This window comes from Polyodon spathula, chromosome 21, assembly GCF_017654505.1.
Source record: "Polyodon spathula isolate WHYD16114869_AA chromosome 21, ASM1765450v1, whole genome shotgun sequence".
NCBI classification, from domain to species: Eukaryota; Metazoa; Chordata; class Actinopteri; order Acipenseriformes; family Polyodontidae; genus Polyodon; species Polyodon spathula.
Window position 1 is genome coordinate 12,736,052 of NC_054554.1, and position 248,757 is coordinate 12,984,808.

Here is a 248,757-nt window from a genome sequence, read left to right on the forward strand (position 1 = left end):
AAAACAACTGCATCACACTCAACTACCATGCTTTCCTCTTCTTGTCCAGCCCCATAGCAACCAATACACAGGCCTGATTCGCTGCGACTGTACTCCCTTGACCTACCAACTCCCACCTAATAGGCTCTGGTTAACTGGCACTAAATGTACTGTATACAAGCCCCAAAACACACAGGAGTATAGTGCTGCAGATCGGAACCTCTCATGCCGACACTTCTAAAATGCCTTAAATCAAGTAATAAAATCCATGTAATGCAACGTTTGTAAAGCCTAGTATTATTAATAAATGCCGCCCTCGAATTGCGTCAGACTCAACAGTGGCAGCAGCACAGACCTGACTTCAAAAAAGAGTTTTCTTTAATTAAACTCCTGGACAAAAGGAATGACCAACACGCATGTCTTATAATAGCTATAATGACAGGACACCAGCTTTCATGCCATGTAGTAGCTTTAATAACTCCATTATATTAAGTCATATGGGGAAAAAAATTAATAAAGACGTAAAACCTTGATGTGTCAACACAGCGAGTAAACACAAATGTATTTTCTTGCAATTATCATGAATATAAACCTGGTAAGAGAGGTTGAGACAAGTATAGTGATAGCCCTTTCTTTGTCTGACTGTTTTTAAAATTGTCTGTCTATATTATAGTAAAGAAAATTAACAAAACAGGTACCCTCTGGTAACTTAATCATAAATGATGTCACAAAAACCTTGATGCAAAACCTAGACTTGTTAATTCACTGTGTGGCGCTTCTATTATTATATATCCCCAAACCACTTTGGAATAAATATGTTATCAAACAAGATTAGCACCCATATTTAATAATGGCAGAGTCTGAAATACAGTTTGCAAATTTACAGAAAATCTCAAAACAATTTAATAACCAAATAATACAATCATAACTTGACCAAGTTACACACACAAACATTACAATTATAGCAAACCGTGCCCCCTCATCCTGTGGAGATACTCTATAGGTTTTTTAAATTAACTAGAATGAAACTTGAATTTTAGGATTGTGCAAGTTCTTGAAATAACAGGTCAAGTCTTTACATTGAATTAAACAATGACTGTATATACTGTGTGTAGTCATTAAAAAAGCAAGGCTGTGGTAGAAGTCTTAATCAGGATCAGCTGACTTGCAGTCTAGTATTCCAATGCACAAAAATGGTGTTGTCAACCTCGCTGAAAAATATAGTCATTTTTAAACATTAAAAAGATGAACCTTTGAGACTGGATTCTTGTGTGTTTTATATGTTTTAATTCCATGCAAGGAGGCTTGTTGTTAATGTGGGCTGGTATAAGTTCAGACCAGGCCGTCATACAAAACCTTTGCCATGGCACGAGCCACCTTCACAACTTTCTTTTCATTGGCTTCTGAGCCCATATTTGCCCGGGATACTTTCACCCAGTACTGTTCCGTCCTGCTCAGGTAGTCTGCATACTCTTCTCTAGGCTTGACAGGAGGGTGATCATTCTCTAGAAAATAAAAAGGAAACATTCTGTAACTGGTATGGTCCATGGCAGATATTAGGAATACTTATTTTGTCTATCACACATGCAAAAAAAAAAAAAAAAAAAAAAAGAAAAAAAAAAAAACAGTGCAAGCTTAAACTATTAGGTAGGTGTTTTAAGAACATTGTCATAATTGCAGTGGTCATTTTCTAATAATAAATCTACATTTCCAACTTTTTAACTCTTTCTGAAGTTTTGTTGTTTCCATTTTAATTCGGAATTCAAATTTTAAACTAAAATCGGCCTGCTTCTATTTATTTGCCACTAGCAATCAGCACAACAAAAACACCACTGGGAAATAAAAATGTAAAAACAATGCCCACTGGTGCAGATCACAGTTATTTAACAATAAGCAACTCGTTCTTTCAGCATTGTCTAAATCACTGATGTTACCCGCGGTCTTTTCTGTATCAGTACTAAAATTCAGCATGTGTCGATATACTTCAATTCACTTTACGCCACCCCTGTAGTTAAGTGGACAGCTGAACGTAACTGCGTAAGGAAAGTTTAAAGATACCTTCCCCTTCATCGCTTTCTTCCTCCAAGTCATCTGATTCGTCCATCATCCCCCTCCGTCGCTCCTTCATCAGACTCGTCGGACGATCCCTCCTTCATCAGACTCCTCCAGCCACTCCTGCATTTCTGTAACAACAACAAATTATTAGCCCCGGAGCGCTGGCAACCTGCTGGATTACCAAGCAAACAGTAGCACATCTTAATACAGCTGCTCTGAAATTAAGAAACCAGTGGCCAGTTGCATTAAATATCATATATTACATTTAGACCCCCTAAGTATAACACTTCAGGGTATAGCTTCCCTTGTCCAAGGTATTGCCTAAGTGAGGTTAGATGCTTTTTGCAACTAATCCTTATAACAGACTCAATGTGTGTTTAATGAAGAAAACCTACACAGGCAGTAAAAAAAAAAACAGCCTGAACGTATCAGTTCTTCTGCATACACGCACACCTGTTTAAAGATGGGAGCATTCCTCATTCTGTTGGTACTAATAGAGCACCAGGTTTGCAGAATAGTACGTGCCTGAATTACTTGTATGCTTGCAAGACATTTTTTTTGTATTTTATTTGGGAGGTCAGTCAGGAGGCTGCTGCAAAAATCTACCCTTCAGGTACTAAGAGTATCTGCAATAGAAAGGGTTAAATATGGAAAGTGGGCCGGGTATATATGGGTTGATTGAAAACTATTATAAGCTCAGAGAACATCCTAAATGACATATTTTTACAGACATTTTACTGAAAATGTACTGTTTTAGGAGGATCTTGCATTGGTTTTGGTCTTTCATATTATCTAGATGCTTCCAGTGCTTCCCAACCCTGGTCCTGGAGGACCACCGACCCTGCTGGTTTTTGTTCTAACGAGCTCTCAATTACTTAATTTAAACCTTAACTGAAGTAAGAATTTGTTTAAATTGAACTTTTAAAATCATGTAACTTATAAAACGTTGGAGAATTCAAGTTCCTTATACAATTTTATGCTTAGCTTGGAACCCCAACAGTTTTAAATAATTAAAAGGCTCTGATTAGGCAAATTATTAGTTCAATTAAGTAACTGCAAGCTCGGTTGGAACAAAAACCAGCAGGGTAGGGGGTCCTCCAGGACCAGGGTTGGGAACCATTGATCTAGATCAGCGTTCTCCCCCTCAAGGCTAAAATGCGTGCATTTTTTACAGCAATTGGCAACAGCCTTCGCACTCAGTTTACTAACTTTCATAAGTTATTATCTTAAATACCAACCTCAAATCAGGACCACAAAAAAAAAAAAAAGTTTCAGTAAGAGAGTGAAAACAAATCCGATTATCTATATTCAAATACGATTATCTAAATTAATTGTGTATTTCACTATTGTTTAGTTTATTTCTTTCCATGCTACCTGCCTTAATAAAGCTATAATATGCAATTTTAAACCATGGCTGTTTCTTAATTTAATTATGTTTTCTGACAACTAAGAAATTAGCTCAAAACTATTTTTCTAGCTCATTTTACAGTGTAAAGGATGTAGTCACTACACTACACACTGCTGGTTTCATAAAGACATTCTGTCTGGAGACACACCTTTAAATCTTGCAAATAACACTGCAGTTAGGAAAGAAACAATTGAGAGGATTAATTATGCGTTTACATTAAAAGGAGCGCGATTTAAATTACAATCAGGTAATGCATAGCAGTGACCCTGTTTTAGTGTAACAAGTCAGTCAACATGCCTTTATCAATGTTTCATATTTTATTATGGTTATTAGTATAATGCCAGTAAAACGCTAAACTTAATTTGTGGAGCACTGTACATATGATTACATGACATTTCTGGACTGTTACTAAACGATTTTATATTCTACTGTTATTGTAAATGTCAGCAATAAGCTAAACAGGTCTTTTCACAACACCTTTATTTACAGAGTGAACTACTATGACAGGTTTGAAGTCTCCTCAGGTACTTTACTTAGTATCACAGTAACAAGAGAGTGATTGAAAAAAAAGAATTGTGGTAACATTTATTACATTTACTTATTTTAACTAGCAAAATTATAATTATGTTCAAATGCCATATTTAATTATTAATACGTTGATAAAAAGTGGGAACAAATGGAATTGGCCATTTTTGAAAAACAGAACTTGGTATTCCCAAGAATGGAAAAATTAGTAGCCCTAAAGATGGTTACAATTGAATGCAGTGCAGATGCCAGTGTTTTATGCAGGAGTATAAAGCAATTGTATGCAGGTCACCAGTTAAGTATGCAGTCTATATCTATCATGCATAGGATCAGAGGATGATTTAAAAAAATCTAAGGTTTCTCACTGGTAATTTACCCTTTCTCAGTCAAAACGGCAAGTTTCTCAGTATCTAAATATCTTAGAGGGAACGCTGATCTAGATGCATTGTAAACCACTGTAAGTGAATTCTATGTGAAACAAACAAAATAAATAAAAACAAAAGTAATGTATGAAGATGACTTTAGATACCATGTCAGGTAAACTTTCACATTGAAAATGTATGACTTTAAAATGGCAAATGACGGATTTCATAGAAGGTTAAACGTTTTATCAATTAAACACTGATTTTAAGCTTCAGAGCAGGTTATACTGGGAGCAGCAAACTGTGCCAGCAAGAAAACTGTGAGAAAACTGAGTGTGCTGCTGAGCGAATATTTGTTTTGAAATGGCTCTCACTTTGGAATCTATCTTGCATTCATTCAAATCTAACAGAATGGTGAATTGTACTGTTCCAAATTATGCTGTGCTGCTAAGCAGATGCGGAACTCTTCAAATGGAGGCTTTAACATATTTTTTTCCCCCCATACATTTTACATTGATAGAGTGCTGCGGTTATTTCCCTCATGAGGACAGCCAATAACAACCCGCTCTGGGGCTAGCGGGTTACTGGGCTCCCTCATTCGTAGAGTAACTACAAAACTGTGTAAACCCCAGTACACATGCCCTGGACACTCACTGGGATCCATCTCCACAAGAACCTTCCACTCCTTCATCTTGTGCAGGTCGACACTGTAGTTGATAGGGTAGTTGAGTGTGAACAGCCGGTCCCCCACCTCGAACATGCCCCCATAGACATAGAGGACCCCGTGCTTCACAGTGGTCATGGCGATGGAGCGAGGACAAGGCTCCACCATGGCAGCTTCAGCTCCACCAGCCTCGCTTCCCTCCTCCTCCTCCTTCTCCTCGCTCTCTGAGTCTGATGCGCCCCCCTGGGTGCTGGGTGGTGAGATGACCTGACTGATGATCATGACTGTCTCATCCTCTCCCACAATCTCCTTCACAATCTCCACAAGCTCCTGGGGTGCCTCCTCCTCCACCCCCGGCTCTCCCCCTCCTCCTCTGCCTTCTTGTCTCTCTGACGCTTTTTCTTCTCTGTCTTGGGACCCTTTAATAACAGTTGTGCAGCGTCTGTTAGTCTGTAGTCCTTGTTAGTCCTCATGTAGGCTTATAAGCCAACCACTGCTCATTACTTCACATTACTTTGGAGGCAAAATTTGTTTTCTCACCAAAAACTGTTTTAGTAGAGGATTTGTTGTAAAATAAAATAATAGGTACCACATGAGGGGAGAGATGTGAACACAGTGACAATCCCAAGCCCTCTGCATACCAACAGCCCGCTGTTGACCACTCTTCTGCAACACTGGCATTGAAAATGGGCCACGTACAGTGTAATATATTACATTATATAATTAGACGATATCAGGGCACGTCATGTGTATGAGGAGATATGTTTTCAGAGTGGAGACTATTGTCTCCAAGAACACTATACAGTGGCTTGCGAAAGTATTGACCCCCCTTGGCATTTTTCCTATTTTGTTGCCTTACAACCTGGAATTAAAATGGATTTTTATTTGGATTTCATGTAATGGACATACACAAAATAGTCCAAATTGGTGAAGTGAAATGAAAAAAATAACTTGTTTCAAAAAATTCTAAAAAATAAATAACGGAAAAGTGGTGCGTGCATATGTATTCACCCCCTTTGCTATTAAGCCTTTAAATAAGATCTGGTGCAACCAATTACCTTCAGAAGTCACATAATTAGTTAAATAAATTCCACCTGTGTGCAATCTAAGTGTCACATGATCTGTCACATGATCTCAGTATATATATACCTGTTCTGAAAGGCCCCCAGAGTCTGCAACACCACTAAGCAAGGGGCACCACCAAGCAAGCGGCACCATGAAGACCAAGGAGCTCTCCAAACAGGTCAGGGACAAAGTTGTGGAGAAGTACAGATCAGGGTTGGGTTATAAAAAAATATCAAAAACTTTGAACATCCCACGGAGCACCATTAAAGCCATTATTAAAAAATGGAAAGAATATGGCACCACAACAAACCTGGCAAGAGAGGGCCGCCCACCAAAACTCACAGACCAGGCAAGGAGGGCATTAATCAGAGAGGCAACAAAGAGACCAAAGATAACCCTGAAGGAGCTGTAAAGCTCCACAGCGGAGACTGGAGTATCTGTCCATAGGACCACTTTAAGCCGTACACTCCACAGAGCTGGGCTTTACGGAAGAGTGGCCAGAAAAAAGCCATTGCTTAAAGAAAAAAATAAGCAAACACGTTTGGTGTTCGCCAAAACGCATGTGGGAGACTCTCCAAACATATGGAAGAAGGTACTCTGGTCAGATGAGACTAAAATTGAGCTTTTTGTCCATCAAGGAAAACGCTATGTCTGGCACAAACCCAACACCTCTCATCACCCCGAGAACAGCATCCCCACAGTGAAGCATGGTGGTGGCAGCATCATGCTGTGGGGATGTTTTTCATCGGCAGGGACTGGGAAACTGGTCAGAATTGAAGGAATGATGGATGGCGTTAAATACAGGGAAATTCTTGAGGGAAACCTGTTTCAGTCTTCCAGAGATTTGAGACTGGGACGGAGGTTCATCTTCCAGCAGGACAATGACCCTAAGCATACTGCTAAAGCAACACTCGAGTGGTTTAAGGGGAAACATTTAAATGTCTGGGAATGGCCTAGTCAAAGCCCAGACCTCAATCCAATTGAGAATCTGTGGTATGACTTAAAGATTGCTGTACACCAGCAGAACCCATCCAACTTGAAGGAGCTGGAGCAGTTTTGCCTTGAAGAATGGGCAAAAATCCCAGTGGCTAGATGTGCCAAGCTTATAGATACATACCCCAAGAGACTTGCAGCTGTAATTGCTGCAAAAGGTGGCTCTACAAAGTATTGACTTTGGGGGGGTGAATACTTACGCATGCTCAAGTTTTCTGGTTTTTTGTCTTATTTCTTGTTTGTTTCACAATAAAAAATATTTTGCATCTTCAAAGTGGTAGGCATGTTGTGTAAATCAAATGATACAAACCCCCAAAAAATCAATTTTAATTCCAGGTTGTAAGGCAACAAAATAGGAAAAATGCCAAGGGGGGTCAATACTTTCGCAAGCCACTGTATGTACCCTGCTTCTATAGCCAATGTAGTTTCTGTCTTTCTTTTATTATTGTCCTGTATTTAATACACAAAACCTATTTAATAAACAAAAAAAGCAAAAAGTGAATTATGGATTTGATTGCATATGAATAATCCCAGCCTCTACCTTTATAAACATCAATTTGAAACTCAGCATGAACCAATACCTTGAAGTGCAAATAACACAAAATAAAGCTTGAAACCATCACGCCTGGTACTGCACTGCAGTAATGTACTATACCCTTCCACATATGACATGAAACTCCTTCTAATTAGTTTGTTTTAATTAGATTTCTTTTTAACCATGTCACTGCTGAGCCTATCTGCACACCCAGTGCTACACAAAAAGCCTTTTTGAGTTATCAAGATGATTTAAAATATAATTGGGTATGGAGAAAACATGCATTATATTGTGTCGAACAGTTGGGAGACAGCGTGCCAGGTAAGGTTCTGGGTCTGGGAGTAACTTGCTATCTAATTTTAACAAAGAGTAAAATGTATTTTCAGGGGGTAAAATGCAATATTACCTTGACGTCATGAGTAATCTCGATAATACTGTACAATCTTTAATGGTAATGGGGTAGGCATTAAAGAGCCTTCCAGTTTAACTGCAATGTTACTTTGTTGGGTTGGTTTTTCTTGTGCACAGTTTCCTAGTAGCTGAAGAAATTGTTTTCTGGGTGATGTAGTTGTTAGTGGAGTGAGTGCTTACTGATGGGCTTGCATCTATGCAGGAATCTTCAAAGTAACACAGCAAGTTAAGAGCGCTGTGTTACAATTAAATACTGTATGGACTGAGCTACAAATACAATGCCTTCCGATGTTTGGCAATTATTTTCTAAAGTAAGACAGCGAGAAAGTAAACTAAAGAAAGTAATGCTTGGGATACTCAACTAATCTGCGTGACCACTTAATGAGTTGGCACGCTACAAACTTCAAACAAAACCTGCATTTATTCACCTGAACTACCCCAGTGTAAAAATGAAGAAAAACAACCAAGATCGTCCTAAAAGTTGTATCTTTAGTCAGATGTATTAAGCATCCAGGCAACGTCAGTACCTAGTGAGCAGGTATTCAGTACTGCTGGGCAGATTGTAAGCAAATGCCAGTCATCGCTTAAATTAAAACAAAATGTGGACACTGTCATGTTCCTTAACACAATCAAAATATACTGATGCACAATGAAAATGCAAGTCTAAGCTTTACATCAATAGCTCATTGGGACATACGTAATATTATTTACATTTTAAACAGTGAGCAGATAGCAGATCCTTGGGATAACCAAACACTGAGTCAAGTGATTTCATAAAAACAGCAGGGGCTCAGTGTTTGGAATTTGAGTTGAGTTAAAATTGCCCAGTTGATTAAGAATCTGTATAAATAGCCATTCGAAAAGACATGATTTTAATTAACGCAAAAACAGTGAAAGATATGACCATGACTTGAGTAATGAAGATCGCCTGGTTGCTATCGGCATGATTGAAGGCAGCCTGTCTGTGAGAGAAGTTGCCCAGAGAATGAGATGTTCTGCTTCAACAATCAGCAGACTAAATACCAGAGAAACCAGGAAACCAGCTCTGTGAGGGACAGGCCATGTCCTGGAAGGCAGAGGGTCACCACACCGGCCCAGGACCGTCACATCCGACTGATCCATCTGCATAATCGTTTTCAGACTGCAGTAGCTACAGCAAGAGAAATTCCAGGAAGAAATAACCCGCGCATCAGCAGAACGACTGTAGCTCGCCATCTGCATGAAAATGATTTGCATGCTTGGAGGCTGTTCAGGGGTAACATGTTGACAGCTGAGAGACAAAATTGCTGTCTTCTGTGGGCCAGAGAACATCTGAGGTGGTGGCAGAGAGTGGTGGAGTGTTTTATTCACATGAATGCCATTTTGCCCTTGACATACCTGACGGAAGACAATATGTGTGGAGACATCACGGTGATGTGTTGACTGTGTTGTGTTGTTCAAGCCAACCGGTGGGGTGGTGGAAGTGTGATGATGTGGGGAGGAACGTTGCGTTTCTTTTGTGCATCAGTATAGAAGCCATGGACAACACTCTTGTTACTAAACTGCTGTGGACAGTGATAACTTTAAAAAATAAAAAAAATAATAAATTCTCTTTGATTTGTTGTTAATCTGACTTGTTATGGATTTTGCTTTGACCCCCAACTGGTAGGAACAAATAATGTAAAAAATATAATGTAATATATTTTGTAATTACTATATGCATGTAATCAACTTAATACACATAAAAGTTTTTAAACCTAGCAATGGTACACAGTAATCCACAGCTTCACGTATTACTGCAGAATTTTTTTGGATTTCTTTTTTTTTACCCTTTCATAATGTCAATAAATTGATGCATCTGCTTTTTTGGAGAACAATATAGTGATAGTGAAAAATTAGGAATCGCCCCAGCCTTAGTATTTTTTGAATGAGTAAAAATGGCAGGTATGCAGCTTATCTGGACCATCAGTTGGAGGTATAAAATGAACACATCAATACATACATGAAATCACAGAAGCACAGGACAGGATTTCTTTTAATAATTTTTTCTCAAGACAGACCCAATCCATCATTAAAGCAGTGAAATGGTTTGGTTAATCATTTCCCTGGAAGTCTGTCACAGTTACCCGATCACCAAGAGACAGTTTTATTGAATCCAACACAATGAAATCAATTAAAACATCTTGGTGCTCGTGCATTTAGTGCGCATGAAAAGTGAGAGACGATGGCAATGGATACAATCAGGCACTGTGTTGACAGATGCCCTGCACGAGTGCTTTCCTTTCCAGCTCTGCAAGTCCCATTGCCTGCTCTCTCCAGTCCTGAGACTCAGTCTACAATCCAATTCTAACCCATAGTAGTTTGAACCCAGGATTGAATTACTATGGTACAGTGTTGTCAACTGTCACCCAGGAATCATAATTTAGTATAAAACTAAACATATTGTAGCTTTAAACATGTCATATTGAACTATCAGCAAACTTGTTTTGCTTAAGTATGGCTGTAGATTCTGGCATTTGCAAAATACAATGCCTTCATTAAAATATTACATTGCTGTCTAGGAACAGAGAAGTGTCAAAAAATATAGCAATGAGCTGCTTAGCACTGGATTTAGTAAGAGGATTTCATTCATGCATTTGTAAGCTATACAAGTCAAAATAATCAGCTGCTTTTTTTTTTTTTTTTAAACAAATTGATATTTTGGAATTCTCCAATTGTTAGCCACATTGTAAATCTATCAGCCGTATTCAGAAGCACTTGAGTGTTAGTGCTCACTTAAGTTTGCTTTCTCAATATGACCAACCACTAACTTGGCATACTTAAAAGTGCTGTTCCTTATTATGGACGCAAATACACTTAAGTTAATAACATGGATGATGCAGACCTGGATTATAAATAAAAGCACCTTTTCCATTGGAAACCGTTGTCTGCCTGTCACTCCTGCATCGCATCACAGCTACACCTGTTCCCCTCCACTAGACACTTTGCCACACGTATCCACAGTGGTGTGACAGAACATTTGAAATACTGTCAAAAGAAGTTGTGGTGTTGACATTGCTCTGGAGAGATACGTTGGTCAATGTTTGCTGCCTCTTATTCCTCCAGGCATGTTGGGGGTGAAAATCTGTTGCCAAGTCTGTTCTCCAGAGTGAGTCAGAAACTGTACCCAGTGAAACATCACTCATCAGTTTGTGCAGTCATGGATACGAACAGGAGCGGAAATTATCAGCAATAACCCTAACCCTAACCCTCATCCTCAATCAAAGTCTGTCACATCTACAGTGAGGTGTTTCCAGGGTCAGATGATAAAGAAACGTTCAGTAGAGTAAATAAATCGAGACACAAGAAATGACAGATAATATTGCGATAATCAGTTATCATTCCAACCCCAGGTTCAAATTTAAAAATATTACATGCATCGAATGAAGTTCCACTCACATAACATATTAAAAACCAGTCATGTGAAGGTCAGCCCCTTTACACTAAACAGTGTGCTACATGTGGCAGCAGCTGTGTTATCAGCTGTTCTTGCAAGCTGGATTAGACTACAACAGTAATGCCACTATACCTTCAACAATGTAAAGGTCGGGTGGCATTCTTTAAACTAAGCTCATAGAATAATTCTGCATAATTTGAAAAAATCCAGAGGCCAACTACTTTGACACAAGGCTTGTAAAGACGAGATCCAAAATAAATGTACGCATTACTGCCACTTGCAAGTCAATACCCCTCAATGCACCTCCTCATCCAAGGAATAAGTGGTTTTTCATAACAGTAATACTGCATTTCACTCAGTCTAAGTATACCTGATCATAATCATCGCTTTACAATAGTAATCCAGCTTTGCTTGGATGAGCTCTATTCTGATAAACGGAACTGTATCTCAAGTCTTGATGATCCGCGAATAAATGTAACATTACAGAACTGTCAAGCTTCAGGGGCTGTCAAAATACTGACAGAAGAAAAGGTTATTTGCAGGAAACTGACAGAGAATTCATAAAACATCCTAACAATGGATAAGGTTTCATATAGTAGAGGAATGAATGCTGTGAAGTGACAGAAATGCACCAAACCTCAACCCAAAAAACACAATGTCAGTCAAAATCAGCATGTAGACGAGTAGGGCCATAATAAAGTGCTAACCAAAGTTTGAAAATCCATAATGCTGCTAGGTAATTAAATGGATTGGTGCTCATTTATGTTAGAATGCTATTGATAAGTAACCACTCTTGGTATCAGGATTTTTCAGGTCAAGTAGACAGGTATCACTTCTAGTAAGTTGTTAGGAGAGACCAGCAAGTCTAGAGACACTTTTTTTTTTTTTTTGAGTATTGATCTCAATAAGTGTATACAGAACTGAACTGTGCCTTGTCCCTCATTGCCTTTGTTTTTCAGAAGGAACATGTCTGTATGGTGAGAACCTTTGTCCACATCCTTTTTCACTTTTTAGACAAAAGAAAAAAAAATAAAGGTAAAATTATTGTGCACATGGTAAACTTGTAGTGCTGGGTTTCTGTGTATTTGAGTGTTTTATAGTTGGATCTGTGTATAGATTCTGCCTTATCTAGAACACAGGACCTAATGTTCTACCACAGCTTTAACTCTCCAAAGAAGACAGCTGAGGCTTCGTCATGAACACAAAGGCATGGCTATGGTGACACAAAGTGAAGTCTATTTAATATTTTAGTCGAACATATTTTTTGCAACTTTACAAATACTGACCGGGAAAAACATGTATTTACTGTATCTTGACTACATTCTGTCCGTCCCCTCCCCCTGAATCAATAATGAATAAGGATTCCTTTTTAAGAAACACTGAAACAAAAATCTTGACATTTTTTTTAAAGAATAATTTATAGTTCCTTTCTAGTAATGTAAAATTTTACATTTAGCACAAACATTTTTCAACACAAAAAATACAGAATTTAAATATAAAGAAAACTACACATACTAAACCAAGTCTACTTTTTTATTTTTATTGAATAAATGTTAAAATTTACAACAAATGAGATACCACTAGAGGCTCCAGTGTAATTTTAAAGTGACGTGCTCCGAGATGCTAGGTACCTCATTCCAGAAAAAAAAGCCCTGCAAGGAAGCTTGCATCTCGATACTCGATCACCAATCACCTTAAAACTGAAAATGCTAATCATACCAGTGTGTTGTTATAAGCTGCATTCTGCTGTGGCGAAACAGACAAAGACAAACACAGACCGATGCATGAATTATAGATTTGTGTTTGAGTGGATATAAACATATTTGTAATTATTCTCCGGGCAAGACTGAAGCAAGGGCATTAAGCTAATTAAGCACAAAAAACTAAACATAATGTTTGAGTATCTTATCTAAAACAGAATCATTCTTAATTAAAATCTCTTTTTTGGAACAAAGTTGTAAAACACTGATTTTCAGTAAAACAAATCCACTACTGACGCCTAATCCTTGTACCCACAAGGACTCCATTAAGGTTATTACCTCAGCCTGTTACTCGTTGAAAGTAGTCTGATGATGCACACAGAACAATGAAGGCAAATCATTCAAAATCTCCAATGTTGTGTGTGTTGTTTAATACCCAAGACTGAATTGCTCTGAAAAGCTGTGAAATTCTTCAAAAAGGATAGGGAAACAAAGACAGACAGAGAATGTTCTACTGAAAAGGGATCAGCTTTTATTTCAAACACTCTTATTAAACAGCAATAGATGTTTAAGCCATCATTACAGACAGGCAGCTCGCAATTCGTACTATTACTTTCCCTTTATTTGCAATATGCTCTTGTTTTTCATAGCTGCACCGATGACTGGCTGGCACAGGATCAGCTGATCAATCAAACAAAAAAGTCTAGATGCCAAAAACTGTTCAGGCTGATACCAAGTCTAACAGATGCTAGTAAAATGTAGGATTGCTGGCAATCACTCAAATTAGATTTTGAAAGAAGTCTGGCTGTTTTTTTCCCGGCAGTACAGTACTTTGATTTTGCTTGCCTCTCTTACTGTTCAGGTATAATAATTCACCTGCCGTCTCGCCAGCAGACATGGGCCTAGGCTGCCGCACTACTGCCCTCCCAATCACCCTCCATCAATCATTTCGTAATCTCCTGCCTAGGCCTCCAGTTGCCAAGCAACACCAGTCTCCTTGCTGGCTGGGTCGTCATGACTGCAGCCTCGGCAGGGCACAAGGAAATGTTGTTTACTGGTAAATGACAAAATCTGGCTCCAAAAGTATAAAAACTAATGGAGCATGCCATTGATCTTAGTGCACACAGCCTTTCAACCAAAATAACAAATATAAATTACATTATAAATTGTTGACCTGCAAGTCAGCAGCATTTATACTGATCACACACAATTACAGTATACAGGATGAGCAGATATATAGCAAGATTAAACCGATTTAAAAAACAAATAATAATAATTTAAATCAATCTGGCAGGAAATAATTTGGATGAAGGGCTCTTGATGTGAGAGCAAAGCAGCTGCTCTTCTCAGTGGATGCAGGGTGCACAGTCATGAGACATGTATGCAGATTAAAACATTTATATCCTAAATCTGCTGTAACATGGACTTCCACAGGCTGTTTTCTTTGCTTTATCCATTGATGCTAAAAAAGTAGATCAATAAATCATTCTAAGGGACAACAGGTGCAATATGTAGAGTTAAAGTGGGAAGGTATATAGATCTTCTGCTGCTTAGATCAGTATGACTGGGAGCAAATGGTACAGCAACATCAATGCAACAGAACTAATGGTGCAACTGGCACACTAATTTTGTATTCGATTTCCAATACAATGAATTGATGTTTTATTTTTCAAAATAAAGAACAAACTTTTTTTTTTTTTTTTTAACAGAAGATCCAATAACTAAAAACACTGTTGGGCATAATAGTTAAACAAAAAGGCACAACTTATATTCAAAATGTCCTCCAATCACCAGAGCTGTAACCAAAACAAACAAGCGTGTACGTGGCTAACAATCTTTATTTAGACACTCATTACACTAACAAATAAAGATGTATTAAAACCTAAGAATGTAATAAAACGTACAGTAAACCGTTGCATAACCGACTGTGATGGGGCCAGAGTAAGGGCAGATATGTAAACAGGTGGATAAATGAATCCTGTTTTAAATACCACTATACACAGCTGTAACAATTACTGTACTGTACTATTGCAATGGTTTGTGTGAATGAAGACGGACAGAGACAGGGACTGCAGTTCTCGAATTTACGGTTTATTATTTACAGGTACTCTATTTATTTAGTCACTGTCAACCGTGACCCACACCTCCAAAATAATAAACCTCGCTGGCTACTGATGTCCCTCTTTTTAAGTTCTACTGGATTTAACACTGTCTTTGGCTTCTCTCTCTCAAGAACCAAACCCTTCTCTGTTGTCAGCTCGAGCTCCCTTATTTGAATCTTTAAGACTCTGGAGTATTTGCCTGCTTCTTGCTGCTTAACACTGTCTCCGTGTCCAAACAGCTAAACAAGTCCTTTTAGTTAGCGCAGATTTCCGGGTCATCGGGATTTTGGTAGTTCTAGTATCCCTGGGCTTCCAGCAGCCACAGCTGGCAGACCGTCAGCTCTGGGAGAACTGGCACCTCCTGGTAGGGGAAAAACAGGGCTGAAAGCAGGAGTAAGTGGGGAAAGGAAACTGTCAGGCAAAGGGGAGAGAGAAGCTGCTGGGTCAGGTTCTGCGGGGTTCTGTCCTCCTATAGGGGACCATCCAGTCTCAGTGGAGGGCCATCTGTCGTCCTCTGGGAGGTACTTGAACACGGTAGACCACCTCTCCGATCCTCTCCTGGACCCAGCATGGACCAAGCCAGTAGCTGTCGAGTTTGGGACAGCAGCCCCTCTTCCGCTGGGGGTTGTAGACCCACACAAGCTCCCCGTCTTGTGAGCAATGCTGGGGTGCAGGAGGTTGAATCTTGTACTGCTGTCCAGCAGGCCAGCAGAACCAGGGGCAGGCGAGTGTCCCAGTCACGCTGAAGTCGTGGTGAAGTTGGGCTGTGAGAGTACAACTGAATCGCTGCATGAGACAATCAATCTGGGGGTGGTGGCGTGGTGCAGGTCTTGAGGATGTTCAACTGCTTGCTAGGGATGTCGTGGTGTACCAGTTATACGGTAAGCCATGGTATAAACTATTTTTCTATACCATGATTACCGAGTTCACATGGTTTAAGGTGATATGGATGCATTTTTTTATTGCCCGTTTGTCCATCGGTGAGCCACTGTGTTCTTTAGAACTAACTAATGAACACAGACATCTCATTTTCTGAAAACTGCCATGCATGAGATTATCCGAGTAGGCTATTAAATAAGTGATGTCATATTTAATATAAACCGCCCTACTAAACAACGATCGTTAGCAAGCGTGATTGTCAGTAAATGAAACACAAATACTCAAATATCAACAAGAACAAGGCACTAACTTTTCATGACTGCCTTCCTATTAATTTATCAAACCAAAGAAGTAGCAGTAGCTCTAATGTATCGGTCAAGTGAAACGCAGTAAGCACACACCAATGCAGATAATCAAAAACTTTTTATTTACTAATATATAATTAAGTCTAAAATGCTACAGGCATTTGTATTATTTTTTTATTTTAAACGGTATTGTAAAGATGATGCTGTCTCCTCGAGTTGATAGCGTTGTAGGGATTTTGGTTTTATGTATTCAAAAATAAATACAATTGTATCCTATTAAAAATAAAAAAGTCCCTTAGATGCCGCTTAACTTTGCAACAGTGTCATACCCACCTTAACATTTCTTCTTTCCTTTATGTTCGTTGATGTTAACATGCAGTGTCCTGTCCCCACCCCCACCCAAAAAAAAAAAAACATTTTGCACTCTGCTGAGAGATCTGTGGGCGGGCACTGCATTTCTTAAAACACACTTGATTGGCTATTGCTAGGTAACACTTTGCTTTTCTTAATGCAAGGGTTTTCACCCTTTTTCTGAAACTGTACTCCTTCTGTCGGTAGGCTTCAGCTAAAGTACCCATTACAAATTCTGCTCAATGAATGGTATCACAGTTGCAATAAAAGGCAGAATAATGTGGTTACCACATTTCTTTTTTTTCAGGTGCTATTGCGGTTAATACAAACAGTCAAAGTATGATGACTATTTATGTTTACCAGAGCATCTACAGTGCCTATAGGAAGTATTCACCCCCCTTGGACTTTTTCAGTTTGTTGTGTTACAACCTGAAATCTTGATGCATTTAAATGGGATTCTTTTCCCCTTTGATTTACACAACTTACTCAACACTTTCAATGTGTGAAAAAATGGGGGGACGGACGGACGACGACGACAAATCAATTAAAAATAAAAACCTGAAAAGGCTTCATTAGATAAGTACTCACCCCCTTTGCCGTACAACCAATTGCCTTCAGCATTTACACAATAAGTCAAATGGAGTCCATCTGTGTGCAATAAAAGTGGTTCACATGATTGCAGATTAAACACACCTGTTTCTGTAAGGTCCCACAGTTGGGTAGTGCATTCAAAGCAAAGATACTACCATGAAGACCAAGGAGCTTTCAAAACAACTCCGGGATAAAGTTGTGGAATGGCACAGATCAGGGGAGGGGTATAAAAAGATTTCAAAGGCACCGAATATCCCTTGGAGCACAGTCAAGTCGATCATTAAGAAGTGGAAGGTATACAGCACCAACAAAAATCTGCTTACAGCAGACTGTCCTCCCAAACTGAGCAACCGGATAAAAAGGGCATTGGTCAGAGAAGCCACCAAGAGGTCAATAACAACTCTGAAAGACCTACAGCGTTCCATGGCTGAGATGGTAGAAACTGTCGATGTGTCAACAACAGCTCAGGTACTCAACAAATCTGGCCTGTATGGAAGAGTGGCAAGAAGGAAACCATTTCTGAAAAAAGCCCATGTTAAACCCTGCTTGGAATTTGCAAAAAGGCATGTGTGAAACTCTGAAAAGATGTGGCAAAAGATTCTGTGGTCCGATGAGACAAAAACTGAACTGCTTGGCCTAAATGCAAAACGTTATGTCTGGAGCAAACCCAACACAGCACATCACCCAGGCAACACCATCCCTACTGTGAAGCATGGTGGTGGCAGCATCATGCTATGGGGATGTTTTTCATCGGCAGGGACTGGGAAGCTTGTCAGGGTAGAGGGAAAAATGGATGGAGCTAAATAAAGGCAAATCCTTGAGGAAAACCTGCTTCAGTCTGCAAAAGACCTAAGGGACGGAGATTCACCTTTCAGCAAAACAATGACCCCAAGCGACACTGGAGTGGCTTAGAAACAAGAAAGTAAATGTCTAGAGTGCCCCAGTCAAAGCCCAGACTTGAATCTGATGTAAATTAACCATTTACTTATGCTGATAGCCTGAATTAGTCATTGCTGTGGGGAGTTCTGCATTCCAATAAGCCGTTATTGTGACATCACTGCTACAAGCTGGTCACAGAAAAAAAAAAAAAAAAAACTATACTTTGGACACACGTACAGTATAAAAATATGTAAATTCATACTTAAAACTGGTATGGGATTATTAGTGTTCAGAATCACTGAATTAGTGAAAACTGTAACTGAAGATTTTACCACTTTGGAGTATCCCCCGTAGGTGATGATCTCCCCTTCTGGTGTGGTGGTCATCTGAGAGCCAGAGCGAGGAGAGGGGGCAATTCCAGAGGGGGCGATTCTGGCCCAGGTGAAGGTGTCCAGGTTAAAGGTGTAAACATCGTTGTAATAAACATAATACCTAGACACATTTAAAAAAAAAAAGAAAAAAAAAAAAAAAAAAAGAAAAAAAAAATGTACACTCGAGACAGGCAACAAAGTCTTTGAATAACTTCAGAAATCTCATTTTACAGGGGGAAATTACAACTTTTCAGTGCATCTGTCCTTTTTTTAGGAACAACGTTCTACTCAATATGAAGATATGAACCTGCAAGGCCCTGATCATCTTTGGAAGAGTCACTGGGGACTGAATGTATGCACTCCTTTTACATATATATCTTTAAGAGGAATATAACTTAAAACAGACTCTGACCTTGTGCTCTCATGGAAACTTCCACAGACGACCAGCTGTCTCTTACAAGCCACCACTCGATGCCCACTTCTCCCTGAAGGCCCGCCAGTGTTGGTATGAAAAGCGGGTGCCAAGAACTCCTGATTTCAATAAAACCGATTGGGTAGGCAATTCAACCACTGGAGCCTTTCAGTCATATTCAGAAACAACCACTGAGTGTACAGAAAGTGCTCACTTCAGCGCGCCAAGTTCATGGTACAACTGAGTATAGGCTGCGTAGTAATGTGTCATGTGGAGCAATTGCCAAAGGCAGTGGGAGTCCAGTGCAATTATCAGCAGTATACATTGAGGTCTGTATGTGTGAAATAACACCACAAGTTGTAGGTTATCTGTTATTTATTTTAGCCAAGAGTCATTTTTTTCTTGTGTATTGCCAATGTTTTTGAATTAACAAAGGGTTGACCTAGGACGTCTCATGAGAAGTAAGACTTACACAAAAAATTCCACAAAAAATGTGAAATACTGTGCAAGCCAGGACCGCCACAGGCATTTCCCAGATATTACTTTAATTCTTCACTGTACCCTTGGAGCAGAAGCCCACTCTACGGCATGGAAGTTGTCTAAAACAATAATTTAAAAAACATGCCAGCCAGAGATCATGCGCTTGATCCTCCTGAAATGTCTTGGCTCACCATGTTGAATTTTGGTGCCAAAGAAAAAAATGTATCACAATTTAAAAAGGGGTTACAGTGAGACATTCAATATAAATTTCACAATGAGCATGGAGGTCAAACTCAAATTAGACCTTTATAAATGGGTAGAAATACAGTGGTACAAATATTGAGTGGTTGAGAGGTGTAACGACTAGACTGTGCTGTATAAATCTATCACAATGAGTTCATCAAGATTTGAGAAAATAAATCTGGTCTGTCTGCAGAACTGTAAGAATTAAGTACAAATCTTAGTAAAATGTTAATGAATTAATTAATTAGACTTTCACGTCTGCATATAGATATAGATATAGATGGCAGGAACAGCAAACCATTATCTTAACATCTTAAAGTAATGACTGCTTTAGGTACTGGATGACTTTCAAGACCACAATGGATGTGGACTGCTCAAATCAGATCCATGAGGTTTATAATGTATTCACTGATTTTCAGTATTCATTTTTGATCCAGCGTCGTGTGCAGTAATTGTACTGCTTTTATCCCTCACAATAAGGTTATTTGATTTTACAAGACTGAAAAGTTGACACACTTACAGGTATCTCTCAGAAAAAAAAGATCTCTAGATAAGGTAATTTCATCAGCTGAGTCTGTAATGCGAATAGTGCAACCCACAACCTCGATAGGATAAAATAGGATAAGACTTTTTTCCATTTCCAGAAAAGAAAGTTTAAAGACACGTGCTCAGTGGGTGGCCTGGGACCTTTCACAACAAGCCACCTGGCAGAGGCCAGACAGACGGCCGCACACATTCTGGAGACTTGATCCTTTTAGCATCAATTGAGTATTACTGTCAAACCAGTTAAAAGGACAGACCAGTTAAGACCAAGTAAGAACCTGGCATATAAAGCCATGCTACTGACCTTGCACTAGATGAGGGGGGAGAATGAGAAAAGCTCCCTACTGTTGAGGAAGGGTTGATAAAAAGATGTTCTGATTATTATGCAGAGCATAAAAACTTTACTGCTTGGAAAATGAGTGTTAAGGAAAATGTACAATAATACAAGAAATGAACAATACCTATTTGGACTGAATTAGTAAGTTACTGATGATGTCTTAATCAAGTCACTTGGTGAGACACATACAGTAACGTGAAAAAGTATTTGCCCTGTCTGATTTTCTGCATTTTTGCATATTATTGACACTGAGTGTTGTCAGATCTTTAACCAAAATCTAATATTAGACAAAAGGGACCCTGAGTGAACAAATAACAACATTTGATACTTACTTCATTTATTTATTAAAGAAAGTTATGCAACACCCAATGCCCTCGTGTGAAAAAGTAATCACCCCTTAGACGCAATAACTGGTTATGCCACCTTTAGCAGCAATAACTGCAACCAAACGCTTCCTATAGTTATTGATCAGTCTCTCACAGCACTGTTGAGGAATTTTGGCCCATTCCTTCATGCAGAACTGCTTTAACTCAGTGACATTTGTGGGTTTTCAAGCATAAACTGCTGTTTTCAGGTCCTGCCACAACATCTCAATGGGGTTTAGGTCTGGACTTTGACTAGGCCATTCCAAAAATTTCTTGTTCTTCAACCATTCTGATGTAGACTTGCTTGTGTGTTTCGGCTCATTGTCTTGCTGCATGACCCAGCTGCGCTTCAGCTTCAGCTCACGGACGGATGGCCTGACATTCTCCTGTAGAATTATCTTATAAGAGCAGAATTCATGGTTCCTTCAATGATGGCAAGTTGTCCAGGTCCCGATGCAGTAAAGCACCCCCAAATCATGACACTACCACCATCATGCTTGAATGTTGGTACGAGACTCTTACTGTGGAATGCAGTGTTTGGTTATCGCCAGACATAACGGGGCCCATGTTGGCCAAAAAGTTCCACTTTTGACTCATCTGTCCATAGAACACTGTTCCAGAACTCTTGAGGATCATCCAGTTGCTTTTTGGCAAATTTGAGACGAGAATTCATGTTCTTAGCGAGCAGTGGTTTCCACCTTGCTACTCTGCCATGAATTCCATTTTTGCCCAGTGTCTTTCTGATGATAGAGTCATGAACACTGACCTTAGCCATGGCGACAGAGGTCTGCAGATCTCTGGATGTTGTTCTAGGGTTCTTTGTGACTTCCTGGACGATTTTATGCCTTGCTCTTGGAGAGATTTTGGCAGGACGGCCACTCCTGAGACGATACACTACACTATTGTCCCAAGCTTTCTCCATTAATCATATTTCTATTGGGCAGGACTGGCCCAAATCAGGCCTGATTGACCTGTGCTTGACGTCTTTTTGATGATGTCGGACAGTGTCCGTCATCAGACTGGAAAGGGTTAATATAATGCTATTATATAAAAGGGTATATCAATTGCACATTAATTAAATACTTATTTAATTTATTTTAACCATTGTTGTTTTAAACTACTCTTAACTGCAAAAAACAGCATGATACCAAATTATAAATATTATGTTAAATATACCAAGCATCAAAAGAAACTTATCACTATTACAACAAATTTTTATAAAAAAAAAAAAAAAAGGTATACAAATGATGGACATTGACTATATGTTTTTGGTTTCTTTTTAATCACTAGATCATTCATCCTTGACCATGACACACTTGAGTAACTATGACTGAAGCATAAGCACTTAATCACCTAATTAGTTAGACAGTTGATTGGACAGCGGATTTGGAGCAATATCAGCTGTTGAATTGCAAGCTTCAATAAAAGCAATAAGAAAAACAACAATATGCCACGTCTGTCAAGAGAGCAGCGCCTTCGTGCAGTCAGCATGTTGGAGGCTGGACTACGGCAGCGTACTGTGGGTCGCCATCTTGGGTGCTCACAGTCAACAATTTCAAACCTGGCAAGACGGTATAACCAGACACACTCTGTCAATGGCAGGCCACGAACTACAGTCACAACATCTGCCCAAGATCGTCAGATCATTTTGCAGCACTTTCGTGATTAATTGTTAATCAGCACAATAAAAAGTCACTGCACCTGCTCTAAAACAATTTTTTTTTCGCATCTAGTGAATTTTATCCAAATATAAGTGATAAGTTTCTTCTGATGCTCAAATATAAGTGATACATTTCTTTTGATGCTCAAATAAAAGTTTATTTTGATGTTCAGTATGTTGCTCCTAGGTAATCTCTTAGAATTTATTTTGAAGGCCCTCGTTCTAATAATAAACCTTGTTTTACTCACTCCTTATTTTAAGCGAGATGAATTATTTGCATGTACACTTCATCCTGAAATAATATCGATCAGCACGCATTGTAAATGAGGGGTGAAACATCTCTGCTGTTCATGGGGATAATGGAGATACCAAATCCTGCTATAAAACGATACAGTACAGTTTGGATAAAGAAATGTCCTATCATGTCCTACTGTAGAGATAAACAAAATATCATCAGTATTCTCAGGAGGCAAGATTGTAAATACATCTGACTAGGTTTGGAAAATTTACACTGAAAATATCCTCAGTTATCTACAACACAGTGTTTCAATAAATCAGGAATTTTGGATAGCATGGGATGCAATTATTTTACTGTATAAAGAAAGCCTTATTGCCCATAAGTGGTGCTTAAACACTAAACCGTTTGTCTTTAAAATCAGTTTCTCTCTTTATTATTCTAGCAAAACTAGACTTTGCCCATCCACAAATGCATCTAACCCTAAAAACTAAGACTGTAGAATCTTATTCCATTTATAAACTCAACAAAAGGGGGAAGGGTGGGTTCAGGGAGTCTAAAACTCTGAGGGGTTAGTAATGGGTCATACATTCTTCCCATAATTGCAGTGCAGGCATGACTCACTCTTCTGGGAATGTGGTGAAATCGTATTAGGTCCTGTCTTTCAAATCTCAAGTCTGTAGTAGAGTATGAATCTAGCATTAGGCACCAGAAAAGTACATTTTGTGGTGTCTCTGTATTACTAATGGGTTACAGTATGCAAAGAATAACCCATTAGAATATATTCTCAAGAATGGTTTGAGCCCTCAGATAAGAAATAAATATTGATTAAGGGGACATGTACTCATCTAGAGGTGTAATCAGCAATGTATCCCCTAATAGAATAATCAGACAGGTGGTGAAAAACAATAATGGATGCATGGAGAACATTTTAGTATTCAATAAAAACTGAAAGCATGCTTGTGCGTATAATTATACACAGTCATAATATATTATATGCTTTCAGAAAACTTTATTATTAAAAAGCAAGAAGACATCAGATTTTTCATTAGATCCCACAATTTATCCTCACAAAACAAATACAAAACAGAAGAGGTTTAGTCTAGCAAACGTTAACGAAAGCCTGTGTTTTTGGGTAGCGAACGAAGGTTCCAAATAGGGCAACAGGGCGATAAAACAACATGCTTTGAAACAAAAGAAGGTAATTGATAGATTTAATATTGGCATTCTTTTGAAATTATTACACATTACATAAAAGGTATGCTGTATTCTCGTCACTTTCTTGACACACCAGTGAACAACTCAACCTATTTTACACAAGTATGTCCAATGCGAATGTAGAAGCCTAAAGTGTGTATCTTAGCAACGCACTGACGTTATTTATCTACCGGAGTAACACTAAAAAAAGCATGTTATCATACCCATATGGTTTTAATGTAAACCAGCAACAGAAGACTTCAAACTGGGTTCTAATTTGATGCATACATTCACCAATATGTAATCGAACCTCTGGAAATTTAAGGGCAGATTATCAATAATCGATGCATCGACTAACTGTTGCACGTACAAGACAACTAATTGTTGGGCATGTACAAGACAACTAATATTGAAACCTCCGTTGAACGTTCTTATTTTTCAGGATGAACTAAAGTGCTGATATATAGTAGCGTGGGTTGTAACTGATGGCCGCTGCTTGCAGGAGACAAAAAGAAGCCAAGAGAAACGTAGACAGGGCATATTAACTGCTGAATTTCTTTTCAATCATTTAGGAATTAATACATGGAGGTTTAATGTATGGGCTGTTATGACACATGACTTTAATTGCACGACTGAGGAATGACCGAGTAACTCAATGAATAAGTCAATGAATTAAATATATAGTTTCTCAGGAGTGCAATTAGTGTCTTATCTGGTAACAGCCAATACTGTAACCTATTTCTAATAGGGCTGTCAGTTAAGCCTCCAAATAGCAATCGATTAATTGGGCACACAAAACTGAATTGTTCAAACTGTTTGTACCCCCACATACATTTTTGCTCCATTCCTCTTCCTCCAGACGTGATTATTTTATTATCATTGCAGTTAAGTAAAAGCTTGTGAATGCGAATTGCAATTAATCCTTGGTAGCGTCAGGAGAGAAAAAACAAAACAAAACACAGTAACATTCCCAACAAGCCTAAAGCAAGTTTAACTTACTACAGGGGTGTTACTAAAATATTTATTGCAAACAGATTACTGTACTTTGGAATGCAATCTATATAAACTAAACACAAGTTTATATGGGATATGCTTTTGGTAACTTTTTATGAATGTTTAAACGCTTTGCAATCTCAGGGTTTAAACCAGATCTACACACACACACACACACACACACACACACACACACACACACACACACACACACACACACACACTTTACAGTATATTCTGATACTGACATCCCTGGTTAGTATTTTTTAAGCAAATAAACCCTAAATAAGCAAATAACGTTTAACATCACAAAGACTTAACTAAAAAGTACAACAAAAAAAAAAAAAAAACCCTACACATCAAAGTATATATTGAAATGTTTATATTTATGGTGGTAATTAAAGTTGCTAGTGGAGATACAACTATATACATTCATATTACTGAACATATTTTTGGATAGTATAATGTTTTTAGAATAGTGTGTTTCTTAAAGGTTCGTTTAACAACAAACAAACAGGAACCTGTTCCTTTTTTTAAAATGCATTATTATTTTTTTATATAACTAACTTTGCCCAAAATTATATGGTTTTAAAAAAACAAAAATGGAAAAAAAGAGATGAACATCACCCACTGTGCAGCACTAATGCAAAATGGCTACAGGAAAGTGAAAGCGAGAAAAAAAAAGTTGGAAATAATTTCACTTCTGGAAAAGGTAAGTACCAGCGATAAAATAGAACAATATTTTGTAATTTTAAAAAGCACTGTGACTGATATTAAAAAGTCTGCCTCAGAGATTTGATAGTTTGCGGTCTTTGATAGTAGAGGTGGGATTTTAGAGATCTGTTGTTGCTCGAGACGAGTACTTGAGCATTACAATTTCCGAGTACTCGAATCAAACACCTCTCTCTTCTACATACTGTACTAGTGTACACAAACCTCCCAAACATTGCCACAAGTCCTGTTTTAAATGCCAAACTAAAACACACAATCAAGTAACATATTAAGTAATTAATATGTCTGCCTTCTTGTGCAGTTAATTGTATATGTATATAAGTATTACTAAATAATGTATATGTATATAAGTATTACTAACTAATGTAAAGTATTCAGATTCACATATCCACACAACTTGCATTAAACTGTAAAATGAGACGCCTGGCCTGCCTGTTTGAAGTGTGTCTCGGGGGTCCTTTAGTGCAGTAGGTCCAAAATACAAATAAAAACTCAGTGTCAATCGTTCTGTTGCACCAATTAGAAAAACTACTTGGAAGCAATTGCCAAGCCCCATCCTTTTTATAATATCCGCCCTCACTGTGGCACTAGAGCAGTCTGATACGCAATGGACTACTGATGATACATTACTACAATTAATGCATAAAAAAAATATGCACTTGGTGCAATTTGTCACATGACCAGTTATACGTCTAGCATATTATTAAACGTTTTGCCACTTCTTTAGAGTTTATACGTTTAAAGTTCCCATCCCTAGAGTTTAAATATGAATTATATAGCAGTTCATTTTGAAACTCCAAAGAAGAGCAAACTACATAGTCAGTTTTCTTTAATGTGCACAATTTATTTATAGACCATTAGCCAGGAATACAAGCCTGTCATCCTGCCCTGGATTCAAGGCGGCACGCTTTTTTATTTGTTTAAATCGAATACACAGAGGGGCATACTTACAAAGCATTTTCAAAACTGATTCGCTGGTAGGATGGGACCAGCAAATAAGATGCTAGTCCACTGCTTGCCTGGCAAAAATACTGTAAATAGCAAGGCTGGGTGTTTGATGCAGTTACGTTGATAAATAATGTTTATTAACTATGCCTGTTACAAAAAATGTAATTATTGAATCCATTATCCAGTATTTATACTGATGTATATAAAGAGGAATGGAATCGATAAAAAAAAAAACGATTTTCGATTTAATCGTAGCAGCCCTAATTTCTAATACAACATGCTAAGCAGGGTGGTTATAAAGGCAGTATTCAACTCTGCTATGGCGTTAACCACAGAGCAATGAAACTTGCCAGGTGGATTCTAGGAAAATCACCACAGGCCATAAAGTGCACAAAATGTTATACTAGTGAGATGCACTGTTGTCTCCAAGGATGCGTAATGTGTCCCCTAGTCTGATCTTTCCCTTTTTAAAGGTGTGCAACATGCTACATTTGCTACTGACTCAATTACATGTCTTTGGCATGTGGATGGCAGAGAGGTTCCGATTGTCATATAACCAACCCTATATAGACAGATGTAGAGTGCCACACCTTTACAAGTTTAATTTAACCAAAATCAATGTGATTCTAGTCTGCACTATTCAGCGACACCTGTATCAAAGGACCACTGTATCAAAGGACCACTGTCTGTAGCAAACACACAGATTAATCCCTTTAGAGTGATTATACTGCACTTAAATAAAAAGGGAACCAATCTACCGAGAAAGGATCCTTGAGGAGGTTCAGAAGCATTTAAACTAGAAAGGAAGAGGGGAGAAATCAACAAAAAAAAAACAGAAGGGACACTATATCAAAACAAAGGCAACAACCCAGGCAAGATGGCCATTAAATGTATTTATCTACATCCTAGAAGCTCAAAAACTAAATGTTAGAACTTGAAGCTACTGCAAGAACAAGTAACTACAGTGTGATAGATGTTACAGAAACTTGGTTATCCGAGTGATGGAGACGAATATAATATTAGTGGGTATACACGGTATAGGAAAGACAGGCAGGACAGAAGAGGCGGAGGTTCTATATATAGGTCAGTATAGAACAAAAATAGTCTTGAAGCCCAGGTGTTAAATCTGGAAGAAAAAAACAAGGTAGAATCAATATGGCTCAGAATAATGGACAAAAATTCAACGGGCATAACAACAGGGGCATTCTATTGCCAAATTCAGACACTGAGCAAAATAATCTGTTACACAATGACATCAGAAATGCGTGTAGCAAAGGAGAAGCCATACTAACTCAACTTCCCACTTTAAAATGGGAAAACCCAGTGGGGAACAAAACAGTCAAAATTGAAAGAAAATAGAAAGGCCAAGAGAGAGCTAGAAATGAATGAACATGGGGTTAAAACCAATTCCAAAAAGTTTTTCCAATATTATAAAAGCAAAAGAACATTCAAGGAGGAAGTAAAATGTTTAAGAGATACAAATGGCAACATCATAGATGAAGAGAAAAAAATTGAAAATCTATTAAATGATTACTTTTCACAAGTTTTTACAAAGGAGGATATGGACAACATACCCCACATCTTGACCTGTTCCTATCCAGTTTTAAATAACTTTGGCTTAGCAGAGGACTAGGAGCGCTTGAAATAAACAAATCCCCTGGGCTGGATGAGATCCTCCCAATAGTACTCAAAGAAATTAAAGAAGTTATTTACAAACTGCTAACTAAGATCATGCCACAGTCTCTTGAGACAGGGGTTGTAACCACAGACTGGAGAATTGCAAACGTAATACCAATCCACAAAAAGGGAGACAAAACTGAACCAGGTAACCACAGACCAATAAGCCTGACTTCTATTATATGTAAACTTATAGAAACTATAAGATCCAAATTGGAAAAATACCTATATGGTAACAGTATCCGGGGAGAAAGGGAGATTGTGTCTAACTAACCTGCTTGAATTTTTTTAGGATGCAACACTGATAATGGATAATTGCAAAGCATATGACATGGTTTATTCAGATTTCCTAAAAGGTTTTGACAAAGTCCCGCATTAAAAGATTAATTCTCAGAGTGAGTGCAGTAGGGATTCAAGGAAATGCATGCACATGGATTAGGGAGTGGTTAATATGTAGAAAACAGAAAGTACTGATTAGAGAAGAAACCTCAGAATGGAGTGAGGTAACCAGTGGAGTACCACAGGAATCAGTATTAGGTCCTCTGCTATTCCTAATATACATTAATGACTTGGATTCTGGTATAGTAAACCAGAATGTTAAATTTGCATACGACACAAAAATAGGAGGAGTGGCAAACACCGTTGCAGCAGCAAAGGTCATTCAAAATGATCTAGACAGCATTCAGAACTGGGCAGACACATGGCAAATGACATTTAATATAGAAAAGTGTAAGGTAATATACGCAGGCAATAAAAATGTCCATTATAAATACCATATGGGAGATACTGAAATTGAAGAAGGAATCTATGAAAAAGATCTAGGAGTTTATGTTGATTCAGAAATGTCTTCATCTAGACAGTGTGGGGAAGCTATAACATACGCCAACAAGATGCTTGGATATATAGTGAAAAGTGTTGAATTTAAATCAAGGGAAATAATGTTAAAACTTTACAATGCATTAGTAAGACCTCATCTAGAATACTGTGTTCAGTTCTGATCACCTCACTACAAAAAGGATATTGCTGCTCTAGAATTATTCCTGGTTTAAAAGGCATGTTATATGCAGACAGGCTAAAAGAATTTAATCTATTCAATCTTGAAAAAAGAAGACTATGCGGCAATCTGATTCAAGCATTCAAAATTCTAAAAGGTATTGACATCATCGACCCAAGGGACTTTTTCAACCAGAAAAAAGAAACAAGGACCAGGGGTCACAAACAGAGATTAGATAAAGGGACATTCAGAACAGAAAATAGGAGGCACTTTTTTCCACAGGTAACTGTGGGAGTCTGGAACTAATTCCCCAATAATGCTGTTGAAGCTGACACCCCGGGATACTTCAAGAAGCTGCTTGATGAGACTCTGGGATCAATAAGCTACTAAAAAACAAACAAGCAAGATGGGCCGAATGGCCTCCTCTCATTTGTAACCTTTCTTATGTTCTTATAAAGCATATAGGTGACTTCAGCTTTCCTTTTTCCCCCACTAGGGCAATGGTAGGCAACCATGTGCTTAATTATACAGCTGAACCGAGATCCCCTGTTGTCCACCCCTGCAGTAGGGCTGCACAATGGCCAATGTTATGACTATCAACAGATGGGTTTACAGTTCCCTTTATACTATCCTGTCCATAGTGAGTGTTGGCAGCAATCCCACATGTACCACCTGAGTTTCCGTTATTACTATAAACAGGCATTTTAATCTATGTACCAGGGTTAACCAAACACACTCAATGCATGCAAATAGAAATACCATACTTACTTTTTGCCCACTGAAATATTCACCACCAAATAGGATTAGCTCATCTTTCTCAGGATGGACAGAGAGGGAGGCATTTAACCTGTGGCAAAATCAAAAGAAATAGAGGATACTTCACAAATGTTCACAAAAAAAAAGATTAAGGGATCTCAGTCTCCTGAAGAACATTGCAAAGTTGTACACTACAGATTGCACAGAGAAACAAACCAGCTAGAAGAGGAAGCCAACATTGCCCAGGCTTTTCAGAGAACTAAGTTTCACTAACAGGAACATAAAAACAAATGATATAAAGCATTCTGGAAGCAAGCAGCAATAAATGCACTTTTAGAAAGGATAGTCACACAGTACTGTATATCCAGCAAAATCATAAAACATGGGAGAACCTACACACACAGCACTCGTCATTCCAGGTGTTCCGGTAAGGCTCAATTGTAAGTGGCTTATACAGTACAAACGATCCATGGTTTGCAATATGGTTACACTAAAATCTGTGTGTGTGTGTGTGTGTGTGTGTGTGTGTGTGTGTGTGTGTCCACTCACTTTCCAGCTGGTCCTGGCAACTGTGCTGCATTTGAACTACGGTGAAGCCTTTTCAGAATTTATAAAACTAGGGGTGCACCGATAATCAGTAGCCTATCAGCATGGCACCGATATAACGGAAAAAGAAACACAATCGGCTATCGGCAGTTTTTTGTTATTTTAGCTAATAATGTACACCAGGGGTGTCAAACGCCAGTCCTCGAGGGCTGCAGGGTCTTCTGGTTTTCATTCCAACTTAAGCTCTCAGTTAACATAATTGATCTAATTATTTGTTGAATGTGATATATTTAATATTTTTCAAGTTATTTTACAGTTGATGGTTTTAAAAATGCACTTGATTCAAGGTAGACTACCTATGAAACATTTTGAGGCCTGAAGGCCTGTTTAATGTGTCCAGTTAATCAAATAATTAGATCAATTAAGTAACTGACAGCTCAGGTGGAACGAAAGCCAGAAGACACTGCGGCCCTCCGGGAGTTTGACACCCCTGATGTACACGATAGTCATGCTTGAATTTCTTCCAGGACACAATTTAATGTTTGGTCAGGTGCTTACTAATTACACAAGAACACTGACACACTCATTTTCCCAGTGCTCTGTAAGTGCGGCCAAAATGCAGTTTTACCAGTGTTTAGATTTTTTTTTTTTTTAATATCTGAAGACAACAATAGGATAGTGAGTTGTGTGCAGCAGAACCAACTCGATGCTGCATTACAGTACATGTAGCCTACACAGTTTCCGGACTAACATTCACCCTAAGTAATGCCTAGTAGTTGGTTTCAGGTTGACAAAACTGTAATAAACATAGGGGTATTTATTATTCGTAAGAAAATAGCATTAATCATGCAAATTATTGTTCATACGCTGTGGGCTCTCTAAACGTGAAAGAGAATTGCCTTTTGTAAGTTTTGTTTATATTGCTCTGTTTGTTTATCTGCACTGGTTGCGGATGTATTAGGCGGCATTTTGAAGTAGGACTTGATTACTGTACCGTCTTGTTTAGCAACAAATTCAAGTTTGACTGAATTTTGTAACTGGATATTTTCATGAAATATTTTTGTTTATGATTAAGTGAACAATTTAAGTTGGGATGCATTTTTAAGCAGTGTAAGAATTTAACGAACGTTGCTGTAGTTGACGTTGTTTAGGGTAATTTTTTTTTCTACTGTACGATATAGGTCGAAGTTACAATGCGCAATGTTTGACAGTATAAAAAATGTCACATATATTTTTTCTACAGAAGTGTTTTTACCAGTACAAATGCAAAGTGTTATTTTTGTGTGACTACGTTATAAAACAAATGTATAAATTGCTGACAAACACACAATATAATACTATGTTAATCTCTGAATTCATTTTCTGAAGTAAATGCAACAAGTAAACAGTATGTGTTCACTGTTGTCATGAATACAACAAGTAAACAACATCTGTAAATTTTTTAACATTTATAATTATAAAACAGTTTAAATACAGGCCCTCTGTTTACCTGCACTGTATTTATGATCGATATCTGCCGATATGGGTAGATAACCATCAGCTGTCGGTATTGGACAAGAAAATCTTATCAGTGCACCACAGTTAAAAACTCTTATCACGTCTCCCTGTGTGACGAGTTTGTGTCAACGGTTTTCGAGATGTGACCTGTTGAAACTGCAGAGATGGGTCGACCTTTATACTGTGGAGGAGCTCCCAGATTTACTAAAGCACGGCACCCCCTACATGGGGGCTAAACCCATGCAATGCCGATCTCATCTGCCTTACCGAGGTGAAGGGGGAGGGCAGGCTGTTTCAACAACTTGCGTCTTCTTAGAATCAAGTGCCCGGAACTCAGAGCTTCAAGATCCTCCTGGGGATGAAAGGAGATCATGGATGATGAGAATAATGTTTGCAGTAAAGGACACACTCTTGTCAAAGCCCTCCACCAATGTCACGCGTGCTTGCTACTGCTAATCATCCCAAATCGCTTTTGTGAAACGGGCCCCAGTTCATTATACTAAGAAATGTACAGCTGTTTCCTGTTAATACTGTAAAAAGATCATTCAAAAATATCAACAATCAGTTTGAAGGCAATATTTCGCAAGGTCTCAAGCTAGTGTTTGTATATTATAGTTAATCTACTAAACAATATCAAATACTGTATATTAAATATATATTAGTGATTGAACTGATAATTTGTTTAACAGTTTCAGATTTCAAGTTAGCTGTAACATTTGATAAGTAACTTGAACTGCAACTGTTTAATTAAGCAAATTATCAGTCAATTAAGGGTCTAGTTAAGTAACTGAGAGCTCGGTTGGAATGAAAACCAGCAGCCACAGGGGGAACCCAGGACCGAGTTTGAGAAGCCCTGGTGTAGTCTTTGGTAAACGTGGGCTGTATGTCCTTTTTAAATTATGAAATGTCAAAAGCTGTCAAGTTTTGAGCGCTAGTTGATGCTTATTTCATTAATTTACTCTTCATTCAGTTTAATGACACCATTGGGAGATGCGTTGTCTACCTGTCAGCATATATATTCTCATGTATTTAAACAGAGTATTTAATTTGGTAAATAATCCGCTATCCCCAAGTTGCATTTTTTCTCTTTCTCAAAGTTTATCTTGTTGTTATTTACCGGTATATACTAGGACTACTAGCTACTACAACCAAAACATTACATCCGACTCACCTCCTCTCTCTTCGATCTTTTGGAGACTTTTTTTTCTCAATTTTAGCGGCGTTTTTTTCAGACCCCTTCACTTTCTTCTCTTTTTTGCCTTTCTTCGCCATGTTTATGTTTCTAACGCGACTTTTTTGCAAACTGCGGTAAAACGTGAAGCAAGCTGTACAGAAACACACATGGGAAAATAGCGCCACAGTATTTCCTACGGCACCGGTACAACTTGTGTCACTTCCTACTACGACACAGTAGGGGGAGGCAGAGTTCGAAAAACGTCTGTCACTGCCTCTGGCGACGCATGCTGAAAAGTTTGGAGACATAGGCTATATCTTTATTTTATTTATTTATTTTTTTTTAATGAAAGTGATTCACCACCGTATAATGTTAACTGTCAACAATGTCTACTTTCTGATTAGATACTGTAAATGGGACACAAAGCTAAATTATTGAAGTATATAGAACTTAAAATAAATCCTGGCATTTATGATTAAAACCTGTGTAACTGAACTTTTAATTTCTAATACATTTGATTTGAATGTATATCTTTCTGGCGACAACTGGCAGTCCATTCATTCTCTGTCAGGTTTATTCCAACTCCTTTGAATTGACGCAAATCAAAATATTGCCCTATATTTGAGTTACAGTGTAAAGGCTGGTTTGTACTTGGGTCTTGCGACCACCAGGAGACGATCGTGCACTACCAGGTGCACTTGAGAAAATGTAAAGTTAGGCGACCAATCTGACTTGGATTGTCAGAAAGTCGCATAACTAGTCTCAAAGCAACATCAGCAATGGCCGCACGATTGGTCTTTCAAATTCTATTGGCTGGACGAGTCTTTGAATCCGATCCATTCCAGACATGTTTGTAATGTTGGATTGGAATAACAGAAATTAGCAGTATAAGACTTTTGATTTAGTTGGATGCAGACAAATAACACCGTGTAACAATTGTTCCTGGGTAGTAAGTGTTATTTCCTAATTGCTTATGCCTCAAAAGTATAGTAAATGGCTATTATTCACCACAAACTTTTCTTTTGTGACCAGGACAGTGATATTTCAAAATATCACTATTTCCAATGAGAAAACGGGCGAATTTGTGTCTTTTCGTTCACATAAAGTCAGAAAAAACAACATATGAATCCAAATTAACATGTATTTATACTAAAGTAATACAAAAAATTACTACAAAAGACTTTGAAGTGAGTAGTTTTTCGAGATTTACGATTATATTTTGTTGGCTACAATTACTTTAAGGTGCAACTCTATGTTGTGTCACAGTTATGAGAGTCCCCCATTCTTTCTCTTTCTGTGCATTTCAATATAGAAGTCCACTTAACATGTATTGTGTATCCCCCTTGAAAAAACAACAGCGATACACTTACATAAGATATGTTTTTACTGGACATATCTAGTTCTAATTGAAAAATAACCACCTGTCCTTCAATACCATTCTGTGACGCAACAAACACCTTTTTCCAAAAGCTTTGTTATACTCATGCTCGAAATGTCAAGGTGTCTTTTTTCCGTTTGTGTAACACAGCCCGCTTAAGACCTGTTCCCTCTCTACCTGATGCAGAGAGACTCGACTGCTGTAATGCATTGTTCGCTGGAGCCTAAACGAGTTATTAACAGGGCTGCAGTATGTTCAGAACGGCTGCTGGCGTCCTAACAAGGCCTCAGGCCCCATTCACGGCTGATATTCCGTTTCCCGGTACGGAACGTTTGCCCTTAAGCGTGAAAAGCTCCAAACGTTCCCGGGAACGATTAAAACGAACAGTCCAGAGAGCAAGTGAAAGAGGTGGTCTCGGCACGGTTACATCTGTTCTGGGGACAGTTCGCATATTTTTGCTTCAGTGTGAAAGAAAAACGTTCTCAATTCAGTTGCGAACGTCAAATGTACCAAAGTGTCAATTCAGTAACTGATGTAACTCAGTTGGAACTAAAACCAGAAGAATCTTCTATACAATAGTATAATTGTAGCATACCTTGAAATTGAAGATGTCACTTCATGGAGACGAAGAAAGGGATTCCGTTGACTCTTCTGTAGCTGTAGAAATATTACACTTGTGCTTTATCTAACTGTGATATCGGATAGTAAACTTTAAAAGTGTTTTTTTTTTTAAGATTTAAAAAAAAAAAAAAAAAAAAAAAACTGCCACATTTAAAATAATCGAGAATTAAGAATATTTAACTATGTCATATATATTATATTAGGCGGGCCTATATAATAAACAAATGATACCTTGAGATTTGTTTTCGTAGTTGTGCCAGTAGCTGAGAGACTACAAACTCCGGGTGAGATTTTGTGCAAACAGCAGATCGCACAAAAGATAGTCTGAACACGAAGTAGGCTATAATAATAATACGGGGTTTCATTTCATTCAAGCTTCTCACATGCACTGGTTTCATTTGAATGGTAGTTTTACTTTAATTTGTAAATTCTGTGACGTAAATACATTTTATTAAGATGAGTATTTGTCCCAGTGCTATAAAGAAAACAATTGCGTTGTGTTCGGTTTTGCCAAGATCATAATATTGCTACTGCATTGTATAGATCAGCTGCATAAGGACCTTTCTACCACAGAATAGAATATGTTAAAAAAAATGGGCAAGTGGCTTATGAACAGTAAGTGCAAAACGTGTTATTATTATATTAAATTATATATTAAATTAAGGCTGACAAATGTTAAATTCATATGTTTTTACGTGTCATATATCAAACTACCCAGTTTTGTTTACTTTGCTATTTATTAGCTATTAGCTGTTTTTTTGTGTTCTCAGTACAACTGCATATGTGTAATGTGAAAGGGAAGTGTTCTCCGTACACTTGAAAAGATGGACGTGAACTCAGTACATTTCCAGGTGTACTCAGCACACATCCAGTGTGAAAAAGAAACGATCAGAGGAGGTTTCCACTGAAAAGCGCCGAGCACACTTGTTAAGTGTACCCAGTGTAAAAAATGGGTAAATCTTTTGTACATATTACACCTGTCCAGGCATCTCTGCATTGGCTTCCTGTTAAGTTCAGGATTGAGTTTATTACTACTTGTGGCAGAGCAAAGCTCTGCCCTTTTAAATTGGCAGGGATGGGGTTAACTTCCCCTGCCTGCCTGGGTTTATTATGTTCAGGTGGCTGGGGTTGATTAGATGATTAGTTTAATTAACGATCAATCAGCGCCCAGCCACCTGACATAAAAGGAGGCCTCAGCTTCTCATTTGGAGGAGGGAGCTGAGGAAGCAGGTTGGTGTTTGTTTTGTGGTTTTTTTGAATTTTCTTAATCCAGTGAAGGCATTGCCCAGCCTGGAAACCTTATTTTTGTGAGTTTTGTTTTTGCTTTATTTGTGTTTAAATTTCTTTTATTTTGCCCTTGTGCACTTTTTTTTTTGTGTTTATTTATAATAAAATAGTTATTTTTTTGAACTGCAGTTTGTCTCTGGGCCTCTATCCACTCACCAGCCTGCCACATTTGGTGTCAGAAGTGGGATAGCGCCACCTAGAGGCTCAGAGCAGTATTTTTGTTTTGTTTGGTGAATTTTTGGGATAATTATTTTATTTTTTTTTTTTTTTTTGAAAAAAAAAAAAAAAAAAAAAAAAAATGGGAAAGAAGAGCAGACAGCGGCAAAGGCAGGAAAAGCAGCAGCAGCTGAAGAAATGTAAGCTGCTGCAGCCACCGCTGGAGGACCCGGCCAGCCTCTTCCCCTGGTGTTCCTGGTGTGGGAAGGAGGACCATCGTTGGCGGTCCTGCCCAGACGTGCCACCGGCAAACTGGTGTGGCCGGTGTGAGGAGGACGGCCACAACTGGGCAGGATGCCCCTACAACCAGGCCCAGGAAGAGGTGCCGTGTTCACCCCGGGCATCAGGGGCCACCCCACTACCTCCAGCACCACCACCTTCACCACCGTCCCAGGAGATCTGGGACTGGTTGATGCACCCTGAGGCAGACCTCGTCCACGATCTCCCCATAGTTATCAACACGCTGTGGCGTCGAGATGGGGAGAGGTGGGAACAGTGGGAGGAACAACACCACCCAGCGTCCTTCCCAGAGGTTGCCCTCATGGTGGTTAATTACCTGGCGGTAGACATGGGAGATCCACCGGTCACTCCAATAAAGAGAGGTGAGCCGCCTTCCCGAGAGCCAGAGAGGGGTGAGCCGCCTTCCCGGGAGCCAGAGAGGGGCGAGGAGCTGCCGTCGCTCCCAGAGCCAGAGAGGGGTGAGGAGCTGCCGTCGTCCCCAGAGCCAGAGAGGGAGGAGGATCCGCCGTCGCTCCCAGAGCCAGAGAGGGAAGAGGAGCTGCCGTCGCTCCCAGAGCCAGAGAGGGAGGGGGAGCTGCCGTCGCTCCCAGAGCCAGAGAGGGAGTGAGGAGCCGCCGTCGCTCCCAGAGCCAGAGAGGGGTGAGGAGCTGCCGTCGCTCCCCAGAGCCAGAGAGGGGTGAGGAGCCGCCGTCGTCCCCAGAGCCAGAGAGGGGTGAGGAGCTGCCGTCGTCCCCAGAGCCAGAGAGGGGTGAGGAGCTGCCGTCGCTCCCAGAGCCAGAGAGGGGTGAGGATCTGCCGTCGCTCCCAGAGCCAGAGAGGGGTGGGGTGAGGAGCTGCCGTCGCTCCCAGAGCCAGAGAGGGGGGAGGAGCTGCCGTCGCTCCCAGAGCCAGAGAGGGAGGAGGAGCTGCCGTCGCTCCCAGAGCCAGAGAGGGAGGAGGATCTGCCGTCGCTCCCAGAGCCAGAGAGGGAGGAGGATCTGCCGTCGCTCCCAGAGCCAGAGAGGGAGGAGGATCTGCTGTCGCTCCCAGAGCCAGAGAGGGAGGAGGATCTGCCGTCGCTCCCAGAGCCAGAGGGGGAGGAGGATCTGCTGTCGCTCCCAGAGCCAGAGAGGGAGGAGGATCTGCCGTCGCTCCCAGAGCCAGAGAGGGAGGAGGATCTGCCGTCGCTCCCAGAGCCAGAGAGGGAGGAGGATCTGCTGTCGCTCCCAGAGCCAGAGAGGGAGGAGGATCTGCTGTCGCTCCCAGAGCCAGAGAGGGAGGAGGATCTGCCGTCGCTCCCAGAGCCAGAGAGAGGGAGGAGGATCTGCCGTCGCTCCCAGAGCCAGAGAGGGAGGAGGAGCTGCCGTCGCTCCCAGAGCCAGAGAGGAGTGAGGAGCCGCCGTCGCTCCCAGAGCCAGAGAGGGAGGAGGATCTGCCGTCGTCCCAGAGCCCGAGGGGGAGGAGCCGCCGCCGCTCCCAGAGCCAGAGAGGGAGAAGGAGCCGCCGCCCCCAGAGCCAGAGAGGGAGGGAGCCGAGCCGCCGCCGCCGCCTCCGCCACCAGAGGGAGCCGGGCCGCCGCCGCCGCCTCCGCCACCAGAGGGAGCCGAGGCCGCCGGCCGCCGCCTCCGCCACCAGAGGGAGCCGGGCCGCCGCCGCCGCCTCCGCCACCAGAGGGAGCCGGCCGCCGCCGTCGCCGCCTCCGCCACCAGAGGGAGCCGGGCCGCCGTCGCCGCCTCCGCCACCAGAGGGAGCCGGGCCGCCGTCGCCGCCTCCGCCACCAGAGGGAGCCGGGCCGCCGCCGCCGCCGCCTCCGCCACCAGAGGGAGCCGGGCCGCCGCCGCCGCCTCCGCCACCAGAGGGAGCCGGGCCGCCGTCGCCATGCTACCTTGGACATTCGGGGCCCCCTCAACCAAAGAAGGCTTGGGGGCTCCGACATCAACCCCGCCCACCACCACCCACCATAACAGCCCACCCAAGGGACATAATTGGACTCTTGGGGGGAGGAGGGTGGGGTGGGGGGGGGGGGGGGGGAGTTGGCCGATTGCGGCCGGTGTACGTTGTACATGGGGGGAGGTGTGTGGCAGAGCAAAGCTCTGCCCTTTAAATTGGCAGGGATGGGGTTAACTTCCCCTGCCTGCCTGGGTTTATTATGTTCAGGTGGCTGGGGTTGATTAGTTGATTAGGTTGATTAACGATCAATCAGCGCCCAGCCACCTGATATAAAAGGAGGCCTCTGCTTCTCATTTGGGAGGAGGGAGCTGAGGAAGCAGGTTGGTGTTTGTTTTGTGGTTTTTTGAATTTTCTAAATCCAGTGAAGGCATTGCCCAGCCTGGAAACTTTTTTTTTGTGAGTTTTGTTTTTGCTTTTTTTGTGTTTAAATTGCTTTGTTTTTGCCCTTGTGCACGTTTATTTTGTGTTTATTTATAATAAAATTAGTTATTTTTTTTGAACTGCAGTCTGTCTCTGGGCCTCTATCCACTCGCCAGCCTGCCACACTACTGTTAACATCTAAGCAAGGCCTTGAATGGTCTGGCTCCTAGCTATATCTCTGATTTGTTAACTGTATATTCTCCTGTGCGAAACCTCAGATCTGCAGATGCTGGGCTCTTAACAGTGCCACAATCTAGGCTTCGGTCTAAGGGAGAGAGGGCCTTCAGTTGCTCTGCACTCAAGCTCTGGAATGCTCTCCCACAGAAAATGAAAGATTTGAATACCGTTGATATTTTTAAAAAGCAACTAAAAACACATTTTTATTTTTAAAATGGCATTTAAGTCTGTGTAGGGCTGGCTGTTTATGTGTTGTACAGTACTGGTGCTGTGTGTCCTCAGTTTCTGGGCTAAACTTGTTGTGTATCCTTGTTTTAATGTGTAACCTGCTCTGTGCCCATTCTTAATATCACTGTATTTTTTTTAAACTGTAAAGCGCTTTGAGATGTGCTGTATGAATTGCGCTATAAAAAATAAAGATTATTATTATTATTATACATCCAAAACACTTGTTTGAAGATATATATATTTGGAAAATAAAAACCTGTTGGCCCAAGAGTTGTTATCATTTTAGTTAATGCATATGTACACCTAACAGGTTATGAACAGAGCCTCACCAGAGATGCAATGCTCTATAATGAGCTGCCAAAAATATCAGCAAGAGAGCAAGCAAACAAGCTGTGACAAAATAAAAAGAATCCAACCCTGCGTGCAAACAACACACACTTCTCCATTCCACTCTTTATGAAAACACGTTTCAGGGTAAGTCGCTTTAAATTACAGTTCCATTGCCTTTTGGCGCTGTCTCCTTAACTTTTGTTTGCTATTTGCCATCATTGTGAGTGATTCTTAACCCATTAAGTACCAAATACATTTTTCTTTGAAAAAATCTGAACACATGCTGCATTTATGTAATTTGATACATTAAATCTAGACTTAACTTTTGTGGTTAACATTTTTGTAAGTTCTCATAACAATATAGATGGAAAGACCATTTAAATAAATGTATTGTTGAATCGAACCCCAATGTGCTTCCCAGCAGAATAATTTCTTATCTGTGCTGGCAAACACCTAATACATGCAATAGAAAACAGGAAATTAAATGATAGAAATCAGTTGTCTTTATACATCAAAGAATATAAATGTTTCCAAAGTATTATCATGCCACAGCCGTGCTTCCTGTGACCGACCTCCCTGCTCAAGTACAGGATATTCTCATCCAATTGATCGCTGATTTTCTATAAGAGATGCCATCTCCTTATTCTTAGGCAAACCAGTCTTTAATTGAATAACATTTTTAACCAGCAGGTGGCAGCACTGGCACACCTTGACTGCAGTAGTATAGTGTACACTTTTTCTTTTGTTTTGAGGATAAAGGTAACCAAGGTTTTGAAATACATTCTTCCTGTTAGCATCTGATGGAACATCTGCATAGGTGTATTAATGTTAAAACAAATATATCAATCAGAGAATGACAGGGCTTATAAAAAATAAAAGGGTTGCTATGGCCAATATTAGAAAATAATTTTAAACCTTGGTTAGAACACATTCAAGATGCTTGGAATCTCCACTATTGACCACAAATTCAATTCCCAAAGACAGTGGGGTCTCATTTGATCAAGTATTTTTACAGATAGACAAAAACTACTAAAAACTAACTACTAACTACTGGTGGAGGTTTGATTTTACTAACTTTGAGACCTTTTTTTATCAAAAAGGTAGCCAAATTTAGCCCCCCTGCCACTTATGTTAATTAAATAGTCCACAGGTTTTAATGTGAATTAATTTTACTCCACAATAACTATTTTATTATCATCCTTCCATTGATCCATAACTATAAAACAATAATAATAGTGTGTATTATAATACTAAAGAAACATACAATTTTGACTCAAAGTCTCGCAAATTGAAGACACTGAGAAAGACTTCTAGTCGAAACGTTTGACAAGGATGTTTATTTTAGTATTCCTATTAAAATAAGCTGTGTGGAAGACTAGTGATAGATTTACCTCCCTTGTTTGTTTTCTGTGTTTAAGAGAGTTAGCAAATAACACCTACTCAAATGATCAGAAATCAGGAGCTGAGTGGAAGCTAATTATTTTAATACAATAAAGATATTCAAAATCAACATGAGACACTAAAAACCCGTAAATTATACTGGGAAAAGCAGTCCAAGGTTAAAAATACTAGTGGTCCAAAGAGGGGTTCTTGAAAAAAAATCTGCTAAGAACACAAATATATTCATCACAAAGATTAATTAACCACACTGCAACACAGTATTTGTTCAAAGGTTTATTAATATTGTTAATATTTAAAAATGGATACTGTTTACATATATATATATAAATATATATATATATATATATATATATATATATATATATAGTGCTAATATAATATTCAAGATGTAACACAGAATTAGGTGCTAAGGGCATGCAGTAAATAGCAGTTAATAGTAACTACATTGTATCTACATGTAGTAAATATACCTGCATTTTGAAGTTTGAAGTGTTTAAACTCAAAACTCTAAAATGAAAGAAGGACCTTAATAAGTCTCATCACAATTTGACTAGCAGTTCTTTGGTTATATCATTTTGAGTTTGCAAGGATATGCATGTCACAGATTTCCTGTGGGATTGATATCTAGCTAAACTAATTTAGCCTTTCTTGACATTTTCCATTTGTGTCTTTTTAGATCTTTTGATACTGAGCTCTTTTTTGTTAAGTGAACTGGCTGTAGGCAAGTCTATGGATAATCAGAAGTCACATTGTTTAAAGGCCAACAAATGGAGCATATGACTTCAGAGTATCCCTGAAGCTCCTAAATACATACTGATACATGACAGCATTATTCCTGACCTAACATGTTTGTGTAGCACTGGAGATAAGTTGGCTTCATTTGCCTTCAGTGTTAAAATACCATCTCTGAATTGCTGCAAGACAAGTCTCATGTGTGAGAAGAGGGGGTTTCAGAAGCATGTGATAGAATTCAATTTCACGCACATTTACTGTATCAGAAGGTGGAAGAAAAGATGACTGGAATATTATGGGGTTCATACAGGGTTGATAAAGAAAAAAAAGCCTACCATAACAATGTCTGTAGGGTACAACAACAGAAAGCCAGGATGGAACTGAAACGTGAGAAAATTGAATATCTCTGCAGCAATCCAACAGGCCCCTGGAGGACTTTGACCAGAGGTGCGTTTTCATGCTATGACCAGGTCGTCAAGTTGTGTTTTTTAACAATGCAGTCACTGGACCTAGCGATCATGGGTCCACTGCGCCCGGTTTGTGGCACAGTTCATGGTTGTAACCAGAGGTATTGTGGGATAGAGGTTTTCTGTCAAGATGGCGATGCAAGTTTTACAACTTGTTCATGTAACCTTTTCTGAAAAAGATGGACAACAAACATTTACCGTGCTCATACATCATGAAGTGCAGGGAATATGTATTAAAGGTGGGTTTAAGTTCCAGTAAAAAATAGTTTGATATACCCCTCAAAACAACACATTTCTTGCAGTTTACTGCATATACAACACTGTAACAGCTACATTTCATAGAGTCTCAAAAGGCTGAGTGGAGGCAATTGTGTAAGTGTGTTTAATATTTTAATGTAAGATGATTTGTGTAGATTATGAAGTCAAGTATAATAGTTGGGGAGATTTTATATATATATATATATATATATATATATATATATATATATATATATATATAACACCAACCTGTTGATTCATAATACAAGGTATGACACTGGCAAGTTTTTGGGATGAAACCGCATAACAGTCTGCCGTTTTGATTGGTCCTTGTATGTCAGAAGACTGCGACATCAACATGATTGGTTTGGAGGCATTGTGATTAGAGAGAGAGAGCGATAGAGAGAGCTGCTTTCCCGAACCTTTAAAATATAATGTGTCAAATAGCATTTATCTATATCGTTTGCATGATTTATTTTAATTGCAAATACATATACTGCCCACTGGGCTGATTTGGTGTTCCAAATTCTGGGCCGCTTTGCATTTCAGAATTCAGCCCAGTTTTTGGGATGATCTGCTCAGCTGACAGCTGAGTTTTTAAGTAATGCATGTTCAGTTTACCTTGAAAAAGTACACAAGAACTGGATCGTGAAGAGTAACCCTTAGTACATGAATCAAAATTAATTAATTTTTTTACTCTCCCCAGAAAAAAAATATATTTTTTGTCATGAAGAAACAAATAAAATGTAAATGTTAAAAAAAGAAAAATTCTTTATTACAATGTAGAAACTACATTGTACTGAAATAGATACACAAAAATTCAAAAAAACAAAAAAAAAATGTGGTATTTGCTTATGTAATGTCCATCAATATATAGTCATGCGTAGGGGTTTATCAGACCACCTGGGTTTAAGAGACCAGTGCCCTTCAACAACTTCGGATAAATCTTATTGTATTCTATAAGTCAACATTTTCCTTATCTAGTCCTGATAGTTTATACTGTAGGCTATAGCCACTGTTTAAACAGTTGGACTATGCATATATAATGGAAAAAAATATATATATTGTACAATAGTAATGATTACAGACATTATTGTGCAAAGTACAAGTAACTTGTAACAATGTTTCCCCCCAACCATTAACTCTATAGTCCTTCCTACTTGGAAACATTTACACTGGCCATAAAAGGGTTAACTGCAGGAGTAATAGAATAACACAAGTTGTAGTTGATACTTCTAACAATCCATAGGCGTTCCTGATATTGATAGAGTGCCACAGGTTAAATGTATCAACTTTTGCCATCTAATAACTGTCTAGATCAGGGACCTTTAGGGTACAGTTGGAACAAAATCCAGGAGGGACACCGGCCCTCCATGACCAGGATAGGAGACCCCTGCTAGCAGATTCATTGCTCCATATCACCAGATTTATATTGTACCCTTTTTAATTCAAACACCTAATGAATCTCCCTGTTGTTTCTTGCTAATTCTACATTTGTTATATGCTTCCCCAGGCAGAATGTATGTATTTTATAAAACAAGCAGTGTGTAGTGTAGTGACTACATCTTCCTTACAGTGCGTGTAAAGTAATCAGTTTTGTTAAAGGAATGTATAGCTAGAAACATGTTTCAGCTCATTTCATCATTGTTAGATATCTGTGATATAATTAAGAAATATAAATAAAACAACAAGAAACTTGCTGTGCCCTCTACCAGCATCCCAAAGTGGGCACAGATAAGTAATGGAATGTCCATTTTTTCACACAAATGGAGGGCTCTGAAACTCCAGGAGCAATTAGAGAGCTGCTTATGAAGCCAGCGGACCACATCGCAAGACCCTGCTTGGTTTAGAACCCCCTTTACCATACCAGAAAGATTGACATTTCTCACCCTTTTGAGAGTGATTGACCCAGGGCCTTCAAACACTTTGAACTCCTAAAATTACCGTACCCTATAGTTTTAAAAAGCTCTTCATTTAAATGAAAGTTAGTACTTTGGCTTTATATCGCATCTTTCACTTCACAGGATACCAAAGCTCTTTATTCTGTGCCAGCACACTGACAACAGCAGCTAAAGTGGGAGAAGTGAGGAATTGCTCAGCCAATTGAACTACAGGAGGAAATTTAGGTAGGCTAGATTGTAAGTGCATGAATTGGAATTTAGCCATTATATTTACATAGTCCAACTGTTTGAACATTATCTATAGCGTACAGTTTAAACAATCAGGACTAGATAAGAACTATTTTACCAATACAATACAATAGTATTTATGTTAAGTTGTTGAAGGGCACTGGTCTCTTAAAACCCATAAGTGAAAGAGCTGATACAGGCCTTTTCTGTATTGTTTTTGTGAATAAAATATAATGAACTCCGCCATTCTATTCATTTTGAGGTCTGATAAACCTCTAGACATCACTACATTGTAGTGATAATGGGGTGGAGGGGAGAGAATCAGGATAGTGTAGAGAGTATGTGTGCATGCAAAAGTTGCATGGTGGCGTGGGCATGCAGGGCTTGCATGGTGAGGTGTGCATGCAGGGATTGCGTGGTGGCGTGTGCATGCAGGGGTTGCATGGTGGCATGTGCGTGCAGGGGTTGCATGGTGGTGTGTGCGTGCAGGGGTTGCATGGTGGTGTGTGTGCGTGCAGGGGTTGCATGGTGGTGTGTGTGCAGGGAGGTTGCTTTGTTGTGTGTGGAGGAGAATTGGGGTGCAGGTTTGGCGCAAAAGATGGGGGCAGGGGAAGCGAGGACCTATAAAGGGGTGCAGGGAAAAGACAGGATGGGGAAGACAAGAGTATGAGAGAAGGTTGTGTTGGGGGAGACAGAGATGAGAAAGGGTAGGGAAAAAGAAAAACTACAATTATTTATTTTCATTTTCAACTCCCAGTTCTCTTTCCCTCACTTTATGATTTTATTTTGTGATAATTTAATTATTGTAAAAATAAATGACTTGAACCCCTTATCTATTCACGGTTGCAGTGTCATTTCTGTCCCATAAAGAACCCGAGATGCTATAATATATTGATGGATATTATATAAGAAAATGAGATGACTTTTTTTTTAAATGTCATATTCCTTCTCAAAAAATAGTTTTAATACTAGCCTTTAATAAAAGTAAATGACTGCTTTAATGAATTTCCATGTGTATTTCTGTGCAATGTAGTTTCTTCATTGTACTAAAGAAATACGTTTTATTTTTTAACATTTATATTTTATTTGTAAAACACTGTTTTCTGTTGAGAGTAAATAAAATGCATTAACTTTCCTATATTTGCAATTAAGATAAATTATGCAAACAAGTATAGATATATGCTATTTGAAAGAAAAAAGTAGATCACCACAGAAAGCCAATTCTTACATTTGTGCATAACATGACCATTTATATAAAGTAATAGCCACCCATAGTTTGTTACATTAGTACAGCAAAAACAACATTATATTTTAATTGAATGGTTCTGGAAAGCAGATCTCTCTTTCCCACCTCTCCGATCACAATGCCTCCAAGCTTTCCCACTCATTGACGTCATATTCCTGTGACAGACAAGAACCTATCAAAATGCGACTGTTATACCCTTCTAAAAACCGAGCCTGTGTCATAGGTCATCATACCTCATGTTATTGATAAACTAACATGTTAGTTATGTATAAAACGCTGACTAGTGTCATACCGGTCAATTATACAATAATAATAACTGCTGCAACTACATTTTCAACCTCTGCCATTTTTAATGACCGGGTCTGTTCTTGCTTTGTGGTCACATTCACGGGTTCTTGGTCAAAGGTCGCTTTTACCCGGTTCTGTTGCGGTCAAAACACGAAACGCACCACTGGGCAACTGGTGGTGACCAGGATATGAATGGATACATCAGACTGGGGTAATGAATGCGCTGATAAATAAAAAGTTTAAACCAAACAGAACAATTACTAAAAATAAACGTCACGATGGCTAAAACAGACAAAACACAAAATAAAACAAGAACCAGCAAACGTAGCAGTTGTTTACTTGTAGCTTTTCTTTTTCTCACACGTCTCGTTCCGCCTCTGAACACACTAACCTCTTAGCACCCGTGATCACCTTATTTATACACCGGTGGCCTTAATTAATCATTTAATCACTTCTCATTTAATCACTTATTCAATTCACGACCCCAGCCACATTCCCACGTGTTTTTACAGGGAGAATTTTAACTTCCTCCGTCACCCATTATTCCACACACTCACACACATCCCTGTGCTCACATATCAACATACCTTTTTTAATCTGCAAGTGATGTGATTGTGCAAGCCCTGTGCCTAAATACAAATATACATTTTCTATCACCCATGCTACAGAACCCACACTTCGTGCACCACGACACATGTACTTATAAAGATAAAATACGCAAAGGGGCGGGGCACCCCACCACAAGGACAAAGGCCAGACTTGTTTTGAGATAATAATTAAAATGCAAGAGAGGCAATAGCAAGGTGAACATGTTGATATTTATAAGTCTCCCAACCTACTTTTATAAACTTCTCCTCACATTCAGGTTTATTCATGCTGTATCTATCATGGAGAGTTTTAAGTTACAATCATATAACCAATATTTACATATCCAGTAAGACAGAATCATGTCCTTTAATTCGGAGCTTTCCCTGTTTTTAACTTGGCTGCTTGTCTGTGGTTAGGCCTAGCAGGGCCTGATTTAATGTTGTGTTTTCTATACTGGTTGCCTTGGAAACCTGCCTATGGTGGTGTGAAGGAGGGATGAGGACAGTCATACTGTCTCAAAATAATATTTCAAACAAAAATGAATAGGGCAAAACAGGCAAATACTGAACAGTGCACAATTGTGTGGCACACACTTTTATGTAGATGGGCTGTCCTTCACTTGACACATATTCTGCAATATATAAAAGCTGCTTGTCCTTGTTGCAGTTTTACTCCTATTAAGCAAAACAACATATCTGACAAGACTAGGTTGACAGCTGCTTCCATACAGTCATTGCTCACAGGCAGCATTAAGGCCCGTTTTATAGTCATATGTCAATCTTGTTCTAAGAAAATACAGTACCCATAAGGACATTATAGGAAATTCAACTACCCACAGCTGATGCAGTTAAACAAATTATATTGTTACAGTGGTGCGCAATTCTGGTCCTGGAGGGCTGGTGTCCCTCCTGGTTTTCGTTCCAGCTGTATTCTAAATTAATAAATTGGATGAATTAAGCTTCTGATAAGCACTTGATTTGTCCACCCCTGTATTACCAGAACAGAAAAGCTACACCAGCGTGAATTAGTGTACCTACGCAGCAGTTCATATTTACTGTACTGAATATCAACCAAGATCTTTTGTGTCTGTGGTTATGCAAATTCACAGTTAAGGCTAATTATATCTTAATAGCTGGTATTGAGAGAACAAAGGGAGTTGTCTGATGCAACACTGACAGCCTTATCTATCTCTCTTCCATGTTGAATGACTGCCTGCTCTGAAGCAAAGTCTTTTTAAATATATTTTTAGTAGAGGGGATTACAATACTCTTGTAATTGTCAAAATGAAGCCAACTGACGTGGCAAAAACTCATTTTGAAAACACTGTAATACTGGAAGTGTAATAAGAGACTCTTGATTTTGATTTGGCTGCTTGTCTGTGGTTAGGCCCATTTTTGTTTCTGCTAGAGAAATTGGTCGTGCCCTGTTCACAAAGCTTTAACTCCTTATTTAAAGACTGTTTTTGATTGACTGAATTAAGGTTTCGATAGAATACATCTTAAAACATGAAATATTTCCTACACTAGCAATGGTTTGAAAGGTAGCAAATGTTACTTTATTGATGAAAACAGACTTTGTAAAAGCTTTACCATGGTAACCTTTTATAAACTTGAAATAAAATACTCCCATCTAATTAAGTTGTTTTTTCCTGTTACAGAAGCTGTATAAATTGCCTTTTAATTTATTTACTTTTACACAAAAGTGGTGCATACTTTGCAATGTGAATAGTATTATCTGTGTTTGGTAATGCAAAGTGCTTCAACAGTAAACACATGTGCATGTAAGCCCAGTACGGTTGCACAAATATCTGAAAAGTATTTGAAGTGATACCCGATATGTTGTAAGGAAACAGTCAGAGTGCTTAAAACAGGCTACAGAATGTTCCAACCCAGCATCACAAAAAGTGGTTTAATACTTTGAGTCACTGTTGTTACTTGAAACACCGTTTCCACCCTTGCAGCTTACTCATTGGTCTAATTGGAAAAACAAAAAGGGGAGAGAGGGTGTAGTGTATACATTGAATTGTCCAATGACCAGACAATGCCATCTGCCAAGTAAAGTTAATAGGAGCTGGCCTTGATACCATAACAAAATTAAAATTCAATGGATTTGTAGATTCTTTAGAGTTAGACCAAGTAAGCTAAACAACCTTATATTCCCTCAAGGTAAATAGGTACAATATCCTGAAATCTGAATATCTCTGCTACAAATTACTTCCAGGTTTTTTAAACATTGTGGGGCTGTTAGTCTTTAATTGATGCAAAAAAGGATTTTTTGAAAACTCTATTTTATGTTTTTTTAATACCAATCAACAATACATCACATGAATCATTGAAAAGCAAACTTGAAGCTCTCTAAGAAAAAAAAGAAAGAGAACGTGACAAGCTTAGTAATTCATTAATGCGGTTTATGTAGCTTGTGAGGTTTATGGAAGTGATGGGAGATGAAGTTGGTCAACATGCGCTAGGAAGGGTTGCCATCCACTCAGTGGATCACCCAAGCATAAATCTAATCTCCTCCAATTTAACGAAATACAGCCTGCTTCCGAAGAAGCAAAATCATCCGTCTGACACACAGTACATGCCCGCTGGAACGTCACCGCATCACCTGTGAATTAAATTTAAAATCAATCCGCGCAAGTACAGGCTTTTTCATTTTGACTTGCTGTATTTTTAAACGTAGTTCACATCTATTGGACAGTAAATACTAAACAAGGACACAATTGCTGCACAACTATAAACTGTAAGCAGGTCTGACAAGTGAAAAAGTTATTTGTTTTGTGTGTTAACCTTAACATCCCTTAGCGCCCTCGCATTGGCCTCGGGACGCATAACTCCAATTGCAGTCAAATACCACACGGTAGAGCTGTCATTGACTATCGTTTAAATATCAAGGAGTCTGGACTGACCTGTAGACTAGAGTGTGACATCCAGTCCAGAGTCTTAACCACTGTAAAAAAAGCCTCTTTTACACCACCACGCTCCCAATATGTTAGAGTATACTGTACTCAATGTTTCAGTGACTCACTGTTTAGACTGTGACAGAGCAGAATAAATATTTGATTTACATATGTTTCCTTTATAATTTCCCTAGAACTGAATGAAGCTAATCTTTACTTAAACATCTCACACTGTGCAGTGTTTGTCCACAATGGGATTTTTTTCCACTTGTAATTAGCTCACTTACCCTTCTCCACAACCAAATAGCTATAAGGGGTATGACCGGTTTCATCAATTGCACACCGCTGGGGCTGCATCGCTTGGTTAGGTTAATATTTGTGTAGCTCTTTGTCATTCTGTTAAACAATAAACAGACTGTATTGACTGAATGCATCAGAGCCCCTTCAGGCCCTGGGTTCACTAATGTGGGCATAAAATGATGTGTTAAATATATAAAAGGACTTGTGTATTTGTTGAAATTTAGTTTAGAATAATGAGTCTTTTTTAATTAAAAAAAAAAAAAAATAGGACTGTAGGTGATATAGAGTATCTTGCTAACTTTTAAGAACTGTTTTGCCGCTTAGTTTGAAAAAACACTAGAACATGTAGTTTTAGCTTGGGAAGTGTGGGGGCTAAAATACAGCAACATCATCTTCTGTTTCTGCTTTGCGTGCAGTCAATACGAGAGAGAAAAATAATAGGTAGTTATTATTTTCTTACTATACTGTAGTTAAGTAAATATGTATGTAAAATTCTATGACAGTAGTTTTGTTGTTTTTCAGGAAATAATTACAACAGCATCCTGGCAAGACAACCACACATTCATATACAGCAGTATCAAACACAATACACTCAAATACAAATATACTGGGCCAGGTGCCCAGTAAGCTCAGAGTGGACCTGCAGGGCTGGCCTTTGTCCTCCAGAGGTCGGTAGCTCGTTGACATTCGCTCTACTCCTGATTGAAAAAGGAAGCTGGCTTGATAGTGAGATCAGAGGATGCCCACTAAATCTTCAGGTCTTCTGAGCCATGTGAGGAGAAAAGCAATTTGCCATTCCAAACTGGAAGGGAAACATTATAATTGGACACACTAAATTAAAAAATAAATAACAGTTTCATTTGATCTAACAGCATAGTTGGATGTTTTTGTTCATGCCGTAACCATAATTAAGGAACTCACTGTTACCTTTATAAAAGAAAGGGTTTGAAAGTGGAAAATACATTGGTTTTCCAGACCATTTGAAATCAGTTTGACGATGTCAGTGTTTCATTCTAATAGAATAATCACAAACTATCTAGCCGCACAATTTTAAATAGGGAAAAGCGTGAATGACAGATGCAGTAACTAAATCTCTTTTGCTGGGGATAGGCACCCCCAGCAGGTAAAAACACTTATCCAATTGTAACAAACATTGCTTAAGGCATTCATTAGTTATTGGGGTATCAGAATCTGGGAAATAAGTAGGATATGTCTATCTTCACATATACACGTACTGTAAGACATTACATATATCTAGAGAACTTGCTTGGTATAGTAATATGATGGAACCTGACCGCAACTTGGTACTTCATTGTGATATACTGATACAGTAGCTCTATGTATTTACAGCTGTGATGGGAGATGTTATTGACACACTGGTTTTCTTTGTATACATTTTGAATTATGTAGTAAGAGAGTGTGAGTGGGGCAAAGGAACAACACTCTCATGGTAACAGTTGACTAGACGGGGCTCCCTTACTGAAGACAGTCGACTAGTTGTGTGACCTGGAATGCTTGTATGAAATGTACAGTTTGCTGTACGCCGAGACCTACTTGTGAAATTCAGCACTTGGCAGCGATCCCTACTACAGCAGGTTTTGGTTTTATTAGTTAGAATGACTGTTGCACATACATACTGCACATTTAGATGATCACAGCATTTCCCAAAATATGAAATTACACATACTGCAAAAAGGTGTGGCGCTCACAGTTCTTTCTCATGGAGGCTGTGTGTTCCAGTGGTTAAAGAAACAGGCTTGTAATCAGCAGGTACCCAGTTCAAATCCCAGCCCACCCACTGACTCATTGCATGACCCTGAGCAAGTCACTTAACATCCTTATGCTCTGTCTTTTGGGTGAGATGTTCTTGTAAGTGACTCAGCAGCTGAGGCATAGTTCACACACCCTAGTCTCATATCTTGTGAAGCACTTTGTAATAGTGGTCTACTATGAAAGGTGCTATATAAAAGATTATTAGCTTTAGTACTTGTTCCACTGCTCTCCTGACCCTTGAACTTTAATTTCCAATCAACACACTTGAGCATCACTCTTCTCCAAGTTTGCTTACTTCCTTTAAAAACATTTAAAATGTTTGACTGCCTGATTATAGAGTTTAAAGGCTGCATTGCAAAACCCTGAAGCCCTGCAAATGGTTTGCACTACACTGTGTAGGGGTTGTGAAAACCAGATGCACTTGTTGCAAAAGTATACATCTTAGCTGCCATTTTAGGTAACACAGTATGTTTATAATCTTTGATAGCACTCTTTAGAAATAATATTTCTACAACAATGTATATATAGGTTTAAAAAAAATATATATTTGAACTTCACAGATCTCAGCCAGTCAGGGTCCGAGTAGAGTGGTCATCCTCCTTTGATGGATTCAAAAGCTAGCAGGACTTTAGAATCTTGAAACTTGCTTTAACTATGGACATGAACTCTTAAAACAATTATAATAATCCGTGTAAATCGGTCAGTGGGCAGCACTTTGAAGTAAAACAAATCATGAAAAATGAAAACAAGTATTTTTATGTCCCGCCCCCCCCCCCAGGAAACAACAATTTAAAAAAACAAACAAAAAAAAACACACAGGTCAACTTTTCAAAGACATATTTGACAAAAGTAACATGAGAAATGTAACAAGAGTAATTTGTGATTATTTTTAAATATGACAGCATAAAAATAGGATGCCATGGTAAAACAACATGTGGGGCCCACAAGATCACAAGCCTCAATCATGGTTTCAAGTGAAGTAGCCAATCCAAGTGCTACCACAGGTACACTGGATACAGTATCCCACAATTCAGTGCAGTCTCAGTTATGGAGTGGTTCCTTTAAAGGTTTGAGGTCCTTAAACAGAAGTCTTGCTTAACAACCCAGGTGGTGTGTTGACTACTATTCAAAATGGATGAAACGGGTCAAAATGATGACTCAATGTAAAACATAAAAGAAGGGCTTATGAAGATTGTACAGGTCCCGCAAGATGTGCCCTCATATAAATGATCAACTTTGACATCCCCCTTATATACTGTATACAAAAAAATTAGCACGCCAAAGCTTGAAAAGCACAAGGCTTCCACGTAGCATTCCTTAGGAAAATCAACACCATACGAAGACAATATTTACTGTAAGGAACAATATTTACTGTTTAAGAAGCACAAACATTTTCACAATACCAATTCTACTGCAGACAAATGAAGCAGCGTTGCCAGCCCCCCCTCATTTAATCAGCGCTGCATGGCTATGGTGAAGAGAAACTAGAATGGATCCCTCCAATTTAGCTAGAATATGCACCGCACCACAAATGGAAGCTTAATTCTGATTGGTACACTGAATTTTACGGCAAGCGCTACCTTTCTGATAATAACACATACTTTATTTTGTATTACTTGTTTTAATATGATTCGATTATGCCTAGCCCAAAGACTGTCCTAGAAAGTAAAATATTCCAGCAGGCCAGTTCAAAACACAGTAGAGACACAAGACTGTAAACACTCTTTGGAGGAGTTTAGAAATCGCTTATCTTCGTCAGTAAATAGGCCCCAGCATTATCACAAATAAGCAAGCAGCTGAATGAGATAAAAAGGTTTTTACAAAAGCGCTACTATTCCCATTTGAGATTAAACTTTTTAGGTGGAACTCAAGTTAAGTGACTTTTCTGCTCAGCATGCAGGAGATAGCTTCCCCTCAGAGAGAGAGCGAGACTAGGGATTTCACACAATTAAAATAGTGGACTATAACACAAGTTTAAAAAGGTGTTCAGTTTGCCAGATTCTTTAGCTGCTTATTCGGGATGGGTAATCAAAGCTGTTTTTTTTATGTACAGGATTTAAGGTTCAGTGTTTCTGAATCCTGCACACGAGTGCCATTTCTTACATTGTTGCATAGATCTGTTTTATACTACAGTGATGGCCAAAAGTTTTGCATCACCAAGAATTTTAGGATTGAGACATAATTCAGATCTTATTTATCATGTAATCTGAGAAACTACAAAATGATTTTGCAAAAATCTACCGGAAGCCATAACAGTATTTCATGTTACATTTTTCAATTGTCAGTTTTTCAATAAATATATAGAAAACTACACAGTGGTATGTAATTCAACATGTTAACTGAATATTATTCAGAGTGCAAAACATTTAGACATAGCTGTATATAAAACTGAATGGATGCAAAACCCATACCTCAATGTTAAAGAGCACTGTTGAAGGCCTACACACATCATGTTCTTCTGGAGTTTACTGAATAAATCTCCTCTATATCCAAGCTCTGTTGTGACAGTTCCTACTGGAGGTTGAACTGTAATATTCAAGTATTTGTATTTGTATTCAAGTATTTGTATTTGAAATTGAACCAGACTAGATGACCAGCATCTTGCACACAAGATGACTGTAGTTCAGTTTAATATACTACGTATCAGCTTTGCGAAAAGCATGTCTGCACTGGCCTGTTACAAAGGTATGCATATTATACTGCTGTTTTATAGTGGATGTTTAAGTCAATGGAGATATCAAAGCAGGATCATAAGGCTTAATATATGTATTTTTCTGGGACATTTAAAACCATTACACCCACCCCTCAAAATCATAAAATTGAAAGCAAGTATCCTGCAACTCTTCACTAGCTCTTAGATCTCTACAATTTAAGCAAGGAGTTTAGATTGGTAAATGCTCTCTATTGCGGTCTCCCTTCCTCAAAATGGGTTTAGACTAAATTGCAGGCACATGGGTATTACCAGCATTAAGATTTAGGTTTAAAATAGAACTTTGCAACACAAGTTAAATTAAAATAAAAGGTAAACTATTTGCCACCTAAAAAGCACAACAGAATATGCTACACAAAAACCTTGTTGCACATAAATTAAAATACAACCCCCCCCCCCCCCCCCCACCCCTTTACACAACTCATATGCCCTATTCAGAATGAGGTGCAGTGGTTGGTTCCATGGCTGTTGCCAGTTTCCACTGTTCACTTCAAGTGTGGGTAGCAGGAAAGCCATAGTGTGCAGGGCCAAAAGGACAGCTGCTCCACCTCACTAGTGCTGAGGTACCACCTCCAGGACTTTCTGGCATAAAGCAGTTGAAGAAACTGGAAGAAAAAATAAATAAATAAATAAATAAATAAAACCTTTATAGTCTCAATCCCTGATCCCTTTTTTCATGATACTTTGACCTGCTTTCAATCCGTGGATAGCAGAACTACAAGTTGTATCACAGCTGGAGTTCTCCCACTGTGGGACTTGCATCTTAGTACGACTTCCCACCTTTAAAAAATGTGCAAATGCTTCCCTTGTTTACTAGTAATAAATGTTTCTAAAATCCATAATATATTTTGCAATCGCATACAGCGGCATTTGGGTTCTATCTTTCTTGCAAAGATGATCTGTAGATGTATTCTACTTTACAATCTACAGAGTCCACACTGCACCTGTGAAATGAATATTGGCCAGGAGTGTAAACTGCCTTTCTGTTGCAAGTTACCTGTAGATTTGCAGCATGTTTCATAAAAGTGAAACTTAACTGGCAGAGGGTGGGCAGCTTAACATCATGCTTTATGTTAAATCAGTCATGAAGTTTTCTTGCTCTGTACTCCAACAAAAGTGCAAATAACTTTTCTTAATGTATCTAATTTGTTTAATGCCCAATTGAAAGTTTTTTTTTTTTTATTATTATTTTTATTAAAATGTCAGTTTTTTCTTGAAATGACCACCAACCATAGTTTAAAATGTGCCGTTTAGTTTACTACAGATAGTTTACACAAATCTAAACATGGCAGCCTTACGAATCTAGTCTTCTACATTTGCTTTTTATGCACTTGTATACATGGGTGAAAATGAAAAAGTAAGCACAATATTACTGCATAACCTTGGTGTTTCAGCAGTTTATTCTGAAGCTTGGCTATATTGAAGAGTTGCAGTTCTATTTTCAACCATGAGGTGGTGCATAATTCTACAGATGATCTGCAGGCAATTGCCTTCAGTCTTCTGCTGGAGCCTACAGTGCCGGGGGCAGAAACAAACAGGCCTTGTGTTCACATCCTGGAAATGAACTGTTTGGACAGCACAAGAACCCTGAGGGAATTCCTAAAGCATTTCTTTTCTTCTGGTATTTAGGTTACAGTATTATTCAGAATGAGGCTGCATGTTTCTGGGGCCTAACATTGCTGCTAAGAAGTGAGTTCTGATTCTTGCAGAAATTAACATGGAGCTGTTTTTGGTTGTCAGATTAATTTAATGTAACGGTTATCATAGAACTGTACTACAAATATAAAAGGCACTGTCACTAGACAGCAGGTATAATACATAAAAGGGTGAATGTTGTGGCAATGCTGCTGATAATTCCTGCACCAAGGGAGAATACATAACAGTTGGGCCACTAAACTATAGATTCACTTTCTGTGCAGTAGGTACAGCATTCGCATCTGCTGGGGTACTAAAATTAAATCACGAAATATTATCAAAGGTTTACATTTCAGTTTGAACTTGTCCCCATATTCTGAGCTTGCTATGTTTTATTCCGATGCTCTAGTGTCACCGGTTGCTAGGGGCCTAGCTGTATTGTTGCCTCTCTCTATGCTAATCACGACTCTGTTGTTAAGGTCAACTTTCTATTTGATCAGTGGTTTCCACTGCCATTCAAGTAAATTACACTGTACCTCCCTGGAGTTTGATAGTCAGATCAGAAAAGAAATAGAGAAACCATTAGGCTTGGTTCTAGTTCTTTTGTGCTATTGTTTTACTGTTTTAAAAAGGCCCAGTCTGAGCCAAAGTGCCAAGTTTACATTCTTTGTTCTGGCATTGTTCTGGCATTTATTTTTGGTACACTTACATGTTGCAGTAATATTTATAAAATCAGCTCTGGCTTAAGAGGCCCATGGAGACCATTTCACTCAGAAAACATGCTTTTATACAAACAGACAATAAAGGTTGGGGGACACTCCAATGTGGGTTATACTGTAACTAAGCTACAATTGTTGGGATATTCCAAGGTGGCACACAAACTAAAAAGGTGTCTAAACACAGAGCAGATCACTACACTAGATGTAATTTAGAGAAAACTGTTTTTGTATTTGAATCTGGGTATAATGTTGCCTCACCGCTGCCACCATTCCCACTGTCTGTTAAGCCCTGAAATCAAGGGCAAACCTGGGAAGTAGGGGTTGGAGAAGTGCCATTATGTGAGCTAACCCCAGCCCGTTTTTCTCCCCAAACTAGCAAGTGTGAAAGACCAGTGGATCATTCCGTGTAGGTCACAGTGTCTCTCCTCTAATAAAAATATTCAAATTAATATTTTGATTAGCATCAAAAACCCATGCAAGTCCCAACATCCCCAGCTGCATGCTTTTACTGAACCTTGTAGGACAGAACTAAGGACATGACTGGTACAAAGTACTGAAAGGATAAAACCACAAGCAAGCAGCATTGCTCGGGCACACACTGCTCACAGCATAGGAATTTTATATTCAAAAGGATTTGTTGAAATAGGTCTATTGGCTGGACACTTACAGATGGCTTGGAGCACCCACTTGGGCTTGTTTGTCCACCACACTCCAAAATAGTAAACAGGAAGCCCCAAGAGGATGATGCCAAAGCCAAAGGCACACTCCACCGGAGTCATGCAAATGGACATGATGATCAGGAACACACAAGCCAGGACGAAGGAAATCGGCAGCAGGATATTCACCTGAGAGCACAGCAAAATATAGGTCAATTACAATGAATGCAAATGCTGTAGCTGAGAACCACCTGCCAAACTTTTACCAGGTGAGCCACTCCCTTTAAAATTAGTCCTAATTATGTTCCTTCTTCTGTATATGCCTATTATATATTTTCTAAAGGACAATATTTGACCCAAATGATTAGCAGCTGGGAGACATGCCTCCTCTTGAAACCTGCTCACCACAATTAGCCCAGTAGGCATACTCTCAAACTAGATTCTGCAGCAGTAAATCCACATCTGTACAACTAACACTTCAATATGGACCTCAGTGAACCATACAGTGTGTTACTAAATAAAGCCAGCTACTAATATACAATCTTATTTTATGAAATATTTATGCCGAAAGCTAAACAGTACTTGGATTGTTCTATTTTTGTTTAACAATAGAGTTTTAACAACAAAGTGGCAGTCTATTGCTAAGTGAATTCCAGCCTGTTTCAGTACATTGTGAAACAAAAGCCCTCTGTGTTCTAGAGGCCCAAGCAGGGCCAATCCAATGCCAGCTCAGTTCTCACACAGTCCTCACCTTGATGGGTCTCTCCAGCTCCGGCTTCTTGTATCTGAGCCACATCATCCCGATGATTGCCATGGCGATGCACAGCCAGTTGAAGAAGCTAAAGAAGTTGATGACTGAGAAGATGTCGTTGGAAAAGGCGTACAGGACAGTCATTATACACTGCGGGGAGGGCAAAGCAAACAGCATTATAAAATGGGACACCAGGAAGGGATACCTTTTAATCCTGTGTATGGTATTCACATTCTTTAGATTTAGTTTCTTTAAACGTTTGGTGAATTTGCTCTATTTGCAGTTCAGTGTTTTACTGCCGTCATCTTATGAATTAAGGGCTGTCCCATTCACCAATCCAAAAATGACAAAGATAGTGGTGTTACCCCTCTGTAGTAGGATAGAAAGCAGCAAGCTACATACTGTAAATATCAAGGAGGGCAGTGGAGTGAGCAGGGTGGGGTGAATCATGGACAGAAGGCTGGGCAAATGCCCCTCTCGTGAACCAACAAAGAACAACCTGCAAGTAAAAAAAAAACACACACCATACATTGGTTGTTCCTAACATCCCAAGCATACCTACTGCAACTGAAGACTACATGGAGGGGTTTAAGACCATTACTTTACACTACTCCACTCCACGATTAAAAAAAATAAATAAATCCAAGCACGTGACAGCTGAAACTGCCTAGTACTGTATGAATTCAACACAAGACAGATAGCACTAACCGCAATCACAAAGTAAGCAAACAAACTCAGTTGTCTTTGGTCAGTAACACATTCAATGCTTTTGTATTAAGATGTAGCAGTTTGTGGGCATGACAACCCCCAGTTAAATCTCAACCCTTTTGTAATGTACTTTAACATCTTGTTCTGTTTTTACAGCACAGGAAACCATGACCAGTGATTACATGTGTTACATAATACGTGAACAAGCAGAATTGACACCAACAATACAGTTAATTACCAGAACAATCAACTCAGGGGGACAACGACACACAACTAACTTTTGTCCATAGGAGGTTCTGAAACCTCCATCATGCCAATGAATGTTTTGTTTATTTTGTACACTGCAGAGTCAATAATCACTAGATGTCAGGTAGTTCGGTTCTTTGGGTCTGCTTTATTCTGGGGGTGTTCCTAACTCCTAACCAAGTGGCCCCACTTCATGGCCTGTGCGCTTCTCTTACCTGGAGGAGGTGAAGAGAGAACCGTTCACAGAACCGAAACAGGACAGGCCCACAAACACAGGGATGATCCAGGCCATGACTCCTAGGTGATAGTTCCCAAAGTCCTGTACAGAAAGAAGAGTGCTGCTGTGAGCGATTGGTCGGGGCTAAAGAAGCACCACAAACAATTATAGAATTAAAGGAGAGGCTCAGCTGGTGGAGACTTCAATTACCACGGCAACAGCTTCTGACTTGAGCATTTGCTGGGGGCTGAGGGTAGTGAAGTAGGCCAGGTTGGTGAGCACGTAGACCAAGGTCACTATCGGCAGGGAGATGATGATGGCACGGGGCAGGTTTCTGTAGAAAGAGTAGGTTTCACTTTGCATGATCGAACTTCAGCTGCAAAGCATGGCTCCCAGCAGATCTGAAGAGCACTCGGTGATTTTAGCTCATACTGTGCAGTAAACCTTAGGTCACAAGCATGTTTACTAGATTTATTTATTTAAAATAAAGATTAAAACGGAAAACAATGTAGTGCTTGCCATGGTTTGTAAACTGCAGGCTCAAGTCTGTGAATTGTAGACCGACATAACTAAATTACACACATGCGCATTAGAAAAGTACAAATTGTGGGTATTTTGGGCTAAATCAGATTTCTGACCACGTCTGACATTTTCTCTTAAATTAATTTCATTAATAAATTAAACAAAAATATCTGGCAACTTGAAAGCTTGCTTGAACTATAAATGTATCCGAGTACACAAAAAATACTTTATATACATTAAAAAAAAAATAATAAAATATAATTTATATAAAAACTTAACTTACTTGAAAGGTTCAATCATTTCTTCTGTGACAAAGTTCAAGTAATTCCTAAAAAGAAAAAGGAAAACATATTCCTTCAATGAGTGTAAAAGCCAAATATATAGTAGTAATACATTTTCTGGTAACAAATTTTCTGGAAAAAAACAAAGAAATGTGTGTGTTACACCATCCTCACTTTTTAAAACAATTATATATATTCAGATGTAAAACAAAATTACAAATATTTAAAATGGCTGGAAGTGACTACATTGGTCAGAAATGAAGATGGTAGTACAGTCGCACTCCTCCCCTAGTATCTGATGCTCAGGATGCAATGTTCTTTCTGAAGTGCGGTAATTAAAATAGACAGCTGTCCAGCAGCATATAGGGTTAAATAAACAAACACAACAGGCACTTTGTAAAAGAGAAAGAGCAGCTCACTTCGATTTCTTTGGCTTCTGCTGGTCACAGGACTGGAATTCCTCTTGTGATTCCAGCAACATGACATTATGCAGGAGAAACAGGAGACTATCTAAAATATAGCTCCTTATAGGAAGCCATTGCTTCAGGAAAATAGTACAGGTTCAAGACCAAACTTCTGGGAAAAACACCTTCAGGCTTTATTACAGATACAATCTGTGAAACAATAGATTTTTCAGCAGATTATATATAAGATATATATATATTATATATATATATATATATATATATATATATATATATAGATAAATTGCACCTCCCCCTCCTGTTACATGCAAAATCTGTTCGAACCTGTATAGCTACTTAAAGAAAGCACACACCCCAACTACAAAGCTGCATTCAGAGCCATTTTGTATATAGTCAAACCTGGACATGTGACATGTGTGTGTATATATATATATATACACATACATACACACACACCCCCCCACACTGTCAAAAGACAACAATTATTTCATGACCTTGTGCAGAACACAAATGTGCAGTTGGCCAAAACATTTTGAAAAACAAAGTCAGGAAGTGGAAGTTTGATATTTACTGAGACAATCAAGAGCAGTTTTATCATGAACAACAAATGCTATGAAATAAAAAAAAAAAAAAAACTTAAATAAAAAAATACTGTCACTAAATAAAGCTTTTAGTTAAAGATCTGTAAATAGTACATTTGGGCTATTAATGTAATTTCAGTTACAAAACAGCAAAGTGTCTCACCAGCCTCCATAAGCAAAAAGTCCACTGTAGAGAGCCAGGGCGATCTTCCCAATATCAGTGTTGGTGTCTTTGAAAGCGTTCTTTGGCAAAAGGTATTCCGTCTCACCTGTGTGAAAAGGCAGCACCACAAAATGAGATATTGTATGACATAAGGGAGAATGAGCCTTACCAAAATAAAACATTATGAGGGTACTCTTGTTACATTAGTTAGCAATGTCGTATGCCGGGATCAGAACCTAAATTCAAAAATGAAAATCTCTGTGCACAAATAAAATTATATAGCATTCACCATTTATGCAAAATGCATGCTTTTAAAAGAAATAGTTCCTCTCTCATTTGCACCCCACAAATGTATTTAGCTTTTTTTTTTTTTAACAAACATCCTGCCATGTATACCAGTTGCACACTATTTGTTTATTGTTTCAAAAGTATGCAACATAAAAAAGGCAAAAGCACTTTTTTTTAATGAAAAAGTAAAATAAAATTCTACTCATGTGACCCCTTTACAGGTCAGGATCCCATCTTTAATCCCCTCAAAAGCTTTGACACATGACCATCACAACTACAAAGTAACTGTTCATGGTGGTGTCCACACAGTAAAGGAATTCATTTAATAAGAAATCTTAATAATATATTTTTTAAACAATTCATCACTATGGTATATATATATATATATATATATATATATATATATATATATATATATATATATATATATATATATATATATATATATATATATATATATTGCTTTTATAGCGTTTTTCATGGTACTATGCATAACATTAAAATAAATGTTTTGTTAAGAACTGTTGTTCTGAAAACATGAAACACAATTAAACCTCCATTTAAAAAATAAAGAACCATAAAAACACCACATTAAAATGACTTGTCTTTGGGCATTCCTTCTAGTTAATTGACCTCTAGATGCTTAGTGTTTGTACTGTAGCTAAAAATCATTCCATATGTGTAACCTTCTATGCACTTTCATACACTGTATAATGCAGGTCTCAAAAGTACAATTTAAGTTTTGTTTCAAAATATATACTGTTCACTTCAAAATGTCTGTTTGCAAGCCACAGTAGTGCGTTCATCTTCTCAACATCATACAGAAACATGCAGTACTGATAACTAACCCTATCAGCCTGTCTTACCAAGACAAACTGTGCACATTTCATCTGGGTTCACCTATACCTTCAAAAACAGTCACAAAGTATTTAGTAATTGCTAACCAATAAACAGGGCACCAGGATTCATGTTTTCAGAAACTTTCTGTAAACCCAGACTGGACACACAGGTTATTGTGCTCCAATATAAAATGCAGGCCACAGTGTTTGTACAGACTCTAAACTGTGTGCCACAAAAGGAAATTTAAACCTACAAGACTTCAAGCATAAAAACAAAATAATAAAAGCTCTTTTTAAGTGATGCTGAAAATGTTACTTCGACTAAACCATTTGTTAGATTATGTATGTGTTGCACAGTAGAAAGCAATACAACTAAAAGATCCAGGTAGAACATCCCTGCAAAAACACATTATAGTTTGTCCCCAGAACCTTTGAGCTCACACACAGAACAAAAGATGACATTTGCTGCACCTATGAGATCAATTCCTTAACAAAAATATATGACTATCCCTGGGTCGCTCTGAAAATACCAAGGCTCATCAGTGCCTTGTCTAAGCTATATACTTGATACATTAAGGCTTTGTCCTTTGATAGATTCATTTAGCTGTGGGAATATTACGGACAATCACTGGGAGAGGATTTTAATTAATTATCCGTCTGCTTTCTATGGCATTAGTTGGCATGACCCTGAAATGACCCGCAAAATGGACAATTAGAAGCATCTTCTTTACAGCATATAGCGTATTAATTTGTAATGCAAATATATAGACTGGAAAGGCTGACTTTCACAGGCTGATGAAATTAAATCACATGGAGGCTAAAGTAGGGAATCAATGGACTACCTGGAGGACAGACATCGCTACAGATTTCCACTCCCCTTGAAAGGCAATACTAATTGAAGCGAGTATCCCTCAAGAACAAATCGAAACCTCTTGCAGACGTCGTCTTGGTTGCTCATGGTGGCCCAACAACCTGCTGACAGTGTTATGGTGGGTGTTTCTAATTTGTTGTCCATCATCCCTGCAAGTTATATATGCTAATTGTATCTGGGGTCGTATACTGCCAAAGGCATCTAGTCTTCATTGAAAGATGCTCCTTTTCAGATGGTAGACTTTCCTTTATGCAAATTCAGCTTGTATCCATAAAGCAACTAATAAGCCACCCACACTTCTGTAGACAGTTTGCTGGTTGGAAATTGCGACAAGGCATGGATCACACTGTGTGTGTCTCAGCGGAGTAGCATCAAAGGTCCTTCAGAAACCTTCCTTGCTGGCTGTTTTGTTGAGCTCAGACTGTATTGTGTGTTCTTTTACTCGGTTGCTACAATCCGGCAACAGCAACCTTTAAGGGAGACCTTTAAAGAAAGCCCTTCGTTGGAATATCCAGTGCAGCGGCTGTTTTGTGTATAATGAAAAAATCAAAACAGAGTGCCAAGCTAATTACATTTCAGTGCATACTGGCTATGGTGAGCATGCTCTCCCAACTTTTGACTTTTAAACCTATCGCCGTCATTAAGGCTGACACTTTCATCTGTGAAACTTGTAGCATAACAGGCCCATTCTGCTTTCATATAAATTTTTAATTACAATTCCACAAGAAACCCGCTATTGTCTAATCCAATAATCCAACAGGTCGTTTACTCCAAGGATTCATTTTATAGCCCATTAACGGGGGTGGGGGGAGAGCGCAGATTCGTTTTGACAATCTCTTTCCGGTCGCCTTGGCACAGTGTTCTCAGTGGTGTTCTCTCGTGAGGGGGCCAGTCAAGGGAAGGACTGATCCTCAAATTAGAAAACTTGTCAATCTTCAACCAGGCAGATTAGGTAGGTACTTTGTGAACTTATCTGTGCTTGTAAAAACTTTGATGTAAGCTATTGAAATCAATTCTCTGAAAAGTAGCTAAAGGATGTTTACATGCACGATGATACAGGTGTGTAAAGACAGGCATTCCTGTTCCTAATGATTCCTCTGCTGGTCTGTAGGTCTAATTGCAGTGAGACAATTGAGGCACACTTTGTTGACAGCCCAAGAAACAATTAGGTGCATGAACTAGTTTAGTTATGTTACATAGATATAGGATAAATAAGCTCAATACCATGATGCCTGAATTGAAAGGAATAATAGATTGTTACATCATTAGCTAAGTAGTAAATCACACTGCAAGCACATTCATAGATTTTAATAGAAATAAAGGAGTATAGTTATGTACCCTACCATAGATTCATTTAGAATAAAAGGAAAACTCAGGCCCTGTGTTTTCAGATAAGAGTCACAGGAGAAATTGCTTGAAAGAACTGGCATGTACTTTATTTTTTAGGGGGTTACTACTGTAACTGCCCAAAATCAGACTACCTCCTGTATTCCTTTTTTTCTAAAAGGCACACTTTCCAGTGTTTTACTTTGTAAGATTATTTTATAATCTGTATTAAAAGCGTATACTGCACAATAAAGTGTCTATATAAAACCCCCAAGAGTGTACCAATTGTGTATCAATTGGTCTTTGTCTTGTGTATCAGGAGTGAGTGCAGTTTTGACAATCTCTATTATGAGCTTACTGTCAGGGTATAATATAAAACAGAGACAGAATTCCACAGAATCACAGAAACCCATTAACACCAGCGAAAACGTATTGTGCAGGGACAAAAACAGGAGCTATGCCGTCCTGTCTTCCATTCTCACGGTATATTATCTGCATATTATCTGTTTGATAACAGATAATGACAACCACATATGTAGAAACTACTGTACTTATGGACAGCCATATGGAAATTGTTTGCGTCTGAAATGCTGTGCATGTCTTGTGCTTGAGCGGATGGAACTCTCATGTATAAATGCTGAACGCAACCCAGCGTCTGGGGCTCAGGTACGTCTTACTGAGATCTGGAGTTAGCTGCTCTGTTTATACTCTATTACTACAATAAACTAAATCTTATTTTTACTACCTTTACACGTTAGTGGTGTGCGTTTTATTACAAACGTGTGCAGAAGGAAGTGGCTACACATCCCTGCGCAAGATGCAATAAATCAGGTGGTGGCTTGTTAAATCAGATATGCAGACAGGGCAATCTAATTCTAAAAATCAAAGCAAGTACTTCATTTGGAGTACAAATTAGCCCACTAATTATATTTGAAGATCATATTAAAAAGTGGATTACCACCAGTCTGGAGGCACATACTGACTCGCAAGTAATCTTTCAATGACAACGCAATGACAACTCTATTATGGGGCAACAGCAGCACAACGACAGCTCCAGCGATATGCCCTTGGCAGAATGGTACTATAGAAGAGGAATTTTATAGTTTGACACACAAACGGCACAGTGTTTCAGTACCACATTACAATTATTTTTGAAAATGTCCTTTAATTACTCAAATGTTGCATGTACTAAAGCAAAAAAAAAAAAAAAAAAAAAAAAAAAAAAAGTTTGTCCTTTACTTTAAGTCTTTGCCCTAAAGTTGGAAGTCTTTTTAAAACCATAGCTATTTCATCCAGATGCCACCACATGACGCACAAAGTACACCAAAACTACACAATAAATGCAAAACAGCTGGAAAGCTCAACACTGCCCTGTAAAGATTTAAATGTGCTTCCTTTGGTTTAACACGCGTAAAAAAAAATTTAAAAAGTGGCTAACTAAGAAACAAAGTTCTCCTACAGCAATTTATCAGGTTGCTCTTATTGACGTATGGCATGTTCTAATTCTTCTTCGGACACAGACAGTAGTACAGGAGGCAGCCACATGTGGGCAATTATGCTTTGCTTTGTGGTGACGTCAGACCAGGAAGTGAATGGAATACACAACAGGCAAGGACTGTTTAAATAAAATATTTCAACAAAACACTTTGCAAAACAAAAACAGCTCATTGGCCAAATCAAAACAGACAAAACCCAAAGCAAAGGGAACACTAAATCAAACAAGTATCGTGCTGGTTTAAACCTATACTAATATTCTGGTTTTGTTTTTGGAAAAGCCTTTCCTGTATGCAAATTTTGATATAGCAAAATAATTACTAAACTAACAGTTTTAGATTTAGTATGTGGCTGTTCATTTAAATGATTCGAGTAGCTATAATGGGGCAACATAAAGCGATCCCGATTCACAGGTGTAGAATAAGAGTAAATATCACAAGAACATCAATTTAAAATGTTTAAAAGAAACTAGATTAAAAACAGAAAAAAAATGAACTTTAACAAGTAATATGCTGCATTTCAAATTAAACAAATGAAATTCCATATTGTGGTAATTTACTTATGAATAGAAAAGCTGTGCAAATGAATAAAACTGCATTTAACCAAATCATATTAACTGAAATAAACTGTTCTAAAATAAAGTAGGGATGTGCCAAGAATTAACAAGCATCTCTTAAATCTGTTATTTAAACTGTATTTTGGTAAACCATTAATGAAAATGCATGTTTGATAAACATGAAGTAAAGTTTATTTTCCCTATATTGCATTTTAACACAGTTGTGGGGAAGTTGCTGACAAACTGTTAAGGAAGGATTAACTTGGACCACAGAAGAAAATGGGTGATGGTTTTCTTTGGCTGCTATTCAGAAAGCACAAAAAAGCATTACTGAGGGGACATTTCATTAAGTGAACAGTTAAGTGAGAAAAACAATAAGGCTCCCCAAGTGTGGGCTGTATCCAGACAGCAAAGTCAGAGCTCCCTTCATGGAGTGGAACTTCAATACTTGAAGCCATGAAGTTAGATTTGTGGAGTGATATGGTTCTACTGCAGCAGGTGAGCAAGCCAGTGGCAGTAGTTCCAGCACTAGCCTCAATTTGCTCTACGAGCCATTTACATATACATTGTCAGCCAATCAGAGCAGATTTCCTCTCCATTGTGCTTGAATATTGGATAATGTATGTGTGTTACATTCAAGTTACATTAGAATGTGCGCAGTATGCTTGTGCATTCTATATAGTATACTATAATGTTTTTTAGAGGGTGTTATAGAAGTAGTCTGTGTTATACAAGGTGTGCATTAGGGATATAACACTAGGCTTCACACTTACAGTATGGGCATTTGACACAGGTTGAGTTACATTCCAAAGACAAACAAGCTGGGCTTTTGGATTTAGATTTTTCAGCATTCCTTTTATACATATTTCATTGAGAGATTTCAAGATTAACCAGCAACAGCAAGACTGTCACACTGTTTTTACTGCACCTTACTGTACACATGTGCTTAACCACTTCATCCAGTGATGGTTAAGATGGCTGTGCTTTTGTAAGAATTGGTTGCATGACTGCTTGAATACTGTATGTGTAACCCCAGGCAGATACTCGATTATATAAAAACTGCATCTCCCTATTGCAAGTCTGTTGTCTATAGCCATCCTAACGTGAAATAACCACGGCACTCCATTGAAGTTTATGGAGTATTCTGTTTATATAACAAGTACAATAGGTGGAAAAGGAAGTTTTTTTAAACCTAATCCAAAACAGCTGACGTCAGAGAATGAATTTCCTTAGATCAAGCTCTGCATCTACTTAGCAATGGTCAGTTGATCATTCAGTTTAAAAAAAATAATACAAAAATAAAAATCACTCAGCAGCATAGAATATGAAAGTTATTCAATACTAGATCTCAATATTAGTTGTACAAGTACAGGCTACACCATGAACAAATCTTACTGTAGTCATTCCACAGATGATGATAGTAAAATAGCCCACAAGCCCTGATACTTCACAGTGGATATCAGAGAATTAATTTCTTTAGATCAAGCTCTGCATCTAACTTGCTAACATGGTGATTTGCCCGGTCATTCTGTCGATGGATTTGAATGAATAAACAGATTCTAAAATGACATCCAGGAAGAAAAATATTCATTCAGGACCAAACATGAGTCTCAACTCTTGTATAGATGTGTATAAAAAGATCTGGGGCCTAAAACGGCAGGGAGGGCAGGTGAAATCAACTATATATTTTATTAAGAGTCATGTCCAGTTCATGTCCTCCTACATGTGTATGAACTGTACCATAGCAGAGGGAAATGCTGTTGGTTGTAAAATTGTGTGTTTTTTTTTGTTTTGTTTTTAAATCTGCCCCTCTGCCAGAAATTGTTTCGCTGGCAACACATGTGCTGGAAAAAAAAAAAAAAAAAAAAAAAACTACACTACCTCGTCTCTATTAGGCCCTTGGCATTGAACAGGCACCTCCACATACCCCCAGATTTGGATACTCCAAGTGTGACAAACACACTGGCACCTTCTTGACACAGGGGTGGTACCGACAGACTGGAAAATTGCAAACGTAATACCGATCCACAAAAAGGGAAACAAAACTGAACCAGGTAACTACAGACCAGTAAGCCTGACTTCTATTATATGCAAACTTATGGAAACTATAATAAGATCCAAAATGGAAAATTACCTATATGGTAACAGGGTACTGGGAGACAGTCAACATGGTTTTAGGAAAGGGAGATCGTGCCTAACTAACTTGCTTGATTTTTTTGAGGATGCAACATCGATAATGGATAATTGCAAAGCATATGACATGGTTTATTTAGATTTCCAGAAAGCTTTTGACAAAGTCCCGCACAAAAGATTAATTCTCAAACTGAATGCAGTTGGGATTCAAGGAAACACATGTACATGGATTAGGGAGTGGTTAACATGTAGAAAACAGAAATTATTGATTAGAGGAAAAACCTCAGAATGGAGTGTGGTAACCAGTCGTGTACCACAGGGATCAGTATTAGGTCCTCTGCTATTCCTAATCTACATTAATGATTTAGATTCTGGTATAGTAAGCAAACTTGTTAAATTTTCAGACGACACAAAAGTAGGAGGAGTGGCAAACACTGTTGCAGCAGCAAAGGTCATTCAAAATGATCTAGACAAGATTCAGAACTGGGCAGACACATGGCAAATGACATTTAATAGAGAAAAGTGTAAGGTACTGCACGCAGGAAATAAAAATGTACATTATAAATATCATATGGGAGATACTGAAATTGGAGAAGGAATCTATGAAAAAGACCTAGGAGTTTTTGTTGACTCAGAAATGTCTTCATCTAGGCAATGTGGGGAAGCTATAAAAAAGGCTAACAAGATGCTCGGATACATTGTGAAAAGTGTTGAATTTAAATCAAGGGAAGTAATGTTAAAACTGTACAATGCACTTGTAAGACCTCATCTTGAATATTGTGTTCAGTTCTGGTCACCTCGCTATAAAAAAGATATTGCTGCTCTAGAAAGAGTGCAAAGAAGAGCGACCAGAATTATTCCGGGCTTAAAAGGCATGTCATATGCAGACAGGCTAAAAGAATTGAATCTGTTCAGTCTTGAACAAAGAAGTCTACGTGGCGACCTAATTCAAGCATTCAAAATTCTAAAAGGTATTGACAGTGTCGACCCAAGGGACTTTTTCAGCCTGAAAAAAGAAACAAGGACCATGGGTCACAAATGGAGTTTAGAAAAAGGGGCATTCAGAACAGAAAATAGGAGACACTTTTTTACACAGAGAATTGTGAGGGTCTGGAATCAACTCCCCAGTAATGTTGTTGAAGCTGACACCCTGGGATCCTTCAAGAAGCTGCTTGATGAGATTTTGGGATCAATAAGCTACTAACAACCAAACGAGCAAGATGGGCCGAATGGCCTCCTCTCGTTTGTAAACTTTCTTATGTTCTTATGTTCTTATGTTCTTTATAAGCAGGGATAATCCTCCTCCACCACAACATACCACATCTAAAAAAAGAAAATTGTTTGGGGTGGGCCTCTTACAAGAAAAACTTGTGAATTGCAGTCCACTAATTTTCCATGAAAGAACATATAGTACTTTCAACAAACTGCTGAAGTTACACTGTTTTGTGAGGAGCAAAGTGATGATGAATTATGGTCAGAAAGGACACAACAATCCTAACTTCTGTTGTGCAATGGCAGTAACGCCAGGAGATTATCCCTGTGTGCTGAACAGACAGATCGTAGAAGCTTGGCAACATTCCAACTTTTAAATAACTGTCTGGAAAACAGATGGAATATTTACACTCTTGCAACAGAAGTGCAACATGTATACACAATCATATTCGGTATGCATGCATGTAATTGACATGTGCGGAGAATAGTCACAACTCAATTCCCTATCTGCACGGCTCCGGTTAAGGGATACTCACAAAACAAGCCTTCAGTGTGCTTTCTCAATATGAATATAGGATATACAGGGCTAGCATCGATCAGGCACAGTAGAAACGAGTGTATGTGCAACCCTTTTTTCACATGCTATACACATCTCTGAACATCCCTCATTTTTTTAGTACAGTGTGTTTATGAGAAGTCTTCATACAACAGTACTGAACGCTGCCGGACAGTCACATTCATGGGGATTCCAAGTCCTGCAATCCTGCAATTCACAGCACAGCTTGCCACTGAATGACTGACACCAGTGAAATCCAATTGTTCGTTTAAATTACCCAGAAACAAGCAGAGACACACGCCACATATACATTTGATTAAGTTTGTTATAGTTTCTCCCCATAGACCCGAGTGCCCAGGTGGCAACAGTGCGAATGGCATCATTGATCTCCCTGCTGCTTACCTTTGCCGATCTGAACAAAGCCAATAACGATGATGATCCCAAGGGCAAGCAGTTTGGCAGCGGCAAAGGCATCCTGAACACGGGTAGCTGCCTTCACACTGTAACAGTTCACTGCTGTCAGCAACACTGAAACACAGAAACACACAGCAAATCAAACACCGTACCCAACAAGGCAGAGAAGTGGAAAGGGCGCAAAAAAATCCATCGAGAATAAAATAAACATTTCCCATCCCTCAAAAGTGTATGCCAATTACGCCCCACTACAATGTGGTGGTTGGCCAGAGAAGCACCCCGCTTATAGGCACATTACGTACATCAAATGGTATACAATAGGCCAGACGGTATAGGGAAACACGTCTTGCTTGACTGCAATAGAACAAGCTTAAAATGTTGACAATTAAAAATGAAGTTGGTAACTTTATGTATCATGTTTGGTATGAAGGTACAGATGATAATGATTTTAGGAATATCACATTTTATTTACCACAAATAGTCACAAATTTGCCAAAATTGGTTTAATGTCCAGTTTCTTCAATAAAATCCACTTTAAAACCTTTCTTATTGCAGCCCAATCACCATTGGCAACAGAGCACCTATTGCTTGAATCTTTAATTATTGAAAGAGAGTTCGCTTATCAAAACTTTTGGCATTTACCTTTTTATTAACAAAATTAACTTATATGGAATTGAAATGCAAATTTAAAAGGCTGTAATTTGCAGTGTCAAAAAAGTAAACAAAACTACCAATTTTCCAAATCTTGGACACCCTGGAAAACTTGGACTCCTTTGTGAGCGAAGTAAGATTTTGGGGACAAGGTTTTTTATATTTTCAGTCCAAAACCCTACAAGCTAAGCACAAAACTACTTTCCAAGTCCTCTAAAAAACATGTCAAGTTTGTGCTTTGGAGTTGAACAGCTGAAAGCCATCTCTCTCAGCAGCTACTGGAATCACTGCCAAAATATTTCAAGGGTAGGATGTAGAATAAATTTGCACACTACAGTATTTGTGGGGTGATGCGGGGTTCCACCACCTCCAACACAGATAAATTTATGGAGAGAGGAAAATACAAACCATTCAGTAATGCTGTAGTAAAACTATATTACTATTATTAAAACAATATTAGTTGTGCCTCAGAATTACACCGAGTCAAAAAATAATGCCAGTAAATAGTATTTAGTAGGTCGCACATTTTCCATAAAAAGATGATCACACTATGGTGCATTTTGTTTAAATTTTATTTTTTTTCAGAAATATTAAAGGAATTTAAATATCTGAAATGCCTGCTTGTCTTTAATAGTTCTTGATCTGCAGCTACCCAGTGTGTTTTACAACTGCACACAAAGTAACATTACAGGAAGGCTTCACTGAAGTTAGCAGAAAGAAGTTTATTTTTCCCAAAATCTGTGTGGGTGCTTGAACTGTGATCAAAACCAGTTCCCTAAATTACAGTAAAATAAAAACATCACTTGGCAATACAGATTTAAAAGGGGTTAGACATCTTTTTGTTCACAGAGACAAGCATTCCACAATTCATGTGAATTCTTAACCAGATGGGACTGTCTAAATTATGGCAGCTTGAGGGAATGTAAAAATCCATCATTAATCAACACAGAATGATGGAAAGCTCTAATGTTCCTCGCAAATTTGTCAGCCATCTCCGAGGAAGCATGCCTGGAAAGTGAACAAACTGTAACTGTATTACATCAAATGGGGGAAAAGTCATTATCGGTCAATGGGGGCACTAGATGGAACAATTGATGCTGTATGTATGCAGAGGAAGTCACGTAACTAGTAGTTTGGGAAAATATACATGTGTAAATAAAAAAAATAAATTAAATAAAAAAGGTGGGTTGTTGAAAATACTTCCTTTCATAGTCCTCTGAGTTCCTGTTTTACTCTCAGACACCTGCAGAGTCAGACATCCTCTTACCCAGACAGTGCAGTGCTTGCATCATCCGTTAAAGACAGGGAGTGCCCCACCCCCTCTGCAGCAGTAGCAGCATGGTCCATCTGACACAGGAGATTAGACTAACCTGAACACAGTGCCACTGGGATAGAGGGAGATTAAGCTAACAAAGACCAGGCAAGTCCACCACCATGAGACTGATGGCTTGCTAAGAACTTTTACTTTGTAGGAATGTTTATTTCAAGGTTATATGAGATGACACAATCTGAATGGTTTCACATTTCAAAAACATTATAAGTACAGTTTGCCAGGCAGGAAATACATTGGGATTTCAATATATTTCCTGCATGGCAAGGAAAAAAATTGCTTTCTCATTGGCTCAGAGGGAACATCCCATTCTGTCAAAATCATAAAATGTCAACAGGAGGAATAAGCATCATTGCTTTATTTGATCTCTCTACACACCTTAATTAAGCCTAAAAAGTAATGATATTGTAACTTTAAACTTTTACATTTGTAAACTTTTACAGGTAATCTTCATTCGTCTTATTTATTGTTATTCATTTGAGCTGAACCAGTCAGAGAGCTATCTGGTTTTCTGCAGCCATCCAGCCACATTTTCAACTTAGGCCTGGATCAATACACTATTAATACACACAGCATTCTCACCACAGAATCTCTTTTTGAGAACCATCACATTTATCATTGCCATTTTAAAGACTGTTGGAAAGTATTTAGTGAAAAATATAATTAAGCTCTGAAGTCTTATCTCTTGCAATTTATTCGGTGGAAGGGTGTGTGTTACTTTCTCAATAGTGGCACAGATCATAATAGTACAAGGCTCTGAATAAACTCAAGAGTATTGCGAAAATGTAGATCACCACGACTTCCAACCACAGAATTGAGGAAAGTTAAAATGTGCATTCCTTCCCACTGCCAGCAAAGCATTCTGCATCCTACAAGCATGCAAAGTGGTACCTGCATTTCTTGTCCCCGTAATTCAAGATGCTCAAAACAAACAACCGAATAGAGCACTTGTTTCAAAATGCTACACCCTCTTATCTATACAGTTCATGCATTAACAGGGAGTCTTATCTTGTGTGCTTGTTTTAGCACCCCCCCACCCCCCCTAAAGACTATATGTGCTGGTTTCTTTTGGGAGCATAAAGGCAAATGGCTTATTGGGTCATTCCATGCTAGTGGGGTACAGTCTGCCTTAATGGTACAACTGATAGAATATAATATATAGATGTCTCTATAAAAATGAATTTATAAATATAATTGTTAAACATTAAAGATCTACTAACTTAGTTTTAAAGAAATAATAGAAAAAGTTATGCCTATAATTATCAAAACATCTTATTGATGTTATCTCAGTAATGTATTGTAATGTAGTAAGTACATTCTTAATTTTCCTGCCCTTGATCAAACTTAAAATAATCAATCAGTTTAATCCATACTTACAGTACACCTTTGCTATAACAAACATGTTGGGGTCCAAGCCTTTTGTTTGATATATGGAGGGGTTTGTTATATTGAAAGGACAATCAAAATGAATGATAAACTGTTGGAGTAAGTTAATGAGATGAGATTGTTAATACAAGTATAATTATATGTACCTCTTTGTCTCATGTATGCATAGTGTTGCGCGTTTGAAGTTTATTACAATTTTTACCGAATAATTACAAGATTTTTTTTTTTTTTTTTTTTTAACTGGACGTCGGTTTACTGATTTATACTCTCTTTTTGTTCAATATTTTCAATATTCTATTTCTAGGAAATACACAATATGTTTATTAAAATGTTGTTTTATTTTAAATGACATTGTAATAAGCAGACCTACACTGTATCCTAGGATACAGCAGACGTCTGGACGTCAGAGGATCGTCTCTGTCATTTCACAAATACATTAGCACTTGATTATGTTGGCTAACTGCTGGGCGTAGTAACTACTAACTTGATCAAAAACTAAATTTTAAATACTTACACGAAAATATAATAGTTTTAGTTGATGAGGAATGGGGAGAAAACATAAATCAGTTTATGAATATTCAAAAGAAAATGAATGTTTCAAAGTAAACAAAAAGCAAAAATAGCAGAAGTGGGTCAGGCGATGCAACACATTAAATAAGCAACTCATAAAACTAAAACAAGAAAAACAGAGAGAGATAAGCAATCCATCTATGTTGCGTTTACACACGCTTTAATAAAAAGAAAGCACAGAATGACTGTGTTAATGAGTTTGTCAGAGCGCTGTGGTTTGCTGGGCAGCCACTGTTTATTGCAGAAGTATGTATCTATGACTTCGTGCGGCAGTACTGTCTGACCATCTGCTAAAACAATGCCTAACGCTGACAATCTTAATGGTAAATATTTAGCAGAAAATGGTGAGGCTTTAGTTGGTAAACTTACATGGAATGCATTGATGGAAATGTCCAGTGTGATTTTTGACGCGTCTCCCGATGGCTCGCACCTCACAGTTCTTTCTTTTTATGATTTCAAGGCGAATAAACCTGGCTTGTTTTGTGCCGATGTCATGTTCGTACCTTCTGTAGATAGTAAATCCGTCAGCACAACGACTGCCAACTAGAACGTGGCTTCGGCTTGCAGATTCTGCTCATCATACATGCCAGGGACATTAAACTTAATCAGAAACCCACGCATCATTTATTCCATATGTAAAGTGTATATACTGAGATTGTTTCCCCCCGCTTTTTACCGATGTTTAAAAACATTTAACGATTTTATCCCTATTTCAATATGTAAAAAACTCTAAAAGATACTATTTAAAAAAAAGATAAAAACTGAAAACGCCAAGCACTATGCATGCAGTATTCTGCCTTTGCTTTATCCTATTCGTAAAATAATTAAAACGCAGTACAAAAAGCAAAAATCCCGAATTGAAACTGAACTTTTATTCAAATCAGTCTAACGTGAATCATTTCAAAGTGCGCTAAATCTTAATCCAACATGCAAGAATCCAAAACTGATCTTTTACTCCAAATCAAACTGACATAAAAAGTTTGACCTCACTGTGGAGGTGGGACCCCGTGCGTACAGACTGAGATGTTGACAGTGTGTGTTTAGGATTCTTTTTTTTTTTGGGGGGGGGGGGGGGGGGATTCCAGAGCCTAAACATCCTTAAAATAATTTGGTAATAATTTAAAGACTTCATTTTACGATTACTATATGTGTATTTCTCTGGTATTAGATTTTTATATTTCCATCCGCTGGTGGTAGAATAATGAAGACTGGGCACTTTCTGCAACATGTGTTGACAGCAAAAACACCAACATATTTAACCGAAGGGTGATTTTTATGCGAATACAGTATTTATAAAAGCTTGATATTGAGTGTATATCGAATGAGCACGTTGCTGATTTACACATCCACCTGCGACAAATGCGTTAGAATGCAGATTTTGTAACTTAAAAAAATAGACCTTCATAATATTTTTTATTTATAATTATTATAATTGTTAATAATTAACGGCATATTCGCGATATAGGCTACAGCGAATGAAGTTCAAAACACTTACGCATTTTTTAAATGGTCAGGTACATGATTTTACAAGAACCGAAGTTAACCGAACCGACAGCATATTTTAAGCAACACTACTTATTTGGCTATTTATCCCATACAAAACATATTGCTGTACTGAATCACCTGCTTTGTGTGATCTTAATGAAGGTGTACAAATCAATCAATCAAATAGCGTACCTGTGTAAGTATTAGCACACACTGTGGTTTGCAGTTGTGGGAATGTCACAGAGCCAGTCATAAGGAAATGTTTAATAGTACCATGGAACTGCATGTTAATTATAAAATTAACTGTAGTAGTATGTAAAAAGTCCTGATGGTGAATTCCTGTAATTATCAAAAGGATTCTCTAGCTTTGTATACTTCTTCAATATTATTTCTACAAGACAGGCTTTATTTCACATCTTTGACACAGTTGATCCAGTCCACAATCAAACGCATGCAAACCAAGGAACACTAAAAGAAATCAACAGACGGACCACTTCCTCTTCATAAAACCCAGGGACATTCCCGTTCCTATTGTTTGTCACACTTTTCAACGTTTATTAATGATGGATTTAACTCAGAAAAACTGCCCATCATAAAGCGAAGAAAAGAGCTTCAGCCCTCTAACAGGGAAGAGATACCGCATTGTGGTCATGAGAGTTAGTGAGTCAACAACTTCAAAAACCCCAATACCGCCGATATATTAAGCAGTTTATAAGAGTTTTAATCCGTTCATAAAATCACTTTACTAACAAAGGATCTGTCACACGAGCACGATATCGTCATGCGTTCTAAAAGACACGGGGAGAATTGACATATGACCCGAAAAAACTAACCAGCTCATTTGTGAGAATAACACTTGTTTTGACCAAGTACATGGATGGAAATACGACTCCTGTTGCAGAGCAGTTTGATCCATTCCTGGTTACTAGCATTTTAATAAGACACACCTGAGCTTGCTACCTACAGACTATGGCTGATGAAGCTTTTGGTAAAACCTGGAACTTCTATGCAATAGCGGTCTTATTTCCATCCAGGTACAGGGAAGCAATATTTAAATCGGCACAAACAGCGTTAAACTTTTGCATAGATTTACTTGAGTTGAAACAAAATGTCACGTCAGTAGGGATTCACACAGAATTTGTCACGCATTTCAGAGATTCTATGGTCTAGCCTTCATGATAAAATGTTAAAAAGTCTCTGCTGAAACTACAGGTTATAACTATTTTATGAACTGGCTCAAAAGAAAATAAAAGGATTCCAACTGAAATAAATAGGAAGATGCAAGTACCCTAAAGGATTCAAACAAAGCAGATATCTTTATCAAGCTTCCAATGACACGATTACTCAAGAAACATGCTTGCTGGTTCCTTGCATGAAAACTAAACAGTACCTTGGCACCAAATGCAAAAGGTGTGGTGCACCACAGGTTTAAAATTGGTGACCTCATATGAAAATATCTGCTTTATAGGACAGGCCACTCCAGGTTTAACATGTGGTAACATGGAATATAGTTAACTGCTATAATAACTGGTTCAATTAAACAACTTAGGACAGGTTTGGAACAAAAGCCAGGCTGGAAAGGACAACCCTGCCTAAAGCAATATTATTTAAAAACAAAACAAAACAAAAAAAAAACGGTTTGGTCTACTTTCCAATAAGCAATAGTGCAACATAACAGAAGCCAGATGTTTTAGAAAACAAATTGTGTGGGCTGTAAAAAGAAAAGACATATTAAGCCAAAACTAGGAGGATGGAAACATCACAGGTACTTTAAAAGCAATTGGATCCAGCACTTAAATACAGCCCCACCCAGAGCCAAAGTAATAGAATAATTTATAGCGCCTTTGTTCGACCTGTCCCAGAACATGGGTGTTTAATCTGTCTTTATTCCCTTGAAACAAACTATGAAAATCAGAAACGGCAGAAGAAATTATTCTGTCCTCTGTTTTGTACAGAACCTGGTTGATGCAGAGAGTGCAGATTGAATAGCCTCCTCCTTGTACGGGAGTGGGTGGGGAACTACAGCAGTGTCTGCAGCGCCACAGCATTAAACACAGCTGTGTTGCATCATGCTGTGCAGACATGCCATGTCTTCCTTGTACACTGATAAAGAGCGTGACAAAATGCTAATTGTGTTCAACTAGTTCATACTAGGATAAGTATGAACTAGGACGGGTTTGCATGGGCGTGATTACTGGCATATTATCCGTTTTTTGAACAAGGTATTGTTAAAAAGCAGGACTGGATGTGGAGCAGGTATCATGGGTTGAGAGTGACTGTGGTACATGACCTCAAGCAGGGTTTCCCAATCCTAGTCCTGGGGACCCACTGTGTCTTCTGGTTTTTATTCCAACCAAGTTCTCAATTACTTAATTAAACCTTTAATTGAACTAATATGCATAATTAGACATTTTAATTGTTCTAAGCTCCTAAAAGTTGCCGATTTCAATTTACTTATGAAATTGTACAGTTAACTTGAAATCGCCAACTGTTTAAAAGCTGAAAATAATTTAAAAAAGGTCTAATTAATCTAATGCATATTTCAATTAAGGATTAAATTAAGTAACTGATAACTCAGTTGGAATAAAAACCAGATGACAGTGTGGGTCCCCAGGAGCAGGATTGGGAAGCCCTGACTAGCATGGTAGCTACTCCATGCTGTCCACCAAGTAATTTCTGAATGATGGATAGATATAGATGGTTACTGTATTATCAACCCTCTAATTACTAGTCAAATATATTGAAGATAACTTTTTAGGATGCTGTGAAGAATCTGGTCATGTGTAACTTAATGGTCAGATTGATCATGCATGACTTTCTAATTGTTAAGAATTTGTACTGTTGTCTTTAACTTGTACGTGTTGCTATTAGACAAACAACAGGTACAATTTGCAATATCTAGGCTCATACTTTGGTTAATTAAGGGAGGAAGAACAAGTGCAATGTTTAAGGGCTACGGAAACCAGACAGGAGGAACAAAAGTTATTTGGGGCGTTTTGCTATTACTGTGGAAGACGTTTCAGTTCACTTAATAGATTCTGGCGTTTTGGCACCTACTTTTACATTTCAGCCTTGTACACCAATGTCAAAGCTTATACGGGCTGTGTGAACACGGGCAACATGGCGGTAACAGAATAGACCGCTTGTCTAGTTTCTGTATTCCTGGTCTACGTTAATACAGTTTTGACTGTAGCAAGACGATACTTTTCATAGGAAAACAAAACCGTGTATTTAAAACAATTTTCTCATTTCTCTATTTCTATTTTCCACATTTCATTTATAAATGGGATGATGAAATAACGACCATTTAAATCAGTTCCTGGTACCAGACCCACGTGTGCTTGTATGATGAAACAGTGTAGTAAATGCATTACTATTACTTCCTCATTTGAATCGCGTAGTATAAAAACGCACATGTGGACAGAACTGTTTGTGACTCAATATATTCTAAATATGTGTTGCTTGTTTTGACTAAGTACGCTAATTAACAGAAATGTAATTAACTCAACATAATAAAACCACTTTTTTACTGTGCATCCCGTCTCAACAATTCTAAGGGGAGTGTAACACCTGTCATGAGAAGGCATTTGGCTTGTTAAAGGGAAGGTAGTACTTACAGATACAGAGACAAGCCCCAAGTTTGGCTCCAGAATCTGGTACCGGACAGTCTGGGAAGATGGGTTTGAGGAGGTAGGTGGCAAACACGAAAGCCACGATGTACTGCGAAGAGGGGCGGATAATGAGCAGCTCGATCCACAGTTTTAGAAAGGCTGGCAGGGACCCGTAGACCTCCAGAATGTAAGCATAATCGCCGCCGGATTTAGAGATGGTTGTTCCCAGTTCAGCATAGCACAACGCACCGATAGTGGAGAAGACTCCGCAGACAGCCCAGATGATAAGGGCTAACCCCACAGAGCCGGCCTCCTTGATCACCCCCGTGGGGGTTACGAAGATCCCAGAACCGATGATGGTACCGACAATTATGGCAACACCATTAACAAGAGTTATGGTTCTTTTTAGGGCGACTCCATCTCCCTCGCTGGCATCTTTGTCTGGGCTCTCCGCCGAGCACTCTAGATTCGGGGAGCCGTTTACCTCCGTGTCCCCGTTTTCGCCACCGCCAGAACCCAGCATCTTTTCCATCGCCTCGTTATCCTCCTCTGTCCTGTCTGCAGACGAATTTGAATTTCTTTTTTTTAAATTGGACATTGCTTAAGCTGATATTACAGAATGTTCGATTATTATTATTTTACAATAACTCGACTCCGAACAGCAAGATGGGGTGCCCAAAAACACACACTACTCTGTACTGAACGCACAGAACTAATTGTTTGGGTACTATTATAACTAAGCATTACTGTTGTTTCCTCCTCCTTTTTATGCTGGTACTAGCGTCACTACAACACCTCCCCAACAGGGTTCACACAGGCGCGCGTTTTAACCCTTTGAGGGCCGATGATCTCTGACTCCAAAGATTCACTTGGGGCTAGAATATTGCATGTGGCATTTCGTTCAGGCAGTCATTGCCTAGAAACAATGTTTTGACGTTGTAAAATATTTCAGTCGGTCTACACTGAGAGTGCATATACATATTAAAGTTGAAACGACGATTACAGCCCAAAAACGAACCCGAGAAACAATAGAATGGAAATGAAGAACTTTGCGCCATCTGTTGTCCAAGACCACGTTGACTCGTGCTTGGGAAATTCAATGTTTTACTTTAGCAGTGATTGGAGATTTTATATAAAACATACTACTGTACTGCACGTTTTGACATTATTGTTCCTTCTTGGGTCACAGATTGGTGGGAGGAGTTTGGCCCCACTGCTAAAACTGGACAGCCATCAAGACCTTACACTCGTTCAAGTTTACACACATTGTACTGTTTGCTACATTCTTCCAGACCCCTAACGTGCAGTCTTCATTTTTGGAAAGATGAGCTTAAATGCTTGTGCATCATTTTTCCTTTTACATACATAAATACCGTTTAGGAATACCCACTGGCAACTTATTTTAATAGAATGTCTGATTCATATAGATTTTGAAAAAATGTAAGCTATGATAAAATAAATCAGGGAAAAAAAAGAAAAAAAATAAACACTTTGAAAAGGAATTGGTTTGGAGACTGACAAAAAGTCCAAAGCGCTACACAAAGGGGGGGTTGGGTGGTACCATGCCTGTAATTACCGTATATTAGAAGACTTAAGCTATGGCGCCCCCTTGTGGTTAAAGGCAACCATTTCTGTTAAAGGACATCACAACCTGTGGTCATCTTTTCACAGTAAAAAACAAAAAGAGACCACAGGGGGACCTAGTTTGAGGGAAATATGTTGTATCAAACCCGAAGTCTCCCCTGGTGTGCAGTGGCCTGAAACCTACTCTCCTGAAACCAAGTTCCAAGCTACAAAGTGGCTTCGTGTTCCCTCAGCTTAAGTGTCTGAATAAACATTTTAGATTTAAACTAATCACTCACAAGTCAATTTAAACGTGAACTCTTCTGCACCTTTTGAAGAAAACGGCAACATTAGCAAATTATGACAATACGTAGTTATTATGAAAAATGTTGTTTTCTGAGGACTGTCCTGTTTCACGACGCGTGCCCAGTAAACACAATTACTGCTGACCGCACGTCTCATCGATGACAATATCTATTGGCAGTTTTAAAGAGTTGTCCTACTTGGGATTTTTCGGTGGTCTGCACCCCCAACAAATCCAATTCTTAAAGCATTTAGCGCAGGGCTTTTCAAACTCAGTCCTGGGGACCCCCTGTGTCTGCTGGTTTTCGTTCCAGCCGAGCTCTCAATTACTTAACTAGACCCTTAATTGAACTGATAGTGTGCTTAATTAGACCTTTTTACTTGTTTTCAGCTCTTAAACAGTTGCAGAGTTCAAGTTACTTATCAAATATTATAGCTAACGAACTCTCCAACTGTTTAAGAGCTGAAAACAAGTAAAAAGGTCTAATTAAGCACATTACCAGTTCAATTAAGGGTCTAGTTAAGTAATTGAGAGCTCGGTTGAAACGAAAACCAACAACCACAGGCGGTCCCCAGGACCGAGTTTGAGAAGCCCTGATTTAACATGAAATATGACAAACTCTGTTATAGAACAGGTGCAGTGACTTTTTATTGTGCGGATTAACAATTGGCATCACGAAGATGCTGCAAAATGATCTGTTGATCTTGTACAGGTGTTGTGTCTCTTGGTGTCCCAGTTTGTGGCCTGTCATTGACAGTGTGTGTCTGGTTATATCATCTTGCCAGGTTAGAAATTGCTGGCTGTGAGCACCCATGACAGTGAGCCACAGTATGCTGCTTTAATCCTGCCTCCAACATGCCGATTGCAAGAAGGCGCTGCTATCTTGACAGGCATGGCTTTTTTTCCCTGTGATTTCTTTTATTCAAGCTTGCAATTCAACCGCTGAAATTACTCCATATGCTTCAGTCGTAGTCATTCAAGCGTGTCACGGTCAAGGATGAACGATCGAGTGATTTTAAAAGAAGCCAAAAACATTGTCAACATCCATCATTTTATATACATTATTTTTTTTCGAAAATAAATGTGTTCTAATAGTGATACGTTTCTTTTGATGCTCGGTATATAAATAAAAAGAATGTGGAATCTGACAGTACCATGCTTTACAAAAGCAAACATAGTCCGTTCTGGATTACCTGAAACATGAACGTCTACATCACGTTACCTCGATGCAGTAACAGTAGTATTATGAATTAAGAGCAAACCAACTTTGCTAGAAACAGCAGCAGTATTTTAAACCAAAACTGTTTGGATCAAGTGAATATAGTTCTGTGCCTTTTAAAAAGTTTTCTTCAGTAACTAAAAAAGGGATAAGATAAGGATAAGGATACTTGGTGTGATATTCCAAAAGGGGCGAAATAGTTTAAAACCTGATCTCATTAAAATCAGGTCAGGCCTGTTTTCAAAACTTTTATTAGGTGGTTTTATCTAAAGTACAAACAGCCTTTAATATTCCATTGTGTTTAGTGAATGTAAATATTAAAACAAATATTTTTCACTTATTTAGTTCCAGATTTAGTTAGTTCTACCATTGTCACATTTCCTCAACAGGAGTTACCGAGCTTTGAAAAAAAATATGTATTTGGCCCTGTGGCAAAGTGGTTGATTGTATACAGGTGCAGTGCATGACAGCAGCAGACAGAGGTAATTGTAATCCAGTTTTTAGAAATGTTTTATTTTGTATTTCCAGGTCTGGAAACCAAACAATAGTTTACCAATGTGTACAGCACAGGGTACAAGAACAGACAGTCCCAAATAATAAACAAATATCAGTCCCACTAATACCAACACGGTCACCAGTCCTGGGTACATGCAGTATTTGTGAAGGTGCAGTGTTGTCTGGTTTAGTGCTGGCCCTTGGTGACAGCTCCTGTTAACTGTCTGGTAACATACAAGACGAGACAATTGCATACAAACAAAACACTCATAATTTCAGTTTTCAATACACTTTTACTGTCCTCCTGGTTCTAACTCACTACAAAACAATGCAAAAGAACAGATTACGATTCTCCGTCCCCCTTATATGCTGTCACGCATGACCCCTTGGTAAACGAGTGCAGCTGCCTTTACAATCTGTGGCTGCTATGTTGTTTCCCTTCCGGGTCAATACGTTCTTGCAACCGAGTCTCGCCTTCTTCCAGACTGACGACTTACCGACCCGGGGAAAGAACCGTCATGCCAGCCCATTCAAAGAACTCTGTTCCCGCTGCTTAGAGCCCTCACAGGTTGGAAGGGAGATTTACAACCAAGATTCACTGTATTTCTGTCACAGGCCCTTAGTGTGAAATTTAGCCCCTTTGAAAAAAAAAAAAAAAAGTTTAAAAAAAATTAAAAATACAGTCCAGTGGTCCCTGTTGCTAAAAGCTTTCTACTCCAGCATGCGTTTGTGACAAAAATAAAAGGTTACAAATCTAGTCAGAAACAATAAAGCTTTGTGAAATAGATGCCTGTAAAAGGAATGCATTTTGACTAATAATGTGGACAATGCTACAATTACCTGTGCAATAATAACTTGTATTTCCCCCCAAACATTATGATATAATCCCACAGAAATGAAAAGGCTAGTAACTTTTGCATATTAAACCATCAACTGCAAAAAACCAACCTATAACAAATAGTAAAACTCTGTTTCTGCATGACAGCCTGGAAGAACTCTGTAAATATTCAACTTACTGTGAATGAATTGCACTATAGAAGTATTCCAATCCAACAATAAAGACTTTCACTTCTAATTTACAGTAGCTCTAATCCCCACCACGATTTGAAAAATTACCCTCTAGATAAAATTGAACACCTCACAAACCACAATAGAAAACTATGTTTATTAAATGACGGACATTTTTGGGAATACTGTATGGAAAAACTGCGGCATAGCAAGTTTTCACCACCATAACCCTCCCGTATTACGTGTCCTTAAAGGTTTAAAGAAAAGAATCCCTCAGCCCAGCCAGAGCAGCACTAAAGGGACTGTACTGTCTCTTGCCCCTCTCTGTGGTCACTGCTCGGTCTGGGGCTGGGGCTCCATGCTGCCCAGGAAGGGGGAGAAGGAGGAGCACACAGTGCGATTCATGAGTGGCTGCTGCAAGCAGAAGTTGTTCACCATGCTCTTCTGCTCCAGCTCGTCAGCAGATGTGAACAGCAGGCTGCGGAATACAGCCAACTAGAGAGAGAAAAGAAACTTATATCAAGAATTCAGGGCAATGTCATTTCATTCAGCAGATAGTGATTTTACATGGCTGCTCAGGAATTTCTCTGCATACTTTTCACACATGCAGGTTTTGCCATCTATTACCGAGTAATAATGAGGGACTGCATTGAAAGAAATACTGAATTGCACTGCAGGGTAATACAGGATATTTTATTTTTTACTTTTTAAAACCCAAGTCTAAAATCACAGTTCAGAGTACTAACCAATAGGATTTAGCTTGATTCTACATTCAGATCAGAGCATGTAGTATATTCTATTCCACAGCGCAAAAGAGGAATCTCAATAGGGTGTTCCAAGGTCAGGAATCATAAGCACAATTGTTAATATTGGTTTACAGGAGTGAAATATCTATAGCAAAGAGGTACATTCCAACTCGGCATAATACTGTATAGGATATGACTTTAATGTCTGATTTATGGGATGTCTGTAGATTAGAACTACACTCTGCACCTTCTCTACCACTGGATCACTTCACTGTATTCACTCTGGTCATCAGTATTGGGGTCTCATCTCTGGACAGATATTAAGCAGCATTTATACAGGAGTTGTCAGTTAGTTCATCCTGGTTCTTACCTGATCATGGCTGACTTCTACTGGCTTCTTCTTGATGATCCAGGTGACAGACTCTGCCAGAGGCGGGGTGGTCAGAGAGCCGGAGTAGGTCCAGTAATCCAGACAAGTGGGCAGCAAACAGCTGGGGTTAAAGCTGGTAAACTCGACAACGCTATCCTGAAAGAGCAGTGTTTTTAGTTTGTCATACTTTGGAGCCCCTGAGTAGCACACATCTTCGACTGCCTTACCCAAGGTAATGTGTAGCAGTGTTAGTTTACATTTCAGGAAACTAAACACATTTAAAGATATGGGAAGTGTTGGTAACCACACAGAATAACCCATATTAACAAACACCCTGTGACCAGGATGGCTTGCAGTGGTGACGTCAGACCAGAAATACAGACTCCAAACAGTGAGGAATGGTGGGAGAAAACTGAGCTGTGGTGCTCAGTATATTTAACAAAAATAAACAGTTTAACCAAAAACAAGACACAAACAAAAAGGCATGTTGGCCAAACAAATAATAAACAAGTATTGTGCTGGTTTTCAGCCAGCCCGTCTAGCAATTGTCTACTCTCTTCTATAGACTTGCGTCTCTCCTCTGACACACACAACCCTGAGCGCAGAGAGCTGCAGGCTTTTATATTCTGGTCGAGGGGTTAACTAACTATTAATTACCTTATTACCCCTTGACCACAGTCTGCATGAGATTAAATAAGTATGCGTGACTGTCAGCTAGTTAAATAATCAGTAGCCTGGTGGACGTCGTCTCGCTTGTCTGGCCAAACAATACATAATGATAATAATAATAATAATAATAATAATAAAATAATATTGGACGGCTTTCGTAGTCGCATTAACACAAATCATAATACAAAACAATAATAAACAAAGGGGCAGGACACTCTGCCACACACTCCCATAAGAGTTATAAATAAAGGACTTTATTAAACCTACAACACAGATGTGTATATGGAACAAATAAAACTACCCGACAGTATAGTTTGAACTGTAAACTATTAATATCCCGAAATATTAGACAGTTCAAGATTAGTGTTGATTTGCTGTGCTTTTATTATGGCATTACTTCAGAGTAAAATGATTTGCAGTCTTCACACGCCCATCCCAAAGCACTATTGTCTTGGTAGTATGTACATTCATTCATTCTCTTCCTACCTTGTGTCTCACAACAGGCAGGGCATCCACCAGTTTCTGCAGTCCTTCATGTCTTTTTCCAATCTGCAAAAAAAACAAACATGGATTGTAATTAACCAATGGATGATTAACACAGATGTATGTACAACTGGATGTTTGTCTAGATGTGGCTGTCCCCTCTCACAGGGAGGATCACAGAAAAAAAAGTGCCACTTAAATATGATTAGCCTTTCCCCAAGCTCCCTCAAAAAAGATAAATCCACTTCTGGAACATTCTGTTACTTGTATTGTGTTCATAAAATGATAAACAGCCGTGTGACAGGGTAGGCTTGAGGGGCAGTGTGGTGATGTCACAGACCACGAAGCAGTACACAGTAGACAGAGGTACGGGGCTGAAACTGTGTGGCAGCGCAATATACTTATTGATAAAGTAAAAACAAAAACTTTCAGAAACAGAAAATAAACTGTCACACGGGCCAAAGTAAAACAGAACAAAAAAACCCAAAAACTTCAAAAACAGAGCGAGTACCTACAAGGTCTCAGAGTTGGTAGCAACTGTTTGTCTCTCTTACACACAGTATCTTTCCACAATCCTCCTCTTAGCTCTCACCAAACCTAATGAGCCAAGGCTTTTATATCCTGTGGCTGGAGCCTTAATTACCCATTGACCAAACAATTACCTTATTAAGGCTCCAGCCACATTCCCACAGGATTATTTAAGGATGGGGAAGTAACTCCAGCCTTGCCAAATAACAATAACGCCAGCTTTTCACCGGCCACATAATAATAAACGGCTATGCATAGTGACACAGATATTCTTTATAATAAAACACAAAATGGATTATATGTACAAAATAATAATGAAAATAATAAAACTACAATACAGCTCATTTTTACATACATTTTATAGCTGCCATCTGTTTTCAAAGTGAATTCAATATTACATTTCAAAATTATTATGAACAAGGAACACCTGTGAGCTTGTTTTTAAAAATCAATTAAGGAAATGTATGTATTAATTTATCACCCACAAGTGTTATGAAATCTAGAATAATAAAAACTTGAAACAGTTCAAATTAACTTACCTTTAAAAACACTGCTACCACTGCTAGCCCATCACATTCCATTACAGCTTCTTCAAAGCTTTTGTATTTGCTTGAATTTCAGTGTACTAAATGGAGCTGAAATATAGAATATAAAGTCCAGTTTATATAATGATCTAGATAAGGTCATCATTAGCCAATCAGAGTACATAACAATACACCATGAGGATGCTTTGTCAGAACACAGTTCAAAATCACACAGGTTATATTGGCAGAGTTTAAACTAAATGCGGAACAGAAACAATGGACACCTGAAGCACATTCTGATGGAGATGTAGTCTATATCACTTATTAAAATGTATTAAAAGGTTCCCATGGCTTTTACATTTATATTGATCTGCAGGGATGCTGCCACACACCTCAGCAGGGAAGCGCGTCCCGTCGATAGTGTGTTCGGAGCCCACAGCATTGTTCTCCCCCCAGTGGAAATGGAACTGGCACAGCCTGCACTGGTTCCGCAGAGGACCGCCACTCAAAGCTGAAATCAGAAGCAGGAACATTTACCAAATGTGATTGTATCCCTGCTAACCCATACAGTAATTGCTGCAACATCTCCTGGAAAGGTTTAAAAAGAAACAAACACAATGAAACAAAGTACGACAGAGTGTTATCAAAGACAGACAGATGGTTCCTGAAATAGTCTTCCATTGATAAACAGTTCAACCAACAAGGTTATAATAGAGTTTAAACCATTCAGTAAGTTTATATAACAGCAAATCAACTAATAAATGTATTAAGAAAAGGAATACCCCAGTTCCTTGATTACTGAATATAAATCGTGGGATTCTAAAAGGCATGGTACATGGGTAGTATTTCACAAATCACATAATAAAAAAAGTACATGAAAGAGTGAAAAGAGAAACAAAGGAATTTTGTGGGACAGCGCAGCTTTAAACAAAATGCGTCGATAGCTGAAGACTGCTAACAATTTCAAGACAAGTCAGCTTTGCAGATCTAGAATTGCACAAGAATTGTACTTGTCCTCATATAGTGCTTCCAGGTTGAAAAGACGGCAAACTGAAATACCCAGACTGTCAGCATATATGAATAGTGTTGGTGGATTTGCTTTAGAAGTAGATATACTCAGATAATATTTTTTTAATTTACTTTTAAAATCACCCATGTCTACACATCACTCTTTCTAGTTCCCAAACTAAGCAGGTCATATACCTGCTCCAACATCCTCTAAATTAGATTTTTTTGTAGTTTACAGCCAAAAGGACAATAGGAACTAAAACTTCCCCATGCTAACCCCTTTAGTGCACAGTACACATTATGGAAAACTAAAAGTTGAAATATTAAATCTTGTCCCAGGTTTCTAATAAAAACTGCACATAAGACTAAACTGTAGAAGAATGTAGTAAAGAGAGACCAAGACATGGTACATTAAATTTTCAGCAGTCGACAAAATCGTCTGGTTTCCAAAAAGTACTCATCAAAACAGCCAATTTAACAGGCAACAGTGCAGTTACAGGGAGGCCAGTAAACTAGCAGAGCATTGCAGGTTACACTCCTACACTAATAGTTGCTAAGAATTTAGTACACTACTACAACCCACACCAAAGTTTATAACTATGACCAGTCATCCTTAATTTACTGCGCAGATTCCCCAAAACAACAATACAACTGTAATTTAAGGTGTTGTGCTATTTTTCAGTGATGTAACTACCCACCTCCCCTTTTCACAACTTCTTCCACTTCATAATGGGATGTTATGCATTGGTTACGACTTTGAAATACAAGAAATACAAATGCTGGGTATACAGTATACAAATACAGCAGACGAACAGCTTGCACAATCTGGCTTATAGAACAGATGTTATTAAAATTAACTAAATAAATAAATACATGTACTAGTATCTTTGAGAGGAACTAGAAACCTCAACCAAGAGCACATTTCAGATTCTAAGAATTCCACCTTGTAATTAGAATAATGTTCTTTGCATGTACAATAGTGGTGTTAATACAAATAACAAAAGATAAAGGAGTCATTTTAAATTCTGATTACAGGGCATAATCTCAGAAATGCCTTTCCTTTGCAGTGTTTTTTTTTCCCCCTTTGTAAAGTTCATTCAAAATAAACTGTGCCAAGGGGAACAGAAAAGTGGCGTGACTGTAAAAGATACCACATCAGATAGGGCACACTGAAAGCCCCTTTATTTGAATACTGCTTTAAGCTGGGGAGTACCACAGGCTTGTGGGAATCTGGCAGACGGGCAGATACAACCCATTAATGCCAAAGGCTTAGAAAAGCACCAACTCAGCAGAAACAAAGAATAAAACATGAACCTATTCAAACACAGCTGCAAGGCAACAATGAAATGTGATCAGTGAGGAAATACATTAGAACTATCTGTTGCTTACTGTGTTACAAATATAAAACTGTGCAGCAATTCCGTGGTTATACATTTACCCCTTTTTTTATGGATCATTTTTAAAATTTGACAGATTTTTTATACCTACAAACAACCAACCCTTTACTGTTTCAAACATCTGCATCACTTGTAAGAAAAACTTAAACTATGTATACTTTATAACAATATTAACCAAATCCATTATATCCTCCCAAGACCAAGGCTATGTTTTTTGGTATAATGTTACAATTTTTTGGAATTCTGCATGTTGGAGACACAAATTCAGATTTTCTTAAAAATAAAATGTATTTACAAAACCACTGTGTTCAGAATGTTGTCTATCAGGACCACATCAGATGAAAAACATCAATCAAAGACTTAAATAAGTCCAGCCTTACAACAAAGGAAATAATGCACATTAAAAGCTTTGTGTGTGGAAACATTTAAAGCAGCATTCTTTGCTTATTCCAAAAAAAAAAAAAAAAGCTTTGTTTAACACATTAAACAAAGCTTTTGCACTATTGCTTGCTTTTTGGGTAATCTGTCTTGCCATGTTGTAGTACAGGATCTGACACTTCATACAAATTTTAGAATGGACCATTTGCCTTATGTATGAAAACTTTTGAAGCAATCTCTGCATTTATTCAGACACAGGGAAACCATACACTTTATGCATCAAACTTCAGATCTTTCAGCCTGGATTTCTGCATCTTTGAAAGGTTTTTACATCTCCAAGTAACCTTCCAAAACCTGTCTTGCCTTCCAAAAATGATCTCGTTTGCATGCATCTTCTCCTGTTTCTGGTCATTGTGTTTGCAATAAGTGGCATCTCTGTTCTTCTATTAATAATAATGATAATAATAATAACAATAACAATAACAATAACAACTTTAGCAGATGCCATCATCCAGAGTGACTTTTAATTGTTATAAAGTATCGCATTACAGAATATCATAATACAGATAAGAGCAAAATAAAGAATACAGTAAGGTATAAGTAAGAGCAAGTTTAACTAAGTGCAGTTATAACTTATAATAAATATCTGCTTTTATGAGTCCAGTAAGAACAAGTAATAAGTATGAAACTTGGATGAGAATGATTTCCCAATAACAGCAAATACAAAAAAGAGGAGTACAGTTGCCTATATGAGTAAAATCAAATACAAGATACAGTTATAGTTAGGAGCAGCAAGGTATAGAGCAGTTCGGTGCAAGTACAAGCTGATGCAAGAACTGGTACAATTGGGTGCCATATAGTCCAGTATAGCTGAGAGTTGAGGTTTACAGATGCTGTCTGAACAGGTGTGTCTTGAGGAGGCGCCGGAAGGTGGTCAGGGACTGAGCAGTCCTGATATGCGTGGGTAAGTCGTTCCATCACTGAGGAGCAAGGGTGGAGAAGGAGCGGGCTCTGGAAGCGGGAGAGCGGAGAGGGGGTAGAGATAGTCTGAAGGGTGTAGGGAGAAATGATAGTCTGGACATAGGACAAAGCATAAAGGTCAAGACAACGATAGGCGAGTACAAGAGTTTTGAATTGGAGCCAGTGCAGACAGCAGAGTAGCTGTGTACCATGGGAGAAACGAGGAAGGGAAAAGACAAGGTGAGCAGCAGAGGTTTGGATGAGCTGGAGTGGATGGGTAGCAGAGGCAGGAAAGCCGGCCAGGAGGGAGTTGCAGTAGTCGAGGCAGGTCAGTACGAGGGCCTGAACTATAAGCTGCGTGGAGTAACACCGTGTAACAATTTTTTTTTTTTTTTTTTTGTTCCTGGGTAGTAAGTGTTATTTCCTAATTGCTTATGCCTCAAAAGTATAGAAAATGGCTATTATTCCCCACAAACTTTGCTTTTGTGACCAGGACAGTGATATTTCAAAATATCACTATCTCCAATGGGAAAACGGGCAAATGTGTGTCTTTTCGTTCACATAAAGTCAGAAAAAAACAACATATGAATCCAAATTAACATGTATTTATACTAAAGTAATACAAAAATGACTACAAAAAATTTAGAAGAGAGTAGTTTTTTGAGATTTATGATTATACTGTAAATTTACTGTATAATCGTAAATCTCGAAAAACTACTTACTTCTAAATCTTTTGTAGTCATTTGCCCGTTTTCCCATTGGAAATAGTAATATTTTGAAATATCACTGTCCTGGTCACAAAAGCAAAGTTTGTGGGGAATAACAGCCATTTTCTATACTTTTGAGGCATAAGCAATTAGGAAATAACACTTACTACCCAGGAACAAAAGTTGTGTTACATCAGTGTAATCAGTGAGGAAGGGGCAAAGTCTACGTATGTTGCTCAGGTAGAAGAGTAGGAGAGAGAGGGTTATATAGCCCAATACATCTGAATCCACGGTTACTCATTTTCTCATTTCAGCTGCTGTGCGTTGGAGGCTTTTGTGGTGGTTTTTCAAAGTAAACTACGTTTGTCTTTTCAGCCAGAGTTTTGAAAATTTCTGAAGGAAAGTATTTTTCAAAACACTAAATTCTCTTTGAACTTTAACTGCAGCTGGAATGCGCACCTGTGGGTGGAATGGTTCTATTAAATGTGAAGGTATCCTGCTTCCTCCACCACACATTATGAGTAGGAGTAGATGCTCTCCTCAGGTTCCATTGCATCATGGATTGACAGCCCATCTGAACTGGAATCACAACAATTATTATTGCCCTTTGGAGCAGAAGATCATCAGATAATTCAACATCAGAATCATCTGTTAAAGTTATCTAAAAGCATTACTAATTGTCATTCATCTGCCATAGAAAGCTCTACACTAGAAGGTCCTGAAACAAAAATAAAGAAATAAATGTATTAATATACCAATGTAAGAGATGGTACCATTATGAAATACGAACATTTTTATGAGAAAAAATAAGTTTCATTTATATTAAATTACACAAATATGAAAACAAGTATACAAATTACTTCAATCAACCTCAATCCCATTTAAACTAAATTCAAATTAAAACTAAATAGGCTCTAACATAACAGAAGATAAAACGAGTCTATAGACCAGTTTGTAGTCCTATGGTACATTAACTACACTGCACTCATTGAAAAACGTAGTGCAGAAGTTTAAATTAAACACTTACATTTGATTTAAATATTGATTTGAATCTGTAAGCCTTTATAAGCATAAAAATGTGATTTTTATAAAGTCCTAAAAGTAAGGCACATTTTAAACATACCTGCTCCAAAATGACGAATCCCATTCTGGTTCAAGCATTTTAAACTTCTGCACTTCAGTCCTACAAAAAGACACGCAATACCGCAAAACAGCCTATAGATGCCGCCAAAAACATTAAAGTATATTGTACAGGACGTTGCATTTCTGTTTAAACAAGTATAATATTTTTTACGTGTAGTTTGTTCTGTACAGTATACTGTATGAGAGGGTCGCAAGAAGATACATGCTATTGCCTACTTATTTTCTTATTACTTTTACTCCTTTCAAGTGACCGTTGATCCAAAAACTTGAACTTTATAAAGTTGTTAGATAATGGGACAAGAGTAGACCTGAGCCAGAACATGTTTGTACTTTTGCATGTTTTGTTATATATATATATGAGCCACCTCACAGAACAACCAGCAGGAGGTGCTCGTGGCAGGCTGAAACTAAGCCGGTCCACACAGCATGGGACAGCTGGAACAATCCTTGGCTAGCTTGGAATCAGCCTGCCATCAGTTTGAGGAGTTAATTGAATGATAGGCAACAGGTGTTGCTAGTATAGGACAGAGCATTGGCTTATTAATGAGTAATTGCCTCGTTTGGCCAGCACCTGTGGATAATCTGGGCCACAATAGAGATCCTTTATAAAAGGTTTAGTTTGCTGTGTTGAGGGGAAGGTTTGGATTGTCTGTACAGAGTGGTGAAAATCCAGATAAATGTGGAAGTATCTCATTGGAAGCGAAGTACTGGAGATATGGTGAATGAACAGGAGCCCGTGGTCACTGTGGCAAGACTACTGAGAACCGTTTGTGTTTTGTTTGTTTTTTTACTTTTGGAAAAAGACCTGCCTCCAGTTGATTTATTTATTTATTGGTTCTGTTTGTTTGTTTGCAATTCTTTTCTTTTGGACCCTTTGTTGCAGCAGAGCTGCTATTAAAAGAATACTATCTTTGAAGCTTTGTTGTCCGTATCCTCTGTGTGCAACCAACACGCCACTGTGTGTGTGTGTGTGTGTGTGTGTGTGTATATAGACACACACACACACACACACACACACACACACACACACACACTGGTTTAAATCGGAACACAAGTTTAGTACAGCAAGTAGCTCGACAAGTAAGAGCGTACCCCAGGCCTATGCCATGTGTTTCTCAGAATGCACCAATAAGGAATTGTCGCTTACTTGATTTGTCTGTGGAGTCCTCAAACTCCACAAGGAAGGAGTAACCATTGTTCCAGATCTGTGTGCAGGTGCTGGGGTCGTAGCAGATCTTCAGCGGCTTGAGGTGGGGATCGTGCAGGCTATCCCGCAGGGTGATGTTGATGGGAGACTGATGACTTCCACCAGGAACTGAGAGTGGGGACTGCCACACAGGGTGCACTGCAATACACATGAGGAAAACCCCACATTAAGGATTGGGAATATGGCCCCTTATGGTCAGTTCAGCTTACAGCACACCAATTAAAGTCGATTTGGCTAGAGCTGGTATGAGAAATAGAAGTTAACTGTATTAAACTAGCAAAAAAAAACTACACAGAACTGGTTACATTTTCCTTCCAAAAACGTAGCTATTTCGTGCTAGGTTCATATTGGTACACTTACTGCTTTGAGAAATCTACCTTTGCACCTGCTTCAAAATATGTCCAAAGGCGGCATTCTATACTATAGACAGGGAAACAGCGTATAAAGTAGATACAGGTGTAGGTGAAGAATCAGACTGAACCAGACATGTGTAATTGTTGAAATGTTATCAACACATTACTGTATCTCTCAGTTAACCTGCTGACATGAATCAGTTTTTTATGAGGGAAACACTGCAGGCAAGTATAGTTAACCCTTTACTGTAATTGCACACACGGTCATAGCAATAATGTTTATGGCTCTAGTCTCATGACTACAAAACATTGTGAATTTTGAAAGATACACTTAATTTAGGGTTGCATTACATTACAAGTAGAGATTGAGGTTTATTTATTATACATTTTTTTGGCAAGACATTGCCGATTGTATTATTTGCTATTACCCAACAGTACGGTATGTGCCACTTTCATTTTTCAGAGTTGGATGAACACGTGAATGAAAAGAAAGGAACATTTCTTGTCCAGTACTTCTCTTTCATCTCAATTTTTGCAAGCCCGTATTCCTCACCTCACTTTTTGTACACAGCCCTGTAACCAGACACCTGCTCCCTTTACATTGCACCACCCCATCCCCCCAATATAAATAAACCACAGCCCACCATATACAATTTTATATATCTATCTATCAGTATATCTACATATACACACACATCCATCAGAGATGGAAATAAGACATAAGCAAAGGGGTTTAACCCATTCCAGTTTTTACCACGAGCTTGATTAGCCCCAGTGTGAGCAAGTTCATGGTCTTATTAAACTTATACTACTAAAACCAAGAATGGATCAAACTTCCATGCAATGGTCTTCATCCCCGATTATATGTACAGGCTAACTTCACTATAACGAACCCTTCTTATAATGAACACCCGTTTTTAACGATCTCAACAGAAATAACCAATTTTTTCAATGCAAGTTTTAGAACAAATCGCGTACAGGATCGACCCTTATACAATGATCTCAGTACTGACTAACACTGAGCTTTCTCCAGTGTGTTATTCTCTCAGTGAAAACAAAAACCATGGTTGACTAATTCAGAGAGAATGCTAATTCAAAAATGACCTATTGTAGTACAAATCATGCATGATGAATGCAATCGTTGGCTGTCAGTCATCTTCACACAAACTGCAACCAGGCAACGGGCGTGAGGAGCAATCTACGCTGGATAGTCCCCCCCCCCCCAAGAGAAAAGACATGTAATTACTGCAGCATGTATATTTACATGCTTCCCCTTTTCATTTATTTACTGTTTACGTTTAAACATACCTGTAGCAGGGTGATTGGCCTACACAGGGGGAAATTAGTGTTGGTGTAATTTATTCATGAGAGAAAGTTATGCAACACCCAATGCCCTCATGTGAAAAAGTAATCGCCCCCTTAGACTCAATAACTGGTTACGCCACCTTTAGCAGTAATATCGGCAACCAAGCGCTTCCTATAGTTATTGATCAGTCTCTCACAGCGCCCTGGAAGAATTCTGGCCCACTCTTTCATGCAGAACTGCTTCAACTCAGTGACATTTGCGGGTTTTCGAGCATAAACTACTGGTTTCAGGTCCTGCCACAACATCTCAATGGGGTTTATCTAGATTTTGACTAGACCATTCCAAAACTTTACATTTCTTGTTCTTCAACCATTCTGATGTAGACTTGCTTGTGTGTTTTGGATCATTGTCTTGCTGCATGACCCAGCTGCACTTCAGCTTCAGCTTACAGAGGGCCTGACATTCTCTTGTAGAATTCTTTGATACAAAGCAGAATTCATGGTTCCTTCAATGATGGCAAGTCATCCAGGTCCTGATGCAGCAAAGCATCCCCAAATCATGACACTACCACCACCATGCTTGATCATTGGTATGAGGTTCTTGCTGTGGAATGCAGCGTTTGGTTTTCACCAGACATAACAGGGCCCATGTTGGCCAAAAAGTTCCACTTTTGACTCATCTGTCCATAGAACACTGTTCCAGAACTCTTAAGGATCATCCAGGTGCTTTTTGGCAAACCTGAGACGAGCATTCATGTTCTTCTTAGTGAGCAGTGGTTTCTGCCTTGCTACTCTGCCACGAATCCCATTTTTGCCCAGTGTCTTTCTGATGGTGGAGTCATGAACACTGACCTTAGCCGAGGCAAGAGAGGCCTGCAGATCCCTCAATGTTGTTCTAGGGTTCTTTGTGACTTCCTGGACGATTTTACGCCTTGCTCTTGGAGAGATTTTGGCGGGATGGCTACTCCTGGGAAGATTCATTACTGTCCCAAACTTTCTCCATTTGGACAATATGGCTTGGACTGTGTTTTGGTGGAGCCCCATAGCCTTAGAAATAGCTTTGTAACCCTTTCCAGACTGATAGGCATCAACAGCTTTTTCCCCCCCAGAGTTCTTCAGGAATTTCTTTTGATCGTGGCATGATGTGCTTCTAGAACCTGTGTGCTAACAACTTCACTGTGATGGTAAAGGCCAAATTTAGTCAGATTTTTATTGGGTAGGGCTGGCCCAAAATCAGGCCTGATTGTTAACCAAAGTATTGAATAGCTGACCCTAATTAACCCTTTAACTGGGTTGAGTTAACTGGGGGGGGGGAGACTGGCAATAACTTTTTCACACCTGAAGATTGCATGTTTGATTACCTTGCACACTAAACAAATGAAAGAAGCACCAAACTGTGGTGCCATTTTTTCTCTCAGACTCCCTGTATATACTACTACAACCCACAAAAAGATCTGACCAAATTCCATGAGAAAAATGTGCAAAAATGCAGAAAATCAGACAGGGGGCAAATACTTTTTCAGGGCACTATATGTTTGATCAAATGATTGTTTACAGATGGGCACTCTATTGAGAGTTGCTGTCTGCTAGGTTTGGTTGAGAGGAAGGGCAGAGAGTGATTAGCTGTGCCAGTCCTCAATCAGCAGGTGGGCGGGTGTTGTGTGAAATTTAATTACTTTAAATTTAAAAGGAAGTTGATGTGGAAGTAAATAAGGCAATTACGTCACAGAGTAATTTTAAAAGGTCCTTTATTATTTCACACACACACAAACACACACGCAGTTACATACACAGATGCTATACTGCGAATAACGATATCCCTAATGGGACATAACCCAACAAGGTTACATACAAAGATTATATTAATCACAGATCAATACAATCCATGAGACGCAACTGAACTAATTCTTACCCTTCCAAGCGGATCGGGAGAGCCCTTCGACCCTGGTAAGAGAAAGCAGCTGTCTCCAAGAAATTACCGAGCAGGACTGCGCGCTAATCCTCACGGCTGACTCTCATCAGAGCAGAGGAGAACCCCGTCCTTTATAACTTACCAAGTTAGGCTTTTGCATGCGAGAGAGTAATTGGCCAGATCACTCCCTCGAGGCTCGGCCCTCTTAATAAAATTCCTTTCCCTAGAACATTCTAACCAAAACAAGTTACGAGAGATGACTTATTTTAGGAAAGGGAATCTTTACGGGATGGCCCTGTTGAATAAGCTTGCCTGTCCATGGTTTTTTCTAATACCCAAAACAAATTTTTAGAGCCCGTTCCCGTTATTACAGGCGGGTCTCCCAGTGCTTTCGGGTAACCCAGTACTAGCATGCTACACTAGGTTTTTTGTAGTGGAGGAGAGCGTCCACCCATTGAACTACAGCTACGCAAGGTGTCTTTGACGTCGAACTGCCCTCAAATTTTAAACGTAAACTGAAGGCAATGCCCAGCCAAAGCGTTGGGAAAGAAGCGTTTTTTGTCGTATGACTATCGGGTCGGTTAAGTATACTTAGTTTAGGGGATAGTGATCCCATCCCCAATAACGTATATCTGTTTTGTGTTTAATAAATCCTGTGCGCATGTGCCGGTGTTTCAACTCCAACTCTCTCTGTCTTGCAATGCGGTTACCCACACATGTGACACGAGTACCTTCTCACAATACCATTTAAATGTTGATCAATGTGAAGGAATCTTCATAAAAAGTACTATATATTGATGTTCAATTCAAATTTTCCATTTTGTCATTATTCTGAAACAGAAAAATGCCAAACCCTATTATAATGAACACCATGATATAATTAAGTGATAGAGCCTGTCGATACAGGCTCTACCGTGTGGTAGATGACCGCGACTGGAGTTATGCGTCCCAAGCTGTAGGCGAGGGCGCTAACGAAAGTCAAGGTAATTTACCACACAGTAGTGCCCGCATCGAGAGGGCTCTACCGCTATTAGAAAACTATTTATTTCTTTATTTTCTCTTTAAAAAAAAAAAAGTTTGGCGCAAACCCAACACATCACCCAAAGAACATCATAGATACTGTGAAGCACGGTGGTGGCAGCATCATGTTATGTGGATGTTTCTCATCAGCAGGGACTGGGGCACTTGTCAGGATAGAAGGGAAAATGAATGGAGCAAAGTACACAGAAATCCTTGAGGAAAACCTGCTGCCCTCTGCAAGAAAGCTGAAACTGGGATGGAGTTCACCTTTTAGCATGACAACGACCCAAAGCACACAGCCAAAGCTACACTGGAGTGGCTATGGAACAAAAAGACAAATGTCCTTGAGTGGCCCAGTCAGAGCCCCGACCTAAATCCAATCAAAAATTTGTGGCATGACTTGAAGATTGCTGTCCATCAATGCTTCCCAAGGAACTTGACAGAGCTTGAACAGTTTTGTAAAGAAGAATGGTCAGATATTGCCAAATCTAGGTATGCAAAGTTGGTAGAGACCTATCCCAATAGATGTACATTTAAACATGTATTTATTGTGTGTTTCACCAACGATTTTTCCTCTGCTTTGTAATCTCGTGTTTAACTGAAATAGCTCTATTACTAACTTGAGTGCGTTAATTTCTGCGCATGCTTAGGACATGCTGAAGCTAATAATAGGTCTCAGAGTGTCATAAGCATGCATGGAAAATAACACATTATCTGGTTTATTTTTTGAGGACCCCTTGAAACCTCCTCCAGGCCCCATGATCTATGAAAAGGTAATATCAACTACCTGTATACACATTGAAAAACAAAAAACAAAAAACAAAAAACAAACCTAGAGACATGGCAATAATATTAGTGCGAGACTCGGTCAGTAAACTGTATCTTCTGCAACAATAAAACACTGACAGAAGTATACAGTGTAACGCGTTTCAAAGTATAACAGTTAACAAATATCAACATGTAACTCCCAAATCCATACACAAAGATACAATGAAACGTAGTAAAACGAAACGATGATGTACACTAATGCACGCAAATGCTGCCTAATAGTTATGCTTCGTTTCATAACCCATAAACTGCTACTTTAGCCGATAATATGTAGGTTTTTTCCATGGGTTTTAAAAAGGACAGCGACTTACTTTGATGCCCGAGTTTGTAGGAACATCCAGCCAGACTGCACTTCCTCACAGGCGTCCAGCGATGAACTGTTAAGTTTCTCCTCAGGTGTTTGGCTAAGGGAGCCAGAATCACTTGAAATGTAACCATAGCTAAAAATAATAGCGGTTCAGTAGTTTCTTTTCTGTGAAGTTGTGGTACAGCCATAGAAGCAAGCAAAGGCACTGGGCATAAATGACGGCAAATATCTTTCCCCACACCGACACACGAGATTGCAATTTTAACAACACAGACACCCAGTCGAGGACAGTTTCAGGAAAATAAATGATTGGTGTCAAATTTCAGTCCCTCCTACCCTTATAATCTAGGGCTCTGTTTTATGTTATTGGCTACCAGGGCCAAACTAGGCGGGCCTCTCTATGAGTGCACCAACAACATGTTAGCGACAGCAGGCATGCAGAGCCTGTGATGGGCGTCTGGTGAGGGACGCTTTTTGCAGTAATTTTTTGTTTTGAATGTAGAATTTGTACCTGCACATCTGTATCGTTTCATGTCGTGTGTGCATTTCATTGGGTTTAACTGTTTTCGTCCGTTAAAATGTAACACTCCAAAAAACTTGTTTGTGTTGTATTGCAACCAGCCTTTTTCTTTCAAGATGTGTAGCAGAGTTTTCAAACTAGATCCAGCAGAATCGCATGTCTGTTTAGTTTACTTCACACATGACATAAGCTTAAATGTGCAAGGAGGCAGTGATTCTGCTTATTATGTTACAGGCAGTAGACCACCTGTGTATTGTTATTTTCAGGTAGGCGGTAGAAAGTGGCTTGCTTGCCCATCCTTAAACAAGAAGAAAGCAGGGAATCGCCCACCATTCACCTCTGGTACCTTATGCTATTTTTGGTCTTTTATATCTTTTTTAATTTAATTGATCATATATTCCAGTCTTTTACATCGTTGTTAATGTATTAATGCATCATATGTTTCCACCATTAAGAACATAGTATACACATATTTATAATATGCAATACATTGGGTCTTGTACATAGTTTTAGTTATGCAACTTTGCGGTGGACTTCTCATTTTGTCTTGCTCGTCATAATGTTTTTTTCTTTTTAGAAAAAATTGATTGTTTCCAGTTAAACTTTGAAAAAAGAATGTATAATTAATGCTAAATGTACCTCTGTTTGACAATAGCAAAACACCCATCACATCACAATTAATTGCACATGTTCCAAAATCTGACAGTGTACCATTTTCTGACATTACATAGGTCATGTTTTGGTATGTGCACCACATTCTGATGATGTACCACTTTCTAACACTACACCTAGAACTAGAAAGCCTACAAGGTGAAGCAGACTAGGCAGAAGGCACAGAGATGTATCCTTATCTCATAATTCATATTTCTCAATAAAATAACACAGTTGTTCCATTAAAGGTATTTGATACTGTCTAGGTTAAAGAAAGCACATGTTTTACTGGCTAATGACAGGAGGGGTGGAAACAATTCAACTCTACAGGGTAAAATGACTAGGAAGTGCAAGATTACTGCTGCAGCTGAAAGAAAGTCATGCAGAGAGAACTTTTTGTAACCCAGCATTAGAGAATTTTACAGCACCAATGAATCCACTTCTTTTATGAGTAATTGCCTAGTGCAATAAAATTCTCTAAAATCAAGCAATGGCTTGTCCCAGCAGTCTACATGGCCTGATTGCAGCTAGACCATCGGAGTGGCGTTCTACTGCACAGGAAGGGACTGTGTAGCAGGAAGAAGGAACACCTTTTACTTCACTAGTGTTGTCTTTGAAATATCTACGTTCCATATTGAAGTAAGAAATACTAGCAAAGAACCATCTTAAACGAAAGAAAACGGCGACCAGTGACAATATTATCGTGGTAATATGATAATGTGATTATTGTGAAACAAATTATGAAGGAGGTACCAACAGGATCAGTGTCAGCTGGAAGAAATCACAAAGAAAATGCAGATACAAAAACTACAAAGCTACAGTATAATAACAAGTTTGAAATGGGGAGAGATTCTTTCCAATACAAATTAACTTACATTCGGGGGATGTAAACTAACTGGATCACAAAAAAAGATGCATAATGTAGTAAACAAACAACAATGAGCTACAATATCATTTCATTTTTGAATGTTAACAAAAATATAAGTAATAATATGTGTCTGAAATTGGTGGGCCCAGCCATAATATGAGCCAAACCTGTTCTGTGTGTATAATATAAACCTTGAGTTGTAATATTTACACAAATCTTCTGTTATAGGTCAGATATACACCAATGGTTTAATTGCAACTGGAAGATTTACCTATAGCACTGGAAATTATCAGATATCAGGAATCTATAGGCTACATGTCTAAGGTCTATATAGGATCTAAAATAAAATTATAAATAATATTTTGTTTAATGGGTAACAATAGCTCTGGGGGCATTGCTGACTGCAAGCTGTCATCTTTTTAGGACAATGGACAAACAAGACGTAGCAAGTTCACAAGCCAACTTTTTTGTTTTTACTATAGAAGGCACAGGGGTACCATAATAAGGTGAAATGTAGCAATACATAGTTAATTTTCTGATTATGCCTGCAGTTCAGATTGTAGTTGAACTCTGTCCTCAATTAAATTGTACAGCATGCAAATATCTGGAAAAGCTAGTCAAATAACATTCTTGTTTTTTTATTTTTATATATACACACACACACAAATAAACAATAATACGCCATCATATGGGGGTGGGGGGTGGGAGTGGGGGGGCGACGACGACGACATGAAAAATAAAACAACATCTGGAATGTTTCTGTTTAAATCGCTTTAGAAAAGCATGTTTCTAGTATGTTTTCAGTGCAGATTACAACTGTTGATAACCAGTTGATATTGTATGTAAATAGCAGAAATATTGGATAATTATATTAATAAAGATTATAGTAATAGTATTATATAAATATTGTACTCTGAAACATGACTATACAGACAAGAATGCTGTTTTAAGAGTAAATAGCTTCAAATTGCACTTTCTTTGTGATTGTTCCCATACCTTTATGATACTTGCAATCAATGTTTTTTATTACTCGCACTCAATTATTGTATTTTCTGATAAGCCTTTGTTTATGGCAACCCGTTTTAACGTGTAATCCTCAATTGCTGATATCAGCAATTTTAATACTGATATCAGTAATGTATTGCTGATATCAGCAATTCTATTTTTGATATCAACAATTCTCAATGTTATTTTTTGATATCAAAAATAGTATTGTTGATATCGAAAATACATCGTTGATATCAAAAATAGAATTGTTGATATCAAAAATAGTACCTTTTATTTTGATTGAATATAAAAAAAAAACGTTCTGCATTCAGAATGCTTTAGCTGAACATTATTATTAATTAAATTCTGATATCGAGAATTCAAACCGGAAGCTCATTAGTTGCATTTTTGATATCAAGAATAACGTTTTTGATATAAAGAATGACATTTCTGATACCAAGAATTGTATTTTTGATATCAAAAATGCGATTACACTACTGATATCAAAAATGCCATTTCTGACATCAGCAATTGTGTATTACAGGTTAAAACGGCTTGCCATATTTGTTCAGGTGCTGTTACTTCACTTCTAGTTTTCCTGCTGTAGACATAGGCTAGATCACCCAGTGATTTTATATTAGTGAGCACCAGTACACGGCAATGTTTTGCCAGCAAAACAAAAGTTGCAAACGTCATAACAATGAAGGGCGATATGTGAAATTATCTCTTAGACTCCTCTCTACGCTGATAATTTAGCCACACCTGTCACACTAATGGAGGAAATGATGTTAAGAATGTGTCTTTCTGTATATATGTGACCATCACCACAACTTAGAAAAAAGTTATAAAATGTCAAGATGAAAAAAATACAGGTTTAATACTGTATATCTTACAGTCAGGGCTTGACCCAGCAGGTGCCACTTTAATAAGATTCATATTGTGAAACACGGGGCTGGGCAATTAAACAGAAATTATGTCCCTATTCTATAGATATGCAAGTGATGAATTTCTTAGTGATGTTAAAAAGCTTCACAGACAAGCTTCTCAGAGGTCTAACCTCAATACTTTAGAATGAACAAAGTCAACGTGTGACTACACAGCACCAACAGCTACACTATTGGAAACAATACAACATATTATTACTAGGCACTTGTTCACCCAAACTGTAAGTGTACAAGGTGTAAAATGTGTGCACTTTAAGATAGGAGAAGAACAACTCAAATAACTATTGTAGGTCTGTGTATTTATCTAAGTGTTGAGTTTACACAGTCCACGTCGCAGTTATTAATGTCACTGTTACAATAAATTGAGAATTCTAAACTGAAAACGGTACAACGCAGAGGTATTATGTCCGCAGGTTTAAATACGACTACAGTACTAGTAAAAAAAAAATAAAAAAAAAAAATATTAAGAGATAACAACTAAATAGAAGAAAATGCAGCTCGTCTTGACTCCCAACTTGCTTTTGAAAAACAAACAAAAAAAAAACAAAACAAAACTAGGTCATACACAATGAAACGCTGCTAAGCAAACGAAGAACAAGAGAACACGTTGCGTAATTCTAGCTCGAATCCCTGGGCTTGTTCGGACTCTTGAGATGGTTTTGTCGCTCGATACTGTACATTTTCATTTCTGTAGTCGCAACCCCCTCCCATTTGATCCTTTCACTTGGCTACCGCCCTCTATCTCGTCTTGTATCGTCTCGTCTCGTCTCGTCTAGTGTAGTGTAGTGTAGTCTAGTCTAGTCTGACCTAATCAGCCCATTGCATCACCGCTGCAGGTTCTGGATTGCCGCGCAGCGAAGAGCAGACACACACAGCCAGATAAATAAACGGCATTTTCTCGCGAGGAAGGACGCCATTATCGGATCTCTAACAAACAACACGAGAATTCATCATTCACACGGTAATATAAACCAAACTGACGCAGTCAGAATTGCACACCGGGAGATATAGGGAGTTCGGGGGGCAAAGGATTGAATTATATTTTCAGAAGTAACATTTTTTTTTTACACATTATTTTATTAATGACCTTAAAAAGATAATTTGGTGCCTGTGCTCATTGTAGTGCTTAGCTAGCAAGGCCCGAACTGGCATGTCCTAGTTTTAAACCAATTGTACGTTGTTTTATCCAGGACGATTTGCTCAAAAAATATAATAATAATAACAATAAAAAAAAAAAAAAAAAAAAAAAAAAAAAAAAAAGTTAAACCAACGTAAATTTTTTTCGCCTACAGCAAAAAAATGTGTGCTTTTTTGTAAATTCGAATAAACTAACATTTTGGCTTATTTGACCAAATAAAATTGGAAATTTTTACGCTTTTTGCGTGCGTGACGCAAGGCCTGAATCCTCTATCGCTTTAAATAGCAGAATATTTTGTAACGCTGCTATATATATATATATATATATATATATATATATATATATATATATATATATATATATATATGTATATGTGTATATATATATATATATATATATATATATATATATATATATATATATATATATATATATATATATATATATATTGTATATAGTATGTGTGTGTTTCGCGTTTAATGTTGCAAATAATGTAGAAGAATGGAGTTCCTTATTGTTTATAGGTTACGTTTGTTTGACATGTAATTATTTTTTCGGCTCTGTTCAATAACATGGGTCCTAAAAATGCAAAGTACTTTATTATTATTATTGGGAAAAAAAAAAAAAAAAGAAAAAAAAAAAAAACTCTTATTGATAGGAAACTTACCGTAAGATTCACATACCGTTCAGAGAACGGGGCATAAAACGCCAAGTTCAACATCAGTCAATAGGTGGACAACAAGCTTTTTTTTTATTGAATGAATGAATCTAGCCTTTTTGCCATAGTTTGACAGGTCAATTAAAGACATGCATTTATTTTGCTTAGAAAAGGCAGGTTTCTTTATGAACAAATTCAGTTTTGCTTGAAACAAACAAAAAAAAAAAGTGTTAATCTTTTAACGGGACGTTAAATAACCCCATTAATTTATAAAGGGGACATTTTACAGCAAAAATAAAAAGCAAGTCATTTTTAGAACATTGGTTCAGTAAAGACCATCCAAAAGAAATTGTTCATGGACACAGTACTTTCATCTGTGTTTGATGTTTTGGTGACTGTACTGTGTACATGTATTTTGTCCCAATTTTTAAAAATACTGTATATGCAACCTGCACCCTATTATTATTTCCGCTGCATTTTAAACATTTAATCCTGGCAGCAGAATTTTTACACACTGCCAAGTCCTGCCGCATTTCTCTCACAAGCTGTAAGGTGGCGATTCAGAATTCTCAGTACATTTACAGTATTAATGCAGATTGTTTTGCAGGGACAGTTTAATATCAAGCATAGCATTATCCATGCGTTTTAACAGACAGCAACCTGTTCTTTCACATAACAAGATTTTCTTTGATAATTCTAAGACTATCTATCTTAAGACTGTTAAGACTGTTATCAGTACCAGCAGCCCCCACCTGGAGTTGTCTTTTCCTTGAACAATCCCGCCATTTTGTTGTAGTTGCTAGTTGCTAGGAGCCCAAAAAAATGGAATGCTCCAAATTTAATCTTCCAGAGGTGCAATGCTATAGAGCAGCTTTTATCTCCATGTTGGCATGTGTATCTTAGAGTCCTCCGATGCTCTCTGTGCTGGACAGTGTCTCTTTCACAAGAAATGTTTAGGGTATAAGTTGGCAGGCAGCATCTGCTTTTGGAGCCATTTGAGTTTTCTGCAAACTCAACAAATACAGTACACTTTTGGAAACAGTTGGTGATTTACCAAATGTAAACCAGTATGCTACAGTTCATGGACTTAAAAGTTTGACATTGTCATTCATTCAACTTCTATTGGCTGTGTTTTGTTTAGAAAATATTCCTGGCCTATAACCATTCCTGTCATTAAAAACTGAAACAAAGCTGAACAGTTTAACAGACAAGACATTTCATGTTGGACAAAGGTGAAATAACCAAGGCTTTGAAAAAAAGCAGTGGCTAGTGTATGCTGTCAGGAGTCTCCCCATCCTCTATATTGAATTGTTACCCTTCACACTTTACTCTTGTAGCAACTAGATTGCATGGCCACTATGTTAAAAATATTTTTTGTTTCCAGAGATTTAGTATGACTGCATCTAATGCCACATAGTTTCATATATATATATATATATATATATATATATATATATATATATATATATATATAATGTGCGCGGCATGGAACCCAAGTCCAACACTAGTGAAGGGCAAGGGTGAAGAAGGAGTGGACTTTGGAGGTGGTGAGGCGGGGGTGTAGGGAGAAATAAGTCTGGAGGTAGTAGGAGGCAGAAAGGTTGAGACAAATACCTGGTTGAACCCTTTGTCATAGTTCAGACTCCTTCAAATGGTCTAGTTACAGTCAGACTGTGACCTACAGCAATTAAATCACAGTGACCAGGAGGCTTGGTGGTCCAGTGGTTTAAAAAAAAGGGCTTGTTACGTGGAGGTTCCTGGTTCAATCCCAGCCACTGACTCACTGTGTGTGACCCTGAGCAAGTCACTTACCTTCTTGTGCTCAGTCCTTCGGATGAGACATAAAACCAAGGTCCTAGTTTCATAAGACGCTTTGGATAAAAGTGTTTGCTAAATGACCATTTAATAATAATAATAATAATAGTTGTTAATTAAGATAAGAGATGAGGAGTGGTAAGCAATGCTTTGAAATCCTTTTTCTACTTCAAACTGTATCAGCAATAGCAGTCTTAAAATTGCCTGCTCTTGTGTTGAAGATATGCAGAAACACACAGTAGATTAAAAGCTTCTGATGCTGCCTCCTGGTACCGATCACTTCCTGAAAATGGTTCTTGCATTTCATTTTATACAAACCCCCAACTCACAGTAAAATTATAAAGTGAACCTAATGAACCTCAGCTGACACCAATTTGACAAGCTTACTGTATAAAAAAACTCAAGCCATGTCTTACTAAAGCACTAAAAAGTTTGAAGTAATTGTAGCCTACAAAGTAATTCCATAAATCGTACCTATTTTGCACTTCCATTAGCTACATAGATCTCAAATGTTCAACTTTTGTTTTTAAAGCATATCTGTTACTATTTCAAGAAAGTTTACATTTGTTCTGCCTTTTTCACAGGAAGTATGTTATATTTGTTCTTCGTGGGTCATTTCATCTCAGCTGTCTACTGGGTCATAGCATGTTACTGGCTGAAAACATGCCAGCCAATAGGGGGAACATCTGAATGGTCATTTACAGGAAATGATGAACCAGTGGAACACGTTCTGAAATGCTACATTTAACCAAATGTAGTATCACAGATCATATTTTAAAATAAAAATGCATGGAAGGTCACAGCAGGTAAAAAAAAAAAAAAAAAAAAAAAAGTTTTTTGCCTCATTTGATAGATGTTTTGAGACCCAGCATATACAGGGCTGGATTATCCCATCACTGGGCTCTAGGCAAGCATACACTTGCGGGCAGAGGCGGACTAGCCCGGGGTGCTTAGGATGCTGTTAGATTATTAAGTTAGATAATATAATTTTACTCAATTTGGTGGGTTTGCTTTTGAGAGCAGACAGGCAGAGACCTCAACAGTGTTTTTGGGTGTCAGGTAGTGGTGTTTTGTCATGGCCTTGTTGTTAAAAGGAGCCTGAAAGTTGGGACCCAACAAAAAATGCTATTTTTCAGTATTTTCCAATACTTCTTACTTTTTTTTCCTAGTAACTGGAATTACTGAACTACGTCTTGGAAAATATTTTCCGCCACCATATGTTTACTGCACTTTTATGAATTAAGTGAAACAAGTAAATCCTAATGGTTTAAAAAAAAAAAAAAAAAAAAAAAAATTAAACATGTTTAAGCTGTGCATAGGGACTCTAAAATTAGCATCCTGTAGTGAATGATGTATGTGACTAAACTTAGCCTAGAGCTAGAGGTAATCGTTTTATGAATATGGACCATCAGGTCGTAATGTTTTTTATTTTAGCTAATTCTTTCAGTTTTTCAGTTGGTTGTTTTGGATAATGGTGATAGTGAAAATCCAACATTTCATGCTGACTAGTAAGTCTGTAAGATCATTTTAATACAGCCTGTGAAACACCAAAAACAAACCCCTTTCCCTTGCTCTTCCCTACAACTGAGCGAGTGCAGGATAGTATACATTGAACTCAATAACACTGATAAGTGGAAAATGTATTATTATTATTATCATTATTATTACAGATATGTTCTGAAAAGCGTTATTTTTGTATTTTTTGTAAGATTGCTTAATCTGCAATTTGCACGTGACATTGCTAATACTTCAATATTCTTTAGTCGCTTTCTTTTTTTGTTAATACTCAAGAGCTGTAACAATTTAAGCAGGGTCAGGTTGCCTTTTTAACAAATGTATTTTTGGTATAAGAACAGAAAGAAACACTAGCTTTGTTTTATAGCAATTAAATTGTGTTTTGGTATGTTTATTAATTTTACATGTACATAGATTGATGGTCTACACACTATCACCATGTGGTTGAACTTGGTACAGAACACACTCGTCAGTAAGACTATAAAGTGCCAAGATTTGAGGGAAAAATCACACATTTGTATTTATTACTATTTTGGTTTGTTATGGAACAAATAATTTCTGTTTGTTTGAGAGTGGCGAAAGCGGTTGGGATGCCCCCTGGTTGTCCTTTCTTAGTGGCGTACACATGTTGTAATGCTTGTTGTGGTACAGTTTTATGAAATAGTAATGATTTTTTTTTCACTTCTGATTTTAGCATGTGTTTTATGTAATTTACACATCACTGGACTATAACAATTAGCTAATGGTTAAATTCTGAAATTTTGCACACATGAAGCTGTGTGGTCCAGTGGTTAAAGAAAAGGGGCCTGTAACCAGGCGGTCCCCTGTTCAAGTCCTGGCTCACTCACTGTTTGACCATGAGGAAGTAATTTAAACTCCTTGTCCTCTGTCTTTAGGTTGAGATGTTGTAAGTGACTCTGCAGCTAATGCTTAGTTCACACATCTTAGTCTCTTTAAGTTGCCTTCAATAAAGGCATCTGCTAAACAAACTAATAATAATGATATAATTTAGCCCTTAATTTTATACAAAATTTCTTTATTCCACAGGTGCTTATGGTAAGTGGTAGAATTGGTTTCCTTAGGTATCAAATGAAGTACTGATTGGTAATCATTGTGTTGTCTTGGTAGATGTAATTTAAATACTTTTAAATGCCACTAATATTGAAACTGTACAGTAGGCTGTTATACAAAATGTTCCCGTCTTTTTATGTGTGTATTTAGAGAAATACTGAGTTCAAATTATTAGTTATGCACTTTTTTTAAAGGACAGACTTTTTGGCTTGATTTCAATATTTGTGCTCTGATTTTGCATATTAAACACTTTGCTGGAAAAATGTCTAAAGAAAAGAAGATGTTAAATCTTGGAAAAAAGAGGGCATATGGATGGGAGAGATTTAGGAAGTAAAAAGGAAAAAACTGATGAAATCAAGAGAAGATAGTACACAGAGGAAGCTTTAATTTTGTAAACCCAGTCAGTCAAGTGGCAAACACTGTTGCAGCAGCAAAGGTCATTCAAAATGATCTAGACAAGATTCAGAACTGGGCAGATACATGGCAAATGACATTTAATAGAGATAAATGTAAGGTACTGCACGCAGGAAATAAAAATGTACATTATAAATATCATATGGGAGATATTGAAATTGGAGAAGGGATCTATGAAAAAGACCTAGGAGTTTTTGTTGACTCAGAAATGTCTTCATCTAGGCAATGTGGTGAAGCTATAAAAAAGGCTAACAAGATACTCGGATACATTGTGAAAAGTGTTGAATTTAAATCAAGGGAAGTAATGTTAAAACTGTACAATGCACTTGTAAGACCTCATCATGAATATTGTGTTCAGTTCTGGTCACCTCGCTATAAAAAAGATATTGCTGCTCTAGAAAGAGTGCAAAGAAGAGCGACCAGAATTATTCCGGGCTTAAAAGGCATGTCATATGCAGACAGGCTAAAAGAATTGAATCTGTTCAGTCTTGAACAAAGAAGACTACGTGGCGACCTAATTCAAGCATTCAAAATTCTAAAAGGTATTGACAGTGTCGACCCAAGGGACTTTTTCAGCCTGAAAAAAGAAACAAGGACCAGGGGTCACAAATGGAGTTTAGAAAAAGGGGCATTCAGAACAGAAAATAGGAGACACTTTTTTACACAGAGAATTGTGAGGGTCTGGAATCAACTCCCCAGTAATGTTGTTGAAGCTGACACCCTGGGATCCTTCAAGAAGCTGCTTGATGAGATTTTGGGATCAATAAGCTACTAACAACCAAACGAGCAAGATGGGCCGAATGGCCTCCTCTCGTTTGTAAACTTTCTTATGTTCTTATGTTCTTTTACAAGAGTCAGTATGTGTACTGCTTTGCCATCTCCCTCACTTTCTGCTCTAAATAAAATAAGTCAATGCTGCCTGCATGTAGATAGTAGCCCTGCCTGCAGTCGTGATCTACACAGTTGTAGTGGTACCACCTGGTGAAATGACTCCTGTGCAAGCCTTAGCTACAAGCTACGCAGATTCAAAATCTTCCTCCATAGCTGTTCAGTCTCCTGATACACCAGATGTACAGTATGAAAGTGAAGGGACAGGTCATTGGTAATTTTTTGGAATTTGTCTGTCACGGTCAAAATTTGATCCATTGTTAGATAAACGTTTAAAGATGAACATTGCCAGTAGCAAGAAATCCATGCACAGAAAAGGTAGAGGACAAGGTTCACTTGTGACATTCCTGTCCAAGACAACGTTTAACAACATACTGAGTATTATCTGTCTGATTTATTCAGGAGTCAATAGCTGAAGAAATAAAAGAACAGGCTACTATAGCCTAATGATAGATTCATCACAAGGTGTTGGAGTAACTGATCTGCATTCATTGTGTGTAAGATATGTAAAGGAGAGTGCTGTGAAGGAACAATTGCTTAGGTTTTTGCCTGTTAATATTTCTTCAAAGTCTCAGGACTTGTACAACTTAATAAAGGCAGAAAAACATGGACTATCACTTAAAAAGATTGCCAGCCATGCCTATGATGATGCACCTAATATGAGTGGAGCAAAAACTGGACTTCAAAAGCTAAAGAAAGAAGAGGCCCCCAATTTGATTTTCACTCGCTGCTATAGTCATGTACTGAATCTGGCTTTAAGTCAGGCTGCTACTGCCTCTACAAGTGCTGCAAGTCTGTTTGGGTTGCTTGAAAGGTTAGCAACATTCTCTTCAGACACAAAAGAACGAATGTGTGGAAGAAAACACTGAAGGATTATGGTGCTATTGGGAGAGTCTTCGATTACAGAAGACTGGCAAAGCTAGATGGTGGGCATGAGAAGTTGCCCTTGTGCATGTTTTTGATGGCTTTGCTTCCTCCTGCTTCTGAAAGAAAACGGTTCAGAATCCTCATAAAGGCACTAATGGTAATAAGAAAGGGAACTGTGCAATTAGATGCCAAATCAACAGCTGAAGCAAATTTCTTGATTAACAGTTTGAAATTTGATATGATTTTACTGGCATTGTCTTCCTGAAACTTCTCACTGAGCTCAAGTGCTGCAGGTTTCCTTCAGTCTACGTGCAAGCATGGCAACTGTTGTCAAGTTTGAAAAACAACTTAATGAAAACTGAATGAGTTTGCAGCTGTATGTTCTCAGGCAGAAGTGTTTGCAGATTTGATGGATACAGAAATGCTTAAGTATTCCGAAAGTGAATTGCAAGGAGTGCAATGATCTACATCTTTCCCTGAGAGAAGAAGCCAAAGCAAGAAGTGTTTGCCAGGTGAGACTGCTCCAGATGAAAGAGCTGTATGAGATTGAAGTATACGAAGTTATGTTCAGCAAGGCTGTTGCTACACTTGAGAACAGGTTTATGACACATACAAGCGTGATGAAGGATGCCTTGGTGTAAGATCCCAAAAATTATAAGGTACTTTTGGAACCAGGTTTTGTATTTCAGCCTGAAAGTCTGGAAATTGTTGCCACCATGGCTAATGTTGATGTCCAAGATCTGAGGAATGGTTTCCTTGCTTTTGCTGGCAGTTATGACTGTATAGCAGAAAGCTGTATAGACAAAGCAAAGCGTACAAAAGAGGATAATGTCACACTGTCAGAGTTAAGAGGTACCGACTCTGAGCCAGATGAGAACACTGATGAGCGTGACTCGCTGCACAGCACTTCAACATCAGAAAGTCAATGTGGAAAATGCATTGCATGCATATGTTGCTGCACATTTGTTTACAACCCATTCTGCAAGTTATTTGTCTTTAGTCTGTGCACTGAAACCTCTTTTAACGTTTTAATTCACCCAAGATTCTTGTGAACGCAGCTCCTCAATTCTAAAATTGATTAAAACCAGACTGCTCTTTGTGTTGAGGGATGACCATTTTGAGGCTCTTATGCTTCTGAACATTTGAAAAAGAGGTTCAGATCACATATGATGAAGTTATCGAACGTCTGTGTGCTTCATCACAGGAAATGAAACGTTTGCTCTACTTAGATGTTCACCACACATCTGATATGTAATCTCTCAACCTTTAAATATTTGTAGTCGCAGACTCCTAGAAAGCAGCAGTAGCAGTGAGAGACCTCAGGTCAGCAGCAGTAGCAGTGAGAGACCTCAGGTCAGCAGCAGTAGCAGTGAGAGACCTCAGGTCAGCAGCAGTAGCAGTGAGAGACCTCAGGTCAGCAGCAGTAGCAGTGAGAGACCTCAGGTCAGCAGCAGTAGCAGTGAGAGACCTCAGGTCAGCAGCAGTAGCAGTGAGAGACCTCAGGTCAGCAGCAGTAGCAGTGAGAGACCTCAGGTCAGCAGCAGTAGCAGTAGCAACAATCAGAGAAGTGAGTACAGTATTATTATTATTTGTTATAATAATTATTATTGTCAAAATTTGTACACAATAGAAAAAATATTTCTAACTGTTGGCAACAAGTATGAGTGTGTTGTGTAATGCTAAGAAAAACATTTTCTATAATATTTAACGGGAGTCAGATTCATTTTTATGGGTTATGCTTTATAGTGGTAGTTGTGAACTGTTTATATGGTTTTAATTTCTATGATTTTCTAGAGATGACTTCAGAAAAGTGGCCTGTACTTGTACACTAGCACCCTGGCCTATGAATAAGCCAGTCCATCCCTGGCTGAACGTACTGTATATCTATAAAATCAGTAGTGTTAAATATATAATAGTCATGGGATAGCTTGTGTTTAGGGTCCCTGGGCACTGATTGTGTCTGTCCAGACTTGTATTATAGACCTCAAATTTCCTTTAAGATTGCATTGATGTATGATCCACTAACTGATGATTTTAAACGTTTTAACAGAGATTCCAAAGACCAATAGTACGTGTATACTGAGTTTATAAAGTGCTGGATTCTTTTTGTTCTTTCTTTTGTTTCAAACTGGAAGAAACTCGCCCAGCTTTTTAAAAAAAATAAAAAAATAAAAAAAATCCAGCTGCTTGTTAATTTTTGTTTAACAATAAGCAGTTGCAAATAAAAGTGCTATGTTTTATAAAGAAGGCCAAAAATGTATTAACAGTTCATTTTACAACATGCAGATCACAAGTGCTCAATGGAATATAGTGACTGCATTCAGTAGCTGTAATTTCATATGCTGAAAAACCAATAGCTTCAGTACAGGTATTGTTGAAACCCTCATAACGAGGGATGTGTTTAAATCAAGGCCAACTGTGTACCTGCTATGTGCAGCAGGGAGGAGCTATCATCAGCTATAGGTCAAACACACACAACTGGAAACATTGTATTCTGAGTGGTTGCCACTATGTAATTAAAGGACAAGGATAAAATATTTACTATGGAATTTGTTTCACCTTTAATAAAACTGCCAAGGGCTGTATTTGCAGAAAATAACTTGTCTATTGCCATATTCTTATTTTATCCATGTGTGCTGAATCCTGTGTAGGCTCATTTTAAGGTCATTTCTTTGTACTTTGTTACCATTTTATTTATTTATTTTTTTAAAGTGAGTGCCTTTAAACAATGCCATATTTTAATATTTATCACATCTCATAATGTTAAACAAAATACTAAAGCCTAAAGTTTGCAGTGTCTTTACTTTCAGCACGTGGGTCAATTATGTTGCACATTTTACTAAAATATGCCTCAAACATTAGTTAACGCCTCTATAGCAGCACCATACCTGAAGAGTCAAAAACTAATTATGGGGCATGCTAATTAATCAATTAAAACAAAACTTTAGCTTGTTTTTTTTTTTGTTTTCATTTCCTTGTGTTTTTCTTGATAGGATGTCTATTGTTTTTTCCACGCAGCTCTTTTCAAGTAAAGTGCTGCAGGAGCACACTGATTGGTGGGATCCCTCGTCCATACGGGAGGTGCCTTCCCCAGTCTGCTGATGATTGGTTAAGTCCTGAGGTGCTTCTCTGGTTGGTGGGTTTCTCGACAGCGCTGTGAATGATGTCTGAACAGGACCTGGCGGAGATGGTACAGATAGCGGTGGAGGACTTGAATCAAGACCACCCAGGTGAGGGAGGCTTTCTGTGTGCGGGGATGGAAATAAGACTCCCACTGCATAGCAGTTTCAGCCATTCCTGCTTTTACTATGAGTTTAATAAAACACCTGTGCTTGTACCTATTCACTGTGCCTAATCAAGCTTGTATGAAAACCTGAACTAGGTGAAAATGCTATGCAATAGGAGTCTTAATTCCATCACTGTTGTGTAGTGATGAAGACTTCCTTACATGATATGTATTAAAATATAGATTTTTTTTTTTTTAGCGATAGACACCAATATCGATATTTTGATATGCTGGTTCCAAAACAGGGAGATCCAGCTTCTATATAAAACAGGGAGTACGAGGCAAATGGATTAGTCATGTTAAGGAGAGACTATTTCTGCAAAACTTATGCAAGATGGGGTTTAAGTTGGGTTGTTCAAAATAGGCATTTTAAAACTCTCTCTGTTTGTGTTTCTGTCAGTGGTGTTGGAAAACCATGAAGAGACTGAAGACAGCGACAAACCGGAGAGAAAACGACAGCGGACAGACATCAACTGTCAGGATACGATCAAGGTGAGGATTTTTTTTCATTTCACATATTAGCAACTCTTTCAGGTGGTCCAAATTAATGTTGAGGTGTGATTTTATTTGTTAAAAACTGAAATTGAAGGGGCATTTCCAAATATTCACTCCAATCTGTATTAAAACCCCTATTTTATGAAAAGAGACAAACACAAAATGAGAAATGATGATTTTATTTAGTTGTGTGGTTTTTTAAGGTTTTGCGAAAGGAGAAAAATAGTAAATTAAATATCTGGGTAAACACGCCTAAAATCAGGTGTTGTATAAAAACACAATTTGGAACACATTTCTATTTCCATTCCACTAGGTGGCAGCATTGCAGTGTAAATGGTACATGTTCTGTAGCGGTGATACATGTAAAGCACTACTTATTTACAAAAGCATGTGCTAGTTTATTTTATTAGAAATTCTATAAAAATGTTTATAAATATTGTACAGTGCCATTTTGCCCATATTATTGAATATGGCTTATAATTGTAAGCAGGGAGTGGTCTTCTGTGTAAATTGCTTCCTATCATTTTTATATAAATCATGTGGAACGTCAAGTAACTCCCAACTGTCTTCGTTATATTTTCTTCTTTTTCTTTTTTAAATTAGTTTTTTAATTGCACTCTGGAGATATGGTGAAAAACCTGGATAACCTACACACATTTTGATTTTTCAGAAACTGTATTTGGATTTTAATAAGAAGCAAGGATATTGATTATGTAGTTTTTCCAGGACTCCCTTCAAATGTAACACCTATAACATCTAACAGACTGCAACATGTACGCTAGTGCTCCAACACCTAATGAGCAGTGTCATGTATTTCTGTTACTTCAGTATTTGCCATCCCTGAGCTTCAGCTATTTCAAATTAGTCATAAGTTTAAAAGGCCTATTCCAGTGTTTTGGCAAAGGTGAATAGCATGATTTCCAGCTGGATGACTCACTGTATTAGTCCTAGGCGCTGTGTATGCTTGGACTCAATTAGACCTGACCAGAGCCAGACTGAATAAGTGTGAAAAGTCCTGCAAACATAACCAGTTGGAGCAGGCCCCTGCAAGTGTACTGCTATTCATTTTTTTGTTCCCTGAAACACAGTTGTCTGTGCTTTCCATTACAGGGTTTTAACCTTCTGTGAGTGAAGTCCAGTTCACATTTTAAAGCGCATTGCAGTTCCACTGTATTGGGCTATGGGAGATATTTTATTCATTACAGTATGAATAATATCCCAGTGTTTGATCAAAGACTGTTTTGTGAAGTATTGTGCTTACATTGGCAGTGATTGCTGCCCAATAGATCTTTGATATGCAAAACAATAGTGCAGCCTTTTTTTGATTTCAAAAACACTACTGCCCATCTGTAGTGACTGTTTTATGTTTGTTTTGAAGTAACCCTTTATTTCTGAATGTCTTTATTTCTCATGTCTTCACTCGATGGTTTGTTTGTTTGTGCAGCACAATTGCGCTGCTGCTTCGTGAGACATTATTTTGTACAGGACCCCGGGGACTTGTCAAGATGTGAGAAACCTGTGCTAATTTATTTTCTGCTTTGAATTATAACTCAGCAGGGGAGATCTGATTCCTTCCCACTTCTAGCATTGTGATATCTCCTCTTTCCTTTCCTGCTGTCCCAGTGCTCTGTCTACAGTCCAGCTGTAGATGGTTCTAAACTTGGACTCCTGGTCAGAATTACTAACTTTAGAAATAGTGCAGTGGCGGCTAGCAATTAAAGAACATTTTTGCAGTAGCATTAACCAGCTCTTTATTTTCTTATTTGAAACATATGTGCAGTTTTAGCAGTGTGTGCGTTAAGCTGTAAATGTGGTTGTGAGACTTCTTCTTTTTGTCTTTACCTGGCCACCTGATGGATATCTGTCGATACCACACCTACAGAATAGGGTCAATATAATGCATACAACTTGGCATTGTCGCATCTTTCAGATTAACATCTGAAAGAAATCAGTGATGTCAAAAACTGCCTGGAGTGCAGTTTGTCTTAATGCTTTACTTTGATTAGTTTAAGCGATTTAATCACTTCCTTGTATTTATTTATGTTTTAAAACATTTTCTACTACAAAGTAAAAATGCTTCTGTGTGGTACCAGATCACATCCTTACATGGTCTGGTTGCAGCGACCAACAACACAGGAAGATTAAGGGACCAGAAATTTGTATTATGTTTCTTTGTATCTGAAATATCTTCCAAAAACTGGTGGAAACAACTTTGAAAATGGGCTCCATGATATCCAGTTACTGCTTTATGCAGTTAGAAGCACTGCCATGGGTGATGTTGTTCAAATTGACTCCCAGGATTCACATGTTGACTTGTTTTGCAGTCCCTTCTGTACTCCATCAACCAGACGATCTGCCTGCGGCTGGATAACATCGAAGGCAAGCTGCAGGCCCTGGAGGCCACCTACAAGTCCCTAGAGGAGAAGCTGGACATGGTGATGAACAAGAACCAGGGCCCCATCCAGGTACCCATGGTGGCAGGATCTCCACTGGGAGCCACACAGACCTGGAACAAAGTGCGATGGTAAGGGGGCTAGGGGGGCTCTCAGGGGTTCTCATCATTTTAAGTTAAAGGCTTATCCTTTGAAGCCATGTGAGCACTTCCATTGTATGTTCCAAATGTCTTCAGGTAAAAAAATAAATACAAATGTAATAACGTAAAATACTGGCAACGCTACAGTTTTAGTTAGCTGAGAGGATGGATGATTATATTTGCTGGCTTCCCAGTTTTTTTTTTTTTTTTTTAAACCTGTTCCGGTTGCTGATTATTTCTAATTAAGACCTCATGACTCATGTTCAAGTTTGATTAAAGCACCAGCATTTTTCAGAAGGCAGGTGGCGCTGGAGGGATGCAGGTACACATTTATAAACTCTGCACCTGAGCGAAAAGAAAAAGCAGATATGTCAACCCACAACATAAAGGCTATGTGCAGGTGGTGTCTTTCAAAGTATTTACTTGTTTTGGTTCCAATATTCTTTCTGGCAACACTAACATTTTTACATCTATTCCATCATGAAAACCACTTGTGATGAAACATGGTAAGGACATTCTCTTCCTAAGGGTATTTCAAGTATCAGACTCTGGGGATATACTGTGTTGGGGTGCCTGTCCATATATACATGTCACATTCACATGTACTTATTTTGGATGTAAGTCATGGTTAAGGTTGTCAAAGTATCTTACCTGCTGCAAAGCATGTCCGCCTTTGGGGGAAGCAGCTGGTTGGTTAGTGACGAGATTGAGGATAATTTCACTCTCCAGGTAAAATGACCAAAAAAGTGCATGACTATCTGAAAGCAAGGCCTGCAAACAGAGATTTCAGCAAAGTGTAGTACCAAATAACAAGTTTAAAATGAAAATGCATGCTTACAAAACAGCTATGAAAACAACACTTTTGTGAACCATGCAGGCACGGCGTGAAACTTACTGTAATTATTTTGTTATATGCAATCAATTTAACTGACGCAGTTTTAAAAGAATCTAGACAGACGCGCTTCTTTCACAATAGGTTTTTCTTGTGACCAGTAAGGACAGGTTGGAGACATTTAATTGGCTGCTGTTCATGACGAGAAATGAACATGAATGCTTGGGAGCTTTTAATCGCTAGGAATGATTTGGCTTTACCAGAACAGGAGGGACAGACTCCCAGTGTTGTCCAAGTCTTTCTTGCTTATGCTCTAATTACTGCTACATCATTTTTTTTCATTTTATGTTCATTATGTGTCCCTGACGTTGTGGATGGAGCACATTCTTGGCATTGTCTTGCCCATTTGTTAGGCACCACCTGTACTGCCGTTCGTGTCATTGTGTCGTGGGTTAAATTTCTAAAATCACTGGGCTGTTTCTCGCGCAGTGGTTAACATAATTAGGTTCTTTAAGACAAACTTGCAGACCAATACTGTTTCACAAAAAGTAAAATTTTTACTGAAGTTGTGATTCATGTCTGGTTAGCAATATTATCATTGCTCTTTCTTTTCTCTGTTGATTATCATTTGGTTCCTTGCTTGTGCAGATATTTCAAAGATGATGGTATAGACGACAATCTGCTCCGGCTTCCTTGTACCAAATCATTTCATGTTTTGTAGTTCAGACTCCCTCGAATGGTCTAGCTGCAGTCAAATCAGGTGACCTCCAGCAAAGGTACCAGGATGCAGCATCTGCAGCTATGGCCAAAAAAATGTGTATTTATTTTGGAAAAGCATATTTCTCCGATATGATATATATGGATGGATGATAGATTAAAGTAATCCAGTGCTTTTAGATTATGTTCATCAGCATACATATACGAAGCTACTAATGTAAGGAAACTAAATGATTTATTTATATTAATTTAGTTATTTATTTCTCTGTGTGAAGGAGTGCACACAACCAGGATTTCAGCAGGAAATCCTTTTACTGATTCCAATATTCAAACATTACACACATATCGCTTAAACATTATCATTTTGACATAATAATGTAGCCCTAATTATTAAGAGAAATTAAGTAGTGATTAATGACTTAATCCTCTGGAAGAAGCATGGGATGGTCAGTCATCAGAAGAGGACTCAGAGTCTGCTTCTTGGATGCATCTCCAAGTGCCTGCTGTTTTTGTATAAAAATCTCTACACCTTAGTTGCTGGCTTATCTCTGTGTATCCAGCAACATTTTGACCAGGCCACTCTTTCTTGCACCAAGTCAGGTGAGGTCATTTCTGTTAGTTGTATAGCACCTTTCCCAGACAATAAAACATTCTTTCCCTGATTGCAACATACACTGTCTACATAGCAGCAGCACAGCTGCATCTCAATCATAGTTTTGTCCTTATAGTATTTTTATAAACTTTTTCCTTACACGAGCGTCCTGTTCTTGTTTAAAATTATTCAATGATATTTGCAAATTGATACCAGATCAATGGAAACACATGTTTGTTTACAACCAGGTAGCAACAATCAGGAAGTAAATAAGAAACTGACATCACCACTGCAGTGCCCCTAATGAATAGTTTATATGGGGTTAAGTGTACTTCTACATTCTCATGATATAGTACTTACTGCATTGTGACAGCACTATATTGCTGAACCTTGGATATGCATAGTCTGGCTGAGCTGCCATCTGTGAGAATCTGGTACCAGTTCTGCATAATTCCATAAAGTGTTGGCTAAGAGTCTTCAACTGTACTCCCTCATTGGATAGTGCCTTTGATAAGGATTTTGGATATACTAAGCCGGAATAAAACAAAAATATCCTTGCTATGTGAAATGGAGATTACAGAAGCATTAAGACAAGGTTCTGAGGTCAGCCAAGTATAAAATTGGAGTATTTTAAAGTGTAGATAGGCAGTGAAATGGGAATGTGTAAAAGTACGATAATGAAACGGGGTCGCTGCTGCAGTACAAAGGGTTCAGATCATAGAATTAGTTTAGGAAGGGTGTTTAAAAGAAAGCACTGCAATGAAAAATGTTGACTAATTGCTGTTTCTCTGAGCAATTGCTTTTTAAAGGGCTGTGGGACATTTTAATTTCAGGGTGACGCCTGTTTCATGGGATGTTTCTTACGAAGAATGTAGTGTCTGCTGTAAGACTCGGTTGTCCTGAATTCACCTGTAAAGTATTATTTCATTCCTACATGAGTCTGAAATAAAGTATAACCAACAAACATCTCCAAGATAAAGGGCGCAAGTGATAATGCTTCTAAATAATACCATAGATTTAAAAACCTAGCACTCATTTAATGAGGGTGTGGTGGTCGTTGAATATACTTGCATGAAACACGAATGCATTATGACTTGTAAGTCATCCCATTCGCATTGCTTTTGTTATCTTCCCAGTTTACAATTCTTACAACTGAAATAGTTCATGAAAAACCAATTATTTAGTGTTTGAGCTTATTTGAGTTTCTGAGTCTGTTTCAAGCATGACACTCATTGCTTATATTTCGTCGGCTAGGTAGGGTAGTTTATTTAATTAAGCACTGATGTTGTTTCAAAGTACATTTGAGTTTTCACACATTGAAAATGAGGACCATGCTGTGAACTGAGACCACTCATTCACTGCACCATGTCAAATAAATCCAATTACTCTTCACTGTTAACACACAAGGTGACATACATAACCTGCACTGGCTTGTTCTTTAGTCTGCTTCATTGTCTGCTTTGACATTTGTTTTATGACAAGCAAGAGTAGACAGTTTTCTTTCAATGAAAATGAAAAGTTTAATTACCTGCAGTACAATTACCTTTGCTGGTCTGTGGCTGAGTAGTTCAGTATTTGCAATTCCACCGCGAATAAACCAAGACAAACATATTTAACCCTTGACCCTGACAGCGGAGACTTTGGTAAGGCCTACTGTCTAGAGCCACATCATTTCTTTGCCGGATTTCTCAGTTTTATATATATATATTCCAAGCTCTGGAAAAAAATAAGAGACCACTGCAAATTTTTCTTAAATCAGCATCTCTACATGTATGGCAGCCATTCCATTCCAGTGTCTGTTGAATTCCAACACAGGCACACCTCATTCTACTGAATGAGGTACTGATTAGGGGATCACCTGAACCAAATCTTATTTAACGAGGAAAAGTATAAAAAACACTCCTGTGGTCATCACTATCCTCTTGCAATAGGACCAGCTGGATGGCAAAACAGTGCTAGTAGTACCTCAAAAGTAATTGGAATAAAAAAATAACTATTGACCATGACCAAAGAGTTGAAAAGGAAAGTTTTGATTGAGGAAAAGAAGGGTTCAGTTCTGGCTTTACTGGCAGAGGGATACAGTGAGCGTCGGGTTGCTTCCATCCTTAAAATTTCCAAGACGGTGGTTCATAAGAACAAGGTCAAGCAGCACACACTGGGGACAACAAAGCTACAGACCGGCAGAGGGCGAAAACGACTCTCCACTGACCGGGATGACCGCCAACTCATTCGAATGTCACTCAGCAACCGTAGGATGACATCAAGTTACCTACAAAAAGAATGGCAAACGGCAGCTAGGGTGAAGTGCACGGCAAGGACGGTTCGAAACAGGCTCCTAGGGGCAGGGCTGAAGTCGTGCAAAGCTAGAAAAAAGCCCTTCATCAATGAGAAGCAAAGAAGAGCCAGGCTGAGGTTTTTAAAAGACCATAAGGATTGGACCGTAGAGGACTGGAGTAAGGTCATCTTCTCCAAGGTCATCTCCAGTCCAATTTTCAGCTTTGCCCAACACCTGGTCGTCTAATGGTTAGACGGAGACCTGGAGAGGCCTACAAGCCACAGTGTTTCGCACCCACTGTGAAATGTGGCGGAGGATCGGTGATGGTCTGGGGGTGCTTCAGCAAGGCTGAAATCGGGCAGCTTTGTCTTTGTGAAGGACGCATGAATCAAGCCAAGTACAAGGTTGTCCTGCTCTGACAATGTTCCCTAACTCTGAGGATTGTTTTTTCCAGCAGGACAATGCTCCATGCCACACATCCAGGTCAATCAAGGTGTGGATGGAGGACCACCAGATCAAGACCCTGTCATGGCTAGCCCAATCTCCAGACCTGAACCCCATTGAAAACCTCTGGAATGTGATCAAGAGGAAGATGGATGGTCACAAGCCATCAAACAAAGTCGAGCTGCTTGAATTTTTGCGCGAAGAGTGGCATAAAGTCACCCAACATCAATGTGAAAGACTGGTGGAAAGCATGCCAAGACACATGAAAGCTGTGATTAAAAACACTATGTAACACAGTTTTTGTTCCTGGGTAGTAAGTGTTATTTCCTAATTGCTTATGCCTCAAAAGTATAGAAAATGGCTATTATTCCCCACAAACTTTGCTTTTGTGACCAGGACAGTGAGACATATTTTGAAATGTACCTATTTCCAATGAGAAAACGGTCTTTTCTTTTCGTTCATATAAAGTCAGAAAAAAACTACATATGAATCCAAATTAACATGTATTTATACTAAAGTAATACAAAAATGACTACAAAAGATTTAGAAGTGAGTAGTTTTTGGGGATTTACGATTATACTGTAAATCACTTTCACGAATCAGCCCCCAAATGTAGTCTTCCATCATGTTCTCGTTACACTGTCCTTGGTAGCGGCGTTCAAAGTCCAGTATATCCTGGAATGTTCTGGAAAATAGGTAAATTTCAAAATATCACTGTCCTGGTCACAAAAGCAAAGTTTGTGGGGAATAATAGCCATTTTCTGTACTTTTGAGGCATAAGCAATTAGGAAATAACACTTACTACCCAGGAATAAAAAAAAATAAATAAATAAAATAAATTGTTACACGATGAAATCAGGGTTATTCCACCAAATATTGATTTCTGAACTCTTTCTAAGTTAAAACATTAGTATTGTGTTGTTTAAAAATGAATATGAACTTATTTTCTTTGCATTATTCGAGGTCTGACAACACTGCATCTTTTTTGTTATTTTGACCAGTTGTCATTTTCTGCAAATAAATGCTCTAAATGACAATATTTTTATTTGTAATTTGGGAGAAATGTTGTCAGTAGTTTATAGAATAAAACAAAAATGTTCATTTTACCCAAACACATACCTATAAATAGTAAAACCAGAGAAACTGATAATTTTGCAGTGGTCTCTTAATTTTTTCCAGAGCTGTGTGTGTGTGTGTGTGTGTGTGTGTGTGTGTGTGTGTGTGTGTGTGTATATATATATATATATATATATATATATATATAATATATATATATATAATTACATTAATTCACTAATAATTTTACTGTAATTTTGTATGATTCACTAATCTGCATACTGTCCCTGTTTTCCCAAGAACAGGTTCATAAACACTCTTCAGAAATATTTTTAAATAAATGGATGCTTTTTAAATAGGGTCTTGTTAAATTTAAGTGATCCTCAATACGTGGTATATTCCACACTTGTTTAAACTTTAGATTCAGTTTGACTCAGTGAGCCAGTTTTGCGTTACAGATTATGGGACTCCACCTGAACACTACACATTGGAAATGATGTGGGTTCAGGTGGGGTCATAATTCATGGAACACTGGAAGGGAATATGATCTTTATAGCCTGGCTTCATCTGAGTCAGAGGCCTGGATAAAGTTATGACACCACTGCAGCTGTAAAGTGTAGCTACAGCAGTGGCAAAAACTGATTAATTCACGGCAAGATTATTATAGTTTTGAAAAAGAAAAAGGGACTTATCAGAATATTGTCACATGATTGAGAAAAAAACTTTTCCTTTTAAAGATGGTGTGGAAGGGGTGTGGGGAATTCACTGACTATATGACATGACAGACAGGTGTACTTGAAAACACCACACAGGTGCCCAGTTTTATTTGCAAACAGTTCTTGCTTTTTCCGGCAGAGGGCACTGTTGACCGTGGGCTGCCTATCAACGATGATAGACAGCACAACGGAAATACCACAGCTGGTACGTGAACAGCAAGTGCACTCACAGGTGCTCAAAGAAATAATAATGAAAACATAAGGCGAAAAGAACAATGGAAAATAAAACAGTAATAAAACTACAAATAAAAGGTGCTGCACTCGGCAGCGTTATCCCGGTCGTCTCTACCCGCACGACCCGGATCACCGTCCTACTCTGTAGGCTAACTAGCCTGTTCTTTCACAATACGCCGGGGTCTGCCCAAGGGTTCCCCGCTCTCTCTGTCTCGCTATGAAACTCTTTGTTTAGGCTGATTCCCGGTCCTGGATCAGAGCTTCCACACTCTCGTTGCAACTAAGTGGGCAGACCTGAGGAAACAGCAGAGCATTTTTTTATAGGGCTAGCAATCTGCCAAGACTCGCCTCTCAGCCATTCAGAGAGGGGGAAAGTCCACACACCCACTTTCCCACCTCCCCGTGTCACTGCCTTGACTCGCAGGCGGTTGTTGGACGACTGTCGCCCTCTTCCTGCAGCCCGTGAACACGTCAGCAGAGTCAGCACAGATCTCTCCCTGTTACAGATGGGCATTTGGTAAAAGTTGTATAAGGACATTTTTTGCATATTTAACCTTGACCCTTCTTGTTTCTCCCTTTCATAGCGTGGTTCCACAGACTAACGTCATTGTAAGCAGTGACCGGCAGAAGGTTTCAGGACAGGAGGAAACGGTCACCAGAGCAACAGAATCACTGGAGAATCTTCTTAGCAAGTCAGTAGCGAATCTGTGATTCTTTTGGCTAGCATCCAAGAAAAGTTACTAGTTTTTGTGCCACGTTGTTTTAACGTCCTGGCCATATCAATGGTAGAGACCATACGGTTGAACTTCATATTTGGTACATAGCTGTCTTCTTTTGATCGTAAATGGTAATTAATCTATATCAAGGATCCATTTCCAGTCACGTTTGTTGTAAATTCTAGCAATATCTCTGTTATTTGTTACTAAATAAATATTGCAAGCAAACCTGGCAGTGACCTTGAACTTCATCCATAACTTAAAAATGCAAAATCTGAATTCTAAACTGTTAAGGAATTCAGTCAAGCAGACAGATATTTTGTCTAGGGTCCCCTTCACTGGTATAAAAATCCCATCACATTCAGTTGTCAATCAGTATATTGAAGAAGTCACAAGCCAAAATGTTTGTCTACTTGTCTGAGTTTTTTTTTTTTTTCTACCTTAACTTCACCTTTGGCCTAATACGGCTGCTCTATTTGCATTACAAATGTGCCGTATATATATATATAAAAATTGATCTTAATAATAACTATTAAAGAATTTCAGATATTCCAATTGTATATGTCAGGGACGGCATGTTTCTTTGTGCTGCCATTTGAAAACAGCACATTGCGATGTATAACCAACAAGAGACAGCAGTTTGGCAGTAGATGTAGCCTTGGTCCTGGGATCTGACCTGCTTAAGCATCCTGGAGATGAATTGGCTGTGCAAAACCCAAATAATTTACTATGTAGACTTTGGCAAACCGAGTCTACTGGACTCTACCATGGGAACTGCCCTAGTTATGTCTATCTTGTTTATAGTCAGAAAATATTCTGTCTCCGCCTCCACTTAATGATATATAATGACAATACAGAGAGTACTATAGAATCACAGTGCTGTAGATTTTAGGCTATGGCAACAAAACAATAGTTACAATATATGATATCACTATTGATGCAATTGTATGAAGTATGTCACTAACATACCAAACTACTTTGGTGTTCCAAATCCTCTGTTTTTGCCACCCCTGGTCATGATATAATTTGCTTAAGGTTCTAGAGTTTCTCATGGTATCCTAATTAATACTTTGCAGTAACGGTAGCCAAGTTGGACTACATTAACAGAATAAGCTATTTTAAATATAAATTTCCCTAATATTTCTTATCTGTTGATATATTATTATATACTAGGAGTGTTTTCCTATAATTGTACATTGTTTCTAAGATTCTTACCATGCTGGAAGGGCATGAGGAGCTTTCAAGAGCATGAATAGCCCCTGAATTAGTCCGCTGCACTACATAATATTTGCTGGATTGACTAATTGAGGTGGCAGGCGATTAAAATTGTGTTCCGTGCAGAAGTTTGTAGCTGGTATGTTGATTCGTGTTTCCCTTGTCCAGTGCTGTTCAGGGACGCAGACAGAACACAATCCTGGTGAAGGTCCCAGCGGCGGACGATAGCCACAACGAGGATGCTGAGAGCGGCTCCGAGGCCAGTGACTCCGTCTCCAACAGCGGCCAGGGAGGGGGGGGTGCCATGGGGAACAATGTCACTCTCATCACCCTCAACTCGGAAGGTAAGGGCATCCAGTGAGCTTGATCTCATACATCCATTAAGTGTCACCACACACTAATTACTGGGGCACACGACTGGAGATTTGTGGCCTGTTTAACCCACCTCTCTTACCTTAGCGTTCTCGCAGATGTAATCATCCCATCCAGGTGCAGTTGCACCCTAAAATATTAAGTGGCGGGCATATTGAACAATGGATGATATAATGGGGAACTAATGTTACTGTCTTGGGATGGGATTCATGGCAGAGTAGCAAGGCGGAAACCACTAAGAAGAACATGAATGCTTGTCTCAAGTTGGCCAAAAAGCACCTGGATGATCCTCAAGAGTTCTGGAACAATATTCTATGGACAGATGAGTGTTATGTTTTGGAATGGCCTAGTCAAAGTCCAGACCTAAACCCCATTGAGATGTTGTGGCAGGACCTGAAGTGAGCAGTTTATGCTCAAACACCCACAAATGTCACTGAGCTGAAGCAGTTCTGCATCAAGGAGTGAGCCAAAACTCCTCCACGGCGCTGTAAGAGATAACTACAGGAAGCCTTTGGTTGCAGTTATTTGCTGGTAAAGGTGGCGTAACCAGTTATTGAGTCTAAGGGGGCGATTACTTTTTCACACAGGGGCATTGGGTGTTGCATAACTTTCTTTAATAAATAAATTACATAAGTATCAAAATTGTGTTATTTGTTCACTCAAGGACCCTTTTATCTAATATTAGATTTTGGTTGAAGATCTGATAACATTCGGTGTCAAAAATATGCAAAAATACAGAAAATCAGACGGGACAAATAGTTTTTCACGGCACTGTAAAGCACAGGCCTCTTATCGTTTTTTCTCCGGAAAAAGCAGAGAATGGCGAAGTGAGACCGATAGGATCCAAATAAAACCGAAAAAATAAAATTAAAAAAGTGCGTATCTCACAGCCCTGTACATTACAGAGAAAACACGGACATAACAAAGGAAATAGTTCTGCATCTCCAGCGCTCAAAGAATATCACCTATATTTACAGAGCTTTTATTTGATGTTATAGTAATAAAATAATGACTTAGATTGCATTATTGTGGAGCTTGGTGATAAAACAAGTGATCAGGAGAGGATTTGTAAGTATGCACATCTACAAAAAGAGGTATGTGAAAAATACAGCGAATAAAGGGTGGGGCTTTGCTAGAGATACAGTGCTGAGTGTCCTTTTGCGAGTCAATGCCTTTTAAACATGTTTTACTCGGGTGGGGGGGATATTTTAAACAGCGTGTGCAAAATAAGCAGCACATGTGAAAATAAATTGGATCTGACACGCCTAACAAGCACTGAATAAATGGACTGCAAAGGGTTAATGCTTCATATAATATACCAGATGAAGTAGTAAGATCTAAATCCCCAGAATGTTTTCAATTAGCAATAAGATACTGCCATGGAGAAAATGTGCTAGCAAGGGTCAAGTGACTTTTAGGTCTTACTCAAAACATTTCTTAAGTAGCTGTTGTTTTTTTTTAAAAAAATGTTATTGTGTCGTCGCCAGTGGTTTTTACCATGGTTTTCTCCCCAATTTGGAATGCCCAATTATTATTTTTTTTTATACCGGTTCACTGCTGCAAGCCCCGGCAACTTGGGAAACGGAGACTGAAACGTGCGTCTTTTGAAACGTGCTCCTGCCAATCCGTCATGTTTCACACTGCGGATCCACAGCGAAGCCAACAGACCTATAGTGCCGGATGACAACACAGGTCTGGATGGCTCCACTTCAGACCCACAGATGCCCTATCAGCCACAGGGGTCGCTGGTGCATGGTGATCCATCGACTGCCCTGCTGACCTAAGCCCTCCCTACCCGGGTGGCGCTCAGCCAGTTGTGCTCCGCCCCCTAGGAACCCCCGGTCATGGTCGGCAGTGACATAGCATGGATTCGAACCAGGATATAGGGCGCATCCTGCACTCCACGTGGAGCACCTTTACTGGATGCGCCATTCGGGAACGCCAACTTTTCTTACGTTCTAATGTATACGTTGTTTGCCTAGATTGTGAGATTGCGCCTGGTGAAGCTATGTACTCTCTAAGCTCACAATTTCAGTGGTACGAGAGCTTGTAAATGAAACATGAGTGCTGGCATATATCAGCTCTTTGATCAGAGAGTTTTGGGTGGCCATTCCACGTCTGTATTTGTGGAGGTTTTTTCCCCCCTAATTACAATAAATTGGAAAGCATAACTGAATGTGTCTGCAAACATGACTGATGGCAGAATGCCTCAAAGCACATCTGGGGTTTGGCAGCTGCACGTCAGTGTTTGTATTTTTAATGGAGTCCCCACAAGCCTTGAGACAGATGAAACTGATCGTTATCAGTTAAGTCGACCAAGAAACGCAGACCCAGTTAAAAGCTCAGTAGTCTCTGAACCAGCTTTTCGAATTAGTCATAGTGTCTGGATTAAAGCAGGCGTTTCACAGACACAGAGTGGAGTCTGTTTAGTTTAGGGTCATTTATGTGGCTGTATGGTAGTGAATGTTGGGTAGGGCAGGAAATATATCAATATTACATTTTTAATACTTTTTTTTAACTTTTACTCTCATTAGTACCAAAAAGATTATTTTGACGAGAAATTGCAACATGTTTACCCTGGCATGTTTACCCTAATGACTGACATGCTTTCAAAAGCAATGATTCTTGTAAAATATTAAGAGGATTTACAAGCAGGCCAGGTGTCTGCAGGGAATATTTCTCCTCTGAGGTTTGTGTTAAAGGACATACATCTCTGGTCTTTTATTTATTGGATGCCCTTGACTTTGAACTGGAGCATAGACTAGCTGTAAAATCAACAGTAGACATAGCCGCATAGGGCCGACAGACAGACAGCAGATGGCGGCACTGTTTGATGGCTCCAGCTACTCCCAGCAGGCTGTGTTCATTGAAAGCTGCACTTGCTACAGAATGCATCAGATCCTTTAGGAGCTGTCACATGAAATGGTGTGTATAAATATCTGCAGTTGTTTTTGGCAGGATAAATGTTTCGCAGAGATGATGCAGGCTTGTGAATGGAGAGGCATTGGAAGTGCCACTCTGAATCAAGTGTAACGTTCACAGTGTTTTGTACTAGTCCATGTAGTAATTAAGTGTTGTAAGCTATATTACAGCTGTTGGTACTGTCACATATAGAAATGTACTATGATTGCCAGATTGAATAAACATGTCTGGAAGTAAGAGAAGTGCATGGAGGGGAAGTGTTCAGTTCTCACATTGAAAAAGACACCTACTACAAGGGTTGCTATGGTAGTTGAGTATAATTGTCATCCTTTTTAGTTACTGATTAGCTCCTGATACTGTAGCATCCGATAAGGTAGGTATTTTAGTCACAGTGCAATACATTTCGGTACAATCTACATGGTGTAAAGCTGTGATGTGTGACCGTGCAATAGAAATTTGAGGGTCCCTATATACGTTTGTAGTTTTTTTTGTTTTACTGGATAAGGCTCTTAAAGAGCAATTTGATATGAGTTTGAATTACCAGAATTATCTTAACTATTGTACTATTCTTGTTGTTTAGATTTACTTTGTACTGTATATCTTCGTCTGTTTCATCCTGGTGACTTTTTCAAGCCTCAAAAGTACTCTCAAACATGTATTTAGACTGTTTAGTTGTTTGGACCAACTTTAACACACTGCCCCTAGTGGATGCAGGAAATAAATCAGTGAGAAGGTATTTCTTTTTTCCATCAGGGACAGTGTGTTGCAGGGGCACAGGTTAAGAGCTACACTGTTTTTCCTGCTGCGCAGAGAGAGAGGACATGTTTGAGAATCCTTTTGAGGCAACAGAGCTACTTCACCCCTCTGAGTTTTAAAAAGTCACCAGGGTGAGATGACTGAAACACAAATGATATGCAAATGTATTATAAACCATAACAAAAATAGAATAAATTAATCAGATAGCTGCGATATTTCAGATCCATACCAAGTTGCTCTTTAATGGAAGAGTGTGGTACAAGAATAGAGGCGGGCATACAGTTTTCTGTAATCCATTTTCATATTACCCGAGTTATTGTGTTTTTCTTTTTTTTTCAAATGCATATAAAAAAATTAATGGACCACCAAAAAAGATTTTTAATTCCCAAGAGGGTAACAAAACTCATGCAGGCAGATCCCCAGCCTGACACCTGATGAGAATTGCTGTGTTGACTGAATGCAAACGTTTACATGTCGTAATCATGAAGGCTAACCACGTAAGGCTTATATTGCTGCCTACTATATTTCTAAATCAACTCAGTAATCCTGTAAAACTCAATTTGGTATATTCAAAGGGCTCATTGAGGCTACTACACACTAACACGACTGCACCACAAAACCTAAAAATAGTTCCCCCAGTTTCTAGGATACAGTGGAGTCGCATATACTGGAGAACCGCTTTTTATACAACCCCCAGAACAGTAGTTGTACTGAAACAAGCTGAGGATAAGTTATGTCAGACAGTGCATTCAGTAGTAGTTGGCCATGTTCATTTATATTTTTATGACATTGATAGATTTGGTTCTGTATTTATAGCGATTGCGTGAAATTTATTTTACGGGTGACTTACAGTATTGAAAATTCAGTATTGCATCAAAGCATTATTTCATCACTTCCAATTACCTTAAACAGATCTCTCACTCTCATCTACCTTTGTTTCATCCCTGGAACTTTTTATAACATTCAGTATTTGTTCCTGAGTATTGCATTTAATAATGGGCTTTATTTTAATGAACTAGCCAACTAACATGGTGTTCATTTTTTTAATGCTTCACAAATAGCTAATACTGTTCAGCAAACACCAGGGCCATGCATAAGAATGATTTACTTCAAATATATTTATTTAAAGGCTCTTTTAACAATGTCACTGTAGCAATGTTTAGCAAATTAGACTTTTTATTTAGAAGTTTTATATCATCATACCTGTTTTATTAGTTTTATAAATGGGCTAATCTCAACTAACTAATAGCCTGGGCTGTATTTGTTTCACAGCCTAAAAATAGATTTTTCACAATTTTAAACATGTAATATTTATTAAAGCAGTTAGTAAATACTAGTTATTATATAACACAGTTCGCAGAAATGTGTATTTAAAAATCTACCGGCATTCCTATAATAACAGAAGAGGTAGCAAAGCCACAGAAGGATTCCTGATGAGTTGCAGACAAGAGAGGGAGGGAGGGAGGAAGGAAGGAAGGAAGGAAGGAAGGAAGGAAGGCTTCACCTGTTTGAATTATCTTGGGGAGAGATGATCTGTTGCAGTACAGACGATCCAAGGTACCAGGAGCTTTTTGCCAGGCTAATTTTTTTTAAAAATCCAAACGCTCACGTTTCCATCATTCATGCGTACATATGTAAGAGATAATAAAATATATTTGTTAGGAATGTAAGAAAGTATCTTTCTGTCTCATAAATGTTTCAGTTTCTGGTATATCTTTTGATTGTTGCAGCATACAGTGGTGCCCTCCACCCCCACCGAAAGCTTCTTTGTTTCTGTAATGGCCTCAGAATGGAGTGTGGTAACCTGTGGTGTACCACAGGGATCAGTATTAGGTCCTCTGCTATTCCTAATCTACATTAATGATTTAGATTCTGGTATAGTAAGCAAACTTGTTAAATTTTCAGACGACACAAAAGTAGGAGGAGTGGCAAACACTGTTGCAGCAGCAAAGGTCATTCAAAATGATCTAGACAAGATTCAGAACTGGGCAGACACATGGCAAATGACATTTAATAGAGAAAAGTGTAAGGTACTGCACGCAGGAAATAAAAATGTACATTATAAATATCATATGGGAGATACTGAAATTGGAGAAGGAATCTATGAAAAAGACCTAGTAGTTTTTGTTGACTCAGAAATGTCTTCATCTAGACAATGTGGGGAAGCTATAAAAAAGGCTAACAAGATGCTCGGATACATTGTGAAAAGTGTTGAATTTAAATCAAGGGAAGTCATGTTAAAACTGTACAATGCACTAGTAAGACCTCATCTTGAATATTGTGTGCAGTTCTGGTCACCTCGCTATAAAAAAGATATTGCTGCTCTAGAAAGAGTGCAAAGAAGAGCGACCAGAATTATTCCGGGCTTAAAAGGCATGTCATATGCAGACAGGCTAAAATAATTGAATCTGTTCAGTCTTGAACAAAGAAGACTACGTGGCGACCTAATTCAAGCATTCAAAATTCTAAAAGGTATTGACAGTGTCGACCCAAGGGACTTTTTCAGCCTGAAAAAAGAAACAAGGACCAGGGGTCACAAATGGAGATTAGACAAAGGGGCATTCAGAACAGAAAATAGGAGGCACTTTTTTACACAGAGAATTGTGAGGGTCTGGAATCAACTCCCCAGTAATGTTGTTGAAGCTGACACCCTGGGATCCTTCAAGAAGCTGCTTGATGAGATTTTGGGATCAATAAGCTACTAACAACCAAACGAGCAAGATGGGCCGAATGGCCTCCTCTCGTTTGTAAACTTTCTTATGTTCTTATGTTCTTAGATTACATCAAAAGATTGCTGTTTAGTTTGGGTGTTATGACCTGTTTAGATCAATATTACTTTTTTTTTTATTTTTTTATTATATATATATATATATATATATATATATATATATATATATATATATATATATATATATATGTGTGTGTATGTATATATATATATATATATATATATATATATATATATATATATATATATATATGTATGTGTGTGTGTATATATATATATATATATTTTTTTGTTTGTAGAAAATAGTGTCTGTTGGTAAAAATCAGGTTGCCCCTTTAAGGGATGTGATTGGATGGACGCCCTACATGTCATCTTTCTGTTCCCTATAGATAGCGAAAGATGTCTGTACGCTCTGTTGGGGTCCAGTGGCAGCTGACGCAGTCTGACTGAAGAGAAGAGGTTAGCGGACAAAGAGCGGAGTTAGCGATAGACCTAAGGAAATGTTACGGGAGTATTTGTCTGATGTTGCTCATGTGGCCTAAAGGCATACTTTATATTATCTACAGTATATTTTCCTAATATTCTGTGCCATACCCTAATTGTGTGCCCTGTAGTATGATTCTCTGTAGTTCAGCCTCACTTCCCAACAGGCAGCCTGGATGAGACTTTTCAGAAGCGTTTTCTTTTTCTTTCTGGAATAGTAAGTTAGTTTGTAAGCACAGCAAATTTGGTAAAAAAAAAAAAAAAAAAACCATAGAGTGCTGCAGAACACATTTAATAAGATACTAAACGAGTAAGAAATCAAATATTATAAAAAGGTGAAATATAAGGGGCCTTTTTGCAGCATAGTGGATGGCTTGCTTTTGGTAGCTGCAGTTTTATAGAACCTTTTCACCGTCATTCCTGTGGGCGGTCCCACTAAAATGACCTGTACTATAAAAGGTGTTCTGTTTATGAACTACTGTGTTAGAAAAAGGCAGTCGGTGTCAGATTACCTTGTAATGTGTGTGTGTGTGTGTGTGTGCGTCTAATATATATATAATATATATAATGACACACACACACACATAGTCAGCACTCACATATCTAACCCGATAACCTTTTGACTTCAGTGACGGTAACGAGTGTGACACATCTTTCATCTGTGTATGTAGGAGAGCACGTTGTAACCTGCCCCTACCACCCAAACAACCCCCTGCCCTACATGCATGCATACACACACACACACACACACACACACACACACATATTTTGAAAAGAAAGAATATCTCTTGGGTTTGAGGAACTGTGCAGGGAAATGTATATTCTGTTGATTTTTCTTTTGTTTCGTACTGTTGTATTTTTCTTATTTTTTTTCTTATATCTGACAAAAAACGAGATGGATCATGGTGATGGTAGATCGTTCGTGGTAGATTAGATTCAGCAGGTCAAGGCAGGATATTTACTGCAATCTGTGTCGAATGTTTTACTATTTGAAGACGGTCCTCCTCTTAGTTTCGTTTTTCATCCAGAGGGGTCTTTCACTGATTCTTTCATTGAAATTTGTTAGCACTCAAACTGGGGGAATAACACAGCAGTAAAAGACAAACACTTCTCTGTTTTTTCAGGGAACACAAAAAAGAAAATACCTAGCTGAAAGGACGGTATTTTAAAATAAGTAGGCTTCCATTTAGATGTACTGTAGTTGGTTTTGTTGGTACAGTACTATATTTTCAACAGAAGTAGTATTTTAATTCAGAACGATATGATTCTGAAAATATCACTTGCCAAAATATACAAAACGTGGACTGTAATACAGTACTTACTTTTAAATCTCGTACACATTGTACTAACATGTAGTAAACCATTAACGACCCAACAGCAAAATGATAATCAAAATGTTATCCATGCACAGAACTGCGTAAAATGTAAAAGGCAATGCAATTTAGCAAGAGTAAAAAATAAACGCCAGTTTCCAGAATTAAAACAGTATCCAAAGTGAGTATTTAAATTTGCAAAATATAGTGCTCCATAAGGCCCTAATGTCACAGTTCACTTGCAAAGGAAAATGCACAAAAGCAACTAAAGATTTTAAAAGCCTACCTAAAACTGTTACCTAAAAAATTATTAACTTTTACATTACTGTAGCTTTTCTCGTTCGCTTTGTTTTTGGAGGAAGCACTGTGTAACTGTGTAACTGGACAATAATAAAGAAAGATTTATTAAAATTTTAAATTTTATTCTTAATACAAAGGCTGTAAAATGCGACTGATGTGTATCTGGATAAATATATTTCAATTTTTAAAATTTTTTTTTTTTTTTTTTTACTGTATGTTGGAAATAAGTTATTTTTTATTGTATTTGTAGCCAATTAGCCTCCTTTTTAATATTAAACTTCTATTGATGCAGGATTTCAAAGGAAATGTAGAAATCCCTACTGGATTAGTTTTGGGGTAAAAAAACTAATTGAGCCTCGCCATAAGATTTGCTTTTCATTTTTACTATTTATTATTATCCAGGCTGTAAACATAACCATTCTAAACTAACTGCACATGGGTTTTTAAAGAGATGTGGTAATAGTCTGAGCAAAACTAAAGAAACTAGTTAGTCTAGACAAATTGTTATATTGAGTATACATCATTCATGTGATAGGAATGTCAGTGTGTGCGGAACAAGATGTTTATGCTGGTAATGAAACGGTTAAAAGGACAAAAAAAGAAGAAATTCCAGGCTTTTTTTTTTTTTTTTAAATGTCAGTTCATATGGCAGGCACACGTGTGTTTGTGTTGTCTTGTTGCAGCGCTCTGTCATTTCAGACTGGTGAATGATGTATGGAGGCTGGATTGCTTATTTGGGACCTCCAGTAACCTTATCTGTTTAGAATCTGAGTCTGAGATGGAGGCCCCCGGGAGGATCAGCTGACAGTTCTTTATGTGGAAGGGGACCCTGTGCAGCTGGCGGAAATGCAGCAAAAACTAGACATCTGTTTCAGAGTCCTCGCCATAAACTGGAAATCAGCATTCGGCACATCAAAGCGGAAAACGCACATGATTTGTTTTATAAAGATATGAAACATTGTTACCTTTATCTTGTTTCAAACAGGGTCTGTTCAGTGTGACTGGTCTTAAATCGAAAGGACACCGTTAAAAAGAGCAGTTCAATACTGTCCTATTTGTTTGACACTAATACTGAATATCTGCTCTTAAATAACAGTATTTAGATCAATATGGATTTTAAATTATTCATTATTTCTTTCAGCATTTTAGATTAATCTGTTGTATAGTAGAGAAATATATTCACAAAGTAAAATTGTTCCTTAGAACCAAGAAAGAAACTTCAGTTTTCTTTGTTAATTTATATCTGGTGATATATTTCAGGTCTCCTCTACTATATTGGCCTTCGGATTTCTGCTGTCCTAAAATACCATGTTTCAGTCAGTCAGTTAAAACTTACAATAACACATTATGGCAGGGATCTGCTCAGAGATACTGAGCAGATCATCCTCCTCTTTATATTATCTCTTTATGATCCAGCAATGTTCGTTGGAATAGTCAACAATGCATTATTGACTTAAAGGTGATCAACCTATACCCCAATGGGGTAAGCCACAGCTGCATTTTATTAGGGTTTTATTTTTTTTTACAGCTCTGGGGAATCACCCTGGATTGCATCAACTACATAACCCTGGTTCTGCGGTCATCCCTAAAAACAATAGACTGGTGCAATCCAGGGAGATTTTCCTTAACTTGTGCCCTACAGTAGCCACACACAGTTTGATATTGAGCTGTGAAAAATCAAATTAAAACCAAGAACAAATCCCAGAGTTTCCTGTGGGTTGCCCCTTTATGTGTTTGTAATATGCTTCTACTTGGAAATGTGTTTCTGTGGTTAACAATTTCACAGACACCCAAGTCTTGATATTACAACTGCCTGGCCTCTGGTTTGTGTATCTCCCTGCTTCCTAAGTAATGTTTCTCATTACTCTGCTGAAGGCAAAGGTTCATGGTATTGGGGGTTCCAGTTCCCTGAGATTACAATGTCAGCTTCGTCATTCAGAGAAATAGACATATACTGTATGTGTGTTATTTAAATGCCAGTCAATTATTCATAATCAAAACTTTAAATACTTTAAATTGCTGAAAAAAATATTCTAGATCATTCATGCAGTTTCAAGGACAATTTTGCACTCCATCTATATGCATTAAAATTAATAAATGCATTATTACTGAATATAGTGAAGATGCTTCTAGGTAAGCACATCTGTAATGACACACTAATCAAATTCAGTAGTAATGCAATATTCAAGAGTATGAGAATTTTGTCTGTCTGTCACTTTTCCATTTTTGCATATGTATTGAGAATTGTTTTTCCAATTCTAATGACACTTGCTGAAGACATCCTTTAGTGTGTTTTCAGAATGTGAATTATTGAAAAAAAAAAAAAACACTGATTGGTTGCTGAGGAGCTGGGTGGCTTCTGGAGATTTTGTAAGAACTCCTTTTGCTGTGCTTCTGAGTAACTGTCTTTGCTTTTCTAATGACTGGCTTGTTTTCAGTAAATTGAATTAGTTTTCAGTTAAACAAAATACCACTGAAAAATATAAGTACACATTTAGCCAGATCTTTTGTGTAGGAAAATGTGATACCAATGAGGTGATGGTGATACATTAGGTACAGTTAACTGGAATTATTTTGTTAGTTCTCTGCTTCAAATAAAGCAAAACAAAATAAGTAGTGCTGGATTGGGTTTGTAGATCAGGTTCCTTTACACAATAACTAACATATGGAACGCAGTTCTTTTACCAAATCATGTAGGCTAATGTGGGCTAATTCTGTTACATGCTTTCCACATGTCCACTTCTTACATGAAGACGAGGCCTTTGTGGCCTTGATAGCGTATGTAATTTGCATATGTATTTAACTCTACTACAGGTAGAATTTGCAACTAATAGGTGTTTCCTGTACCTTATTTTGCCTGTCACTGGGGTTGAAAGTGATTTGAAATCAGTCCTACTTATTTCCATTGGCAGCAGAACAAGAATAGGGTCTGTCGTCAGTGAGCAACAGTTGGGATTTCGGGTTGCTGGCAGAACTTTGTCTCGTTTGATGGAGAAAATTATCTAATCAGTTTCCAATAAGATAGCATGCTAAATTAAAAAAAAAAAAACTTTAAATACTAGTGTGTGCTAGTAATATATATGTAAGGCCTGAGGCTCCAATAGGTTAATCAATGAATGTCTGATTGAGATTTGCAGCTTAAAAGTCATGATGATTACTAATTGACTAGTGTCATCTCTGTGTCACTATGTTTGATGTGGTGAAATTCTATATCCCTGCTAATGATCATTTATCCTCTAAAAGAGGCATGGAAACACGGAGTGGAGCAGATGCAATACAGCAGTTGTCTAAATTGTTACCCTGATTAAGTTATAGCTTTATTTTTATTTTGTATGAATTTATTGCCTGAACTCATCACAACTGTCATTGAGTGACGGTAAGGACTAGACAGCAACTGGGCAGGAGATAATACCAAGTCCTGATGTAACTCCGGAAAGCATTTCATTTAGCACTGAGCATGCTGAAAGGTCTTTTGGCAGGCTGTTAGTTTGTTGGTAACTTGTGCTCTGGTTACATTTCTAATCTTTGGCTTGCAGTGAGGTTAGCTTCCACCTGAACAAACTAACCCTAATGTACAAGAATGTTAGGAATAGCAGGTTATTCAATTTTTGTAGCATCTCTTTTTTTATAGAGTATTATTTTACTCGTCCTGCTGGGGCAGTTTTGCAATCTCACAGTGACTTTGATGTTAGGATTAATTTAAAGGCAGGAGGAATGGACCTAATAAGCAAAGGGTAGAGTCAGGGACACAGGATACTGTGGTCAGTAGGTAGACTCCTACTTGTTCAATTTGCACATAGGTGGAGGGATGTTTCATTTCATTCGGAGCAGATGACATGTTTTCTGATTTCTCACACTAGCACTGAGAAAGTGGAAAATGAGCGAGCCTGGATGGTCGATCAGGGCAACTAATACCTGCTTCTGTTTAAGAATAAAAGTGTTTTTGGCAGACCAAGCCTATTAAAACACAGCTGATATGAATCCATTCAAATTTGCCACTGACTGCAACTAAAATATAATATCGTGTGTGTATGTTTATATAGATATAATTATAATACTTGGTTTAGACGTGTCTGTTTATAATGGATGATTATCATGTAAACAGAGACACATGTCTGACTCCCATTAGGTTAGTGAGTAATCTGTTCCTCATGTTTTTTCTTAGAAAATCAGTGTCTTGTTCTGCACCTGGTGATTGTGGTCCTGCACACAATTTAAATTGAAGTAACTAGGAGTGGAAAGGTAGCTGAAGTTTCAACCTAAGAAACATCACAGAGGGAGTATTAGAGGAAAGGATGAAAAGGATTCTGAATACATAAACGTGAAGCAAAGTTACAGTAGCCTGAATGTAAATATATGGAAGAGATTTCCCTATTGATGTGCAAATCTGCTGACGTCTTTATGGTTGATTTATTTATTTTTTGGTGTTGAGAGTTCTGTTGACTTATTTACTTTGGAGTTCTCCCGATCTTTAAGATATAACTGGCTAGCAAAAGCAGTTTATCTCATTACTAATTCCATTGCTGCAGAGTCCCTTTTAGAAAAATAAACACTTTTCTGTAGTTTCATGTGCAACGTTGCTTCTGGGAAATCACAGCTGAACGCTGACAAAGCGACAAAAGTGTTGTATGTGTGGATATTACAAGCAATATTATTCAAAGATTTTTTTTTTTTAAACAATAAGTTACAATCTCCCCGTCAGCTAGTTCTCGGAAATTTTAACTGATTACACCGTGTAACAATTTTTTTTTTTTTTTTTGTTCTTGGGTAGTAAGTGTTATTTCCTAATTGCTTATGCCTCAAAATTATAGAAAATGGCTATTAGTCCCCACAAACTTTGCTTTTGTGACCAGGACAGTGATATTTCAAAATATCACTATTTCCAATGGGAAAACGGACAAATGTGTGTCTTTTCGTTCATCTAAAGTCAGAAAAAAACAACATATGAATCCAAATTAACATGCATTTATACTAAAGTAATACAAAAATGACTACAAAAGATTTAGAAGTGAGTAGTTTTTCGAGATTTACGATTATACTGTAAATACAGTTTACATTTACCTTTGACTGCTGCTCAAATAGAACATTCCTGCAGTACCACAGTAAATGTGCCGCTTACTTCCTTCCTTAACTGATGTTTGTTATCGACCAGAATTTAATTTTACTAAAAGACTTAAATTTTCATAAACCCTTTTAAATTAATTTGCCACAGGCTGCTCTGATAACTATTATTCAATTATTACAGAGTATATCATTGGCTTAATTGAAATACATTTATTCCTGAGATCCTACCATTTATATAAATGCATGACCTATTTTGCCACGAAAGTTAAAGTTATTGCTTTTGACAAAAGGGTTATCACTTCACAGAATAATGAATTTGTCCCGATATGGACACTTGCTTTCAAGCTTTGAAAACCAGTGCTGGCCCAAAGGGCGGAAATTAAGTTAGTTCTCATAATGGGTAACGCATTTCAGATCAATCATAAGGTCTACATTTTTAGAGATGAGAACAAGAAAGGTCAAAAGAAAGTCAAAGGCAGTAGCGTAAGTTTACTAGGCTTTCTTTATTTGTTATTGAGTGCTGGTGGAAGGTGAGGGACAGTAGCACTGGATAAAGTCAGGCATGGAGCTAGAAAGCAGGCTTCATGAGAGCTTCCCCTTGCAGTTCTGCAAGAGAGAATGAGCACACCGCAGTCCTGAACACCCCCTATCTTTCATTCCTTGGCCTCTCTCAACTCTCAGCTTGGCCATACTGTTTGGTGGTTGTGTGTGTTTGCGTTAATTATGACAGCAGGTTAGGCTGAACCACCATACTCATCCCTTGTTGTGGTTTGAGCCAAATTCAGACTTGGGTGAAGGGCTTGCAAATTGAGCCTTTTTGAGCCTTTGAGCCTCATTAACCCAATCCCTTTCTAGTGGTATGTCTTAAGATATTTATTTATTTTTATTTTTATATAGTGCCTTTCATAGTGGACCACCATCACAAAGCACTTTACAAGATACGAGACTAGGGTGTGTGAACTGTGTTTGCAGAGTCACTTACAACAACGTCTCACCCGAAAGATGGAGCACAAGGATGTTAAGTGACTTGCTCAGGGTCACACAGTGAGTCAGTGGCTGAGCTGGGATTTGAACTGGGGGCATCCTGGTTATAAGCCCGTTTCTTAGTTTCCGTGTCATGCTGAAAAGTAGTTCTGTCTGCATATTGATCATATGCATCCGCTGTACAGCTCCTTGTGTAAAGGACATCCATTGACATTCAGTTCTTCTGAGCTATTGTGGGGAGTTGCTACTGTGAGGGAACATCATTGGGCGTTCTAAATCATGGACAAAAACATGGGTAAAATAATTAGCCTCTTTTTAAATACGAAACAAAAGCAACAAATGTACCCCCATCCAACTACAGGAGCATCCACGGTTTTTATCCAACTGTTTTCTTCCTTTTGTTTTGCAGAGGACTACCCTAGCGGCACATGGCTGGGAGACGAGAGCAACGCAGAGATGCGGGTTCGCTGCCCCATCTCGGCCGCGGACATGCTGCACATCAGCACGAACTGCCGCACGGCGGAGAAGATGGCTCTGACTCTCTTGGACTACCTCTTCCACCGAGAGATCCAGGCCGTCTCCAACCTCTCTGGCCAGGGCAAGCATGGCAAGAAGCAGTTGGACCCCCTCATGATCTACGGCATTAGATGTGAGTAAAGGCTGGCAAGTTCAAAGGCGGGGTGGTAATAGTTTAGAATTAAATGTTAAACCGAATGTTAAACATTTAGAATGTTTTCCTAAACATTTAAATGCTGTGAAAAATCAGCTATGGTGTTTAAACTTTAGGATGTGTTCAGTAGGGTTATTTATACAATATTTATTCACAGTATTAGTCTATACAGATCAATGTTACATACACATAGTCTTGAATTCTCTATTGTAGTATATCATAAAACCACCACTCTTCAAAAAAAAAAAAAAAAAAAAAAAAAAAAACAATATGCAAAATGGACTTTTGGTGGGGGCTCAATATTGCTTGTGCTTATAAGATGTAAGAAAATAGATTTGAAAACCTTGGTTATTACTTCTTTAATCTTAGTATATCTATCTTATTATGTGACCTTGATACCTAGATTTTGGTGGATTTGGCACAATCAAAACAATATCCAAGTATACAAGTGTATACATACATTCCGCAATTAAATGTTTGTAAACTACATACATTACACACCCATAGATTCAGGTACTGCAGGTGATCCCGTAAAAGTTGTTTGGAACCTTAGAGAAGAGTTGCACGAGCTCATTAATGAGATTTCAAATCCGCATTAAAATATTTGTTCTATTTTACAATTTTGTTGAATGTGTCGCACCAGTGTCGCCTGAAATAACTGAATATGTAAATAAATTCACGCTCTGTCCAGATATAGCAATGTGCGCCAAACCTCCAAGCTCCATCGCAAGGTCTAAACCCTCGTTGTTAATTCATACATTTGTTTATTTTGGTGGGCAATGCGCTGGATATTGCTGTCCAGATGCACAGACAGGGTTGTGTGACTCCTGCGTCTCAAGTGAAATTATGTATCTTTTAAAGAGACAGTGGCACTATTCTTTTACCTGTCCATTCAGTTTTATGAGTATCACTTTGAGAGGCCCCTGCAGTTTTAAACATATTCAAGAAGGGTGTTTGAGAACAACTTGGTGAGGCTGTGAATTATCAGAGTTACATACAACAAACACATTGTTTACTTACTCTCAAAGTCACATCCTGGTGACAATAGAGGCCTCAACAGAGCTCTCAGAATCATGTCTAACCTACTGTGCTGCATTTCAGTGCTCAAGCTGCAGTAAAATCATATGACCTACAGCACAAGAAGAAGTAAGGTGCCAGGAAGCAACAGTTTTTGATGCATTTGTTTGGTTTGAAAATGTATATATGTATATGGAGGAACCCATGAGATTTATATTTAAAATATAAACAGCTTTAAATAATAATTAGTTTAAAAAATGCATTGGCACTTTTCAAATTAAACTGTGTGGCTGATAGTATATAACTGCTTTGTTGTGGGTTTTGTTTTTGTTATTATAATTGTATATTTAATATGTTTTTTAAAAACATGATTTAAAATACCTGACCAAACCTGTACTGGTTTTCCACTATGTTCTTTATTGTATTTGGGCATATAAATTGCAACAATAAAATAAATGTTAAGCTTCAAAGTAGCTCCAATTGCATCAATAAAATTGCTTTCAAGGATCCTTCATTAAAGTTCAGTATAAAGATCACCTCACAATTACAGCCACTTTTTTAAGGTAGAGATTTGCTCCTATTGATGGAAGTATAAAGTGACCTTGAATAATAAGGCCATCCCTGTGATGAGGCCACAAATGTATCAAACCACTGTTAAATTGCCTCCCCAATAAAACCAGCATGCTGTAAACTACTACTACTAAACTAAAACTTGCATGCATCATTATCTATTTGTATAATGCATATAGGTTTTATTAATTAGAATATTAGAAAATAAAGCAGTACATTAGAACAGTTTGCATAGAAGAAAACTTCTCACATCTTATTAAAGTTATTTGACAACTGTTTTCTTGACCTTCAGCAGAAGGCTACTATTAAGGCTGCATTGTGTTGATCTCTTGATAGTCTATATCAGAATATCAGAATGCTTTTACTTTATTGTAAAACGCAAATTGCCTCAGCCCATGGTCCTCAGAAGCCATTGTTACAGTACTTACATACTTTTTTTGTTTCTTAAAAACTAATGTGTTTTGTTAATATACAAGACTTGGCATGGAGTTTGTGATCAAAAGAAAATAAATGTTTTGTAATAATTTATATTTCAAGGAACAGAACTTACTGCAAGGTTATAATAACACTGAATTAATCAAAATTTACATCAGTAAAAAACAAAGGACAGGTTTTTTTTTTTTTTTTTTTTTTTTTTATGGGAGCACAGTTTAGTAGATACCTTTCAGCTATCTTATTGACTTCTCATAATATTGATTTTCTTGTAAATTACATATGAAAAGCCAATCAGTTGTTGTTAAGGATATTCCAATACATCTTATCCTGCGTACAGATGTAATTATTATTTTTATTTTTATTTTTTTTCTTTGTTTAATAGTAATTCCCTTTACACCCTCTACCAGAGATGGCTTCAGTTTTACAAGTGGCATGTATTAACTGATACTATTACATATTATACCATTGTGTGTTTTTATAGTTATCTACAGTGTTCCCTCTATAAATTGTGAAATATGTTGTGGCTTCATACAGTAAAATATAGTATTTTACAATCAACATGTTAAACATGTATTAACCGACGTTGTGAGATGTCAAGCGAGAGCGGTTTTGACAGTTGTACATCCCTAAGTAAAACTTGCTACAGTAAATTGAAATTATTTGGCACGAGTAAGGAATAAACAAAAAGCAAGTTCTAGCTTCTGTTTCAACGGAAGAATTACTTTTTTCTTTTTCTTTTTTTTCCTTTTTTCTACGTTAAGCCTAACCTGCTTCAGCTCACGATGCTGGGCAGGTGTAAAATATAATACTTTTTAAGCACTTTCCATTCGTTAATAAAAAATACTTCACTAAAAGCTATAGATTGTGCACGTCCCTTGTTAGTAGCTGCCAGTCTGTTTTTCATTCAACAGTTTCCTTCAGTTTTCTTGACAGTTTGAAGTGAAACTGTAACTGCCTACAATACCTGAAAGTAAGCAAACTTTGACCTTTAACTTGGTATAGTACCAAATATCCTCATTAAAAAATAAAAATACATGTTTGTTTAAAACTGCACATGGAAAAATGGAAGTGCAGGTAAAATTTGAGGAGTTAACGACCTTATAGACTTACAAATTGATCAAAATCACTTCATTAAGGAAAACATTTGAGAAAAAAAGCTGCTCAGGGTTTTAGCTTGGGAGTATTTCTTTCTTTCTTTCTTTCTTTTTTTTCGGGAATCATTTTGGCTTTAAATTGCCACCTTGCAATTCAGTTGATATTCTAGCTTTTTTCTGCTTCTTGATTTATATACAACAAGCTTAATTGAATTAAAGCAATATTTAAACTGTACTCATTTAATTAGAACTGCATATGGGTAACGTTACCAAGCAATTTAAGGAATATGTTGGCATAGTTCACAAATGATGATGTCCAACAGAAGTTCATTGGAGACTTTCATGTGAATCAGCTTTCACAGTATCTTGTTAACCCTTTAGACACCCTAGCAGCTTAAAGGAGTGTTGACACAGGTTTATATTCAAATTTCTTACATCTTATTAGTCTTAACAACGTCACCTCTGCTCCCTCTTTACATGAGTGTTAAACAGCATTATCTCTGGTCCTCTTCGATTAGTAGTTCCCAAATTAAAGTATTGTTTTATATTTGTGCATACAGTGGTATTATTTTGTGGACACACGATACACATGGTGCCATATCAGTATCTGACACACAGCTATTGCCAGATAAGAACCACTGCTATCTGGTTTTCTGTCATTTGCTGGTATTATAATGTTATGCCAATTTTATTTTTCCTCAGGATTGTGTTCAGAAAATTGATTCATAGTTTAATGCTTGGCGTCATTTGTAAGTCTTTTGTTAGAAGGAGAATAGAACATAGTGTCACTGTATTTTTTCATTGAATCCAAAAAATGTTAAATATTACAAATGCATTTTTAACTCATAAAATAATGTGCATATAAAGTTGCAACTGTCTGCATAATGAAGCTATAATTACTGGGCACACTAAGTGTATGCGAAGATAGAAATCTTCCCAGTGGATAAACTAACCTAAAAAGGGAGTCTGTTGTCTCCTGGTACACTCAATGCATCCTCTAGTTATAGCTGTATATTGACAAGTGGTTTAGTCTTTCCTTGTTTTAAAGTAATTTCTGCTTTGATTTTGACCACAACCAAATTAGGCATTCAAATGCAGTCAACAGACTCTTTATGGCATCAGTTTATCCAAACTGTTGCAGGAAAAATAAATTTAAATTCTAATGAAAGTGAATGGCAGAGAGATTCAGGTTTTCAAAGTGTACCATATATTTCACTACACTGTGCAATTAATAGTACTGTGATACATCCAGTGTTACTCATTGTTGTAGTGTGCATGCATATTTACATTTAAAATCCTTGACAAGTAAATGCATTTTGCCAATATAGTATACTGTAAAATATGTTTTTTTTTTTTTTTAAATGACATACCGGTATGTTTATTTCAGAGCTTGAGTCATACATGTCCTGCCTTTTCCTGTAACTGTTAAAATGTATTGGTTATGTTACTTGTAACAAGATGTTGTGGTAGACCCCATAGCAATTAAACCACATTCTTCCTATTGTGCAATACCATGATACATCTCTACTGTGGTACAACTGTAAAACAGCATAGGTTTGCATAATCATTTGAGCCTTTGGCAATTGGATTAGTAAGTCATTCACATCTACGAAACCTCTCACCCAATATAAAGACCCCTTGGTCTTAGTGAGTGTTTATGGCACTTCTATACTATTTTATCCATGAAAACATCATATCTTGACATCTGCTGGCTGAGTGAGGGAGGTGCTACCTGTTAAGTCAGCATCAAGTTAGCCTCTACCAAGTTTAAGTAGTTTTTCTAAATTAAATCAACCATTATCACCCTTAAGGCTTCAGTACATGGTTTCTTGCATAGATCACGTGTCACAATTCTTTTTTTTTTGTATAATAGTAGTTTCTGATTACAATGTACATTTTTGTGATTTGTAATTTTAATTGTATTTTTCATTAGCCCGCGCCTGCATTGTTTCCTGCTTGGCTGCATTCAATCACAACAGCTAATGCCGCTATTGGTAATGCAGTGGTCTGTGTTCGGTGCCTCTTATCATTAGCTTTGCTCAACATCTGTTATAACAACAAGACAAGAGCCCCCCTCCCCCCACACACACAGTGTGTTAACTTAAAATACGGGTTTGGATGTGTTTTCAGGTCACCTGTTCTACAAGTTTGGTATCACAGAGTCGGACTGGTACCGGATCAAGCAAAGCATTGACTCCAAGTGTCGGACTGCCTGGCGCAGGAAACAGCGTGGGCAGAGCCTGGCAGTGAAGAGCTTCTCCAGACGCACCCCTGCCGCCTCCTCTTCTTACTCCAGCACAGGTAGGGATGGCCTCATGACACAGAGCCAGCAGGGGCAATGACCAGGGTTGCTAGTATTCTGCATATCCATGATTTAAAAACAAAAAAAATATCTACGTGAAAATCTGTCATTCCATCATGGCTCGTCCTTTTGACCCCGACCAAGCGGAAAACCGGCAACAGTTATATTGCACATGCCAGTTTATGTAAACCTAAAGACTGATTCACTGGGGTTGATGATTATATTGATTTTGTTAGTTGATTTTGTTACCGAAAACTTAAATTGAGTTTTGACTAAAATTGTCTAACAGGATAGAAAATGTGTGTTTTTCTCTGTTTTCCCCACACCAAACAAATTCCCAGCATCCCAGGTCATAAAAAACCCCATAAAAAACAAGAACAAAAACAGCGTGTGCGATAGAAAACACTATGTAAAATCCTTAACAAGTGTTCTGTTTCATGAGGGCAGTAAAACAACGCCAGATATTCAGTGTGCAGGACAAGCAGTAAATGATGATTTTAAAAAACATGCATATATTTAATAAACAGATACATATAAATATACAGTCATTCTAGCTAAGGAGAGCTTTGAAATACCTCGGTTTCTGCCTCTTTTTAAAATGCTTTAAAGAAACAATCAGGCTGTAGCACACCATGTGCCCCTACTAAGGGGATCTACTTTAGAGGGACAGTCGTTTTTTGAATGCTATTGGTTTTATCGATGCTGTGACTTCACCTGGTAGGCTGTTCAATACATTTATATAACTATAAAAAAGTGCCTCCTACCTTCTGTTGTAAACATAATTTTACTCAGCTTCCAATTAAGCATCCTTTGTTTGTTTGGTATTTGTGGTTTAATCTAATGTTTATTACATTAGGTCAAGGCACAGCTCTTGATTTGCTGTATAATGTAAATAAATGGGAGGTGAATCCCGGCCTGGCTAAGGGGCCTGGAATCCTCTGAGAGGGTGTCGTAATCAGAGGGGAGAGGAGGCCTGGGAGAGGGCTGCATCATTGTGGGGACTTGTGATTGATCTCCTGGAAATTGAAATGCACGCAAGTTTCCTACTGCCAAACCATATAGTTAGCGACTGATTAGAAGAGTGCATTTATTAAAGAGTAAGTAGCTTCAAATGACATTTTCATAATTCTTTTACCATCAGGAATACCTTTTCATGATGTTTACATTAATTCTGAGTGGTTATCGTTGATGTTTTCGATTGTTCACTCTTTGATGTGGCCTGTGCTCACTGTGCTTGACTTTATGGTGGTAAGAGCTAGCATCATCTAGACCAGTGGTTGGGGGAACACAGCCCTGCTGGTTTTTGTTCCAACCAAGCACTTAATTACATAATGGAACTAATAATTTGCCTAATCCTGAGTTTTTTAATTATTTTAAACAGATGGAGATTTCACTTTAGGTATAAAATTGTATAATGAACATACATTCTTAAACTTTTTATAAGCTACTCTATTTAAAAAGCTCAGATTAGGCAAATTATTAGTTCAGTTAAGGGTTCAATTATGCAATTGAATGCTTGGTTGGAACAAAAACCAGCAGGACAGTGTTCCCCCAGGACCAGGGTTGAGAACCACTGATCTAGACACTACAGCTGGCAATACATGGTCACTGCATACTGAGCCGCACTGAGTCGCACTGGCTCTTACTGTTTTGCAGACCCTTTATCAAGGGTAGCCTACATTAAGTGTTGCATAAACTTCAAATGTAGCTACATTAACTGTAGTTGCGTAGTTAGCATTCGCTGGTATTTACTGTATGAACTAAGCATCTTGGTTGTGAAGCTATAACAATGTATATTCACAACAAAGTTATTTTCTTGATTATATATTGTGGTAGCAATCGTGTATTAACAGAAGTGGATGTGCCATGCAGCTACAGTGATGTTTATGTAGCTGCTTATTGCAGAGTATCCTGTGTGTTTTGGGTAAAAGGAAAACTCAAGCATTATTTAAAAAAGTGAACAAAAACACAGTATTTGAGGAACTGCAACAATAACCACTCAGAATGATTGCAAACATCATTAAAAGATATGATGACCCAACAACATACTTGATACCGACTTGGATGCATTTCTACTGCTGTAGTGCTGCAAATTACCAATGGCCATGGCACTGATGTAGTTCTATGGCAGAGTTTTTGATCTTCGGCTGGGGGCCCACAGGGAGCACTGCATTGACACTTACGCTCTTGTGGTTTATGGAGGAAAATGGGAAAAGTTCACCTCCTTATGTTTCAGCAACCCCTACTGGTCAAATGTCTGACAAGGCCAAGTGGAGGTTATCCAGGCTCGGTCTTTGTTGCCAACAAGGTTCAGTAGCTTGACAAAATCTGTTTTGTTTTTGGTTAAAAATAGCCTATTGGCATAAGAGTGAAAAACTGAGGTCCTCCACTGATCTTCAGTCCTCTAAAATAAATAAATAAAAATAAAGGCCTGTAACAATCTCACATTTTTTCCGGCTGCTTTAAGAACCAAAAAGCCCAACTGATTCAAATAAATACTCTTTATTTTATTTTTAAACTGTAACGTTATTCAAACACGAGAACCTATTAGATTTATTCTTCAGTCAGTCAGTTAAGTTTAATAGGATCAGAACTGTCAGTCAGCACTCAGATTGCAGAGAAGTAAAGTTTAAGAGGCATGCGTCTGGTCTTACTTCAAATATCTCAAGTTCTCACGATATTTGATTTGAATGAGATTGGTCAGGGAGACTGGATAGAGGCAGCTTTGCACATCCATGTGCTGAGCCTGCCTGATCAGACTGTGGATCTGGTAATCATGAGGAGACGCTGGATGGATTGAATCAGGTCTGGACTGAAGCATTGCCTTGCAGTTCCTATGACAATTTCAAGTGTTTTGAACTGCCAATATTGTGTGTTCCCATGTAGATTGTAGCAAAACACCTCGACACAGGCTTTTTTTTAACCATATAGGTTTATTTTTGGTCTTTCTGGTTATGCACCCACAATAGATGCATCATGATGTTGTCTGATTTACACTTTAAGGTGCAATAAAACAGATATTGACTGGAGCGTTTACAATGTAGCACACACTATGCCTTGGGCTGACTTCAAATAAACCACCCTGTGTCCCTTTTTAACCCTCATCCCTTTAGTCAGTATTTGTGTAATTGACTTAACTTCTCCAAGGACTGTGATGAATTTGATGATGAGGTGTGTTGTTGTTGTTTTTTTTTCAATTCAAACTATAATGACCTGCTGAAGAATTTATTTTATTTGTTCTTTTATCCATAGCAAAAAAGCCCACCTCGACTGATTTCGAAAGCTTCCTGCCATCATTGTAGCTTAACTTCTCAGAGGTGGAAAGCAATTGGTTTTCAAGTCTGCTGACAGGCTGCTAATAAGAAACAGATCCTTCTTTTAGACATGAAGGCAGGGGCTTTTGCTTAGGTACAGTGAATGGAAATGCGAGCGGGAGACTCGTTATATAAGCTTTTTTATTTCCAAGTTGACATTTACCACTTGGTTTATAAATGGCTACGGCTAGCTAAAAGTATTACTTGTGTTTTTATGCGGAAACAATTAAACATGATTAAAAGTGGGTATAGTGATAAAAACAGGAGTTAGTATTTATTAAACATGTCAAAGTGTGACAATACAATATATGGCAATAAAATATACTAACATAAAGACATTTTGGCTGATCTAGCATACATTATGTATGGCTGTGACAGGCAACTGGAATTGAAGAGCAGCTCCTGAACTCATAGTGAGAACACTTTACAAAAAAAACAAAAAAAAACATAATTTGCAATAAGTAGTTAGTTAAGAAGTTATCACCGTCATACACCACTGTTTCTCCAATAGGCATAACTGTACTGTGCAGAGCAAGGATAGCTCTGCACAGCATCCTTCCAGCACCCAGTTGGGGAAGCAGTTAACAGAGCAATGGCAGGTATTTAAATTTTCCAGAGAATGGTGGTTCAGGAATGCAATTCATTTAAAGGAATAGCAAGGGAAGAAGGACCTTTCTCTAAGGAAACCATGCTCCATTGTGTTGTTTGTTAACAAAGCCAGCCAAAAAGATGAGTTATTTGATAAGGTTCCGAACTTGGAGCTATTAAAAGAAAAACTCTTTGGCATCCTTTGCCCCTATTCTTGTTTCAGGGTAATGAAGGATCAAACGTTAAAAGCAGAAATTACGAATTCCTCAGGGTTAGTTTAATATCAGTACATTTTGGCATCAATACTTAACATTGAATGCCTTTTGTATTGTCCATTTTCAGTGATCACATAATTGTCTTTTCCCCTGCTGAACTCATTACTTGAGTAGCTTTTAGTTGCCATTCAAGCTCAAAATGTAACCATTACCTCATGGGTAGTAATCCTTTAATACAGTCTAACCTGAATAGATATTCCAAAGCTACACAGCCTTGCCCTGCTCCCAAGGGCATAAGAGACTGTTGACACTCGAAACTTCATCATTTTTCCTTTCACTGGCCTGAGAGAGATCTACGAACAGATAAGTGACACATAGTGTTATATCTGATTTATATTATTGTTCGCTTATGTTTATCACTTATTACGAATTGTTGTTTTTATGTGTTTTAGTAAAAATTACTGTCACGTATTGTGCACTCAGCCGTGGGTTGTTCATTAATGCTTCAGCTCCTTGTGCTCTGCTTGAAGCCGGCAGCTCTGCTGGCCCTTCCCCGGGATCGAACGCCTTCAGCCGGCTACTTGTTCTCTCTCATAAGCTGCTAGCTTCGGTTGAAGTGTAAAGTAAAAATTGTTTTTTATTTTAAAAAATATATTAAAATACTGATAATTGATTGATTACTGTTTTGTGTGAGAGGCTTGTGCACTATAGAAGATGCAGGTGTTAAGCATTCGATACGTTGTAATATATGCTATATTGATAGCAATTACAGTTCAGGGTTGTTTACATTGCACACCACTGCAGTTACATTATGCTGGGGTTTCATTTGTGCGACATATGCAAGAAAGGTCTCCCCATAGGGGACGGGCATGGCTGATGCACTGTTTGTCTGGGTCCGGAGCATTCTAAGGAGGCACTTGCCGACCGTAGCTATTGTGAGTTTTGTCCTTTTCGACTCGTACTTTGGAGAAACTAGTGTTGTGCAGCTCTGTAGAGCGCTCGCTGTCCATTCCATCTGGACGAGGCTCCCCTCCCTCTTCAGCTCAAAAGCGAGCTGTATCTTCTCATTTGAGCTCTGTGCCTAGGGAAAGTAGGAGAACACATAGGAGACTGGCTTCACGGTCCTCCTCATCTTATCCTGCTCCCTCGCCTAAGAAGAAAAAATAGTCATAGGTCTGATAGATCAGACAGCTGTGAGCAGCTGGATAAGCTGTGGGGAAACATCTTAGCTGAGCTGTTGCATGAACGCATTGTTACACCTGCTCCCTCTGTGCCATTACACTTAAATTGTCTCCTCCGATACACTCGGATTTCCTCTTTTGAGGTGCATTTATCCTGGGGTCACCCGGCTACAGTGCCTGCTGCTTCAAGTTTCTTGGGAGCGCTGTACAGCCTACAGGAGGCAGATAAATTTGGCTTGGCTGATTATCCACCAGTAGATGCCGCTATCGCATCATTGGTGCAAGTCCCTAAGCCAGCGTTTTTAAACAAAAACGCTACCTGCCCAAATAAACAGTGTTGGGTTTTAGAGATCATGCTTTAAAAGGCTTATTCAGCTGGTGCCTATGCTGCAAGTCTGGGAAATTTATAATAGCATCTTGGTGGCTTACCAGAGCTGTTTATTAAAGTCTCTTTCACAGAGTCACAGACCCACACCACAGCAGCTCGAAGAATTGCGGCTGGTTAATAAAAACCTGCTCCATATATATCGAAATTCATGGGCAGACAGTGGGTAGGAACCTGGCTGCGCTAGTACCTGCAAGACATTAGCTCTGGCAATCTCAGGCACACATAGAGGATGGTGACAAGGTGCCATTGCTGGATGCTCCCATTAGGACACACTTTTGGTCCAGCAGTAGATGACATGCTGCAACACTGTCATCTGGCGCATGAGTCTCCTAAGGAACTGGTGCGCCTGATGCCAAGGAGGCCGCTTCCAGTAGGTAGACATACATAAAACTGGAAACCTAGGTACCAGCAGCCTCAACAACTGGCACAGCCGGCACTTGCTAAAGCCAGAGGGGGGTTTCACAACCGACCCATGGCTGTGGCCCCTGAACAACTCCATTTGAGCCATCTGGGGCTGTCTAACAGAGTCATTAACATAGTACAATAGGGATGGGACGGTATAAAATGTACACGGTATGATGACCGTTAAAAAAAAAAAAAAAAAAACAAAAAAAAAAAACGTGGTAACCTTAGTATCACGGTATACAGTACGTCATGCAAGTTATAAAATAAAGGCTTAAATAAAGAAAGACTAATGTCAATCACATAAATTACTATAATTCACAAAAATAAAACCAACAAATCACACTTCCTTTCATGTATTGATTTAAACATTTGGTATTTAATATTTTACAATGCCAAATAACTTGGTAGGTTTCTTTTATAAAGACAATCAGAATTTAAAAAAAAATAAAATAAAAAAATAATAAAAAATAAAAGCTGTACACTCTCAATGTTATACTACAGCAGTATTCAAATCTATTATTTGCTGAAAATGACGTGGTGACGTAGTTTGTTAAAACATTTTAATGTATAAAATTAAACAAATAAATAAATACTTTGTTTAGCTGATGGTAAGTAGAATTGGGAAATTATTGTCTTATTGCTTAAAATACAATGTACCACAGGTTATTATTTAAGAGCAGAGATTAGTTGTTTATATTTTCAACAGGATAAATAAAATATGTATTGCAAAAAATAATATATTTTAATAGTAAAACGTGGTATTGGATTTATAGCTACACATCACGGCATTGCACAAGTAAGCTTCCAATGATTAGGATACATGTGGAGTTTGTAAAAAAAAAAAAAAAAAAAGATTTATTCACTTACCTAAGAAAATTGGAATACTGTTATAACTGTTAAACAAAACTACGTTGATTAGTGGACTTGATTGATTGATTGGGTGGGTGGAATTTTGAGGCCTGCCATTGTTTGTTTGACCAAGTATAGAAATAATCCCTGATGCCTGGTAAGCACTCTGTTCCTGAGCCAACATCAATATGGTTAAGATGATTATCTTGACAGACTTTTCCCTTCTCTGTTTTCTCTGGATCTAGATCTTACCAATTAGTGAAGTTAACCAAAACATGCTTTAATCATTATTTATGAACCAGCATTCTTACCTTGGAGTTCAGTTATGAGGTTAAAGATTGGAATCAGTCACTGAAAAATTAAATCTTATAAAAACAAAAACAAGCACAAGATACTGTAAGCACTTGTCATTATTCAGGGACACAGGGACAAAAAAAAAAACACCTGCCATAACATTGTCAGTGGTGTATAGGACCACCACTGGCAGCCATGATGGTCTTCAAGGTGTTTATATTTTTCTAAAGTGATACAAAACCATTTCTCAATGATGACTGCCTCCTTTCAGGAACTACATTATTGAGACAAGTCTTTGTCAAATACCAGTAATTTGTGTCATCTTGGATTCAGAAGCTGGCTGAAACTGACTAACAATATAGAGACACAGTATTTAAACAGTACATGTCAGGTATGCCTTTTACATTAATACAATGACAATGATTGCTCTTTCCAATCTTTTTTTTTATTTTTTGCAGACATCGCATTTTCTCACCAAGCCATTATAAACCGGAGTAGGGGAAAAACATGTGTTATAAATATCAGTTGCTCTACATCGTTACAGAATGGATTCACTTATAAGATGGCTATTGCATGTATTTATAATGATCGATTGTCTATTCAGGAATACCAAGATATTTATTGAGCAAGCCAGACTGAGCAGGGTTACAACAAATAGCCCATCCGGGTCACTCTGTTATTTAATCTCACCCTAGTACTTGTTGAAAGGTTGTACATAATAATCAGTTAAAACTTTGATGTTTCTGTAAATGCCCTCAACTTGTCTCAGTTCCTTACTGTGTAACCTCGGTATGTGTGATTTGAGTGTGATTTGAAGTTCTGAATGATTTGATGTTAACAGAGGCCCTTGGTTTTTGCAGATGGACTGCAAAGCACTGAGGTGTCTCCCACGGACGGCCAGCAGACAGTGCACTACACTCTGTCCAATACACAGCAAGTCCAGATCCACCGCATTGGTGAGGACGGGCAGGTGCAGGTGGTAAGTGCAGGCTCATCTTTATTACTTGTACCTAGAGAACTGCGTATCCAGTAGTGAAACGTGGGTATGACAGAATCTGGGGTTACGTGTGTATGTATGTCAGTGTTTTTTTTACCTGCTTGTAGGTCTGCTTTTCATGATACTGATTGATCTAACTTTATACTTTGAACTGTGATGGGGGATCTAGGTAACTGACATTTCTACTTTTATTAGAGCTCTCCAGTCTTTTTGGCTAAAGAGCCATAACAAAAGCAAGAGAGATCTTAAATCTATATTTTGAAAGAACTCATTTATTATAAGCCCTCACCCATTTGCATTGCAAACTAGACTGGTTCCTTTTGATTCCACTGGAAAGCCAAATATTGCCCCGGACGTTGTTCCTGGACATATTTACCCTACGATGTATACTTTTGCAGACCTTTTAAAATGAGAAAACTACCATCCATTGAGATCGTCCATGATTGCTTTTAGGAACATGAGACAGACTTCAGTCATCGATCCCCAGACCACTAGGATGAGCACCTATGGGATGAACTAGGCAGAATAGTAAGCACTTTATGACATTCCACTCTGGGTCGCAAGCCATTTTAGAAACAAATGGCAACCCCTATGATGCAGTGCGCTCATTATCAGTAAACTGTGCTGTTGCGTTAGATCAGAACCATTTGCAGCAAATGGAAAAGGGTCTGAAATGAGCTGCACTAGACACGACACATCTGTGCCTTGTGTTGATTGTTTAACAGCAGATGGTCCAACATTACCACGTGAACTTGGCCCAGAGTGCTCTGTTTGCACTCCGGGTGCCCTCTGACACCGCTGATGCAATCCTTATTGTCAGTTTGATGTGTACGGTATGTTTTCTCTTCCTTTAAATAGATTGTTTCCTTCCAGAGGAAATTAAACTGTTTGAAATACAGAAACTCGTTCCTTTGAAATCCACAATTGTTGCTGCAGAATGTTTTTTTAAATAGAAAGGGGACCTTGATGGATTTCCAGATCGGAAATCTTTAATATAAGCTCTCTTTCATTCAGGCTGATAGACATTTTTTTTTTCAGAGGGATCAGATGCCCCTTTTTTCATAGTCTGAATGCTTTTATTTGTTTCTATATTAAATACTGGTGAATTTAATGAAATGCACAGTGAGGGACAATGGCTCTGGCTCCAGTCACTGCAGGCAGGCAGACAGGCAGGCAGGAAGGCAGGTGGGCGGGCATGCGGACGGGCGCGCGCTATGGGAGTTTCCCTCACAATCATTCTGTCCTGGGCTGAATTGTCTGTTGGTTTTGTAGCCACTGGGGGATACGTAGAGTCTCATTTCTTGAAAACTGGATTTGAGACCCTTTAGAAGTACAATAAAGAGTGTTTTTTGGGGATACCTTTTATGTGGGTCAACTGAATCAAGTAGAGTAGCAGTGCTTCTTACCAAGGGAATATTTACACACGGCAAGCCAAAGACACTGTATAATTGTTACTAAGGTTACCAGGTGATGGTGCTTGATTGTTTCATTCATGCAACACTTTGTGTATTAAAATGTACGATTCCTTCTCTCTGTGCTGTTTTAGAAAGGGGGTCTGGTCCAGCGCAGCACTGAGGCGGTGGGTAGAGAGCTTTAGAAACAATGCTGAGATGTGCTTTGTTTGAACTGAACCATGTCACAAATTACATCCGGGGGCTGCAGTGTAACTGCATGGCTATAATTACACGTCTAGCAGTATAACTGCTTGGCTACAATTACATATCTAGCAGTATAACTGCTTGGCTATAATTAGACGTCTAGCAGTATAACTGCATGGCTATAATTACACGTCTGGCAGTATAACTGCATGGCTATAATTACACGTCTGGCAGTATAACTGCATGGCTATAATTACACGTCTGGCAGTATAACTGCATGGCTATAATTACACGTCTGGCAGTATAACTGCATGGCTATAATTACACGTCTAGCAGTAGAATTGCATGGCTATAATTACACGTCTAGCAGTATAACTGCATGGCTGTAATTACACATCTAGCAGTATAACTTCATGGTTGAGGGCATATTTCCATTTTTTGGGTTGGGTATGTGCTGTTGCTATGTGATGAATGAAATCTATGCTTCGATTGGCTGAGACGACAAAGAGTTGTGTAAATATGCATGTAAAATACACTCACTTTCAAGACCTCAAAGGAATCTTCTTCAGGTGGGAAGTAGAAACTGAAGGAAAGGAATGTTCCTCTTACAGTTCAGCCTCATACATTTTTTTTTAAATGTTCACCTCAAGACCTTGCCAGGGTTTTCTATGTACACATTCAGCTGATTAATTTAAAAGGTATCACCATAAAAACCTTTGTTATATTTCTCGCATATGAACATATTCTACAAGGCTTCAGAGTTGAACAGCTTGACTGGACTATTGGATAATCACTTCTAAACTGTGTCTCAAATATTCAACCACTATTCACTTCTCAGGCTGGGGGATTTAGGCTATTGAGTGAAATAAATGTTGAGGGACCAGAGAGAGTGTGAATTGAACACAGACCTGGTGAAGCCAATCCGAAATCAATGAAAGAAACATTTCCCACATTCTGCAGTTGTCACAGCACAGGATATATTTGATTATAGTGGGACAGAACAATGAGGACTTTCCAGTTTAAAAGCCATTGTAAAAATTGCTTCCAAACTTTAATTAAATGTAATAAGCTGATAAAATTTAAACAGTTGCCTACACTACTGCAAGGTGGGAGCTGAAAAATATAATATTATAAGCCTTTTTGATATTCTGTGCGTCTAGTTGCACTGCCAGTAAACAGGCAGGGAAAAACAACATACTGTTTCATAGCTAAGGTTGTGAACTTATGTTTAAACTGTAATAAATGATCTTCTTTTTAACATGGTTATGTTTGGCGACCCCTCTTTTAAAAGTGATAATAATTTTGCAGTTTATCATATATTATGCAGAGACATTTATGTTTCTTTGCTATGAATTAAAGTGTTTTTTTTTTTTTGTTTTTTTTTTTTGTAACTTTTTTAGAACTATTCCATCAGGATAAGATGCACAGGAATTTTGACAAATTACTCGTGGTTGATTTCTGTAGCAGGATTTAAAATCTAATACTTTTTCAGATTGACCATGTATGCCTGTTCTTTACTATGCTTTCACTATGCTTCCCTACTCTTCTTACCAGTTCTCCTAGAGTCACACTCTAAACCTTGACAGGCTGTACAGGTGGGTCAGTTAGTGCAGTATGAACTGAATTAATAGAGCAGAGCCAGCACCCTGGCTAGTGGAGCAATCTGTTGCCATACTCTGCTGTTCATGTCTGTTTAAAGGGGTTTCAGGAATTGTGACCAAAGTCTAGGATGGTAAGTGCAGTAGTTTTTCTGATCGTCTAATGCTCTCTTTGTCTCATGTTCTCCATGCAGATTCCCCAGGGTCACTTACACATCGCCCAGGTACCACAGGGGGAGCAAGTCCAGATCACACAGGACAGTGAGGTGAGGTGGGGGCACTTTACACACACACACATGCACACTCATGCACACACACTCACGTACACATATACTCTATGTTTATATATAATAATTGGCTTCAACACGTCGCCTTCCGTCTCCTTCAGATAGCATGGTAGAGATAGCCGGCTAGACTGATATTGTTGTTTTAAGTTGCACAGTGTCTTGCAGGGGAATGTTCTAAGAACATTTTATCTGGAACTCACTTTATTACAAGTAAGATCTGGCCATGAAGATGGAAAATGAACATTACACATCACACAAACATCATCCACTTAAAATGATACATCATCAGAGCTGTTATCAGCTCATTCAAGCATTCAAAACAAGAACAACTTTCTGTTACAAAATAATCAATGGTGTGTGCTTGAAGTCATGCAAAGATGCCAAGGTTTATAAGCACTGTTACTGAGAGTTAACCAATCATTATGATAAGATGGATCCCAGAATGACTTTGTACACAGACACATACCAGTGTTTCAGTCTAGGAGAGGACAGTGGGGTCCAGCCAGACTGTTTACACAGATCACAGTGAAGGGTAGAATATCTTGAATTAAGTCATATGAAAGGACATTGGTGAAGAGGATGTGTTATCGGGAAACCTGTGGATTATGTCCTTTTCACAGTATGTAAACTGGAAGGATTTAAATCTAAAATGTAAACCAAATGTAACTTTGAATGTGTGTTATGAAGTTCAGACGATCACCAAGCCAAAAACCCACAAACCAAATGCCCAAAATGTCCATCATATGCACCTTTGATTCAGTCCTCTCTGAAATGTAATCTGCATACCAAAATATGAATAATTATCACACAAGGAATACAAGTAAGCCATATTAGAGAAATTGGGGTGTGTATAAATATAGTTTTAATAATAATAATATAATAATAATAATATATAATATATATATATATATATATATATATATATATATATATATATATATATTTTTTTTTTTATATACCGCCTTTCATAGTGGACCACCATCACAAAGTGCTTTACAGAGGCAGGCTGTGAACTGTGCATTATATACATAGTCACTTGCAATAGGACAATGATTTAACATCTTATCCGCAAATTGCAAAAATACTCATGGAATTCCTTATTACAAGTCAATTACATTGTTTCTTTGGACAAATAAGCCAGTTTTTGTTTTTCATCACATTTCTGGGTGAAAAATGTGTATAAGGATCAATATAAAAAACATTCAAGAGTATGAATCTTTCAACAACAGTTCAAAATGTCTTCATTAATAGCTGTCTCAGTACGCAGCTATTAAGTGATTGATTTATAAATGAAAGCTTTAATATTTACAGGGAATAAAATGAAATATTTCACTTGTTTGGCCTTGGGCAGGGCTGCTGATTTACAGTGTTTTCTTTTCAATTATTCTAGTTTGAAAAGCATTCAAAGGTCTTGCTTTTGAAATTTGGTCAGCGTTTCAAACCGCTTTCTTATCTGAAGGAAGAAAAGGCAGCTGGTGGAACAAATGCCTTGTAACTGCTGATATTACTCATTAGATATATTAAATCTCAAGCGGATGTGAAGTATTGCTAGGAGACGTTTTTGTTTTGCATTCCTCTAAATAGGTAACAAATGGTTGTCCGGTTTTATTTAGCAATGTGTCATAAGTCTAGGTCCTCAGGGTAAAATGAAGATAATGGAGCTCGCTCTTTTTTTTTTTGTTAATGGCTCTATGAGAAGTAATTTCACTGTATACAAGTGCTTCCAAGTTTTCACTTCAGAATGCCCCTCAAAGACATTGACAAGCAGACAACTGCTGTTTCTCTCAGCTGTCTGTAATGTCAGACTGCTAGATTCTGGAATTCCCTTGGCACGTTGCTGTTTATCGGTCACACGCTGTATTTACATTTGGTTTCAAATAATATTCAAATGACTACCTGTGACAGGAGGTGTAAATATTTTTAGTACAGTGTATATTATCTGAGATATTTCTTTACATAGTACTTACTGTGATATAAAGTATATAGCTATAAAACACTCAATAGTAGTATATTGTATTTAGCAATACTACAGTAAACTTTGAATAGTCTTTCTCAATGTCTTCAGTTAAATAGAGAAAAGCTTCTAGTCTAAACGCTTGTCATAGAATTCTTCCTTGATTTACTAGATGTAGAGTTAATGTGTTGCGATACATCAACAGATGCCGTAAATACATGAACTCCTTTTACTGTAGTTCACAAAATGCTTCTTGAATGTTGAACAAATCTGTTGAACAAAGATTTATTGTTGATGTGAATACATGGGCCGTTGTTCTCAGTGAAGTTTTTCCTTTTAACAAAATATTCATTTTTTATGACCATTTTATCTTATTCCACATCATTGGATCTATCACGTGTCATTCTGTGACCCCTAACTGCAATGCATGTGCTTAGAATTAATATCATTAACATGTACAATATATGTTTAGAAATATATGTAGTCTAGTCTGACTTGAAGCTTATTTATTCTGTAAATATTTAATTCAAAATTAAGCACATGTTTGCACCTCATTTAACCCTTTGCGGTACATTTATTCAGCGACTGTCAGGCGCATTAGGTCAATTTTTTTATTTTCACACATGCTGTTTATTTTACACCCGATGTTTAAAAGGAATTGTATTCAAAGTAAAACAGCTTTAAAAGACACAGTACTGCATCTCCAATCCCGCCCACCCCTTGTTCGCTGTATTTATCACATACCTCTTTACAGTCGTGCATACTGATAAATATCACCCGATCACTCATTTTACCACCAAACTCCTCAAGAATGCTATCCATGTTATTATTTTATTACTATAACATCTCAAAAAGCTTGGTAAATGTCTGTGATATTTTTTCAGGGCTGGATGCGGAAGCAGCTATCTTGTTTGTTTATGTCCGTGTGATGTCTGTGGTGCAGGGACTGTGTATTGTATTCCAGAGAAAAAACAACTAGAGACCCGTGCTTGATGTCCGACATCGGATCGGAAAGGGAAAATTGTAATGTAGGACTGCAAAAGTTTAATGTCGGCTCTGATCCCAGTAGATAGCATAAGAACATCAGAACATAAGAAAGTTTACAAACAAGAGGAGGCTATTCAGCCCATCTTCCTCGTTTGGTTGTTAGTAGCTTATTGATCCCAAAATCTCATCAAGCAGCTTCTTGAAGGATCCCAGGGTGTCAGCTTCAACAACATTACTGGGGAGTTGATTCCAGACCCTCACAATTCTCTGTGTAAAAAAGTGCCTCCTATTTTCTGTTCTGAATGCCCCTTTGTCTAATCTCCATTTGTGACCCCTGGTCCTTGTTTCTTTTTTCAGGCTGAAAAAGTCCCTTGGGTCGACACGGTCAATACCTTTTAGAATTTTGAATGCTTGAATTAGGTCGCCACGTAGTCTTCTTTGTTCAAGACTGAACAGATTCAATTATTTTAGCCTGTCTGCATATGACATGCCTTTTAAGCCCGGAATAATTCTGGTCGCTCTTCTTTGCACTCTTTCTAGAGCAGCAATATCTTTTTTATAGCGAGGTGACCAGAACTGCACACAATATTCAAGATGAGGTCTTACTAGTGCATTGTACAGTTTTAACATGACTTCCCTTGATTTAAATTCAACACTTTTCACAATGTATCCGAGCATCTTGTTAGCCTTTTTTATAGCTTCCCCACATTGTCTAGATGAAGACATTTCTGAGTCAACAAAAACTACTAGGTCTTTTTCATAGATTCCTTCTCCAATTTCAGTATCTCCCATATGATATTTATAATGTACATTTTTATTTCCTGCGTGCAGTACCTTACACTTTTCTCTATTAAATGTCATTTGCCATGTGTCTGCCCAGTTCTGAATCTTGTCTAGATCATTTTGAATGACCTTTGCTGCTGCAACAGTGTTTGCCACTCCTGCTACTTTTGTGTCGTCTGCAAATATAACAAGTTTGATTACTATACCAGAATCTAAATCATTAATGTAGATTAGGAATAGCAGAGGACCTAATACTGATCCCTGTGGTACACCACTGGTTACCACACTCCATTCTGAGGTTTTTCCTCTAATAAGTACTTTGTGTTTTCTACATGTTAACCACTCCCTAATCCATTTCCTTGAATCCCAACTGCGTTCAGTATGAGAATTTTGTGCGGGACTTTGTCAAAAGCTTTCTGGAAATCTAAATAAACCATGTCATATGCTTTGCAATTATCCATTATCGATGTTGCATCCTCAAAAAAGCAAGTTAGTTAGACACGATGTCCCTTTCCTAAAACCACGTTGACTGTCTCCCAGGACCCTGTTACCATATAGGTAATTTTCCATTTTGGATCTTATTATAGTTTCCATAAGTTTGCATATAATAGAAGTCAGGCTTCCTGGTCTGTAGTTACCTGGTTCAGTTTTGTTTCCCTTTTTGTGGATCGGTATTACGTTTGCAATTTTCCAGTCTGTCGGTACAACCCCTGTGTCAAGAGACTGCTGCATGATCTTGGTTAGCGGTTTGTAAATTACTTCTTTCATTTCTTTGAGTACTACTGGGAGGATTTCATCCGGCCCAGGGAATTTGTTTATTTTAAGAGCTCCTAGTTCCTTTAATACTTCTGCCTCAGTTATGCCAAAGTTATTTAAAACTGGATAGGAACTGGATGACATGTGGGGCATGTTGACCTCCCTTCTTTTTGCTGTCTGGTCACCACTGTCAATGTTGTCCTGGATGTTGTTCCTTTCATTCTCTTGTTGTTGGTTCTGCTCATCAAAATTCTGAAGTGACTCAAATCTGTTGGTTGTTTTGATTTCTGGTGGTTGTGTTTGACGAAGTTTCTTTTTTTCCCTGCTTCTGCCTACCTGAACCCAGCTGTTCTGACCTTCTATCTCCCTGGTGGCTTTCAGTCTGTTAGGGGTGATGCAGACTTCCATGAATTGTGGGTGTGCCAGTTCCTCAAGATCCTGTTGCTGTCTCACTTCTTCCAGCTTTCTAGCATACTTACTAGTTTATGCAAATCCTGGATCGCGCGGCACTTTACACACACTTTGTTTAGCTCTGCTGGGTTTTCTCGGATTTCCCACATCAAGCAGGTGTCTCAGATTACTGGCTTGAAGACCAGGTTGAGGTTTTTTTTTTTGAAGTTTAGTTTCTTCTGCAGCCGTCAACCTGCTTTCAAACTGCTTCTAAACTGCTCTGTACTTTTCCACGCCTGTACTTCTCCCACTCGCTGTCGCTGGGAAGACTGCCTCGTTTAACTGTACATAACCTTCTGCTTTCTGAAGTTATGCACCCATCTGAGAAGTCAATCTTTGAATCTTTGTTGACTCTGTGGTAATTGGCACTAACGTAAAACAAAAGTATAATTAAAAAACAAAAAAAAAACAACTTTTTTTTTGTCTTTGAAGCATCAGTGGGATTTTACAGCTCATATTTAAACATTAATCTCTGCTGCAGGTAGGGAAGATTGGAAGGGCAATTTATTGTCAAACCACAAATCGTCCTCCACTTAAGCAAAGCTGCCAGGAAAGCTGGCCCAGCTAACAGCTGCATTGCACCTGTTAACCTTTATACTTGACAGAAACTGTGGTGTCTTTCTGAGAAACGTGCTTTTTGAAGTCCAGCTTCCGAAATACACAGTGGTATATATCCACACATGCTGGGGCTTATTTAGTGCTGAATTTGGGTCCTGGCATAAAAGTTGAAAAATGTAAGCCTATACAACATGGTTAATTGAGTGTTAAATAACAATCAATGAAGTGCTAAAGAAATGAGCTGAGGTCTTAAACACACCAAATTATAGCTGCTAACAGTTGTTTCAGCAATACACTCATGGTCATTCTTATTGCGTCATTGTATTTCCTATGGCTTGTTCTGTGCCAGTACACAAATTCAGCTATACATAAACAACCTATAAACAACATCTGTACAGCTTGTCTGTAGTGCATACAGACCATCAGTCAACAAATATCTATAAAAAAACCAAATTGTAGGCAAAAAAGGCTTCAAGAGCCAAAAAAAAAACAAAAGGTAATTGTTGTGTATCCCTTTGTGTTGACTCAGGATTGAACACGGATGTCTGTGGCCTATTGGGGGGGAAAATATGACTCAGACCTATTTGATGCTTTTTTAAAGTTAGAAATGGCTTCTTTGGAGAGACTGTTTGTTAATCCTTCTGATGTTTTCTCCCATGGCGGGTTTATTGACCCACATGGTTATTTAAAAGGATGCTTTATAACAAGGGAACATTATGGCTTGAAAGTCTAAGAGCCAGCATCACCTGTTTACCTGCTGTGGGCTGTTACTTATTTAAAAACAGTGGCTAATCTAGCTTGGGTTACAGGTGTCTAAGGCAGAACAGAAGAGCAGCGCCTAACTCAAAGCACGCAACAGAGGAAATATCAAATAGTAAAACTGATTTTTTTTGAGTAATTGCAGTAAAAGCCACTCTGTTTGGTTGCAGAAAAAAGTAAAGGGACAGTAAGAAAACGATAACTTTGAAACTGTAATTTGAAGCTTCAATTTTACTCTGGAAAAGGTCATTTGAATCTAAATATACTTTAGTATGAGGATGGTACTGTATGTTCATCAGAAGGTATTACAATTATTTTAAGCGTATTGGGCTGGAAATCAGTGGAACTCAAGTTTTACTTTCTATTCCGTCCGTATTTTTCTGAAAAGTTTCAGACAGTCTTAACTAAAGACGATGCTGCATAGCGGTATGTTTTCCTTTTCATCTTTGAGTAAAGCAAGATGATAGAAGCAGAAGCTTTACAGTAATAAGGAGATCCACTAAAAATCTGGGAACAGAATCCTGCCATTCATTTTGCAGGAATCAAAGGGAGTGAAATAGCGTTTAATCACTTTCTCTACTGTCAGTTCCAGGGGCTTCTAGTTCCTTCCTAAGGGAATGCTGTGCCTGGTTTTGGCTTGGGCTCATGAGGAAAGCGTTTTCAAGTCTGGGAATTTATTGCTTCAGTAGTTCAGCAGCTTTGATGTGCTGCACTGCGAGAGGGGCACGGAATAATTCACTGATAAAGAGGATTGATCAGCAGGGAGGAAGGAATTAGAACAGGATTAATAGTAGCGCAAAGGCTTTCCAGTTAAGCTGTGCTCCTATGGAACTCTTCCAGCAGCAGGCACTAATTACAAGGATGTTATACCTGCGCTACCTGGGTGGAAAGTGATAAGGGTTCTCAGCAGTTTCAACCCTGCTTTCTGTAAACAGGGTTACTAAAAGTTTTAAAAGATTGATGGATGAATTGTTGCACAGCGCAAACTATGAATGGATTGCTTCACAGCTCAAATTATGTGACAAATAACATCTAGCATACAAGTATTTTCTTGATTACCAAAACTTCATTGTATAATTTAAAATGGGGTCTCATAAAAGGTCAGACAAAATCTTATTCTGCTTTCTGACCGTAGCATTTCACGGCCCATCTAATGTCTTGGCAAAATAAAAAAAACTGCAATATTATGCTAAGATATCCTATAAGATGTGAAGTTGCTAGCAAATTAAATTATCTTGCAAGACAAATCTTAGTATGTTGTTTGTTTGTTTTGTTTTTTTTTATGTATAAGTAACTCTTCTGGTTTTGTTTTTTAGGGTAACCTGCAGATACACCAAGTGCATGTTGGACAAGACGGTCAGGTAAGATTTACTTTCCTTTCTGACTTATAAATTGATTTTTTTTTTTTTTGCAGGGGAATGCTGTTTTGGGGAACCAGTTCCAGAACTCTGGTCACAAACACATAAATCCCATTTCACACATGTGAACCCAAAAAATTAACTACCAAGCTTTAGCTGGTCTTTCCTTGGACACAGCCGTAGAGCAAGGCTGGGCAACTCGGTCATGGAGGGCCATTTCTGCACCAGGTTTAAAACTTAATTAACAGCTTTGGGAACTAGAATGAGATTTGGTTCAATTAAACAATTAGGAACATAGTTGGGACAAATAGTTTGACTTGGTTGCACCAAATTTGCATAAGTTGTAAGTTATGTTAGTTAAAGCGTAAGTCTTTACTAACTTTTATTTCACATGTTAGCTTAGTGGAGGGTTTTTGGTTTTAACTTCACGGTTTTAATGCTTGGGCAAATATAGTGGATACATTGCTCAAAGCCTCTCACTTTCCCAGCATGTCTGTCTACAGCATATTCTTTAAGAGTTGTTGTCCTAAAGAGGGCAGCAGCGACACAGCAGGACCAATTACACACTATAGCCCTGCTCTATGCTTCGAATATATATATATATATATATATATATATATATATATATATATATATATATATATATATATATATGTGTGTGTGTGTGTGTGTGTGTCAGTTCCTGGCAGTGAACCCCTTGATAATTAACACCACCGTTGTGAACTGCCTGTCACACTCAGGAACACTAGGAATCTCAGTGCTGCTCTGTCTGCAAGCTGCATGGCCAGGAACTTTAGGGCTACTTCTGAAGCCCTTGCCTCTCCCTCCAGATGTGGTGAATAAGCCACACACACACACACACACACACACACACAAGAGCCTGGAAGGACTAAACAACACTGATCTTGAAATTTAAAACCAGCTACGTTCTTTGCTTTTCCTTTTTAGTGAAGCATTCTCAGGTTTCTCTTACCCCTTGTCAGATTCGCTTTGTTTATGTTTTTAAAGCCATGTCATGAGTTTGCTTGTTTATGGTCAGTAGCGTCATTTATTTGGATGTGCTAATTACAAAGTTGTGTTTTGTAACTGAGGGAAGCTTTGATGCCTTGGCGCAGGTCAAAATTACAACAGAGTGTAGATACATATGCAAATTATATTCGTATTCACCCCTGTCAAAGACACTGCGGTCTGTTCAGTTAATCATTATCTCAGACATTACCATGCAAAACTGATAGGTGCCTAGAACATTACTCTACCAGCATGCAAACGTGATTTTCGCTTTTTCTTTCAGCAGACCTGGCGATTATTTGAGACCGGTGTCACAGGAAATAAATTAGCTGCTATGTAAGTTAGCGTTTGCCGTTTTCCGCCTTTCTACGCATACGCGAATCTCTGAACTTAAAGGCAAGGTTCTCTATGGTGATTTAGCCAAAATGACAGGACGTCATTTCTATTTTTTGTGAGAAACGAAAACAGCTATTGCATTGCAGACAGTAATTTTTGTTTAAATATGTTGTGATCTTATTTATCAAAGTGATTGCAGACGGTATTTTTTTGTTTAAAAAGGTGACATTTATCGTAATGTATATTTACGTTTAATTTGTATTATAAATACGTTTTATCTTCAGGAAATTGCTCGCTGTATTTTTTTTAAATACATATTTTAAAAACCATTATTTTGTTTGTATAATTTATGTCTGTGCATAGTTAAAATCATTAATTACCAATTGTGTATTTCCTTTAAAAAATGTTTGTGGACGTGTCATATACTATTCAGCAAATACGTGTTTAATACATCATGTTTATGTAGGCTCACTTTAACAAAGTTATATTATTTTCATGGTAAATTGCTCGGTGACTTTGAAACTTTTCAATAAATTGAGTGGGAAAGTGGGTACAAACACTTTTCTTCATGTAGAGAATAATGTTTTTGATGTTGTAATTAACTCTACGTGGAGTATCTAAACCTGTTAATACAGAAAACGTACACGTTTTTAGTGGAAGATGGTGTTTTCAAGCATGTAATCTGAGAAACGCACAAAACGTTTGGCTTCCGATACATACCATTTTAAAGTGCAGTTACATTATCCTGTAATCCTAGTTGACATGGTGGATGTACTCGCACAGCACCAAATACTGTACAATTCAGGTAGCTCTCCAATTAAATGCAGTACCCTGTGCAAATCTCTCATGCTCACTTCTACAATGAAAGTCCCCACTCACCAGTTGTTATGTTTCAGGAAAGATAAAACGTCATATCACAGGTTATACTTTTTACTTGTAGAACTTGTAGATTATTATGTGAAACGCTGTGTGGGAATGAAATATATATATATATATATATATATATATATATATATATATATATATATATATATATATATATATATATATATATATATATATATAGGTAGCGGGCGTCTGTACAATTCGTGCACGTTTCTGACGTTTTAATAGTAAGCTGCAAAAATGTCTGTTCTCAATAATTTAACAGGCCTGTGTTGCAATAAGCTATTAGTGAGATTTATTTCATACTTTATTAAAAATTGCATTTTTCATTCTTTTTGAAAATACATGAAAGTGTATTTCACCGCTTCATTTATTCCAGTGCAGTTCTAAATCTCTCGGAGTGAAGAATTTCACTGCTTGAAACGGGGAAACTATCTATACAAGTTAAGCGTCTGATAGCTTGACCGGCATTTCAAAACTGGCTGATAGCTTGACCGCAGTATATTGCACATCAAAACAAATCGCGACAAATGTATATGGTTTCTGATACAGTATGTCAACACATACAAATTAAAGATATATTTATTTCTCTTTCGCTGTATTATTTGAATGAAGAAAACCTTATATAAATATCCTCAGCGATTACAAATTTAAAATGACAATGCTGGTGAGAATTTGCCACGTCTTTTTACATTGGGAATTAAACTTAACACCTATTATTAAATAATATATTATATGTCGTATTCGAAACTTATTACATTTTAAACACAAAAAAATTTGAGCACATAAGCAATAAATCGTACGACAAATGATAAATTATTTCTCCTTATGCCATAACCCATGTACAACATAATGCATGTATTGTATTTATTTCTGTTTCGCGAATACTTGCAAATATATTGTAAGTATATGTATGAAGAAAACCTATAATATAAAGTAGCCAGCGATTTAAATGTAATCTTTGTAAACCTACGTAGCCTAAAGTTAACCTATTATTAAATAATAATAATAAAAACATGTTATTAATATTACAACGACGTGTTTTCGATTTTTACCACATATAATGTAGCTTTTAGTAAAGATCCTGACAACATTTTTAAGAGTAAAATATTTACTAGATACACTGGAAAGATCGCAGTAGCAGTCTGTTCTAAATTAAAGTTCGCAGACAGAAAAACTCGACGGCTTAACCTTGCCTAAGATTCGCGCATGCGTAGAAAGGCTCAAAAAGGCAAACGCTAATTTATTTCCTGTGCCACCGGCGTTTATATTTGATCTCTAGCTTCACATGCTTCATGCGGTCATTGAGAAGCTGCATTCTAAATACCTGTGTTCTTACGAGAATAATGTGATTGTGGGTGGGGGTAAGCTTGGACCGTCAACACACCGTAACAGTAAGCCAGAATAGTCAGTATGTTTTTTTTTTTTTTTTTTTTTTTTTTTTTTTTTTAAATAAATACACCACCCACTCCTTATATCGCACGTGTCGGGGTCCAATACAAATGCTGGTAAACAAATAGGCTAATAACAAATACTGTACAACCACTCTCTCGTTTTATCGTGGGCGTCAGGGTCCAATATAAATCCAATACGCAACACACTTTTTCTCATTTTTCGTATAAAAAGCAGCACACCATTTTAATTCACACTGTGGAGGGCAATTGCTTCTCATCAACTTAAGTCTCCAATAAATTTCATGGATCTTCCTTTCCTTTGAAAGAATCCATTCACAACATAGGAGGCTTGTTGCTAGGGAGCTGGCGTCTTGTGACTTTTGAAAGTGCATTGCTTATAAAACCAATTCATCAAGTAGATATTTAATTTGCTTTTTGTTATTGTGCAATGCGTGTGTACGATAACAGTACAATATTAATGCTTTGTTTTTAATTGTTCTGTATATTTTAGTTTGTGATGTGCAGTACAAAATAAAACGAACTGTAATGCGAAGTGAAATTGCCTATGTATATTGCAGCTAAGGCATGCGCAGTTAGACTGTAAAAATGGGGAGCCAACTCCAGGACCGCGATATATTCAAATCCAAAATTGTTACTGTGCTGCACTGAAAAAAAAAATAAAATAAAATTATAAGAAACATGCTACAAAAGGATTACTGTATATCCCTGTAGGTCTTCCATTCTGAGTGCAGGCTATCCTTCCATAAAAAAAAAAAAAGCAGTTCACCACATTTTAGGCCTGGTTTTTAGTCACATATGTGAACGTGCAAAGGCACCTTAAAAATGCGAATGTGAACAGGGTTGCACACCTAAATATGGGCCCAGTAGTGTGAACGGGGTCATAGAGGAGAGCGAGAAGAAAAGATGGTGTTTTAGGAATTTATATTTGCTAACTTACCCATACAGCAATAGTGGCAGCACTGTCTGGGAACAGTGTATAAACCTTCAACTTAATTCAACTAGGAAACATTTTCATAAGGATAAAAAAATTAAATCAATGTAAATTCTGTAGTCAATTTAAACCCAGAATAATGTGATTAAAACCATCCATTTTTGCTTGAGGATCTAAATGAAATAAGGAGATGCATGCAAGCATTCCGCCTTTGTTGTCAGTATGGAAAAGAAAATTGCATTTGGTTTGTTTGTAAACAACTGGTATGTTGTATGCTAGCTTGCTCGTTAAGCAAAAATATGATTATGTAACAGAACACTGTGTTCCTTTGAAGACATGTGGGTACCCATACCAGTAGAAACCTGAAGGGCATGACTGAACCACTTCCACATTCTTGGACTACATATAAGAAGAGATAGGATTAAGAAAATATGAGAGCTGTTATTCCTGATGCTTCTTTGACAATAGATATTTGCAAACATAAAGTAGCTGTACTGTTTTAAAAATACATTATGTAGTTAATGCTTTGTGTGTAGGGTGTCTCTTATTGTATTCAAGATGTTACCTCGTCCAGTTTGGATTCTGTCAGCACAAACTGCAAAATTATAATAAGACACCTTCCAAATGACACATTAACTTCTTATAAATTACAAAATATTTTACTGAGCAATTAATATTAAACCTAAACATGTGTTGTGGCGTTTGTGTCATACACATGAAGACATCTGTACACAATATAAGATATACTGGAGTTTTGACAGATCCATAACTGTGATTGGTTGATTTGTTGCATGTAATTTATTGTTCTGCTCACTGGATAGGATGTTGAAGCACATGCATTGTGTTCCGAATTGTTAATTTGATCAAATGAGTAAGTCCCAAATACAAAACATTCTGCACTTTCCGTAAACACCATAAATCTGTTTGGAAGTGCCTTTACTGAAGGAGATCTTTTGGTCTTGGTGTTTTGGAGCTTAATTGGACAGCAAAAGTTCTTGTTATGTTGTTAGTAGGATACAGTTTAGAAGTAGACAATTACTACAGTTCCATAGTACATGACCTTTGATTTATTCATAGGACGCATGCACTGATTTATATTGAATCTGCTGTCCAAAGCTGTTCCTATGGGAGAAGTGAAGTTGAAAGGATTGCTTAATAACACAAACTCTTGACACTTCCCATTTGTAAAGACAATCCTGAACTATTCCCAGCCTTCTCCAATCGGTGAGAACCAGCTCCCGTAGAAGGGAATAAATATCAAGCATTCCATGAGCCATTGCTGTTCCATTCACAGGTCCATGGGCTGCTCTAAACCGAGAAGGAATATGCTACCCGCTGCAGGCTCCAATCATGAGTCACTTTGCTAAGATGTGGTTTTGCTTAAGCTTGTTTCCTGCTCTTAATTCATAAAGCGCATCTGCAAGTCCGCTCCAACCAGATGGTTGATATTGAAAACAGAAGTTTACTTTATGTTTGTCTAAACAATAGATCAGTGTTGTATTAGCCAATAGAGCAACACTTTGGAACATTGTTCTTGTTAATCCATCGTATGGGCTAAAGTGTACATAACTTGGTGTGGGTGTGAGTTATCTTTAATTAACGTATTTAGTTCACCTATCAATATTTGTTTCAGTTATTGCATTGCTTTTTTAAATGTACACGTTTAAAGCATCATCAATAGTGCTCTCAGAATCATGTTTAACCTCCAACAGCATCTGGTACAGTACACCGTAATGTAACCCCTAAATTGCACCCCTGGAACTAATGGATGTAAAAAACGCATCAGTTAGAAATACCAATTTGGATAAATGTGGTATTTCTAAGTTTTAAAAAGTTACCAGCAAGAAGAATATACTACAGTGCTCCCCCTTTTTTTCTAAAACTGTTGTCTGCAGCCATAGATAAGAACCCTCTCTATACAGTTTGTGCTCCGACTAGAGTTATGGGGCAGTTGGGAGCCCTTGCTATAAAGCCTTATAACCTGTTCCGCTGTATAATCTATTGTCATTGGAGTCTAGTTTGCTTAAATAGTAAAATTATAAAATGAAAAGGAAAATCAATCAACACTGGGTTGAGCAAAGCTGCTAATGGCAAAGCAGGAGACGCTCAAGCTCTCACAACCCCCCTGTGTGTGGCTGCTGGTGTAATTTATTCATGTTTTCTGCTGTTCAGGAATGGAAGGAAACCCTAATGAAATGACTTTCACCACAATGAAAGCCTTCCTCTGATGAAATAATTCTTTCTTTCATTAATTGGAATCCAAACCCTAACCGCAGAGCAGATCAGAACGTACAGTATTTCAAAGAAGGATAAAGAAATATGCATCATGACCACAGAGTGGTCTGACGCTGAGCTCCCGCAGCGAGTGTTGAGAGTGACATGGTGGCTTTCTCATCAAGACAGAGACCAGCAGCTCAGAGAGTGTAAATCACTGGTGGTTTGGAAAGACATCACAGGATGACAGAGGCTGCGAATCAATCTCTTCTGTGCATTCAGAATTAAGACATATTGGTCCCCTCTCACTTTCAAACGAGAGGGGACTAATAGCTAATGAGGCTTTCTGTGTAGTCCTTTGACCCAAATCCCAAACTTAATTTGATGGTTAATAATAATAATAATAATAATAATAATAATAGTAATTTGCTACTGCACATGTAAGGCTGTTATTTCATCCTCTGACCTGAAATAATAGTATTTGCTACTGCACATGTAAGGCTGTTATTTCATCCTCTGACCTGAACTCCTAGATGGGGTTATAGTGGTATATGTTAATTTTAAGTGTATTTTATTTCTTCTAATACAGGATTAAGAAAAAAATGGATGAATTGCAGAACTAGTAATATGGTACTGCTCTTGCTATATACAGTCAATACTCAGATATCATTACCTAGATACATGTCTGTTGCGTTTTACCGCCCTTGTATTAAGAATAAAATCAATCCCCATTATATATATATATATATATATATATATATATATATATATATATATATATATATAATATGTATATATACACACATTGTTTATTAATGTATGTGTGTGTAACAAATAATGCACTTAATCATGTTTTTGTGCATTTTCATTTGCAAGTGCTCTGTGACATTAGGGCCTTATCATGAACTATATTCTGCAATTTTGAATACTGACTTTGGATACAGTTTTATTTTGGAAACTGGTGGGTTGTGTTTTTTTTTTTATTTTTTTAAATTTTTTGCTAAATCGCATTGTCTTTCATTTAACCAGTTCTGTGCACGGGCAACATTTTGATTTCATTTTGCTGTTGGGTCATTAATAGGTAATTTTACATAATGCTAGAACAATATATACTGGATTTAAAAATTTGTACTGTATTACAGTCCACGTGTCGTCTATTTTGGCAAGTGATAATTTTCAGGAATGTATTGTTCTGAATTAAAATACTACTTCTATTGAAAATATAGTACTGTACCAACAAAGTAAACTACAGTACATCAAATGGAAGCCTACTTTTTTTAAAACACAGTCCTTTCAGCTATGTATTTTCTGATGTATCTTTTTTGTGTTACCTGAAAAAACGGACGTGTTTGTCTTTTGCTGTGTTATTCCCTCAACTCGTAAAAAAAAAAAAAATATTGAAAGAATCAATGAAAGACGCCTCTGGATGAAAAATGAAACTAACAGTAGGACTGTCTTCAGATAGTTAAAAATTTGAGACAGATTGCTGTAAACATCCTGCCTTAACCCTGCTGAATCAAATCTTCCATGAGCGATTGTGACAAAGTGCCCGCCTCTGTGTCAATTTTTTTGTTATATGTTGCGTGTGGTGTGTTAAATGTTGATGTATAGGCATTGGTACATGAGATATAAACGGGTCTGTATTTCACATGTGTTTAAAAATGTATAATTGTATTTAGGCACGGGATTGTACATTACTTCACGTGCATTTAAAGTAGTTAATATGTGAGCACGAGGTTGCACATAATTAATTCACGTGCTGGGATTCAAGTGAATAATTAATTGGTAATTGAATCCCAGCACAACAGTTTATATAGATGCACGTTTTACTCACTCGGGGTTGGGTGTTCAGTGAATAGGGAACGGGAGAGAGAGGAGGAGGAATAGAGTTGGATATCAATTGCTATTGCGTGCTGGTGGGACCAGCACGATACTTGTTTATTTAAAACTCACCGTGTTTGTTTGTGTGTCGATCTGCTCACCGTTTGTTTAGTAAGTCCGTTTTGTGTGTCTATTTATTTTGGTGTAAAGTTCCATGTCCTGCCTTTTGTCTGTGTAAACCGTTTTATTTTCAATAAACCGGCGCAAGCAAGCGTCCCCATCATTTCACTTCATCTGTTTTGTCTGGGTGTATTCCCTTCCTGGTTCTGACGTCACCCACTCCGGCCGTCTTTTTGACAGCAATCTGCCATCATCATGAGCCATCTCTTGTGATTTGGCAGATATAAGAAAAAATAAAAAACAAAACGGCAGCAGTGCCAAAGAAAAATATGTGCTACAATAATTGTCTCCCTGTACAGTTCCCCAAGTCATATTTTTTCTTTCCGTACAAAATGTGTGTGTGTGTGTGTGTGTGTGCGCGCAGGGCAGGGGGTTGTTTGAGTGTTTTAACCCCTTACCAATGACAAGTATACTGTCACTAGAAAATTACTAAATATTAAAAAATAAAAAGTAGTTTTTAAATCATATATGACATAACACCTTTAATAATACCTGCTGTAAAAACAACCTGATTTCCCATACAGTAACATTAAACCTGATAGGGTTCATTTCTGTGTCACGGTGAGATAGGCACAGTAATTGCCTGCAATTTCTTACACTGTATTGTATGTACAGCTCAGTTGTAATATAATTTAAAAGGCAGTAGACTGTTTTCACTTCACTTTTTTTCTTTTTCCCAAAGCTGTAACTGCCCTTGACTGCAGTACAGGAGTTTTTTCAGATTAAAACAATATAACCCATTTCAGGTTAACAAAATATTAGTTTGTATTAGTTCAGTACTTGCAGATTTTGGTCGTGCTTTATTTCATGGGCCGTCTATTAACTATTAACAACCATCTAATAAACATGTTAATATACATTATTTATTTTTCTGTTAATAAATACACTGAATGTACAAAACATTAGGCACACCTTCCTAATATTGAGTTGCACCCCCTTTTGCCCTCAGAACAGCCTCAATTCGTCGGGGCATGGACTCTACACAGTGTCGAAAGCTTTCCAATGCTTCCCACAGTTGTCAAGTTGGCTGGTAGTGGATCTCTACTCCGAATAGCCCACGTCTCATCCCACATATGCTCAATTTGATTGAGATCTGTTGACTGGGCAGGCCACTGCAGTAAGCTGAATTCGCTGTCATGTTCGTGGAACCATTCCTGGACAATCTTAGTCTTGTGGCATGGGGCATTATCCTGTTGAAAAAATCCATTAGCAGATGGATAAACTGCTGCCATGAAGGGATGCACCTGATTGGCACTGATGTTCAGATATCCTGTGACATTCAAACGTTACTCCACTTTTATCAAGGGGCTCAATGTGAGCCATTTAAACACACCCCACACTATCACACCACAACCACCAGCCTGCAATGTTGACACGCGGCATGATGGATGCATGTACTCGTGGTTTTCTCCATACCCTAGTCCACCCATCAGCATGAAACAGCAGGAACCGGGATTCATCAGACCAGGCAATGTTTTTCCAATCTTCCAGTGTCTAGTGTTTTCGTTCCTTAGCCCACTGCAACAGCAGTTTTTTGTGTTTTGCTGAAAGAAGTGGAACTCTGTTAGTTCATCGGCTGCCATACCCCATTAATGTCAAGGTACGACGAGTTGTGCATTCTTTTATGGATCTTTCGGCACTAATGTTGTACTGGACTGTCAGTTGCTCTGCACAATTCGTGTCAGCCTCCTTTGGCCTCTTTCATCAATTGGCCGTTTTCGACCACTGGCCTGCCGTTGGCTGGATGTCCTTTGGGTGGTGGACCATCCTTGATACACACGGGAAACCCAGCAGCGTTGCAGTTCTTGACACACTCAAACCGGCGCTCAAGGCACCTACTACCATACCCCGTTCATCTTTTGTCTTGCCCATTTACCCTTTGAATGGCACACCTACACAGTCCATGTCTCAATTGTGTCAAGGCATAAAAATCCTTCATTAACTTGTCTCCCCTTCATCTACACTGATTGAAGCGGATTTAACAGGTTACATCAAAAGGGATCATAGCTTTCACCTGGATTCACCTCGTCAGTCTATTTCATTAAAAGAGCAGGTGTTCCTAATGTTTTGTACACTCAGTGTAATATGCCTTCTAAAACTGCAAACATCAGAGCCCTCTGGGTTATCAATTCCCAGTCAATCATATATTTAAAATCGGTTTGAATTGTTACTATAGTAATGTTTAGCTAATTTAGGTTTTTATTAGCAGGCTTCTTAACAACAATGCAGAAGAGTCGGGCTCGTCTGCATTTGTGGTTATAGAGCTTTTAACAGCGACCAGAGAACAGAATCCGGCAGTGCATCACACAACACTGCCGTTACGTTAGTTTATAAAGATCTTAATAATATATAACCCTTAGCTCAAAATAAATGTTTGTTAACAGTTAGTAAACTAAAAAACTGGCCTTTTAAAATAAGAATTTTATATATAGGAATATAAGAGCGGATTGTGGCCACTTGGTATATGGAAATAAATGGTGCTTCTTGTGAGGCAATCGTGTTGTTTAAAGGAGCTGAACAGCATAGCTCCCCTTGATTGACTGTTAGCATGTTAGTATGAAAACAAGGGCCCCTGTGTCATGCATCTTTAAGGAATGGAAATACTGATTGGTCAGTGTGCCAACAGCTCAGTTGTCTATTGCCAGCAATGCCTTAGAAAACTTGTTCCAAAATAACTGATGACTTCAGTAGATGGTGCTGGCTGTTCCTTCTATAAAGACGCTTTGGCTGATGTAGCCTATGCTGCATAAATGTATACATTTTATATGTCACACTTACATTGGCCACACTATCTTGAGAACCAAACGGAAAAATGTAGAAGCAGTCAACACGTTTGTCCTTGTTGAAGTGAAGTTAAACCACAATCGTGCTAGCAGTCATTTCTGTTTCAAATTTTACAAAGTGAGGCCTGCGGAAAGAAATGAAGATTGCAGCTGTGTACAGTAACTGGCAGAATCATGTGGCATAGATCTGTTTTCTCTTTTAGAAAGCAGTTCTTGCAATGTAAATTTTGTATTCAGTGCAAATTCAGCAGTGTGTTTGGGTTGTATTGGAAGATACAAAAAACTAGAAACACCTGTCATGACATTGTCAGTTTTCTTTTGGGACCAGAGGGTATCTTTGAAACCATGACTGCTTCCCCTCCCTGTGACTAGTATCATGGTCGTATTTTAGTTGTGTGTACATGTGTGACCCTGGTATTCCTTGGGTTGCATCTTTTGGAACATGATTCTGGTAATTGGTCTGTAATTTTTTTTCCATTTGGATGCCATGTTGTTTTTTTTTTTCTTTGTATGTTTTTATAAGCAGCGCTGTCCGCTGATTGTTTCTATTAGAGCCTCTGCCCTCCCGCCAAATGCAACATTTGTGGCATGCATATGTTACGTGATTAAGGCAAAATGAAATCAAACTAAACAGTCTGTATTGACTCATCTACCAGCACACATTGAATGTGCTGGCAGTCTTACATAAGTACATTTTTCAGAGCTTTTGCCACCATGGTGAACTTCGGGAATAATAGTTGAGCCACAAGGGAAAACATTTTGCTTGTGGCAAGCAGTTAGCGGGAACGGAGCATAACAAGCTGGCTTAAATAAATAAATAGTTTTCAGACGAAGAACAGAATGTGTATTCCAAACTGTTTTGAGATATACATTTTTTTTTCTTTTAAGGTCTAGATAAAAATCAGACGTTCCACAATTTTTCAATAATCCTTTTTACTACTTCCAAAAAGCGTAAGCATGTGCATGACTTGTCCTTCCTCACCTGCAGGGGGTTGCGAGGATCTCAATATCACTCCTGTTAATGTCTTCCTCTGCTTGTTATCACTACATTTAAACGTCCCGGACAAAAGCTCTGGTTAAAAGGGGCTCCCGAGTGGCGCATCTGGTAAAGGCGCCCCATAGCCTGGAGATCGCCGGTTCTAGACCCCGCTATTCCACTGCCGACCGGGGACGGGAGTTCCCAGGGGGTGGCGCACAATTGGCAGAGTGACGACCAGGTAGGGAAGGCTTAGGTCGGCTAGGGTGTCCTCGGCTCACCGCGCACCAGCGACCCCTGTAGACTCTCCGGGTGCCTGCAGGCTTGCCTGTAAGCTGCCCAGAGCTGCATGGTCCTCTGACGCTGTAGCTCTGTGGTGGCTGCATGGTGGGCCTGCAGAGTGAAAAGAAGTGGATGGCTGATGGCACGTGCTTTGGAGGATACGTGTGTCCATCTTCGTCTCTCTCGAGTCAGCGCAGGTGTGGCAGCAGTGAGCTGGGTTGAAATAAAAAAAAAAAAAAAAAAAAAAAAATTGGGCTTTCCAAATTGGGGAGAAACGAGAAAAAATAATAGCTGATTCCAAATTTAATTATAAAAAAACCCCCAAAGCTCCAGATAAACTCAGACCCATTAGTTTCAGTGCTGGTGCACAAAACTTTCCGAGCATATTACTCAGGCAACGTAAAAGCCACCTACGTGGTTAAAAGTACAGACCTGGGGCTTGCCAATGACATATTCAGTGTTGGTATGCTGTCTTCTTATCTGGGGCTAGGATTGCCTGAAGGTAAGTCACTAACCATGTGACAGGGTTCACATATGTAGGTTTCGTTGTGAGTCGATTGCTCTGTCATTTTAGCAGCTAGATGGAAAGGGGCAGTATCATTGGAAAGCTTGGAATCTCAACTTACAATTGCAGTTCGGAGAGAGAGAGAGCTTTTTAGAGAAGTTAAAGACTAGAGAGATTTTTATCCATTGTGTCTTGTGCCAGACAGGAACTGCTTTACAAAATGGCACAGAAAGTAATGGACATGGCCTGAGCATGTAAAATTGTAGCTAGTTCTCTTCAGTGTTCCATGTTCTGTTAAAAAAAAAATAATAATAATAATTGCGATTATGCTTGTTTGATAAAAGTGCTAATAAAACATTTTTTCCCCATGTTCATTTCATATTGAAGTCCAATGGTGTTTTTTTTTAACATTTTAACGAGTGTGTAAAATACCCTTTCACATAGCATGAAATTGCACAATCTATGCCAGTGTAATACCGTCATAACCCTTTCACACAGCCAAAGAGATTGCGCGAGCACAACTTTCAAACCTTTCAATCAACAGACTGTTCTCGTGCAATCTGAAACACTGGCGGTGTTTAATTTGTAAAGAAAGAGGTACCGGGGCGCAAGCAATGACAATAATGCCGACCCTAAGAAGCGCATATTTAAAATCATAACATGTTTGTTTGAAAGAATATTGCAGATACTTGTTAGATGTTTACAGTCACGTATTCTACATGATATACAAAGTAGCAGTGCGTGCAGAGAAATTAATTAAAGGTACCTGCAGGACAAATAATTAAAAATAAAAAAGCCTGTATACATGTTTTGTTATGGTTTTACATTTAAATGATTTATAAAAACAAACAAATTAAAAGGCATTCAGAGGACTCCAGAAGGATGACATTGATTAAAAAATAAACAAAAACAAAAAAAACCCACCCCAACAGAAACATGTGTTTGAGCAACAGTTTGCACTATTATCAGCGACGTGTATGCAACAGAAACTGCTGGTAGATTACAAAAACAATTAATTAAACTTAGGTTGGGTAGTTGTTAACTTACTGTGTTTATATTCTCTATTAATTGAATTATATTCAATGAAAAAGGCAAGAGAACCAGATTGTTGTTATTTTTATTGTTTTGGTTTAATATAATTATAATGTATAATGTATTTATTTATTTTTTACATATATTCTCTACCACATATAGTATGCCTGATCCTGTTGCAACTTATATAATATGAAATTAATTTTTGTGGCCTTTCATTTGATATGTTACATGCATGTAGCACAAACTATCCACTAGTTACACATACATAAATGAAAACAATGAAAAACCAGTGGAAATAGGGTTGAGTTTAGTTAATATAACTTGCAGTTTACGACAGATTTCTACGTAACAAAAGCATCAGATTAGAAGGTTTACATGCAAGTATTGTAATGTTCCAAAAAAGTCATCTTAAATCAACTGGCGCTAGATCTTTTTGCTGTTGTCCTCCTCGGTTGTGGAACCATTAGGCAGGTTGAAACATTGAATTATTTTAAGTCTAAATCTACTTTTTGTTTATGTGCTTTTGGTTGTAATGTGATGTTGGTTGTAACTGGAGTATATGTGTGTGTATATACAGTGCTCACCCTTTATAACGCTGTAGTTGGGAGCCATAGTTAAGAGACTGTGTCTTTTTGTGTTCCGCCTTATAATGAGAATACTAGTGTTAGTGTAATGGCATTATGGTGCAAATGGGAGCCATGACCGTACTGCCTTATAACCTGTAGCTGCCTTATAAAGGGGGAGCACTGTGTGTATGTGGGTGGGTGTGTATCTATATATATACCCTGATCTGCCTGTCTTGCAGATGTTACTTTGCCTTTTAACAATATGGATGATTCCGCTGTTAACAAACTAGGGGTGGGTTTCTCGGAGATCATTCTACACGTTCACGGAGATCTTTCTTAGAAGATCATTGGCTAAATTGAGTCTGCGCAGAATGATCTCCATGAACACACCCAAAATCACTTGCACGCACAGTTGAAAAAAACAACTTGGAACCACATGAGAGCTGTGTTGCGTCTTAACACCACATTTAACCAATCAGAGAGTTGAAGGGTAGGTTTTCCATTTGAAGCACTTCTAGAGGCTGAAATGTTAAAATGAATGCTAAAAAAATAACTGTTTATTTTCTAAGCAAAAATAGTGACAATAAATGTGGATATAACCAAACCGAAATGGACGATGAGAAAAAAAACATGATTATATTCAATGAAGAGAAAATGATATTAAGTGAATTGGAAGAACCGCAAGAGGGGACAGTGCTTTAAAAAAAAAAAACATTGCGATAGTGGGTATGATGTTATGTGGTGAAAAAATAGAAATCGCTTTTTTTACAGCAAGGAATTGGTTGGGTAGGATGTGCAAGCTCTGCCGGAAACACAAACAAGATTGCAAAGGATCAGGGGGTAAATGGAGCAGTGTAGCCTGGGTATGAATTAGGGTGGATTATTATTATTATTATTTATTATTATTATTATTATTATTATTATATTTTCTTTGTCTTATTATATAGGGTAGGTAGAGGTAGGGTTTTTTTTGCGTTAAAAGTGTTTCCGGCTATAATGCTCTGCCAACCAGCTGTACAGAATTCCTGGGGAGAACTGCTCGCCCGAGGCGAATTAAATCTGATCTGAATCTAGTTTATGTCTGAGTCTCAGTAGTCCTTCTGGGCGAGTACTTAAAACAAATGTATACATATACTCTCATGTTTACAGTGATGCGTTAAAAAAAAAATGCGGGGAAGTCAATTTTCTAACAGGGTGTAGCAGTGGTGAATAAGCATTCATATTGCTTATAAAACAGTCACTTGGAACTGAAACCTCTTCTCCCCTGCAATGCCACACTCACTTAATGATGTTTTACATTTCCGTGTTCTCCCTCTACGCAGGGATGTGAAGTGTATTGAGTGTTTGATTTTATTGAAACACTTTGCATCTTTGAAGTAAGCTTAGAGTCATTTTGCACAAATGTGGAGATTTATACCAGGTTGTAACCCCCCCCCCCACCACCACCACCACCACAAAGAAAAAGAAAAAAAATAAAAGACTGAAGATGTGATAAGCAAAGGGGGCCGGTTGTACTAATGAGGTCCAAAAATAGGCCACATTTTAAACATTTTAAAACTAATACATAATTACCATAATGAACAAGGCGATCCTTCATATATTCAAATCCATATATACAAAGTCTCCCAGCTTTTTTTGAAAAGATCTGCGTTTCCCTCGTCTTTCTTTTGTATTTTTTATAATCTCATTAGTGTCAAATGTAGTAGATTCAGCGTCCGTCCGTTCTGGCAGATTCTACTGTACTTGCTGAAAAGTGTAGCCATCTAGCTAATAATTTCATCCCGAGGTGAAATGTACTGTCTTTAAATTGGGACTTTAGTGAAGACTGCGTGTGAGTATAGTGTCAGTTTCTCATTATTTTAGGTAGTAATTCATAGTTATTTAATCACTCACAGGTAGAAACCCCCAACTGCACATAGCAGCCATCATTTTTGTAAATGGCAGCACATAATGAACAATGAAATAAACACCAGTGTCAGTTTCAGGCAGGTCTTTGTGGTCGGCACAGTGACAGAGCTGAGAGATTTTTTCCTCTGTCATCCTGCCTGGTCAGTGTCAGTTTCTCAGCACACAATACAGTAGTCGCTCAGTAACGAGGTGCAAACAAATTGATCGATCTGTTGGAGCGTTTACGGAGGTGCCTTTGTTTTATTTTTATTTTTTAAATCTAAACAAAAGATCCAGCCATTTGTGAAGTCCTTTCTTCTGCATATGACATGCCGTTAACCCGGAATAATAATTCTGGTTGAGTAAATTAATAATTTATGTGAAACTTGTTTATTCACACCAGATTGACAAGTCATGCGAACACATCACCACTGTTTCAGTTTTGCAATGCTGCAGTCCCACTGAAACTGTCCAAGATTATCCTTAATTGATCAGAGCCTGCAAGCTGTGAATGATTAGGTTGAGGAGCGGACAGCTATGCTGGTGGTGTGGACCAGCATTTGGAAAAAAATAATAAAGTTTCATGTGAACATCCATTACATATTTTACACCACACAATATTTGGTTCACTAGGATATAAATAACAAGCTCTCTCATTAAATGGTTTTTATCTGGATTATCGAATCAGTAATGTATTTGTTTTTCTGTAATATTTCTCGTATTTTGTAAGGTGGATCTGCTGCAAATAAAATAATTACTTCAAATGAGGCTTTGAATTGTCCAATGTTCCACTGGAAACCGAGAACGGACTTTTAAAAGTTCCTGCTGACAACCAGCATGCAGAAATGTAATAAGCGAAAGCTTGAAAAAAAACTACTGTTTAGCATCAGTGCTGGATCCCTCGGGGCTGTGAAGAAAGTACTTTTTAAATGAAATTAAAATCATGTGTTACAGTAAAAGACCATAATGCTTGCTCTACAGACCCAAGCACATTTATTGTGATGTGCTGCCCTTTACTAGATGATTTGCAAAACGAAAGTACTGTATCTAAGGGCAAAACCAATGTGATAAGGACACTGGGGGGGAGGATAATTAAGCATGTTCACATTTGTTTCTCACCTTTGCATGAAGAGGTTTATGATTTTGAATCTTAGCGTCTGTGCTGTCATTCCTGTTCTGAGCCATGCTGTGTGCTCACTCAGCCTGCCCTGAGAACAATTTACTAACCATTCTCACTGAGACCTAAATGAACCTGCTTGCAAGAGGAGAACAGGGCAATCATGGTGTTCAGAATAGCGTATGCAGTCGTGGAAACAGCTCTTATTTAATAGGACGGAATGTGGTTAGTTTGTATCATCCCCATTAGTGCCTTCTCGTCCTAAACATCTGATTGAAATTGTGACCCAAGTTAACTTTACCTAGGATTTTATCCCTTTTTCTGACGTTCTTGGTATAATGGTACCACAGGAGAAGGTGCGGTCACATTAGTACCCTGTATATGTCAACTGTAGAAACATTTTAACATACCTAACCCAATACACTGGTAATCCATTGTAGTGCCATGGTACCAGAATGTGTGCTATACTGCAGTATAATGACCACTGTGGTATATTGGTTCTGCATTAGTTTTGTTGCTGGTAATGCTATGGTATTGTAATGTTTCTGCTAGGTTTTCTTCAGGTTGACACTGGGATTATAAAGGTGTCACAATAGGAATTTTAAAACCATTTATTTTTACTGTAAGTGATGCTGATACTAAGTGAGGACTGTATTCATAAGGTTTTAGCCTGCTGACGAATGCCAAAGAAAACTTTAATGAGCTTGCTTTATTTGTACAAATAAAATCTAAAAAAAACTTTAGTTGTCTATAAAACCGTATGAACCCAATGTCAAGACAAGCATTACCACCCTTACACTCTAACCGTGTGTTCTTGTAAAAGCATTTTCTCAAAGTAATACTAATAATAATGTATCTGAAAAACATTCCCATGAATACAAAAAATAAAGAGAAACATGTATTGACAGTTTATTGGCTGAGATAATGTAACATTCCCTATACTGAATGCCTAAAACTGCTTTAGAATTCTGTAAAATGTGATTTGAATGTCTTTCTAGTACAGGGAAACCAGGATTGTCTGCTTGAACCCATATCCTTGTTGGGGATGTGTTTGCATTCATAAGGCAAGAAAGCATGAATTTGATGAGGGAAGTGAGGAAATCATGAGCAGAAATCTCAAACAACTACAGGCTAGAAGAGTTTCAAGAAAATTAACAAACTCTACTTAATAAATCAAAACGTTTAATGTAATATTTAAGATAATAATTGAAATAACTCCTGAGACAATTCTCTGTGAATAGAGCCCGTGAGTCAGCCACTGTCTGCACCCTCAGCCTATTGTTTATTCCTTGTGCCTGTACGTATTTCAGTAAACAACGTTTTTTTAATTTTTCATCCAGTCAGCAGTGAAAAGTCCAGAAATTAGTCACGCTGCGCTGTGAATAATTGGCAAACAATTAATTTACTCAGACTACACGAAAACCCTGAATTCTTCATTACTTTTTTTGAACTGAAAAAATTCTCCAGACAATATCTAATGCTTATAATAACCCTGACAAATAAATGGAAGCATCTACTGTGTTTAGAATCTGGAGACACCTTTTTTTCAGTTTCCCTGGTAACCATTTTGGCAGAACTTGTGAAATATGTATCGTGCCATTGCTATTGATGATTCACCTGTGGTTCTTAGTGTGTTTATTACAATGTGTGCCAGGAATGTTCTTGTTATCTGTGCCTCCGAGTGTCTCACTCTTTTACTCTGTTTGGTTTATACAAGTAGAATTCCCTTATGCTTGTATTTTGGCTTTTAATTGGGCCGGCGTACTGTGTGGCCCTGAAATAAATTACAATTTTTTTTATTTTTATTTTTTTTTTTCAAATAAACTTTTTATTAATGCATTTTTAATAAAAAAGACTAAAGTTGTCAGTTCTCAGTCTAACTAAAATAAATAACGTTTTCATGGAATACATGTTTTCTAAAGAGATTTTGAACAGTCTTCCTTAAGGCTTGGTGGATCCTACGCAAGATGCTTCAGGTGATGCCGCTCACCTTGTGCTACAGCAAGCAGCTGTCAAAGGGATCCCCTGCTTGTGCTTTCCCTTAAGCAGGGGAAGCTCAGCAGCACAGCAACATCTAGGATTGCACTGACCCTTTCCAGTTCAAGCCATATTTTGACGATTTACTATTTAGTTATGTACTCCAGCACTACATGGCATTTCTCTGACATCAAGCTGCTTTGCAATTAATTACTATTTACATTTCTTTACGTCATTCTCCTGGCATAAGTACTTCACATACAAGGCGCTCTTTGCTTAGCTCCTTGCTGATTTCAGTAGAGCGTGATACTCTGATGGGGTTGGGGGGGATCTCAAATGGGGGTTATAATCTCTCCCTTTTGTCAGACTACAATCTGCTCTCTGTACACTATGGTGACAGCCTGAGCATGACTTATGTTGGAGAACGCTGGAATATGGATCATGGTGGCAGGACTTGAAGATGCCCTATTAAATGCCCAAGTTGTAAATGTTCATATTCGAAGTACAGAATGTTTTATTATTTGAAGAGGAAGCCAATGTTAACAGGGGTTCATAGTCCACAGCTATTCCTGCATTCCTGTTAGGCAAGACTACAAGACATTGCATTGAACTCCCCTCAAGATCTACAGATACTTTAACCTAGCCTGCCTAGAACCTAACCAAGGCCTGATCATTGTTTTATGACTGTTTTGCACATTAGGAGCAATAAAACAGTGAGTAGCATGTACGGGCTGTAAAAACTGTAATAGTGAGATGGTTCATGTTTATTAATATTGACCACTAGATGAATGGCAAGATTGTTAGGGACAGCCGTTCATGGAGTTTCTGAAACAGGCCAAGAAATAACGTGACATAACCTTACTACTGATATCAGCACTTATAAAACTTAGTGCCAGTACATTTTAGTTTTACTATAGTTTAATTTCTGCCTGTTTTTTAAAACGCTTCATGATGGCTTGCCATGAAAGCCGCTATATCAGAGTAAATTGATTGGTTAATTAAATTTGCTTCAAATGAAAGCAGTTAAACAATCACAACAATTTTGTCTCTCAAATATCAATTCCAATTAGTTTGAATTGATTTTTAAAAGGATTTGGAAATGGAATTGGTATTGAAAAACAGGAATCCATCTCAACCCTGATTTCAGTGGCAGGACCCAAGAGCTGTTCAGTAAAATAATAGCATTAAAAATAAAATAATTTATAGCAGTAGTTATCCCATAGGACCATATAAAAAAAAACAAACAAAAAAAACAACTTGAGCAGTAAGTAACTACCAGACCCTTACTTCCCCATCCCCAATATACAGCAACAGAAGTATCAGAATAGGCCATCTTTGCAGATTTATGTTGTTTGAATTATGCAGTGGTTTAATAAATCTTTTGAGGGAAGGAGGGGGCAGGGGGTTGCATATAAAGAGTAATGTATAGATCTGTAACCCATAGAGTAAATTCATGTTTCAGACGTGGTGTGCCGTGAGCCTGCTTAGAGGTCTTGGAATGTTTAGGGCTTTTGAGAGTGATTGTTAAACTTTTCATGACCCTAATATATCTGTGCCTCCTATTTTTCTGGTTGCTTTGAAGTTTTGTATAAAAACAAGTATATATGTGCTGGAGGATCCTGTGTGGTACATACTGTTCTGGTGAAGGTTTGTGCTCTAGAAGGCCCATATGCTGTACATTGGGGTGTATTCCAGTGGTTCCCAACCCTTGTCCTGGGGACCCACTGTCTGCTGGTTTTCATTCCAACTGAGCTCTCAATTACTTAACTAGGCCCTTAGTTGAACTGATAATTTGCTTAATTAGACCTTCCCTATTGTTTTCAGCTCAGTTGCAGAGTTCAAGTTACTTATAAAGTGTTACAGCTAACTTGAAATATGCAACTGTTAAGAGCTGAAAACAATTAAAAAGGTTTCATTCAGCAAATTATCAATTCAATGAAAGTAATTGAGAACGCACTGGAATGATAACCAGCAGACACAGTGGGTCCCCATGACCAGGGTTGGGAACCACTGGTCTATGGCTATGCAAGTATATATATATATATATATATATATATATATATATATATATATATATATATATATATATATATATATATACAGTACTGTGCAAAAGTTTTAGGCAGGTGTGAAAAAATGCTGTAAAGTAAGAATGCTTTCAAAAATAGACATGTTAATAGTTTATATTTATCAATTAACAAAATGCAAAGTGAGTGAACAGAAGAAAAATCTACATCAAATCAATATTTGGTGTGACCACCCTTTGCCTTCAAAACAGCATCTGTAGAAGTACGTGTGTGTGTGTGTGTGTGTGTGTGTGTGTGTGTGTGTGTGTGTGTGTGTGTGTGTGTGTGTGTGTGTGTGTGTGTGTGTGTGTGTGTGTGTGTGTGTGTGTGTGTGTGTGTGTGTGTGTGTGTGTGTGTGTGTGTGTGTGTGTGTGTGTGTGTGTGTGTGTGTGTGTGTGTGTGTGTGTGTGTGTGTGTGAAATATAAAACTTCCAAGCCTGAACAGAACAATTGAATATCCCTCACAGTTGTTTGTACTTCTACAGATATCTTCTTTATGTTCCTGGTGATGTTTATTATCCCCCTCACGGGACAGGGCTATAGTGGAGACCCACTAATTATAAGTGTGTATGCAGTATTATGTATTTAGCTGTAATCTGATAACTGCTAGTCTAATTATCAGTACACTTGGTATGGACATTCCTTTAGCACAAGTTCTATTGGGACGAATTGGTGTGAGATTTCTGGATTTAATTTGCTTGGCAGCTGTCATAGAGGTCTATTTGATTGATCTCAACAGAATCTAAATACTGCAGTATGTAATTCCTCTAGTATTTAGATTACTTATGGGTTTATCTCAAGCTGTTTTATCCTGGTTCAAGTGTTATCTTTCTGATAGGTCTCATTTTGTTTTAATTGGGAATGAAAAATCGTCATTGTCTGAATTACTTTGTGGTGTTCCATCTGACGCTGAAAGACTAGTACAATCCTTTGTATCCTCCAGAATTGATTATTGTAATGCATTATTTTCTGGCATCCCGAAATGTCTATTGTCTTGTTTGCAACTGGTTCAAAAGGCTGCAGCTAGAATCTTGACTAAAACCAGTAAAAAGGAACATATCACCCCAGTGTTGGTTTCTTTGCATTGGCTTCCTGTAAATTTTAGGGTTGATTTTAAAATACTTTTATTAACTTAAGGCCCTAAATAACTTGGCAAAACCTATTTAGGAGAACTGCTTACCCTGTATATCCCCAATCGTAACCTTAGATCCCTTAAAATTAATCACTAACATAAAGTATGTTAAATGGTGATGAGGGGCTTTTTGTTATACCGTCTCTTGAAACCGATCAAAGATCCTGAATTTTAAACAATTAATAGATTTTGTCTTGATGCGACTACATCTGATGTCCTGTGGGATTCTGCCGGTATTTAATCAAACTGGCTTATATTTGTATCTCCATTAACTCTTTTGGCATGCATGTCGTTTCACTGTATTATGTGAATAACTGAGGGTGGCTTCAATACAGTGTCCCGTTGTCTTAGACATACTTGAAACCAGAAAAGCTACCAGCGAGTGCCATGCAACACTGGGCTGGAAGCAACTCTCTCCAAGGAGTGTTGGAAGAAGGAGGAAAACAGACCTGTGTTTATTCACGCTTCGCACCTTTCTCTTGGGAACGGTACTGTATGATATAAACTTTATGACTGTTTATTAGGATTATGTGTGTAGAGATCAGTGCTGGAGATAGACTTTAACTACATCGTGGTCCGATAAGCATCAAACTAAGAAATGGGGGTGCATATCCCTGCCGAAGGCGACTTTGTCTAGTTGAAAGTTCAATCCAGAAGCAGGACATTTCTGTAATTTGATTTGATTCAGTGACATTTGATGTTATTCACCATTTCACACAGCGTTTTCTTAATTGATTCAAATTGTTTATTTTTTTAATTTGTTCAACTATCAAAACAAGTCTTTAAATAACTCTGGGGTTAAAGCTTGCCTTGCAAAAGTATTCAGACCCCTGACCAATTCTCTCATATTACTGAATTACAAATGGTACATTGAAATTTCATTCTGTTTGATGTTTTATTTTTAAACACTGAAACTCAGTATCAGTTATTGTAAGGTGACATTGGTTTTATATTGGGAAATATTTTTAAGAAAAATAAAAAACTGAAATATCTTGCTTGCATAAGTATTCAACCCCTGTGCTGTGGAAGCTCCCAGTTTGCACCGATGAAAGAAATTGCCCTAACGAGGACACAGTTACCTTACCATTGGCCTTCATCTGTGAACCATTAAAGTTGCTGTCACATTTTCTGGATAAAAACCCCACTGTTGAAGGATCATTGGTAAGGCTGTGAATCTGAAGGAAAATGAAGACCAAAGAGCATTCTACAGAAGTTAGAGATAAAGTGATAAAAATGCATAGATTAGGGAAAGGGTACGAAATAATATCCAAGTGTTTGGATATCTCAGTGAGCACAATTGAATCAATAATCAGGAAGTGGAAGCTGCATCACACCACCCAGGCACTGCCAAGAAAAGGCCATCCCTCAAAACTCAGTGCTCAAACAGGAAGGATACTTGTGAGAGAAGCCACAGAGAGGCCAACAATCACTTTGAAGGAGCTACGGAGTTCAGTGGCTGGGAGTGGAGTAATGGTGCACCAGTCAACCATATCAAGAGCTCTGCATAACACTGGTCTATATGGGAGGGTGGCAACAAAGAAGCCATTACTCAAAAAGTACCGTCTGAAAGCGCGTCTGGAGTTTTCCGGAAAGCATGAGAGTGTGCAAAGCTGGTACATACTTACCCCAAAAGACTTAAAGCTGTTATTGCAGCGAAAGGTGGCTCTACCAAATATTAATGTGTGGGGGTTGAATACTTATGCAAGCAAGATATTTCAGTTTTTTATTTTTCTTAAAAATATTTCCCAACATAAAACCAATATCACCTTACAATAATTGATTCTGAGTTTAAGTGTTTTAAAATAAAATATCGAACAGAACGAAATTTCAATGTACCATTTGTAATTCAGTAATATGAGAGAATTGGTCAGGGGTCTGAATACTTTTGCAAGGCACTGTGTGTGTGTGTGTATATAATATAGTACCAGTCAAAAGTTAGAATACACTTGCTGGAAACTAGTTTTGTTTTTCATAATGACGTCGTATATGTTTCTGTAAATACTTGAAAATGAAAACACATGTTACAATATACAAAACAAAACCCTTAAGGAGTATCAAAGCAACGTTCAAGAAAATTGAAAATTGTCTCTAAATCTTGGATTCCTCAAAATAACCACCTTTGCCTTAATAACAGCCTCACAAACACGAGGCATTCAGTTAACAAGTTTCAGCAGGAAATCACCCGACATGTCTTCCCAGCTCTTCTGTAGCAGTTCCCAGAGATGTAGGGCATTTATGGTTAGCTTTGCTTCGACTCTTCTGTCACAGTTTGTCCCATACAAGTTCTATGGGATTGAGGTCTGGAGACTGGGCGGGCCAGGTCATTAGATTGAGTTGTCCTTCACCTTCCTTCTTCACCAGATAGTTCTTGCACAACTTTGAGCTGTGTTTCGGGCCATTATCTTGCTGAAGAATGAAGGACTACCCAACTAGCCAATATCCTGATGGAATGGCATGCCTCTGAAGTATGCTATGATAGCCATGCTGGTTGAGCTTGCCATGGACTTGGCAAAGCAACCCCAGACCATGTCACTGCCTCCTCCATGCTTGACAGTGGGACATTTAACTGAGCTTGTATTTCAGGGGCATTTAATCGCCAGTTTCGCAGACTTGTGACTCGAATTAACTTGTTCTCTGATTCTGAGGTCACCCTTGGCCTGCCTGACCTTGTTCCATCCTCATGAGTGCCAAATTCTTCAAATCGTTTGATGGTCTTGGCCACAGCAGTTACAGACACTTGCAAAGTTTTTGCGATTTGTCTTAAAGATTGACCTTCATTTCTTAAAGTAATTACAGACTTTTTTCTTTGCTTAACTGAACGTATTTTGCCATTTTCTGCTCCCTTACATTCAGGAATGACAAACTTGTGCCTATGCTACCCATATTTATAGTAATCATGGACCCTCACCTGTTAACAATAATTGGTGACAAAAGGTTAGGTAACATGCTAGTTAACTCAGAGAACATCTAATAAAGACACTTTTATACTTAGGCCAGTGTTTTAACACCGTGTTATACACGTTTCAGACTTTTAACTGACTTGGGCTTCAGACTGAAATCCCCTTGCTTTGGGTGACCATTTAATTGAAATTGACAAGATTTACATTTTCATTGAAAAATTTAATTTTTGAATACAGTTCACTTATGATTATCAGCTTATATAAGTACACGTATCATATAATGAAATATTAAGTGTTTATAGACAAGTTTATATAGTTAAAAGCACAGATAATCATGAAAAACCTGGTTTCAAGCAGGTGTACTCAAACTTTTGACTGGTACTGTATAATACATACAGTGCCGTGAAAAAGTATTTGCCCCCTGTCTGATTTTCTGCATTTTTGCACATTTTTCACGTTGAATTTGGTCAAATCTTTTTGTGGGTTGTAGTAGTATATAGAGGGAGTCTGAGTGAAAAAATGACACCAGCGTTTGGTGGTGCTTTCGTTTGTTTTGTGTGCAAGGTAATCAAACATGCAATCTTCAGATATGAAAAAGTTATTGCCCCCCTAGTTAACTCAACCCAATTAAAGGGATAATTAGGGTAATCTGTTTGAATACTTTGGTTAACAATCATGACTGATTTGGGACAGCCCTGTCCAATGTAAATCTGACTAACTTTAGCCCTTACCATCAGAGTGAAGTTGTCAACACACAGGTTCTAGAAGCACATCAAGCCACGATCAAAAGAAATTCCTGAAGAACTCTGGGAAAAAGTTGTTGATGCCTGTCAGTCTGGAAAGGGTTACAAAGCTATTTCTAAGGCTATGGGGCTTCACCAAACCACAGTCAGAGCCATATTGTCCAAATGGAGAAAGTTTGGGACAGTAATGAATCTTCCCAGGAGTGGCCATCCTGCCAAAATCTCTCCAAGAGCAAGGCATAAAATCATCCAGGAAGTCACAAAGAACCCTAGAACAACATCGAGGGATCTGCAGGCCTCTCTTGCCTCGGCTAAGGTCAGTGTTCATGACTCCACCATCAGAAAGACACTGGGCAAAAATAGGATTCATGGCAGAGTAGCAAGGCGGAAACCACTGCTCATTAAGAAGAACATGAATGCTCTTCTCAAGTTTGCCAAAAAGCATCTGGATGATCGTCAAGAGTTCTGGAACAGTGTTCTATGAACAGATGAGTCAAAAGTGGAACTTTTTGGCTAACATGGGCCCCGTTATGTCTGGCGAAAACCAAACACTGCATTCCACAGTAAGAACCTCATATCAACGGTTAAGCATGGTGGTGGTAGTGTCATGATTTGGGGATGTTTTGCTGCATCAGGACCTGGACGACTTGCCATAATTGAAGGAACCATGATCTCTGCTCTGTATCAGAGAATTCTACAGGAGAATGTCAAGCCATCCGTCCATGAGCTGGAGCTGAAGCACAGCTGGGTCATGCAGCAAGTCAATGATCCGAAAAGCACAAGCAAGTCTACATCAGAATGGTTAAAGTACAAGACATTTAAAGTTTTGGAATGGCCTAGTCAAAGTCCAGACCTAAACCCAACTGAGATGTTGTAGCAGGACCTGAAACAAGCAGTTTATGCACAAATGAGGTGAAGCAGTTCTGCATGAAGGAGTGGGCCAAAATTCCTCCACGGCATTATGAGAGACTGATCAATGACTACAGGAAGCATTTGGTTGCTGCTAAAGGTGGTGTAACCAGTTATTGGGACTAAGGGGGCGATTACTTTTTCACACGGGGGCATTGGGTGTTGCATAACTTTCTTTAATAAATAAATGAAATACGTATCCAAATTTTGTGTTATTTGATCACTCAGGGTCCCTTGTATCTAATATTAGATTTTGGAAAGTTTTAACTTTCTGGATTCTTGAATCTGTTCCTTGTGAATCAACAGTGGCTTGTGCAGAAGACAGAAACACCTGCCAACCAAGCACCTACTGTCTGCCCTTTTATCCTAGTTTGTCAGATCTGCAGGCTGTCTCATCATGACTGATACTAACTTAAAACGGGGAGATGCTACTTGTAATATCAGCACTCACATATTCGACCATATAAAATTTTGACTTCAGTGACAGTTAAACAAGTGTGACGCATATCTGATTATTTCATTTTGGCCAGTTCCAACCTTTGTCCGTTTTTTCAGGGAACACAAAGATACAATCTCAAAAATACATAGCTAAGGACGGCAAGTGACCTGCGAGAACAATGGTGGCTTAAGATTTTCTCTCCTCTCCACCCCTCGTCTTTTTCTATATTAACCCTTACAGTCCATTTATTCTGCCCCTGTCAGACGGGTCAAGTCCAATTTATTTTTACTTGCACTGTTTATTTTACACACGCTGTTTTTTCAAAGTAAAACAGGTTTAAAAGGTACTGCATATCAAAAGGACAGCAAGTACTGCATCTCCAGCCAAGCTAAAACCCTTGTTCGCTGTATTTATTCACATACCATGTACATACTGATAAATCCTCTCCTGATCACTCGTTTTATATTGTGTATTGCTCAGATCAGCCCCTTTTTTTCTGCTTCTCTTGGTCTCACTTGGCCATTGAAAGGTTTCACATGACTGATGTGTATCTGGGTAATGGATATCTGAGTGCTGACTGTATATGGTATCACTTCAAAGTTTGTGTTTTATCAGTTTCATTTTAGTATTTCTGTTTCCTGAATGTTGTAGAATCAACCATTCATCTAATTTCCACAAAGTGTACACACCGTATGGTAGCTGTTTAAAATCTCTTAAAGCTAGACAGCAAAATAACAAATAAAATCTTAATAAAGCTGCAACCCAGCCATGAAGCACAAAGTCTTTCCTCTCTAAGTGATTTGTCATAAACTGGGTTACATATACAAACTGTAGGTGGTGGCTGCAAAACTATATAAAATAAATAAATAAATACAAGAGAAAAGAATGCATTGTTTTACTTTTTGGCTGTTATCCTATATGACTAAATTAATGCTTAGGAATTTATGATTGCAAACAAGATGCTAAAAATACACTGCCTGTTGGCGAAATGACATTGTCTGGTGTCCTAGGTAACAGCAAAATACACTGGCTAGTAGCATATTTTTTACAGCATTGATTTTAATCAAAGGCAGCAGCAAGTTGCAGCATAAGTACTTCCAAAGGTTTCAAGTCAGCCATCCCCACCTATTCTAGTCGATAAGTGGTTGAAAAGGGACATTGTATACCATGGTAAATAATGATCTAAGCTGAAAATATACAATAGAAAAGAATTGAAAGAGCACAGGAAATTAAATATTAAGACAGGAAAGCAATGAAATATGGTACAGTATATGCTATGGTACAAAGCGTCCTTTGTCTTAATAGAACTTAAACTGTATATAGGTAGTTATGAAACAGTGGGCCCTTTCTATCTTTAACTATCTATTCCAGGAGTTTTCAACCTTTTTTTGAAACTATACCCCTTCTGTGTGGAGGTTTCAGCTCAAGTACCCCTTTACAATTTTCACTCTACTGAGTGATACAACAGTTGCAATAAATGGACAATAATCTGATTAACACATTTATTTTCCTCCCTGTTTATTTAATAAATAATGTATGTCACAACAGTTTGGGTGGCAAACTGGTGGTGGTTTAAGACAGAATAACAAACAGACAAGTATTTAGTAATTTCTCTGGAAACACATCTCTGGTCACATTTGCTTTCTATTTGGTAAAAAATACAAAATAGTGTGTGTTAACATTTACTTCCCATCTCTGCATAATTATGTGCCATTTAAAATATTTACCTCAAGATAAAACTATAATAACTACTAATGATAAACGTTTTTATTAAAGCCAACATAAAATATATCCAAAGGGATTCAGTATAACTTTCTGTCGCTTTGCACGCTGTAGACTCTTGTGTTTTCTTCCTTTGTTTTGCAAGTAAGTAATGTATCCATGTGGCAGAGCAGAGCTCTGCCCTGTATAGATTGGCAGGGATGGGGTTAAATTCCCCTATCTGCCTGGGTTTATTGTGCTCAGGTGGCTGGGGATTGGAGTAATTAACAATCAATCAGCACCCAGCCACCTGACATGAAAGGAGGCCTCAGCTTCCCATTGGAGAGGAGGGAGCTGAAGAAGCAAGCTGATGTTTGTGGTTGCTGGATTTTTGGTTTGCTGTTTTTTTTTTTGTTTTTTTTTTTTTGGTATTTTCTGGTCCAGTGAAGGCATTACCCAGCCTGGAAACCTTTAATAAGTTCTGCTTTGTTTTTTGTGTTTAAATCCCATTGTTTTGGCCGTTGTGCCATTTTATTTTGTGTTTATTTCATCAAACACTGAAAACAAACTCAACCAGATGCTATTGATGTTACTAAAATACATCCAAGCCTAATAAATAAAACAGAAACTGTCAAAGTAAGAGTATTATGATTAATAATTTTTATATTTACCGGAGCATTTCTATTGTACTTCTAAAAAAAAAAATAGTACAGAAAGATTGCATTTCACTGATAGGAGGCTTGGTAGTCCAGTGGTTACCAGGAGGTTCACCCCCAAGTCTCTGTAAGTTGCTTGGAAAAAAAGTATCTGCTAAATGACTAAGTAATGTTAATAATAATTAGTATTCAATTATACAAGTTGAAAACAGACAAGTTCATGAGCAGCACACAGCGCTGTCCATAGGCACAATCGCCAGATGCCTGCTTCACCCACCCTAATGGAAATCCTGTCCGCTCAATCGAAATCACGCATGCATAAGTATGGACGTGCTATATTCTGTGTGTTTTTTATTTTTATTTTGTCTGCAGTTTGCACTGAGCTGTAAACAAAAATGTAATATGTATGCCCAATGGTTTAGAGATACTATATAATACTGTTAAAAAAAATAATTTCATTTTACTTGTCGTCCTGCGTACCCCCCCCCCCCCCCCTTAAAGGTACCCTTGGTTGAAAAGCCCTGATCTAAGCTTTACTTTTTTTTTGTGAGAAAACACAGAATTTGCCTTCCCAGGAGTTCCAGTGCTAATTGCTCCAACATTTAAATTCTCTGCCATTTTATTTGGAGTAATAAGGACAAATCTGACTGCGTAGAGCTACGATGCAGAGGATGCTCCAGTTTACTGCTTCCGTAGAGTTGTGTAAATGTGTGCCTGGCGATATCTACGTAAAGTGAACCAGATGTTTCATGTAATTGTTGTGCTCAGCTCTCCCAAAACAAAGAGTGCATGGAAACAGTGAGGATTACTTGAGGGAACGGGCAGACTGCTGAGATAGGATGTTGAACCAGATGAGGTGATTTCACATCTGCAGAGCACTGGAAAATGGTTACAATCCTTGCGTTGAAATACAAAGCAGAGAACATTTTCCTTTTACAGTATGTTGTTTCATTCTGGTATATATATTTTCTTATAATAGAGCAAGTAGCAACAAAAGCCATTTTATTTTCCCTTTCCCTTACTGTTTCATTCTGAGTGCTTCATTGTCCCATGATTTGAATGGAATAAAGAAGGCAGTCCCGATTACTCCAGGCAAGCTCAAACATAATACCAATTCAGTATGGGAGTAACTGACTATTGAACTGCTCAGAGTGATGACAAACACCACACAATTAAAATGGTATTTGAAGCTATTTAGTCTTTAATTATTACCATACACCGATAATACATACTGGTTTTGACCATACCGTGCCTTTACAGTGAAATAAATAACACCTTTCTCTTAAGCCCCCTTTTTTTTTTTGCTGACAGTCTTTTTGTTTTCTAGACTTTATTCCACTTTTCTTCAGGTAAACCCTTTTTTTTTCTTGCTACAATGCTATAGTTCACTTCCTGTGTTACAGGTAATAGGACCCCACCTTATGCCCATAGGAAACCTATGAGGGTTCCCATTACGTGTCAGTTAGGATGTGAATTTATAGCACTGTATAACTAGAGACCCACTTATCTCCAATTGTGAGAAAACTCTGTGACAACATTCTTACCTTGGATTATTGAGAGGGACATATGGAGAAACTGTTATGTAATCTGCATTTCATTTGAATAAAGGCAGAATTTGTCAGTTTGTATGTCATACTTTACAATACAGTAAATATAGGTCATGGCAACCTACTTTTTTTGATACTAATAGCTCTAATTTTCTTGCTGCTTGTACAGTAATATCTCATTAAATCACATGGAATTATTTTATTCTACTGGTTGGTATGTGCCCATTTCAATTTTAGTGTTTCTACACTTCTCTTATGACAGAATTAAGACTTGACAGTTGTTTTGGACCAGACTGTATATGACCCCCCTGCTTTCTCGCAGCATAAGTTTTCTGATATTTAAAAGGTCAGGTGCTGTATAGTTGTTAATAACCTGTGCATGCCACCACAGTTGATAAATGCATGCTTCAGCAACTATATTCTGGCCTGGGTTTGCCTTGATAGTGGGAACTGGCCACCCTCTAGGGAGGGAAAGTAGCTGTAATTATTGAATATCCAGAACTGGAAACCCAATAAGCCGATGCTGTTAGGAGCTTGTGTGGGCAAGTATCAACCACAGGGGAAATGTAATGTCCAGGCTAATTAGGAACTCCTACCAGGAGGGAGCCCTTCCTTTAGCTCAGCTAGCAAAGCCCTAGCTTTTTGAAAAACAACAAAAAACCTACTTCATTCTGTTATGGGGTACCATTTGTTTGGCCACGGGGAAGATTTGATCCCTTCCTGATGTTTTACAAGTACTCCCAGCAGGGGGAGTTATCTGCATGCTAGACTATTGGGACTGGGTGCAGTGCAATTGATCTCTGATTTTTGGTGGTAGCTGTGGCATGTACAATTCAAAGTAGTACCCTCTTAAGCAGATGAAAATAAAGTAGGGTTTTGTAATAATGGAGGCAACATTACACTGATCAAAGGCCCTAGCCAAAACTTTGGTCTAACAGTGTTACAGGTGCTTAGTCTGACAGCTTGGCACTGTGTTTGTTAACATTGGACAACAGGGACATGCTATTTATTTTAGCACCATCACCACCGCCCTCTTGCACCTTGCAGTTAGGCGCACATTTCCTGGAATAAATAGAAAATGTGGATTTAATTATAAACCAGTGTGTGCAAAATATGAGCTGTCCATTCTTCAGATATCTTGACAGTCAACTTCCACACAACTTAGATGATTAAGGAAACTATAGATATCGTCCAACACTACAATCTACTGTTCTAATGACACATTATACCCTTAAAAAGAATATTGGATTACTATACTAATATGATAACTACTATATTGCATTACTGTATCAATACAAGAATAGTGTGGTGAGACATGTGACCAGATAACCAAAATACAATACTCCAGTGTGGGAATATTTGGATAGGGGTTAAAATGTTGAGTAGTGCAGGTTACAGCAAACCAATAAAAAACATTTCTTATATTAATGGCGTAACCCATGGCTTGGTTGCATTCCTCTCCCAGTAGGCTAACTGTTAACTGTTAACTGAGTCAGCTGGAGTCCCGGAGGACAGGTTCCATTCCAGCTCTGTGAATGAAGTTGACTCGCATTGTTTTGAGGTTATATTGTAGTCACATTGGACTGGGGCTAAAAGACTGATTCCCTGCTCAGTGAGTCACAGCTGGGAATTCCCCCTGCCCCCTTGATTGGAGTGGTTCAACCCTGTTACAGCTGGGAATTCCCCCCCCACCCCCTTTTGATTGCAGTGGTTCAACCTTGTTTTCAGGGTTCACCAACAGTGCACTTGTTGCCTGCTGTTTATGGAAAGATGGCTCTTTTTTTCCATTTAGTCACTGAAAGTTTTTCATAAATGGTTTAGATTGTATAGTGTTCAACATAGTGTTCTTTTTTTCAGTCAAAATAATCAGTTAATTTTTCTTTCAATACTCAAAGCTATGTTGATGCTGATCTAATTTACCACCCCTGTCTCTTGACTTTGGTTGGTGGTCGTCGTGGTTTTGCATACTGAGTATATTATGCTTGTATTAAGAGCACAACATTCTCGACCACACTACAACATGTAAGATTCAGTCTTCTGACAGTGAACAAGATCTCATTGGAGGATGTACTATACACAGGTTTACACAAAATGAAAAAGGAAGGGGATACCAAGACAGGAAAAAAAGCATATTGTAGTTAACTTGGGGAGAAGAATTCAGGCAAGATAAATACAATGTGAATGAGACCTCCCTTAAATATCATGTTGTGTAGCTGGTGTAGCTTTTAATCTGTAGTTTGATTTTTCTTCTTCCAGATCGGTGTATTTCTATATAGATGTGAATGTGTTCGGTATATTCCATGAAAGCCCAAACAAGCTTACCTTACAATTTAAGGGTTTATACTGTAGCAGAGAACACGTTTTAAAGCAAAATAAATAACATAAAAATACTGTGGCTACAAGCACATGGCCACAGAGCCAGATAAAGACATTACACTCATAAATCTTTTCAACTGTTACTGTAGTTTTATAGTTCTTTATGGAAGACTCCCCAACACCTGGTTTCTCCTCAGGTTTCAATAGGAACATTAAGGACATTTTTGTTTGATTCATGCTGATGTGTTTGCAAAAGCTACAGGCAGAGACGTGTTACTGTACTGTGTGCTGACTTTGACCTCAAGGTGAACTTTTGTTTTGCAATTTTACATTGTCACGTTATTTAACAAAAAAAAAAAGACCAATAGTCCTTCGGCTTTTCCATTAGGCCTGTGTGTTATTTCCCTCTCTTCTCTGATTTAAAATCTTACTGCCTTTTTAATTAAATTATGAATTTAGAGCTTATGACAGATGAGGGACAATAGCACATGCTGCACTCCAGTCTCTACAACTCAGTACAACACAGTAAGTCTGCACTGACACCCAGGTGTTTTATCTTTAGTACGGATGGGTCATTCTGAAGAACTGTTTTCACTGCAGCGTTCCAGTCCTATTCTCTCTGAAGGAATCACAAGTGGTGCTGTATCCCCCCAGGAAAATGTAAACATGTTGTCACGTTGAATCAGTTGCCTGACACCTTTTTGACAGTGTTATGGTAGGCCTTTCAAATGTTCGTTATCAGACAAAATTAGATCTATAAAGGATCCTTCTCATCTGAAAGGGTTTTCTGGGATGTAGGCGTGGTTGTACAGTTGTTCATGTTATCTCTGTGTCAAGCACTGATTGAAGCCACTGTTCTCTCATCTATCCCTACACAATGGGTGCTTTTGAACGTAGAGACTGTTTTGTATTTTGAGGAATGCAGATAGATGATCACCTTTTGATTATAGGAATTGGTGAAGGTCTTCAAAATCTTCTAAACTGTCAATAGACTGTGGGCCACCTCAGGGAGAGTCTGCGTGGCTTTAGATCGTTTTTGAGGGCTGCATTGAAGGAAATATGTTCTCCAGCCTGGGTGTCTGTGCACTCATATATAAGAAGCCCTCTATCAAAGCATGTCAGGTCTGTTGTATTGCTCTAAACTTACTTGCAACAAGCAAGTGCAGCTTTAGGTTAGGGATTCCATTTGTATAACAAGTAAATAAATCATTGTGTGGTACTGTACTATCAACAGCGGTCATTTGGGAAAATCCCATTGCAAAATAAACAGAAAATAATTTGAAAGTGCTAATTGATTTTTGAAGGCCGGAACTGTCAAAACCCATTGGGCAGGATTTTCAAAAGGTTGTAAATGATAACCCCAGTGTTAATCAGGAAATCAGTATGTAGCATTGATTTGGGCATTTTCAAGCAGACGTTCTGCTCTTTCATTATTAAATAAGTGTGCTAATGTGAGTTCTGAAATTATGTTAACTTACAATTGGAAAAGGAGGGTTTTAATTAACGAGAATGAGATTTGTTCACTTCTTTTAGCAATTTGTAACCTTAATCTTGGAACACACTGCCCAAAGACATCGCAGGAAGGGATGCATGAATGTATAAAGTACAGTGGCAATTGAGCGAATCAATAGGCGAAAAGGTAAGGCTGTGGCAGTAATACATATCAATAATTCTGGCTAGAACTTAAGACAACGTGATCGAAAAACCACATATGACTAGAGGCATGCAGGTATTCTCTTTCTATTACACACACACACACACACACACACACACACACACACACAGAGTACTCCGGTTTGTATATAATGTTTGTGCTGATATTTTGCCCAATATCAGCACAGACATGAATGGAATACCTAATGTGATCGAGATCATTGACATGGATTTTGCCGAACATATTTGTAATGTTGTCAGACTCACAAACAGTATCAGAGAAAATTGATGATAAGAGGAACTCACCGAACAATTAATTATAAACAACATTTTGTGTATTGGGTTGGAGTTCCATCATAATTTTAAAAGCTTAGTTAATGTATAATGAAGTGGTATATATGTGGTATACATGTATAATAACTAACAACTACAAGCACCAATGGCACTTGAAATGCATGTATTTATATATAGCCTACAATCATACATGCTAAAATACTATAGCGATCCTGAGGGGAGGGGAGAAAATTAGGATAATGTGTGTGCGCATGTGAAGGGGTTGCTTTGTGTGTGTGTCCATGCAGGGAAATGCGGTTGCACGAAAGACATGGGGAGCGGGGTTGTGTGTAAGGGGCACGGGGAGCGAGGGAACATAAGGGGGTACGTGGAAAAGACCGGGATATTTGGGGAAGACAAGAGATAGAGAGATAGGTATGGAAAAGAAAATAATAATTGTAATCATTTATTTAAATGTTTGATGCACAGTTGCCTTCGCTCACTTTATGAATTTATTTTATTAATTGTTGCTGTACCACAAACAAATGGCTAGAACCTTAATCTACTCACGGTTGCAGTCTCGTTTCTGTAGGAAATGCTACAATACAGACAGGTCGATGTCATCATAAGAAAAACAATTCCAACCAATATACATAGATGGCTTACGGTATTTTTCTCTTTTTAACCGAAAAAAAGAGATTACAACATGCACATGAAAAGAGTTATATAGTAAACTGGCAAAATATCCCCTGAATGAGGATAAAGGACTAATGGGGTTTAATTTTTTAATCTGTGCTGTATGATTTTTACCCACGTGCCAGATAATCGTAAATCAGCATTTTATATGTATATTTTGCATGACAAAATGCACAATTGTGCACTACCCCTTTAAAGATGGTTGGATCTCTGTGCTTGTGAGTCAGAGATACTGCATGCATTAACTGCTGTGGCATGTACGACAGAACCTCAGACAGCTGGGTTTACCCTCTACATCATGTGACCTGTCTGGAGCACTGTTCTAAACCGGGAACATTTCGTACCTTGAGTTTTTGCTGCTGTTTCTGTTTTTCTTGTTTTTCTTTTTTTGTAAAAGCCCCTATTTTGAGTCATATTTAGCACCTCAGGCTTTTTCCCACTGAGTCCTCCAGACAACAAATTCCTTCTGACCGATTCACTGCAGCCTCTCAAGTGGGTTTCCCAGTGATCATGAACACATTGTCTATAGGTGTTACTCTGAGTTAGCAAGTGGGATCTCCCTTTAGAAATGCTAAAACATACTTTGTAAGAAACTTTGTCAGACTGCCCTTTCCTATGCCTTTAGATTGCATCCCTTTTAAAAGGACTGGAGAGTATTAGATGGACAGTTTGCTTATAGGGATGGTCAGAATTCACACAAGTTAAAACTGTAAGTTTGAGCTTTTAACATAATGGGGTCTATTCAAATGATCTAAAAGGTAGCTGATCAAAATACTGCCGTTAATTAAACAATTAAAAGTACAAGCTAAAATAAGTAAAATGCCAGGTTTGGTCCTATTTTAATGTTTAAACAATGGCTGCATTTGAGTCATCCACTGGTTAGATTAATTGAATAGTCCCATTATCTGTATAGTGCAGTTGAATACCAAGACAATAGCCAGCTATGAGGCACCCGAGCCATGTGGCTCGGTTAAAATCATACTAATAATTATTTATTTAGGCCCTTTTACACTTTGCCGCAAATAAAAATGCATTTCATCCCTTTTTGCATTTGAAGTAAGTGGGATACTTATGGGTTGTATAGAGTTCATAGGGCTGTGGTTTGCAAGGAGCCTCACAGCCGGCCAATCATATTAATAGAAGTCAAATGTATTTTCATGAGTATAAATCAGAACACATCAAAACATCCAATCAAATAGACAGGTCAGCCGAAAAGCTTGAGGTGCAACCCTCATTGGTTATGACGTGCTTACACAGCTAATCTCTTTATGTCTTGTCAACCTGCTTAAGCTAATTTTATTGCTGAATGTGATTTTGTAGTTAATATCACACAAAACTTGTATTTGGATAATGGCATCACTGTTAAAATGATTTGTTTGATAGATTAGGATTTAAAACTAAGTATAGTGTCTGGTATTGCTACATTTCTTATATTATTTTATACTGAACATTCTATTATAATAATATCTTATTCAGAAAAAAACTTAACTGTTAACTAAACTTTTGTATTTAAATAAACAACATATAATAATGCCCTTATATCTTTTTTTCTTCAGTTAGAAAAATGTTTAGTAGTATGGGGAGCACAGGCAAGTGCACCTGTCATTTTTCATAGCTGGCTACGGCCCTGTATACATTGTAACTATTTTACTGAGAAAATGCCAGTGTTTAAAGTTAGCTGGGCATTCGGTTATGTCATTCATGTTGTTTATTCAATATTTGGTTACACAATCATGTTCCATATTTTATGCAGATCTGTCTGATGAGGAATGGGCAAGGCTGCTTGAATTTAAAGCCTGCACATAGAACTCTGTTTAACCTAACATTGGAAAGTATTATAACATGTGTTTTATTCAAAACTCCATATGTGAGACCTAAATAACAAAAGGAAATGCATGACAGGTAAGATTTATGAATCCACTTAAGAAAACAAAAAACAAGAAACCAAGCCAATTATTTTATGACACTGTATGGGAACTAGGCTTTCATTGCTTTATTAAAGCAGGGCATGGTTTTAAATACCAGTTCAGCCCATTAGGATGTCACCCAGGCTAAGCTGAGAGGTTCTGGTACAGCTACAGATACCTAAACGTACGTCCTAAAATACATTTCGCTGTAGCGCCAGCTGTGAGCATCCAATCATTGCAATCTTTTTATAGAGTGTGTAGAAGGGTTTAATCTCTCAGAATATGTGAATTTTGTATTGGTCACATCATTTAAATAGTGCATTATTGACATGTTTACTGCCCTGTTTATGATTTCTCTGTGTTATTCAATGTCGGATGCGGAAGTCAAACAAGCAAACAAAAAGGTCTGTATTATATTTTTTAAAGCGCTTTGATTGGCGCAGCTTTTGATGGATACAAAATTTAGGGGCATTAGAGCAAAGAGGGATTATTTTGTTATTATCTATTTATTTCTTACTGGTTATTCTTGTCGCAAACCCACTTAGTCGGGCATTACAGTATTTTTCAATAGGCTTACTGTGGTGTGGTCATTTTAGAAAAAGTTAATACGTGATATGTTTGAAGTAGACTGGAATTCTGAGTTCTTTAAAGTTGTGAATTATATAAAATGATGAAGTCTAACGAACAAACAAACTGAAAGAAGTTTTTATTTCATTAACATTTTAGTATCATTAGTATTATTTACCGTATCTTAACGTTAGCATATGTAGGTGCATATGATTACATATGCGCCTATACACTCACTTTAAGGTGTGGTTGCTACTGTAGCATTCATATTATGGTCTGGACTCCGCACTTAATCATCACTGCCTAGGGCCCTGCACAGCCTAAGGCTGGCCCTGGCTGTAGAGCAGATGCTGGAAATGCTACCAGTTAAACATAAACCGCAATGTTTATTTCTCTTTTGTTATTATTATTCCTCATGTAAATGGGGTACAGCATTTATTAATACAGTATCCATACATCCATCACTGAAACTTATAGAAATTACCGTTACAGTTTGCAGAGTTACAGGCATTTCAGACTGAACACTCTCCATTCCTGATGTGTTGTTAACCTACACACATCTAAGTCTAGCATTTGCAGTTATCTTCAGTTTATACTCGTAAACAGGTGGCTGGGCTTATATAGGAAACCAAAGAGGTAACTGTAATTTCAAAGAAAACGGCATAGAGCCAAATACATGTCATGCATCGTATCCTTGATTATACAGTAGTGTGGAATTTGATAGGATTGTGAGACACTGAAGATTTTGATGCTGAAAGGTCTAATTTTAGGGCTGTCATTGGTTATTTCCTCTACTTTCAGGAACTCCCAAAGTTCATTATGTAATCTGTAGAGCACTGCTTGGCCCTCGCTTTGCAGACTTGTGAAGTGTGTTGTCAATTACCATTTTAGTAAGTCCATCTGCGCTTCAAACCACCTGCAACCTGCATAAATCCAGTATCTTTAATGAATGATGAACTGTCCAGAGCTTGCCTACAGTAATACTGTGCAGGTGTGTGCAATCAGCGGAGTGTAATCTAAGGCACTACACTAATAATACTGTGTTCTGTGAGGATTGTCTGAAAATCAACTACAAGCTCACTGACACCTGTTAACTAACAGGGGAAGAAGCCAGACTGTGGATTTGAGCAACAGTTGAATTTTCATTTTAATGTAAAGCTACAAGTCAAGTAGACAGTCGTTATGGCTCATGCCTTCTGCAGTATACAGCTTTTCATGTTTCATTTTCCCCTAAGGCAGGAAAGGATATTTTAGAGTGAGTTTAACACATTTACAAGAATAGAAAAGTAGAAGTTTAACATTCATTTATACATACTTTTGTTTCTGAAGAAACATTAAAAAAAAGAATAAGACAAACAAGATGTTTTTAAAAACTGTGGTCAACATTCGCCTTCCCCTGAATTCAAATCAGGTCAAATTAAAAACCCATACAGAGCTAAACCCACAGTGTATATGGTAATGTAAGCTCCTCTTGCAGTAACCATGGCTTAGCATTTCACTTGTCCGCACTGTATTCACTGTTGGCCCATTCCCATTGCATGCTGCAATCAAGCATTGAAAAGACTTCTGATAAATACAAAAAAAAGGCCCTCCCTTAAATGAAAGAGAGACCCAGCAGGGGAAGTTGACTTTCAGGACTGAATTGTTCAGGGTTTTGACTGCACTTTCTGATTCTTGAGGTCACAGACAGGTAAGAGTTACAAAGCTCAACTGGTGGTCCTGGGAACCCATCAGCACCTAAACAAAGAAGGCATTTTTTGTGACAGGTTATGTGCTGCGGTTCTCACACAGCCACTGCCTCTTATACCTGGCTGGCTGCCTTTCAGTGTGATTGTTGTATCTTTCTACCTGTGTTTAATAAAGTATTTACCACTGTTGACTTCCAGCTAAGCTGCTTTAAAGAAACCGTATCAGTGTCAGCAGTGCCAAAGTTTTTTTCCCAAATCTTTTGGATTCTTATTCTCTTTGACTCTCTGGGACTTGAGCAACCTGTACATTTTACTTTTGGACATTTTGTGTTTTTATTTTGTAGCCTAAAAAGATGTATTGTGCTCATTCTAATTGTCAGCTTGGGCTTTTCTAATGAAATGCATTAAACTTATGCTTTTAATAGTGTTTTTAACTTTGATGCAGCTAGTAAAATATCTGTACTTCACAAGACATGGTTTTATTGCACCACCTGTACCTTACACTTAAACATGTAGCATATGTACAGTAGTCTGGTTTAGGCTGTATCTGTCTTGTACAGTGGGCCTATTAAGATATCTTTATTTAAAGGTGTAGTGTGCCAAAATTAAAGTTTTTATATATAAAGCAGCTTTAAACTCACAAGCCCATGTAGAACATGTTAGCTTTATGTGCATTTGTTGTAAAATATAGCATTTATTTTTTTACCTCTTCCTGCTGCAGGTAGTAGCAGTGGGTTGTGGCTGTTTAGTCCAGAGTGACTGAATGCACAGAAGTGTGGACCTTGCATCTAAAACTACCTTAATGGTAATAGAAACAAAATGGTATGTCATCATTCTCTCTCTGTACAGATTTACTAACTCACAGTTGCAGAAGGGGCTGAAATTACAAATGTCTGATTTGAAAAAGGACATTTTGGCTCAAATAGTTGGTAAATAATGATCTAAGTGAAAACAACAATAGAGAATAGTAGAGCACACATAATAAGATATTAAACAGGTTAGAAATTGATTAGGAAGAAACTTTACTATTTTTTTAAGCATGGGCATTTTTCAATGCTTACTATAAGTGTTATTTTCCCTTTCAACTTTATCAGTTTTATGCACTGAAAAGGTTTTTTGTTTGTTTTTTTAAAATCTTGATTAAAGGTTTGCTTAAAGAAAGGTACTTATTTCCAGGATTTGAAGGTATTCCTGTATCACTGTGTCGGAGGAAAGGAGTCAGCTACTGTAATTACAGAATTCCAACAAACGGTTCATAACGCTTACTTTCACATTCTTAGACAGATTGTGTTGCCACTAACCTATTTCCATGGAGGAACAATCAAAACATTTCACCTTACTTGAACTGCTTGAGGCGAAGCATACTTGTTAAAGAATGACAGATTCCTTCCATTGCAGTGAATCTGTGCAATTAAGGGTAAATTATCACTGGCTCTAGAAATGACAGTCTTACACAAAGCATGCAAGTGAAATGACTACTTCCAAAGAGCTGTTACAGTACCTCCACGCATCAGTGTTTTTTTCAGTTTTATTTCTACTGATTAATGCCAAAATATTTGGATTGTGGGGCAACTTAAAAAGCAAAAAAAAGAATGGCTGCTGTATGTTCCTTTTTTTCCTAAATGTGATGAAAAACAGTCTGTCATAACTTTCATAATGCAATAACAAGTAATGTTCCTCCTAAATCTTTCTTTAAAAGTTGGGTTTTGTTTTACGTTTATGCTAGGTCTTTTTTCAGTCTGTTTTTAGATTTAATGTTCTGGTTTAAGCCTGGATTTTAAATGGAGACATGGTACACATTTACTGCTTTTTATATAAACATGATCCTGAGGACAGTACCGGTTTGATTAAAATTCCCTGCCACCGCACAATGCATTGGAAAAATATGATTGGATTATGGTGTTGTAGTTACTAGCTTTCAGTTTTGACTTATTCTATGGCATAGAGATCTATGAGTGTAATTGTTGGTGTGATTTGCTATGTTAGACATTTTAGTTGATATTTGGATTTTTTTGTTCGATAAATTCCCCATAGTTAAAATGTTTGTCTAATAGTTGGATCAAATAATGATAATCCAAATTATGTGATAAAATACAAGTGATGTTGGACAGCTCTTTCAGCTAATTCCTCTGTCAATATTAATCAGATTTTAAAGAGTTTAGAAGATGTTTACTTTATTAAATTTAATCTAACTCAGACTTGTGAAATGTAATTGAATTGTTTAGACTGTAAAACAGCAGAGCTTATTCATTGGAGGTAATGGAATTAAAATAAAACCCTCTGGGGCAGATTTATCAAGATCCTACCCTTTACTACCCACCACACAGCTCTATTACAGTTCTGGTGCTACACCACACAAGCTGCTCTTAAGTACTTTTTAAGTGGTCTCTATGAGGGCGTGAGAGATGTGTTGAAGCAGGCTTTAGGACCTGTTTCCTGGGCACGCCCATCTCTTTGAAAGCCAGTTGTTTCAGCACAGCAAAAAAAATGACAACAGGCAGCAAGGCTGCCACTGATTCCACGTGACAGACCTGAAAGGTATTTAAATTGTTCTGGAAACCTGACCAGTCTCCAGTGATTCCCAGAATCAAAGTCTAACCCAAAGAATGCCAGATATAGACATGCCTGCCAACCACTGCCTCTGTTAAAGTCTGTTAGATCTGCTGTCTTGGTCATTGCAAATGAAACTGACATGTAAAAGGAATATGATATATTCCAGGGTACAGGCATCTATTTGGATTATAGCCAGCCTTGTGAAAGACAGTCTGTTTACACAAAGCGTACGGGTAGATCTAATTTTGTATCAAACCCCTATCAATTTAAGACAAACAATGCATGCACATTAAGACCACATTTCAGATGAGGTAAGATAGACACCACTGAATAAGTCAACAATAGTGCTTTTATGATACAGACAGCAGATCTGACCGACTTAGCATATTCTCAGCAAAGCTACAGAATTCTTTAGTGGAGAGGATAATATTCACTTGGAATACAATAACAGGGACACAGAGTAAGTTGCAAACATACAAGTTCTGGTGACAGAAAACAAAATAAGATTGCTAGACTTTTTTTTTTTTTTACAAGGAAGATACACCAAAGCTATTGATTTGATTGCTGATGTTAACCCTTTCTGAACTTGCTATGATTCAACTTTCATTTGTGCCACATAGTACTGTCCTTTGGATTTTTTAAGAAACAATGTAATTGAAACCCCTGTTGACTTGTCTAAGCAGATGCAGTTAGTTTAGGTACAAGATTATCAATACAAACAACAGAACCAAGCAGCATGGACCGGATGTTTATGAACAGTGGAATAACTCATACAATCTTTTTGCCTTTCTTTGGACCCTCAGAAGTGCAAACTACATGACACACACACACACACACAATTACTAAATCAGTGCAGGGGGTCCTCATAACAAGCACTGTAAATATTACTTTCATTTGTATAAAATCAACTGTTTATTGGCTTGTGTCCAGATGCTATCTGAAATGGCTGCAAAAGGTTGGGAGTCTCTGGTAAAAAGTTTGGAGAAAGCTCAAGACATTTATTGTGTTACAGAGAGACAAACAGATCACATGCACAATCTGTAATTTAAAGAATGTACTGTGAGTAGCCTTGAAAAGAAGGAACGAATCCTGAACTCATGTACAGTAAAATAAAAGGATATGCCTTCACACGGGATTACTGCTTTCAAGGCAGTGTGGGCAGGCAATTAAAAACACTAACAGGATGCTGTAGGGAGGTTGTAATGTATAATGCCCTGGTGTGACCACCCTGTGTTCAGATTGGTTTCTGCTCTGCAAATAGGATATTGTAGCTTACAGAGGAGCAACTAGACCTGTGTCTAAAGTGTGTGAATTATGAGGTTAGGTTGTACGGAACCTATTTATCTAGATAAAAAATAAATACAACAATGACCAGAGGACATCTGGAAGTTGAGTGGAGACATATTTGGGATGGGGTAGGAGGTACGTTTTCACACAGAGAGCAGTGGGTTGCCAAGTCATGTTATTGCTGCTGACTCATTGGGATCCTTCAAGAGCTTGTCTGGACGCGGTCGCGGTCCAATTAGCTATTTGAAACCGGACGAGCACTGATGGGCCGAATGACCTCTCATTCGGAATTTGCTTACACATTACTAGTATTTGACAGATTATCAATACAAACGGCAGAACCAAGTAGCATGGACAAGCATGTGCAATGCGGATATTGGCTTGAGGTACTTTTATCGCACCATCCTTAGCTGTAGTACTTTTTGAGTGAAACTACCTATGGTGCAGGATTAGTTCCTTCAGAAGTTTGGTAAACTTGCTTCCTAGTTTAGTTCCAACAGAAGTTTGACAAACTTGCTTTCTAGTCTGGGTTTGCCACCAAATTAAAGGAATACCAGCATTGGAGCTTAGAAATGTATTTTCTTACTTCTTATTGGTATTATTACTGGTCTCCATTTTAGTGCTGAAAATATTTTACATTGACAAATTACTGCACCTGGTACCTTTGCTGTAGGTCCCATGGTCTGATTGCAGCTGGATCATTGGGGTGAGTTTGAATTACGCCAATTGAATTGAGCTTTTAAACCTATGTTTTATACATACTGTACTTCTAAATTGAACTACAGTACTGTACATATAAAACAATCTGGCCAAATTAAATACTATAAATTGTTATACTGAATATTTCAAATAATTGCTTACTGTATTTTGTAAGTGTGGTACATGCAGTTGTATCGCAAGCAATGCCCGAGGCAAGGTTTAATGGGAACCACCTTGGCCAATTAAACCACCTCCTTCCTATGCTTTGAGTCATTTCAAAGTCAATGGAGGTGTACTGACAAGCTTTATCTGTAAGTGTAACATGACTCTCTTCAGTTGGTTGCTACTCAGCAATTATTTTGCCAAGAAACTTCCGCCCCCATCTCCACCTCCACTTCAACCGGAAAAACTACTGTACTTAGTTTCCAAGTCAGCTGCAAGGTTGAATTGTTTTTGTACATGTCACAAGATTTGATTTATTCATTTATTATACAAAAGTATATGTATGCATTGGGCATAAAACAGTGTTACTTAACCCTTTGCTGCATGGTTTATTTTTTCACTGAAAGCAGTAGGATTGAGGTGTCTTGAGGGATGTTAATCCATTCAGTCATGAATATTTCACACAACTGGTGTAGACAGGTAGGCAGAGGACCATGGTGATGAATACTCTGTTCAGTTTCATCGAAAACATGCTCAACTTGTGGTGGCCATGGAAGATGTCTAAAGTCTCTTTCTTGCTTCTCAAACCAGTCACGCACTATTCTGGCATGGCAGATGGGTGTATTATTGTCTTGAAAGTAACCATTGCTATCAGGGCATAGTTGCAGCATTAATGGGTTGACTTGATTTGCGCCATTCATACAGCCTTCCAGAGCAATCAAATTTAAATTTCTTGGAGAGCAAGAAATTAAAGTGTATATTTTTGTTTTAAAAGCATGCAACACCAGTTGTAGAGCAGTACTTTATTTTGTAAGTTGCTCTGTGCTGAATGAAATGGAATACAAGATCATGAGAGTGATTTGAGAGGACACCAAAAATGCAGTGCCTACCCAAGCTGAACCAAGTGTTCCGGGTCTGGCAGACGGTGACTTCCGTAAATGTGGATCAAATTAAACTTCATCCAGGGGAATTAGGTGTCAGGTCACCCAGAAGACATGAGGGTTTGTGTTGAAATTCTTTAATTTAAGACACTCAATCAAGTGCGTTTCTTAGACCTTGTTCAGTGCAGCATTAAAATTCCACAGATTTTACTTGAAGTTAAGCAAGCTGTGAGAAACAACAAACCTGGCAAGGCATGCTTTTAGAGGTTTTAATGATGAAGATATCGTTTGTGCACAACTTAAGGCCGACGCAGTACTAATGTGACGGGACGAAAGAAAATGATTCTGAAGACAGTAGGCTAACCACTTGTCTGTTTTCTTTTGATAACTTTAACAAGCCTCCATTCCAGATTGAAGCTTGCTAAGGGAAAACAAATAAAGACATTCCACAGATTAAATGTCTGTGTCCCACTTTCCTATTTTTGGTTAGTCTGGTAGTTACTTGTGTTGCCGGTTTTTGACATTCAAGGGAAAACCCTTGCAATTACGCAAGTTCAGCTAAATGGCTTTGTGACTTTGCTGTTAGCCAAAGGTAACAGCTGGACCTATTCCAGTTTCTAAGTTTTCGTTAAAAAATTTGCCAACAAGTGCTCCTGCCATCCACATTTTTCTTTTTATTAGAGATCTCAAGGAATGTGTTGAAAGAAACCGCAAGCCTATAATTAAAACTATTATCAGAAAATGTCTTTATTTCTAACTGTGTAGTTAAATAACAGTTATGCATTTTATGAACACAGCATTTCAGTTATTGTAAGGCATTGTTCACATGGAAACTCACATAGTCTCTATTACAGTCTGCTTTTCATATTGTTTTCATATTGATTAGACTCTCCCTGGTATTTTACTTATATTTCAAGAGATTAAGTCTCTTTAAATACATTAAAGAGACACAAATGGAATTTACTTGGTTTGATTTTCATAACCTAAAAAATCTCACTTCTGCTATACAGTAAATATACTTGAATTTAATAGAGCCAGAATAGCACATTCCTGACCATTAACATTACTAGAAGATTTGTGCAGTTATGTATTTCTTTTTTCCAGCTAGCAATGTATTGATCCCGTTAAGCAGATGCTGACCGTCTGTCGTCGATTGTCTCGATTCATGAGCCGGGAGTCCTGACTCTTTTCCTCTCTTGTCTCTTCAGGTGCTCCGGGGTGCTCAGCTCATCGCGGTGGCATCTACTGATGCCTCCACGACAGGAGTGGATGGGTCACCCCTCCAAGCCAGTGATATCCAAGTACAGTACGTCCAGTTGGCTCCAGTAACTGACCACTCCGCTGCAGTTCAGGTAAGTGTTTCCAGCATGGCTCAGGAAGTCCTCTCCTGAGGGATCCAAAGCTCTTACAGGCCAGCGTGTGTCACCCCACTGCACTTATAACAGATCTGCTGAGCATCTCACTGCCAGGGAAGGAAAATCATTTTACAAAGAGCCAGTGACTCACAGTGCTTCCATTTTTTTGTTGTTGTTGTTGTTGTTATTGTTATTAGTGGTGATTTTTGGAACATGTAAGAACTGCATTTTAGCCAGGACAGTTGGGATTTAATGATCGAAACTCTGAATCTTGCTACAAATGAGAAGGAAAGAAAGATGTGACTGTCTCAAGTACACTGAAGTAAGGGTGTCTGTTGCAACAGAAAAAAAAAAAAACAAGACTGTATACTTGCTAAAGCTGAAATGTAAAGTGTGTGTCTTCTTGCTATTCCTCAAGCACTGTTACATGATATAGGTACGCTCTTAGGAAGGGTCATTTTCTCTCATTGATGCACAGAAATGTAAGATTGCACCCATTGCATTGTTCAGGGTTCAAGGTAAGGATACATAGGACACCTTGCCTGGGCACAGCTAGACTCAGGGGAAGTCTGCTGATCCCCCAGCATAGGTTCCTTCCTTCCTATGGATTTCGCTAGCAAGAATTAAATGATCATCCAATTAAATGTGCTAGGTGGAGAGACACTGCCACAGTTAAGCAAATCTAATTTGCCCTATCATTTCCTTTTCACACAGTAGCACAGCAGGACTCCAATGTTGTCTGTAAACCCAGTGCTAATGGGTTGCCTACTGTAATAATCTAACACTTTTGGGTGAAAGAGGATGACTGCCTCTTTGATCAGTCAGTTAGGCGAACAAAGCCTTTCCTATCCAAAGCACCATTCCAGGACAGGCAACAATACTAAAATATCCGTCCCATAGCCAATCTTTCTTTTCTCTCCAAAACTCTTGAAAGGACTATAGCCATCCAGCTGATGAAACATCTCACAGATAACAATCTGCTTGAATCTCTGCAGTCTGACTTCTGGCCACATCACAGTACCGAAACTTTTCTGCTCTGGATTGTGAGTGATCTTCTGCTTAATGCTGCTGCTGCTGCTCCTTCTGTCCTTGTTTCCCTTGATCTAACTGCTGCTTCTGATACCATAGATCATAGCATTCTTCTTGACCACCTTTAGAAGTATGCTGGGATCTCTGGAACCTGTCTCTCCAGGCTGACCTCTTACCTATATAAACGCATTCAGTCTGTCTTCTATGATGGAAGCAGACACAGGTCTAGAGATTTTTGGCTCCTATCGGTCATACTCGGCCATTGAAAGGTTTTCTCTGCTTTTTCTATAGAAAAAACGACTAGAGACCTGTGCTTTATGTCATTGTGATGAGGTCGTACAGGAATGAGAAAATTGTAATGTAATTGGAAAGGTGCTATATAAAATAAGTATTGATTGATTGATTGAAAAGACTGCTTCTCCACACACTCCAAAGTAGTCCAGGCTTTTAGAATGTTGTGCTATCAAAGATCCAGTCTACATTGCACAATTATTCCAGTAAATCTTGCCTAATCAGTTACCATTACTTTTGTAGATCTCCACCCAGTCACTGCTTTTTCCATTGACTGACATGTTTTCAATGTCTTCTGCCTTCCTGTATACAGTACAACCTCTTGAAGTTAATGAACCGGATGTGTATCGGTGAAGTATCTGTAAGGAGCGATCAATATATTTTCTCAACTTAGTGCTTAATTATTAAAAGAAAACATTTATATTATTTTTTTTTGTTCTTTTTAATCAACGTTTTAATATGTTCTAACATTAAGGATGCAAACAGCATGTCACGTATTCCATGGCAATGTGGAAGAGGTCCTTGTTTAACATATATAGACCCCTCTCCAGTGCATCTAAAGTTACCATGAAAGAAAGAAAGAGATTTCCCTTGGCCTGGGTCCAGCTCTGTTTAATGTTCTGACCAGAGATGTGAAAGTGTGCAGACATCCCCCTTTCCTGTTTTGTTCATTCTAAAATGAAACGCATTACGATGTTGACACCTCATCCAGCAGTCTGTTAGTGTCCCACAGTAATATATCACAGCATCCTTGGCAGCTTCACTTCACCTCCACTGAGGAACAAGGTGATTTATTTACCCCTCCCCGGACCCTCACAGACAAAAGAGGCAACCCAGGTGCTGTTTGTTTAATTTCATTTCAAGTTATATTTTTTAGTGCTGGGACAAATATCAGAATATTTAAACAACTATTTTTTACATGCATTCGGATACAAAAATCAGATGTTCGTATTCGCTACAAATGACAAAAATACCTTGTACTTATTTACCGCCACACCAGAATTAGCGCGAGCAGTTTGAAAAAATGGCAAATTAAAAACAGCTGTTTGTGATATGTGAGATTAATATATACAGTACCAGTCAAAAGTTTGAGTACACCTGCTTGAAACCAGGTTTTTCATGATTATCTATGCTTTTAACTGTATAAACTTGTCTATAAACACTTAATATTTCATGATACATGTACTTATGTAAGCTGATAATCATAAGTGAACTGCATTCAAAAATTTAATTTTTAAATGAAAATGTAAATCTTGTCAATTTCAATGAAATGGTCACCCAAAGCAAGGGGATTTCATTCTGAAGCCTAAGTCAGTTAAAAGTCTGAAATGTATATAACACGGTGTTGGAACACTGGCCTAAGTATAAAAGTGTCTTTGTTAGATGTTCTCTGAGTTAACTAGCATGTTACCTAACCTTTTGTCACCAATTATTGTTAACAGGTGAGGGTCCATGATTACTATAAATATGGGTAGCATAGGCACAAGTTTGTCATTTCTGAATGTAAGGGAGCAGAAAATGGCAAAATACACTCAGTTAAGCAAAGAAGTCTTAATTACTTTAAGAAATGAAGGTCAGTCTTTAAGACAAATCACAAGGATTTTGCAAGTGTCTGTAACTTCTGTGGTCTGTAACTGGCACTCATGAGGACCGAACAAAGTCAGACAGGCCAAGGGTGACCTCAGAATCAGAGAACAAGTTAATTTGAATAACAAGTCTGCGAAACCGGCAATTAGCTGCCCATGAAATACAAGCTCAGCTAAATGCTACTAGAAGTACAGATGTTTCAACATCTCCTGTTCAGAGGGGATTGCGTGAAGCTGACCTAACTAGAAAAATTGCTGCAAAGAAACCATTGTTAAGAGTGCAGAATAAGAGGAAGAGACTTGCCTGGGCCAAAAAACACAGAAACTGGACGTCTGAGGAGTAAAAGTCAAAATTTGAAATATTTGGGTCCAACCGAGTATTTGTAGGACACAGAGAGGGTGAGCGCATGAGTTCTGCATGTGTGGTTCCCACTGTCAAGCATGGAGGAGGCAGTGTCATGGTCTGGGGTTGCTTTGATGGCGACAGAGTTGGTGATCTTTACCAAGTCCATGGCAAGCTCAACTAGCATGGCTATCATAGCATACTTCAGAGGCATGCCATTTCATCAGGATTACGGCTAGTCCTTCATTCTTCAGCAAGATAAATACCCGAAACACTCCTCAAAGTTGGGCAAGAACTATCTGTCGAAGAAGGAAAGTGAAGGACAACTCAGTCTAATGGCCTGGTCTGCCCAGTCTCCAGACCTTAATCCCATAGAACTTGTATGGGACGAACTGGACAGAAGAGTCGAAGCAAAGCTATCCACAAGTGCCCTACATCTCAGGGAATTGCTGCAGAAAAGCTGGGAAGACATGTCGGGTGATTTCCTGCTGAAACTTGTCAACCGAATGCCTAATGTTTGTTAGGCTGTTATTAAGGCAAAGGGTGGCTATTTTGAGGAATCCAAGATTTGGAGACAATTTTCAATTTTCTTGAACATTGCTTTGATACTCCTTATGTTTTTTGTTTTGTATATTGTAACATGTTTTCATCTTCAAGTATTTACAGAAACGTATACAATGTAAAACATTGTCAATTATGAAAAGAACCAAGTTTCCAGCAAGTGTACTCAAACTTTTGACTAGTACTGTGTGTATATATATATATATATATATATATATATATATATATATATATATATATATATATATATATATATATATATATAAACACAGAATCAGTACAGCAGCTCTTGAGCCTCTATTGAAAAGTTTTAGACAGCAAAAGGTAAACAAAACAAATTATGGACGTTCTGGGACAAAAGCGCGTTGTGCTGCCCGACCCAGACTCTCATAGGACAGAAAAAAAGGCAAACACGTCATTCTGAAATTCCTCGCTTAAATAGTACCCAACTTGTTTGAAATGTTGTTTAGTGATTTTTATATAGATTGTGTATATTATCAAGGCTTGAAGCAAGCTCTTAATTTGCTACGAGTTTTTTTATGCAGCAGCATTTGTCTGATACCTTATGCTGCAGTATATGACCGACCCTGAGTGAACACGTTCATAATTACCGGCATTAATTTGTTTTTATTTTTTTTTTTCTAACATGTACATATTAGTATCTTTCATTAAGTGGAGAACCATTGCTAACAGAGCTTCCCAATAGATGAGGGTTGTACCGCCCCCATGTATTGGACAGTGGAGTACAAATACTTACAGTACAGAACAACGTGGATACAATTTAAAGGTATGAAGTTTATTTTATAGACCAAAAGTACAATTAAATAAGTGTTAAAAACATTACAATTTTATAAGATAACAGGCAATGACCAAACAGGATAGTAAGTTTATTCAGTGTCTATAAATAAAATGGTAATTTAATCGTTTAATTGTTATTAGGATTATTTTGTTATAATGTTTCACCCACACTAAAAATGAACACGTGATAGATCATTATTAATTTATCAAAATTCTGACAACGAAAAAAAAAAAAACTGGAGCAAAGGGCTATAACGTTACAATGATCCAATTAACATCCTTGTTTTAGCAGTACAAATAATAGACAAAATACAATCTTGAGGTGCATTAATTGGTCTGTTTTCTTTTTACTAGCTTGTGTACTACTTCTGTTTTAACTAGTGAAACTGTGTGCATTAACACAACAATGTTTATATATATATATATATATATATATATATATATATATATATATATATATATATATATATATATATAATTTTAAACCTTGGTTGATATCCCTTATTCTGTTATTACTTCTTAGTTAATTCCTTCAAAAATGTACAGCATGTAGTTGTAACCTTATAATTTATAAGGTCATACAATGTAGGATTCAACGATAATGTGGCACAGGTTAGTTTTTTTTTTTCTTTTTTTTTTTTAATTGCTGTTATAAATCGGGTGTGCTTTGGGGGTCAGGAGCTAGGCTTATCCTTGTATCTCCTATTATGAGCGAATATCCGAACATGAAAATGCAGTGTTCGTCCCAGCATTAATATTTTTAGGCCTGACTAGCTTTCCGCACTTAAGAAAATTAATAATTTTTTCCCCCAGACATGTTCAAAGGGAATCTTTCTGGTCTTGTTACCTCATCACTTCCCTCTAGTGATTCCTCATCCAGCCGTCCTGTTTTATCTGCTGTGTCTGTGATGCCTTCGTTCCTGTTTTTCTCAGGAAGCTTTTGAAGTAAATCATCAGGCCTTCCTGACAACCCACAACTAGCGATATTAGAAAAACACTTACAAAAATATATTGCAGGATCCTTTTTGGGTTTGTAGTCCATGAGAACTTCCCCTCTCAGCTTGTGAGCACTCCCTGCAATGCTGTTCCAAGCATGATGGCAATAAGGACTAATCTCCACTGGGTAAATATATGTGACCGTCAAACTATGTACACTAACACAAATCTCTTTGCTTCAGTACCCCATATGTCCTATGGTGGAAGTGTTGCTGCATCTGTAGTTCTGTATCTCAAACAAATGAGACTGAAAGGTGAATGCATAGAAATGTTGAACTGGAGTCAAATGGTCTCCCAGAATGATACAGTATCTTGTATTATAAAAGTACATGCTTGGGTCCGTAGTTTTTCATTTCAACACTGACGTTTGGAGTGCATAGTAAGCAATGCAAAGTTGTCTATTTTGGCTGGGGGCGGCTATAATTGGCACTCCCGTGGGGTGGATTATTGTCTGAGGCTAGCGACCCCTACTGGTCAGGAGCACGACAAGTCCATGTCAACATTTCTCAGCCTGGCTCCAGCATTGTCAGTGGCTTTGAAACATCTGTTGCTTACTTTCGGTGCTCGAAAAGACACTTTTGACTTGACATCAAAAACTGGAAGATAAATAAGCAAAAATAAATGATTTTAGGTGGTTTGTTTTTCTTTTCCTGAATGCTGTCTGGTATTCAGGCTGTCAAGCTCTGAGATAGTGTGCAGTAGCAGTCTACCCTACTGTTTAACATAACTATGGCATTAATAATCAGCTAGACCTTCTTTAGATGCAATTTAGAATCATTTTGCTGCTATAATTTAGTGCCATTATCGTCTGCAAACCTGAGAAGGAAGTGTTTATAATGACTGATTATGGTGTGCTGATGCTTTGTGATCTTATAATGTTAATTCTGAATCAGCAATAGTGTGTTATTTATGTAATTTTTTTTACAAGCTAGCTATTTAGTTGCCATAGAATCACTTCAATTAGAATTTGAAAAAAAATCAGAGACATGTGTTTTAAACACTTTTTCTTTGTATTTCAGGGAGGAAATATTTAAAACAACTTAAAATAACTTGTGGTTGAACTGAAGTTCTTAATGTTAACCTTTACCACCTAATCCTAGATAGAAATGTCCAATTGAACAACCATAATATTTGACGTCATTTTTAGTTTTTTTGCAAAGCGTTTATGAAAACCATTAAACTATGTTGCCATATGTGAACATCTGTTTTTATTCGTTTAATACCGGCTGTATATAAAATAGGTATTTTTTTTTATTACTGATGCCTTACACTGTCATATAACTAGCTTACATTTGGTGTTCCAGGCAGACATAAACCATGAGACTTCCCCTCACAGCCCAGCAGTATCTCAGTCCTGACCTGAAAACACCCCCTTGGCCTTATCATTCTCAAAAAGAAACTGACACATTATGTGGTGATGTTGTTAAGAGCTAAGGACACAAAGCTCATTGCACTGGTGGCTTCTAGGCCTTTGTTTCTGTTGTTATCGCTAGCACCATGTTGTTTTTATCACCATCACCATGTTCCTGCAGCATTAACCATTTTCACACAGGAATGCAGCTTCTGTGCCGTCTCTGAAACGTTTTAATGAGTGTGTAAAATACCCTTTCACACAGCATGAAATTGCGCAATCATGCTGATGTAATACCATCATAACCCATTCACACAGCGAAAGAGATTGCGCGAGCACAACTTTCAAAACTGTCAATCAACAGACTGTTCTCGAAACACTGACAAGACCTAACACATGCACGCAGTGCTTAATTTCTAAAGAAAGAGGTGCCGGGGGGCGCAAGCAATGACAATACCGACCCTAAGGAGTGCATATTCAAAATCATAACACGTTTATTTGAAAGAGTATTGTATGTACTTGTGTTCGATGTTTACAATCACGCATTCTACATCATATTCAACGTAGTAGTGGGTGCAGAAAAATTAATTAAAGGCAACCACAGGACAAATAATTAAAAATAAAAAAGACTGTTACATGTTTTGTTATGGTTTGGCATTTAAATGGTTTAAAAAAACAAACACATTAAAAGGCATTCAGAGGCACTTCAGAAGGACGACATTGATGGTGGGAAGAAAAAAAAAAACAAACACACCCCAACGCGAACATTGGTTTGATCCACGGTTTGCACTATTATCAGCAATGTGTATGCAACAGAAGCCGCTGATAGATTACAAAAATGATTAATTAAACTTAGGCTAGATAGTTGTTAACTTAGAACTTAGTATTTTTATTGTCTATTAATTAAATTATATTTATTGAAAAAGACAAGAGAACCAGATTGTTATTATTTTTATTGTTTTGGTTTAATATAATATAGCAGGCTAATGTTCCTATTGAAGTAGGCTACAATATATATTTTTTCATTGAAATAAATGTTCAGCTTTCATATTTTGTTGTCTACTACTCATTTAATAAAGCCAAGTGTTGTAAGAAGTTGCTTGTATCGTTCATGACGTTTTTCAAATCAGGTAAGCTTATTTGTGTATAATCGACAATAGAGTTGCAGCCAATGTCGTCACAAATGCACTCAAGCTAAAATCATAAAGTAATTTAAAGTAGGCTACAAACGTGGCAGGGGACTGTCTCTCTTGAGAGCGCATGCAAGAACTTGCAGACTTAATGCAACTGTGTTTAGATTTTAAAGAGAAAGCATTTTATGATATTTAACCACTCCATGCACGCCCCTTACCAACTACGCTCTGGTGAAGTGACATGTTGACTTTGAAACCACACCCACTGTGGCGCTTCAGTGGCTGTATAGCTTTTCACACAGGCAGTTATGACGGTTCAGTTACATCTCTTAAACATCTCGCGAGGTGGTTCAGGCAGCATAAAATATGACGGTTCTGTGTCGGTATAGGCAATTCACACAGACCTATAAGCCGCTTCAGTGGTGGTTCTGAACCGTCATATCTCCTCTGTGTGAAATCGCGTATTGACTGCCAAAAAGTAGTACAACTGCTAGGTTACCAGCCAGCTGAAATAGGGTAAATTGTTTTTAACTAGCAAGGTTAGTTACAGGTCTTAGCCCAGCCTCTTGTTGGTGACTTGCATCTCAACTATGCAATACGAAAAATATTAACAGGTATGATTCTCAACACCACAGATGAGTAATCTCTGAAGAAGTACATTTAATTCCAGCTGTTATTTTTGATATTTCTTTTTAAAAAAAAAAAAAAGAAAAAGCTTCTCAGTGGGATAAAGGGAAGTTGGAAATATAGAAGGCTAGAGATGGTTAATATTCTGCTTAATAATAGGATTTTTGTTTCAAAATATCCCAGTAGCTATTAATAAATTTAGTGTGATTCCAGTTTTCAGTCACAAATACAGAAAAACAAAACGTTGTCAATAAATTAATATTTGGGCACACAGTACACATTGACCATTAAAATATGCTGCATATTAAGTGAGCAAGTAGTCAAGGAGTTGATTTGATCAACCTGCAGTATACCCCTGTCAGGATAAGCCACGTTAAGATTACCCCACTTTGGAATTGACCTGGATTGCGTCAAACACCTATTCCCCCCCCCCACAGTTCTTGTGCATTAGCTGAATGGTAAAGCAATTGAGTCTCAAATAATCTCAGAAGGTCAACAGATGTACAGTCCTGTTACAAAACAATATCTGCATCCTTACTTAAATCAGTGTTGTCAGTTTTAATTAGGTTCAGTCATGTTTAATTAAGAGAAAAATGCTTGCTGTTTATTTACCCCAAACAGCAGGGTTCAAACAACCACAAGCTTGAGAAAAAATGATGTCAGAAATCGAGGTAGCTGTCAAGTAGACAAATGTAGCAGTGTAATGCGTTCAACTGGTTTGTCGTGTGGGGTTTTAAGCATTTGACAACAGGAAACAGTTAAGGACTCATCACAAGTTATTTAATGCCCATAGGGCCTTCATTGCTGTCAGTTTTATCTGGACTACGATAACACATTTTCAGAGCATAGTCTTAGGTAGAACTGTCTTATATCATAAGTATACATTGTTTTTTTTTTGTCATTTATATGGCTCTTACCAAAAAAGCGAAAGTTTGTTGTTTCCTACCAATTTTGCCAAAATTTGAATGTCTCCATTTGTTAAAACACATTGAATATTGGTTCAGGAGCTGCTCTTACACTAACTGCTAGTTGCCTGCCATAGATGTATGTAATATAGGCTAGATCAGTGTCTGTATATTAGTAGGCACCAGCACCATCTAGTGCACTGCAGTGTAATGCCAGAAAAACAAATGGAAACGTGATCCAAAGTTCCAGATCACTTGGTAGCGCTTGCTTGTCATCTATAAAACATTTTGATTAATCCAGCCATAATCAAAGCTGTGATAGGAAGCTAGAACAGAGAGCAGCTCCTGAAAGTACAGTCACATTGTCTTACATGAAGTGTATGAAAACACAGTCGTGCAAACATCATACTGTACCTTTTGCTTCTGGAAACCATCTTTTCCTTTTTTGATTTGTTTTGCTTTAATCAGCTATATCCACAAAGGTATAACCCGAAAAGTTACTTGACTTGGCTTCTTGTAGTTTTACAGTGGAATTTATGAGCATGTGTTTAAAGTTGTGGATGGGATTAACATTGCTAGCATTGAGCACATTTAGTATTAGTCTCAACCTTTTGGATTTTGACCAAATTCAGTACCTTAAGTAGACAGAGAGGATTCTCGCTTGTTTTGGTAGTGTGGATGTCAAAGCCATCATTAGTTATCTTTCTTGTGTTACCAAATTGTGCCAGTTTAGAAGGAGTAAAGTATACTTTTTAACTTGTCATTTATTTAACTCAATACAGGAGTAAGATTTTGGATTTGTGCAACAGTGATGTATGACAGGATACAGTAACAAAGCCAAACTATTTGCCTGGTAGCCAAGAATATGAACATCACATCCATGTGTTATTATGAAGATAAATGACTGGCTGCTCTTTCTAGTGGTGTTGGTGGTATTCAGAAATGTTAAGCTTGAGAAAACCACAACGTCATCAGACTACTTTTATTTTGTCTGAAGAACCGACGGCTGTTTTATTTTTTAGATTGTGTTGCCTATAAACATATTTTTGGCATTCCTAAAAACAAAATCCAACCTGGTATCTAATTAGGTAATTTATGTATTCTGTTTTATGTTTATCTATTAGGCCTTCTCTTCAGAATATCACCTGCAACTCTGGTGTAGTCACGGAAACCAAATAAACACATATATATATATATATATATATATATATATATATATATATATATATATATATTATTTATTTTCAAATTATACTGATTACACTTAAGGACTTGTTTTTACCAGTTCATTTGTATAAGAGGTTTTAATGTATAGGGTACATCACCTGCCCAATCTTGTATTGCTGTACAGGGCTGTATGTTAGGTTTACATTTTATCTGCTTTTTCATGAGTGTCAAATGAGTCATGACAGTGAATGTAAATGTAAACGGGTGGAGGCTGGGCGTGAACTGGCGACCCTACACAACGCAAGCACAACAACAATGCAAAAGAGCCGGGCTCCTCTGCATTTGTGCCTTCAGAGCTTTTACCCTCATCACATCTTCAGCACAAGACAGAATCTGTAATGACAGTGCATCACACAACACTGTCCATTACACATAGCAGACTTTTCATATATCAGTAGACACTGCAATAAAGTAGCAAAAGACAACAACATTGTTTATTTCGCTGGTAACAAAGAAGGCAGTGATCTACCATTTATTATGTGTGGCTTCATTCCTTACCTTGTGTGAAACTGTTTGTCGTCCTGGTACCATGTAGTGTAGAACTAATAGAAAAAGAGGGAACATTGATCACACTGCTTGTGCTAATACTGTGCCAGCAAAAAGGTGGGGAAGCATATTAGGTCTTCAATGCATAACGTATCTGTAATAGCTTTACCAACCTCACTTCAGAAAACTGGGAGTCGTCAGAAGCAATTTTTGCAGGAAGTGTTAGTAATGATTTATGCAGAAACAACAATAGATCGTTTGAACAAATACAAAATTCAATAGATACAAAATTCAATATTGAGAAGGAGTATGTGAAATGTATCAATTTTAACATCTTGAAACAACAAACAGATTCTGCACAGAAAGTTGAAATATCTGAAACACATTTTAGTCCCAGTTGTAAATGTTTAAATCTCACTGTGTTGAATTTAGTTATTTTTTCTTTTAATCTCATTGAAATAGATTTTATCTAGCAATAAACATATGGAAGCAGTTATGTGCAAGTTTGAAAAATTACTTTCAAAGTTTTATTTATATGCCGTTTCTATTTTTAATATTGTATATAGAAGATATTAGATTAGTAAAACGCTGGAATTTTCTCACATGACACTACAGTTTTAGCCTTTTAATGAGCTTTTGAACTTAAAAACAAAGAAGAGATTCATTTTAACCCTCTCTTCCCAATATGCTGAAAAGTATGCAGTCAACAAGCATGGTCATAGGTCTAGTAAGAAATCCCAGTCAACAGGATATCTCTGGAACAATTTGAGCTGGGTTAATTTTCTACAGGAATATAGCTCTCACTGAACTCCCTTTCTTTACTCCTGCTTTTCCTCTCCCTCACTGCATTTCAGAACTGTGACTGCATGCCAGTTCCGTGCAAAAACATTTAAATTCCTTAAGACAAAAATCGATTCAAAAAACAAAAAGTCCTTAAAGGGGAAGGTTTCTACTTGAATGAATACAGAGAGCCTTGTTAACAAATGGCAATGTATTTGCACATAAAGAAAATGCAAAGGAAAATACTCTTTGTATTCTCAGTGCAGTTGCCTTTATACCATGTTGTGTATATGTTACCGGACTTTTTGTATCCAAAAGGTCCTGTGTACAGTATCAGAAAAGGCCACACCATAGGGACATAGCCCAAAGGATCATGTTTTTTGTCCCAGTGGCACCAACTCTCTGATATAAGCTTATATGAAAAATGTGTCCAGAAGTGAACAGCATTCAGTGCACTCGCCATTCCTGTGGGTGTTGAGGGAATGGAAGCTGGACGCAGCGGTTGTAGGGGTAGAGTTCAGATAAAGACAAAGCCTAAGTTTGTGCTTGCTTTGTTCCCTGCTGTGTAGGGCACAGAGGCTCTGACTTCAACGCTGCAGTCTGACCTGGAGATGAAGCACGGGGCGATTCAGATCCAGCAGGGGGAGAACGGAGAGGTGCTACAGATCCAGATGCCAGGCAGCTGAAGAGATGTCAGCCACATCACACCCCAGGGAAAAGTACATCTGAAACAAATTTTCATAAAACAAACAAAAAAACAAATGTATGTTGCTTTGGACAAGGTGCTACTGCGATTTGTCATTTTTTCACATCTTTCAAAGACTTCTGTGACCAGCTTCGCTATTTCACATAGAATACAGCAAGTAGGAGAATATGTATAGATTGTTTAATAAAAAAAGAAACAAAGACAGCATTGTTTTGGTGTTTCAGTGAGTAGGTATGGTAACAATGTTTGCAAGAGGTTTTTTTTTTTCAACAATAAATTTATTTGTTCTGTAACTTTACCAGAATCCTTTATGGTAGCTGCAGATTGTGATACTGCTGTTTTTGTATTGTTTTTGTTTGTTGGGCTATATACCTACAGTATCATCTATGAGTGCAAACACTACTGTCTGATAATTTTGCTCTGCCTCAGTACAGTACAAGCTGTTGGTGTGGGTTTTATTTTCAACGAAAGTGGGAACACTCAGCAATTTCAATGTCAACAATACAATACTTGTCACTTGAAAACACTGTAAACATTTTTGCTTTTCTGTAATGGTCTGTATAACGTGCAGTCCAGGCACAGGACATAAATTGAGTTAACATATTTTGCATTGCAGGTGTATCGATAGTCTAAAGCAAAAACTGCCAAAGTCAGGGATGGTGTTTTGAGAAAAAGAGCAAGAAGGTTATTCTGCTGTTCAGTAAGTCCAGAATAATATTCGTAACTATACAGGAAAAATGAAAACACAATTGGGAAAGATCCACTCATTTTTAAATGAGCTGTACAGTTGGAGTCTTGCTTGTGGAAAGGCATAACTGGTGTCTATTCAGTTGATCTGAAGAGAGGCTGATCTTATACCCTATTGTAATTTGATATTACTGTAGCTTAATGTGTCACAAAAAACATGTTTATTGTGTGTGGACCCCAGTTGCACCCATTGTATGAAAAACAAATAAAACACTTCTAATCTCATGAACCACAGTGGTAGTCTTCGCCTTTTGAGGGCTATATAAAACTGTTAATGGGGTCCAGATCATTGATCTCTGAAACAGGTCCCTGATTTGTGTAACAGGAGACCCCCTATTGTAATGATTGCAGCAGGAAAAACTACACTTTTTACTATGGGATGATTAAAATACACCTGAGCTTGTCACCTATATACGGCAGATAATTAAGCTCCAGTAATGTGGGTTTTATTTTCATCTTCCCTGTGCAGTGTTTGCATTTGCCACCAATTAGATCAGTTGGATAACCTCCATTATTTATTTAGTATGACTAACTTCAGTATGCAAAAAAAAATTGACTTTGGCAATTTTTGCCTTTGACTGTCTATATGGTACTGCTGAGGGGACATATTTACCATGCCTATATTCAATTAATTTAAAAGAAAAAAGTGCCTTTATAGGTTCTGCCATGTTATTAAATAATATGTAATTTACATTGCAAAGGCTGTGTTAATTATTTCACACAAATTAAAAACAGTCTCCAAGCCCACTAACCCAAAACTGTTATCTTGAGCTTCATTAGCTCAGGGTTTGTCATCTTTCTACTAATATTCTTTATATATATATATATATATATATATATATATATATATATATATATATATATATATATATATATATATATATATATATATATATATATGCTCAGAGCACACTCTTAAACTCAGGAGATGTTTAAGGAGCACAGAGCTGTTTTAAACTCCTGTAAGTGATTTTGTTTGTGCACTGGACGTGCTATATGTCAGACCACTTTTTAATTATCAAGAAAATCATTTAATTTAGTTTGCCTTCGATTTATTAAATGCTTAATAATGGATCAAATGGTTGTAAGCCACTTTGGATCCTTGCTAATAGGCAATCTGCCCGTTTCCAGTGCCTTTGCAGGTTTAACAGCATTAATACTTAAACACAATAATACAAATATGGTTATCATATGCTTAGCCTTCAGGCTATCAAATGCAAAAAGCTCAAGCTCCCATCGCTAAATCCTACTACACACAATATATCACTCTCCAAAGCGAAAATATAATTTCTATACCTTATAGCAATGCTGCAATATAAATGAAATCTAAATTTAAAAATTCTTCTTACATTACACTATATGGAAGTGTAGTTGTAGAATACAACATAAAACAAAAGCTGTCTTTAAAGGCAGACTTCTGAATATAACCAAACAAGTCAATTTTTCAAACCCTCCAGAGCATGGACCATGTTAGCTTGCAAGATCAAGTTCAGTGGTATCGAATGGGGTCTTGCTCTGGGTTTACAGAGGATTTTCCCTCCATTGAATACATCAGGAGTCCCAATTAAATCTGATCACCAGTCTGCCTTGACAGTTCTTATCTTTTAGGTTAATGATATATTCTAGAAGGAGCTGATCAACTGTTTTTAAAACTAATTAGAGTTATATAAAAACATTCACATTTAATTAGACTGTAATATTCTTATAGTGACTGAACTGAGTCTGACCTCTTTGTTCATACAAAATCCGGTTGAAGCAGATTTTAAGACAACCTACTTACTTGCCAAGGCTAGTGTTTTAATTAATATGAAACTCTACTATAAGCACTTTTTCTGGCTCACAAATATACCAATTAAAGTGCTACCTTTCTGATAAGTACTGATACTTTAGACAACTTTTCTAATTTAAATGAAATGCTCGTTTCGGCTGCCAAGTTTTCATTAATTTCTGTAATATAACGAAGAGAACAGACATTACCCCATATACTCCCTTATTCTTCTACCAAAAGGTATTTAATTTGTTAATATTAATGAGATCGTTCATTATAGAAAGGACTTGATCATCAAAAATATTCTGCTTCATCGGCCAAGAAGAACTTTCCATGCCCAGCACAGCCTTGCTACGAGCAGGTAAAAGAAAAGTTCACAAAATTAGTTATTTTCCTTCAATTGGTTCACTGTATATTAAAGTAACAGTTTACACTATTTTATTTCAAGCTTAACAATTCCTTGTTTTTTTGTTGCAGCAAAACCTTTATATAAATTAAACATTTATTATAAATACTTTTTGTTTAGTTGAAGACAGAAACTGAACTAATTCTTAAACTGATTAAATTAAATGCTCACTCCTGCTTTATAGTCTATTTGTATTACAGTAGAGCCTTAAACAAGCAAAAACACTTGTTAGTTTTTCTGATTCCATTGACTTAAAACATTTCTCTTCAGAGAGTTTTGTCACTATTATTAGATCAGAACTTTTTTGTTTATTTAAAACCTCTATGCTTAGCAACAACACAAATAAAATCAAATAGGTATAACATAGCTTTTTTAGTTTTAAACATTAGTTCTGTCTAGAAATGGTTACTTTTTTCTTTTTGTTAAGTTTCAATACCTAGCCTCTGTTCTTTAAAAAGTTTGTCTTCATTTTCAAACTAATTAAATGAGATGCCTGCTTCTGCCAAGGTTACAGGCTTCTGCACCTGCAGCTTCTTAAATAAGGGAAAGCCCAGCTCATTTCACAGCTGTTTTTTGGTCAACGTGACCTCAAGCCAGTGTGCTCTCTACACAGAAATGCACAAATATAATACTTATTTTTTTTACTATTATACTGAACTTTTCAAAAGAAATGCACATATATATATATATATATATATAGATATATATATATATATATATATATATATATATATATATAAATTAACATTATCAAATGTGTCTTAACAATGTCAAGCAGATCAACTCTTCTGTTATAATACACTTTTTATATGTTCTTTCAACAGTTTAACTTTCAATGATTTTATAACATGTATTAGTTAAGATATTTAGATACTTCAATATAGCCATCTCTTTTATAAATTGTAACACTGGTATACACATAAGGTAAGAGGTTAATTTTAATTAGGCACCTGCCTGGCAGCAAATGCAACTTTGAATATTAGAACTTAGGACTGCTCGTACATTTACTTAATGTTATTATATTAGGTTTCTTCTTTATTTAAATATTTTTGTTGTTTATTTATTAAACCTAGTTCGATTGCTTGTGGCTAATTAACGCTATTCCATAGAGTTTGCCATTCTGCTCTCGCTGGATCAGAATGTTTTAAGGCTCTGCGTGTAAAAAAGATGCTTTTGCCTGATAAGGTTTGGAACTTTCAGCAGGCCGGCCTGACCTTCAATGCAATAAACTTCTTCACACAAGCCTTACACAGATCTGCTAATAATATGTTCTACTGGTTTTTATATTCTTTAAAACACATTACAGTCATTGTATTTGTTGCAGTTTCACAAATGTTCAATTTGCATCCCAAAATTTGCTTCCAGTAGCGGTGACATTATTTAAAAGAATAAAACCTGCAAAAATGTAAATCTTGTTAGCTGGGCTCCCATCTCTGCATTATCATTCCCATCATCAGTGGGCAAACACATTGTAACTGAATCTGGGTCCATTTTAAAGAACCACTCACCCTAGCAACTGAGACCTGCCATGCAGAGGCTTCCAATGATTTATGGCACAAAAGGGACACGCCAAGACTACCTGTGACAATGCTATAAAGCAACCCTCTCCTCCATGTTGGTCCACAGGTATTAAAGTCCTCCAAAATTCTCTGTACTGTTTCTTTTAGCCTTCCATAGTTTTTAAGATGCAAAGTGACACACCGTGGTTTAGCCCCTTACAAATGGTTATTATCATTGATATATTAATAATTTTATCAAACAAAAACATATTTCTGTATTACTACATATTCTGCCATTAAGTGTTTTTGTAGTTATGATTAAGCTTATTTGGGGAGACACAAGAGTTCAACTTTGTGTTGAACAAACATGGTCTTCACAAAGAACAAAAGTCCTGTAGGTTCTTGAGAAATTCAGATGTCAGGATGATAATTAACAGCTGATATTAAATGGTTGAAACTGATACCACCTTAATGCATTGTTAATGGCCTGGATAATTAATAGCCTGTACAGTGTTACTTTAAAAATGATAGGGGGCATTTTATCTGAAGTGTTACCACATTGCTTCTAAATCTGGGAAAGTTTAAATGCAAAAAAGTTATTTAATAGAAAGACAGCTTCAAAATTAATGATTTGCTAGATTTCCTGCATGTCATTCATACTAATAATGTTTTCATACTTTATGTATCCTTTGACTTCAGAAGTCTATTATAACGCTGTCCTGGAGTATTTTCCCTGTTTTATTCTATAAGATATGTAAGCATGTTTCTTATTAACCTAAGCAATATGGTTAGCTTCTGTACATGATCTTGCTCAGCTTTTATAATTCAGTAATGACATTATGAATGCTGTATGCTTCTTTTAAATTTAAAACTCCCTTATTTCCAAAAAACAATTTAGTTTTATTTTGAATTTTGCGTAGTTTAAAAACCAACAAGAAAAAACAAAGTTGTGGTGGAAGACTTGCGTGATTTCGATACTGTAAAAAAATAAATCTGTGGCAGGCTGGCGAGTGGAAAGAGGCCCAGAAACAGACTGCAGTTCAAAAAAATAACTATTTTATTATAAATAAACACAAAAATGAAAAGGCACAAGGGCCAAAACAAAGCGATTTAAACACAAAAAGCAAAACTTACAAAAATAACAATTTCCAGGCTGGGCAATGCCTTCACTGGATTCAAACTTTCCAAACAACCAAAACACCAACCTGTTTCCTCAGCTCCCTCCTCTCAAATGAGAAGCAGAGGCCTCCTTTTATGTCAGGTGGCTGGGCGCTGATTGATCATTAATTAACCTAATCAACTAATCAACCCCAGCCACCTGAACATAATAAACCCAGGCAGGTAGGGGAAATTAACCCCATCCCTGCCAATTTAAAAAGGGCAGAGCTTTGCTCTGCCACAACATCCATGAAAGGTTTTTTCTTTAAAAATAAATAAAAATGGCCTACTTCTAATTTTCTCTGAGAGACCTCTCCTCAGTGTTGAGAGTTACACTAGGGATGGGGAGTCTATCCCAAAAGAATCGATTCCTGATTGTGTTTCCTTCAAGTATGGGATTCGATTCTATCGTTGGCATCATAAAGAGTCGACTCCAGCATTAGGATTGATTCCAATTCATGGAATCCAATATCACATATAATAATTAACTAAGGGCGGTCGGTTAACATTGTCCGCTTGCTTGTCGAACTCCTAGTCTCATATTAATGAATTACGCTTCCCTTTTGGGTGATTCTGTGTTTCATTTCCCCCCCTCTCACGTGACACTGGCACATCAAAGGTGCCATTCATCCCATCTGTTTAATAGGCTGAAGCCGGGCTGTGCTCGCTCAGAAATGCAAGCACCCAAATCTGCACATGCAGTAGCAGCCAGCCGTCAGCCAGGACTGGCTATGATTGGCTTAAAAATGTCTGGATGGAGCACAGCCGGATACTGAACAAGGTGTCCAGGTGATCAGAGCACATGCACAACAAAGGCTATAAACATGAGCAGCACGACTTTGTCTCGTTACTAGGGATGGCAGATTCCAAGATTTTTTGAGTCCATTCCATAATTGATTCCTGATCTAGGAACTGATGGAATCGATTCTGATTTCAGTTCCGGTGAATTAAATATTTTCATTTTATTTTGACCACTCGGAGAGAGACATACTGTACCTGCGGGTTTGATTTCAAACATTCCGATTGTTGTTTTGTTGTGTGTAAGTCTTTTCTGAAAATGCCACATATCATCTTCTTAAGCGTTTCGTCAACAAAATAAAAGTAACGCCACACTGCTGCTGCTGATGCTGTTGTGGAATTGCACCATCCCCTGAATCACATTATTGATGTGAGCGACTCGACAGCACCTATGATCGCGTGCACAGTAGAGTCATAACATTCCACAGGTAACATTTAATATCTTAGATGATAGCTAACAACAACAAGGGAAATGTATAACGACTGTGAATTCAATAAATGGCAATTTTAAAATGAACAAAAGCCAATTGTGCAGAGCTGTAACTAGGCATTTTAGACAATCATATTTGCGCCAGCCCCGCCGTATTTTTCTTTTTGGGTGTTAAACGTTGGGATGGTACATTTGCTCACATTTCATAGTTTATATTAACTTATTGTTATTTCAGAATCTCCTTTAACGTGTTTGAAGGGAACAAGACATTACTTAAAATGGAAAGGAACTTGTTTACACATGTTAACTACAAGCTTATATTTCCTGCCTCTACGATTATATTCAATCCATGCATTTTCAGTACCGATCAATGATAATGAGTTTATTCTATGTGTAGTTACTTTTTGTTAGTCAGGGCTAGAGTTTAGTTTTTGACTCCTCAGTAAAAGCTAAGGCAGAGATCAAGCTATGTGCTTATAATATATATATATTTTTTCTTTTTCTGATCAAGTTAAATCTTGATCAGTAAGTGCACACATTTGTGGAATTTTAGTAGTGTCGCTGTAAACAATAAAAACTGCTGTATTATAATTTTTGCAGCTACATTAACCCATACAAAATTCTTTATTATAGCTATAATATCCTTGTATATATAGCTTTTAATTAAGTTCATGTGCAGTGTTTTCTCATTGGTTCTGTAAAAAAGCATGGATTGAAAATAATCGTAACACAAACGTGAATGCAATGACTTAATGGCTCAAAGCATATTCAGAAAGACATAAACTTGCATTTCCATCTATATAGTTAGCAAAAAAGAAAATTATTCTGTTTCCCTGAAGATCCAAAACTATTTAGAATTTAGCAACAGCCATGCAGGTTTATATGCTCCCAGACAGGATTTTGAAGTGTGGCCCATGTGGACATAATGAGGGCTGCATTATGGGCCCTAATTAGGCTCCTCACATGGGACCCAGCTGATTTTGTCCGCAGGCTCCACAGGGGCCCCAAGTGTGGCTGCCCTAATAGGTTAAATATGGGATTAGGATGGGCCACATGTACGCATTGGCAGCATTTTGAAGTTGGGCCCACGTGGGAAAAATGTGGGCTGCATTATGGGCCCCAATTAGGCTCCCTGTGTGGGACCCAGCTGATTTTGCTCTCAGGCATATGGTTAAATATGGGTTCAGGATGTCAAAATGTAACCCCACCCTATGACCACTCTGCCTGTAAAGTACAAACAAGGACAACATTGTTTGCTGGGCACCTGATGTAATGAATGGGAATTAACACTCAAAATGTATGCAAATATAACAGGGGGATCCTTGATTCTTAGTGTTGAGATGATGGATTGGCTAAAATCCCCTTGTGTAACTTAGTAGTGTTATTTAATATCAATGAAACATGTTATGATGCATTGCCTCTACCTGGATAATACTGAACACACTTAAGGTGCCACTCTACATAATTGCCCAGGAAAAATACAGTGTTAAGCTCCAATTAGGTTAACACTGTATGACGTAGCCACACCTCTGGTTGAGTGCGCGGCCACCCTGCCAGGTGGGGGTAGGCTGGCATTAGTATACACAGTTGAAACCGTGTCCACAGTCCAATGGGACAGTCGCTGCTTAGAGAGGGCTTGACCTCAGGTCCATTCGTCGTGGCAAAAGAAGAGCTGGTCAGACTGATGCAGCGCTCTCGTTCTATTCACATAGCATCTCAATGCCAGAACTGGGCAGTGGGAATTTAATCTCCTGTCTGACTCCTCCATGAAGGGAGGTGGATGGAAAGCCTCTAGTTCCACCTATTGATTCAAGTGAAATACTGTAATCACCTTAGGGAAGAAAGCAGTGTTCATGCGCAATGATACCCTGGTTCCATCATCCTAAACGCACATACAGGAACTGTGCACGGACAGTGCCTGTAGCTCACTGACCCGCTTAGTGGAGATGATAGCTAACAGAAAGGCTGTCTTCATAGAGAGATTTTTCAGCTCTGTGGTATCTGTGGGCTCAAACAGGGCCTTAGTGAAAGCCTCCCGTACCACTTCTAGACTCCATTCAGGGAGTACGTCCTTTATTGGAGGACGTAACCGTTGAGCACCCTTCAGAAAACGAGTTGCCAGAATATGAGTGCCCAGAGATACAGAGTCGATGGGAACATGGCAAGCAGATATGGTTGCTAGGTACACTTTCAATAGAGGGGGATTTACCCTCCTCTGGTAGATCTTGCAGAAACTGTACTATAATTGCTATAGGGCAAAGTGCCCGCCCCTGTGTGAATTTGATGTTATCTGTTGTGTGTTAATGTTGGTGTACAGTCATTGGTACACGGGATATAAACGGGTCTGTGTAATAATATGTGAGCACGGGGAATTGCACTTTATTAATTCACGTGCAGTTGTACCGCGACTCCATTTTAATGATTGATTAGCAATCGAGTCACGGTACAGCTGCATAAAAGCTGCATGTTTTCACCCACTCTGGGTTGAGTGTTCAGTGAGTGGAGAACGGGATTGGAGACGGAGGTAATAGTAATAATTGTAATAATAATCATAATCGTTAAAATATCTTCTCACTGTGTTTTGTCTGTATAGTCCATTTTGTTTGTCTTTTTATTTTGGAGATGAGTGCCTTGTCCTGTATTTTTGTATGTTACAACCGTTTATTTTCCATCTGTCTGTGCACTATTAAATGCTGAGTGAAGCCATTCGCTAGACTCCACCAAACTCCATCTCTGTTGTTGTTCATTTCCTGGCTCTGGTCTGACGCCACCCACTCCGGCCGTCTTTGTAACACATGGTGTCAGACCGGGATTACAAGGGCCCCCTAGATGCAGACCAGAGCAGGAAAAGCAATTTCTTGTTTTAAAAAAAAAAAATCAACAAAAACAAAACAAAAAAAAATGTCAGAAGACGCCATCAGGCTGAGGGACTGGATCCGGGACAATGCTGGGCTGGAGGCACAGTCCATACCCATAGCCATCCAGGTCCTGTGGCTAATGGACAGGAAGCGATGGGAGGCATACAAGAGGGAACACACCCTGGAGGCAGCTATAAATAGAACAGCAACAGGGACCACAGGGATCCAAAGCCCGAGAGGGAGCTGTTCCCATCTCCACCAGCAGAGGATGAGTGCCTGCTGAGATCACTTCCCCTACTGTCACCACCAGGAGAAGAGGAGCAGCTGCTTCCTCTGCCTCCATCACCTTCCCCTGCAAGTGAGGGAGAGCCGCACCTGTCCCCTGCAAGTGAGGGAGAGCAGCACCGGTCCCCTGCAAGTGAGGGAGAGCCGCACCAGTCCCCTGCAAGTGAGGGAGAGCCGCATCAGTCCCCTGTAATAAGGGTAGACTACACGCCGCTCCCACCTCCGCCGCCAGGAGACTACACACCGCTTCCACCTCCGTCGCCAGGAGACTACACGCCTCCGCCACCTCCATCGGCAGGAACAGAGCAGCAGGAGCTGCCTCTGCCTCCGCCACCTTCACCGGCAGGAGACTACACGCCACCCACTCCGGCCGTCTTTGTGACAGGCAAGCAACAGGATCATGGCCTCTGGCCATGCACAAGTTTTGAAAATATTTCCATTTATAGGTGTACAATGCTCTTATAGAAGAAGCCCTAGCATTCTGCAGTGTACTCAATACTGCGTCTGAACCCTAAGGTGGACAGACGGTCTCTTTCAGGGGCCAGACTCACAGTTGGTCTGCCTGGTTCTGGGTGCCAGAGGGTGCCTTTCGCCTGACTGAGGAGATCCATGCACAGCAGGATCTCCCAGGGCTAGCCCTGCAGCAGCTGGCAGAGTTTCGAAAACCATGTTCTCCTGGGCTATCTGGGGGCTACCAGGAGAACTGTTGCTTCCTCTCTCCTGACCTTCTCAAGGAAGGCAGGGAGCAGCGGGAAAGTGAATAAAGGCGCTTTGGGCCATTTGTCGCTATGGCGTCAACGCCTACTGGACCTCCACAGCTGCGGAGGGAGAACCGCAAGGGGTAATGGGTCATCTCTGCCATGGGTTCGACCTGGGCTTCCCTGAAGCACCCCCAAATGCGCTGCACCACCTGAGGGTGCAGTCGCCATTATGACAGGTGAAGACCCTCCCTGGAGAGGAGGTATGCTGCCCAGTTCACCACTCCTGGGAAATGTACAGCCCGGAGGGACAGGAATTGCCTCTGTGTCCAGATCAGCAGCTAAAAAGGCTATGCGTGTAACCCCAGGGACCGAAGCCTTCCCTGGTGGTTTACCTATGCAACCACTGACATGCTGTCCATGACGACAAGGACATGTTTTGTTGCAAAGCACAGAGAGAAAATGCTGCAGCTCGAGGTGAACTGCTCTCAGCTTTAGCGCATTTATATGCAGGGATGTCCAGCGGCCCGACAAGGATCCATGAACCCCTCTGCCTGCCCAGACCGCCCCCCAACCGGAGTTGGATGCGTCTGTCATCACCACTTGCCAGTGTAGCCGACGGTGTCTGTCACGCTTGGGGTGTATCGAAAGGCACTGAGCCATGCTTGAAGCGGGCGCATGTGAAGTAACCCCACCTGAATAGCTGAGGACGCTGCGGCCATCAGACCCAGTAGTTTCTGGCATAACACTAATTGCAGTGTGGAGCCTGATTGTAACAGAGCCAGGCAGTTGCGAGTAGCAGTGACCATGTCATCCGACAGGTAGGCTCACATTTTAAGGGAATCCAGCCGGAGACCCAAATAAACCGTACTCTGCACCGGTGTTAATTGGCTTTTTCATCATTGAGGGTGAGACCCAGCCTTGACAGATGCTCTGTCAAATTTGCTGTGTGGGCACTGCTTATTCCTGGGAAGGGAACAAATCAGCCAGTCGCCCAGGTAATTCATCACCCTGATCCCTTGCCAGCTGAAAGGGAGCAAGAATGGCATCCATGCACTTTGAAAATGTGAGGGGGTGTAGGAGAGACCAAATGGCAGCACGGAGAACTCGAAGACACTTGGAAGCCGAATATTTGTAGCAAATTCCCTGAGACCATGTGTAGAACTGAATCTAGCAGGTCGGGGAGGGTCAGAGAGCGCAGAATTCCATTGAGGTAGGCTGTTAAGAGGTCTCCTGTGTTTGCCAGACATATTACCTGGGCTTCAGCCCCGTAAGCCTTTTTAAGGTGAACTTCTGTGATCTTGCATTGGCCTTTAGGGCATACAGGATCCTTGGACGGAGCCTTAATGCTTTTGCTCCCTCCATGGAGGCAAGTGTGGCTGCACTCTTGGACACTCTGGGCACTGAGGCTGGGTGTTGCCAAAAGAATTTGACCTCCTTCAGGAAGTCCGGAAACGCCAGAAAAGGCTGGAGGGGAGGGTGGGGGGGAGGTGTCAAAGTCTGCAATGGTCTGAAAACAGACCTGCAATGCTTAGAGCTTGCCTTCCAGGGTACCTGGAGGAACTTGCCTGCCCTTTCCTTTCCGAGTTCAAGGGTGCTGGAATCTCAGGCTCCGAGACAATCTCGGAGCTGGGGGCAGTACCTGAGTCAGGTCTGGGTCCTGAGTCTCTGTCTGCAAGAAGGACTCCTCATCCCAGGAAACTGCTAGGGAGAGCGAATCCTGTTCCTCCTCGCTCATCACCAGGTCCTGTTGATCAACCTCTGTAGCAACCACTGGCAGAGCTGAGGTATGCTCTGGGGCAGGCGCAGGGGGAAACTGCTGCCTGCTTAAGTGCTTGAGTATCTGGGCCATTGGCCTCTTAACTCGGCAATATCCCTCGCCTGGTCCACGTTTGTAGCTCTTTTTCTGCCCCTCGAGGGTGATCTAGAGCGATTGTGGTGGCACTGTGGAGCCTGCGCACAAGAAATACTTTGCGTAGGGCTCTTTTTTATAGACTTTTTTTATAGGGTGCTCTCTTTAGATACGATGCCCTGGCACCTCACACAGGGTGTGTTTGTCCTGCAGAGGCAATTTCTGCCTGCAGGACATGCACAGGTGGAAATTTGACATTTCAGTCATGGTGTTTAGCTCTGGTGCATCAACAGAACCGAAGCACCAAGGCATCGAGGCTGTGTAACACTGAAGCATGGAAAAAAAACAAAAGCAGGGATTGATGTGCTGGTGAAGTGCCGCAGGTGTCGAGGCACCAAGGCGGCGAGTACTTGAGGCACTGAGGGTGTCAAAACACTGAGGTACCGAGGCTATGGAACAACAGGGGCCCAAGGGTCTCGAGGGTACTGGCGTGCAAGGCTAGAAAGATATTGTAGCGTCGAAGCGCTGAGGTGTACAGTTCTCGAGGTACCGAGGGTTTCGAAGCACTGAGGCTATGAAGTGCAGGGGCAAGAGGCCATCAAGGGCGGAATGCACAGAGCGAAAAACCTCTAGGGCAGCGAGGCATTGAGTCCTCGATGCATCGAGGCGCTGAAGCCCTGAGGTACCAAGGCATTGAAGTGCTGAAACGTATCGCCCTGGAGGTACCGAAGGTATCGAAGTACTGAAGTACTGAGATCTTGGGCTAGCGCAGCACTGAATGCAAGCTGCACAGGGCTTGAAAAACCTTGAGGGTCATCAAAGCACAGAGTCATGTAGCTCTTGAGGTACCAAGGATGCTGAAGCACCAACGCACCGAGGCTGTGGAGTGTCGGGGCACCAAGGCCACCGTGGGCACAGAAGAACGAGGCTCGAAAAGCCTTGTGGCCTCGTTGCTAATACAAAATAATCAAAGTTTTACTGATTTTATATCATCGAAATTCTCAGATGACTGTCCTGGAAATCGCTAGATTTGTTTCTAGTTCCTTTTGACAACAAAACTCGCCAAGTCAGCCGTTAAATTCACTAGATTTGGCGAGAAATTCACCAAATTGGCAACACTGCTTGAAAGCGCAAAACAAAATATTTGATTTACCCACGGCTTATTATTGTCTTGACACAACAAGGAAAAGAGATTGCTTCATCGGTGCCGAAGCACTGAAATTAGAGCGGTTGTGTGCCATTTAAGCATTTTCATAACACATCGGTAAAGATTCTTTAATTATTTAATGTTAATGATATGCCTATAGAAAAAGTACCAGAGGATTGGCTGTGCATGTTTATATGATCACTAACCTGCTGTGACAAAGTGCCCGACCCTGTGTATATTTTGTGTTGTTTTGTGTTAATGTTGGTCTATAGTCATTGGTACACAGGATATAAACGGGTCTGTGGAACACAAGTGTTTAAAATGTATATTTGTATTTAGGCATGAGGATTGCACAGCACTTCATGTGCAAGTAAAAAGTAATAACATGTGAGCACGAGGAATTGCACTTTTATTAATTCACGTGCAGTTGTATCGCGACTCCAACTGAATGATTGATTAACAATCGAGTCTCGGTACAGCTGCGTAAAAGCTGTGTCTTGTTTGTCTTACAACCTTTTATTTTCTGTCTGTGCACTATTATAATGCTGAGCGAGACCATTTGCTCAGCTCCACCAAACTCCATCTCTGTTGTTTATTTCCTGGGTTTCTGGTCTGATGTCACCCACTACAACTGTCTTTGTGACACGTACACGTTAGATACCAATTTTATAGTAGTTAAGAAACGCAATATGGTACTGTACCAATAAGGTACAATGAAAATATAATGTGTTTGAAGTAACCTGTGTAGACTCCACTGATCATAAAGATTGTCATTGTAGAGCTGACAGTAGATGTCACTACCATTTGTAATCAGAGTGATTGTATATAGTTTTCTGACAATGTAAAAAAAAAAAAAAACCACATAATGTGGTTTACAATAATTTGTTTATACGCTGATATATATATTGTGAACCGGTTGCTTTAAACGCAGACCCAGACACAGATTTGAAGTGCTGACGCGCTATATTTAATAAAACAAAATAACAATAAACGAGAACAGGACAGCTAAGCTTTTTACCTGTTAAACAAAACAAACAAACAAAAACACAGTTTTGTAATGCTCTCTGCCGCTCATTAGCCATGCTATTTTAAGGTGTGTCAAGCATTATTTATATGCACGGGCAAATTGCAGGTGGGGCTCATTTTGTAAATTAATCTCATTTTAATATCACAGACTTTAAGAAGCAGCAAAACAGCAGCACCAGCCCTAAAACTGTCCACAAGTAAAACAGATTTCAAATTGGTTTTATTTGGTGCAAAGAAAGTAAGAAAGCAGCTGATAGGAAAGAGCATTATGGCAGCAGTCATAGGGGCCTGGAAAATGCACTGAATTTTTAAAAGAAATTCACAAATGACAATTAACAAAAATAAAAAAGTAACAAATTTCTGCTGGAAACAAAACTGCAAAAAAAGCAGCAAGTGGACAAAACAGATTTAAAAACAAACAAAAAACTTGAATGACAAATTGAGCAACATTTTCGAGTTTTGTAAACTTTTAAAACTTATGATGTGCAACAATTAAATTGACTGTGTAATTTACAGCCTATTTTGCTGTGTCAAATCCCAAAATATTAAACATGGGAAAAACGTTAACAGCAAACCTAAATTGACAAAACAGAAGCTTTTGTGTTTCTTTATGCACACTGTACATTTCTAGTAGTAGGTTTTGTGAGGCACAAAATAAAGCTTTTAAAAAGCAAGCCTTAACTTCGCACACATCACTCCAGAACTCACTCACCCAATCACTGAAATGAAATGCAGGTGCTTTCCAAGGTACTACAACTGTGGAAAACATCCAGTGATCGTACAAGGTTCCATCTACATCTATATAATGATTATATTTAAAAAAAACGATTGTGATAGCAGCATCACTAGTGTTAATCCATGTTTAAAAAATAAACAGAAACTGCAATCATGATCGTTCTTTCGAACCGAAAGAAAACTTTCCCAAGCACGCTTTCTTGGTGCTGAAAGAATAACTCCCAAAACAGAATCAAGAGAACAGCACAGTATCATAGTGCATACAGTTGTTATGTAACATAAACAGAACTGGTAGGTACTAAACAACTACCTGTATAATGCAGGAAAGCTTTACTTAAATAGACACATACAGCAGTATATCAACCCTATCAATCCTTACCTTGCATTCACATAGATTTCAATATCAAAGACACTGCTTACTGCTAGGGTAGGCTACTGATGATTTCCATTACATGAGAATAGATGTTAAAACTTTGTGCTGATATGAACTCGGCACCAAGATAATCACCAACTAAGACGTAGCTTTACGGTAAACTAATGTGATCCATCTGCACCTCCATCCATTTGCGTTTCTTTCCATCTGATGATGTAGATATCCTTTTGCCTGGTGTTGATAGCTGAAGTATAATGCTTGCTCCAGGGATCAGCTTAGTTTGCCTCCCCAGCGCATGCTGGCTCAGGGGAACAACCACCTCACCAGCGCATCAGCATGACAACCATCTGAATTGGGCACCTTCCATCCTCTGTGTTTCGTTGACTAGCCCATGACACTTCAAGAGGGCTCAACAGTAATTCTGTTGTCCCAGCATCACCCCCCTCCGTCCCCCACTCAACTCAGCCCAGCTTACTTATCCGTACACCAGCGTTGCTTTCTATTGTGTTTGAGATCCCCAGCCAAAATATTTCCGTCTCAACTACAGCCTGTTGCTGCTCCTTTCTGCTGCTTCAGATAAGTTCTTCACTGTGCGATGCAACTCTTGGCCACTGAACCTGACATCTCTGAGAAACCGGGTTGTAGAGTGTGCCACAAATCCTCGACAACCCACCTCCACTGGGTAAACTCGGACTCACCATCCTCGCTGTTCCGCTTCAGTAGCTAGTTGAGCATACCGAAGTTTCTTCCTCTCATAGCCTCATCCACAGCATCCTCCCATGGCACTGTTAATCAGATGAACAAGGCATGCTGATCCAAACCACAAGACAATGTCTGGTTGAAGGTTAGTGATGGCAATCTCAGGTAGAAAAATAAGCCGTCGACCAACATCAGCCAGCACTTTCCAGTCTCTAGCAGCTTCCAGTTGTCCTGGGAAAGGCTTGGTTTTAACACCTTTTCTTGGTGGTTGCTTTCCTGGATGGAGGAATATTGTCTTTTGTGTATAATGCTTTGATGAAACTGGTGGCAACTTATTGGTCAGGTTACGCTTGTCTTCCAATGCTAAGGCCAAACATCTGGATTGATCTGATTTTTGTAATGTTTTCTATATATGCAGAATGGTACAGCTCTATATCAGTAATCTGTTTGTGCTATATTGGCTACTCTAAATGCACTGGTGCTCAAGTGTCTACTTTACCTATTATTTATGTCAGAACCATGTTGATTGAACTGCATCTTATTTATCTGCAGATACAATAGAACAGCTTGCACACTTATATGTTCTGTATGGAGGACCACATCTAAATGTGCTGTATCTCTAACTGTGAATATAATCCTGCAAATACAATACAGTCATCTCGTGTTAAACTGCAAGGATATTTTGAATATATATATATATATATATATATATATATAATTATATATATATATATCTATATATATATATAATATCCATTATTCCCTTACATGTGTTATGATGCTTTCTGAGTGGCGGCTTCTGTTGCGCCAATATTGAATTATAATATATTTTCTCTTAATCTCCCTTCACCTAGCTTGGAGTTTGCTTTACGCTGGGCTGGAGATCCTAACAACTTGAACTGAAAAGCCTTTCTCATTCCATTCAAATCATGTGGCATGTGGCAAATCATGACCTCAATTCTGCCAAACCCGGCTACTCTCTCTCTACAGTATATAGAGAAAAATAATGGTAACTCAATATTCGAGGAACATAACAGTTTATCTGCTGCAGTTTATCTGTAAAAGTCCAAATACAGCACAAATATATATATATTTTTTTTTCAACAGAAGTGTCTTATCAGATTTGATGGTACTTTTCAAAATAGGCACAGATAGTTCTCAAACACTGATTTTCAAACATAAACATGTCAGAGAATAGACTTGTTTTCAATTTACTGTAGTTGTAGAACTCTCATTCACCCCAGCTGTTCTGTAAAAAGTGCCCTGTGAGTGGGCTGCTTGTGCTTCAGTGTCTTGTACATGCTTTGTTCTGTCATGTAGAAGTTCACAGCTCTGTGCACGTATGTTTAGTTATGTTAAATGCAAACACCATGTTTGCTAAAAAATGTGTTTCTTTATAAATTTCTGAATAGTGATTTGGCAATGGGTCATGCTTTTTATTCATGGCATTAAAAGATTAATGGATTACTTTAAAAATCAGCCATAAAGTTGTGCCAATAATAACTTAAGCTTTAGTGATTTTAAATAATATATTATATCCTAAAAGATATGCGTTTCTGAAATAAACATAATTTTCACTTCACTTCATTCAGTACATTGAATGAACGTTTTACAACTACAGTACATTGAAAGCAAGTCTATTCTCTGGCATGTTTATATTTTGAAAGTCAGTGTAGGGAGAGTGCAGTTCAATTCCAAGTAAGGAAATGAGGTTCAGCATGGCCTGTGTCTGTAAAGTTTGTCGACATTGGTAGTTTGTAAGTGATCATACTGTCAAACCGTGCTGTGCAACAAAAACAAGCAGAAACAGTTAGTGTGGAATAGGAATAGATTGCATTGCAAAAGACAGGAAAGGCCATCACTCATTGGAGATCTGCTGGTCAATGGCATGTATGAGAATGATCCCAAAAATACTGCAAGACTCCTTAAGCCACTAAGAGTAAAGACCAGACTTACCCAGACTTCAAATGTGAATCCAATAGAAAACCTGTGGCAATGCTGGAATGATGCCAAGGCTAAACCACAAACCCTACTAATACAGCTATCGGCAAACATTTTTGCATTGCCCTTAATTAATTTTGCTTCATAAAGTCAAATGAAACCTGCTGACTGATGTAACATTGAATTACATCCCGCTTTGTAATATTCCATATACCTAATAAAAAACTGACAAACATTGAAAATTTGACATTTCAAAATCTAACATGAAATACTGTACTACTATTATGGCTTCTGGTAGACTTTTGCGATATCATTTAGTAGTTTCTTTGATTACATGATGTTAAATAAACAATCGAAATTATGTTCATATAGTTTTTATTTTTTGATTATGTCTCAATCCTAAAATTTTAGGTGATGCAAAACCTTTGGACATAGGCCTAGCTGTACTGCTGAGAAAGGGGGATAATCTTTCTCAGCTCAGCTATAGACATCAGTGGCGGTGTGACTCACTAATTGATTTGTAAAGGTATGGGAATGTGTTACTACTATACATTGTACAAATACGGTATTAGTTTTTTAAACAAAAAAAAAAGCAAGAAGAAAGGTTACCAAGATACCTGTCAAACATGTACATAACA

General features: G+C 38.2%; 2 protein-coding genes and 2 pseudogenes across 4 annotated transcripts; 1 reads left to right on the forward strand and 3 right to left on the reverse strand.

Annotated features, from left to right (window-relative positions):
* Positions 1 to 477: 477 nt before the first annotated feature.
* Positions 478 to 33,550, reverse strand: LOC121296699 (annotated as a pseudogene).
* Positions 33,551 to 55,037: 21,487 nt separating this feature from the next.
* On the reverse strand, positions 55,038 to 81,372 carry LOC121296473 (large neutral amino acids transporter small subunit 1-like). 2 transcript variants are annotated; one of them, XM_041222083.1, is made up of 11 exons: positions 80,629 to 81,372; positions 71,578 to 71,703; positions 61,901 to 62,006; positions 60,734 to 60,778; positions 60,139 to 60,262; positions 59,927 to 60,030; positions 59,160 to 59,256; positions 58,758 to 58,907; positions 58,018 to 58,195; positions 56,378 to 56,506; positions 55,038 to 55,601 (listed from the first exon to the last, which is right to left on the reverse strand). In XM_041222083.1, exons 1-11 carry the CDS (start codon positions 81,218 to 81,220, stop codon positions 55,549 to 55,551), a joined length of 1,704 nt encoding a protein of 567 aa, XP_041078017.1. In that variant the 5' UTR covers positions 81,221 to 81,372; the 3' UTR covers positions 55,038 to 55,548. The 2 variants fall into 2 exon arrangements, with proteins under 2 accessions (XP_041078017.1, XP_041078018.1); XM_041222084.1 differs by lacking the exon at positions 56,378 to 56,506.
* Positions 81,373 to 84,645: 3,273 nt separating this feature from the next.
* Positions 84,646 to 101,345, reverse strand: LOC121296047 (annotated as a pseudogene).
* A 4,422-nt stretch (positions 101,346 to 105,767) lies between these two features.
* Positions 105,768 to 231,217, forward strand: LOC121296216 (protein BANP-like). 2 transcript variants are annotated; one of them, XR_005947042.1, is made up of 13 exons: positions 105,768 to 105,987; positions 116,411 to 116,622; positions 117,079 to 117,170; positions 119,498 to 119,697; positions 127,157 to 127,264; positions 128,672 to 128,847; positions 143,835 to 144,074; positions 149,342 to 149,512; positions 157,608 to 157,726; positions 161,135 to 161,206; positions 168,791 to 168,835; positions 210,665 to 210,765; positions 216,734 to 216,789. XR_005947042.1 is itself a non-coding variant. In XM_041221526.1 (13 exons), the coding sequence occupies exons 2-13, from the start codon at positions 116,553 to 116,555 to the stop codon at positions 229,677 to 229,679; spliced, it is 1,554 nt and encodes a 517-aa protein (XP_041077460.1). In that variant the 5' UTR covers positions 105,769 to 105,987; positions 116,411 to 116,552; the 3' UTR covers positions 229,680 to 231,217. The 2 variants fall into 2 exon arrangements, 1 of the variants encoding a protein (XP_041077460.1); XM_041221526.1 differs by lacking the exon at positions 210,665 to 210,765 and adding an exon at positions 229,563 to 231,217 and having other exon boundaries at positions 105,769 to 105,987; positions 216,734 to 216,877.
* The last annotated feature ends 17,540 nt before the right edge of the window (positions 231,218 to 248,757 follow it).

What these genes read in the sequence shown, in the direction of transcription:
- LOC121296473 (XM_041222083.1), bottom strand. Translation starts at nt 81,220, where the DNA reads ATGTCCAATTTAAAAAAAAGAAATTCAAATTCGTCTGCAGACAGGACA. An exon ending in AGTCAGAAGCTGTTGCCGTG is followed by an intron (nt 60,031 to 60,138) that starts GTAATTGAAGTC and finishes CTTTCTGTACAG; the next exon opens with GACTTTGGGAACTATCACCT. An exon ending in GTGGGTGCTCCAAGCCATCT is followed by an intron (nt 56,507 to 58,017) that starts GTAAGTGTCCAG and finishes CCGGCACTGTAG; the next exon opens with GCTCCAGCAGAAGACTGAAG.
- LOC121296216 (XM_041221526.1), top strand. Translation starts at nt 116,553, where the DNA reads ATGATGTCTGAACAGGACCTGGCGGAGATGGTACAGATAGCGGTGGAG. An exon ending in CATGATCTACGGCATTAGAT is followed by an intron (nt 144,075 to 149,341) that starts GTGAGTAAAGGC and finishes ATGTGTTTTCAG; the next exon opens with GTCACCTGTTCTACAAGTTT. An exon ending in CTCTTCTTACTCCAGCACAG is followed by an intron (nt 149,513 to 157,607) that starts GTAGGGATGGCC and finishes TGGTTTTTGCAG; the next exon opens with ATGGACTGCAAAGCACTGAG.